Genomic DNA, 269,840 nt, shown 5'->3' on the forward strand with positions numbered 1-269,840 from the left:
ACAAGCAGTGAGTTTCACGCTACGGACACTCGCAGCGTGAAAACTCACGCATGTCTGAATAGACTGCTGTCCCTGAGTAATTAACCCTTGCTCTCCCTGAGTCCCTGAAGTTACTGTCCCTAAGTTAACCCTTGCTTCCCTGAGTAACCCTTGGTGCCCCCGCTGTCCCTGAGTAAGTTAACCCTTGCTCTCCCTGAGTCCCTGAAGTTACTGTCCCTAAATTAACCCTTGCTTCCCCGAGTAACCCTTGGTGCCCCTGCTGTCCCTGAGTAAGTTAACCCTTGCTCTCCCTGAGTACTGTCCCTGAAGTCCCTAAGTTAACCCCTTGCTGAACCCTGTTTACCCTTGCTGCCCTAAGTACCCTGCAGTGACCCTTGACCTGCACATCCCCAGGTACACAGAAACCCATTCCCCTTGTTCCTCCTTATCCCGCATTAACCCTTAGTGTATAGGGAAAGTTATATTAGGAGGGAGTGGGACAGAGATAGTGAGCGTGTGAGAATTACAAGTAACTTATGTGTATTGTAACGTAACTGTATTCATATGTATGTTTAGGTAAGTGGGGGGCGGTATAATTAGGATTGTGATACCGTGTTTATACTGTACTGTGATTAGTTACTGTATTTTATAGATGAGTGATTACTGTATGTTAATAAATATTACCTTTATTTACTATACGGTCTTATTCCCTTGAGTAGCAGCAAACGCAATTAGATCGACGTTAGTATAAGGAAAAGGTAGGGGAACTAGGCATAACCCTAGTGACCCTGATTATAAAGGCGGTATTAATAGTGGGTGTCAATAACCAGTGAATCCCGCTATTACCCCACCCCCTTTAACACATACCCATACAAATAGTGGAACATTTCATTTTCTGACTGTACATAATAGGGAAATTCTGTATTTACATTCCATTAGACTGCACCAATAATATACATATATACACAGAAATCTTCGCTCTCTGCATTGTTATTATGGAACGATATCACAGGAGTACACCAGGTAAACTCCAAAAATGTGGTATGAATTGGTTCACACGTACGATAGAGGCAAAAATAACAGACACATTCCTAATTCTAAAATACATCAGTTATAGGAAAGAAGATTTATTTAGGATTTACACAACCTCCCCATGCCTAAAAAAAAAATGCTTATACATGGCCCTAAAGAATCTAAAGAATGTTCCTAAAGACACATTTCACTTCATCTTAACATGGGTGGGTACCAGTCCCTATAGCTTCACACTCACAGTGTCCCTGAAAGCACAATCCTTTGATGGTATGGTGCCTGTAACTGCTGCAGAATTCCTTAGTGGTCTGGTCCCTGCTGAAACAACAAACTGTTCAACCCTATCTTGTCTCCACTCATCACATATACTCAGATGTCAAGAGAAAATATCTAAGAAACCTATTCTATAAAAGGAACGTGTCTATTGCTGCTGTAACAAGGTATGGTCCAGCCTAGTACAATACAGTCTGACATAAGACAAATACAATGGTATATCTGAAATACCTGCATAGTTTAAATTCAGTTAGGATACATGTCACACAGATCCAGATCACAGCACTCATAGAAATCTATGGACCCATAATGTTTGATCTATGGACCCATACCGATCTGATTTTACACATAGGCACATAGAGAGTATTTTTTTGTGGCATACCACCAATACTGTGCCTTCTGCTGCCTCACTTACCCCCATTACCGTAACTACCGTATTGTCGAACGCCTCCAAATACTATGCTGCCAAAATAACAGTGCCTACGGACGCGAATGCAGTGATGGGCCCCATATCAATAGCATGCTGAGAGTTGTAGTTCCACAAAAAAACTGTACCATATACCCTATTAGCCACTCAGCTGCAAGTACAAAATGCAGAATGGGTATAGAAGGAAAAACAAAGGGGCCGTTGAATGGGCACTGCTGGGTTTCAAGACTGAATACAAGGAGAGATTCATGTGATGCATTAAACAAGATTATATAAATTTTTTGAGCAACATGTTTCGGTGATGGAATAGCCCCTTCTTAAGGCCCTGTACAAGTAGTAGCATTATCGCACAGCAGTCTATATTCATTCTTTCAAACATTCAGGCTGTAATGAGGACATCTTCAAAATCCAAAATGATTCTCTGTGTCTCAAATGGCTATTCTATTTAGCCGGAACCACCCCCCCCCCCATGCCCGGAGGCTCCGCTAGCAGACGCTATGGCTGATACAGTGGTAGGGACGCAGATACTATTGACAGTGGCGGATTAAGAAGACCATGGGCCCTCGGCTGTTACCCAGACTTGGGCCCCCCTTCTCCACCGCCACCCTGCCGCGCCGTAACTATTGCTAACACTACCTTTTTGCACAAGCATTAACAAATGGGTGTTACGATTCCCCTTTCACAGGGCTGTGTCCCTACATACTGAGAGTATCACACTGTGCAGGGACACAGCGCCAACTCCCCATGTAGACAGCGCCACACACACACCCCCTGTAGATAGAGCCACACACACACACACACACACACACACACACACACACACACACACACACACACCCCTGTAGATAGAGCCTCACACACACACACACACACACACACACACACACACACACACACACACACACACACACCCCTGTATAGAGCCACACACACACACACACACACACACACACACACACACACACACCCCTGTAGATAGAGCCACACACACAACCCCCTGTAGAGAGCGTCACACACACACAACCCCCTGTAGAGAGCGTCACACGACCCCCTGTAGAGAGCGTCACACAGCCCCCTATAGATAGCATCACACAGCCCCCTATAGATAGCACCACACAGCACTCCCCCTTATATATAGTGCCACACAGCGCTCCCCCCCTTGTATATAGTGCTACACAGCGTCGCTACACTGCAGCCCTGGGATGACATTTTATCCCATATGACTGCTGCAGCCTGTGATTGGCCTGTGATTGGCTGCAGTGGTCACATGGGGTGAAACGTCATCCCAGGAGGCCGGCCTGGACGAAGAAACAGAATTCTGGGCAAGTATAAGATTTTTATTTTTCTAAATTGCGTTTTTACATAACATCTGCTATTTGTTGCGGGTTTTACCTCCCATTGAATTAAATGGGGAAAACCCGAAACAAATGAGCAGCGTTTACGCCAATACAATTGACATTCTGCGGAATAAAAAACCGCACCGCAGGTCAATTTCTGAGCTTTTTTCCCCCCACTTATCATTTACGCAGCGTGTGGATGATAATTGTTCACATCTAATCTACTCTGCTGCTACTGTATTAGGGCTTGTCCACACTTAACAGGATTGCTGCGTATTTTCCGCCCGGAAAATACGCAGCAGAATACGGTAGCAGCAAAGTGAGTCAGACTTACCAAATCTCATCCAGACGCTGCGTAAAATTTCCGACCAGACATTTTGTCCTGCGGTGCGTATTTCTCGTACTGCAGCATGTCAATTCCTGCTGCGGAAGGTGGACAGAATTGCTGCGTTTTTTCAGAAGAGACGTCACCATCTCCCAACATTGAGAAAAACGCAGCAAAATACGCACCATTTTCTGCAGCAAAATTTCTGCTAGTTTCTGCGAAATTGCTGCAGAAATATATATATATACACGCGCACGTACACACGAGTATTCACATTATACACATATAAAGTACACACGAGTATGCACATTATACACATATAAAGTACACACTGTAAACACACACGAGTATGCACATTATACACATATAAAGTACACACGAGTATGCACATTATACACATATAAAGTACACACTGTAAACACACATGAGTATGCACATTATACATATATAAAGTACACATTGTAAACACACATGCACTTACCTTTTATGTAGGATATTTGTGAGTCTTCACTGCAGCTCTTCTCCTGCTCACAGCCCGACACAGAGCCTGCCGACAGTCTCCCCTCCCCCATGTCCCGACAGCTAGCAGCAGGAGGAGAGATGTTTAGAGCAGGGAAGGGGGGCTGGAGGGGGAGCTTCTAAAGCAGCACAGACCACGGCTGCTAAGTAGGAGCGAAGCTCCCCTCGTCTCATGACAGGTGCGGTCCTGGCACCAGGGCTGCCTCCGGTGCTAGCGACGCCACTGGGCATGAGGGGGTTCGGGTGGCTATGGGCCCCCTGGGAGCCTTGGACCCCGGGCGACCGCCCTAATGATAATCCGCCACTGACTATTGAACACTATGACAGAGCAGGGAGATTCCAAAGGCTACCATATTCTACCATAGGCTACACATATCTCCCAACCGCCTGGATTCAGTGGGACAGTCCCGAATTCCGGGTGGTATCAAGCTGTCCCGGGGCGGCCAGGGGTATGTCCCGCTGTCAACTGTATCTGCGTCCTCAGGACAACCGTCAGCTCCCTGCTTCAGAATTAGTTCAGAGAGGAGGAGCAGAGGGAGCTCCTCCGCTCGCCGAGGACTCCCCTGGCACAGCGCTACTTTAAGCGCTGTGCTTGGGGAAGCTCTTGACGTCACTGTTCATATATATTCAAAGGTAAAGAGTATGGGTAGCACAGCAGAACAAGATAAGCCTCCAGGGCCCAAATGGGTGCCAGACTCCAGGGAACTGACTTGTAGATCTCACAATGTCCAAACAAAAAGTAAAAAAGAGAGGCAGCATTCCAAGCAGATGTCAGAAAAAAGGTAGATTTATTCTCCCATCGGTGCAAAAACCAGTACAACGTTTCAGCTGCTCAATGCAGCCTTTGTCAAGCATCCTTATGGGTTTTAGTATTGAAGCTGCCTGGTATAGACCCAGGTCTGGGAGGCCCATACCACCATCTTATTTGACACAATTGGTGATTTTTATACAAAAGCTAAGGGGGGATCACACTCAGTATTCTTTGTTGAACAGGATTTCCTCTTTTAGCCTGAGGATAACATTAAATGCCCCTAGGTTTGTCTAAGGTGATGGACCATGGCCTGAAGACCCTGCAGATTCTACCCTACTAAGAAGTGCATTCAAAATGTGACTCAGGGTTTTTCTCATGAACAGTTTCTGGCATCTGCAGAGAATTTCTTCTTCTTCTGCTTTGTAAATCGTCTAGCTGTCACTTTGTGTTGTTTTAGTATACGTTCAGTGGCGTAGCTATAGGGGTCTCAGCGGTGGCACTTGCGACCAGGCCCCTAAACCAGGGTGGCCCGCAGGCCGCCCTTGCCCCACTAACGCTGACTGGTCTGCTACTAAGGAGGAGGAGGAGTCCGGATACTCACTCTGCCACACTCCGCGCTGTCAGGCAGCAGTGGCGGACGTGCATGCGCTGCTGTACTTCCCCGTCATCCATAGCAGTGCACGCTGGTCCCTGTGCCTGAGTGATTCTCCCCCTTCCCTCCTGCAAAGACTCTCAGGACGCTATAATCTGAGAACTGAGCTGCTAATTAGCATTAGATAAGACTAGGACTTCTCCATCTTCTGCAAGCACCCTGCCTCCAGTCTTATCTTCTCTGCACTTGCCAGGGAAAGAGAAAATAAAAACTCTTTCTTTCTTCTGGAGTGTGCAGAGATATTTAGATTTCTACTAGTATATCTAATGTGTGCTGCTTTGCAAAGCTCAGTGCATGCTCCCTGTATTGTAGTTATCACTTCAGGGTTCACTGCCCATGAAATATACAAACAGACAAATCTTAAAATAGTGCCTGTTAAACGGCTGTAGAAGTACAAGCTGTGTTTGCTCTGCTGGCCCACAAGGATTGCGGGCAACCAACTGGGAACAGACAAGGAACTGGAGGGGGAAAGCCATAAAGGGGTCACTGTGAGTTATTTAAAAAAATAAAAAAACTGCAAATACTTTATGTTTAGATATACTAGTGTATGCAATATAGATACTTTGCCAATAAAGACTTTTCATGATAAAAGGTGGGCGGCAGCGGACCACTCAGTCTGTCTCAGCAGACTGCAAGGGGTATTATTACTTTGGGGGCACAGGGGGGATTATTACTATGGGGGCACAAAGAGGAATACTATAAAGGTCAGTTCACACGTAGCGTAGATACTGCAGATTTTCCGCAATGGATTTAGTTGCGAAAAATCTGCAGGATAATATAGTAGCAGCAAAGTGGATGAGATTTAAATTTCATCAATGACGAGCGGAAAAACTGCTCAGACATTGACTTGAGGTGCATTTTTTAATCCGCAGCATGTTATTTGTATTAGTGTAATCGCTGCTTTTTTTATTGCGGGTTTTCCCCATTGAATTCAATGGGGAGGTAAAACCCAGATGTTGTGTTTTTTGTGGCGGAAAAGCAGTGATTCAACTCAGAAAAAAAATATCTTATACTTACTCAGAATTCTGTGTTTCTTCATCCAGGCCGGCCTCCTGGGACATCCCATGTGACCTTGGCAGCCATTTAGAGGCTGCACCGGTCATATGGGATAAAATGACATCCTAGAAGGCCGGCCTTCAGGACGGCAGAGGGTCGCGTCGCCATGGCTATGTAAAAATATGACTTTCTTTATGTGCAATTTTCCACAGCGGAATCCGGCCGAAAATCTGCACCACAGTTTGGTGCGGGTTTTTGTCCAGAATTTCCTGCATGCCCTGCAGCGTATACACCCTGTGTGAATGTAGCCTAACTCTGTAGAAGCACTAGGGGTAGCAACAGAATAGGAAGTGTGTGTGTGCAAAAACAAGTCATGACTGGAACTTGGAAAAATTCGAGAAGGGAAAGTGAAGACGTCACATGTAAGTCATTGGATGTAACTGTACTACACTCACTATTCACTGTGTAGAACTGGTATGTGACCCTTATTGGGGGCTGCATTATTTAGAGGTATGGGGGGCAGTACAAAGCATATGTCTTTGAGTTTGTGCCCATGATCTTTTCTGACCATAGCAACGCCTCTGGCTGCTAATGCTGCGTCAATGGGTCACTTAAAGGGGTTTTCCAGCTTCTGACAACTGACGACCTATCCACCGGATAGCTCATCAGTACATGATCTGTGGGGGTCCGAAACCTTGGCTCCGCACAGATCAGCTGGTCCGGTGCCTCCGTGCCACAGACGTACAAGCTGGAAGCAGTTAGCTCCGGCCACGGAATAGCAGCCGAGCTGCAGTACTGCAGCTCTGCTCCTATTCAAGTGAATAGGAGCAGACCTGTAGTTCTGCAGCACGGCCGCTATGCTATGTACGGAGCCAACTGCTTCCAGGCTCTGTACATAGCATTATGTGCCACAACATCCGGTGCCCGCAGGCCACCGGAGCGGCTTATCGGTGTGGGGTCCGGGTGTCAGACCTGCACCGATGACATACTGATGACCTATCCGGTGGATAGGACATCAGTTGTCAGAAGGTGGACAACCCCCTTAAGAGACCCAGCGATGCAGCTGAAAGTTACAGGTGGGCTACAGACATCAGCCATTAAGAGAAGTTGCGGGGAAGGGGGGCCCAAGCTGAACTTTTGCACTTGGACCCATAAACCTTTAGCTACGCCCCTGTATACGTTCATTAACTCTTTCCACATGTGTTGTTTATACATTGTGTGCTTTTATTATTTTGAATCTTGTTGACATTTGTGTAATGTAATTGTTAAGATCAACTATTTTGTCTTTTACGGATTGACTCTGTTCTTGTATTAGCTTTACCTACCACTGAGTGCTTAAAAAAAAAGGTTATATAATCTTTATCGATGGTAAAGTCCACATCATCATCTTCAAAAAAAAATAATTATTAAACCTATAAAGAAATGGATGTCCCAATTGCGCTGTATTACCAACCAAAATTTCACCTACAAAAGGTACACAAACTAACAAGTTACAAGTTATAAATAATTCCCCTTTATTGAAAGAACATCAACACATTATAAAATACCAATAAAATTGGATAAATTATCATTCACAAGAGAGCAATCTCACATTCCATTGATAACATGTGCAAAATAGCCAAACATTCATAGTTCAAATAGTAACATAGTAGTATACACTTTAGGGAACTGTGTGACATTACACAACATAAGAGACAAGTGTAATGTCCCTAAGAAGAGCCTATGTGTAACGGATGTCACTGTATGGCATGCGTCACAGGTATACCTTCACTGTATACCTGTGACAAAATAGCTAAACATAGCCAAACATTCATAGTTCAAATAGTAACATAGAATACACTTTAGGGAACTGTGTGACGTTACACATAATAAGAGACAAGTGTAATGTCCCTAATGGGAGCCTATGTGGGACAGATGTCACTGTATGTCATCCTTCATGGATATACGTTCACTGTATACCTAGGGGAGATACCCCAGGGCCTGAGTTCCCGGGAACAGCGTCAGGTAGCTCTCGGCCTGGGCATTCCGGCACTGGGAAAACCCTGACGTCACTGTCTTTATATGGACACTGATGTCAGGGGCTTTCAACTACGGAGTCCCCAGCCAGCCCCTGATGTCACTGTCCATATATGTCGAGGGCTTTTCCAGTCCTGGAATCCCTTGCCAGATCATTTTCGATGCCCGGGCAATAGGTATGCGTTGTCTCTAACAGGAAGATCCTTTTACTTTCCCTTTGGGCAAAAAGTTTGTGCCATTTTCCTCATTTTGAGTTGATCAAGATTCAATCAATTCCGCTGACTTTCAGTCCTGTTCTATCACAATTATGATGTACTTTAAAGTGTCGGGCAGAGTTTTTAATTTAGAGATGTAATTTCTCATCTTTTGCCATCAATCTCCCAAGCACACATTCTCGGATCTTTCTGCATAATTCCTTTGAGGTCAACCCTACATATTTAAGTCTACATATTTAAGCACAATATATTAATCCAACAGTACTACAAGTAATAATATGGGTAATTTTAAATTCCTTATTCTCTGCTGCATTAGAAATATTTGTGGCTCTCTCAATCTTTGGACATGCCACACAGTCGCCACAGACATTAGTTCGGTTGTATACAATGAGATAGACCACTTTCAGCTTTTTAACTTCTGGGTTTTGACTTTTGGTTCATCTCCTAAACGTGACAACGTTACCCCCTCCTCCCGCTTCATGTGGCTGGAGCAGGCAACACGCCGGATCACGCCTGGAGATGTATTAAAGAGCAGTGGTGGGATCCGGCCGGTCCACCCCGGTTCTCCCAAAACGGTTGTTAAAATTACAGCCGGTTCGCAGAACCGCGTGAAGTGGGAAGCCGGAACTGGTCCCCTGCACTCAATTGTATTCGCGTCCTTAGGATGTGGATACAATTGACTTCACTAGCGCTGCTCTGGCGAGGCACATGATGGCCTCATTGCGCCGTTGCATCGTTCCGCTGGAAGAGGACTGGCGCCACTGGAGGATGGAGCGGGAACGGGACTGGTAAGAATATGTTTTTGTTTCCTTCTATCGTGGGCAGCGTTGGGGGCCTTATCTATAGGGGACTATACAGGGAACAGTAACTACAGAGGACTATAGGGAACAGTAACTACAGGGGGCTATATAGGGAACAGTAACTACAGGGGACTATATAGGGAACTAACTACAGGGGACTATATAGGGAACAGTAATTACAGGGGACTATATAGGGAACAGTAACTACTGGGGACAATACATAGATAACCGTAACTACAGGGGACCATATAGGGTACAGTAACTACTGGGGACTATAGGGAACCGTAACTACAGGGGACTATATAGGGAACAGTAACTACAAGGTGTCATGCCCATGGCCGCGGGCCGTCAGGTATACTCACCTCCTGATGCCCGCAGCCATGGAACTGTGAGCGCTGGTCCCCATCTCCTCCGCAGGAAACGCCAGTGCTCACTTCCGCTTCTCTCGGCCGGATCCCATAGGGTGTGCGTGCACGCTCGTGCCTGCTCTTAAAGGGCCAGTGCGCGCACCTGAAGTTAATGTCAAAATTAGCCCATGAGTAACCTGGACTATAAGAAGGGCTCAGCCCCTTCCACCAATGCCTGAGCGTTGTTGTCGTACCCAAAGTTTGTCTAAGCAAATGGTCTCCTAGTGTTTCCCAGTTCCCAGTGTTCCCCATTCCTGTACGTGTTCCTGTATCCAGTGCTATCCTGATTTAGTGCCGTGCTGAGCTGAAGTCGTGCTGTGCTGTATACCACGCCTGTCCTGCTACACCACGCCTGATGTCTGCTTTTTGCCTAGTCCCAGCCGAGCCTGTCTCACTACTGTCCGAGCTGCTACAGGTACACTATACGAACTATAGACTGTGACCTGCGTCCTGTTGGCCAACTGCCATACCAACAAGGTGGTACGGCCCAGTGGGTCTACATACCCAACGTGACACAAGGGACTATATGGGGAACAGTAACTACAGGGGACTATAGGGAACACTAATGACAGGGGACTATGTAGGGAACAGTAACTACAGCGGACAAAACATAGGTAACAGTAACTACAGGGGACTATAGGGAACAGTAACTAAAGGGTACTATATAGGGAACTAACTACATGGGACTGTAGGGAACACTAACTACAGGGGACTATATAGGGAACAGTAACTACATGGGACTATATAGGGAACACTACCTACACGGGACTATATAGGGAACACTAACTACATTGGACTATATTGGGAACACTAACTACAGGGGACTATATAGGGGCCCTTATCTACAGGGAATGGCTCAGGGGGACCTATCTACAGGGACCACCAAAGGGGGCTCTATCTACAGGGAACGCCACAGGGGGCTCTATCTACAGGGAACGCCACATGGGGCCCTATTTACAAGGGGAACTCTACAGGGAACGCTACAGTGAAGGCCACCGGGGGGCACGATCTACAGGTAATGCTACAGTGGGCCCTGTCTGCAGGGAATGCTACTACCTACAGAAGGCTCTATGGGGAGCACTATCTACAGAGGGCTCTATAGGGAGAACTATCTATAGAGGGCTCTACTGGGAGCACTATCTACAGGGCTCTATGAGGGGCACTATCTACAGAGGGCACTGGGTGTGGTGCATTACTTTACAGTGTTTGACACAATTTTATTCATGGGCACAGTGTATGGTACTATTATAATCAGGGGTACAGTGTATAGTACTATTATATTCAGGAGTACAGATTATGGTACTATTATAATCGGGTACAGTGTCTGGTACTATTATAACCGGGTACAGTGTATGGTACTATTATATTCATGGGCACAGCGTGTAGCACTATTATATTCGGGGACACAGTGTATGGTACTATTATATTTTGTGGCATAGAGTGTGGTACCATAAGAATTTGCTCTTCGTTTATAGGTGCACAAATGTTGAAAAAGTGAACTTCCGAAGACATCTTATTGAGCAAATTGACCCATTTCCGCAGAAATTGGTCATGGCCAAGAGGCATCATAGAGTTCTGGACCAGATAGAAAAGTAAAGAGAAAAAGAACGACTAGAATCTGAGAAGTCGTCACCGGTGAGTCACTAAATGTAAATGTTTATTCTCCCTGTGACTGCTCAGTACTGTAGTCACTGTACGATCTGCAGCGAGATGATGTGTGTATCGTTCTTTTTTGTGAAACCGCAACCCCTAAAATATCCTTAATATCATTCTGTCTATACTGGGAGCTGTAGTTTTATTCCGTACAAACTTATATGGCAGGGGTTAAACTAAATTAGCAAATTATCTCTATACTGAGCTGTATTTGTACGGGTGCTGTATATATGTACTGAGCTTGTTCTGGTGCTGTATATATATATATATATATATGTACTGATCTTGGTTCTGGAGTTATATTCATCATAACAACCAAGCTCAATACATATATACAGCACCAAAGAGAAGCTCATAACATATATACAACTCCAGAACCAAGCTCAGTACATAAATATAGCACCACAACCAAGATTAGTACATAAATACAGCACCAGAACAAAGCTCAGTACATATATACAACATCAGAGACAAGCTCAGTACATATATACAACATCAGAACCAAGCTCATACATATATACAACACCAGAACCAAACTCAGTACATATATACAGCACCAGAACCAAGCTCAGTACAGATATACAACACCAGAACCAAGCTCAGTACATATATACAGCAACAGAACCAAGCTCAGAACATATATACAACTCCAGAACCAAGTTCAGTACATAAATACAGCATCAGAACAAAGCTCAATACATAAATACAGCCCCAGAACAAAGCTCAGTACATAAATACAGCATCAGAACCAAGCTCAATACATAAATACAACACCAGAACCAAGCTCAATACATAAATACAGACCCAAAACCAAACCCATTACATATATACAGCACTAGAACAAAGCTCAGTACATATATATTAGAACAACCAAGCTAAAAACATACAGTATAAATATGTGTATATTTAAACGTATATTTCTACTTGCACGCACTAAAATCTAAATACTGTTTGCCCTTACTTTAGTGCAGTTTCTTGCTGCCCACACATGCAATAGTGGTCTGAGCCAATCAGATGTCTTTTTGCTCCACGTTCTTCCTGTATTAATACAAGTTTCTGAACAATTAGGGCACATTCATACGTGGCGAAATTGCTGTTGAATTCCGCTACGGACAGCGTTGGCCTTCTGTTGAGGGGTTCCGTTAGACCTTTCCGTTGGCGGAACCGATGAACGGAATGCCAAACGGAAACCATAGCTTCCGTTTGCATTACCATTAATTGTAATGATAATGCTTCTATTGCAATTGGTTTCCCTTTTTTTAGCGAAAACACTAGCGTAGTCGACTTCCATCAGTTCCACCGAAGGAAAGGTCAAACAGAACCCATGACGCTGATGTGAACAGGTCCTTCAATTCCTGTGCAGAATTTTGCCATTGTGTAAATACATTCTGCTGTGTTTTCTCTGTGTTGCGGATTTTGAAATGCAGAATTTTCTTATGGACTTCAATGCTATGTGAAATTCTGCACAACACAATATGCAACACAAATACGCAACAAATCCACATAAGTAATTTTGCTGCGGAATTTGCTGCAGAATTACTGTTTCGTATTTTGTGGCGTATTTTTACGCCATGTGTGACTGCACCCTTATGGTAAGAACACACTAGCCGTAAACACTGCGGATTTTCTGCAAACGGATTTCATTGCAGAAAATCTGCAGCGTATTACAGTAGCAGCAGTGCGGATGAGATTTCAAGAAATCTCTTCCACAAGCAGCAGAAAAAATTTGCCAAATTTTTTTTTCACATATTGACCAGCAGTGCAGTTTTATAAGCCACAGCGTGTGCCTTGAGAAAGTGTGAGACCACGTGAAACGGCCGTAGGCTTATTCCACATGTAACAGACCATGATCATTGAATAAAAATAAGTTTTTGATACAGTCGGTGAGTGTCTCAACACTTTCTACTTTTGATGATTTAAATATTTGCGCTGTTCTGTTCGATGACCTCGTGGGCAACTATATCATCCGGGTTCATGTATAAATATATTGCCGAAAGAGACTGTGTGCAGGTGCGGTGCCGTGTCTGAATTTGTGCCAGCTTTTTTTCCTATCTACCTTTGAATATGCATGTCAACTTATGCTGCGGAATCACTGCTCGTCTGTTGCTGCTTTTCCCCATTGAATTCAATGAGGAGGTATAACCCGCAACAAAAAGCCATGTGTTGCGACATTTGCAGTGGAAACGAAAGAAGAAAAAAAAAGCAATTTTTTATTTGAAATTAATAAACTAGTTTATACTTACTCCAGCCGTAGTCCTAGTGATGTGATCCTCTCTTCTGAGCGCAGCCCGGCTTCCTGGGATGACGTTTGATCCCATGTGACTGCTGCAGTCAATCAAAGGCTGCAGCGGTCACATGGATTACAGCGTCATCCCAGGAGGCCGGGCTGCACTCAGAAGAGAGGGACGCATCGCTAGGACTATGGCTGGGGTAAGTATAAACTATTTTTTTTTTTATTGCTGAAGGTTTTTCGCAGTGGACATGCCGTCCGAAAAACTGCACCACAATTTGATGTGTTTTTTATGGACGTAATTCCCTGTGTGTTCCATGGCGGATACGCTGTGTAGTTTTATGCAGCGTACCCGCCTAGTGTGTTCCTACTCTTACAGAGGAAATGGGGAGCTACAGGCTGCTAGAAGGTGAGGAAGTTGTCACGTTCACTTAAGTTGCATGTATTCACATGTACTACTGATTTATGAAAAAAACACACACACATATTTATATATATATATTGCCAGGTATTCTTAACGTTTATTGTATAGTAATATATCATTGTTTTGCATAAAAAATAAAATAGAACATATTTGTGTGATAAATGCATTCATATATTGATGACGGCACTTCTTTTCATTCTTGTAAACAGAAACTAGTATAATAAAACTCTTCAATTTAAAACTTTTTTATGGAAACATTACTTTGTTGACACCCCCCGGCGTCTGGTGAGAACTCCCTAATCATGCAGCTTTTATTTCATTTTTGTAAATGCCATAGAAATAAATATTGAGAATTTAACCTTGCCAACATTTGAGCTTTCATTTCCTTCCTTCCACTGTTTCTTTGGTCTTCCATTGTCTTTTGAATGTACACACATACTACACACTATAGTGTGTCCATTATGTACTATAAAGTTATATAAGACACCAAAACACTGTGCGTTATCAGCATCGTTTACATAGGAAAAAAGGACTAAATAGAGCACATAAAAAAAATACACTTAGATTTTATTTTGTTCAGGGAGCCCAGATATGAGGTCGTGTTTTTTTTACAGGCTCTTTGTTATTTTATAGAATAGTAATAGTACTTTTTGCTGAATTCACTAACTTTACCTTGTTGTGACTATTTAAATGAAAGTCTTAAAAAGAAATAACGGTTGTATAAGAGAGGCAGAACATGACTGCAGCTATACTGTATGGAAAATAATGAATGTACAGTGAGTATAATATTCTCGGAAATAATTCAGAAAATGCAAAATCCAGAGAATGCCTATTAAATGTCACACTTTGATAAGAACACTTTGCTTTGTTTTTACAATTCAGTCTTTCCGGGAGGGTCTAAAGAACTACTTCTTTCAGCACCACCTGACTCTTCTGGTATGAAGTTTAACGATGCAGAGTTTATACAGTATCTTTTACCAGTAGGACGTGGACCATCATCAAAGATGTGACCAAGATGAGCACCGCACTAAAATGAGAAAAACATAAAAAATTGGTTCTTGGTAACTGAATGAACATCTTTTACCAGACTTAAAATACAATACGCAACTGTCCATGCCTGGTCCTATAGTTCCTTGACTTCTTCTATATGTCGAACCCAATGTTTTCACCTACAGTCATGTACGGTAGTCATTGAAAATATGTAATTTTCTTGGTCTATGGATTTTAGTATAGCAATGAAATGAAATGTTTTCCATGGCTCTAAGAGCTTTGTTGAACACTCAATAATAAATACAATATTAAGAACAGTAATGCACAATGCTTCTAAATACATATACCTTATGTTTTATTATAGAAAGTGATGTTTTTTTCTGAACAGACTAAAATACTGCACATCAGGATCAACCTTCGGCACTCCAGCTGTTATAAAACCTACAACTTCCAGCATGCCCTGCCAGCTGAACCCTTTATTATTCCAGCCAAGGGCTGTCAAGGCATGCTGGGAATTGTAGTTTTACAACAGTAGGAGTGCCTAAGGTTGCTAACCCCTGCTGTGCATGTTTTGTGTTCTGAAATCAGTGATTAATTGTCAATAAGATTATTTTATGTAAAATATACATATATTATATACAGTACAGATCTAGTTCTCAAATAGCAGAAGAATGGTTATTTCTGAGCCATGAAGCATATAATAATTTGTAGGGAAAGATTTCTAACAAATTCTAAAGCTTCTAAGGCTCTGTTCACACTTGGGTTCAACCGACAAGCTGTAAAGTGCATATATAGAGAATCCCTGTAATGGAAGCTTAATGGGATTTTACCACTAGAGACATTTATAGCATATTGATCAACTCTTTGGTCAATAGGAGATGCAGAAATAGCAGAGTACTCTCAGGTGGCTGTCTCCATATCTCCCATTTACCACAATGGCGCTTTATCGTGCATGTGTAGATACTGATCGAGCATCCTACTCTCCGGATCGTTTGGGGACCTAATGGTCAGACTCTCCAATGATTTAATATTTATGGAAAATTAATATGAAATAAATGTCTCGAACTAAATGGTAGTTTCAAGCAGACAAGAATAAAGAAAAAAAGAACAATAATTCAAGTTTAATGTGATGTAAATATAATAGTTAGTGGCCCTACAGTACTAAAAAGATACTGACCTGACTACAGCTTGTTTCTACTCTGTGCATCCCATATGAAAAATCATCAGTAAGCGTTATTGCTTCTGGGTTGACAATATCATAAAATGAAGGCCATCCTGCATACAATAAAAACACAGAAGTGTGAAACATGCAATACAGTAATTAAATAGTATGTATATTTACCATCATCTTTTCATTTATTTTTATTAGGTCAAACAATAAGGACAATACTGGATGAGCAATACTATATAACATATAACTAAGAACTGTACAAAATAAAGCAGGGTAAAAAGAAGGCACATGGAGGGCAGCAGCATTTTCCCTACAATTGTTGAAAGATGTAGCTTCAGTGAACTAGAGTAAATATTATCACATAGTGGAAGGGAGTGTTCAGCCGACTAAGCAAGAATAGAAAAATAATTGAAAAGATACTATAGGGAGCCAAGTGGTAAACTAATAAGACGGAAAAGCCAGAATGTACAGGTGGTGCAGGGAATAACACAGTAAAGAAGTAAAGGTGGTATGTGATAACCCCGCTTGGAGCACAGAGAACGTATGATTTTTCCTTTTTCAGCAATTTGTTAGTTGATCTTTATCCCACTTTCAGTTATTTGTTTTTAGCGTCATTATAGGGACTCACTGATAAGGACCCAGACAAGGTGGGATGGGATCTCAATCCTTAATGAGGTGTACTCAGAGTCCTGAGCATCCTGCCTCATAGAAAAATATGGGTTTAACCAATAAGCTGCTACCAGTGGCATATCTAAGGTAGGTATTCTTGTACTCAGAAACCTCCCTGTTGGGAGATGGAACCGCAAAGCCAAATTCTTTCTGCCTCGAGTCTCCACTAGGGGGACCACTGTGTATAAAGAGCCATACCACTAGTATTGAATTCAATGGGAGCTGCATAAATCCTAATGCTAGGAGCTGCCCCAGTGGTGGCTGCTGGTAGACAGAATTTTATCAATTAAACTTTAATTGATGAAACTCTGTCTACCAGTAGCCACCACTAGAGGGAGCTACTAGTATTAGGATTTATGCAGCTCCCATTGAATTCAATAAAGGAAACCTGTCAGTAATTATTAAAAGAAACTTGTCAGTGAGTTCAGGCGGCCCTATCTGAGTGTACAATAATTTAGTGACAGGAACGCTGAGCTTAGGGAGATTTATATTTTTATACAGAGCTGCGTGATTCAAAAGTTATTAGATCTTAAACCCTGGCATGGTCTTAGTGTAAAACGCCAGCGACTGGAACATGTGTCCGATGGATGTCTCCGGTCTGCTCTTCCTCTTCTTGCTCCCTGTGATTGACAGATCCCTTTCTATTTGTGTTTAGGAAATGTGAGTTGATATTGCATGTTACCACTTTGGGCACGTATATTCCCAGTGACAAAACATAAAATGTCTTCGCTATAAACCTTTGTGCTTGGAAGTAACATTTGCGATATACACAGTATAGCAGTCTTTATAAAGAATAATATATGTTATTTGAACAAGAATATCGTTCCCCTTCAATAAATGTTTTCTGTAACTCCCTATGTTAAGCACAAATACTCTAAACATGACAGATTCTATTCCTTTCCCATGGTTCTTACATTTCAGTTTATTGTAAACAACATAAAGATTATGCAATGATAAGAAGTTCAGCATTCCAAAATGTCAAACTAACTATATATACATGGATGGCGAGTCAATGCCTTTCTTTATCAGCTATTGGGTACACACGTGTTCAGACGTATACCATTATTTTGTTGGACAGAATAATTATATCAAAAGTCTTCTCTAGTAAAACTAACCTTCAGTTCAGTCCATTTAAATATTATATTAGTTGCCGCAATGTTTGGCTAAAATTGTAGTGTCAGTCATATCGAAGATCTCTGTGACTTCAAACGTGGCATAGAATGCCACCTCTGCCACGAGTCAGTTTGTTAATTTTCTGATGTGCTAGATCTGCCCGGATCAACTGTAAGGGCTATTATTGTGAAGTGGGTGCATCTAGGAATAACAACAAATCAGCCTCCATTCAGTAAACCACATAAACTCACAGAAAAGGGCACCCAAGTGTTAAAGCATGAGGCCCGTAAAAATCGCCTATCTTCTGTCACTCACTACAAAGATCCACACTGCCTCTGGAAGTGACAAAAACAAGAACTGTGAATTAGCAGCTTCATGAAATGGGTTTCCATGGTTGAGCAGTTGCACACAAGCCTAAGATTACGAAGCGCAATGCCAAGCGCCGGATAAAGCGGTGTACAGTATGCCACCACTGGACTCTGGAGCAATGGAAACGTGTTATATGGAGTGATGAATCACATTTACTATCTAGCAGTCTGATGAATGAATCTGGGATTGGCGTATGCCAACAGAACGCTACCTACTAGAATACATAATGCCTACGGTAAAATTTGATGGAGAAGGGATAATGGTCTAGGGCTGTTCTTCAGGGGTTGGCCTAAGCCCTGTAGTTCCAGTGAAGAGAAATCTTAAATGGGTTTTCAGAGTTATTTAAAAAATTGGCCATGGTAGGGATGCAAAAAAAAAAAACCGTCATCACTCCAGCTATGCCTGAAATGCCATGATGTGATGAGTTTGGTGTGGAGGAACTTGAGTGGCAAGCACAGTCTTGGTTTTCACCCTATCAAACACCTTTGGGATGAGTTGGAAGGCTGATTAGATGCTGTTATAGCCACAAAAGTGGGCATTTATATCAAATAATAAAGCCTGCACAAGAATGTTCACTTTCTCTTTGTTTATGGTCTAAAGCAGATCCTACTATAGCTGGGACCAGGATGTTGCAATTACAGTCACCTAGTTTGTAGCTGAACCTTAGTCTTCTGGTCACCTGGTCAGCTACCTGCATACAAGTATAACAAGACTCTTTTCTGCACACCAAGGTACGGATTCCCTCCTAACAGCCTTTATGTGCCCATATCGTACAGTTGGCCATACAAATTAGATAAAAATTATCTGAACCTGAAGATTTTAGGGCAGGGGGTCATCACCGCTGATCTTATATGTATGGGGCTTCACAATTTTCCTCCGACAACAAATGTCAGGAGAACAATGGAGGGGATGTTGGATTTCAACATGCCGATCCTTTGTCCCCGAAGGAGATAAACCACTGCCAGAGGGGTCTGGCAGTGGCTTGTTTCCTTCCTATTAAAATAGGGATGCATGCTCGGCTGGGCATTTATGCTGGACTCTTGAGAAATAGCATAGTGTTTTATTGGGGCACCCTGAAGAACAGCTCTATGGGAAATTTTAAAAAAATAACGATAAATATATCTTAAAGGATTTTCTGTTATAATTATAGAATGAAATACAATTATAACTGATGGCATATTCCTAAGTTCTGCCATCATTGTGTGATCAGTGTGTTTCACTAGCTACAGCACTACTCTTGACCATCCGCTGTGCCTGGTTTTAAACACTATCTAGGAAATATACTGCACTCCGATGTTAGGTGGTGCTCGAGTAGGACTCTACTCCTTAGTGTAACGTCCGTGGTCGCTGACCACGAACTCCTCCCATCCTGTCGATGCCCTTCTCTCCAGAGATGTCTGCACATGCGGCCGTCCTGTTCCGCAGCCACCACTCTGGTGCGCTCGCAAGCTCAGTACAGCCTTAAGGAGCCAGAGCGCACACATGTGGGTCCAAGTACCCAATGTGGCAGTAAGCTCAGGCCATAGACCCCGCTAGTCAATCCAAGACCATGATGACGTCACAAGAGATGCAGGCAGATATGCTAGACCTCCGGTCTCGACAGGACCGACGCCTCCAGGCATTGAATATTATTGCACATCGGCTGGATGTGCAAGCTGCTGTTCCTCCTACTACACCTCCTGGCAGTACAGATCCCCAGAATACACCTCCTGGCAGTGCTGATCCCTGATTTTTTTTTTGCCGCTACCTCACCAATATGATGGAGACGCGAAGACGTGGATTTTTGAACCAGTGTCAGATCCACTTTAGCCTGTATGCAAGGGCATTTTCGACAGATGGCGCAAGGGTCGCTTTCATCGTCTCTCTCCTCACTGGCAGGGTCCTTGCATGGACGAACCCTATCTGGGAAAGACAAGGACCAGAGGCCCATGACTTCCAGGGGTTCCCACGGACATTTCGCATGGTGTTTGAGGAGCCTGGACGAGTCTCGTTTGCAGCCGCCTCCTTGCTGAACCTACGCCAGGGAGACACTTCCGTGGGCGAGTACGCCATCCATTTCCACACTCTGGTGGAAGAATTGTTGTGGAACAATGAGGCCCTGGTGGCTACATTCTGGCAGGGACTGTCTCCTGAAATTAAGGATGAGCTTGCCGCCCCGAGATCTTCAGTCTACCCTGGATGACCTCATTCTTCTGGCCGCCCGGATTGATATAAGGATCTGAGAATGGTTCCAAGAGGCTCGCCGGGAGGGTGGACTCCCTAGTCCGGTTCCTACTTTGCAGCAGCCCCTGCTGTCCTCATCAGCTGTTCCTCCAAAGGAGTCTTTGAAGATGGACCATTTCAAGCTGTCTACCCTGGAGAGACATCACTTTGGAACTCTGTCTGTATTGCCATTGTAATGTCCGTGGCTGCGGGCTGTCAGCTCCAACATCCCCCTAACAGCCACAGCCACGTCTCGGCAAGCGCTGGCCCCAGCGCTCGCGTCCACTCACCTCTGCCAGATCACGTTGGGTGCACGCCCGTGCCCGCTCTTAAAGTGGCAGCGCGTGAACCGGACCTCATGGACGGACTTTACCCGTGAGTACCCTGGACTATAAGAGGGGTCCAGCCCCCTAGTTCTATGCCTGAGCGTTGTTGTGTTCCCTATAGTTTTTCTTTGTGATGGCCTCCTAGTGTGTGTTTCCTGTTCGAGTCCCTGTCCCTGTACCTATACCTGTTTCCAGTTCCTGTTCCTAGCAATCCATACCTTCCTGGTCTAGCACCGAGCTGTGCCAAAGTCGTGCCGTGCTGCATCCACGTCTGACCTGCTTCACCTCGCCTGACGTCCGCCTGCTACCTAAGTCCCAGCCGAGCCTGCCCATCTGCTGTCTGAGCTGCCACAGGTACCTATAGAACTATAGACATTCACCTGCTCCCTGTTGGCCAGCTGCCTTACCGCCAAGGCAGTACGGCCCAGTGGGTCCACAGACCCTTCGTGACAGCCATCTTGTGCGTCTGTGCCCCCAAAAGCCCCAGAGCCTAGGGTTGGTTGGAGAGTCAACCCTGGGTGAAGAGGGTCTTTCTTCTAAATTGTCCATTCCCTTGACCATAATGTCCGGCGAGAGAACGCACCGTTCGCTGCTTATATGGACTCTGGATCCGCAGCTAACTTCATTTGGAGAGACCTGGTGGATCTTCTCCAGTTGCCCACAACCCCTCTGGAGAGGCCTTTGATGGTTGCATCTGTGAATGGACTACCTCTGCCAGACCCGGTTGTAGCTGTGACCATGCCGCTGAGGCTCCAAGTGGGAGCCCCCCATTCCGAGCTCCTCTCGTTCTTTGTCCTGGCTAAGGCCGTCAACCCTGTGCTGCTGGGCCTGCCCTGGCTCCGACTACATGCCCCAGTCCTGGACTGGAATTCTGGAGAGGTTCTCCAGTGGGGTCCCGTGTGTCTCAACTGTGTGTCTCAACTGCTGCCTGGTACAGGTTCATCCGGCTCAGCCTCCTCGGCCTCAGTCCTTGGCAGGATTGCCTTGTCATTATTCTGCATTCTCAGATGTCTTCAGCAAGAAAGTGGCGGAGACGCTGCCCCCACACCGGGCGTATGTCTGTCCTATCGAGCTGATTCCTGGTGCACCCCGTCCCCGTGGTAGGGTATATCCTCTCTCCTTGTCAGAGACTCAGTCCATGTCCGCCTATGTTGAGGAGAACTTGGAGACGGGCTTCATACGGAAGTCTTCCTCCTTGGCAGGAGCCGGGTTCTTCTTTGTCAAGAAAAAGGATGGTTCTCTGCGTCCTTGCATTGACTACCGTGGTCTCAACCAGATCACGGTAAAAAATAGATATCCGTTGCCATTGATTTCTGAACTGTTTGATCGTATACGAGGAGCCAAGATTTTTTCTAAGCTAGACCTGTGTGGGGCTTACAACCTAATCCGGATTCGCCGGGGTGACGAATGGAAGACTGCATTTAACACCCGTGATGTACACTATGAATATCTAGTAATGCCCTTCGGCCTGTGTAATGCTCCCGACGTCTTCCAAGAGTTTGTTAATGACATCTTCCGTGACCTCCTCTATGATTGCGTTGTGGTCTATCTTGATGACATCTTGATTTTTTCTCCAGATCCAATGACTCATCAGAGACATGTCCGTCAAGTTTTGCTGCAGTTAAGGGAGAATTGCCTGTACGCCAAGTTGGAGAAGTGCGTGTTTGAGAAAGATGCTCTACCCTTCCTGGGCTACATCATCTCGGATCAAGGCCTCAAGATGGATCCTGAGAAGATAAAGGCCGTCCTGGAATGGCCACGCCCTCAAGGCCTGAGGTCCATACAACGCTTCCTGGGATTCGCTAATTTCTACAGACAGTTCATTCCAAACTTCTCCTCACTGTGATCTCCTATCTCTACCCTCACCAAGAAAGGCATGAACGCCAAGGTGTGGACTCCTGAGGCGGAACCCGCATTTAATAGCTTGAAGAGTGCCTTCACGTCAGCCTCTATCCTCCATCATCCAGATGTATCTTGGCAATTCTCGTTGGAGGTTGACGCCTCCTCTGTAGGTGCTGGTGCACTCCTGTTCCAGAGAGGTTCCAAGGGCAAGACTATGGTATGTGTCTATTACTCTAAACTCTTCTCCCTCCCGCAGAACGCAACTACTCGATTTGGGATCGGGAGTTACTGGCCATCAAATTGGCTCTGGAGGAGTGGAGACATCTACTAGAGGGCACAGTTCATCCCATCTTGATATTCACAGACCAAAAGAACCTCACCTATCTCCAAACTGCCCAACGACTGAATCCTCGTCAGGCCAGGTGGTCGCTGTTCTTTGCCTGGTTCCAGTTTGAGCTCCACTACCGTCAGGCCGACAAGAATGTGAGGGCCGATGCCGTGGCCAGGTCGTTCGAGACAGAGGATACTATGGAGTCTCCACAGAATATCATTGATCCATCCTTCATCATCCCTGTCAACCCACTGCAAGTTAGAGACATTCCCCCGGGGAAGACTTTTGTGCATCCAGCAGACAGAAGAAGAATCCTCCGCTGGGGACACAGTTCCAAACTGGCAGGTCACGCGGGTGCCCGTAAGACCTGAGACCTGATTGCTCATCAGTTCTGGTGGCCCACGCTGCCCAAAGACATCACGGACTTTGTCTCGTCCTGCAAGGTGTGTGCAGCAAATAAAGTTGCCCACTCCAAACCGGCTTGCCTGCTCCAGCCGCTGCCTGTGCCTGATGCCCCCTGGCAACATATTGCTATGGACTTTGTCACGGAAAGTAAGAGGAAGAACCTTTTATTTAGTAGATTGGAGGGGGTATGGTCCAGAAGTGAGGTCCTGGGAGCCAGAGGAGAATCTCAATGCTCCTACCCTCATTAAGAAGTTTCTCCCTCGTTCTGGTCCCAAGAGAAGGGGGCGTAAGAGGGGGATACTGTAACGTCCGTGGTCGCTGACCACGAACTCCTCCCATCCTGTTGACGCCCTTCTCTCCAGAGATTTTGCACATGCGGCCGTCCTGTTCCACAGCCAGTACTCGGGTGCGCTCGTGAGCTCAGTCCAGCCTTAAGGAGCCAGAGCGCACACATGTGTAAGATTGAGCTGATTGCTCCCAGATCACCCTGGACTACAGAAGGGCCCTGCCCCTCCCTGCATTGCCTGAGCTTTGTTGTCATTACCCTAGTCTGTCTTTGCAAATGGTCTCCTAAGTGTTTTCCAGTTCCCAGTGTAACCTGTATCCCGTGCTATTCTGGTCCAAGTGCCGTATTGAGTTTGGAGTCGTGCTGCGCTGAGTACCATGCCTGTCCTGCTACACCACGCCTGGTGCCTGCCTGCGGCCTAGTCCCAGCCGAGCCTGTCTTGCTACTGTCTGAGCTACCACAGGTACACCTATACGAACTATAGACTGTGACCTGTGTCCTGTTGGCCAGCTGCCATACAGTTAAGGCGGTACGGCCCAGTGGGTCCACGTACCCAACGTGACACTTAGCTGTATAAACACAAGAACTCAGCACTCAGATATGTGGTGAAATAACTTGTAATCTTTATTATGCAATCCACTTATATGAAAGTTTTCGGCCAAAATAGGCCTTCATCAGATAATTCTATACAAAACAGAAGAAAATATAATAGTATAACATCATCTTGTCACATTATAATTTTATAAAGACAAAGAGCAAAAAGCTGCTCTTTGTCTTTATAAAATTATAATGAGATATAAAGATGATGTTATACTATTATATTTTCTTCTGTTCTGTTTTGTATAGAATTATCCAATGAAGGCCTAATTTAGCCAAAAACGTTAATATAAGTGGATTGCATAATAAAGATTACAAGCTATTTCACCACATACCCGAGTGCCAAGTTTTTGTGGTTTTAAACACTAGACACATGGATGGAAGCAGTGTTGAGTCTGATATAACTCGGAAGGAGCCTTCATCTGCTTATATCCTGGGGATAAGTCATCAATACAGAACCCCTTTAAGGAGACAGGAGTAACAGGTCACAAAATGCTGCTATAGGCAGTGCCGCCCTAAGGTGTTGCCAATACTGAAATGTCTAAAACTAAAGTCAACCACATTGATTGCTATAAAAGAACATTGCAATGATGTTTTACAGTATTCTATTTTAACCTGTATTTCATCTCATTTTAAAGAGGCTCTGTCAACACATTATAAGTGCCCTATCTCCTACATACCGATAATTGCCCTGTGTAAACAGGGGAACGATCAGCAGCTGAACGAGTAAATGCTCGATCATCTGCAGGTCGTATCGTTTAAAAAAAACGGCCCATCGGAACAGAACGTAGGTTTTCTCATTGAAATCAATGGGCAGATATTTGGAGGCGTTCTGCTTCCGATTTTTCAGCCGTTTTTCAGCCGTTTGAACATACCCTAAGGGTATGTGCACATACAAAATAAAAAACGTCTCAAAATACGGAGCTGTTTTCAAGGGAAAACAGCTCCTGATTTTCAAAGGTTTTTTTTAATCAAAGTCGCGTTTTTCGTGGCGTTTTTAACGGCCGTTTTTGGACCGGTTATTCTATAGAGTCTATAAAAAAACAGCTCCAAAAACGGCTGAAGAAATGACATGCACTTCTTTTTCGCGGCTGTTTTTTTACGCGGCCATTTTTCCTTCAGAACAGAATGCCGTTTTTCCCATTGAAATCAATGGCCAGATGTTTGGAGGCATTCTGCTTCCGATTTTTCGGCTGTTTGTCGGGCGTTTACGGCCGTGTGAACATACCCTTATAGTGAACTATAGAAGTAATTCTTAGGATTAGTCACAAACAAATCCAGTAGGAGGCACTCATGATTCTAAATTCCAAATGGCAGCAGTCTGTAAACATGTAATGAAAAGGTTAAAATGTTTAAGAAAGTTTCTGAATGAAATTACTCTAGCTAAAATGAAAGAGATCAATTTCCTTTAAAAACAGGAGTCAATCCGTGACCTTTCTCCCCAGGTATTTTACACACAGCCATACAAAAACATCCATTTGCACAGCACAGTAACTGGTTCAAGAAGCCAGCTAAAACTACAAAGACAAGGAACTCCAGTGAAGCAAATCCTTGGGGGAATAGAGGAATTCAATGACTCACGATCCGAAAATCCCCAGTAACACTCAAAAGACAAATGCAGTGAAGGTCCACCACCACAACTGGACTGATATGAAGAAAAGTGACTATAGACACATAGTGTATTTTGACTCTAATTTGAATTATGATGACACTAGATCAAGTATTTTTTATACTTAGTACTTTTTATTTTATATGATGCACATATGGCATAGGGTAGCGGAATATAACATATCCTCAATATGACAATCATTCCTACATTGTATCTTATTTGTTAACAATAACTTATTGTAAATATTTATTCTATAAATTATTAAAATTAACCCCTTAATGACCAGCCTATTTTGGACCTTAAAGAGGCTCTGTCACCAGATTTTGCAACCCCTATCTGCTATTGCAGCAGATCGGCGCTGCAATGTAGATTACAATAACGTTTTTATTTTTAAAAAACGAGCATTTTTGGCCAAGTTATGACCATTTTTGTAGTTATGCAAATGAGGCTTGCAAAAGTCCAAGTGGGTGTGTTTAAAAGTAAAAGTCCAAGTGGGCGTGTATTATGTGCGTACATCGGGGCGTTTTTAATACTTTTACTAGCTGGGCGCTCTGATGAGAAGTATCATCCACTTCTCTTCAGAACGCCCAGCTTCTGACAGTGCAGATCTGTGACGTCACTCACAGGTCCTGCATCGTGTCGGCCACATCGGCACCAGAGGCTACAGTTGATTCTGCAGCAGCATCAGCGTTTGCAGGTAAGTCGATCTTACCTGCAAACGCTGATGCTGCTGCAGAATCAACTGTAGCCTCTGGTGCCGATGTGGCCGACACGATGCAGGACCTGTGAGTGACGTCACAGATCTGCACTGTCAGAAGCTGGGCGTTCTGAAGAGAAGTGGATGATACTTCTCATCAGAGCGCCCAGCTAGTAAAAGTATTAAAAACGCCCCAATGTACGCACATAATACACGCCCACTTGGACTTTTACTTTTAAACACACCCACTTGGACTTTTGCAAGCCTCATTTGCATAAATACAAAAATGGCCATAACTTGGCCAAAAATGCTCGTTTTTAAAAAATAAAAACGTTACTGTAATCTACATTGCAGCGCCTATCTGCTGCAATAGCAGATAGGGGTTGCAAAATCTGGTGACAGAGCCTCTTTAATGACCAAGCTATTTTTTACGTTTTTCAATCGTCGCATTCCAAGAGCTATAACTCTTTCATTTTTGCGTCGACATAGCTGTATAAGGTCTTGTTTTTTGCGGGACAAGTTGTATTTTTTAATAGCACCATTTTTAGGTACATATTATTTATTGATTAACTTTTATTAACTTTTTTTTTGGGGGGGAATAGAAAAAAATCTGAAATTTTGCCACTCTTTTTTGCGTCCTAAATCTACGTCGTTTACCGTGTGGTATAAATAACACAATAACTTTATTCAGCGGGTTGTTACGATTGCAACGATACCAAATTTGTATAGTTTTTGTATGTTTTACTACTTTTACACAGTAAAAACGCATTTTTTTCAAAATTATTTGTTTTTGTGTCTCCATATTTGAAGAGCCGTAACGTTTTTATTTTTTCGCCGATGCAGTTGTATGAGGGATTTTTTTTTGCGGGAAGACTTGTAGTTTTTATTGGTACCATTTTGGAGTAGATGCGACTTTTTGATCACTTTTTATCACATTTTTTAAAGTCAGTATTCACAGAAAACAGCAATTTTTCCATAGTTTTTTATTATTTTTTTTACGGCGTTCACCATGCGGGTTAAATAATGTAATAGATTTATAGTCGGGGTCGTTACGGACACGGCGATACCAAATATGTGTAACTTTTTAACTTTATTTAGTTTTTTTAATAGTAAAGCATTGTGTAAGGGGAAAAGCTGGGTTTTTCATTTTTTTTTACTTTTTTTTTTTAATTAACTTTATTAAACTTTTTTTTTACTTTTTTACTAGTCCCATTAGGGGACTATAATATGCGATTCTGCGATCGCATTTATAATACACTGCAATACTTTTGTATTGCAGTGTATTATGCCTGTCCGTTTAAAACGGACAGGCATCTGCTAGGTCATGCCAGAGGCATGACCTAGCAGGCATACACTACAGGCAGACCTGGGGGCCTTTATTAGGCCCCCGGCTGCCATCGCAGACACAGACACTCGGCGATCGTATCGCCGGGTGTCGGTGGGGGAGAGAGGGAGCTCCCTCCCTCTCTCCAAAACCAATCAGATGAGGTGCTCGCTATTGAGCACCGCATCTGAGGGGTTAAACGTGTGAGATCGATACTAATATCGATCTCACACGACAGAGCAGGGACGCTCCCAGCCCTCAGCTGCCTCTAGCAGCTGAGAGCAGGGAGATTTGACAGCTCCCTGCTCTGTAAATTTATTCCGATGCCGCGACGTAAAAAGTCTATGGCATCGGAATAAGGCCCGTTAGTGACCGACGTAGAAACACGATGGGCCGGTCACTAACGGGTTAAAGAAAGACCATAAAAAACACAGGCGTCTATTTACAAATTTTGTGTATTAAAGTAAAGGCCCTTTTACACTGGGCGATTATCGTGAAGATGAGCGTTCATATAACGCTCGTTACCGATAATTGCCTTGTGTAAACGGGAACGATCAGCAGCTGAACGAGTAAATTCTCGATCATCTGCAGGTCGTATCGTTTTAAAAAACTAAAAGATTATCGTTGTCGGCAGCACAGGGAGACGCGCTGCCGACATGACAATAAGGGTATGTGCACACACACTAATTACGTCCGTAATTGACGGACGTATTTCGGCCGCAAGTAGTGGACCGAACACAGTGCAGGGAGCCGGGCTCCTAGCATCATACTTATGTACGATGCTAGGAGTCCCTGCCTCTCCGTGGAACTACTGTCCCGTACTGAAAACATGATTACAGTACGGGACAGTTGTCCTGCAGAGAGGCAGGGACTCCTAGCATCGTATATAACTATGATGCTAGGAGCCCGGCTCCCTGCACTGTGTTCGGTCCGGTACTTGCAGCCGAAATACGTCCGTCAATTACGGACGTAATTAGTGTGTGTGCACATACCCTAATAGATGAGGACGAGCGATCGGAGTAACAATCGCTTGTCCCCTTCCATAGCTCCGTGTGACAGGAGCAAGCCAGCGCCGATCAACGATGTCTTGTTGATCGGCACTCGCTGCACCGGCCTATTGTTGGCCGGTGTAAAAGGCCCTTAACTCACCCTGCTGTCAGCATTTGCATAAACACTCGCTATTTGAAACAATGCGTTTTAAGCTTTTTTTTTTTAATCATCTGGAAAGCTAGGTCAGATTTCATAATAAGATGCAAAAAGGAAAGTAAGAGGCCTTGCAGACAGCATCTGCTGGAAAGGTTATGCAAGGCTACTCAGATGCAAGAATTAACAAGGATGTTTCACATAAAAAATGTAAATAAATGTTTAACACTGTTTTCTGACAACAAATTTGCTTCCAAAACAGCGACCATCGGATGTAAATAAACTGCCCTTATGAGCATAAGAGGTTGTTAGAAATAAAAGTCGGGACAGACATAACAATGACTAATATACTAACTCCCACACAAGTTAATGAAATTGTAGTGATGTCATATGTAAAGCAGCGATGTCACATCTGTAAAAAATGACATGACTTGCCTATGTAGAGTCATGTGTTATTGAACATTTTATTTCCCCTTTTCCCACCCATTCACCCAAGAAAAAAGACACGTGACAACCGAGGTTGGATGTGAAATGGCCACAGCAGCCGTTTATTAACTTACATTGTTTATAAAATGCAATTTAATCCGAAACATTCGGATAACTACTTAGGAATTCACCCAGAGAATTCCTCCTATAATTCACATGACCCAAAATGGGTCAGAATCAGTAATAACAATCATCATTAACACTAAATCAAAGCAGGGGAAGTCCTTGAAGCCATTTTTCCGATATTTTTTACCTTGAGTTAGCCATCTGCAACCACCACCAAATCATTTCCCCCCACGTGTAATACCAAGACCTCCGGAACCCTATCCAACTGAGAGTATGTCTGAAACTCGGTCAATACCCGGCTCCATAACATACCTCTGAATCCCAGCCAATGCAAAACCGCATCCTGCCGCGGAATGCGTAGCTGACGGCCATCGGGGCGGACGTCCGCCTGCAGGGCCCCCCAATGCACATAAGAGTGTCCTAACAGCCACACCAAGCAAGGGCGCTGATCTGAAACGAAAAAAGGACAAGCACACACGCATTTACCACCTCCAAACAAGCAAATAACAACACAAACTCATAACAAATGAGAGCGCACCTAAGTCCGAAACCTGTTGGACTCCCAACGGCCAAAGCGACGCACCCCCTCGTAATCCAACCCCCAACGCCCCGCCTCAGTCGCTGCGCCAATCTGAAACGAGTGAGAAGAGTAATGACTAGAACCGACTCCGACCGCAGCTAAGCATTTTTTAAATACTGTGCCAAATTGATATCTGGACAAAAACGATCCATTTTCGTGACGTAACAACGGCAACTCGGGCTCCCCCACCTGTGGCTTGAAAGCAAGCATACAAGCGACCGGACACATCGCCAACCCAGGGAAGGCAAACAGAACTATGTGCTTCCCCCTTCCCATTTGGTCAGTTTTGGACCGCCGCAAAAACAACTCGAGTCTGTCCCCATAGAGACCCACATCTTCCAGTCTCAATCCCCCTGCCCGCTCTGTACTAGGAGAAACCAACTCACCAATTCGAAGTGCTCCAAAGAACGCTAGGGAAAAAGCTAACCGAAACAACTCCACCTCAAAAAGCGAATGACAAACAGACGCTAGCGATAAGCCCAAAGAACCGAGGAGAGTAAAAGACACGGGTCGCCTCTGATCTGCTTCAGCCCTGCCTCGACGCAAACACTTCAAAGCTTGCCCTACCAAAAAATCCTTGGACACATCCTGTAGACCCCGCAATTTAAAACCAAAAGCCAAGGCAGAGACGAAATGATTAACCTTGGCCAGGGAAAACCCCGCCTCCCAGGCGTCCCCCAACCAATACAATAGTGCCACCAACCTGTCTTGATCCGTGCTGACGTTACCCAAACCTCTTACTCACTCTTCCCACTGCCTCCAACAAGCAGAATAAGCACTTCACGTCGCACGTGGCAACGACCTTTTGATCAACCGTTCCGCGGAACCGAAACCAGATCCCAGAGATGTTCCGGACAAGCCAAACCGAGCAGATCCGCTCCCGGTGCCAATTGACGGAATCGATCTCACTGCGAGCGAGAAAGAGAACCAGCGATACAATTGCGAACCCCCGGCACATGCACCGCAACCACCCACGTGTTTAAGGACAAGCACACCAGAACTAAGTGTCGCAACAACTGAACCACAGGAGGAGAAGATGCCGATATGTTATTAATTGCTAACACCACCCCCATGTTATCGCAGTGGAAACAAACCTTTTTATCCCTGAGCCTATCCCCCCAAATGGTCACCGCAACCACGATAGGGAACAGCTTGAGCAGGGCCAGATTCCGCGTAAGTCCACTGACCACCCAGCTAGCCGGCCAGTTCCCCGCACACCATTGACCTCCCCCATACGCGCCAAACCCGCCTGACCCAGCCGCGTCAGTAAAAAGGTCCAACTCGCTCGTATCCTGTACTGTAGACATCCATAAAGATCGACCATTAAATTGACCGAGTAAATCGTCCCACACCTGAAGATCAGCCCTATGCTCCTCCCTGAACCTCACAAAATGATGTGGTGCACGAACCCCCGCTGTTGCTGCCGCCAATCGCCTACTAAAAACTCTACCCATTGGCATAATTTGACAGGCAAAGTTCAGCTTCCCCAGCAGAGACTGAAGATCGCGCAAAGGGATTTTCTTCAAACGACAGGCCCGCTGCACCTCCTGACGCAATGACATTAATTTATCCTCGGGAAGCCTACACTCCATTGCAACCGAATCCATCTCAATGCCTAAAAAACAAATGGTGGAGACAGGGCCCTCAGTCTTTCCCGGCGCTAGTGGAATCCCGAATTCCTTCGCAACTTTTTGTAAGGAATACAATAAATTCCCACAAATCGGCGAACCGCTAAGGCCGACACACAAAAAATCGTCAAGGTAATGTATCAATGAATCCACCCCGGCTACGCCCTTTGTCACCCATTCAACGAAGCTACTAAACGCCTCGAAATATGCGCAAGAAAGGGAGCACCCCATAGGAAGACACCGATCCACATAAAACCCACCATTCCAGAAACAACTCAACAGCCGTTGACTGTCTGGATGAACTGGCAGCAATCAAAAAGCCGCCTCAATGTCCGTTTTCGCTAACAACGCGCCAGGCCCCGCCTCACGAACTAACCCCACTGCCTTGTCAAAGGACGTATAAACTACCGAGCATAACTCATGATCGATCCCATCATTCACCGACGTCCCTAGGAAAAGACAAATGCTGAATCAAACTAAATTTATGGGGCTCGCGCTTTGGCACGATTCCCAAGGGGGATAGAACCAAATTCTCAATCGACGAATCAACAAAAGGGCCCGCCATGCGACCTAACGAAACTTCCTTTAACAGTTTTTCTGAAACGACCTCAGAGTGCAGATAAGCCGACTTAAGATTGCGCCGTGTAACCGGAACATCGTGAGGAGGAGGGCGAATAACAAAACCAAACCAAAACCCCTCATAAAGTAACTTGGCCGCAGACCTATCTGAGTATTCATTTAGATACGGGGTCATCTTTTCCACCTTCACCGGCGACAACCCCTTGACCAGTTGAGGAGGACTGATTACCTGACCGCTTCCCCTTCCGCATGCATCTGGCAGCCCCATGCGAGGATCCGTTACATTCCGAACACACATGCTTAAATTTACATGTAGCCCCGAACTTACACTGGCCATCATTAAATTGCCAGCAAAACCCAAGTTTTGACCCAGAGCCCTGCCCGGCCTGGCTAGACTGACCTCCTTGGCCAACGCTCCCGGGAAAGGACTGCTTAACCAGAGCCGTCACCCTCAACCAAAGCGCAATATCTTTCTGATCCCACCGAATCGCCGGCCGGACCGCCTTCCGCTGGCGAAATTGCTCATCGTACCGCAACCACGCCTGACCACCATACACCCTATGGGCCTCACCGATAGCATCAAAATAACAAAATTACGCCGAGCAATTCTCAGGCGCCTTTTCCCCGATCACACTAGCTAAAATTGCAAAAGCTTGCGACCAATTGACGAACGTCTGCGTGATAAGCCTATACCGACGACGTTCCTCTTCCCTCTTCTTATTCTCGTCCCGCTTGCCCTTATCACAATTAAACTTCGGCAAGCGGCAAAAGAGAAAACATTTCCACATACTCGTCCTTCGAAATGCGCTCGCGTACCTCCTGTTTAAGGTGGGCCCCTAAAGGACCCTCGAAACACACGTAAACTTCGCCACGAGCATGATCATCAAGCCGAATTCTGTCCCCATCCTTCTGCGCCTCGGTTTGAACAGACACCGCAACCGCTTCCCTTGACGCCCCCAAAACTGCCCCTACCATGGTACTCGACTGTACCATCCCCCCAACATCACGAGGACCTTCCCAAACTTCAACCGGGGACCCCGCCGAAACTACTGGCGCCGCAGCCCTATCTAAGTGCCCGACTAACTCCCGCAAACAACCCACTAAATCCGTTAAGCCGTTGCGCCCGGCAACGCCACTACCGCCGGCTCATATCTCCGCGCTCGCTGCCCCACCCCCGACATAAAAATCGCTGGATACGGCAAAGAAGGAGTTATACACTCACCAGGCTGCCCAGGCGCTGTGTTCCCGCCAGCCGGAAAATCCTGACCACGCTGAGACACGTCCAACTCGCCATCTTCCAAGTCTTCTCTCGCTGACGACTGGCAATCGCACCGACATCTCCGACACGGGGACCCCAGCATGCTGACAGATGGGCCGGCGAACTGCCGCCCGACCGACGGGACCCAGACTTCCGACCGAACCTGTTGCCTCGCCGCCGCTGATGATCTAGGAGTCCTCCCTGAAGACCTCGAGGAAGCCAGCTCCCCGGAACATCACCATGCGGGGCGGCCGTGGACAGCTCCCTGGAAACAGCATCTGAAGGAGGTGGCGTGACTGGGAGCCCGGCCTGCGACTCCCTGTGGACCGCCGAGCCCTGTCGCGGCTGAGGATTCCTGCCAGGACGCAGGACCTGGGAGGAGACGGCCATCCCAGCTACCTGGCCTGCAGCGTCCTTAGAAGGGCTCCCCCTGCGACGCCGGGCCCGCGGGACCACCTCTGGACTGAGCCTCTCTGGAGGCCGTGAACGCCGGGAGCGGCGGGGTGACCGTGCCTGAGCAACCGCCGCTGCCCTCTGCTTTATTCCAGCAGGAGCAACATTTCCAGACTCCCCCCGCCACCGCCATATCACCGGTAATAGAGAGGGGGCTGGGGGAGAGAAGCACAACCGGCCCAGCAGCAGACACGGAGCGCCGGGCACGGCGCGAAGAGGGGCCAGCCTGAGGCATCCTGGCCAGCGCCGCAACTGTCTCCTCAAGCCACCCCGGACCGTCAAACTCAGCTGCCGCACGCAGCTGTTCCAGCATCCGGTCAGCGGTCGCCATGACAGGTAAGAGCAGGAGCAGAGGGAGCTTGTTTCTGCTTGTTCTTCCTCCCGCTGCTTCCGGCTCAATGCCGAAAACAGCGGGAAGAACAGATACCCGTCCCCTAACTCCTCCCTTCCCCAACTCCTCCTTGTCCTTCCTCGCTTGCCTAACTAACTTCCCCTTAAGCCCTCCGTGCTGCGTCCAGCCTCTTCTGTATATTAAGTGGGTTGTGAAGTCACAAATTAATTCATAGAAATGCATAACAAGCCCAGATATGCTAAGTATCCTATGTGACCAACAGGCTTTGGTCACAAATGCCCTTTCAAGATACAATTACATAGTGCAGAAGAGAAATTGCAGAAGAGAAATTGGAAACCAGGCGTCAGAATCAGACATAGTAAGGGAATGTTCACACGGAGTGTTTTCAGCTGTTTTTCGGGCCATAAACGTCCTGAAAAACTGCTGAAAAATCGGAAGCAGAACGCCTCCAAACATCTGCCCATTGATTTCAATGGGAAAAACTGTGTTCTGTTCCGACGGGGCATTTTTTACATGTGCATGTCACTTCTTGAGCCATTTTTGGAGCCGTTTTTCATAGACTCTATAAAAAAAAGCTGCAAAAACGGCCGTTAAAAACGCTGCGAAAAACGCGACTTTGGTTAAAAAACTTCTGAAAATCAGGAGCTGTTTTCCCCTGAAAACAGCTCCATATTTTCAGACGTTTTTGAGTTTGTGTGTGCACATACCATAATTGTACTGGTGGACCAAGTCTGTCCATAGTAGAGAATACAGCTCTAAAGCCTTCTATTGATTTACAGTGAATATACTACTGTCTAATGCTTTCCCTACAGGGACACTGCAAGGAAAACAAGCATAAATATAACAGCTACGTTTGAGGGATGTTTATTTGAAAACGTGTTGGATGACACCATATGACTCTTTTCTCATACTATATGATGTATGTGAAGTAAGGCTATACAACACACTAGGGCTGTCTAACGAGTCTATTGGCACATACCTACTTGTCTACACTCCTGGAAGATCAGGCAAGTTTCCTTCACTGGCGGAGATCTGTCCAGCAGTAGCAGTCAGTTACAGACTTATAAGTTGTCATGTAGTCTGTTGGCCGCCACAGTCATGGGAAGATGTTGGCGTCATGAGGAAATGTGGTTGTCACTGTCATGTGGCGCGCACTGTTATGGTAGCAATCTTAATTTGTCCCTTTGGCTGTGGTTGCATTCTGGGGAAACACGGTTATGTGGGCACTCTTGCTGTCACTGATATAGCGTTTTGATGCCTAATGTCCCTGTCCCCATAAACAAAATAATTGAACTAATTAAACCTTAAATTCTATTAAAGTGTAGCTAAACGTTTGACAAACTTTTGACATGTCATAGTGACATGTCAGAACGTTGGATTGGTGGGGGTCCAAGCACTGAGACCCCCACCAATTGCTAGAACGAAGCAGTCTCAGTGCTCGGACCCCCACCAGTCCAAACTTCTGACATGTCACTATGACATGTCAGAAGTTTGTCAAACGTTTAGCTACACTTTAAAATAAAAAAAAAAGAGAAAACTCTGCTACCATTTTGTGTCTACAGCAACTACGCAGACCATTGTGACTTCATGGTTACAGACTACAAACTCTGAATAGTTGCAGTCATACTCTCTTCCAACTGTCTCTTACTTCTAGTTAGCCATCCAAATGTATATTAATAAGAAGTAGGGAACAGATGGAAGAGAGTGCTGGATCAGGCTACATAGGGTGAGTTTATTTGCTTGTAGTCTGTAACAATGGAGACACATCGGTCAACATAGGAGCTAGCGGCACAAAACGCTAGGATATTTTTTAATCAAGACTATTTGTAAAGTTGCTTCATATTTTTTTTTTTTGGAGCAATGAAAAAATGTTGGTTGCAAAATCTATATAAAAGGACCAGAAGAAATTTTGCTTTTGCTGGGGGTGTAAAAGTTGAAGAAAACAATATCAAAATCAGTGCAAGGTAAGTAAAGTATTCACAATTGTTTTTAATATGGATTAAACTGTGAGTTGCTGTTCAAAGCGGGAAGGTCAATACAATGTCCCGCACAAGGGTACCTGGATAGTCCAGACAGTGGCCGCAGTTCTGGCACAGATGGAGATGGGTGCAGCAGATAACGGCAAACGTGGCGGATGACACAGGTGCCGCAGGTTGTGCTGGACGTGGTGGATTCCTCCAGACGTGACAGATGACACAGGACGTGGCAGATTCCTCTGGATGTGGCAGATGACACAGGACGTGGCAGATTCCTCTGGACGTGGCAGATGACACAGGACGTGGCAGATGACAAAGGACGTGGCACGACTCAATACTATAGGCACAGCACGGGAAACAGGAACAGGAAACAAGGCACGGGTAACAACTGGAACGGGAAACACTAAGGGACCATTTGCAAGACAGACTGGGACACAGCAGACGGCAGCGGAAGTGAGCGCTGGCGTCTACTAGGAAGGAGATGGGGACCAGCGCTCACAGATCCATGGCTGCGGGCGTCGGGAGGTGAGTAAACCCGCGGCCATGGACGCTACACAAGGCCATACACATTAGATAAAAGTCTTTAGGAATGGCCGATTTTGTCCATTTTGGACAATCGGCAGTATAAAGTTTCTGCAAAAATTTCACAATAACTGACTACCCATTTATTTGTTTTTTTTTTTACCACATTTTATTTTCAATAATGTCCTTGATCTGCCCATTTAGGCTGCCAGGTTGATGGTCGGAATATTCATACAAACGATCTGACATACAATAAATTGGATGCATGGTGGCTGATCTTAACCTTATGTGTATGGCTACTTTTCTTATTAAATTAGTGCAGTGATTCTATGTATATAAAAACTGTAAAAATCATAACTAATCCTTTAATTCATTTAAATTCATTTTAACATCACTAGAGATCATTGCTGCAGAATTACAAATATTATAAGAAGATAGTTAAAAGAAATAATGCAAGTAGACCACCAGCTAAGAAGAAAGGCTTGTCATCTTATAGGGTTCACAAATGATTTATGTTAACTGCAGTGAGATAGATAATCCTTCCACACAAAACTTCCAATCAACTCTGTTACCATATAGTAAAGGCACTGTCTTTTATTTCAATATTAATGACACTATAAAAATGAGAGAACCAATAATGGCGGACGAGATACAGAATACAGAGTATGTGATGAAGAGTTATTTCAGTTTGATATATTCCCTGTCTTTATCCGTTGCCTCTTTAATCAACAATGTACCTGCATCCCATTTTAAGTTTAATTTGGGAATCCATTTAAAAAAGTCAATGTTTATGTTACAAGGACATGAGAATGTGAGATATACTTCTGCTGTCATGAATGTTGTGAACAACTTCAGCTGCTGCAGGAATGTGCCCTGAGCCAGGACGTTTACCTTGCCCGCAAAATTATCAACTATTTTAACTACTGTAATTAACTGTTCCTGTCTATGATACTTTCCATGATAATAAATTGATCTTCTTAATATGAACAAATAGCAATAAGGATGATATAATATATCAGCAATAATATTATAAGAAGAAAATATATTTCTATAAAAAAAACCTGGAATCATTGCCATTTATAGTACGTCTTCTTGTATATGTGACACGGAGTGGGGGCAATCAGGAACCAAGGCCAGTAGTAGGCTTAGGCTGGATTCACACGAACGGGTCGTTCCCGAGCCCGAGTGCCGGCCGGTAAAATCGGCCATTCTGCCCGGCCGGTTTGCATAAAGTTTTGCATCTGTGCCGGGCCGGGCAGATCCGGACAGTGACATCAGCGGCAACTCCTGAAGGGGAATCCCCATGTGTTCGGGGATTCCGCTTCAGGAGTTTCCCCTGATGTCACTGCCCAGATATGGACAGAGACATCAAGCGCTCTGTCCAGGAGCGGAATCCCCGAAAACACGGGGATTCCGCTCCTTCAAGGAGCTAAAGTGCGGCTAGCACATAGCAGAGCGGGGAGATACCTCCCTGCTCTGCTATAGTGGCGTCGCTGCAGTAGTAGCAGCCGCAGCAGCTGCAGCTGCTAGCGGCGCCATCGAAGGTGTCGCCGGGCCAGGGTGCTTTTAACAAGCAGGGGAAGGGAGCCAGCGCAGCGCTACAAGGGGGTGTGTATGGCACTATCTACAGGGGGTGGCACTATCTACAAGGGGGTGTTTGTGGCACTATCCACTGGGGCTGTGTGGCACTATCTACAGAGGGCACTGTGGCATTATCTACAGGGTGTGTGTGTGTGTGTGTCACTATCTACAGAGGGTACTGTGGCACTATCTATAGAGGGCACTGTGGCACGATCAAAAGAGGGCACTGTATATATGGGGGCACAAACTGAGGGCCTAACTTCTATATGGGGACCTAAAGGGGTCTAACTTTAATACGGTGCACAAACTGGGGGCCTAACTTCTATATGGGGGCATAAACAGGGCCTAACTTCTATATGGGGGCACAAACTGGGGGCCTAACTTCTATATGGGGGCATAAACGGGGCTTATCTTCTATATGATGGCACAGACTGCCATTTTATGCCTTTTTACTGCCGCCTTGAGTTCCCCCACAAAGGGGCCCATTAAGTTTGTGTTGCCAAAGGGCCCACATAAACCTGGAGCCGGCCCTTGTCTGGGCCTTTCTGTGTGGCTGTTATTACTGTGCTGGCACTGCTATTAGGCCTACATGTGCACTGCAGTGTGAAATGTCTGCCAAGTGGCACTATTGTGTAGGTACTAGGCATGACCTGGTGGCAGGCAGTAAAAACTGGGGTATCCTAATGTATGTCACCTGCGAGTATTCACAAGATGCTTGCTCCCTTTCAATAGTAACTGCTGAGTTTCTTCTGAAAATTATGACGAAAAAAACAATAAGGAAGAATGATAGTGCATTCATTTAGGAATATTTTCTACTCTGGTCTGATCCATTCTACAGGAAACGGAAAAAAACATTGATTCAGATAGCCTCTAGTACATCTAGAGTAAAATTCAAAACAATTAGGAGACTGAAAAAGGAAAAGATTAAAGTAGAACAGTAAGAAGAACCCACATGCTGCGATCTCTCATCATTTTAACGGGGTACACTTATTATTGAAGAAAATAAATGCCTGTATATATAATTAAATATATTGGCAGCTGCCATTACATTTCATGACAACAGACAACTAACCACTACTGGCTAAGGCTAGCAGGTGAAAACTCCTATTGTGTGTTAGGACTGAATGCATATATACATAATATATTTTAATCTGTGGATAATCTAGGCATAAATAACTGAACATCTCACACATTCCTTTATAATAGTAATTATTGTGCCAAGTGCAGGAATTATAATTTGAAGCAAAGAATATCCTTGTAGCAGTTTGTCCATGCTATACCCTATGCGGAAAACCAAGAGAATCCCCCTAGCCAGTCCTCTTTCCTTTATAGCTGTAGCGTCCATGGCCACGGGCTGTCGGGTTTACTCACACCCAGACGCCCGCATCCATGGATCCGTGAGCGCTGGTCCACATCTCCTTCCTAGGAGACGCCAGAGCTCACTTCCGCTCCGGTCTGCTGTGTCCCGTTGGGTGCGCGCGCATGCTCATGCCAGGCCTTAAAGGGCCAGCGCGCGCACAAGAGGAAATCATCATCAACTGCCCATGATTTCCTGGACTATAAGAAGGCTCCAGCCCTTCTGATCCTTGCCTGAGCGTTGTTAGTTATCCCAAGTCTGTCTTGCAAATGGACCCTTAGTGTTTCCCGTTCCAGTTGTTACCCGTGCCCTGTTAGCTGTTCCTGTATCCCGTGCTGTTCTTGTTCCTGTGCCTACTAGTGTCGGAGTCGTGTCACGTCCTGTGTCATCTGCCACGTCCAGAGGAATTTGCCATGTCTGGCGCAACCTGCGGCATCTGTGTCATCCGCCACGTCCTGTGTCATCTGCCACGTCCTGAGGGATTCGCCACGTCTGGCGCAACCTGCGGCACCTGTGTCATCCGCCACATTTGGCGTTACTTGCTGCACCCATATCCATCAGTGCCAGAGCTGCGGCCACTGTCTGGACTATCCAGGTACCCTTGTGCGGGACATTATATTGCTGGGGTTCCCTGTTGTTTGGCCAGCTGCCTCCGAGCTACGGCGGTAAGGCATAGTGAGTCCACAAACCCGCAACGTGACAATAGCATAATTGTATAACACAATATCCCATATTATACATGGCGAATTCCACTCTGAATATACGTTGTGTTCAACATTTATGCAACGCAATGTTAGGTTTTGCAGGTACATGAGAAATGCAAAAAATGAACAGGAATTCTGTTTTCATAGTGACAATAAAGCCATTGTAAGTAGGGACACTGAGTAACTGTAAGGCCCCATGCAAACGAACGTGCTTTTGCGGCCGCAATTCCCCCGAAAATCCACGGGAGAATTGCGGCCAAATTCATTATGAAAATAATGGACGCGGCCATGTGCACAGCCTGCGATTTGCGGGCGGCTCGCGGATGACACTCCGCGGCCGGCCGACCCGAAAATCATGGCCGTGCACATGGCTACGGTCATGTGAATGAGGCCTTAGGTCTATTTCTTCTTTTTATTGGTTAATAGAGTTTTCCCATCACATCAGTTTTCTGGGACATGGAAGAATTAACCATCTCTAAACTAAATAGTTCAGTAAGGGTTAGATCAATAAGATCTTCTGATGCCCACCTGCCCTGCCATGTAGCTAGAGAATTTGCAGCAAGTGGGTGAAATTTCATGAAGCACCCACTTAACTATTTTAATCTGATCATGTCATTGCCTCAATTCATTGTCCATTAAGGCAACATGCACATGATACCATTATAATGCACTATGGGTCTGCAGTACATGTGTGGTACCATAGTGAGCCATAGCAAGGCTTCTAGCTCTGTAATACGACATGAATTGGAGCATGCTACTACTGTGAGTAAAACCGGAGGTTTCCAGGGATAAATTATAGCCTGTAGAATCGCCGCCATATTTGGGATTCTTGTGATACAGTTTCTGAATACAGCCATGTTTATAAGACCTAACAGATATATACTAAGGAGCCTGTGAACAGGCACTAAAAAGCGATTTAATTTTGTCTTTCTATGTATGCAATATTTAGGCTTGGTATGGTGGTATAATTTGGGCAATGTATGGCATTAAAGGGGACCTGTCACTAGGTCATATAAATTAAACTGGTTCCAGCGCTGTTTTTGTATTTATTTGAACTTCCCCCTTCCAAAGCTATCACCCACTGTTGTGTTGGCTCCCTAAATGCTAATTTGCTATAGTTAGCCAACGGGGTGGATCAGGCTTCCCTGACCAATCAGCGCGAGGCAGCTAGAGGGTAGTCCACGCCCTATTGGATAACCACAGCAAATAAGCATGTAAGGAGCCAACACAATAGTGGGCCATTGTAGCGTCCATGGCCCACGGGCCGTCGGGTCTACTCACCTCCTGACGCCCGCAGCCATGGATCTGTGAGCGCTGGTCCCCATCTCCTTCCTAGGAGACGCCAGCGCTCACTTCCGCTCCGGTCCGCTGTATCCCGTAGACAATCATCATCATCAACTCACATGATTTCCTGGATTATAAGAAGGCCCCAGCCCTTCTGATCCTTGCCTGAGCGTTGTTAGTATATCCCAAGTCTGTCTTGCAAATGGTCCCTTAGTGTTTCCCGTTCCAGCTGTTACCGTGCCCTGTTACCTGTTCCTATATCCCGTGCTGTGTTCTTGTTCCTGTGCCTACTAGTTGGAGTCGTGTCTACTGCACCTGCTGTTGTTTGCCACATCCTATGTCATCCGCCACATCCTTTGTCATCTGCCACGTCCAGTGGGATTCGCCAAGTCTGGCGCAACCTGCGGCACCTGCTGTCATCCGCCACGTCTGGCGTTACCTGCTGCACCCACCTCCATCCGTGACAGAGCTGTGGCCACTGTCTGAACTATCTACGTACCCCTGTTCTGGAATTTGTATTGCTGGGGTTCCCTGTTGTTTGGCCAGCTGCCTCCCTGCTACGGCGGTGCGGCCTAGTGGGTCCACATACCCACAAATCGTGACAGCCATCTCTGGAACAGGGGGGGGGGGGGCTCCAGGAAAAAAACAAAACAACACTGGAGACAGGGAAAGGGAAAACATCTCCTGATTTTCAGACTTTTTTTTAGCAACTCGCGTTTTTCACTGCGTTTTTTACGGCCGTTTTTGGAGCTGTTTTTCTATAAAGTCAATGAAAAATGGCTCCAAAAACGTCTTAAGAAGGGACATGCAATTCTTTTTCGCTGCCTTTTTTAGGAGGTGTACTGCTTCCGATTTTTCGTCTGTTTTCATGTGTTTACGGCCAGAAAAACTGCCAAAAATAAGCCGTGTGCCTTTACATGACCTAGTGACAGGTCCTCTTCAGGGTATATTCACACGCTAGCTGGCTTTTACGGCTGAAATGACAGACTGTTTTCAGGAGAAAACAGCTGCCTCGTTTCAGCCGTAAAAGCAGCTCCTCGTATTATGCGAGGCGTCTTTGACGCCTGTAATCTTGAGCTGCTCTTCATTGAGTTCAATGAAGAACGGCTCAAATTACGTTGCAAAGAAGTGCCCTGCACTTCTTTGCCGAGGCAGTCAATTTACGCATCGTCGTTTGACAGCTGTCAAACGACGACGCGTAAATTACAGGTCGTCTGCACAATACGTCGGCAAACCCATTCAAATGAATGGGCAGATGTTTGCCGACGTATTGTAGCCCTATTTTCAGACGTAAAATGAGGCATAATACGCCTCGTTTACGTCTGAAAATAGGTCGTATGAACCCAGCCTTAAGGTTAATTTAAAGTAAGTTGCTAAATTTAATCACTGTAAATCTGTAACATTTGTTGTTAGTTTGTGCAATATATTGCAAAAGACTTACAGGATACTACACAGGCTTTGAAATTGTCATATGAAATAGTATGTCTAGCCTGTTCATGTGCACTGTTTTTTATATAAAGAAGTAAGCAACTATCTGACTTTAATAAGACCAATAATAAGATCAGATTCATCTCCACTTATAATAATCAGTGGCAGACAATGAGATCCATATTACAAAAACACTGGCCCAACTTACAGATGGAACCCACTTTGTCAACAGCCCTACCGGGAAACCCACAGATGACGGCTAGAAGGAGCAAAAACCTTAAAGACCTACTGGTGAAAAGCCATTATATACCGAAGCAGCCGAACCCCTTCTCAACAAGGGGTCCAATCCAAGGATGCTACCCATGCGGAGGTTGCGTGGCATGTGTTAACATTTCACGGACAACACCGTTTTAAAATTTTACATTACATCTCTTGTAGTACGACTCATGTCATTTGCTACGCGACATGCGGTTGTCCAAAGGTCTATGTAGGATTAACAACTAGACAACTCAGAATTTGCATCCGTGAGCATGTACGAGATATAATCGCTGCAAAGGAGATTGATGACCTAACATTATTGAAGACTATTCCTAAACACTTAAATTTATACCATGGGTGTGACCCCAAAACTTTTCTAGCTTGGGGTATAGACATGATACATTGTGGTGTCAGAGGTGGAGATGCCAAGATGTTGCTTGCACAGAAGGAATGTAGGTGGATTGTTACATTAAGAACTATGACCCCATTTGGCCTTAATGAAAAATTAAGCTTTGCTGCCTTCTTATAAGATTACACCTGTCCTTTGTTTTAAGCGAAATGGCTCTATTTCCCTCTATTCTGCTGTTATTTTTATTATGTTATTAATTATCTGTTTTTGTGTCTATGTCTAGATCTTTTACAAAGGAGGAGGTTGCCTGCAAGCAACCAAGCCAAATTTCCCAACTACCAATAAATAGTAGAACAAACTTTATTAAGCTACGTATAGCAAGACAGACCACATAGAGTTGTATTAAAATTGTCACTACCTAAGGACCGGGCATAGAGGTAAATTACCTGTATGATTACAGGCATATATGGTGATAGACTTAGGAGCACAAATTCCTTTCCTCAACCAGTTAAATTGTTAGACTAACTAATAGGTAAACAGTAAGTCCGGTCAGCGGTAGGTATTAAAATCTTAACAGCCCCCCCATGTTTCGCTACAGAGTAGCGTCCTCAGGGGTACACGGGGCTAATGGCGGCGCGGCAGAAGAGAATCCTGATATGGACATGTCACATGACGTATCAAGGGGTGTGTCAGGACAAACAGCCAATGACAATGAGAGAGACACGACGACAGCTCAGAAGGAGCGACCGGCGAATAGAAAATAAGATAAGACGCACCAATAGGGATTAGGAAGCGGCGCATGCGTATAGCAGTAAGAAGGGGACTTAGTGCAAATAACATCTCCCAGGCCGTAGGTGTCTAGGTAAGACTACCGGCGCATCCGCAGATGAACAAACTTCGACTTAGTGCCTGCAGCTATGCTCTATCAACCCAAGGTTTATGTCTAGATCTTGTTAGAGGATTCCCCATAGTGTTTGATACTCGGGTGCTCGTGACGATACACAAACTGAGAGGAGCCATCAGACGGTTGTTCGTTATGGTGTATAAAATATCAGGAGTCATCAGATATTTTTCTGATCATCTATCAACAAGCCTTTGATGAGAGATTTTCTCTCTTGTTGACACTTACTTTGCCTCTTGACACTAATCAATACTGTTCGCCTTTCTGAATTGACTTCTCCCCCTTCCTTTTTTATTTTTGTTATTAGTATATAACAGTTTACATTTCATCTGCTTAGATTCATTCGCATCTTTTTTACGTGGTCTCCATGGTCACTCTTTTTTTCATATTGATTGTTTATTTTGTGTTTATTATGTGTTGGTACACTGCATCGTGATTTATTTATTTTCACGCCTCTTTTACTTCATTTTTTTCGCCACTTTTCTCATTTGGCTTTATTGTCCTTATGAGTCTTCTATCCCTTGCACATATTACACAGTACTTGCATTATTTGATTCATTTTTCTTTCATATTATTTTTCCCCCTTTTTACTGGGTCTTCATACCTTACACATTGGGTACATTTTTCCAGGGATATGTTTAATTCATTACATAGAAACGACTCTATATGACTCAAATTTTAAACTTATAGATGTATACTTACGGTATTCTCTTCTCCCTTGGGGTCGCGCATGCTGAGGTGACACTGAGCACTCGCCCCCTCTCTCCTCTCGTCAATACACGTGCTCTGCGCGTGCGCTGTCTCCTTAGAGACGTGTCCTCGGAGATGCGCAGTAGCAGTGTGACGACAGGCGACGGAGGGCTCGCGGTCTCAGGTGAATCCCGCGCATGCACCGTTGACCATCGGACTTGATACGCCGAAACACACCCGCTGATCACCCGGGACACCAGATATAAACAGGACATGACACATATTGCTCAATACCCCCCTGAAGAAGCTGTACTTGCAAAACGCGCGTTGGGGCGTTGCAATCATTCTGCGGACCACTACATTCCCCTAATTCCTATGGGTAAGATTGCTCACACGGACCCCCCTGGTTTTACCAGGTGGGTATAGACTTACACTTAAGGCTATCACAGGACACCTCTACCTGATCTACCTCTGGTAATCTGGGCTTTCTTTGCCCATTCTCACAAATTTTCTTATGTACAAATCGTACCTTTTGCTAAACTATATGTTATGTCTTAGCACTGTGACACTTTAATAACATTTATAACCTAAATAGGTGTCTTGTTTTGGCCACACGGTATATAACTTTGTTCCGTGTGTACTAGTAATACCTACCTGTGATTGTATTATTACTCCTTGAGTGGTCCATGTACAGACAATGTACTTTAGATCCTCGTTTCTATTTTTATACTGTTTGTATTTTTTATTATAATACAATTTATATAATTTTCTATTTATTTATAGCTTTGTGACTCATGTTTCTCTTTTTTTGTCTTTGCCATTTCTAATAATAAAAAATGGTTAATGCTAAAACCAGATCAAATGAAACAAATATATTTTACACCATAGTCCATAAAAAAAACTGAGCCGTTGAATGTTTTTCTTTACAATTGGTGTAGATACACATGGAGGTCTAATTAAATCCAGCCTCCTAAATTTTCCTCATGATTTCATGGTAGCAGTATGCACTTCAGTTTGTGCATGAAGGCTATGCACCTGGTCACTTCTCTCCTATAACTTCTCATTAGCTCCAAAGTTATTATACATAGTTAAGAATATGCTTGTTAAATAAGTACCACTATATATTTTATTATTTCAGAGCCTAGTATCTAGTATATGTTAAGTGATATAAAACACATATTTCAATGTGCTTTAGTTACCCTTTGCGCACCATTTAACAATAAATTGCAACCATTCTCAATTTCTAAATACTAAACAGCTCCTTTGGTTAGACACATTAAGGGCGGATTCACACGAACGTGAGCGTTTTGCGCGCGCAAAAAACGCTGCATTTTGCCAGCGTGGCAGCAGCGTGACAGTTCCGTGTGTCATGTTCATATGGATGCGCGGCTGCGTGCTTTTCGCGCAGCCGCCATCATTATGACACTCCGTTTGGATGTTTGTAAACAGAAAACCACGTGGTGCTTTTCTGTTTACATTCATTCTTTTACTGCTGTTGCACGAATCACGCGCGTCCCACGGAAGTGCTTCGTTGTGGTGCGCGTGATTTTCACGCACCCATTGACTTCAATGGGTGCGTGATGCTTGAAAAACGCCAAAATATAGAACATGTCGTGGGTTTTACGCAGCGGACTCACGCTGCGCAAAACTCACGGACAGTCTGCACTGCCCCATAGACTTGTATAGGTCCGTGCGACCCGCGTGAAAACCACGCGGGCTGCACGGACGCAAATCACGTTCGTGTGAATCCCCCCTAAGGCTGGGTTCACACAGCCCGGCTCCCTGCAGTGTGTTCGGTCCGGGACTTGCGGCCGAAATACGTTCCGTCCTTTACGGACGTAACATGCTCGTGTGAATCCAGCCTAAGATGACGGAATATGCTAACTCACATAACGAGCTAATTGATGTGCATGCTGTGTTGGAGGATGTGAATGAGCTCAGGAGTAAAATATATGACCTGGAAGACAGATCCAGGAGGAATAATGTACACATCCGCGGTATATCTGAACTGATTTCTTAATGATGCGGAGCTTGACTCTTATTTAAAAAAAATTATGAACTTGATTATGCCAGACCTCAGTGTCTTGGACCTCACTGTGGACAGAATTCATAGGATCCCCAAGCCCAAACATCTGGGGTCCTTAGTACCTAGAGATACTCTGGCTAGAGTAAATTTTTACAAGACCAAGGATCTACTCTTGCAGCATATAAATCTAAGTCTAAATCGCTGTATGCTGAATTTTCCGTCGTGACCAACATTCTGAGAGACTCTGGTATTCCTTATAAGGCCTAATTCACATGAGCGTATTTCACGTCCATGTTACGCGCATGAAAATAACGCACGTCACACGGACCTATACAAGTCAATGGGGCCATTCAGACATTCAGTGTTTTTCACGCACCGCTGCGTGAAACTTACTCATGTAGTATACTTGTGCGTTTTTTGCGTATCACGCACCCATTGAAGTCAATGGGTGCGTGAAAATCACGGACAGCACACGGACATACATCCGTGTGCTGTGCGTGATTCACGCAACAGTTGCTAAAGAAATTATTTTGAAAAAGAAAAACACCTCCTTCAGTTTATTTTGCTAACGTGAAACGCGTGACATACTGATGGCATACGCGCGTAAAAAACGCAGACACGCACCATACACTGATGTCACATGGAACTGCAACACAGGAAAAACGCTGAGTTTTTTTACGCGCGCAAAACAGACACGTTCGTGTGAATAAGGTCTTAGTGGGGATTCCCGGTAAAAACTTGTTATCCACAAAGACAGATCTCTGTTCACTTGTACAACCCCGGATCGAGCTCATGACCTTATGCGTTCATGGAACTTAATGCAGTCGCATCAACAGTCGCCTTCGGCTAAATCTCCAATTGCCAACAAGGTGGATGCCGATTGGGCTATGGACTGAAGGAGCTTTCATATAATTGAGGAAATATCGGTCTCTACATATCCTTTAATTGGAACTACCAACACTCGCATACACCATGTTCCAAATTATTATGCACATTGGATTTAAGTGTCATAAACATTTAATTATTAGTTTTTCAATTAAACTCATGGATGGTATTGTGTCTTAGGGCTCTTTGGATCATTGTAATCAATCTCAGACACCTGTCATAATTAGTTTTCCAGGTGTGCCCAATCAAAGGAAAACTACTTAAGAAGGACATTCCACATTATTAAGCAGGCCACAGGTTTCAAGCAATATGGGAAAGAAAAAGGTTCTCTCTGCTGCCGAAAAGCGTGAAATAGTGCAATACCTTGGACAAGGTATGAAAACATTGGATATTTCAAGAAAACTTAGGCGTGATCATCGTACTGTGGAAAGATTTGTGGCTGATTCAGAGCACAGACGGGTTCGTTCAGATAAAGGCATAATGAGGAAGGTTTCTGCCAGAAAAATAAATAGGATTAGGAGAGCAGCTGCTAAAATGCCATTGCAAAGCAGCAAACAGGTATTTGAAGCCACTGGAGCCTCTAGAGTCCTGCGAACCTCAAGGTGTAGGATCCTCCAGAGGTTTGCAAGTGTGCATAAAGCTATTATTCGGCCACCCCTAAAAAATGCTCACAAGCAGAAACGGTTGCAGTGGGCTCAGAAATACATGAAGATTATTTTCAAACCGTTTTGTTTACTGATGAGTGCCGTGCAACCCTGGATGGTCCAGATTGATGGAGTAGTGGATGGTTGGTGAATGGCCACCATGTCCCAACAAGGCTGCGACGTCAGCAAGGAGGTGGCGGAGTCATGTTTTGGGCTGGAATCATGGGGAGAGAGCTGGTAGGCCCCTTTAGGGTCCCTGACGGTGTGAAAATGACCTCTGCAAAGTACGTAGAGTTTATGACTGACCACTTTCTTCCGTGGTACAAAAAGTAGAACCGTGCCTTCTGTAGCAAAATTATCTTCATGCATGACAATGCACCATCTCATGCTGCAAAGAATACCTCTGTGTCATTGACTGCTATGGGCATAAAAAGGAGAGAAACTCATGGTGTGGCCCCCATGTTCCCCTGACCTCAACCCTATTGAGAACCTTTGGAGCATCCGCAAGCAAAATATCTATGAGGGTGGGAGGCAGTTCATATCAAGACAGAAGCTCTGGGAGGCTATTCTGACATCCTGCAAAGATATTCAAGCAGAAACTGTCCAAATACTCACAAATTCAATGGATGCAAGAATTGTGAAGGTGATATCAAAGAAGGGGTCCTATGTTAACATGTAACTTGGCCTGTTAAGTTTGTTTTGATTGAAAGAGCTTTTGATTTCTGTAAATATGACCTCCTGATGCTGCAAATTCAACAAATTACCATTTTAGTTCTCTTTACAACCTTTAAAATGTTTTGATCTCTGTTGTGCATAATAATTTGAAACAGTGAATTTATAGTTTTTTGCTTCTAAAAAAAATCTGTTATCATTAGGAGATTTGTTCAATAAAATTAGCATTATACTCCAACGGTTGATGGCTTGAAGATTATACTGACTGTCATTTGCATCGACTATTTAGGAAAATCAGCGAAAAATAACATTTGCATAATAATTTGGAACGCGGTGTACATGCAAGCTACTGTTCCCCAGTACACTAATGATAATTAGTGATTTCTACTTTTTTTATGGCTATCTGTTTGGCCGTTGCTGTTGTGTTTATTTGTTCATTGTCAGCTATGTATACTGCTTCTGGTCATGAGTTTGGAGTATGAAGATTAGCGCAGGGGTGGGATACGGCCGGTTCACCCTGGTTCTTCCGAATCGGTAGTTACAGCCAGTTCGCAGAACTGGTGAAGCAGGAAGCCGGAACTGATCCCTTGAACTCAATTGTATCCGTGTCCTTAGGACGCGGATACAATTGAGTTGCCTAGCGCTGCTGGCGAGACACAGGATGCCTCGCCATTCGGCGCTTAGGTAACGATGCAGTCGGCGCGATGACATCGTTCCGCTGGAGGACTGGCGTCCCTGGGGGACGGCGCAAGAACGGGACAGGTAAGCATATAATCTTGTTGTTTTTTTAACTTCTACTGTGGGTAGCGTTGGGGGCCTTATCCATAGGGGACTATATAGGGGGCACTAACTACAGGGGACTATATAGGGGGCACTAACTACAGGGATTATATAGGGGCTCCTATCTACAGGAGATTATATAGGGGCCCTAACTACAGGGAAATATATAGGGGCCCTATCTACAGGGAAGACCCCAGGGGGCACTATCTACAGGGAATGCCACAGGGGGCACTATCTACAGGAAACACCACAGAGGGCCCTATCTACAGGGAATGCCACAGGGGGCCCTATCTACAGGGAATGCCACAGGGGGCCCTATCTACAGGGAACGCTACAGGGGGCACTATACAGGTAACGCCACATAAGGCCCTACCTACAGTGAACGTCACAGGGGGCACTATACAGGGAACGCCACAGGGGGCCCTATCTACAGTGAACGCCACAGGGGGCCCTATCTACAGGGAACCCCACAGGGGGCCCTATCTACAGGGAATGCCACAGGTGGCCCTATCTACAGGGAATGCCACAGGTGGCAATATACAGGGAACGCTACAGGGGGCCCTATCTACAGGGAGAGATACAGGGGGCACTACAGGGAATGCCACAGGGGGCACTATCTACAGGGAATGCTACAGGGGGCAATATCTACCGGGGATGCTACAGGGGGCCCTATCTACAGGGAACACTACAGGGAGCCCTGTCTACAGGGGACGCTACAGAGGGCACTATCTACAGGGAACGCTACTATCTACAGAGGGCTCTATGGGGAGCACTATCTAAAGAGGGCTCTATGAGGGGCACTATCAACAGAGGGCTCTAAGGGGAGAACTATCTACAAAGGGCTCTACAGGGAGCACTATCTACAGAGGGTGCTATGAGGGGCACTATCTACAGGGGGCACTGTGTGTATGTGTGGTGCATTACTTTACTGTTTTTGCACAATTTTATTCATGGGCACAGTGTATAGTACTATTATATTCGGGGGCACAGTGTATGGTACTATTATATTCAGGGGCATAGAGTATAGTACTATTATATTTAGGAGAATAGAGAGTGGCACCATGAGAATTTTCTCTTCGTTTATACGTGCGGAATTGTTGGAAAAGTGAGGAGCCGAAGAAATTTGAGCGGAAAACTCTGCAGAGTGGCCAGGAGGCAGGGCGGATTATAATGAGGGCAATCTGGGCAAGTGCTCGGGGCCAGTGGCAGGAAGGGGGCCCAGTTTGCCCCGGTTCTCTCATACCGGCTGTAATTTTAGAGAACCAGAGTGAAGCGGGTCCTTAGGATGCGGATACAATTGTTTATTTTAGCGCTGGCGAGACAGGGAACTATCCGCTCCCTTCCTCCCATTCGGCGCTTCACTAATGACACAGTCGGCGAGATGATGTCATCACACCGACTGTGCCGTTATGCTGGATGACGCCATCTGGTCTCTGACCACTCCTGCGTCGCTGGAGGGAGGCGCAGGACGGGGACAGGCGAGAAAGTTTTTTTTTGTTCTGGGCAGCATTGGGGGCAATAGCTACAAGGGGCATTATCTACAGAGGGCATTGTAACTGGCGCTATCTACAGGGGACATTATCTACATAGGGCATTGTAACTGGCGCTATCTAGTGGGGACATTATCTACAGAGGGCATTGTAAATGGCGCTATCTACAGGGGGCATTGTGACTGTCCCCATCTACAAGGGGCATTATCTACAGAGTGCAATGTAACTGGCGCTATCTACAGGGGGCATTATCTACATAGGGCATTGTAACTGGCGCTATCTACTGGGGACATTATCTACAGAGGGCATTGTAAATGGCGCTATCTACAGGGGGCATTGTGACTGTCCCCATCTACAAGGGGCATTATCTACAGAGTGCAATGTAACTGGCGCTATCTACAGGGGGCATTATCTACATAGGGCATTGTAACTGGCACTATCTACAGGGTGCATTGTGACTGCCGCTAAGGGGCATTATCTACAGAGGACATTGTAACTGGCATTATGTACAGGGGACATTGTGACTGGTGCTATTTACAGGGGGCATTGTTAGTGTGTGGTGTTTTACTTTACAGTGTTTGACACAATTTAATTCATGGGCACAGTGTATCATACTATTATATTCAGGGGAACAGTGTAGAGTACTATTATATTCAGGGGCACGGTGTATAGTACTATTATATTCAGGAGCACAGTGTATAGCACTATTATATTCAGGGGTGCAGTGTATAGTACTATTATATCCAGGAGCACAGTGTATAGTACTATTATATTCAGGGGCACAGAGTATAGTACTATTATATTCAGAGGCACAGTGTATATTACTATTATATTCAGGAGCACAGTATATAGAACTATTATATTCAGAGGTGCAGTGTATAGTACTATTATATTCAGGACAACAGTGTATAGTACTATTATATTCAGGGGCACAGTGTATAGCACTATTATATTCAGGGCACAGTGTATACTACTATTATATTCAGGAGCACAGTGTATAGTACAATTATATTCAAGGGTGCAGTGTATAGTACTATTATATTCCGGGGCACAGTGTATAGTACTATTATATTCAGGGCACAGTGTATAGTACTATTATATTCAGGACAACAGTGTATAGTACTATTATATTCAGGGGCACAGTGTATTGTACTATAATATTCAGGGCACAGTGTATACTACTATTATATTCAGGGGCACAGTGTATAATACTGTTATATTCAGGGTTACAGTGTATAGTACTATTATATTCAGGAGCACAGTGTATAGTACTATAAATATTCAGCGGTGCAGTGTATAGTACTATTATATCCAGGGGCACAGTGTATAGTACTATTATATACAGGGCACAGTGTATAATACTATTATATTCAGGGACACAGTGTATAGTACTATTATATTCAGGGGCACAGTGTATAGTACTATTATATTCAAGGGCACAGCGTATAGTGCTATTATATTCAGAGGCACAGTGTATTATATTTAGAAGCATGTGTGGCATCATGAGAATTTTATCTTCGTTTATAGGTGCGGAAATATTGAAAAAATGAGGAGCCAAAGACATCTGAGCTGCAAACTGCAGAAATGGGCCATGCCCAGGAAAAGTCATCATAGAGTCCACACACCCACCGATCGTGACAGTACGCTCAAGCTATGGACCCCGCTGGCCAACCCAAGACCATGACGACATCACAAGCCATGTAGGCAGATATACGAGACCTTCGGTCACGACAGGACCAACTCCTCCTGGCGGTGAATTTCATTGCACAGCGGCTGGATGCGCAAACTGCAGCCGCCACAGCACCTGTTCCTGTTGCTCCAGCTATTCCTCCTGCTACACCTCCTGTCAGTACCAGTGCCGACTTCCGATTCTCGCTGCCACTAACTCCTTACCACGACGGAGACGGGAGGGCCTGCAGGGGTATTCTGAACCAGTGCCAGATCCACTTCAGCCTACATGCCAGAGCATTTCCTTCTGATGGTGCTAGTATCGCATTCATCGTCTCTCTCCTGGCTGGCAAAGCCCTGGCATGGGTGAATCCCATCTGGGAACGTCAGGGACCAGAGACACGTGACTTACAATGCTTCCTACAAAATTTCCGCACAGTATTTGAGGAACCTGGATAAGTCTCTTCAGCAGCTGCATCCCTGCTGACCCTGTGCCAAGGAGACACATCTGTGGGCGAGTACGCCATTTAGTTCCGTACCGTTGCGGCCGAGCTGACCTGGAACAATGACGCCTTAGAGGCCACATTCTGGCAGGGTCTATCCTCTGAAATCAAAGAAGAGCTTGCCGCTCGAGACCTGCCTTCTACCCTATATGACCTCATTCTTCTGGCCACCCGGATTGTCAAATGCGGATTCAGGAACGGTCTCAAGAGGTGCGCCGGTCTAGAAGACTTCATAGGCTGGTTCCTACATTTATCAACCCCTAAACCAAACCTAGGCACTGGAGTTTTTTTGGGACACAGACGCACAAAATGGCCTCCGAGGACACAATACAGACATAGTCCCGAAGTGCGTCTGCGTTATTTTTCTTGGACAGACAATTTGAGGTGGTCTACTTGCATAGGCTCCTCCGGTGGAGTAGCTGATGAGGGCAAGAGACAATCCTAGGCGGAAGGGCGCTAAACAAAAGACTCTCTCGCAAATTGTCCATCCCCGTGACCATAGTGTCTGGCGAGAAGTCGCACTGGGTCTCTGCCTATCTGGACTCAGGATCCACGACAAAATTCATCCAGCATGATCTAGTGGTTCATCTCCAGTTTCCCACTGTTCCTCTGGAGACGTTTTGGCTGTTGCTTCGGTGAATGGTCTTCCTCTGCCCGATCCGATCGTGTCTGAGACCAAGCCACTGAAGCTCCAAGTTGGAGCCCTTCACACTGAACTGATTACATTCCTTGTCTTGCCTAAAGCCGTCAATCCGGTTTTACTAGGTCTGCTTTGACTCCGGTTGCATGCTCCAGTCCTGGTTTGGAACTCAGGAGTTCTCCAATGGGGTCCCAAATGTCCGTCCCCCCCCGCTGCTTGTTACAGATCTATCCCATCCAGCCGCCTCTGCCTCCGTCTTTAGCGGGATTACCTACTAATTTTTCCCAATTTTCAGACTTCTTCAGCAAAAAGGAGGCTGAGATACTTCCTCCACACCGGTCTTACGACTGTCCGATTGAACTGGATCCTAACTCTTCTTCTCCCCCTGGACTGGTATACCCTCTCTACTTGCCAGAGACTCAGTCCATGTCGGCCTATATCAAGGAGAATCTGGAGATGGGTTTCATATGAAAGTCTTCCTCCCCGGGAACCCTGGGGCCGGGTTCTTCTTCCTTAAGAAGACGGATCTCTTCGACCCTACATTGACTACTGTGGTTTCAACCAGATCACGGTCAAGAACAAATACCCATTGCCATTAATATTCGAACTGTTTGACCACGTACGAGGAGCCAGGATTTTCTTTAAACTAGACTTGCGTGGGGCTTCATCCGAATCCATCAAGGTGACGAGTGGAAGACGGCATTCAACACTCGAGACGGGCACTACGAATATCTGGTGATGCCCTTCGGTCTGTGTAACGCTACCGCAGTCTGCCAGGAATACGTCAATGATATCTTTTGAGATCTCCTCTATGTCTGTGTTGTGGTCTATCTCGATGATATTTTAATTTTCTCTCCAGATCCGACAACTCATCGGAGATATGTTCGTCAATTTCTGCTGCGTTTAAGGGAGAATCATCTGTATGCCAAGCTGGAGAAGTGCATCTTTGAAAGAAATTCTCTGCCCTTCCTGGGCTACATCATCTCGGATCAAGGTCTCAAGATGGATCCTGAGAAAGTAAAGTCCGTCCTGAAATGGACACATCCTCAAGGCCTGCAGTCCACAAAGCGTTTTTCGGAATTCAAAACTTCTACTGGCAGTTTATCCCAAACTTCTCATCACTGATGGCTCCCATCTCTACCCTTACCTAGAAGGGTGTGAACGCCAAGCTGTGGACTCCAGAGGCAGAATCTGCATTTTAATAGCCTCAAGAATGCCTTTACCTTAGCCTCAATCCTCCATCATCCTGACATCTCTCGACAGTTCTCGTTGGAGGTGGGCGCTTCCTCTGTTGGTGCTGGTACACTTCTGTTCCAGAGAAGCTTCAAAGAAAAGGCAATGGTGTGTGGCTATTACTCAAGACTTTTTTCCTCCGCTGAGTGCAATTACTCTATTGGGGATCGGGAGTGTAGACATCGGCTAGAGGTCGCAGCTCATCCCATCCTACTAATGCATCATACACCGACCACAAGAACCTCACTTATCTCCAGTCGGCTCAACAGCTAAACCCCCGTCAAGCCAGGTGGTCGCTGCTCTTCCCCCGGTTCCATTTTGTACTCCACTACTATCCTGCTGACAAAAATGTGAGGGCCGATGCCCTCTCCAGGTCGTTTGAAACAGAGGACATTGTGGAGTCCCCGCAATGTATCATAGACCCGTTGTAAAGGATCTGCCAGGCACAACTTCTGTGTATACTCCCATAGGTAATCAGTCTGCACCTGAGTCTATGTCTCTGAGACTGACTCCATCTTCCACCACTCAGGATGGCAGGCTTAGGAGTGGGAGAGCCTATCGCAGCCTGGCCAGACGGAGCTAGCTCCCGCCCTCTGTCTATTTATACCTGCCTTTCCTGTTCCTCCTTTGCTTGTGATTCTTCTCGTGTGGTTTCCTGGCCCAGCTACAGCTTCTAACTATTTGATCCTGCTCCATACTGACCCTGGCTTACTGACTACTCTCCTGCTCTGCGTTTGGTACCTCGTGCACTCCTGGTTTGACTCGGCTCGTTCACCACTCTTGTTGCTCACGGTGTTGCCGTGGGCAACTGCCCCCTTCCCTTTGCTTTGTGTTCCCTTGTCTGTTTGTCTCGTGCACTTACTGAGCATAGGGATCGCCGCCCAGTTGTACCCCGTCGCCTAGGGCGGGTCGTTGCAAGTAGGCAGGGACAGAGTGGCGGGTAGATTAGGGCTCACTTGTCCGTTTCCCTACCCCCGTCACTACACCCGTCCTGCATTATTACGGCTAATCCCCTGCAAATCAGAGACATCCCTCCTGGGAGGACTTTTGTGCGGTTGGCAGACAGAAGGAGAATCCTTCGCTGGGGACACAGTTCCAAACTGGCTGGACACGCGGTTGTTCGTAAGACCTAATAACTCGTCAATTCTGGTGGCCCACGCTGCCCAAAGATGTTGTGGACTTTGTCTCTTACTGTGTGTGCTTCAAACAAGGTTGCTCACTCCAAGCCTGCGGTCTGCTCCAACCTCTGCCTGTACTCAATGTCCCTTGGCAGCACATTGCAATGGACTTTGTCACAGACCTCCCCCCTCAGCAGGATGCAATGCTGTCTGGGTGGTGGTGGACCGGTTTTCGAAGATAGCACATGTTATCCCGCTGACCAGGCTACTTTCTGCTTCTCAACTGGCAAGTCTCTTTATTCAGCACATCTTCCGCTTGCATGGCTTGCTTCTTCACATTGTGTCTGATCGTGGGGGTTCAATTTACCTCAAAATTCCGGAGAGCCCTCTGTAAACTCCTGGATGTGAGATTGGACTTTTCCTCAGCCTATCACCCCTAGTCCAATGGTAAAGTCGAGAGTTTTAACCAGATCATGGAAAATTATCTCCGCCACTTCATCTCCATGCAGAATGATGACTGGGTACAGCTTCTTCCATGGGCCGAGTTCTCGTATAACAACCACCACTTCCACACCGTTCCTCTTTGTCTACTGTCAACATCCACGAATCCCCCTTCCTGTGGCAGCTACATCTCAGGTACCCGCAGCTGACTCTGCATTTGGGACTTTCTGCAAATCTGGCAACAGACCGGTTCCTCTATTCTGCGGGCAGTCGATCGCATGTAGCGAAAGGCGGATACAAGAAGAAGAGAGCCACCTCAGTATCTTCCGGCTACCAAAGTCTGGCTATCCTCAAGGAATATTTGTCTGAAGGTGCCTTCATACAAATTTGCTCCCAGGTTCCTCGGACCTTTTGAGATCCTGCATCAAATTAACACAGGCTCCTATAAGCTTCGGCTGCTGCCTACCCGCAAAATCCCCAACTCCTTTCATGTGTCCCTCCTGAAGCCTGTAGTCCTGAACCGCTACACTAAAACTCCTAGATCCTGGACTTCAAGATAGTAGGAGGAAGGACTTTTTATTTGGTGGATTGGAAGGGGTTTGGTCCAGAGGAGAGGTCCTGGGAGCCAGAAGAGAACCTCAATGCCCCTATCCTCGTTAAGAAGTTTCTCTCTCGCTCTGGTCCCAAGAAGTGGGGGCGTAGGAGGGGGGATACTGTAACATCCACAGCCGCGGACCGTCGCGATTACTCACCCCTCGACGGCCGCAGCCATGGACTTGTGAGCGCTAGTCCTCATGTCCTCCCCAGCAGACGCCAGCGCTCACTTCCACTCCGTTGTGTCCCGTAGGGTGCACGGGCGCAATCGCGCCCGGCCTTCAAGGGCCAGTGCGCGCACATGTAAAAATCAGTTTCTGCTTGTGAGCATTTTTTAGGGGTGGCCGAATAATAGCTTTATGCACACTTGCAAACCTCTGGAGGATCCTACACCTTGAGGTTCGCAGGACTCTAGAGGCTCCAGTGGTTTCAAATACCTGTTTGCTGCTTTGCAATGGCATTTTAGCAGCTGCTCTCCTAATCCTATTTATTTTTCTGGCAGAAACCTTCCTCATTATGCCTTTATCTGAACGAACCCGTCTGTGCTCTGAATCAGCCACAAATCTTTCCACAGTACGATGATCACGCCTAAGTTTTCTTGAAATATCCAATGTTTTCATACCTTGTCCAAGGTATTGCACTATTTCACGCTTTTCGGCAGCAGAGAGAACCTTTTTCTTTCCCATATTGCTTGAAACCTGTGGCCTGCTTAATAATGTGGAATGTCCTTCTTAAGTAGTTTTCCTTTGATTGGGCACACCTGGAAAACTAATTATGACAGGTGTCTGAGATTGATTACAATGATCCAAAGAGCCCTAAGACACAATACCATCCATGAGTTTAATTGAAAAACTAATAATTAAATGTTTATGACACTTAAATCCAATGTGCATAATAATTTGGAACATGGTGTATGCGAGTGTTGTGAGTTCCAATTAAAGGATATGTAGAGACCGATATTTCCTCAATTATATGAAAGTTCCTTCAGTCCATAGCCCAATCGGCATCCACCTTGTTGGCAATTGGAGATTTAGCCGAAGGCGACTGTTGATGTGACTGCATTAAGTTCCATGAACGCATACCGAACTCAGTGCAGGGAGCCGGGCTCCTAGCATCATAGTTATGTATGATGCTAGGAGTCCCTGCCTCTCCGTGGAACTACTGTCCCGTACTGAAAACATGATTACAGTACGGGACAGTTGTCCTGCAGAGAGGCAGGGACTCCTAGCATCGTACATAACTATGATGCTAGGAGCCCGGCTCCCTGCACTGAGTTCGGTCCGGGACTTCCGGCCGAAATACGACCGTCCATTACGGACGTTAATGTGCTCGTGTGAACCCAGCCTTACTATCTGCTTATTGTTTCAGAGTTTGACATAACCAATTTCCCTATATTGTGCATTTGACAATTGATACTAAGAAAGCTGGGGTGGGTGTAATGGTAAATTTTTTTTAGCTTTAGTGGTCGACCACACGTTTATTGATAAAAGAGGTAGATTTGTAACTTTAATCTGTACCTTAAATGGGCAAAAGTTCACTATTGTTTCTTCATTCGCTCCAAGCAAGGCCCAGACTAAATTTATTAGAATGTTACTTAAGCATGTCAAGGAACACAGGATAGGTCCTTTGATTATATGTGGTGATTACAACATCCCTGTTAACAGGAATAGGGAAGAAATAGATTGTTTACTTAAGGAAGAACACTTGCATGATGTGTGGCGTTATCACCATGCTAATGAGGTAGATCATACATATTTCTCTCCTCGACACTCCTCTTATTCTAGGATAGACTCTTTTATATTAAGCTCCTCCTGTCTATCTATGTATCAGGAGACCTCTATTGGGGATATAACCTGGGCTGACCATGCCCCGATTGTTCTACTTATAGAAAAGCACTTTACAATGTTATCACCTTATGTTTGGCAATTGAACTCTTCCTTTCTTAGACTGCCTGCCCTCTAAGAAGAAATTCTAATGCACTTGAGAGAATTCTTCTCGATTAATGATAGTGGAGAAGTGTCAGATGAAACACTTTGGACTACTCATAAAGTTTACATGAGGGGTATATGCATTAAGATAGCAGCTTCCCAGAAGCGGGCTAGGGAAAGGGAGATTTCTCTCCTGTTGGACCAAATTGCTCAGAATGAACTTGAGAATAAACGCTATCAGCTCAGCACTGTAGGATACATATGAATGCAATATGAGAAAATGTAGTTCCAAATATTATGCTATGGGGGATCGTGCAGGCACTCTCCTAGCCAATAGAGTTAAAAAAAAAAACAGACAACCAGGTCCAAGATTGAATACCTACAGGATATAAATGGATCCAAATTTTAAAATCCCATTGACATAGCTAACTTATGTGCTCAATATTATGCCAACTTGTATAATTTGAAATCAGATCCGCATACACACCAACCCCTAATTCGGATATAGAACAATTTTTAGCTACTTTACAAGACATCTTAAATGTGACTTTTAATGTTACCGAGATCCGAAATGTAATTAAAACATGCGCTATACATAACGCTCCAGGTCCTGATGGCCTACCGAACGACTATTATAAGGTCTTTATAGACAAACTATCACAGTATTTATTATGTCTATATGTTTCCTGGCAAAACTCAGGCATTGTCCCTAAATTAGGATCCGAAGCAATTATTTTGGCCTTGCCTAAACCGGGGAAGTTTCTAATCAAGCTGGAGAACTTTAGACCTATAGCTTTGCTAAATTGCGACTTAAAAGCGGAATGTCTGAAATCGACTACATTTTGCGCCCCCTTCTCTTCTATGCAGGCAACCTGGGATATCTGTAAATATCTGGTAAAAATTAAAGTTATGATTCATGTTCCCTTTAGATATATCTCTTTGAAAAGTTTAGAATATCATATACCTCACTCTAACTTACAGTTGCAGTTATGGAGTCAGAAGGGAATAGTTACTGTGGATGGATTGTTTCATGACTCAGTATTCAGAACATTTGAGGATCTGAGTCATGAGGCTAATTTGCCGACAGTTGTTTTTTATCAGTATCTGCAACTTCATCACGCTCTCCAACACTGTTCCCAACTGCAAGCTGCCTGTTTATCATCCAGTGGTCAGAAATTCATATAAAAATGATACTAAAAGTATGTCTATTGCGTATAATAAACAGCATATTCTGGGGGAAGAGGGAGGGAAATTACCTTATATGATCAAATGGGAACAAAATGTAAACAGTCAAACATCTGTGCCTCAGTGGAGAAGAGCTTGTGACTGGTTAATGCGATCATCTCGTTGTGTTAATCATATGGACCAGGTCAAGAAAATCTATTTAAGATGGTATTTTTATCCTTCTAGGTGGGCACATATTATACATGGCTATTCAAACTTATGCTGGAGACAATGTGGCCAAATAGGCACTTTGGAACATATGTGGTGGTCTTGCCCTGTAGTTCAGCCATATTGGCAGGCCACGTTCCAGGTTATGTATTTAGTAGCTGGATATACTATATCCCCCAACCCAGAAATGGCTTTATTGAATATTAATGTAGCCGAAATGTCTAGAGATCTTCGTTGGCTCACAGCACATATATTGACTTCCGCGAGTCAATGTGTGGCTCCTCATTGGAAGTCTACCCAATGTCCTACTATTTCTGAACTATGTCTCAAAGTATTCCCATATGCATCACGAATTTGCCTCACAGTTATACAAACTAAAAGTACACTGGCAATTATGGTTAAAATGCTCACTAACTCTTCTCCCAAGAGAATGTCAAAGTTTATAACACTGTGCCCTGCAACATTGGCTGGGACAACATCGGATATACCATGATTCTATGTATATATAATATGGCTGACACTGTTATTTATTTGTTGATTGCTTAATTCTTGATATAATAAAAATTGATTGGAAAAAAATAAAAAATTGCTGATTTATATCAGCTACAATAATTAGCAATGGGAAATGCTGAACTACACTCTGGTATTTAGATATACTGTATTTTGTTATAGTTAGGCAGTATCTTGTATGTAGTGAAATGGACCAGCTTCTAAACCATAACAAGATTCTTTAACCCCTTAATGACCGGGCCATTTTACACGTTAATGACCAAGGATTATTTTTTGTTTTTTCATGGTCGCATTCCAAGAGTCGTAACTGTTTTTGTTTTCCGTCTATATAGCCGTATAAGGGCTTGTTTTTTGCGGGACCAGTTGTATTTTGTAATTGTACCATTTTTAGATGCTTATAATATATCGATTAACTTTTATTAACTTTATTTTAGGAGAGAATTGAAAATAAGCAGCTATTCCAGCATTCATTTTCACGTTATAAATTTACGCCGTTTACTATGCAGCGTAAATAACATGTTAACTTTATTCTATGGGTCGGCACGATTACGGGGATACCAAATATGTAAGGGTTTTATATGTTTTCCTACGTTTGCACAATAAAAAGCCGTTTAGAAAAAAATCACTTGTTTTTGCATCGCCACATTCCAAGAGCCGTAACGTTTTTATTTTTCCGTCGATGTGGCCGTATGTGGGCTTGATTTTTGCGGGCCAATGTGTAGTTTTCATTAGTACTATTTTGGGGTACATAGGACTTCTAGATTAATTTTTATTTAATTTTTTATGGGGGGAATGGGAGAAAAGAGAGAATTTTGCCGTTGTTTTTTGCGGTTTTTTTGGACGCCGTTCATCCGGCGGTTTAATTAATGTGTTCATTTTATTGTTCAAGTTGTTACGATACCATATATGTGTATGTGTATGTGTGATTTGTTTTGACACTTTTACTAAATAAAACCACTTTTTGGGCAAAAAAAGTAGTTTTATTTGATTTTCACTGTAATTATTTTTTTATTTTTTGTCACCAACTTTATTTAACTGATTGACATTTTTTTTTTTAGTCCCACCAGGGGACTTCACTATGCGATGTGCCGATCGCATATATAATGCTTTGGTATACTTAGTATACCAAAGCATTATTGCCTGTCAGTATAAAACTGACAGGCAATCTGTTAGGTCATGCCTCCGGCATCGCCTAACAGGCAGATGCTGAAGGCAGACCTGGGGGTCTTTGTTAGACCCCCCGCTGCCATGGAAACCCGACGGCGACCCGCGATTTGTTTGCGGGGGCGCCGATCGGATGATAGAGGGAGCTCCCTCCCTCTGTCAAACACATTAGATGCCGCTGTCACTATTGACAGTGGCATTTAATGGGTTAAACTGCCGGAATCGGAGCGCGCTTCGATTCCGGCAGTTGCAGCAGGAGCCAGGCTGAGTATAACAGCCGTGCTCCTGCCGCTGATCGCGTGGGTACAGTCTCAGTACCCGCGCCATCACAGGACGGATATATCCGTCCTCCTGCGCGAACTAGCAGCTGCTGAGGACGGATATATCCGTCCTTCGGCGTTAAGGAGTTAATTGAAAAAAAAAATAATGATGTTAGCGCCGAAAAGGACACAGTCCAGCTAAAACAGTGTTTAAACTAGGGATCGGGGGAGGGCAACTACACATGTAGAGGGCAAGAAAGTGTAGCTAAGGAACTGGGACTTATTAATGAAACTGGATGAGGAACGGAGAAAGGGGTTAGAATAGTTATTAAGTTTAAAATAAAACAAACTACCAAAAACCTGCAATGCTGACCAATGCTAGAAGCCTGACAAAGAAAACCGATGAACTGGAAATAATAATAGTGTCAGAGGACAAATATAGCAAAGTGGGGATTACTGAGACATGGTTGAATAATAGCTATGACTGGGCGGCTAACTTACAAGGTTACAGTCTGTTCAGAAAGGATCATAAAAAACGGAAACGGGAGGGAGTTGCCTTTATGTAAAGTCCTGTCTAAAGCCTACACTACGGGACGATATATATATATAAATAAGGGGAATGATCATTTGGAGTCTTCATGGGTAGAAATTTATAGAGAAAAAAAAAACAATAATACAATGCTGTTAGGTGTTTGATATGTCACCAAATATAACAGAATTCACAAATAGATATGGCAGCAAATCATAATAAGGTAGTTATTATGGGGGACGTCAACTACCCAGATAGAAATTGGGAAACTAAAATCTGTGGATTTCAAAAAGAAAACAGGTTTGTGTGAATCACTAAAGATAACTACCTTTTCCAACTGGTGCAAGACCCAACTTGAGGGAGAGACCTTTTGGACTTAATATTAACCAATATAATGTTTGGTCGTGGAGCCACAAAAACACAACTTCAGGAAGCCAAAGTTCTATCAGATTATAGATGTCCTTCACCTCATTGACTAGTACAATTTCCTCAAAAATACTGAGTACAGAAACTAAATGGGATATTATTAAATGCATCCCAAATTTCACTGTGAGAGGTAGATACATTCTAGGAATAAAAGAATATAAACAAGAGAAAGCCAATGTGGAATCAAACCTCTACTCAGAGAATCTCATTGACAAACAGAGTAAAACTAACTCTAAAATGTTCTTCACTTAAATAAATGATAAAAAGGTCAAAACTGAAAGGGTTGGCCATTTAAAAAGTAATGAGGGAGAAATTGTGGAGGGTGATGACGAGAAAGCTAATTTATAAAAAAAAAATTATCCACTGTATTCACAGAGGAAAATGTAATGTCAGGTAAAATGCAGAGGGATAAAGTAAACTTTCCATTAATTGTGATTTGCCTAACCCTGGAAGAGGTGCAGAGCCTTAAAAAGATTAATATAGACAAATCACCGGGCCCAGGTGGCAAACACCTGGCATACACCCACGTGCTCTAAGGGAATTAAGTACAGTGATAGAGAGATCATTATTTCTAAAATTGAAGGATTTATGACCGGGTCTTTTGCACAGGACTTGCGCATAGCAAATGTGGCGCCAATAATAACTTGCACTAATAAAGCAGTTCTCCTTTAAAGTTTATGTCCAGTTTCGCTCAGGTTTGTTGCATGCGATATTTAATACTGACCCTTGCTCTTCAACATCTGTTGACAAACTATTACCTTCTCAACATGTGGTATCTCTAACAAGGTGACATTTATTTCGCTGATCGCATGGCAGATTATAAAAAATAACACTTGTCATGGGACAGGTATTTTAAGAGATCTATTAGATGCTCTACTTGCCCATGTGTGCTACTGCACCCCCTGAATAGGCCCACAAAAGGCCTGTCAACGGGACACACTGTACGCTATTCGGCCTGTCCATCTCAGCTGATTGATTGGCTGAGCGTGATCAAGCAGTTAGCATTCCGACACTCTTTATGTGTAAGCATTTCATTTATCTATTTGATGCAAGAGTTTAGCGATCAATCCTACCTGAGTTGGAGGCAAATTTCTTTTCAGACCTATGGGGAATAAAAGGAAAAAAGAAAAGGATTAGTGTGAAACTCTGTAAATAAATGTTATATTCAAATTACATGCAGAGTATAAATAGCTGCCCAATAAATCAGTGAAGCAGGCAAATGATTTAAAATCCAAGTCGGCCTTCTGCCATTGCGGTTTATAGTGGTTTCACAATGTACTTTGCTGACCTTTCTGTTTAATTCTGCCCATTGTTTACTTTATGTTTGACTCAAGATTGTTTAACCACTCTATTAGTTCATAATTCCCTGTCTTGATTGCTGACCTTCTCCATTTCTTGACCTTGAATCATTTGTACTTGTACTGCTTTTTGTTTAGTCCTGACTGCATTTTTCCTGTATTTTTTGTTGCTGTCTTTGTCTTATTAACCCCTAAGGGTATGTTCACACGCAGAGTCCATAAAGTCTCAAAATACGGAGCTGTTTTCAAGTGAAAACAGCTCCTGATTTTCAGACGGTTTTTGTGCCACTCGCGATATTCGTGGGGGTTTTTCGCTGCATTTTTTACAGCCGTTTTTGGAGCTTTTTTCAATAGTCTATGGAAAATGGCTCCAAAAACGTCCAAAGAAGTGTTAAAAAACGCCGCGAAAAACACTCCGTCAGAACAGAACGCTGTTTTCCCATTGAAATCAATGGGCAGATGTTTGGAGGCATTCTGCTTGATTTTTCGGCCGTTTTTCGGGCGTTTGCAGCCCGAAAAACGGCCGAAAATAGGCCGTGTGAACATACCCTCAGTGACCAGCCTATTTTAAACCTTGATGACTAAGCTGTTTTTAAAGTTTTTCCATCGTCGCATTCCAAGAGCTATAAGTTTTTTATTTTTTGTTTGACATTGCCGTATAAGGACTTGTTTTTTGCGGGACAAGTTGTATTTTTTAATAGCACCATTTTGGGGTACATATAATTTATTGTATAATATAGATGAAAGAAATGAAAATGCGGATCTCACCCGTTTGCAAATCTTTTTAACTTTATTGTGTCACCTTGGCGAGGGTAAAAGCATTACAGGGAGGACAGCTAGTCCTCCCTGTAATGCTTTTACCCTCGCCAAGGTGACACAATAAAGTTAAAAAGATTTGCAAACGGGTGAGTGCCGCATTTTCATTTCTTTCATCTATATTATACTACAAGACTGTTTGTTTTTATGCTGAGCACCGCCCGAAGTTTGCTTAAATGAGGAAACCCTGACTCCACTTGCATCTATCTGCCTGTTCCATGCTGTGAAGATTGAGAGTGGTGCCGACTTCCTTCTACTGTGCTTGATATAATTTATTGATTAACTTTTATTAACTTTTTTTGGGGCATAATATAAAAAACCCCAGCAATTTCGCCATTCTTTTTTTGTAATTTACGCCGTTTACTGTGTGGTATAAATAACACAATAACTTTATTCAGCGGGTCGTTACGATTGCAACAATACCAAATTTATATCGTTTTCTTGTGTTTTACTACTTTTACACAGTAAAAACATAGTTTTTTCAAAATTGTGTTTTTGTGTCTCCATACTTGAAAAGCCATAACTTTTTTAATCATGATTCATGATTCATGATCCAGGATAAATGATTCAATTTCATGATTCATTATAAATGATACATGATAAATTAGGGATGTCACGATACCAGAATTTGGACTTCGATACCGATACTTTGTGTAGTATTGTGATTTCGATACCAAGTCGATACTTTGCCAACAATAATAAAAAAAAAAAGTTCTTCCGTTTTCTGATGTGAGGCGTGAGGTGTGATGAATTTTGAATGTGCCTCACATTAATAGTAATTAACCCCATCATGTTTCTCAGTCATAATGGGTTGATATGTAAGGTACATGATGGGGTTAATTACTATTAATGTGAGGCACTTAAATTCAACACACCTTGTGTCCCACAATAAGTGATAGAAAGCAGTGTTTTTGTTTTTTTTTATACAGCGTACAAATCATAAATGATGCAACAAAAATTGTTGTGAAGGTTATTATGGCCGCGCCAATACCGAATATGTGTATATTTTATGTATTGAGACTTATTTTAATGTTTATTGTAAAAAAGGTGTATGTGTATTTTTTTAAATTTAATATTACTTTATGTTTTTACTTTAATTTACTGGCATATATCTATATGCCAGTACATTAGCCTGTGTACTGATAGTACACAGGCAGTTGTTAGGACATACCTAAGTATGCCCCAACAACAGGAAATATGGTCAAACAGCCCTGGGGTCCTTCAATAGACCCTGGGCTGTCTGCCCATATAGGGTATGTCCCTCAATAGCATCAAAAGGATTCCTGTGATGCGATCCGAGGGGCATCCCCTCTTCTCACTTCCTCTTGAATGCTGCAGTCAGCTTTGATCGCAGCATTCAGGGGAATAACGGCGGAGATGAGTTTTCTCTGATCTCCGCCGTTATAGAGCGGGCCTGTGTCTGTGTAATATGGCCATTGCCCCGCTCCTGACAGGAAGTGCGTGCGCGGTCAGCATGAGGTGATGCGGCCGTCGCTGCACTAATGAGCGGCAGTTCAGGCACTGAGGACAGAACATGGGGGTGTTTTGCAGTGCGCCCGCCATGTTCTGTCTTCAGTGTCTGCAATCATTAGTACAGCGCCGGCCGCATTGCATCATCCTGACGGCGCGCACTTGTCAGGAACGGGAAAATGGCTGTATTGCACAGCTGCAGCCCGGCTCTCATACATTCATGTGTTATTATACTGAGCTGTACGGCTGCACAGCTAAGTATCGAAATACATGAAATAGCGGTATCGAACTGTTTGGGGATGCACAGTATCGAAACAGTATCGAAGTTATGATAAATGATACATGATAAATGATACGTGATTCATGATAAATAATACATGATTCATGATAAATAATACATGATTCATAATCCATGATAGATAGTTACATAGTTAGTACGGTTGAAAAAGACACATGTCCATCAAGTTTAACCAAGGGATGAGAAAAGGGAAGATAAAAATTTCTACACATAGGAGCTAATATTTTATCTAAGCCTTTTTTAAAGCCATCTACTGTCCCTGCTGTGACCAGCTCCTGCGGTAGACTATTCCATAGATTCACAGTTCTCACAGTAAGGAAGGCTTGTCGCCTCTGCAGATTGAACCTTTTTTTCTCCAGACGGAGGGAGTGCCCCCTTGTTCACAGTGTCCCACCTGTGACCAACTCCCCATTACCACTATCTAGGGGTCCTACATGTTCAGACCTTGCCTTTTTTGCATTTATGTACTTGAAGATTTTTTTGAGATTTGATTTACAATCCTTGGCCACCTTCATTTTGTATTTTTGCTAATTTTATTACATTTTTACAGATTTTATTACGTTCTTTATAATTTAAAAAGGCTACAGATGTACCTTCAGATTTGTATTTTTCAAATGCCCTTTTTTTGTCCTGTATTGCCCTTTTTACAGGTGTAAGCCATGTGGGGTTTCATTTTAGTCGTTATACTTGTTAACTATAGGAATAAATTTTGCACTATAATTACCGAAAGTAGATCTCCCATTTATCATTTGTACCATTATTTAACATTAGTTCTTCCCAATCTATGTCCTAAATTGCAGCCCTCATCCTGGGGAAATTGGCCTTCTTAAAATTAAATGTTTTTGCCCTCCCAGCCTGTGTTTGTTTTTTACAGTATAGGTAAAATGTAACTATATTGTGATCACTGTTACCGAGGTTTTCACGAACATTGACATTCCCAACAAGATCTGCATTATTAGAAATGACCAGATCCAACAGAGCTTCACCTCTAGTCGGGTCTTCCACAAACTGGCCCATAAAATTTTCCTGCAACAGGTTGAGGAAATGTCTCCCCTTGGCAGTTTAAGCCGAACCATGACGCCAATTAATTTCCTGGTAATTAAAATCTCCCATTATCACTACAGTACCAGCCTGTGAAGCCCGCACCATCTGTTTAAATAGCTGACCTTCCATCTCCTCAGTTATATTGGGGGGTCTATAGATTACACCAAAATAAATTTTTTCAGTGTTTACCACCCTTTGTAATTCCACCCACAAGGTTTCAACCTCCTCACAATCTTCACCCTCTAATGTCTCTTTCATAAGCACCTTCATATCACTTCTCATATACAGACATACACCACCGCCTTTCCTATTTGTCCTGTCTTCCCGAAACAGTGTAAAACCCTGTAGATTTGCAGCCCAGTCATGTGAAGAGTCCAGCCATGTTTCAGCAACACCAACTATATCTATATTTTCTTCCAGTATCAAAGCCTCCAGCTCCCCCATTTTGCTTGCTAGACTTCTGGCATTTCTGAACAAACACTTTAACTCGTCTTTCAGTTTTTCACTTTCAGTATCAGAAATATGATTATTTGACATTATTCGGGCATTTTTATTTTCATTTTCATTGCTGTTTTGTAACAAAAGGAACTCCCTATCCTGTTGTCTAGTTCTCTCCCCACAGTCTATTTTTCCTCCCCCCCACCAATATAGTCTGACCCCTCTCTAACCTGACTACCCTTTTATTTTCTACATTGACCTCCCTCCTCAGCCCATGATTCATGATTCATAATACATGATTCATGATTAATGATTCCATGATATATGATTTTATTTCCACCGATGCTGCTGTATGAGGGCTTTTTTTTTTTTGGCGGGATGACTTGTAGTTTCTATCAGTACCATTTCGGAGTACATGCGACATTTTGATCACTTTTTATCACATTTTTTTAAGGCAGGATGAACAGAAAACAGCAATTCTGGCATTGTTTTTTATTTTTTACAGCGTTCGCCGAGTGGGTTACATAACATAAATTTACTGCCTGAAATGAACGATTAAAATAAATTTTAATTGATAATCATTAAAATGGGCCCTTAAAGCCAAAAATACCAGGCTCAATCATAGGGTCAGCAGCAGAGACACGGCCTAAAAGGCAATAGGTAGTATTAACCCCCAGACCAGTCTCTCCTATTATATTATAATTGCTGAACCACAATAATTGAAAGGTAGTTGCGCTGTACCGCGCTATACCATGCGCTACACCGCGCTAGTCCAGCTCTTTAAGCCAAGTACATTGATATGGTCAGCAATCGAACCCAACAACTTCCGGTGATAAGTAGCATACACCTTGTTCTACAATTGCTGCCCCACATTCATTCAATGTTTATTGTGATATACCGCGTTAATCCTACGCGTTTCTGCACCACCAGTGTTTATGGTGCATCATCAGGGATTATTGGTATTTTAAATTGTTATTTCACAATATTGCCGGATCGCACATTTGTGTGCTTTACATAACCTCCCGGCCCGTGCACGATTGAGGTATAATAGTGGCACACGAGCCGGCGAGGTGCCGGTCTTTTAAACGGCTCAAGCCCTCCTCCTACACTGACATGCCCACGTTCGCCGCCAATCCAGATACGACACGTCACTAGTGACCTGTCAGGACTGCGGCGCGCCTCCCTATCTCGGCAACCAATCTAGTGTAGTACAGACGCACAGCGTCCCTAGTAACATCAGAGATCCGAAAAGCGGATATATTATTCACATGGGGATCTAGCACTGGATTACCAGAAGCAATCCATGCGTAGAGCATCACTGTGCTCAAGACTTGACTCTATAAAATGTTGTTCTGTTCTTCAACAAAGCACTATGTACACAACACTTACGCTGTTAGCAGAGTGTTGGCGTCTGGTTGTCACAGCAACCAGCACAGCCATAAGGACATACTGCATTACATTAGCCTATTGACCCGGGACTTACATCAGGGACACCATGGACGCTCTTAGAAAATTGGATGGTATTAGATGTGATCAAGACGTACTTTTGGCCTCCCTGGATGTTGAGGCACTTTATAGTTCTATCCCGCACGATCAGGGATGTCTTGCAATTCAACACTTTTTGAGAGGGAAAGGAACACAATTTGCAGCTCATAGTGAATTTGTTGTCTCCCTACTGAAATTTGTTCTTGAGCACAATTTTTTCCTATTTGACCAGAAATACTACCACCAACTCAGGGGAGTGGCGATAGGGAGCCGATGTGCACCCACCTATGCGAACTTATACCTGGGTTGGTGGGAGGAGGAATGTGTTTTCAGTGAGAAAATGGAACAGTGGGCATCACATGTCATACTGTGGATAAGATTCATTGATGACATTTTAATACTATGGAAAGGGACTCAGATTGAGTTTGAGGACTTTGTTGCAATCCTTAATGTGAATGATAAGGGTCTATTTTTCACATCGGAGATCAATGTGAATAGGATCACATTTCTGGATATACTGATATCTAAAACCGTTGGTGGCAACATTCAAATAAGCATGCATCGTAAAAAAACAGCCACAAATAGTCTTCTCAGATGGGAGAGCTGTCACCCGATGAACTTGAAACGGGGGATTCCAAAGGGTCAATATTTGAGGGCACGACGAAATTGCTCTACTCTATTTGACTTTCAAACATCAGCAGAAATAGATTAGAAAATAGATTCATAAATAGAGGATACCCGAGACATATTCTAAGAGGGGCTTATCAGAATGCCCTGGGATGTAATCGCGATGACTTACTGAATCCCAGACCAAAGTGTAGCGATGACAACCTTGTCAGGGTCATTGGGACCTTCGATTCAGCCAGCATGGAGGTGAGAGCAATTTTTCAACGCTATTGGGGAATTTTAGAAGCTGATCCGGACATAGGGAATTTGGTAGGACATTCTCCCCTTATTACTTTCAGAAGGGGAAGGAATGTTAAGGATCATGTGGTACATAGCCATATGGGTGGACAGGATTCCCCTACTACATGGCTGAGTAGTAACCTGAAAGGGAGCTATAGATGTGGATCCTGCAAGGCGTGTGTTTCCATTCAATGTAATAATAGGTTCAAAAGTACCACCACAGGAAGAACATTTGAGAACAGATCCTATATCAATTGTCGAACAAAGGGCATTGTGTACCTGATCACATGTGTATGTGAGAAACAGTATATTCGGAAAACCATCAGAGAGTTTAGAAGGAGGATCCGGGATCATATAGGGGATTGTAGGAGGAAAGAGGATACCCCGATATCCCGTCATGTATGGGAATTTCACAATGGTGACAGTTCATGTCTCAGGTTCCAAGGCATTGAACACATTAGACCCACGATTAGAGGGGGGGATATTAATAAAATTATCCTACAAAAAGAGGCGCAATGGATATTTCGGCTGCGTACTATTACTCCCCTGGGCCTCAATGAACAGATCTCATATGCGTGCTTTCTGTGACGATTACTGTTTACCATCCTTATAAATTCTTGTAATCAGGTGGTTATAAATGTGTTAAACATACCCATGTATACCTAGTTCGTTGATGGAGGTCAGTATAGACTGAACATAAGCAGGGTTTATACTTAATTGAGCCCACCCACCATAGTAATTCTATGTTATCTGGAGTCATAAACCCCACGGTCAATAAGTATGTATAGTGCAGTCTGTTTGCCATGACAATCAGACGCCAACACTATGTTAACACCGTAAATGGTGTGTACATGGTATTCTGTTTGAGTAGATAATGGTACTCTATGGAGTGGTAGGCCTGTAATACAGCTACATTCTATTGATTGGTTGCACCTAATGAAAATTTATATAGGCCGCATTAGATTCCAGCGAACATACCGATGTTCGTTTTACTCTTTTACGGAGGTCATCACTATAGAGTTATTAGGATAGGGGTGTATATCTAATTGAACTACATACCATAGTAACCTAATGCTATTTGAGTCTTCAAGTCCCGGGTCAATAGGCTAATGTAATGCAGTATGTCCTTATGGCTGTGCTGGTTGCTGTGACAACCAGACGCCAACACTGCTAACAGCGTAAGTGTAGTGTACATAGTACTTTGTTGAAGAACAGAACAACATTTTATAGAGTCAAGTCTTGAGCACAGTGATGCTCTACGCATGGACTGCTTCTGGTAATCCAGTGCTAGATCCCCATGTGAATAATATATCCGCTTTTCGGATCTCTGATGTTACTAGGGACGCTGTGCGTCTGTACTACACTAGATTGGTTGCCGAGATAGGGAGGCGCGCCGCAGTCCTGACAGGTTACTAGTGACGTGTCGTATCTGGATTGGCGGCGGTCGTGGGCATGTCAGTGTAGGAGGAGGGCTTGAGCCGTTTAAAAAACCAGCACCTCGCCGGCTCGTGTGCGACTATTATACCTCAGTCGTGCACGGGCCGGGAGGTTATGTAAAGCACACAAATGTGCGATCCGGCAATATTGTGAAATAACAATTTAAAATACCAATAAGACCTGATGATGCACCATAAACACTGGTGGTGCAGAAACGCCTAGGATTAGCGCGGTATATCACAATAAACATTGAATGAATGTGGGGCAGCAATTGTAGAACAAGGTGTATGCTACTTATCACCGGAAGTTGTTCGATTGCTGACCATATCAATGTACTTGGCTTAAAGAGCTGGACTAGCGCGGTGTAGCGCATGGTATAGAGCGGTACAGCGCAACAACCTTTCAATTATTGTGGTTCAGCAATTATAATATAATAGGAGAGACTGGTCTGGGGGTTAATACTACCTATTGCCTTTTAGGCCGTGTCTCTGCTGCTGACCCTATGATTGAGCCTGGTATTTTTGGCTTTAAGGGCCCATTTTAATGATTATCAATTAAAATTTATTTTAATCGTTCATTTCAGGCAGTAAATTTAGAATCTAACAGAACGAAAACAGGATTATCAGATTGGCACTAATTTTATTAGGTTACATAACATAATAGCTTTATAGTAGGGGACGTTACGAACGCGGCGATACCAAATATGTGTAACTTTTTTTGCTTTTTTCATAATGAAGCATTTTGTAAGGGGAAAAAGTGGGTTTTTAATTTTTTTGCACTTATTTATTTATTAATAACTTTATTAAACTTTTTTTTCAACGTTTTTACTAGTCCCACTAGGGGACTTCACTATGCGATCGTCCGATCGCTTTTATAATACACTGCAATACTTCTGCATTGCAGTGTATTACTGCATGTCCGTTTACAACGGACAGGCATCTGCTAGGCCATAACAGAGGCATAACCTAGCAGGCATCCACTACAGGTAGACCAGGGGGACATTATTAGGTCCCCGGCTGCCAAAGAAGAAACTGGCACCCTGCGATCTCATAGCAGGGTGCCAGTGCGGTGAGAGAGGGAGCTCCTTCTCGCTCTCAAAAACCTCTTAGATGCGGCGCTCGCTATTGAGCGGCGCATCTAAGGGATTAAACGGGCGGATTTTGATCTGCCTGCTCGGGCAGCGCTGCCCAAGTTCTCAGGTACCGGAGGCATGAAAAGGCGTATGCATCAGAATAAAGCCCGTTAGTTGCAGCCGTGAAAAGGCAAATTGGCAGGTGACTAACTGGTTAAGGCCCTGTTCACATCACATCTTTTGTTTACGTTTAGCGTGTTTGTCAGGAAAGCTCCCATGTCCATAGGGCTCCATTGTCAGACAGAGGCCAAAAGAGTGTCCTTTTGGCCTCCATCTGGCGGGTACACATCAGTAGACTATGCTAATCCATTCAACAGAGTTGAGTAAAAAACATATACGTTAAATCTATATGTTTTTTTCACATGGTAGCCTATGGGTGATGGTTATGACTGTAACGGGTACGTCATGGGCTATTCAAAAGCTTTTCATGATATATCTATTAAATAGATTCCATTATAGCGTATGGGTTACGGAGGGGTTAATTGGATGCTTTACAGTGCTATCCGTCACCCGTAGGCTAAAATGGTATCCTTTTAACGGATGTCACTCATAGGCTTCCTGGAAACAATGGATCAGGAACAGCACTAAAGGATCACTTGTGTAGTCAATAGCAGATGGCCATCCGTCACAGATATACGTTAAGCATATATGTCTGGAAGCTCCAGTGACATAACTGTCCACATATGGAAAGTTTTGTCGCAGGAGCTTCCTTTACAGTCCCTGTGTCCAGAAACTATGTCTTTGGAGAAGCTCCTCACATCACTGTCACTGTGAAGTCATACAGGGCCAGATTCTTATCTAGTTGATGCTCTGCCCAGGGACAACAGCCATGGGGAAGCTGCTGACGTCACTGTCCATGTATGAACAGTGACGTCATGAGCTTCCCCACGGCCAGAGTCCCAGGGTGACGTATCCCACTATATACCATACAGTGGGATCCGTTGCAGCTATCCGTCGGAAATATACGCTGGGAGTCCTCCTGATGTAAACCTCCGACGGAAGGCCAAACTGAGATGTGAAGAGGACCATAATCCGAGATGGCGCTAGATGTTAAACAAACAAGAAAAAAAAATGTATACCTTCGACAGATGCAATCTGTCGCTCATAGATTCCCATGTTAAAAAAAAATATAAATACGTTACAGCCATCCAATAAAATAACGTATACTTTAAATGTATAAAAATGTTTTTAACATGGTAGTCTATGGACAACAGAAGGGCGACTGGTGGAATCCATCAGTCATACTTTATTTTTTACCGGATGGCTGTGATGGATGCCTCTGATGGATGCCATATGTCGGACATTTGTCGCCCATACTCCCATGTTAAAAAAAATTATACGTTCAACGTATACTTTTTTTACTGCATGGCACGAGATTGTATTGAATTGTTGTCATGACTAATTGTGCAACTTAACACAATACAAGAAAAAGTAAGGGTGGAGACATCTGTAGGTGTACATTGAATATATGAATAAATATGGTTTTTTTTCAGCAATCTTTTTCTTCTGCTACATTCACTGTTAGGCATCCATCACAGCCTACATCTAACGTATACATCGAGAGCTCTTCCCAGCGTAAACGTGAAACGTAAGCCAAAAACCTGATGTGAATGTAGCTTTATCCTGACCTGGCAAGATTTTCTGCTTCAGTTCCAGCATAGTTACTCAGAGAATACTCAAAGTTATGGGGTCAGCAGAATACCAAGACTATAACCAAGTTGTACAGGTGAAATGCGCAATTCACTTTAATTTCTATGGATATCACGGATCCAGCTTAACTTGCACACAGACTATTATTAGCCAAACATATGTCAAGATATTGTCCTTTTGGTAAATGTTTAGCCGGTATACAATGTTATATCTTTGTTATATCCGTATTGAAAAGCGTAGATCACTACAGGCAAAACAGGTATACTGCGTGGTATACGTTTTTAAATAGGCGTCAGTGGCAGATGTATTCAACTGTATAGGTATACCTTTGGGGCAGATGTTCGATGGACAAATGGTCCCACCAAACAGAATGCCTGAATGTGGTGTGAACCTAGCTTTAAGACGACATGGATTCTTCTATAGGAAGAATATTTTTTTATTTCTTTAGCTTGTAAACTCATATGGGCATTGACTTATCTCCTTTTGTCTCATGGTTTATTCATTTGTTTTAATTATTTGTCATTTTAATTGTTAGTTACTTCCCAAATAGTAAACCACTGCGGAATATGTGGGCGCTATATGAGTAAACATTTTCATTATTATTAGATAATATATAGACACAAGCATAAATAAATAGGATAATCTTGTATAGTGGTATAGTAATACTCAAAAAGACATGGTATTGATATAAGGTTAAATTATAATCAAATACTTATAAACATATATGTATACATAAAGATGATTTATTCTGAATGGCACTAAGGAAATAATTTTGCCTTCTATTTTGGGTCATATGGGAGGTAAGGACAAAAGTCAAGATTTCCAGATGTGCCTATCTTCAAAATAAATAACATAATATGAATAACCGTATCAGACCACACGGGAATTCACCAGCTGCTCTAGTCTTAACCAGCCAGTTGTCACTCTATCACAAATAACACATTGGCCACTAACAATAGTTCAGTAATTCAATAATCCACACAAGTTCCAAAGACAGCAAAGAATCCTAAATGTGTTTTTCTTTTACAATAAACCAATTTTACAGGCTTTATCAAGTTTTCAAGTGTTTCCTATGCCCCAGCTGTTTAAATGGGAAGTTTACTTTTAACTACCATGAGCAATAGGACTGGACACTTGAAGTGCTATAAGTAGGAAAATTAAGTCAGACCTCTGAATGTAGACCTTGGGATTCATCGTTAGGGTAATGGCTGTGTTTGTATCTCCGCAGCTTGTTTGCAAAAATGGTCTCAATAATGTAAACAAAGATAAGACTTCTGGATCACGTTGAAGAGTAAACGTCAAGGGCACATGAATATAAAAGAGGGGGACCCGATCAATTGATTTCTATGTCGCTGCAGAGGAAATGAGGACCACAGTTGCTCACGTGGTGTCCCTGTAGCAGGATCCCAAACAATCTACTCATTACTGGAGTACCTAAGTAATGATGATACTTCAGATGTCCACTCTAATATCTAAGATTGTTTAAAGTAATTCACACATAATCGACCTATTATCAGGATTGCTCCATTCAATAGCCGGAGCAATTCAATAATCCAGTAGGAAAGCCACAAATTCCCTTTTTATGAGGGTCTGTATCAGTTGATCCTTAGGGTATGTTCACACGAGGGCGTCCGTAACGGCTGAAATTACGGGGATGTTTCAGCCTGAAAACATCCCCGTAATTTCAGCCGTAACGGCATGTGCAGGCGCTTGAACGCCGCGTCCATTACGGACGTAATTGGCGCTGCTATTCATTGGAGTCAATGAATAACGCCTCCAATTACACCCAAAGAAGTGACAGGTCACTTCTTTGACGCGGGCGTCTAACTACGCGCCGTCATTTGACAGCGGCGCGTAAATATACGCCTCGTGTGAACAGACAAACGTCTGCCCATTGCTTTCAATGGGCAGATGTTTGTCAACGCTATCGAGGCGCTATTTTCGGACGTAATTCGGGGCAAAAACGCCCGAATTACGTCCGTAATTAGTGCGTGTGAACATACCCTAAGTGAGAATACAGGCCACCATAAAATGCAGTCTGTATTTTGATGACAATCGAATTTGTCGGTTGCTGTGCAATTGCTGTTCATTGCTGAATATATTCCTCCCTTACTGAACTCCCTCTTCTCAACCCCAAACAAATGTATTTATAATCTCTCTTTTTTTTTTTACTTTTATGTTTTTATTGATATTTCTTCAGGTTTGTTCTTTATGAATGACTATTAAAAGTGATAACAGGGAAATAGAGGTATTATAAAAGATTACACAATGTTACCTCTATCAGCAGACATCTATCAGAGCTAGGACAGTAAATGACTCCAAGAGTCTCAACATTTTATAAGGTGCCGGTAGGGGTGAAATCCAGCCTTTGTGGGAATGTCATGTTTAAATATAGGTTAATACTTTTTGTAAATTCAGGAGCCTTTGAAGCTGTGGGAAAACTCTACTTTGATAATTACTCTTAAGATGCTGCTGATGTGCTGTCATGCAGAATTAAACCAATGCCTGGGTCTATCTCGCCTAACCTCTGTGTGGATGTATTGTCTTCGAACAGATTTAGAATCAATTAGTGCATAAGCATGAAGCATGCTCGTGGTATGCTTTGCATATTCTGAAAGTATTCTTTAGCAACACGGTTATAGTGCAGGTGGAGAACAGTGAATGTGTGCCAAAGAATCAAAATCCTAAAAATAAATTATTAGAAATAAAGTTAGGTAATCGCAAGTCTAATTAGTTATTTCCTTTATTAAAAATAAAATATAGGTTGGTTTGTGTATTTAGGGCAAGGCAATTATTTCTGTATAAAACACACATTGCAGAATCAATACATGAACTTTGTTGTATATTAATTAGGTCTTGTACTAACAACTACTAAGTAAACCTGCAATTTATAGAAGTATGAAAACCGGTCTACCCATCCACACCCTGACCGATTTGTTGCATCCTGCTCTTCTCAGCACCTTGAAACGAATCCTTCTCAGAGAAATAAGAATGGTTGGCTGCTTTGTATGGCTCCAGGAATATGGAATCTCAAGCTGAGTGCTGATAAGGATTTTGATTTCATGAAAGACAAATGTTCCTAACTTAAGGCTGAGTTCACACGTCGCGGATTTGACGCAGATTTTCAGTGCAGATTTTACACTTTGCAATGCAAAAGGGTGAGATCTGCGTCAAAACCGCAACAAAATCTGCGACAAATCCGCAACGTGTGAACTCAGCCTAAGGGCTATGTACACATGTTGAATTTTTAATTTTTTTTAAAAAAAATATGTCTATTAGGCCGGATTCACACGAGCGTGTGCGTTTTGCGCGCAAAAAAAATGCGGTGTTTTGCGTGCGCAAAAGGTCCATAAAAGCTCCGTGTGTCAGCAGCATATAATGCGTGCCTGCGTGATTTTCGCGCAGCCGCCATCATTATGACACTCTGTTTTTAGGTTTGTAAACAGAAAAGCACGTGGTGCGTTTCTGTTTTCATTTATAGTTTTGACTACTGTAGCGCGCATCACGCGTGACACACGGAAGTGCATCCGTGTGCCGTGCACGGTTTTCATGCACCCATTGACTTCAATGGGTGCGTGATGCGCGAAAAACTGGCAAATATAGGACATGTCGTGAGTTTTACGCAGCGGACACACGCTGCGTGAAAATCACTGACAGTCTGAACGGCCCCATTGACTAACATAGGTCCGTGCGAGGCGCGTGAAAATCACGCAGGTTGCACGGTTGAAAATAAAATGTAACCTCCTATTTGGCTATTAGAGCCAAATTTGTATATGTATAAAAATGAACATAACTTTTAAAATAATGAATGTTTTTTTAAAACAAATCACACTGTAGTTATCAGCACCAAAGCACCTCTAAGGGTATGGTCACACGTAGTCAACAAAAACGTCTGAAAATCCAGAGCTGTTTTCAAGGGAAAACAGACCCTGCTTTTCAGACGTTTTTTTACCAACTCGCATTTTTCGCGGCGTTTTCACGCCGTTTTCGCGGCGTTTTTTACATCCGTTTTTGGAGCTGTTTTCATTGGAGTCTATGAGAAAACAGCTCCAAAAACGTCCAAAGAAGTGTCCTGCACTTCTTTTTACGAGGCGTAATTTTACGCGTCGTAATTGCCGTACGACGCGTAAAATTACGCGTTGTGTGGACAATACAGCGTTATACCCATAGAAAGTAATGGGCAGATGTTTGACGACATATTTGAGACGTATTTCCAGACGTAAAACGAGGCAAAATACGCCTCGTATACGTCTGAAATTTGGCCGTGTGAACATACCCTTAGATTAGTTAGGAGATAGGGAATTGATAAACTGGTGACAGATCCTCTTTAAGCTATGACTATGTCCACTAGACCACACCCCTTCTTGTCTTAGACTTACCCCTTGTTAGACAAAGCACAAAAAGGTCTAAGGCTGGGTTCACACGACCTATTTTCAGACGTAAACAAGGCGTATTATGCCTCGTTTTACGTCTGAAAATAGGGCTACAATACGTCGGCAAACATCTGCCCATTTGAATGGGTTTGCCGACGTACTGTGCAGACAACCTGTCATTTACGCGTCGTTGTTTGACAGCTGTCAAACGACGACGCGTAAAAATACAGCCTCGTCAAAAGAAGTGCAGGACACTTCTTTCAGACGTAATTTGAGCCGTTCTTCATTGAACTCAATGAAGAGCAGCTCAAAATTTACGGCTGTCATAGAAGCCTCGCAAAATGCGAGGAGGAGCATTTACGTCTGAAACGAGGCAGCTGTTTTCTCCTGAAAACAGTCTGTCTTTTCAGACGTAAAAGCCACTTCTCGTGTGCACATACCCTTATGGTTAATTAATGTGAAGCCAGGGTTGTGCGCCAGAAATCTGGTACATTTTGAATAATAAATCTGCCACTATTAGCTTGCCAATAAATTCAAAATTTAATTTGCTGAAAACTAAAATTGTACATATAAAGTTTACTCTGACTGTATCCCCTGCTAGAAGTTTAAATCTGACAGTGGTACTGTTGCTATGGCAACAGTAAAATGCCAGAAGACATGCATAGGAACTTAGGAAGGAAGAGAGGCAACAGTAGCTCCCAAACTGCCGGCTTATTCTCCAACCATTAGGGTATGTGCACACGATAACTGCAATTACGTCTGAATTTACGGAGCTGTTTTCAGGAGAAAACAGCTCCTGAATTTCAGACGTAATTGCATGAACTCGCGTTTTGCGGGGCGTCTTTTACGGACGTAATTTGGAGCTGTTCTTCATTGGAGTCAATGAAAAACGGCTCCAATTACGTCCCAAGAAGTGTCCTGCACTTCTTTTGACGACGCTGTAATTTTACGAGCCGTCTTTTGACAGCGACGCGTAAAATGACAGCTCGTCTGCACAGAACATCGTAAAGACCACTGAAAGTAATGGGCAGATGTTTGCCGACGTATTGGAGCTGTTTTTTCAGACGTAATTCGAGGCGTAAAACGCCTCCATTACGTCTGAAAATAGGTCGTGTGAACCCAGCCTTAGATGTAAGTTTGTGGCAGTAGAGGAAGCTAGTAGCAACCCTGGAGATACACTTGAATTCTGTCCTCATAAGATATTATATAAAATTTTAAGCAACTGACTAGTCCTCCGAAGTGCTGATCAGGGGTGGCAATAAAGTATGCCACATATGCTATTAAAAAGGTGCCAATTTCCTTCCCATTAGTAATCCTTCCTTGCCACATGGCACTTGCAATTGGCTAAAAGAAATCATGGTGGAAAGGGTGGCTGGAGAGTCCTGTGTGAAAAGGACAAACGGGTGGAACACTGAGAGGAGATCCCTTTCAGTCAGCCGCTGTACTCCAAGCAGTGTAACCGAGAGCACTCTCTCTTAACACTGACTGTAGAAGAATTAGGTTATTTCATTAAACTCATGCTACTCATCCGTCAAGTGGTGATAGCAGGTAAGTAAATTTACAGTATTAAATGGTGTGAAATAAAGCACATGCTCCAACATGGTACCAGATTTAAATGTATAGAATAATTAAAATTTCTTGTAATTCATCTATTAACTAAAGTCTAAATTCTTATATGCCATTTCCCCAAATGAGAATAACCCCTAATGTCCATTGTTTTAGAAAACAAAGGCTGCAGGAAAAGGGAGCTTAACCCCTTAATGACCAGCCTATTTTAGAACTTAATGACCAAGCTATTTTTTAAGTTTTTCCATCGTCGTATTCCAAGAGCTATAACTTTTTTATTTTTGCGTCTACATAGCTGTATAAGGTCTTGTTTTCTGCGGGACAAGTTGTATTTTTTAATAGCACCATTTTGATCTACATATTATTTATTGATTAACTTTTATTAACTTTTTTGGGGGGGGGAAAGAAAAAAATCTGAAATTTTGCCACTCTTTTTTTGCGTCCTAAATCTACGCCGTTTACCGTGTGGTATAAATAACACAATAACTTTATTCAGCGGGTTGTTACGATTGCAACGATACCAAATTTGTATAGATTTTGTATGTTTTACTACTTTTACACAGTAAAAACGCTTTTTTTTCAAAATTATTTGGTTTTGTGTCTCCATATTTGAAGAGCCGTAACGTTTTTATTTTTTCGCCGATGCGGTTGTGTGAGGGCTTTTTTTTTGCGGGAAGACATGTAGTTTTTATTGGTACCATTTTGGAGTAGATGCGACTTTTTAATCACATTTTTTTTAAGTCAGGATTCACAGAAATTTTTCCGTAGTTTTTTATTTCATTTTTTACGGCGTTCACCGTGCGGGTTAAGTAATGTAATAGCTTTATAGTCGGGGTCGTTACGGACGTGGCGATACCAAATATGTGTAACTTTTTTACTTTATTTTGTTTTTTTAATACTAAAGCAGTTTGTAAGTTTGTAAGTTTACAATTTGTGAGCGCCACGGGCAAAAACGTAGCGAAAAACGCTTTCTCTGCATCCCATTGATGTTAATGGGACGTCAGAGATGTAAACGCCCGAAGATGGGGCATGTCACTTCTTTTTCCCGTGAACTGGTTTTACCGCTCGCAGGAAAAAAACGCCTCCGCCTCCTATTGAAATCAATAGGAGGCGTTTTCTGAAGTTTTTTCACACGTTTTTCAATGCGGTTTCCACATAAAAAAACGGCCGAAAATGCCTCCCATTGGTTTCAATGGGAAGCGTATGCGTTTTTTCCCGCGAGCGGTAAGACCGGCTTGTGGGAAAAAGAAGCAACATGCCCCATCTTCGGGCATTTACTCCTCTGACCTCCCATTGACATCAATGGGAGCAAAAAACGCTGTGAAAAATGTGGCAAACGGCGTGAAGGCAGATCAAAATCTGCCTCAAAATTCCAGACTGAATTTTTAGCCTACAAAAAACTCAGTGTGAACAGGGCCTTACAGTGAAGCAAACACCAAACACTACTCCAAACAATGGTAAAACTTTTTTTTTTCTTACATAATTGACTATAAATGTATGTACCATATTTTTCAGACCATAAGACGCACCTGACCATAAGATGCACCCAGGTTTTAGACAACAGAGAATAGAAAAAAAATTATTTGTTAAAAAATAATTGATTCTGTTTCACCACATTCTGAGAGGCCAAATTTGTAAAATATTTTTTTTATCGATTGAGCGGTGTGAGGGCTTACTTTTTGCGAGACGAGCTGTAGTTTTATTGGCACTATTTTTTGGTACATACGATTTTTTTGATCACTTTTTTTTTTATTTCATATTTTAAGCACTAAGGTGACCCAAAAACTATTTTGATGTTTTAAACTTTTAAACTCACCGTGCGAGTTAAATAATGGTATATTGTAATAGATCTGACTTTTACGGACACAGCGATACCAAATAATTTTATTTTTTACATTGTGCTTGAGAAAAAATGGGAAAAGGGTTTTTTTTTTTACTTTTAATATATATATATTTTTTTACACATTTTGTTAGTTCCCCTAGGGGACTTGAACCAGTGGCCACTTGGCTACATGTGGAATTACTGAAACAGAGTAACTATGCTGTTTCCCTAACTCCCATAGTAGTGAATGGCAGTTACGGAAGCAACGTAGCATGCGAGCTACGCTGTTTCCATAACTACTGTTCATTTCTACGGGAGTTACGGAAATAGCGTAGCTCAGCGAGTTACTCTGTTTCAGTAACTCCACATGTAATCAAGGGGCCGGGAGAGCACAGAAAGCTAGAACGGGGTTTAGGGGGCCCCGTTCTAGAGCTAGGTGAGGGTCCCTGTGAATATGTCATTAATGTCCTTCATAGAAAAACCCCTATAAATGCTGCGGTCGCTATTGACCACGCCATTTAACTAGTTAAAGGGGTTTGCCATAAAACACATTTATCCCCTATCCACATGATAGAGGCTACATGTGAGATCGCTGGGGGTCCGACTGCTGGGACCCCCAGCGATAAGGAGAACAGGGTCCGAAAGTCACCCAAAGCGCTACATGAGAAGCCTGAACTTCCGGGTTCTGTGTCCGTCTTATCTGTTCCGCAGCTCCATAGAGATCAATAGAGAGCCGCTCGCGCATGCGCAGAAGAATCCCTTTGATATCTATGAAGCTGAGGGACACAGAACGGAAGTCACAGCTTCTCACGCAGCGCTCTTGGTAACTTTCGGTCCCCGTTCTACTTATCGATCACATGTATCCCCTATCCTGTGGATAGGGGATACATGTGTTTTATGGCACAAGCCCTTTAAACTGCCAGGAACAGCGAAATTGCTCTTCCTGGCCGTTAGAAGCTGACACCTGCAGTGTATGGAGCGGGCTCATAGGAGGGGGCGTGTTGGAGGAGAGACAAGGAGGTCAGGCAGCGCAGAAAATCCAAGAGTGAAGGAGGAGGAGGTGTGGACTACGAGATAGGAGGAGGAGGGGGGTGTACTATGATTGATGGCGCTCCGTGTATTTGCTAAGACAGCACTACCGTTTTGGTCCGTTTTTCCCTGCCTTTTTGCATCAGTTTCGGGCCATGTTTCCGTTATTAACGGCCAATTTTGACCCGTTTTGCATCCGTTTTTTTTCCTTGTCCGTTTTGAAAATTTATTAATTTCATTTGTACATTTTCTGCACACACTGCCCTCTGTAGATAATGCCACACACTACCTTCTATAGATACTGCCACAGCCCCCCTGTAGGTAATGCCACACAGCCCCCCTGTAGGTAATGCCAGACCCCCTTGTAGGTAATGCCACACAGCCCCCTTGTAGGTAGTGCCACACAGCCCCCCTCTAGGTAATGCCACACAGCCCCCCAGTAGGTAGGGCCACACAGTTCCCCTATAAGCAATGCCACACAGCCCCCCTCTAGGTAATTCCACACAGCCCCCCTGTAGATAATGCTACACAGCCCCAATATAAACAATGCCACACAGCCTCCCTCTAAGCAATGCCACACAGCCCCACTGTAGGTAGTGCCACACAGCCCCCCTGTAGGTAGTGCCACACATCCCGCTGTAGGTAGTGCCACACAGCCCCCTGTAAGCAATGCCACACAGCCCCCCTGTAGGTAATGCCACACAGACCCCCTGTAAGCAATGCCACACAGCCCCCCTGTAGGTAGTGCCACACAGCCCTTTCTGTAGGTAGTGCCATACATCCCCCTGTAGGTAGTGCCACACAGCCCCCCTGTAAGCAATGCCACACAGACCCCCGGTAGGTAATGCCACACAGCCCCCCTGTAGGTAATGCCACACAGCCCCCCTGTAAGCAACGCCACACAGCTCCCCTGTAAGCAATGCCACACAGCCCCCCTCCAGGTAATGAAACACAGCCCCCTGTAGGTAGTTCCACACAGCCTCCTATAGGTAGTGCCACACAGCCCCCTGTAGGTAGTGCCACACAGCCCCCCTGTAGGTGTAGGTAATGCCACACATCCCCCTGTAGGTAATGCCACACGGCCCCCTGTAAGCAATGCCGCACGGCCCCCCTGTAAGCAATGCCGCACGGCCCCCCTGTAGGTAATGCCACACGGCCCCCCTGTAGGTAATGCCACACGGCCCCCCTGTAGGTAATGCCACACGGCCCCCCTGTAGGTAATGCCACACAGCCCCCTTGTACATAGTCACCCCCCTTCCTGTAGGGGATGGCTCCAGGAGAAGACCCTCACTTCACTGTTCATATATGGACAGTGAAGTGAGGGTCTTCTCCTGGATCGGAATCCCGGCCACAGCGGTGGGGATTCCGCTTCAGAAGTCCCTGACGTCACTGTGTCCATATATGGACAGTGAATTCAGGGACTCCTCCTGAAGAGGAATCTCTGGCCGCTGTGTCCGGGGATTCCGTTTCAGGAGTAGGGGACCGCTCCAGGAAAAGTCCCTGAAGTCACTGTCCATATATGGACAGTGAAGTCAGGGACTTCTCCTGGAGCGTAATCCCCGGCCACAGTTTCGGCAATGCTGTGGCCGGGGATTAGGGATTCCTCTCCTCCTTCTCACATGCACTTCAGTGTGGGAGCTCCAAGAGTGAAGAAGGAGGAGGAGGAGGCATGGACGACGCGACAGGAGGAGGAGGGGGCGTGTACCATGATTGATGACGCTCAGTGTCTTTGCTCAGTCTGCACTTCCTGCTGTGTAAAGACGCGGCGCGTCATTAACTAGGTCTACAGGCGGCGAGACCATAGGAGGCGGAGCTCTGAAGAGCTCATGAAACATCCGCCCGGCCCACTGCCTGTAAATGTAGTTGATGACGCGCCGTGCTTTTCTCAGCCGGAAGTGCTGACTGAGCAAAGACACGGTACGTCACAGGAAATAAAAAATTTACCCTGGGTGTGGTCACGTGACCGCAGATCAGAACAGGATAACGCTGGCACAGGTAAACAGACACCATATTAGAAATGTTATTAAATATGTCTAATTAAGTTAAAATTTAAATAAAATTTATTCCTGGACAACCCCTTTAATAATAGAGGCTAACATGAATTAATTGTTCCATTTTCTTTAAGATTAAATGATACAAGATTAAAATGTACAAAACAATCTGCCAACTCCGTCCTCCAGAAGTGAAGTTTCTACCTGTATTCTCAATACCCTTGAGAGGCACAGTTTGCATGTGGAAACTCAATGGTACCCTGACCTTCAGGGCAAACCGTTTCCTTACGGTTAATTGTAAAGAGAAGCTAGCCAGATAAGGCTAGATGCCCACCACTCTTGGGCTCTACATTCGGCATACATAAAACAGGAAATTCTGGAGTCTGAGGGACCCATAACGGCCGTAGGCTGACTGCCATGTGTATCTCCTGTTTGAATAGTTGAATAAAGAATTTACAATAAAGAATTGCCGCTGATCTTTAAGTGTGAGTGCAGTGAGTTTTTTTATCTTTAGATTGTGGACACCGGGAAATTCTCCTAATGTATACCAGCCCATAGACATCTAGAGTGTGTGTACATTGGCTGGTATATGTTGGTAAAAATTTGTCTCAACTGTATTGAAAAGTGCAGTCAACTGATTTTTAATACAACTCTATACATAAAACTGTAAAGGATTTACCAGACACAGTTTCTGTGTCGACGCCCGTGATTAATCAGTCTGCATCTGCTCCTAGGTCTGATATAGTGACTCGATCTGCTACCACTCAGGCTGGTAGGCTGATGAGTGGGAGAACCTATCACAGCCTGGCCAGATGGAGCTAGCTCCCGCCCTCGGTCTATTTATACCTTCATTTCCTGCTTTCCATTTGCCTGTGATTCTGTCTGGTTTCATGGCTCTGCTGCTCCTGCAAGTACTATTGACCTCTGCTTCAATTTGACCCTGGCTTTATTGACTACTCTCCTGCTCTGCGCTTGGTACCTCGTACACTCCTGGTTTAACTCGGCTCGTTCACTACTCTTGTTGCCCACGGTGTTGCTGTGGGCAACTGCCCCATTTCCCTTAGCTTTTGTGTACCCTCGTCTGTTTGTCTGTCGTGCACTTATTGAGCGTAGGGACCGTCACCCAGTTGTACGCCGTCGCCTAGGATGGGTCGTGCAAGTAGGCAGGGACTGAGTGGCGGGTAGATTAGGGCTCACCTGTCTGTCTCCCTACTCCGACATTACAAAAACAAAATATTTATGCATTTGCCTGTGGCAGCAGTACATTTCAAATGGCCCAACTAACGTAATGCATAAATGCAATGTGAAACTAGTCTTAGTCACTTTGTATATAAAGATGAAATCAGAGAATTGAAACACCAAGCAGAGACCATAAATCACATGGGTTGTTGTTGTTGTTGTTGTTAATATTATTATTATATGTTATTAAAGGGGTTTCTTGGACTTTAAAAAAAACAATCTGACAGCTAAAAATGTAATAAGTAAATATCCCATGATGACCTTGTGGCTCCCCTGCCGCTCCACCGCCACTGATCAACTGGTCCCTCGCAGCTTGTTTACCTTGCTGGAGTGATGACGTACTAACAACATGTGACCGCTCCAGCCATTCAATGGCTGCTGTGGTCATGTCAGTGTGTGGCACGTGACCAATGTGGCCAGTGATTGACTAAAGCAATCACATCACTGCTTCCACATGGTCACCAGAGAAGAGTAGACGGGCATGGACCGGCACTAGAATTCCGGAAATTTAAAAGACGAGTATGGGCTTTTTAAATTATGTTATTACATACAAAGCTGCCAGTTTTATTTTTTATTTTTTTTAAAGCCTGGAAAACATCTTTAGTATTATTATTTTTATGTTTATAATATAGAACTTTCTAGCATGTGTTGACCTAGGGGATAATTGTGCAGAATAATCTATAAATGAAGTGACAAATTCAGTCACAGAAGACGCATGAAGCTGAAATGTGAATGCAAATGAACAATGTGTAAAAAAAAAATAACATACATTTTTAGGTTTAAAAACATCATAGTAGCACTTTTTTTGTCAAAAACATTTTTGTCAATATTTTTGACAATATTTATTATACATATATACTACATATATATATGCATTAAAATGTTCTGAAATATATAAATAACAAACACTATTTTAACCACAGTATATAATATTCAGTCCTAGAAACTATCAATTTATTGTAGATGCATTATAAATGTAGAAATAAATTGTATACATTAAATAGGATAGCTAGCGGTTATGTCACATTAGGCTTGAATCACTGGATAAGATTCAATAATTATTTAGTATCCTGACTTACCTGAATAGAGTTGCTCCGCAGACAACACATTTGTATGTCCCAGTTGCTGTGTTGTGTGTATATTCTCCGGCAAAGGCACTGCAATAAAAATGTGTTCACAAACATGAGAACTGGAAAAGGTTTCAATATAATACATTAATAAAGTGAAATATGTCTAGTGGAAGTACACATCCTCAGTACAGTGTACTTTCCCAGAGCGTAGTTAAAATTCTCATTTTACATGGGATTTCAACAATGACCTAATCTCTCATAGCTGGCATGCACTAAATCATTTTGTTAGTAAGTGATCTGGATGGCAAATCTGAGCCAAGGTTATGATCTGCTGCCAACTCTTGATGGGCTGTATTGCCAATGATTCACATTCGGCAAATATTCTGCTGTCCAAGGAAGAGAGCACTGCCTATTAAATGAGACCCCATGTGTGGTAAAAAGCCTTTTCATGTCATGAATGGAAACAAGCAGTTACATCATTAATACATTTGGATCAGAGGTAAGCCAGGGCTTGCTGCCAAACTGCATGGTATAAATTAGACAACAAAATGGTTAGTTCTTGGCAAGCTAAGCTTCATGCTGGAATCAGCTGAGACAGACTTTATTCACTAAAAACACTTTTGGAAGGGAACACTTATTTTTTTTTTTCAGGATGCACGGCTTGCGGCCAAGGACTAAAGCCATGTGAGGGCAGTTATTGAACATTTTTGACATTCCAACCACAAATGAGCCAATAAATATTTTCTCCACATGTGCTTCAAAAAGAAATTGGAGTGGAGTGGAAAGGAACTGAATTATGCTACCTTCTCACCCAGCCAAAACGTCTATGCTTACAATGACCACCTTCAGAATCAAGTCTTTCTGGCACACAGCCACTCTGTGCTTGGTTCTGCCTTTCTGAAATATGTGCCCAAACCCTTCTCACTTCCACACATTCTGCAGTAAAGTAAAACAGACCTTGCATGCTGCATTAGGAGTTTCATTGACCAAATAGAAAGCATTTGCAATAACACAGCTTTATGTATGTTCCGGTAAACATGTTCTTTATTCATGTTCTATATTCACATGCAGCATATTTTCATTGCAGAAATGTCTGGGTCTATCTCATTCATCTAAATGGGGCTTGGAGAAAACCATGCAGATGCAAAAAATCTGCCACATATGAATATACCCTAAGAGGATAAAATATAAGCAATTTATAACAGCAACCTAAACATATTAGGCTCTGTTCACACTTTGTTTTATAATTACGTTTGGCATAATGAATCCATAGGGACCCATGCACCCAGCATATGCCAAAATGTGTAGTCTGCTGCGTTTTCCTTACAGAGGCATTCAGGAAAAAACCTATACAACGTGGTATAATTTTATTTTTTACAACTGGAGCCTGTTGGCGATGTTTAGCATTCTGCGCCTATACAGTGGCAAACGTTGCAACCCTCTGTCGGAAGTATACGTCAGAAAACACTCACGATGTATACCGCCGATGGAAGGGAAAAAAAATGAAGTGTGAACAGAGCGCTTGTTCCTGACCTGCCTAGGTAGAGTCGTGTGTTAACCTTAGACCATACTATCCCCCCACCCCCATTTAGTAAAGACACATGACACCGAGGTTGGATGTGAAATGGCCACAGCAGCCGTTTATTAATTTCACAGTTTTATAAAAACAATTTAAATCCGAAACATTCGGATAACTAGTTAGGAATCCACCAGAGAATTCCTCCTAATAATTCACATGACCCAACATGGGTCAGAATCATAAATAACAATTAAACGTTAACATTAACCCGAGCAGAGGAAGTCCTTGAAGCCCCTTCAGATGTTCCTTTCAAGAACACACCGAATTAGCCATCTGCAAACCACCAATTACCTCCAGCCGTAAACCAGCTTGGAAGCACCGTTCACCTCTGCAGATGGCTCCAACCACTAGAAGTCCACTTCAAGGGGATAACACCCGATGAAGCCCTCAAGTGATATACCGACCACTAGAAGTCCACTTCAAAGGGATAACACCCGATGAAGCCTTCAAGTGATATACCTTCTACCAGAAGACCACTTCAAAGGGATAACACCCGATGAAGTCTTCAACCATGTACCTTTTTTGGGGGACGCATACCCCCGATGCGACCCCCCCACCATTTTGTACTGACTGGCCTCAAGGACTCCCCCCGCCAGCTGCCATGACAACAGAACCTACTCCGGAAAAAAGAAAAACAAGTTAAATAAGCACACAAAATAACACACAACACTCATAGACGGACGTACATAAGACCTAAGGAGTAACAAACCAAGGGTGGGAGGGTGGGAGCTTGCTTACTCTATGTTACTCCTCCCGCTGCTTCCGGCTCAATGCCGAGAAACAGCGGGAAGCGCAGTAACAGCCCCCCCCGTCCCCCTTAACTCCTCCCCGTCCCTCCTTCAGCTCCTTCCAACCCAACTTTCCCTCACCTCATTAACCCTTTCCCTACCAGGACGGTCATGCCGGCTTCCCTTAACCCTGCGGCTGCGTCCAGCCTCTTCTTGACCTGCCTAGGTAGAGTCGTGTGTTAACCTTAGACCATACTATCCCCCCACCCCCATTTAGTAAAGACACATGACACTGAGGTTGGATGTGAAATGGCCACAGCAGCCGTTTATTAATTTCACAGTTTTATAAAAACAATTTAAATCCGAAACATTCGGATAACTAGTTAGGAATCCACCAGAGAATTCCTCCTAATAATTCACATGACCCAACATGGGTCAGAATCATAAATAACAATTAAACGTTAACATTAACCCGAGCAGAGGAAGTCCTTGAAGCCCCTTCAGATGTTCCTTTCAAGAACACACCGAATTAGCCATCTGCAAACCACCAATTACCTCCAGCCGTAAACCAGCTCGGAAGCACCGTTCACCTCTGCAGATGGCTCCAACCACTAGAAGTCCACTTCAAGGGGATAACACCCGATGAAGCCCTCAAGTGATATACCGACCACTAGAAGTCCACTTCAAAGGGATAACACCCGATGAAGCCTTCAAGTGATATACCTTCTACCAGAAGACCACTTCAAAGGGATAACACCCGATGAAGTCTTCAACCATGTACCTTTTTTGGGGGACGCATACCCCCGATGCGACCCCCCCACCATTTTGTACTGACTGGCCTCAAGGACTCCCCCCGCCACCGCGAAACAGGCCTTGACCACCTTAAGCCTGTGAGTTCCTCCACACCACCACCGCCCTTTCTATGCCTTCTGCTATCGCCAAGCTCCAAAGATCAATGCCAACCTCGGTCAGATGAACCCCGTCACTTCTCCAGAAATTCCCCACTCCTGACTCCAAATCCCTATGCCTCACGCAAATGCCCCCGTTCGTTGCCACAAAACGAGACACCGCCCGGTTAACTTTTATGCGAGCCTTATTGACTCTCTCCACCGATCTAGCTAACCGCCAATGCTTTCTTGGGACTATGTCCGACCACACTACCACCAACTTGGGATAAGATACCCACAAACACAACATATCATGTTTGATATCCCGCACCAACTCACGAAAAGGGCGGACTCCTAAATCATTCCCACCCACGTGCAACACTAGAACCTCCGGAACCCTATCAAGCCGCACATATGTCTGGAATTCCGCCAACACCCTGTTCCAAGACATACCTCTAAAACCCAGCCAATGCACAACCGCATCCTGTCGCGGAATGCGCAACTGGCGACCATCCGGGCGGACGTCCGCCCTCAAAGCCCCCCAGTGCACGTACGAATGACCCATCAACCACACCAGACAAGGAGGCGAATCTGAAACGGAAAACACAGTTAGGCACCACCATATAACATTTTCAAACATAAACAACAAAATTACAACATATGGGGGCGGACATAGGACTTAAACCTTTTAGACTCCCAACGACCAATACGCCTCACCCCCTCGTCATCCAACCCCCAGCGCCCCGCTTCCGTTGCTGCGCCAATCCGGAAGGAATGAGATGAATATGAGCCTGCCGCAACCCCCACTGCCGTCAAACATTTTTTAAATACAGCTCCAAACTGAAACCTGGACAAAAACGACCCGTTCTCATGACGTAACAAAGGCAAATCTGGAGACCCCCTGTTTCTCGTAAAACCCCGCATGCACTCCACTGGACACATGACCGACCCCGGGAGAGCGAACAAAACTATCAGTTTACCCTTCCCTACTTGGTCAGTTTTAGATCTACGCAACCATACCTCCAGCCGATCTGCAAAAAGGCTCACCTCCCCAGATCTCAGCCCCCCTGCCTGTTTAGTACTTGGCGACACCAACTCACCTATTCTAAATGCTCCGAAGAACGCTAACGAAAAAGCCAACCGGAACAGATCCATTTCATCTGAAGAACGACATACCGATGCTAATGAACCCCCCAACGAGCCAAGCAAAGCAAACGACACCGGCCTTCTACTATCCGCCTCCACCCTACCTCTGCGCAACCCCTTCAAAGCCTGCGATACCAGAAATTCCTTCGATACATCCCGCAAGCCCCGCAACTTAAGCCCAAACGCCACAGCAGATATGAACCGGTTCACCTTCGCTACTGAAAACCCCGCCTCCCAGGCATCCCCTAACCAATACAAAAGTGCCACCAACCTGTCTCTATCCGTATTGACGTCACCCAACTCTCTTACCCACTCCTCCCACTGCCTCCAACAAGCAGCATAAGCACTCCACGTCGTGCGCGCCAAAGACCTTTGTAACAGCTGCTCTACGGGACCGATACCAGATCCCAAAGATGCTCCGGACAAGCCAAACCGAGACGTTCCGCTCCCGGGGCCAATTGCCGAAACCGGTCCCACTGCGAGCGAGAAAGAGCATCAGCAATACAATTCCGTACACCCGGGACATGCACCGCCACCACCCACGCGTTCAACGACAAACACACCAACACTAAATGTCGCAACAATTGAACTACCGGAGGAGAAGACGCCGTGATGTTGTTAATGGCAAGCACCACCCCCATGTTGTCGCAGTAAAAACGGACCTTCTTATCCCTGAGCCTGTCCCCCCAAATGGTAGCCGCCACCACGATGGGAAACAGCTAGAGCAGGGCCAGATTCCGCGTGAGTCCACTGGACACCCAGCTAGCCGGCCATTGACCTGCGCACCACGGACCTCCCCCGTAAGCTCCAAAGCCACCCGCCCCAGCCGCATCCGTGAAAATATTCAAATCACTCGTATCCTGCGCTGGGGCCATCCATAGCGAGCGACCATTGTACTGGCCCAAGAAGTCATCCCAAACCTGAAGATCAGCTCGGTGCTCCTCCTTGAGCCGCACAAAATGATGCGGCGCACGCACTCCCGCCGTTGCCGCCGCCAACCTTCTACCAAACACCCTTCCCATCGGCATAATCCGGCAAGCGAAATTCAACTTCCCCAGCAGCGACTGAAGCTCCCTCAGCGACATTTTCTTCCTTCTACAAGCCCGTCGAACCTCCAGCCTCAAAGCACCCAACTTATCCGCCGGGAGACGACACTCCATTGCCACCGAGTCTATTTCGATTCCCAAAAAACAAATCGTCGCTACCGGGCCCTCCGTTTTTTCCGGCGCCAAAGGAATCCCAAAATCCCTCGCCACCTTCTGTAGAGCATGAAGCAGATTACCGCAAACCGGCGAACCCCCCGGGCCAACGCACAAAAAATCATCCAAGTAATGGATCAACGAGTCGACCCCGGATGCCCCCCTCGTTACCCACTCCACGAAGCTACTAAACGCCTCGAAGTATGCACAAGAAAGGGAACACCCCATCGGAAGGCACCGATCCACGTAAAAAGCCCCATTCCAAAAACAACCCAACAGCCGTTGGCTTTCTGGATGAACCGGCAACAACCTGAACGCCGCCTCGATGTCAGTTTTTGCTAGCAGCGCCCCAGGGCCCGCAGCCCGCACTAACCCCACCGCCTTATCGAATGAGGTATAAACTACGGAACACAACTCGTGATCAATCCCGTCATTTACCGACGAACCTTTGGGATACGATAAATGTTGAATCAAACGAAACTTTCCGGGCTCGCGTTTAGGGACAATACCCAAAGGGGACACAACTAAATCTTTTACCGGCGACTCAACAAATGGCCCCGACATGCGACCCAACGAAACTTCTTTTAACAACTTTTCCGACACGACTTCCGCATGCAAGTAAGCCGATTTTAAATTCCTCCGCGTAACCGGAACCTCATAAGGAGGTGGAGGAATAACAAACCCAACACGAAACCCTTCATAAAGCAACTTAGCTGCCGCCCTATCCGGATACTCATTTAGATAAGGGGCCATCCTTTCCACCCTCACCGGCGACACCCCCTTGACCAGTCCCGTGCTGGTTCCCTGACCTCTTTTTTCGCAGGCATTTTGCCGCCCCGTGTGATGCACCATTACACTCGGAGCACACGTGCTTGAACTTGCACGTGGCCCCGAACTTGCACTGACCTTCATTAAATTGCCAGCAAAACCCCGCCTTTCCCCCGCCGCTTTGTCCACTCTGACTAGACTGGCCTCCCTGGCCACCGCTCCCGGGAAAGGGCTGCCTCACCGGAGCCGTAACCCGTAACCAGAGAGCAATATCCTTCTGGTCCCACCGAATCGCCGGCCGAACAGCCTTCCGCTGACGGAATTGCTCATCATATCGCAGCCACGCCTGACCCCCATACGCCCTATGAGCCTCCCCAATGGCATCAAAATAACAAAACAGCGCCGAACAATTTTCCGGCGCCTTTTCCCCTATCACACTAGCCAATATGGCGAACGCCTGCGACCAATTAACGAACGTCTGCGGGATCAGCCTATACCGCCGCCGTTCCTCCTCGTCCTTTTTACTCTCATCCCGCTTGCTCTTATCCAAATTAAATTTAGCCAGCGGCAAGAGAGAAAAAATTTCAACATATTCGTCTTTCCAGATCCGATTGCGCACCTCCTGCTTTAAATGCGCACCCAACGGACCCTCAAAACAAACATACACCTCCCCCCGAGCACGATCGTCCATACGCACTCGATCGCCGTCCTTCTGTGCCTCGGTCTGTACCGACACCGCGACCGCCTCTCTAACCGCCACCGCAGGACGCGCCTGTAACGATCCCACGTCCCTGGGGCCTTCCCAAACTATCGCAGGAGACACTTCCGTTACTACCGGCGCCGCGGCCCTATCCAGGCGCCCCACCAGCTCCCGTAAGCAACCCACTAAATCTGCCAAACCCGCTCCGTCGCGTCCGCCCGCGCCACTACCAGCCCCCGATGCAATGCTAGCAGCCCCCCCGCCGACACCCGACATAAAAATCGCTGGATAAGACAATGATGGAGTTATACACTCACCGGGCTGCACAGGCGCTGTGTTCCCGTCAGCCGGACCATCCTGACCTCGACGATACACGTCCAGTTCACCTTCCTCCAGTTCTTCTCTCGCCGACGACTGTCCCTCCCAACGACCTCTTCGGAACGGGGATGAGGACGCGCTGACCAATGGGCCGGCAACCTGCCGCCCGACCGCCGGGACCCAGACTTCCGACCGGACCTGTTGCCTCGACGTCGCTGCAGCTCTAGGCGTCCGTCTAGACGATCCTGACGAAGCCTGCCCCCTGGCCGGAACATCACCATGCGGGGCGGCCGTACCTTGTTCTCCACGTCTTCCATCTGATGGGGGAGGGGTGACAGGGAGCCCAGCCTGCGACTCCCTGCTTACCGCCGGACCCCGTCGCGGCCTGGGATTCCTGCCAGGACGCAGGGCCTGGGAAGGGGCGGTCCTCCCAGCTGCCTGGCCTGCAGCGTCCGGGATCGGGCTCCCTCTGCGACGCCGTGTCCGCGGGACTACCTCCGGACTGAGGCGCTCTGGAGGTCGGGACCGCCGAGAGGGACGGGTCGACCCAGCCTGCATCGCCGTCACCCCTGGCACCGCTCTCTGCCTGCCCAGCGCAGGAGCGGTTGTTGCCGACTCCCCCCCCGCCGCCATAGCCATGCTCGTAAGGGGGCCGGGGGAGGGGAGCCTGTCCCTTTCAACAGACCCCGAACGCCGTGCCCGACGTGGCGAAACGGCGTCCGGGATCCTCGTTATTGCAGCCACGGTCTCCTCTAGCCATCCGGGACCGTGGTGCACAGCAGCGGCCCGCAGCCGCTCTAACATAATGGCTTCTGCCATTTCTAAAAACCGGGCAACGGGGAGCTTGCTTACTCTATGTTACTCCTCCCGCTGCTTCCGGCTCAATGCCGAGAAACAGCGGGAAGCGCAGTAACAGCCCCCCCCGTCCCCCTTAACTCCTCCCCGTCCCTCCTTCAGCTCCTTCCAACCCAACTTTCCCTCACCTCATTAACCCTTTCCCTACCAGGACGGTCATGCCGGCTTCCCTTAACCCTGCGGCTGCGTCCAGCCTCTTCTATAGTGAGACTTTTTTATAGCTTGCATGCAAAAACTGGAAACAGTGGGACAGTCATGCTTTTTGGCAATGTTATGTCTGCATCTTCCCCAAACTAGTGAACCAGGTCCGGTAACACCCTAACCTATACAACAATGCAACCCACAAGCATAGATTATATGCTCGTGATGGCCTTAGATGTGGTAGCTCTGCTCCAGACATATTCATAAGGAGTGCTAACACTGACCAGGTACAGTAAGATCTATTAAATAGCTAAATATAACAGCTAATTGTGTAAAATGTTCTTTGGGGTTGTTCATTACAACAGCAGCTGCAGAAAATCTCGTTGTCTAGTTCTGGACATTCAGATTTAGATAGTACTCCACTCTGGTTTTCAGTAAATTTATCCAAAGCCTTTTAGGGTTCGTTCACATCTGCGTTCCGAATATCGGAAGCACGGGATTCGTTGCATGACATAACCAATGGCACCCGATGGATTCCGTCGAGTCTCTGTTATGGTTTCCTTTAATCTTGTCGGACATAACAGCGCAGCGTGCTGTGCTATTTTGCCTGACGAAAATAACAAAATCTGTGATGGAAGCCCCTAACGGAGCCTCGACACAGATGAGAACAGCCCCTAAGGGCCTGTTCACATCAGGGTCGGCCTTCTTTTCATGGGTTGAGTTAGAGCTTTCCGTCGGAGAAACCGATGAACGGAAGACCGACGCTGATGTGAATACACCCTTAGACAGTCATTTCCAAAAAAGACACTAGTTACACGGAAACGACTTACAATGCTGACCATACCTCTTTGGTGAAGAGTCTAATACAATATACAGATTAGTAACCACTGACATTTATAATACATTTATAGTAAAATGTAATATACGTTAATAGTCCACTTTTTCTTCATGCTAACTCCAAACTTTTGCATCCTTTCCTGGGTTATTAATACATCTTTATACAACTTTATCTTTTTACCTATTCTGCTAAATACATGGCTTGTTATCAAATTTACATGTGAACAGTTGCTTCAGAAGATATTTTTGCAAACTATTGTAAAAGACCTGTGTCCTGGATTACGTCCCGTGACAACTCATCCGCACCATAATCATTTTGTTCCTAAAACTTTATATTCTGGTAGATCATGTTATTCCTAACATTCAAAAACACCAATTAGTAGAAGCATTATTAGCGGACGCGCCCACCACTTGTAAGAATGAATATGTACAATCCTTCTACTCTATTAATCACATGGCTTTTTTGGCAAACTGTGAGAATAAGCTTGTGGCAAACCAACCTGCTTTACATCTTAGTCTTTTTAGAGCTTTTACCACAAGCTAGCAGCACAAATGAGTACTCCGTTCCAGTGGCGGATTAAGTAGACCATAGGCCCTGGGCTTTTACTCAAACTTGGGCTCCCCTTCTCCACCGCCACCCTGCCGCGCCGTAACTATTGTTAACACTTCCTTTTCGTGCAAGCATTATGAAATGGTTGTTACAATTCCCCTTGTCAAAGGGCTGTGTCCCTACATACTGACAATCTCCAACCATCGCTGACAGTATCAGTGTGTAGGGACACATCCTCCTGACAAGGGGAATGGTGACACGCATTTGTCTATCAGTCATGGACTGCACAAAAACTTTTTGGGAAATACAAGGATTTCCTATAATAAACATGTCAGGAGAGGTAACAGATTCTCTATAAATCCAGTGTCTCACAGGTGACATCTCAGATTATAGTAGTTTTTTTTCCTCCTTTCTTCTCCATCCGGTCCAGACTTCGTGACGACTTCTCCCAGCCATGACCCATTTCTGCAGAATTTGACACTCCGATGTCTTCAGAGCCTCACTTTTCCAACATTTCCACCCCTGTAGATAGAATCACACACAGCCCCCCTATAGATGTCGCCACACACAGCCCCTGTAGATAGCATCACATACAGCCCCCGCTACAGATAGCACCCCCTGTAGATAGCGCCACATCCCCCCTGTAGAAAATGACACCCCCCCTCTAGAAAGTGCCACAAACAGATTCCCCTGTAGATAGCGCCACACAGCACCCTGTAGATAGCGCCACACAGCCCCCCCCGGTAGAAAGCGCCACACAGCTCCCCTGTAAATAGCGCCATACAGCACCCCTGTAAATAGTGCCACACAGCCCCCTGTAGATAGTGCCACACACAGCCCCCCCTGTAGATAGTGCCACACCCCCTATAGATCGCACCAGAGCCCATGTAGATAGCATCACACACAGCCCCTATAGATAGCACCACAGAACCCCCCTATAGATAGTTCCACACAGCCCCCCTGTAGATAGCGCCACACAGCCCACTGTAGGTACCGACACACAGCACCCTGTAGATAGTGCCCCACACACCCCCTGTAGATAGTGTCACACACCCCTGTATAGTGCCACACACAGCCCCTGTAGATAGTGCCACAGAGCACCCCTGTAGATAGTGCCACAGAGCACCCCTGTAGATAGCGCCACAGAGCACCCCTGTAGATAGCGCCACAGAGCACCCCTGTAGACAGCATTACACACATACATAATGCCATACACACCCCCTGTAGATAGTGCCACCCCCTATAGATAACGCCACACACGCACCCTGTAAATAGCACCACACATAGCCCACGTAGATAGCGCTGTCACGATTTGTGGGTATGTGGACCCACTAGGCCGCACCGCCGTAGCAGGGAGGCAGCTGGCCAAACAACAGGAACCCCAGAAATACAAAGTCCCGCACAAGGGTACCTGGATAGTCTAGACAGTGGCCACAGCTCTGGCACGGATGGAGGTGGGAGCAGCAGGTAACGCCAGATGTGGCGGATGACAGCAGGTGCCGCAGGTTGCGTCTGTACACTACTTCTTGCTAACATACTGAATCTATATTAGGACGAAGTAGAGGACAGATGAAAGCTACTATGATGGTGGGGAAAGTAGCATTTGCTATGTATGGATACTTTTAATATCCTGTACTTTAACTTTAGTTTTATTAGAGTAAAGCCACAGTAAGCATTGCTAAGACTCTATTCACATTGGCATCGCAGGCCCCATTTGGAGCCTCCGTCGCAGGTTCCATCATTTTCAAGGAACAAAATAGCGCAGCATGCGGTGCTATTTTATCCAGCGCTATTTTGTCCGGCAAAACAATGGAAACCTTGATGTAAACTGACAGAACACAATAAAGTCGATGAGTTTCTTCGGGCGCCGTTGGTTTTCGTCATGCGACGGAGCTGGCACTTTAGTTTCTGTCATTGTTCTGCTCCTATGACTAAGCAGAACAATGGAAAAAAGATCACAGATGTGAATATAGCCTAATGGTAGTCGACAAGAAGAATTGCATACTTGAACCCTGAAGCAGTTTCAATTATACATAATAAAACTATTTGTCTCTGAAATAAAAAAAATAAAAACTCAGTTACATCAATTTGTTAAAAGTTTTTTCACAAGTTTCTTAGTTATGTATGTTTATGGGAAAACTCAGTGCCAAACAATCAGGAGCAGACCCCGGAAACTGGGAAGTAATGGGATAATAAGTACTGTTTATGCTGGACAGAACCTTCTCCCTCCTACTTTGAATACAGAGTTTAGCTCTGGAAGAGGAAGTCACATAGTAGCTGTTCACCAATGACCAATGACGTAAAGCAGCATGACAGTTTAGATTGTGAGAGTAAATGGCTGGCTTATAGGTGCTACAGCTGAGGGTTATGATACAATACAAAAAGCTCTGGTAAGCAATATGGATGGCTTTATGGAGAACTATGGCTGTAGGCACTACGGCTGACATTATAAGGCATTATGGCATTATATATATATTGTGACATCTTGGGGACCACTTAGCTCACAGGATCGCCATCTCCAAGGTGAGATGGTTGGCACACATATAAAGTTCACTCCAACTCGTTGAATAAAAGTTTAAACCAGCCGCAGATAGCTTTATTGTCTTCACCACAGCAAGCAGTGTTACAACATTAAACATACAAAATAAACCCTAGGCCGTCCAGCCTCATTCAGTGTCCCTCACTACGAGACACTACGAGACTACGAGACACTGAGCCTTGTGCCCAAGACATGGACTGTCTGTATGGAGTGGAAGCCCGCCCTTTTCCTTCACACTCCAGCAAACCAGGCCCTATTATGGGCTTTACACCCAAGCAACAGCAGAGAAACCCCTCTCTGCTGTACATGCTCCCTGATTGCTTAAAACCTGAGTTTCTGCACTGTCCAGTAGCTACACTGCTACAATATATATATATATATATATATATATATATATATATATATATATATATATATATATATATAATATACTATGGCTGGTATATGCAATACAGCTGATGTCATTATATACTATGTGGCCAAGAGTATGTGGATACCTGACCATCAAACCTATATGAGCTTGTTGCACATCTCATTCAAAGGCCACATGCGATAACATGGATTTGAGGCCCCTTTTGCAGCTATAAAAGCCTTGACTATTCTGGGAAGGCTTTCCACGAGTTTTTGGAGTGTGTCTGTGTAACATTGTGCTTATTCAGCCAAAAGAGCAGTTATGAGGTCAGACACTGATGTTGGATGAGAAGGCGTGTCTAGCAATCAGTGTTTTGATGAAGTTAAGATCAGGGCTCTGTGCGGGCCACTCGAGTTCCCCTACACTAAACTTGTCAAACCATTTATTTATGGACCTTGCTTTGTGCACTGGGGCACAGTCAGGCTGGAACAGGAAAGGACCTTCCCCAAACTGTTCCCACAAAGTCAGAAGAAAATAATTGTCTAAAATGTCTTAGTATGCTGTAGGGTTAACTATACCATTCAATGGAAATAAGGGTTCTAGCCCAAATCCTAAAAAACAGGCCCAGACCATTATCCCTTCTCCACCAAATTTTACAAAGCACTCTGCATTTTGGTAATAGTGATGGTGATATTAGGCTTGTGTGCATCTGCTCGACCATAGAAATATTTCATGAAGCTTGTGATGCACAGTTCTTGTGCTAATATCACTTCCAGAGGCAGTTTACGTTGTAGTAAGTGATACAACCGAGGATAAGCAATTTCTATGCACCATACGCTCAACAGGCCCGCTCTGTGAGTTTTTGTGGCCTACTGCTTCCTTGCTGAGCTGTTGTTACTCCTAGGCGCTTCCACTTCACAATAATAGCAATTACAGTTAAATTAGAAATTTCCCGAAAATGGCTGTGTGCTTGATATTGTGCACCTGTTTGCAGTGGGTGTCACTGCAAAACCTGAACTCAATAATTAGGAGGGGTGTCCACAAACTTTTGGTCATATAATGTATATGTACTAAATATTGTGTTTCAGGTGTGACCTATAGATTCAGGAGTGTATTGTGGAGGATCATAGACAAACTAGTTGTGTCACGTAGCCATCACTACAGTTCCAACAGTGATTGTTTTACAGATCTCAAAATGCGAATTTGCCTAGATATGCATTGATACATTAACATGGCGGTAATCTGAACCCCCCCCCCCCCCATTATCAAGCAAAATCCATTTCTAGTTACAGAGCAGAGGAGTTGCACTGCAGGAAGTGGGGTGGTGTCTCTGCTAAAGCACACTCCAGTGTCTTCACAGCCTGTCCATAGAAGTCTATGGAGAGGGGAGGGGGAGCAGAAGGACAGAAACACACAGACATGTTGCAGCTGCTGGTAAGATATAATGTGGGCTTAAAGTGCAGACTCTCAGCTTTAATTTGTGGGTATTCACATCCTAATTTGAGTAAGGGTTTGGGAATTACAGCTCTTTAATATGTAGCTGCCTCTTTTTCAAGGGACTAAAGGTAATTGGACAATTATCTCAAAAGCTATTTAATGGGCTGCATGGGCTATTCCCCCGTTAATCCATCAGCAATTAAGCAGGTAAAAGGTTTGGAGTTGATTTCAGATGTGGCATTTGCATTTGGAAGCTGTTGCTGTGAATCCACAACATGAGGTCAAAGGAGTTCTCAATTCAAATGAAACAGACCATCGTTAGGCTGAAAAAAATTAAGAAATCCATCAGAGAGATAGCACAAATGTTAGGAGTGGATAAATCAACAGTTTGGTACATTCCTGAAAAAAAAGAGCGCACTAGAGATCTCGTGGACTCCGAAAGGCCTGGATGTCCACCGAAGACAACAGGTGTTGATGATTGCAGAATCCTTTCCATAGTGAAGAAAAACCCCTTTACAACATCTACCCAAGTGAAGAACACTCTCCTGGACTGGAAGTAGGTGTATCAGTATCTAATTCTACCATAAAGAGAAAACTTCATGAGAGCAGGAGGGGGGAGCAAAAGGACGCAAAAATAGAAAGGCCAGATTAGACTTTGCCAAACAACATCTAAAGAAGCCAGCCCAGTTCTGGAACAGCATTCTTGGACAGATGAAACTAAGATCAACCTGTACCAGAATGATGGGAGGAAAAAAGTATGGAGAAGACTTGGAACGGCTCATGATCCAAAACACACCACATCCTCTGTAAAACATGGTGATGGCAGTGTGATGGCATGGGCATGCATGGCTGCCAAAGAAACTGGGTTACTATTGTTTATTGATGATGTGACTGAAGACAGAAACAACCGTATGAATTCTGAAGTGTTCATGGATATACTTTCTGCTCAGATTCAACCAAATGGAGCAAGGTTGATTGAACGTCGCTTCACAATACAGATGGACAATGACCCAAAACATACTGCGAAAGCAACCCAGGAGTTTTTTAAGGAAAGAAGTGGAATATTCTGCAATGGCCAAGTCAATCACCAGATCTCAACCCGATCGAGCATGCATTTCACTTGCTTAAGACAAAACTTAAGGCAGAAAGACCCACAAACAAGCAACAACTGAAGACAGCTGCAGTAAAGGCCTGGGAAAGCATCACAAAGGAGGAAACCCAGCGTTTGGTGATGTCCATGAGTTCCAGACTTCAGGCAGTCATTGCCTGCAAAGGATTCTCTACAAACTATGGTGCAACAGTTGTGACATGCTCTAAGGTATTGGCCCTTGGGTATACCTCGCCTCAGAGCCATCAGATTTCAACTTTCCCACAGTAACAGACTATTGGTCGCTGTATTTTTGCAATAAATATTAGTTTGAATAACTCATGTGTCGGTCTTAGAAATACTGACATCCAAAACTGTTATATGATTTTCGTGGATTTCAGACATAAAAAACAGCCCCATCTCGTTAACATTGAGAATGCCCATCAATTTCCCCCTTTGTTCCTGTCCATAGGATCAGAACGTCATCGATGAATCTGATCCACAGGACGATATAAGTTGTCCACTTTTCCATAATTTCATTGAAGACACACTTTCTCCCACCAGCCCAGGTACAGATTGGCAAAGGTGGGAGCACAGGGACTCCCCATCGCAACTCCTCTGGGCTGCTGGAAAATCTTCTGATCGAACAAGAAGAAGTTACGCTCCAACACAAACTTCAGTAGGTTAATAATAAACTCATTATGGGCCTGATATTGTGTTCCTCTCCCATTCAAAAAATATTAAACCGCTCTACACCCCCGGTCATGAGGGATGGAGCTATACATCAAGTGAAGCCAATAAAACATTGGTATCTCACCGAATATCCTCAAGTTTCCTCAGAGCGTCCATAGTGTCCCTTACATATGATGGCAGGGACACCACAAATGGTGTGAGGATTTAGTCAAGGTACAGACTGGCACTTTGTGACAAACTGTCTATTCCAGATACAATTGGGCGTCCTTTCAACAGGCCTTCCACAATCCGGGACGTCATGAATGACGTTCTGAACACGGATTGGTGGTCTGCCAAGATGACGTCAATCGGTAGGAGGGATTGAGCCTTTAAATATCCGGCATCTCCGCGGCGCGTGTACGGCTAAGACATTAGAGTCGTGCACACGCCGGGAGACCGAAAAAGCACAGTAACCGGCTGAATGAAAGTATAATCCCTGATTATGTATCCCACAACCTGGGGATACTGAAATGCATAGGATTAACAATTGGTGGCAAGGATTCAGAGAAACATATTACAATAAGGAGAGATTGGCGGTATCCTATCACCCGTAGTCGCATCTCCCCTTTCTGACCGCTTGCTTGTGCCTGTTTAGAGACTATTAGGCTTACGAGCCAGTTTTATCAGCAATCTACTAATAAAGTTATATTTTAATCGTTCTTTCAGGCTGTGATAGTATTACGACTTTAGGAGAACGGAACGTGATATTGGCTATACAGTGAATGATTCTCTACAAAGTATTAACAAAAAATTTTTTTTACTTATGGTAATATTAATTTGTCAAATTACTTTTGGGCCCCTGAAATGAGGAGGCTGTGTAGAAAAATGGTTGCAACTCCTAAACGTTTCACAGGATATTTTTGTTTAACCCCTTGAATTAAACCTGAAAGTCTACACTTCAATTGCATCTCAGTTGTTTCAAGTCCAAGTCATGAAGATTGTGTCACTGTCCAAATAATTCTGGACCTAACTGTATATATATATATGTATATATGTATATATATATATATATATATATATATATGTGTATATATATATATATTTTTATATATATATATATATATATATATATATATACACAGTCCAATTGTGGATTGTAGATGAACACAACACTCCACACAGCTATATATTAGGCCATGTGCACGTTACCAGAGGATGAATCAGTTCCCCAGCTTAAATACATAGAAACCATAGGACAAAGTAACGGCACCAGGACTTCCAGATAGATGAAAAAAGGGTGGATTTATTCACCTCAAGTGAGCAGCGACGTTTCGGTTCATCACAGAAGCTGTGCAACACTACAAAAGGGGGACGGCAATGGGGTCCAATATGGTCCCCACATATGCAAATATCTTTATGAGGTGGATTGAGGAGGACCTCGTCTATGTGTCCCACCACTACAGCCATATGTTGTGGTGGCGATACAAAGACGATGTTTTCCTTATCTGGACCGGTTCTATATGTCAATTACAGGAATTTTTCTCTTATTTGAACACTATGAACTCTACGATTAAGTTCACTATGTCTTATAACACCTCGTCAATTGTATTTTTAGATACGTGTACTTCAGTATCTGATAATGGCCTAGTCTCTGATCTTTTTTAAAAAAAAAAAACAGACGGAAATAATATTTTGTATTATACTAGTGGCCATCCAAGAACAATGTTGAAATCTCTGCCCTTTAGTCAGCTGATCAGTGATCACTGCTCACTTGAGGTGAATGAATACAGCCTTTTTTCATCTATCTGGAAGTCCTGGTGCCGTTACTTTGTCCTATGGTATATATATATATATATATATATATATATATATACATATATATATAATAGATTCAAATAGAAGAGCAGGATTCTCCTCTTCAATGTGTGCAGTGTATAGAAGACTGATAGCTGTTAGGCTCCACCCAGTAGCTCCAGGGAAAACAGAATTAGAGCCTACAGAACATTCAGAGGGGAAAACTGCAAAAAAATGCAGTGATTGGCACTGGGGTCTTGGTTTCAGCTTTTACCAGGTGCAATATCTAGATGGGAGTTTGTATTTTCTCCCCAAGCTTGCATGCATTTCCTCCAGACTACTTCAAGTTTTCTCCCACACACAAAAACATACTGATATCTGTAAATAATAAGTGAATTACTTTCCTTTCAAATTTAACCCAGTATGAGTATGTGTTTGAGCTTGGGAAATCAGATTGTAAACTCTTTCTGGGGCAGGGACTGATATGAATGATTAATATCTGTGTACAACAGTGCATAATATATTGGCACTATATATCATCTTTTAAGTCTTTTTTATTATTTTTTCAAATCTGTCCATTGCTACTTCCCCAACATTATGATTACATCTCTACTAAGGCTCTATTCACACGACAGGGTCCAAGTATCGGCCAAGAAAAACGTCCGTTGTGTTCAGTTTTTCTCGCCCGTTTTGCATTGGTTCCGTTTCTAACGGCCGATTTTGACCCGATTTGCATTCGTTTTAAAAACGGATGAATTTCATTTGTAAATTTTTTGCGACACACTTCTCTCTGTAGATAATGCCACACACTGCCCTCTGTAGATACTGCCACAGCCCCCCTGTAGGTAGTGCCACACAGCCCCCCATGTAGGTAGTGCCACATAGCCCCCTGTAGGTAATGCCCCACAGCCCCATGTAGCGTTTGCTCGGTCATCTACTGATCGTTCCCGTTTACACAGGGCAATTATCGTCGGCCTGATAATCGTCCTGTGTAAAACCCCCTTAAAGGGATCCTGTCATCAACATCTTACCTGTTAAACCCCTCAATAGCCGCAGCTGTCCAGAGTTCGTTCCTGTTCTCTTCATTCCTGAAGTCCTCCTCTGTCGGTAAATGTAGTCATTTAAACTCTTCCCGCCTTTTATGGTAATTATTTTTCCCTCTGGGACACAGCTTCTTAACCCCGCCCACCGCCGGCACCTGTCCGGCCCTGACTGGCTAAGGAGCTGTCAATCAAAAAGAAGGAGGTGGAGTCCACTCTGAGACGCTGGAGGAATGAAAATCTGACTCTTTTAGGATGAAGATTTGACTCTTTTCTGCTCGTTTGCATACGGCGTGGGACCACTGAAAAACGGAATACTAAAGGTACAGAGCTTACTTAGAACATATTTATAGCTTAGATGACAATGATTTTTCACCCACTTTCACCAGGTATTGCTGGCTTTATAGCTAAAATGCTGGTGACCGGTTTCCTTTAAGTGTATGTAATCTATCTCACCTTTCTGTCCCCTTTTCTTGGGTGACATGATATTGCTTTGTTGTCAGTCGTGTCCTTAATTCTTGCTCAGTAAAAACCACCTTGCAAGTCTTTTTTCCCTTTCGGGTTCCTGGAAATAGCAAAAACAGAGTTAATAAAAAATTTAAATTCCAGAATAATTACCTTGGCATTCAGCAAATTCTCAACATCTGAATTCATTATTTAGTTACTATACCTGTTCTTAAATTACAATGACAGCTTAGCCAGGAAATTGCACTGGAGCAAGGACAATATGCTGCAGCCAAAGTTCTGCAACTTTCTAATATATATTGTTTCAACTCTTCCCCATTTTTAAGATATTTGTTTGCTGTCAGTGAATGGGAACACTCTTGCTTAGATTCAGAAATAGCAAACTAGTACATAGCTAGTTCTGTTCTCAGCTGAGAAGTGAATATTTGTTGCAGAACTTTCATATATCTGAACGGGGCTTGTAAAAATCCATGCACATGCTGCAGAAGAAGCACTAAGCCATTGAAATCACTGTTTATTATCCCTGTTCTATAAGATCACGGTGCATATTATTTCCATACTGTGACATTACGCTGTGCAAAAACCTTTTCCTATTACTTCACATTGTTTATTACCCATGTACTGTGACATCGATGTGTATATTATCACTGTGCTGTGACATCACTGTGGTCCTTAGCCGTTATATCACTATGTTTATTATCCCTCTTCGGACACGTTCCCTGCTCTGTGACATCACTGTGCATTGATCCCATACTGTGGCATTGCAGTGTGCAATAACCTTTTCCTATGACTTCACAGTGTTTATTACCCATGTACTGTGATATCACTGTGTGTATTATTCCTGTGATGTGACATGACAGTGGCCATTAACGGTGACATTACTATTTTTATTATCCCTGTTCGTTCTGTGACATCACTGCGTGCATGTTTTCCATCCAATGACTTTACTGTGAGCAATAACCTTTCCCTATGACTTCACAGTGCTTATTATCCATTACTGTGTTTGTTAATCCTTAGTAACATCACATTGGACATTATATCTTTATAGTGATACACTGTAACTGTAACGTCTATGGCCACGGCCCGTCGTTCTGATTCAAACCTCGACGGCCGTGGCCATCTTACCTGCTTGCAGCGTCGTCCTCCTGTGAGGCGCCGATACTCACTTCCGGACATCGAGACTATCTCCGGCGGGAGCGTGCGCCCACGTGTGCACGGTCTTAAAGGGCCAGTGTGCACATTTTGCAGGAAGTCTGCAATCTAGCCCAGGATGCTCTGGGCTATAAAACGGGCTCTGCCCTCTTGCTCTTTGCCAGAGCGTTGTTTGTTACCCATATTTTGTCGTGCTAATGGTCTCCCAGTTTCCCAGTGTACCTTGTTCCTGTGTCCCGTATCCTGTTTCCGTATTACCAAGTTCTAGTGCCGTGTTGTGCTGTTGCCGTGCTGTGCTACAGTCTCGCTTGATTTGCTACGCCTCACCTGACGTCTTCCCGCCGCCTGGTCCAGGACGTGCCTGCCTCGCTACTGTCTACGTTGCCTCAGGTATCCTCGCTGAACTATTGAACTCTGTATTTACCTGTTTGGCCAGCTGCCATCCCGCTACGAGGTACGGCCCAGTTGGTCCACACCCCGGTGCGTGACAGTATGCTCTGGCCATGGACTCCGCTGGTCAATTCAAAGGCTTGGCACCCTCCCAAGCCATGCATGCTGGATCTCCGAGCTAGGCAGGATCAGCTCCTTGTGGCAGTGGACTCTATGGCGCAGCAGCTAGGGACGCTAGTTGCTTCTCTTCCTGCCTCTATGCAAGTCCCTGAAGCCGATCCCCCTGTTACTCCTACTGGCAGTTCCTGTCCGGATCCACGGTTCTCGCTGCCATTGCCCTCTCGGTTCAATGGAGACGCCAGTGTATGTCGGGGGTTTCTGAACCAACGCCACATTCATTTTACCCTGCACTCCCGAGCAGTTCCGTCGCACGGAGCCAAGATCGCATTCATCATATCCCTCCTGACTGGCAAGGCCCTGGCATGGGCTAATCCTATCTGGGAACGTAAGGGACCCGAGACCCAAGATTTCCAGGGGTTCGTGCGAATATTCCGAACTGTTTTTGAGGAGCCAGGGCAAGTCTCATCGGCAGCCACTGCCATCTTCAACCTTCGCCAAGAGGACCCCTCCGTGGGCGAGTATAAGAACCAGTTCCGGACTCTGGCAGGAGAGCTATCCTGGAACAATGAGGCTTTGGTGGCATCCTTTTGTCATGGCCTGTTGTCCGAGATCAAGGACGAACTGGCCGCTCGAGACCTGCCTCCTGCCTTGGACGACTTGATTCTGCTTGCCACTCGGGTAGACATAAGCCTGAGGGAGATCTCACGAGGTTTGTCAGGAGCGTCGGCGCCCTAGACTGGCGCCCAACTTCCAGCAACCCCTCTTGCCTGCTTCTATTGCTTTGCCCGAGGTCCCGATGCAAGTAGACCGACTAAAATTATCGGTCCAGGAGAAACAGCACAGGCGCACCTCTGAACTTTGCTTATATTGCGGCCACGCTCCCCATGTTGTGCGTCTGTGCCCTCACAAGCCAAAAAACACCAGCGCCTAGGTTTGGTTGGAGAGACAACCCTGGGCGTCAACACATTGAATCAAGAACTCTCTTCCAAACTATTCATTCCCGTAAACATCATTGCTGGCGAGAGGTCCCATCCAGTCTCTGCCTATCTGGACTCCGGCTCTGCAGTCAACTTCATCTGCCAGGACCTTGTGGATCTTCTTCAGTTGCCTACTATCCCGCTTGAAAAGCCGTTGATCGTTGCCTTGGTGGATGGACTGCCATTGCCTGACCCAGTTGTGTCCGTAACCAAGTCGTTGAGACTCAAAGTGGGAGCCCTTCATGCTGAACTCATCTCCCTGTTCGTCCTGTCCAAGGTAGTCAACCCCATGCTGCTGGGTTTGCCTTGGCTCCGTCTGCACGCCCCCGTCTTGGATTGGAACTCTGGAAAGGTTCTCCAGTCAGGCCCAAAGTGTCTTGACCGCTGTCTGGGACATATCCAGTCGCCACAGCCTGCCCCTCTTCAGCCTTTGACAGGGTTGCCTTCTTGTTTCTCCATGTTCTCCGATGTCTTCAACAAAAAGGAGGCTGAGACCTTGCCGCCACACCGGACATAAGATTGTCCGATCGACCTGGTTCCTGAATCGTCTCCTCTTCGTGGTAGAGTGTACCCTCTCTCCTTGCCAGAGACCCAGTCCATATCGGCCTACATTAAGGAGAACCTGGAGAGGGGTTTCATTCGTAAATCCTCATCCCGGGCCGGAGCGGGGTTCTTCTTTGTTAAGAAAAAAGATGGATCGCTACGATCTTGCATTGACTTCCGAGTCCTAAACCAGATCACCGTGAAGAACAGGTACCCTCTGCCTTTGATTTCTGAACTGTTTGATTGCATACGGGGGGCGAAAACATTTTCTAAACTGGACCTGCGGGGGGCCTACAATCTGATCCGGATTCGTCGGGGTGACGAATGGAAGACTGCCTTTAATACTCGTGATGGGCACTACAAATACTTAGTTATGCTCTTCAGCCTGTGTAACGCCCCCGCAGTATTTCAAGAATTTGTCAATTCCATTTTTCGTGATCTCCTTTATGTTTGTGTTGTGGTGTATCTCGATGACATTTTGATTTTTTCCCCAGATCCAGTAACTCATCAAAGTCATGTCCGCCAGGTGTTGCTCCGTCTAAGAGAGAATCGCCTTTATGCCAAGCTGGAGAAGTGTGTATTGTGAAGAAGTCTCTATCCTTCCTGGGCTATATCATCTCCGATCAGGGCCCCAAGATGGACCCCCAGAAGGTAAAGGCTGTCCTGGAGTGGCCACGCCCCCAAGGCTTAAGGGCCTTACAACGCTTCCTAGGATTCACCAATTTCTACCGGCTGTTCATCCCCCAACTTCTCATCTTTGACTGCTCCTATCTCCACCCTCACTAAGAAGGGTATGAATGCCAAAATGTGGGCTTTGGAGGCTGAAGCTGAATTTGAATCCTTAAAAAAAAGCTTCACGTCTGCCTCCATTCTGTACCATCCTGATGTATCCCTACAGTTTTCGTTAGAGGTGGACGCCTCCTCGGTTGGTGCTGGTGCACTGTTGTTCCAGAGAGGATCAAAAGGCAAGGCTGTGGTATGTGGCTACTATTCTAAGCTGTTTTCTTCCGTAGAGCGCAACTACTTGATTGGGGATCGGGAGTTACTGGCCATCAAGGTGGCTCTGCAGGAGTGGAGACATCTACTGGAGGGCGCAGTTCATCCTATCCTGATCTTCACGGATCACAAGAATTTGACCTATCTACAGACGGCCCAGCAGTTGAATCCTCGTCAAGCCAGGTGGTCGTTGTTCTTTGCTCGGTTCCGGTTTGAACTCCACTACAGACCTACCGACAAGAATGTGAGGGCCGACGCCTTGTCTAGATCTTTTGAAACTAAGGACGCCATGGAATCTCCACAGAATATTATTGACCCATCCTGCATCTTCTCTGTGAATCCCCTGCAAGTTAGAGACAGTCCCCCGGGAAGGACTTTTGTGCATCTGGCTGACCGAGGAAGAATTCTTCGCTGGGGTCACAGTTCTAAGCTGGCAGGTCACGTAGGTGCTCGTAAGACCCAAGATCTAATCACCCGTCAATTCTGGTGGCCCACGCTACCCAAAGACATTATGGACTTTGTCTCCTCATGCACGGTATGCGCAGCAAATAAAGTTGCTCACTCCAGACCTGCTGGCCTGCTCCAACCACTGCCTTTGCCTCTTGCCCCCAGGCAACATGTCACTATGGATTTTGTCACGGATCTTCCTTCTTCTGCGAGTTGCAGTGTGATCTTGGTGGTGGTGGATCGATTTTCCAAGATGGCTCATTTCATTCCCTTGACCGGCCTGCCGTCTGCTACGCGATTGGCTAACCTCTTCATACAACACATCTTCCTTCTGTACGGCTTGCCCCTGCATATTGCCTCGGACCGAGGGGTCCAGTGCACCTCGAAGTTTTGGAGAGCACTCTGCGGCCTCCTCGGTGTAAAATTGGACTTCTCTTCGGCCTATCATCCCCAGTCCAATGGGCAAGTCGAGAGAGTTAACCAGATTATGGAGAACTATCTACGTCACTTTGTTTCCAGGCGCCATGATGATTGGGTGCAGTTGCTCCCGTGGGCAGAGTTCTCTTATATCAACCACAGTGAGTCGACCACTTCCAGTCCGTTCTTCATCGTCTACGGTCAGCATCCTCGTATACCTCTTCCTGTTTCTACTATGTCCCAGGTTCCTGCAGCCGACTCGACCTTCAGGGACTTTCTACAGATTTGGCAACAGACCCGATCTTCTATCCTGTTGGCAGTGGACCGCATGAAGAGAAAGGCAGATACAAGAAGACGGGCGCCTCCGCAGTTCCTTCCAGGGACTAAAGTCTGGTTGTCTTCTAGGAATATCCAGCTGAAGGTGCCGTCGTGCAAATTGGCCCCTAGGTTCCTCGGACCCTTCGAAATCCTGCTACAGATCAACCCGGTATCCTACAAGCTGCAGCTCCCCCCTACCCTCAGGATTCCTAACTCCTTCCACGTCTCCCTGCTGAAACCCGTGGTCCTGAACCGCTACTCCAGGACTCCTAGTTCCGCAGTGGTCCCTGGCCGCTCATCGGGGACTTTCGAAGTAAAGGAGATTCTGGCTACCAAGAAGGTGGGAGGAAGGATATTTTATTTAGTGGCTTGGAGGGGGTTCGGCTCAGAAGAGAGGTCTTGGGAGCCAGAGGAGAACATCGATGTTTCTCTCCCGCTCTGGTCCCAAGAGGGGGTGTAAGAGGGGGGATACTGTAACGTCTATGGCCACGGCCCGTCGTTCTGACTCAAACATCGACGGCTGTGGCCATGGACATCTTACCTGCATTCAGCATCGTCGACCTGTGAGGCGCCGGTACTCACTTCGGGACATCGAGACTATCTCCGGCGGGCACGCATGCCCGCACGTGCACGGTCTTAAAGGGCCAGGGCGCGCATTTTGCAGGAAGTCTGCAATCTAGCCCAGGATGCTCTGGGCTATAAAAAGGGCTGCCCTCTTGCTCTTTGCCAGAGCGTTGTTTGTTACCCATAGTTTGTCGTGCTAATGGTCTCCGAGTGTCTTCCAGTTTCCCAGTGTACCTTGTTCCTGTATCCCGTATCCTGTTTCCGTGTTACCAAGTTCTAGTGCCGTGCTGTGCTATTGCCGTGCTGTGGTACAGTCTCATTTGATTTGATACGCCTCACCTGACGTCTTCCCACCGCCTGGTCCAGGACGTGCCTGCCTCGCTACTGTCTACGTTGCCTCAGGTATCCTCGCTGAACTATTGAACTCTGTATTTACCTGTTTGGCCAGCTGCCATCCCACTACGCGGTACGGTCCACACCTCGCTGCGTGACAGTAACATCACTGTGACTATTATTCCTGTGCTGTGTCTTTATTGTGGTCATTACATATGTGCTGTGATGTCACTATCTTTATTGATCACTATCTGTGCAAAAATATCAGTTTATTTTCTCTGTTTTATGATATCACTGTTTAATATAACTGTACTAACAAATCACTGTGTTTATTATTCCTAAGGCCTCTTTCACATCAGCGTCGGGTTCCGTTCATGGGTTCCGTGAAACCTTTACGTCGGAGGAACCCATGAACGGAAAGACAAACGGAAACCATAGCTTCCATTTGCATTACCATTGATTTCAATGGTAATGCTTCCGTTGCAAATGGTTTTCGTTTGTCTCCGTTCCGTAAGGTTTCCGTTTTTTTTAAGTGGAAACAATAGCGTAATCAACTACACTATTGTTTCCTCTGTGTTTGATGCCAACACAAAAAAACACTCTGTATGGAATCAGAAGAATACAGAGGTACTGTAGAGAACTCATGTAGCTTTATAGCAAACTCTATTACGGCTTCATACTAAAGGACGTGTGCGTATGACGATGAAACGTATACACATTTATATAAATCCCTTAGCATTTATGTTTTCCTCTTTTACGTTATTAAATGTAAGCCTATTTAACACCATGTATTTTATACTTTAGACAGAGGCTGCCTGCTGGTGCTATTTTAGCGCTCCATACAGTTGGTAAGGGGACAATCCCTTCCTCTGCCTCCTTTTGTACAGTTCTGTCTCTGTACTGTGCTCTGATGGCTGGCTTTGAAACTTCCTGTTTAATACATGGACTTTACCCCACCACCCTTACTTGTGTGGTGCCATCCTTCCCACAGTGTCAGTACATCTCTATGATGTCTGAAGGTAGGTGAGTCCTCCATCCATCATTTAGGCCCAGACAGTCAATAGTATAGTGCGGGGGATCTGTAGGGCCCTGCTTGACCGTAACTGTCTGTAGTTACTAGGGCCTTTTGCAGTTTCCATTAAGTGAAAATACATGGGACTCAGTTAACAAGAGTGACAGGCAGCGGCATCTTGCTCCTATTTATTTTTATCATTTCATCTGGGCTCCTGAAGGCAATACCAGCCATACTGCCCTATTGGGGGCCCTGGCCTGAGGCGCATCAACAGTTACGCTACTACATAAGAGGATACCAGTGCCATAAATTGTATATAAAGTTGAGGGTCACTATTAATAGTAGTAATGGGTACTGGAAGGAAATTAAGGTATAATGTCATCAAACAGGGGGCCTGTTCCATTTAAACCTTTATTTATATTCAATGGCTAAAAAGGGGTTAAAGGTGCCCCCCCCCCAAAAAAAAAAACTTCCTCTTTCTCAGTTCATTGTTGTGAATGAATTCTTGTTAAACGATATTGGCAATTGAGCAACAGTTAAGCTAGGGCAATACAGTATTTTTGTAGCTCAATAGACAACTATCATGACATTTTTCATGCAACTGCTACAAATCAAAAATAACAATAAGAAAAATATTGGGTTAAGAAAGTTGCATCCAATCCATGAGCATTAAAATTTTAGCTGATGTGTTATGAAAGTCTTGAATACCATTTAAAAAAATTCAAATAAAATCTAAATATAAGTTGGTGCTTCATTCTTCTTATACAGGGCTCCTAATCCCCTGCACTAACATAGTTTTCATTGTTTACATGCTTAGTACGGAGCCACACAGCCTCTGTGTGCTGCTATAAAGGCTCTTTTGGGTGCCATAAATACAGCATCCGAGGGAGCATGCCACAATTTTTTTCTGTCAGATAAGTATGGAAAAAAACCTACAAAAAAAAACCTGTGAAATTGGATACATACTGAGCTACAGCAGAGGCCCCATGCTCCTCAATGAGAACCCTATTATTATAGTATGTACATAAGGCTTTAGAAAAATATCAGTGTTGTTTATATTTTTTTAAGAATTTTAGTGGCATTGGTGGACTAATACCACATAACCACATATAATAAATGTGGATGTGCAGCTCATTTACATCATGACAGCCAGTGATCACCATTTCATTCATTTTACTGTGTTTGACAATGATGTTAGTGTTTAGTAAGCTGGGGTTTACTTGTAGTCAATGCTGACACCTAATGGTGAAAGGCAATAAACCAACAAATCTTTACCAAAAAGGAAGTGTTTAAATGGCATGTTAAAAAAAGCTATAAGTTCACACTAACATTAGTATACGTTTACCTCTCTTCCATCAGAGGAAGAGAGGATCGAAAGATTGAATGGAAAGCAACAGTTTAGTTAGAATTGATTTCAATAGTAATTATTTTCTTTCAGTTGCTTTCCGTTTGTCTCTGTTCGCTAGGTTTCCGTTTTTTTTTTTTGACGGAAGCAAAACGTGCAGAACTTTTGTGAAAAAAATGGAAACCTAGCGAACGGAGACAAACAGAAAAAAAAGAATTACCATTGGAATCAATATTAATTCTAATGGAGCCGTTGCTTTAAGTTTAATCTTTCGATCCTCTCTTCATCTGACGGAAGAAAGATAAACGTACACTAATGGTGTGAACTTAGCCTAAGACCATTTTCAAATGGCAGTATTTTGCATTAGTATTTGTAAGCCAAATCCTGGAGTAGGTCACTCACGGAAGGGGTACAACTCCTTTCATTACTTTTTTCTGTTTATTTTCCCCTCTTGTTTTGCTTAATAATACTGATGCAAAATACCCTATGGGGAGATTTATAATGACTGCGCCTGTCTTAATAAAAAACAAGCTGGATTCTATGTTTCATACTTTGCGGGGCTCCTCTTATTTGCTTTTTAGGCTCATCCATGCTGTTGCTGTATAATAATAATAATAATAATAATCTTTATTTATATAGCGCCAACATATTACGCAGCACTTTACAATTTAGAGGGGACATGAAACAAACAATATCAGACATTACATAGTGACAAAGTTCATTTACAATTCAAATCTGGGGAGGGAGGACCCTGCTCGCAAGAGCTTACAATCTATGAGGACATAAGGGAGACACAAAGTGTAATAGTGTTTGTTCTGTACAATGGTCCGGCCATTTTTATACACATGGGGTGGTAACATAAAGCTGCATGAGCCTGTCACCAGCCAGTATCCGTGTATGACGGACATGAAGAGAAGGAGTGTTACGGAATCTTATTCTGATGACTAATCTAAAAGGAGGGCCATGGAAAGGAGTCAGATTAGGGAATGTTATAGGCCTGTCTAAATAGATGTGTTTTCAGGGCACGTTTAAAACTGTGGATATTGGGAATTAATCGGATTGTCTGGGGTAGCGCATTCCAGAGGACGGGTGCAGCACGAGAGAAATCTTGGAGACGGGAGTGGGAGGTTCGGATTATGGAGGATTTTAATCTAAGGTCGTTGGCAGAACGTAGAGCCCGAGTAGGGTGGTAGACAGAGATGAGGGAGGAGATGTAAGGAGGTGCAGCACTGTGGAAAGCTTTGTGGGTGAGAGTAATAAGTTTGAATTTTATTCGGAAGGGGATGGGCAACCAGTGCAGTGACTGGCACAGATTAGAGGCGTTGGTGTAGCGGTTGGTCATAAAGATGAGCCTGGCTGCTGCATTGAGGATAGATTGGAGAGGGGAGAGTTTAGTGAGGGGAAGACCGACTAGTAATGAGTTACAGTAGTCAAGACGAGAGTGAATCAGAGCAACAATGAGAGTTTTGGCGGTTTCCTCCGTAAGAAAAGAGCGGATTCTGGAGATGTTTTTGAGGTGAAAATAACAGGAGCGTGAAAGTGATTGTATGTGAAGAGTAAAGGAAAGATCTGAGTCAAAAATAACCCCGAGACAGCGGGCGTGCTGCTTAGGAGTGATGGTAGTGCCACACACAGAGATGGAGACATCAGGTTTAGGGAGGTTAGTAGATGGTGGGAACACAAGAAGCTCAGTTTTGGAAAGATTCAGTTTCAGATAGAGAGAGGACATGATGTTAGAGACAGCAGACAATCACTGGTGTTCTGTATTAGAGCAGGGGTGATGTAATGGGAAGAGGTATCTGCCAAATCTGCTGATGGTTTGTCCAATAGGAGCTGTGTAGAGAGAAAAGAGCAGCGGACCTAGGACTGATCCCTGAGGAACCCCGATAGCAAGGGGAAGAGCAGAAGAAGTAGAACCAGCAAATGACACACTGAACGAGCGGTCAGAGAGATAGGAGGAAAACCAAGAGAGAGCCGCGTCCTTGAGGCCAATAGAGTGGAGCATGTTAAGTAGGAGTTTGTGGTCTACAGTGTCAAAGGCTGCAGAGAGATCCAAAAGAATAAGGAGAGAGGATTTACCGTCCGATTTAGCCACCAAGAGATCATTTGAGACTTTAGTAAGGGCAGTTTCTGTGGAGTGTAGAGTGCGGAAACCAGATTGTAAGGGGTCAAGAATTGAGTTAGCAGAGAGATAGCAGATAAGGCGAGAGTAGACCAAGCGTTCCAGGAGTTTGGAGATGAAGGGCAGATTAGAGACTGGTCGGTAGTTAGCAGTGCTGGATGGGTCAAGAGTTGTTTTTTTCAGTAATGGGTTTATAATGGCATGTTTAAAAGCGGAGGGAAAGATACCAGAGGAAAGAGAGAGGTTAAATATTTTAGTCAGGTGACTAGTGACAGCTGGGGAGAGGGACTGGAGGAGGTGTGAGGGGACAGGATCACTAGGGCAGGTAGTAGGACGAGAAGAAGAGAGGAGCCTAGAGACTTCTTCTTCAGTTATTGGGTCAAATGCTGAGAGTGAAGAAGAGGGAGTGCGGGAGGGAAGGGGATCGATGTTACTAGGGGACTGGGAGATAATATCATGCCGGATGTTGTCAATTTTAACTTTAAAATAAGTGGCCATGTCTTCAGCACTGAGATCTGTGATTGGCGTCTGCACTTTAGTACTAAGGAGGGAGTGAAAAGTATCAAAGAGGCGTTTTGGATTATTAGATAGTTGGGAGATGAGAGAGGTGAAATAGACTTGCTTGGCTCGCTGAAGGGCAGAGTTGTACGTTTTGAGCATAAATTTGTAATGGAGGAAATCTGCATCCAAATGCGATTTTCTCCACAGTCTTTCGGCACATCTCAAGCACCGCTGAAGAAAGCGGGATTGAGGCGTGTGCCAGGGTTGTCGTCGTCTTTGTCGTGTGGTTCGGAGTGTAGGGGGGGCTACTTCATCCAATGCATTTTTGAGAGTGTTATTATAAAGTTTGGCAGCCAGATTGGGACAGGAGAGGGAAGAGATAGGGGACAATGAGGACTGTAGACTGTCTATGAGTTTCACAGTGTTAATGGCATGTAGATTTCTGTATGTCTGATACGTAGGGATGACCTGAGGAGGCAGAGAATATTTGATAGTAAAGGAGAGAAGATTGTGGTCAGAAAGCGGGAGAGGAGAGTTAATAAAGTCAGAAACTGAGCAGAGCCGGAAGAAGACCAGGTCAAGCGAATGCCCGTCTTCATGTGTAGGAGAGTTAGTAAGTTGTGACAAACCTAGGGACGAGGTTAAAGATAGAAACTGGGAGGCAGATGAGGAGATTGGGTTATCAATGGGGATGTTGAAGTCACCCATGATGAGAGTGGGTTTTTCAGAGGATAGAAACTGTGGAAGCCAGGCAGCAAAATGATCCAGGAATTGGCGGGGTGAGCCCGGTGGGCGGTAGACAACTGCCACACGGAGGGCAAAAGGGTGAAAGAGTCTGAGGGTGTGGACTTCAAAAGAGGGAAATGTGAGTGAGGGGACCGGGGGAATGACCTGAAAAGTGCAGTGTGGAGAAAGAAGTATACCTACTCCTCCACCCTGCCTGTTCTCAGGTCTGGGGGCATGAGAGAACTGGAGACCACCATAAGATAGAGCAGCAGGGGAAGCATTGTCAGACAGGTTTAGCCATGTTTCTGTAAGAGCCAGAAGGTTGAGAGAGTTAGAAAGGAATAAGTCATGAATGAAAGTGAGTTTGTTGCACACGGATCGAGAGTTCCAGAGAGCACAGTTAAAAGAGACAGGAGAAGACATACAAGGAATGGCAAGAAGATTTGCAGGGTTTCTATGTGTGACAGGTAAGTGGTTGAGCTTGGCAGAAGAAAAGGGAGGACCAGGGTTGGGAGAGATGTCCCCTGCAGCTAGTAGCAGGAGAATGGAGAGAGAAAGCAAATGGTTATGTTATTTATGAGAGTGATTTTTATGTTGGGCAGTGGGATGAGATGGGTTAAGTTGACTGAGGAAAGTGAATAGTGAATGGGAGCTGTACATGGGCGAGGCAAGGAGAGAGGGACTGATGTAGACTGTTTTTTGGCAAGGCTTAAATGGACGATGGGATTGTAAACCAAGAGCAGCTATAATGCTGAGAGTGGTAGCAAACATGTTTGTTTGTAAACTGATAGTTTGAAATCTAATAATTAGAGCGTGTGATAGTTTGTTTGATTTGGTAATGCAGCTTACCTGTCACTGACCCTGTCTAACTGCCATGTTTAACTGCCAGGACATTTTGACAGTATGACACTTAGACAGAGATGACTTCTGCCTTCGTGCCCCCCCTGCACGAGTGCTTTCCCCATATGCTACATCTAAATTTATAGGGGAGTAGATGCTCAGATCTAGGCCTAATTAAGCTCGTTCAGCTATTAATCAAATCAACTAGACACATGAGGTGAAAAGCTCTGCAGAGATAAACAAATAAACTAGCTGGTCTGGATGATCATAAAATATGAATAATGTCCTTTGTTTTGGGATGTGATGCACACTTTTTTCTTTTTTACTTTGGGCTTTGGCCTTATTTGTTGTTTTCCTTTAATGTATGGAGGCCTTCCCTCCACTGTGTTCTGAATCTGTGTGTATTGAAACTCAATAAAAAAAAATTGAATATGAAAAAAAAAAAACAAGCTGGAGTAAGATGCGACAAATTTATTAAGAGGCTCATTAATAAATTTGTTGCAACTTCGTCTGTCTGTGCGCCACTGAGCGAAATCTACGCCAGCCAGAAGCTGGTGTCGATTTCTGCTATAGTTTACACCAGCTTCAGGCATAATTTAGCGTAAATGCATCCGGTTGCGGGTGGCCACGCTGGCATCCGCTAAGATTCACACGCTTCTTGAGGTGAGAGCTTTGAAAACAGCCCAAAAGTTTAAAAAAAAATCGTGTTTCGGGCCTTTTGCGACATTACTATGCCGGAAAATTGGCATAGAAACGTTGTTAAACCATTTTGTTAAGGTTAATTATTAAAGGGGTTATGTGGAGAGGGAAAAGTATTAGCAGTGTACTCACTGCAGTATGTAAGTATCCTCTCTAGTATACAGTCCGGTCCCCCGTCGCACTGATTACGAGATTTTAGTCAATTTTTCTAGTGCTGGCGGGGACTGGAAGTATAGTTCCACAGACTTCCTTCATGACTCTTCATCATTTGACTGGTCCCGCTGTACTCTATGTACAAGAAGTAGCAGTAGTACAGCGATTACATAGAGTACAGCGGGGCCAGTCATATGATGAAGAGTCGTGTCGTCATGGAGCAAGACTGTGCAACTAGACTTCCGGTACCCTGCCAGCGCTATAAAAATCTCATAATCACCACGACAGGGGACCGGAATGTATATTAGCGAGTGTACTCACATACTGCAGTGAGCACACTGCTAATACTTTTTGCTCCCCACATAACACTTTTAAGTTCAGGTGTTTCAGCCACACCCATTGCAGATACATAAAATCAAGCACACATCCATGCAATCCCCATAGACAAACATTGATAGTAGTACAGTATGAGGCGTACTGAAGGGCTCAGCGACTTTAAATGTGGCATTGTCATAAGATGCCAACTTTGCCACAAGTTGGTTTGTAAAATTTCTGATCTTCTAGATCTATACTAGTCAACTACAGTGAAGTGAAAGAGTGAAGTGAAACACAAAGAGACTAGAAGTAACAACGGCTCAGCAACGAAGTGGTAGATTACTCAAACTTATTACTCTCACCCACAAAGCTCTCCACAATGCTGCAACACCTTACATCTCCTCTCCCATCTTTGTCTACACCCTACTCGCGCTTTACGTTCTGCCAAAGACCTTAGATTAACATCCTCCATCATCCGAACCTCCCACTCCCGTCTCCAAGATTCTTCTCGTGCTGCACCAGTCCTCTGGTATGCACTACCCCAGACAATCAGATTAATTCCAAACATCCATAGTTTTAAACGTGCCCTGAAAACAATTTTTTTTAGACAGGCCTATAACATTCCCTAAACTGGCTACTTTCCCTGGCCCCCTTTTAACTTAGTCATGATAACTTGACCCCCTCATTCTGCAGTATCCCCACAGTCCTTGCACCCTAATGCACTTCATGTCTGTCATACACAGATACTGGCTGGTGACCGGCTCATGCAGCTTTATGTGCACTACCCCATGTATATAAAAGATGGCTGGACCACTGTACTTAAGCATTTTTTACACTTTGTGTCTCCCTTATTTCCTCATAGATTGTAAGCTCTTGCGAGTAGCTCCTCACTCCTCTTGTTTGAACTGTAAATTAGTTTTGTCAAAATGTAATGTCTGATATTGTCTGTACAATGTACACCCTGAATTGTAAAGTGCTGCGGAATATATTGGCGCTACATAAAGATTATTATTATTATATTATTATTGTGTAAACTCCCAAAGTGGGTCGTTGAGCGCCATAGTGAGTGGAGTGTAAAAATCACCTATCCTCTGTTGCTATACTTCCTACAGAGTGCCAAACTCCCTCTGGAAGTTACATAAGCATAAAAACTTTGCGTTGGAGACTTCATGAAATGGGTTTCCATAGTTAAGCAGCTGTGAAAGTTGCCTAGGTCTGGATATACATGAGTAATTTTGTGTTAATTTTTTTACAAAAATGTAATGTAAATGTAATATTTAGGCTATGTTCACACAGGGCAGATACGCTGAGTAAAAGTACACAGTGTATCCGCCCTGGGGCCCGCACTAAATTGTGGTGCGATTTTTCGGGTGGAATGTCTGTTGCGGAAAACGGCAGGTTAAAAAAGAAAAAGCTTATACTTACCCATAGTCATAGAAACATGTCCCTCTGAAGTCCTGCAGCCCGGCCTTTTGGGATGAGGTTTCATCCCTGTTAAAGGGCTGGTATAATAGTGGGGTTCATTGGCCTAGTGTCACCCACCATTACTACCTCCTTTAAATCAGGGTCACTAGGGTTATACCTAGCTCCCCTACCTCTTTCCCTGTACTAACGCTAGGTCACATGAGTTGAAACGTCATCCCACGAGGCCGGCCTGGACAGAGGAATATACAGAATGGGGTGAGTGGTATGTTAGTCTACCCCAAAATGTTTTGTTTCTTTTCTTGTGCAAAACATAGAAATGTTATTGATATTGGCTCCAACTTGAAATAATAACAAATCCCTAGGTGTTTTTTTTAGGGAAAAATGGTTAGGAACAGGAAAAAAATTATGTTTTTCCTAATTTTTTCCTTCTATGTTTTAAGGTAGTTTGTTCAATAAATAAGATTGACCCCAAAAATGAATTCTCTAATTTTCTAGCACATAGCGATGTCAAATAGGTGTACATTGTACAGCATATGATGTCAGTGTAGAACGAGAACCAAAAAAACCCTAATTTAGCTTTAAATGTATTTACCTCCCTTAGCATTAGATGCAGCATCTGTACATGGATGATAAACATTCGTCCGGAAGTTTTCTAATAAAGGGCAAAAAAAGGGTAAAAGTAGATAAAATTTAGAATTAGAGCCAATATCAATTCATTTTGTAAGTCTTTTTTTAGGGAAAAATAGTTACGAACAGGAAAAAAAAATACTGTTTATCCTAAATTTTTCCTGCTGTTTTGAGGTAGTTTGTTCAATAAATAATATTTACCCCAATTATGAATTCATTAATTCTCCGGCACATAGCAATGCCAAATAAGTTTGAATTGTACATCACATGATGTCAGTGTAGAACAATACATCTTATCATCCAAGAACAGAATTTTTTTAATAAAGGGCAAAAGTAAATAGAGCTAGGGTAGAGCAGACTAAAATAATTTTATACGTGGGGTAACGGACATTCTGCCTGACAGAAACGTATTAATGCCTGAGCACCTGACGTCCGTACAAAACTCGCTAGTGTGACTGTAATATAGTGAAATATATATGTCTACCATCCCCAGGTATATCTAGGCCTAGTCCCAGTTCTGGGGGTATGAGCAGCGTAGGGACCCACCTTATAGATGGCGTCTTGTTGTGACAGGTGGGCTCACAAAATTTGATCACAATTTAATCAAAATGTGCGCTAAGAACCTCACTACTGTAAGTAGATTCAGTAGCAATGTATATTAATGTCACGATCTGTGGGTATGTGGACCCACTGGGCCGTACCGTCGTAGCGGTATAGCAGCTGGCCAATACAGAGTACCAAGTAAAGTCTATAGTTCAAGCAAGGGTACCTGTGGTGGTGTAGACAGTAGCAATGACTAGGCTCAGATGGGACCTTGGCAGCAGACATACAGACAGACCGGTGCTGCAACATGACTCCAACTCTTTAAGGCACAGGAACAAGGTAGCACGGGATACAGGATACATGTAGCAGGTACGGGAATACTGGGAACTGGAAGACACTAAGGGACCATTTGCAAAGACGGGTAACTCAACAACGCTCAGGCAATAAAAGAAGGGGCAGGGCCCTTCTTATAGTCCAGGTTGATCATGGGAGCAATCAGTCAATCTAAAACATGTACGTGCTCTGGCCCATCAAGGCCGGGAATGAGCTCGAGCACGCACCCTAGAGGTCACTGCAGGCCAGGACAGCCGCATGTGCTAGCATCTCTGGGGAGGGTGTGACTCTTTTCATTTTGTATACTATTCTCCATTTTACAGAGTGTTATTTTGCACAAAGCAGAAACGACAAACTGCTTAAAGGCTATGTACATCTTCTAAAGCGATTTTCTTTATATATATAATATATATATATATATATATATATATATATATATATATATATATAAAAAAATGTGTGCAACTTTGTTATTACATTTTGTTAAAAATAATTTTTACTTTTTGAGATACAATTTTCGATTTTGAGATACGATTTTCTTTTTATATATATATATATATATATATATATATATATATATATATATAAAAATGTGTGCAACTTTGTTATTACATTTTGTTAAAAATATTTTTTACTTTTTGAGATACAGCTGCTTTGTATTCTGTATACAGAGCAGCTGTATCCTGAGCTGAGACCTAAATCTGTCAGGTCCGCGGGACTGTTGGGTTCAGTGTTAGCGGATGCAGGGGTCTCTGACATGCAGGATAGAGCTGCTACCGATTACATCTAAGTTCATAACTTAGATATGATCGATTACAGGTTGGTCCAGGTCTCTGCGCACGATACAGCTGCTCTGTATACAGAATACAAAGCAGCTGTATCTCAAAAAGTAAAAATAATTTTTAATAAAAACTAACTAGAAAGTTGCACCAAACACACTGATACACATTTTTATTGAAAAAAAAACAAAACACTTTTTCAAAGGTGTATCATAGTCAAAGAACTATAGCTTGCTGCAGATTTAAAAACATTTATTCAGACTGCTATTGTGTCGCTGTTATCAGTAATGATTTCTGCTTTGACTTGATGTTGTTTTTGCTACTTCTTTTTTTAACGCTTAAAGAGACTCTGTCACCACATTATAAGTGCCCTATCTCCTATATAAGGAGATGGGCGCTGTAATGTAGGTGACAGTAATGCTTTTTATTTAAAAAAACGATCTTTTTTCACAACGTTAGGAGCGATTTTGGTTTATGCTAATGAGCTTTCTTAATGCCCAAGTGGGTGTACTTTTACTTTCGACCAAGTGGGCGTTGTACAGAGGAGTGCATGACGCTGACCAATCAGCATCATGCACTCCTCTCCATTCATTTACACTGCACTAGCGATATAGTTATATCACTATGTGCAGCTACATACACAAGCCCTAACATTACTACAGTGTCCTGATAATGAATACACATGACCATCCAGCCTGGACGTCATGTGTACTCAGAATCCTGACACTTCTGAATCTTTTCTGTGAGATTTACAGCAACGGATACTAAATCTCGTTTACCTCGTAATCTCGCGAGATTTCGTATCCGTTGCTGGAATCTCACAGAAACGTTGTGAAAAAAGATCGGTTTTTTAAATAAAAAGCATTACTGTCACCTACATTATAGCGCCCATCTCCTTATGTAGGAGACAGGGCACTTATAATGTGGTGACAGAGCCTCTTTAAGGTGAAAGACAGAATGTGGGTTTAAACATGGACAATTCCTAGTTTTTAGAAAGGTCTCTTGAGATATGTGAAGTCATATAAAACTTTTAACTTTGCTCTGACACATTTACCTTTATGGATTTACGGAATGCCCAGCATTGGTTCTGTTTCATTATGAGGCAAAGAGGCCATCTGAAATTTCTCTCTGACCTAAGCCTTCTGAGACAAGACTATGATTCTAAATAATATTTCACAATTATCTAGTAGTAAACAAAAAGTTCTAATTTTATCATTTTAAAATACATGTTAAGTGATAAAAACAAAGGGGTGTTTTGTAAAACTTTACTACTAGTCTGACCACGGCAGGCTCACCTAACTTATTTTTATTTTTCAAGTGGTCTTGCTCATTTGGAAATGTATCTTGACAAAGTACCGTGTTTTATATTCACTGGTAGAAGTGAACTATATACAATTAGAAATAAATAGTCCTGACACAAATAAGGTAAGGCTAGTGTGTGTGTGTGTGTGTGTGTGTGTGTGTGTGTGTGTGTAACTATAAAAAGGCCAATTGTGTTCCCAAAGCTTAAAGAAGAAGGCTGACCATCTGTATGTCATTTAGTATAAGAAAAGGGACTTCAGGTTTAAATTACATGGTCTCGGGTTGCAATTTCCCAACATTTTCAAACTTTGACTATTTTTTCTCGTTCTATTTTATTTTCTAAGCTTTTTGCCATTACCAAGATTTGAAAATAACACATTACATATTTCACTGTTATTCATGAAAGCAAATATGTTTTACATGATACACAGTGTAATCAATGTGATTATTAAATACCTAAACAGACACACACAAATATATATCATTTTTTTGTGCTATTATATTTAGGTATTCTTTTGTTTGTATTACCTGAGATTCATTCCAGGTTTTAAAGACCATTAGGAAATGGATTCTCACAAATTTTTGCAGGAATGTGCCCTGTGTCGTAGCCTACAAACTATTTGGTTTTGGTGCACTTAAAGGTCACTATCCAAATTAGTTAAATTTTCCAACATCCTGTCTTTTCAACCAAAAGTATAAATATTGTTTTCCTAATTGCAAGTGAGGTTTAGGCTCTATAAAGCTCAATTGCTTATATAAAGCTGTCAAACTTTGGAGGTTCTCATTCTCAGGGTATACTAAGATCTTAAACTAATAAGCCTTTGCAAGTCTAGCAAACCGTTAATAGAAAGGTGTGCATTACATAAATAACTTGGTAAAGCAGCATTAGGCAGCAAGGTAAGTGACTGAAATATGCAAACAGTGAGGGCACCTTTTTACTAGCAAAATATTGCCAATTTTCATCTTCCATCATTCATTTAGGTTCCTAATCAAGTTACCTCAAACCAGTATAGGTTTTATTGCTACTTTAAGGTCCATTCAGCCTATTAGTCAGAAGAGCACAGATGCCTGCCCTTGAACATTTTAACAATACATTCAACAATTGGTATAATTAAAATAAACAATTTACTTATCTTTACAATCATAAAAAGCAAATATACTGATTGCATCAGATTGTTTCTATTCAAGAAAGTGACAACAGCCGGTATATCCCATCCACTTACCTATTTATTATATTTATTCACAAAATGCACCTTAAATAGACTAACTTTTTAAAAAACTTATGCTAATCTAATAGTATTCCTGATATAGACTAACTTTGTAATTTACTTACTGTTAAGATTTAGTTGTTTTATTCATGCAAATTCCTGCAATCTGCTGTCCACCCCCTGTTGTCAAGCAAAATCCATTGCTTTGTTACAGAGCAGAATTGGCGGACTGCAGAAAGTGGGGATGTGTCTCTTCACTGCATGCCTTTACAAGTGTATGGGGATGGGATGGGGGGAACAAGAGGAGGGAGCAGAGAGAGGAGGAAAGAGACAGACATGCTTCTAAAACAAGTCTATGGAGGAGGGAGTAGAGAGAGAGTCAGACACTAACATGCTGCCAATACAAGTCTATGGAGAGGGGGATCCGGAGCAGAGTGAAATAGACACAGACAGACGTGTTGCAGCAGCTTCCTGGTAAGTTATTTATCACCTCAGTGCTGGATTCTCAGCTACACTGTGTAACGGCTGCCACGCCGTTCCCCGCTGCTTCCACGGCCTGTGCTCCAGTTCCCATACCCCCCATTCCCTCATGCTCGTCCTGAGCTCCGCTCACCCCATCCGGACGCTCTGCAGGCTCTGGGCATCGTTAGGTAACTGCATCTCTCACCTCCCTCCACGGCCGTCATCCACGATGTGCGACTGCAGCCACTAGAGGGCGCACACACTGACTCTTCCCTTCTCTAAGGGCCAGCGTGTGCCAAAATCCTAAGACTTCCTATTTAAGGATCCTCCTCCCTCAGATCCTTGCTTGTTCAACCAAGTTATCCCTGTGAGCTTCCCTGTACCCAGTTTCCCTGTTACCTTGCCTTCTACCTTTGTCTGGATTTCCCGTTGTGACCTCTACCTGAACTTGTACTATCCTTGCCTGCCGCCCGCCTTGACCTATTGCTATCCATACCCGTAACGACGTCTGCTGCCTGTCCTGACTTCTGGCCTATTCATCTGACTGCCTCTAAACCTGCTGTGCCAAGCGTTGCCCTGGGTTACAAGCACTATCTCCCAGACGACACAGAGGATCCACAAACAAACCGGTGAGAACCGTTATAGTTTGAACAAGCCATGGATCCCCTTGACACAGCCCTGCCTGATATGGCTCAGGAACTTTCAAGACAACGAGTACGCCAAGACCAGCTTTTCCAGCTTCTGCAAAATGTGTCCGCTCGTTTTAACGAACTAGCACCTCCGGCGCCTCCAATACAGCCACCAACACCTCAAGCTTCTGTCTACAGTCCAAGACTACATTTAACTACGCCTGCCCACTATAAGGGTAACCCCAAAACCTGCAGGGGATTGTTAATCAATGCACCATCCATTTTGAGGTCATGGCGCATCATTTTTCCTCAGACAGGGCTAAGGTGGCCTACATCCTGTCTCTGCTTTCTGGCGAAGCGCTGGCTTGGGCATCGCCCTTGTGGGAGAGAAACGACCCCATAATGTATGATATTCAGAACTTTCTCTCCACATTTAAAAAGGTGTTTGAAGAACCGGGTCGAGCGTCTTCAGCAGCTTCCTCTCTTCTCAAGCTCCGGCAAGGAACCTCCACTGTAGGCCAATATGCCATTCAATTTCTCACCCTGGCTACAGAACTCCAGCGGAATAACGAGGCTTTGGTATCTACCTTCTGGGAGGGTGTGGCAGGCCAAATCAAGGATGAACTTGCTGGCCGAGACCTTCCACCATCCTTGGATGACTTGATCACTCTTCCCAATCAGATTGATATACGTTTCCGCGAGAGACAAGAATCTGCTCAGGGCAATCGGACATCACGGTTGGCATCAACCTTCCAAAGGCCTCTTCTTGCCTCATCCTCTCGGTCGAATGAACCCATGCAGGTGGAGAGAACAAGACTCACGCCTGAGGAGCGCCAGAATAGATGAGAGTTGAATTTATGTTTATATTGTGGTGGAAAAATGCACTTCCTCAAGGACTGTCCAGTGAGGCCGGAAAACTCCAACGCCTAGGGCAAGTAGGAGAGGCTACCCTAGGTGGAGTAACACCCTCTCAAAAGATGACCATACCGGCAAAACTGCCCTTTGCAGGAACCACTTTCTGCGTTCAAGCCTTTCTAGACTCCGGATCCGCTGGGAATTTCCTGTGCCAGTCCCTGGTAAATCGCTACCAAATTCCAGTTCAAAAACCTTTGTCCATTGCTTCTGTGGATGGGAGGCTTCTACAGAAGACTATCTATCTTGTCACCGAGCCAATTTTCATGTTAACAGGGGCGCTGCACCAGGAACGTATCTCCTTCTACGTTTTAAATAACTCTCTGAACCCTTTGCTACTGGGTCTACCGTGGTTGCAGAAGCACTCTCCTGTTATTGACTGGAGTGGAGGTCAAATTACCCGCTTGAGTAACTTCTGTCACTAACATTGTCTACAACCTTTTCGCCCATCCATGCCTCAGCCTACAGAACCTAACTCAGCAGGACCTCCTACTCCATATAAAAGCTTCTCTGATGCTTTCTGTAAACAACAAGCTGAATCGCTGCCACCTCACAGGCCCTACCTACGACTGTGCCATAGACCTGGTCCCCAACGCCACGCCTCCCAGAGGTAGAGTCTACCCCCTGTCTTTGCCCAAGATGGAGGCCATGTCTCGGTATATCCATGAGAATCTGGAGAGAGGATTTATCCGTAAGTCCTCCACTCCTGCTGGCGCAGGGTTTTTCTTTGTGGGGAAAAAAGATGGTTCCCTACGTCCTTTCATTGATTACCGTGAGTTGAATAATATCACGTTAAAAAACAAGTACCCATTACCGTTGATCTCTGAACTCTTTGACCGCTTACAGGGGGCAAAATTTTTCACCAAACTAGAAATTCGTGGAGCTTATAACCTGATTCGTATCCACGAAGGAGACAAATGGAAAACCGCGTTCAACACTGGTGATGTAAAGGATCTGCCAGACACAGCTTCTGTGTCGACGCCCGTGGTTAGTCAGTCTGCACCTGCTCCTAAGTCTGATAGAGTGACTCCTTCTTCTACCACTCAGGCTGGGAGGCTGAGGAGTGGGAGAGCTTATCACAGCCTGGCCAGACGGAGATAGCTCCCGCCCTCTGTCTATTTATACCTTCATTTTCTGCTTCTCCTTTGCCTGTGATTCAGCTTGTTTCCTGGCTCTGCTGCTGCTGCTGCTTGTACGATTTGTCCTCCGCTTCATATTGACCCTGGCTTTACTGACTACTCTCTTGCTCTGCGTTTGGTACCTCGTACACTCCTGGTTTGACTCGGCTCGTTCACTACTCTTGTAGCTCACGGTGTTGTCGTGGGCATCTGCCCCTTTTCCCCTAGCTTCTTTGTACCCTTGTCTGTCTGTCTGTCGTGCACATAGTGAGAGTAGGGACCGTCGCCCAGTTGTACGCCGTCACCTAGGACGGGCCGTTGCAAGTAGGCAGGGACTAGTGGCGGGTAGATTAGGGCTCACCTGTCGGTCTCCCTACCCCGTCATTACAGGTGATGGGCATTTTGAATACCTCGTCATGCCCTTTGGACTCAGTAATGCTGCTGCGGTTTTCAAGGCCTTTGTTAATTAACATTTTTAGAGATCTATTGTACAGCTGTGTGGTGGTATACCTAGATTACATTTTAATCTTTTCTCCCAATATTCACTCATCGTCGGCATGTGTGCCAAGTGTTACCGCATCTGCGAGAGAACTCCCTGTTTGCTAAACTGGAGAAATGCTTCTTCGAGAAAACCAGCCTGCCTTTCCTGGGGTATGTCATTTCCGACCAGGGGCTTCAAATGGATCCAGCCAAGCTGTCCTCAATTCTCAACTGGATTCGTCCGCAAGGACTCAATGCTGTCTAACGCCTGCTGGGATTCGCATATTATTATCGCCAGTTTATTCCTCACTTCTCCTCTATGACCGCTCCTATTTCTGCACTGACCAAAAAGGGGGTTGATGACAAAGACTGGACCACAGAGGCCAAAGCCGCATTCCAAGCTCTTAAAATTTCCTTCTCTTCAGCTTCAGTCCTACATAGACCGAATTCCACCAAACCTTTTGTTCTGGAGGTCGATGCTTCATCTGGGGGAGTCGGAGCTATTCATTCACAAAAGAGTTGTAGAGGGAAACATGTGGCCTGTGTCTTTTTCTCCAAATCATTTACAATTGCAGAGAAAAATTACAGTATTGGAGATAAAGAACTTTTGGCTATTAAATTGGCCCTGGAGGAGTGGAGACATCTGCTAGAGGGTGCACGGCATCCTATCATCATTTACACAGATCATAAAAACCTCCTTTACCTGCAATCTGCTCAACGCCTGAATCCTCGCCAAGCACAGTGGGCATTATTTTTCTCCAGATTTGATTTCCATCTTCACTACAGACCCGCTGGAAAGAATACCAAGGGTAACGCCTTATCTCACTCTTTTGACCCCACAGATCAAGAGCCCAGTCCCCAGTTTATTATAGATCCAGAACGCAATGTGACCGCTGCCCCAGCTGAAGTGGTACACATTCCCCGAGGGAAGACCTACGTACCCCCTAAACAAAGGGATTTTGTTCTTCGCTGGCGTCATGCCTCCAGGGTTTCTGGGCACCCTGGCTTCAAAAAGACTCTCAATTTGATTTCCTGTCAGTACTGGTGGCCTTCCATGTTCCGAGATACTAAAGACTTTGTTTCAGCCTGATCCACCTGCTCTCAGAATAAAGTCTCCCATTTAAGACCTGCCGGCGTTTTGCATCCTCTACCCGTGATAGACTCTCCCTAGTTACACATTGCCATGGACTTCATTACTGATCTGCCAAGTTCTGCTGGGTGTACCGTGATCTGGGTAGACGTGGATCGAGTTTCCAAAATGGCGCATTTTGTACCCCTTTCAGGCCTTCCGTCATCTTCCCGACTGGCAACGCTGTTTATCAAGCACATCTTTCACCTTCATGGTCTTCCTAAACATATTGTTTCTGACAGAGGAGTACAGTTCACATCCAATTTCTGGAGAGCATTGTGCAAAGTGCTGAAGGTCAAACTTGACTTCTCTTCCGCTTACCATCCTCAATCCAATGGTCAAGTAGAGAGGATAAATCAAATACTTGAAAGTTTCCTCAGGAATTTTGTGTCTCCACGACAAGACGACTGGGCAAGTCTACTTCCATGGGCCGAATTTGCCTACAACAACCATACGGGGGAATCTAGCCGCTGTTCTCCTTTCTTCTTGGTTTATGGCCAGCACCCAGGAATTCCTCTACCAGTTTCTGTACCTTCTGAGGTTCCAGCTGCTATCATGGTCCACCGTAACTTTGTACATATATGGCAGGAGGCCAAGGACTCCATCCACACAGCCGTAGCCAGGTTCAAGAGAAACGCTGATAAAAAAACGCAGGATACCGCCGCAGCTCTTTCCTGGAGATAAAGTCTGACTGTCTACCCGGTACATACGACTGAAGACCCCTTGTTACAAACTGGCTCCTCGTTTTCTGGGTCCTTATGAGATAACAGAACAGATTAATCCAGTAACTTTCAGACTTCGCCTTCCTCAGTCTCTGAAAATTTCCAATTCTTTCCACATTTCACTGCTGAAACCTACAATATTCAACCGATTTTCCCAAAAAGTTCCTGTCCATCCTGCTCCTGCGGCTGGTGCCGAGTTTGAGATTAAAGAGATCCTTGATGTCAAAAGAACACGGGAGAGATTGTGGTACCTGGTGGACTGGAAGGATTATGGTCCTGAGGAGAGATCATGGGAGCCCGTGGAGAATGTCAACGCCCCAGCTCTCATCAAGGACTTTGAACGGAGGTTCCCAAGCAAGCCAAAAAAAGAGGGGGCATAAAGGTGGGGGTACTGTAATGGCTGCCGCGCCATTCCCCGCTGCTTCCACGGCCTCTGCTCCAGTTCCCATACCCTCCATTCCCTCATGCTCGTCCCGAGCTTCACTCACCCGATCTGGACGCTCTGGGCGTCGTCAGGTAACTGCATCTCTCACCTCCCTCCACGGCCGTCATCCTGACCCTTCCTTTCTTAAAGGGCCAGTGCGTGCAAAAATCCTAAGACTTCCTATTTAAGGATCTTCCTCCCTCAGATCCTTGCTTGTTCAACCAAGTTATCTCTGTGAGCGTCCCTGTACCCAGTTTCCCTGTTACCTTGCCTTCTACCTTTGTCTGGATTTCCCGTTGTGACCTCTGCCTGAACTTGTACTATCCTTGCCTGCTGCCTGCCTTGACCTATTGCTATCCATACCCGTAACGACGTCTGCTGCCTGTCCTGACTTCTGGCCTATTCATCTGACTGCCTCTAAACCTGCTGTGCCAAGCATTGCCCTGGGTTACAAGCACCATCTCCCAGATGACACAGAGGATCCACAAACAAACCGGTGAGAACCGTTATACACTGTTCATTACTATAATTTACTTTATGCTGCTGCAGCTTTTATATATATATATATATATATATATATATATATATATATATATATATATATATATATATATATATAAATATATATATACACATACAGAATTATCTTCTATTTGTGCAGTGTACAGCAGACATGATAGCATTTAGGCTCCACCCACAAGCTCAGAGAAAACTGAGAGTTAGAGATAGAGCCTTCAGAGAACAAAACTGCTAAAAAATGCAGAATACAAGTCATATAATGGCCAAAAATTGTGTTATTCCTTATGTACACACATATGACACCTTATTCTGAAAATTCACCTAAAAAGTTAGGTACCCTTTAATACGTTAAACATCTAATGCACCCGTTATAAGATGACCATAAATGTTTACAGGTGTTGTCCCGTGACAACCCATTTTTTACTTTTATAACCTAAGAATCAGACAGGTATCTAATATTAACAACAATGGGTATCCGACCAATGAAGTCTATGGGCCATTTAAGTCCATGGGGTTCTTGGAAACAGCCGAATGGGCTTGTTTAGCTATTTCCAATGCCTCCATTTAAGTCTATGCGACAGCCCATGCTCATCCAGCTCTCCTGCCGAGAACAGGCACTAAGGGCCCTTCCTCTTTGGCACTGATGGGATCCCAGATGTCGAACCAAAGCAATTTCTTACTTTTATAACCTGTCTGATTAACAACGCCATTGAAAAAGGCAAACCGCCATTATTTACAGAGCGCCAGCTTCGTTAAAACAGTCCCCAGTATGGCTCAGTGCCCGATGAAGGTCTAACGACCGAAACGTTGCACATATTGCCACTGGCATCGCGATAAAAAAATCTAAATAAAATTCACTTTGCCTTTCTAAGAGTGTGTCGAATACAATTCTTTCCATTCCTGTCTGATTAACAGTTTATCAAATTAAAAAAGGGATTATCATAAGCAACCCCTTTAAACTAGTAGGGGCTAAGGTCTCCCAATATAAAGATTTTAGAACCAGAGTTTGGGATACTGTATTCTGTACTTAGCATCCAGCTGAAAGGAGCATTTAGGAAGAGCATTTTGAGGAAAGTCCTGTCTATGAGCTGTTCAAGCAACATTGGGGAGAACACTTCTGGTAATGCTCAACTGATTGGTGACAGCAGATTACAGTGCTGTTCCCAAATATCCTTTTCAGCTGAATTCCCAAGTTTTAGTTCTGTAAGCTGTACAGTAGGAGTTGTTAACACCCATTAGTTTGACCTTAATGGTTCTAGGCCCAGATAAACACAGACACTGAATGTAAACACTTCCAGAAGGTTTAAAATCGTATTAATGTTTCACAGCTCTCTGATAGGTGACTGCTTCATACCTGACCAATTGCTCATACAGAACTATACTGAATGCATATGTGACCATTTTGTCCATAGCCAACCAACTGGTACTAGTGAAGTACTTGCACGGATCAGTAAAAAGTGTACGAGTGAAAAAAAAGGGGACTTTAGACAAAGCAGTCGTGGGTATATCACTTTACCGCTAGAGCTATGAAATGGATGATGGATAAGATTTTACTTCTTTTGCCAATGTTTAATTATTGTATTACTAGGCCCTGCTGAGATCACAGAAATGGGGCATAAGTGAACATTTTATTTTATCACATTTTAGTAGTTTGGATAAATGGGACAGGGCTGTGTATTCTCTCTCATCAATATAAACACTAAAGGCCGTTTGTACCTTTTGACCCTTAGGGGGAATAAGAGTTAAGCTGGCCATACACATAAGATGTCTGCCAAACCCACCGCTTTCAACCAGGCCACTCTCTAATGTGTATTGCGGTGTCCTAACTCTCCCCATACGTCAGATTTCGGGGAAGCGAAGGGTCGGGAATGTTAAATCTCAAAATGCTGTACAGTAAGCTGTACAGTAGGAGCTGTTAGCACCCATTAGTTTGACCTTAATGGTTCTAGGCCCAGATAAACAGAGACACTGAATGTAAACACTTACAGAAGGTTTAAAATCTTATTAATGTTTCACAGCTCTCTGATAGGTGACTGCTTCATACATGACCAATTGCTCATACAGAACTATACTGAATGCATATGTGACCATTTTGTCCATAGCCAACCAACTGGTACTAGTGAAGTACTTGCACGGATAAGTAAAAAGTGTACGAGTGGAAAAAAAGGGGACTTTAGACAAAGCAGTCGTGGGTATATCACTTTACCGCTAGAGCTATGAAATGGATGATGGATAAGATTTTACTTCTTTTGCCAATGTTTAATTATTGTATTACTAGGCCCTGCTGAGATCACAGAAATGGGGCATAAGTGAACATTTTATTTTATCACATTTTAGTAGTTTGGATAAATGGGACAGGGCTGTGTATTCTCTCTCATCAATATAAACACTAAAGGCCGTTTGTACCTTTTGACCCTTAGGGGGAATAAGAGTTAAGCTGGCCATACACATAAGATGTCTGCCAAACCCACCGCTTTCAACCAGGCCACTCTCTAATGTGTATTGCGGTGTCCTAACTCTCCCCATACGTCAGATTTCGGGGAAGCGAAGGGTCGGGAATGTTAAATCTCAAAATGCCCAATCTTTTTGTTCATTTAGAGATAAGCCGCCACCAGAGCAGTCTTGCAGCGGCTTTCTCTCTTTTCTCTATTGAAAACACATGCACGCTTGGAGGAGCAAAGTGTGCATGTGTATGGGGGAGATGTTAGGAATAGTTTTCAGACATCTTAGGCTGCAATCACACATGCAGTTTTCGTGGCAGTTGTTTATGCTTAACAATGTTTTATGTTAACAAGATAATCATCCTCATAGTAATAAAAATAATAATAATAATAATAATAAGAAGAAGAATATAGAGAAAATAGCAATTAGACCTACCGGTAATTGTATTTCCAGGAATCCATCATGACAGCACTACAGGAGGTTGCCCTCTTGACCGCTGTAGGGACAGGAAGAGAGAGAGGTTAAAAGGCCCCTCCCACCACCCACTTGCCAGTGTTTTTCAATTACTACACCAGGATGGATGCAACCCTATTTTATTTCTAGGGATAATAACTGACATGTTAAATGCACAAATCAGAATTCAATGAGGGAGGGATGTAATGGTGCTGTCATGATGGATTCCTGGAAATACAATTACCGGTAGGTCTAATTGCTATTTTCCAGTACATCCCTCATGACAGCACTACAGGAGCAATACCAGATTATAATGCTCAGGGCGGGACTATGGATTGCAGGACTTTCCGTCCAAAACTTAAATCCGTATCGGACAGAACATCGAGCCTATAATGTTTGTAAAACGTATGATGGCTTGACCAAGTGGCAGCTCTGCAGATTTGGTCCATAGAGGCTTCTCTTCTTTCTGCCCAGGATGCCGAAACTGCCCTCGTTGAATGGGCTCTGATGCCTTGTGGGGTACATAGTCCTTGGGACTTGTAGGCTTCTTGTATGGTGGTTTTTACCCATCTCGCTAGAGAGCCTTTTGAGGCTTTCTTTCCTCTATTCTTTCCCCCAAATAGGACAAATAGATTTTTATCTTGTCTCCAGGAGGAGGTTCTATCCAGATACTGAAGAATTGTTCGCCTGACATCCAGGCAATGGAACTTTTCTTCTTGTTGGTTTTTTGGATCTGGATAAAAGGAAGGTAGAATTATTTCTTGTTCTCTATGGAAAGCAGTAGATAACTTTGGAATAAAGGAAGGATCCAGCTTTAGGATGATCTTATCCTCTTGTACTTTTAGGTACGGTTCTATGACTGACAGAGATTGGATTTCTCCAATCCTTCTTGCTGAAGTAATAGCGACTAAGAATGCAGCTTTTAGAGTTAAAAAATGCATACTAATTTCGTCGAGAGGCTCAAAGGGGGCCTCACAAAGAGTCGTTAACACCACATTCAAATCCCAGGTAGGAACTGATTTCTTTAGGGAAGGTTTCAGTTTAGAGACCGCTTGGGTGAATCTTCTGATCCACCGATGTTCAGCCAGAGGAGTGTTAAAAAAATTACCTAAGGCTGAAATCTGTACTTTTAAGGTACTAGGGCTAAGTCCTTTTTTGAATCCCGATTGTAAGAAATCTAGGATTTTCGCAATGTTGGGAGAAAAGGGGTCTGGTCCTGGGTTTCCATGCCAGGAACAGAATTTCTTCCAAATCTTTTGATAGATTTTAGAGGTAACTTCTTTATGACTTGATAAGATAGTTGAAATTACCTCATCTGACAGACCGTGGTTCCTCAAGATCTGCCTTTCAGGATCCAGGCTGACAATTTCAGAGTTTCTATTCCCTGGAAGAACAAGGGACCCTGGGAGAGAAGATTCTCCCTGACTAGGGTCTTCCAACGCTAGATATTGTACGATTGGAAACCAACTTCTTTTTGGCCAATAGGGAAGAATAATGATGAGCTTTGTCAAATCTTCCTGGATTTTTCTTAATACCATTGGTATTAGAGGAAACGGAGGAAAGGCATAGGCCAGATCCATGTCCCAGGGTTGGGACAATGCATCTACTCCCAATGGGTTGTCTCTGAGATTTAGGGAGAAGAATGTCTCTACTTGAGTGTTTTTCCTCGTTATCAAACAGGTCTATTTGTGGATAACCCCAATTTCGGGTTAGGGACAGAAAGACTTCCCTGTTTAGGGACCATTCTCCAGGACTCCCTTGTCTATGTTGTTTGCGCAGAGCCACCACAGGAGGGATGATTTCACAGTCTCGGAAATTTGAATTTTTAAATTCAGGGAGTTTTGTTTTCGATCCCACCGGGACAAGATCAGATTCTGTAAGGGTCTGGAGTGAAATTGGCTCCATGGAATAGATTGGATGCAAGACGTCATCATTCCCAACATCCGCATACATTCCCTTATGGAACAGGCGTCTTTCCCCCAAAATTTTCTTACTTCTGCCCGTAGGAGTATTTGTTTCTCTCTTGGGAGGAAGGAATGCTGAAGGGAGGAGTCCAGCAGTACTCCTAAGAAGACCTTCTGTTTCTGGGGAGGAAGACTCGACTTCTGAAAGTTGATTATCCATCCCAATTCTTGTAGGAGGGAAAGAACTTGTGACCGATGACTGACTAAGATAGCCGGAGTATCTGCTGTCAACAAGAAGTCGTCTAGATATGGGATAATTACTATACCTTGATTTCTTATGAATGCCATGATCTCTGCCATAATTTTTGTAAAAATTCTGGGGGCGGAGGAAAGGCCGAAGGGGAGGCAGACAAACTGGAAGTGGAGAATGGAAGGACCGTCCTGAATTGCGAATCTGAGGAATCTCTGGAACGCGGGGTGGATAGGAACGTGATAATACGCATCCTTTAAATTGATCGTACACATTGATGCCTCTTCCCTTATTAGAGGAATAGTCGATCTGATAGACTCCATCTTGAATTTCCGATAATTCACCCATTTGTTTAGGACCTTCAGGTTGATTATTGTCCTGTAGGAACCGTTTGGTTTTTTGACCAAGAAGATTTTTGAATAGTGGCCTTTGCATATTTCGTTGTGGGGAACTGGAGAAATGGTTCTCAATCTGAGTAGTTTCTGGACGTCCTGGATAAGGATCTGATGAAGATCTTTTGCTTGGTACTGGGTTATTAGGAATTTCTCTGGAGGAATGGAGGAAAATTCTATTTTGTATCCTTCTTCTATTATCTTTAGAACCCAGAGGTTCTGGGTTATTCTCGACCATTTGGGATAAAAATGTAGGAGTCTTCCCCCCACGCTCTTGGCGTCATTGCTTTGAGGGCTGGAATGAATTATTTGGGTTAAGGAGATATCCTCGACCCATTTTCCCTTGGGGTAACTCCAGCGACCGGACTTCCCTTTCCCGCTGTAGTTCTGTGAGGTAGGATCCCTCTGTTGGCGAAATCTTCCAAACTGAGGGGGTTTTTTTGGTTTCTCTTCAGGAAACCCCTTTTTTCTATCTGTTGCACTCTCCAGCATGTTATCAAGGAGAGGACCGAACATCAGAGACCCTGTAAATGGGATAGAACACAACTTGTTTTTGGACTTCGTATCTCCTGACCACATTTTGAGCCATAATGCTCTTCTAGCCGCATTTGAGAGAGCCCCATTCCTGGCAGCAAATCTAATAGATTCCGCTGAAGCGTCTACCAAGAATCCGGTTGCCATCTTTAATAAGGGTAGAGATTCTAATAGATCTTGTCGTGATGTCTTCATCATCAAATGGGTCTCTAGCTGGTTTAGCCATATAAACATTGCTCTTGCTACTGATGTGGCCGCGATATTAGTTGAGATCAAGGCAGAGGAAGATTCCCACGCTCTTTTCAGTAGTCCGTCTGCCTTTCGGTCCATGGCGTCCCTCAACTGAGAGGAATCTTCAAATGGGATTGCGTTTTTTTTTAGCAACCCTGGCTACTGGGACATCTACTTTTGGGATCTCATCCCAAGGCTTAGTGTCCTCTGGATCAAAGAGAAGTCTGTTTTTAAAATCTCTTGAAATGAAGAGCCTTTTTTCTGAATCTTCCCACTCAGTTGTCACCATTATTTTAAGATTTTCATTTACCGGAAAAACCCTTGTTTTCTTTCCCGTTAGACCTCCAAACATCTCATCCTGGATGGTATGTGGTTGGTCTTCTTCGGGAATATCCATAGTTTCCGTATTGCTTGAATTAAGGTATCCGACATCTCGGAAGAGAAGAAATTTTTTTTCTCTTGAGTGGAAGAAGTTGAAGGCAAGAGTTCCTCTCTTTCTTCTAACTCATCCTCCGATGGTAATAGCACTCCTGCTCAGAGTCCGACCCCTGAGAAGGAGGCCAATATTTTTGATCCACTTCAATCCGCGGTCTTTTTGCCCGGGAGTGTGAGGGAGTTTCTTGCGGAGGGGAGAGGGAGGCTACTGACTGACCCACTTCTTCACGAATCATAGTCCTAAGTTCGGACATGAACGTTGGTTGTTCCTCCTTTAGTATTTTTGCAATACAATCCTGACACAATTGTTTCCTATGGGACTCTGGCAATTTTTTTGCACAAGTCGCACATTTTTTAACCTTCTTTTTATCAGTTTGTCTCTGAGAGGAATCTTTTTCCTAGAGAAAACAGAAGGTAGGTAAAGTATGGTGTACATACATAAGGGGTCATACCCTTCCCCAAGGGTGAAACTCACGTGACCCTGGGACATATCTGGAGTTCCATCAGGATGAGGAAGTTCCATACCGCAACAGGTAACAGGCAATGCAATATGCAATCCACAAAAATAATCCAAGTTAGAGTTATCAGCTCTAACTACATACCGGTGCGTGTCCCTTTAAATGCGGGCATTTTGAATTTCCCGCCTTCCAAGATGGCCGCGGACCGGAAGTAGTGCAACGTCATTTCCGGTCGGCTATTCGTCCAGCGTGTACCTGGAGGGCAGCCACCATAGCCGGCGACTGAGGCTTGCTATTCGGTGCAGCGAGGATCCCTGCCGGTGCGTCCATGCCTATGGAGCTGCCGGTCCCCGCCTGGTCCGCGGCCCGGCCGAAGCCTGCTTGGGAAACCCCAGCCCCCACACACTACCAGAACCCTGCCTAGGATTCCTCCGGTAGGTGTCTCAGGGAGGGAGCTAAGGGACCCGTCGTTTGAGGGGTGTTAGCCTGGGCTTTAGGGGGAAGAGAAGGGGGAGTGCACGGACCCCCCGATCTTGCCCCCTGCCCGAGTTTCTTTCCTGCACTAATACAGGAGCGACGCTCTCTGCTCCTGACACTTGTGGGGACAGGAAGAACACTGGCAAGTGGGTGGTGGGAGGGGCCTTTTAACCTCTATGTCTTCCTTTCCCTACAGAGGTCAAGAGGGCAACCTCCTGTAGTGCTGTCATGAGGGATGTACTGGAAAAAGCTATAATCACAAAAAATTATTTTAAAAAAATTATTAATTTGGTTTACAGTGAGCTCATTTATGAAAAGACATGTAAAAGGCCCATGTCACCTAATCAGATCACAGCTTTTATTTTCTGATCTACTGTACAATACAAAGCTGGACACTGATGAAAGTCTCATATAAATGCCTCTACTTTCCCTTGAAGGCATTCATAAAGAGTCCACGATGATAACTGTGAAATATGATTGCCAAGCATAAACATACTGTAACAAAAGAACAAGTTAGGCAGAATTTGTATCTCAAATTAGTAGACAATGGGTGTAGGGTAACCTTTGTGAATGCACTATGCCATAATTAAAAATCTTCATTATTCAAAATTATTTAAATTTTTGAAAACGTTTCCAAAAACAAAATGCAAAAAAATGTTATAACTTTTAAGGCATGTTTAAATAATAGAAAAAGTGTTTCTCCTTAAGCAATAATAAATTGATAAAAATATACTTTTAGATTGAAATGCAATGCTCAGAGTAAGGGACTAATGTATTTATTGTACTTAGAACATTTACAATTCTGTTACAGGTCCTAAAACACTTAAGCTCATAAGAAACACCTAAATCCTTCTAAGGTCATGACAGCAACAAATCACATGTAAGACTAAATATGTCTCATGGAACGTAAACACATATCTGCAGGATCTGTTTTTATTTGTGGAGCTTTTGTTTACATTGTTTTGCTTTTCATTGATTGTTTTTTTTATGCTTTGCTGCCACTGTCGTAAGAAGGAAGTTAAACATACCTTACTGGCTAGTCGTGATTCATTATCACAAACAGACCTGCAACACGCTCAAATCTAAGGCTACGTTATGAGGGCATGGAAAGTGGTGTACTGAAGTAAAGGAAGAAGAAGAGAGTGAGGAAAGGGCAAAAGTTCAGCTAACTATTTCTCAGCAAGCAAAACCTTCTCCTTGGCAGATAAGTAACTGAACAGGATACATTTTGATCACATTAGTACAAATGGAGAACTATATAATAATATGGCCCAAATGTTGATTGCAGCCTTCGTGACATTCTATTCTGTTCTAGACATAGTTAGGAACTTTTAGATTACAAATAATCTTTAGCTTTGCAAATAACATTATGTTCAAATGTGCTATCTGTGCGAAAAATTCCAGCGGACAGATGTTAGATTAAAGTGAATGGGATTTTTAAAAGTGTCATTTACACTCACAGCTATACTGATGTTTGTTTCGTTTTTATTTTCTTAAACTGCAGCATGCCCTATCCGTGGAGTTTTTTGGGAAAGCACATGCAGTAGTTCTGGCCTCTTTTTTGCTGTTGCTAGGTTAAAAGATTCTACTAGGATCCATCAGTTCAAAAACAAATTTTATGCCTTAAAAATTGGTCACAGCAGGACAGCCGAATGCGAACATAACATGTGGCTTAAGTGTTGTCCTGTACAGAAAATGGTATTTGACCATGTAATAAAGAATGATGTGTCTTGTGTGAAGCAGATCATGTGATTGTGGTGATCGTGTGATTATGGTGATCATGTGATTATGGTATGGTTCAAACAGCAACTATAATTCAAAATAAAAACAGGACTGGTGAAAAGGATAAATCTATAGCTACGATCTGAATCATAAAAAGTGCTATAAGCAAGGTAACAGAATAAGGCTAATGCATACAAGTGTATTTCGGCTCTGTATAACCTTTAAGTTGTTCAAAGCCGTAAAAAAAGAAGGCAACTGATATTGGGCCCCATGATTACATACTGCAGCATGCTCTATCAAACATTGTATTATTCCTAAAGGAGAATAACTCCGTAATAGGGCGCCATACAGAGCACTGTATGGGTGCACATGGGGTGTCTACAGCTGCCTCCACACAGCCTCTGACATATACAAGGTCTTGGGTTCTGTTCACCCTTCCCATAATTCTGTCAGATTTCCGTTGTCAGCCAGATTGGAATCAGCAAGGAGTGGATACATGCAGATATGCAGTTAACATTATTAGAGAAAAATTACAAATGGCCTGAAAGCACAAATTTCTCGATATACCAGGAATATGGGTGGCATTACTCTAAATAAATGTGGGTTTTATTTAGCCTGTAAATAACATACTATATGTATCTGAGAGCAAATAGTGGTCAAGATCATTTCAAAACTTATCCTTTTTTTATTTGGCACTGAAACTCTGTATGAACCTTAAATCTTTCCCCCCCAAAGAAATGTCAAATGTACATGGCTGTTTTTTAATCCAACGTCAATGGTGTGACATAATATGTTTCAATGTGGCCAATCAAACTGACTTGAATGGGAGTTCTCATTTTTAAGGCCAGATTCACACTCACAGCGTTTACACAGATTTTCAGTGGCCTTTTTTTGCGTGCTTTCTTTCTCCAAAAACGCTGCGGCCAGATTTTATTTTAGTTTATTTAAGTCTATGGTAACCTATGTTAAAATCTACATACTCAGTGTTCAAGTTTGTGGCGTTTCTGTAGCATTTTTGGAGTCAGTGGTGTTGTTTTCAAAATGAGGCATGCACTAGGTATCACGTTTTTTTCCCTAGTCCTCTTTATAGGACTTCAAAAACGCCAGGAAAATCACATCTATAAAGTTACACTAAATAAAAAAGCGCTACCAAAAATTAAAAAAAAATGGCCTAAAAAAAGGTAGAAACTCATGTCACGTTTTAAATATATTTTAAAATACTGGAGGAAAAAGTCTTTGTCAAGGTGGCCAAAAGGTGTTTTTAGGTTAACCAAATCCTCCCATGAAAGTAAATTTCAGGTTTTTCTAATTTCAAAGCAAATTTAGCCCTAGAGCCTGTAATAACATATTTTTATCTGGAGAATGTACTGACATTTATCAGGTAACCTTGGCTTTAGAGAGTAATTACTCAAGCGTACAAAACTGTGCTTGGAACCATGCCACACTAAAGTAAAACAAGGAACACAAAACATTCTTTGTTTCTTCCCTAATGTAAATGTATGTTTGAGAAGAAACGATGAGAATAGGATTATTTCACCTTCTGCTTGGAGCATTATTTTACAGTAGACATGTTGTATACTATGTTGGTCATGGTCTTATGATCTCCCGGTTAACAACACTGAAACCAAATGCTTTTACTCAGCACAATACAAAAAATACACCTAATATGCCATACTTAAAATGCATTAAGGAATAATATCTATATTTTCTATACATTATTCACATTTAAACCGCTGGTTGAAGTCTAATAAAAAAAAGTAAAAATTAGTTAAAGGTTTTTTTTATGTAAAAAAAATTTAACATTTAAAGTAAAAAAAAAAAACCTTTTCCCATTTACCCCCTAGAGCATAGTAAAAAAATAAAAATAAACATAATTGGTATAGTCGCGTCCGTAAAAGTCTGAACTATTACAATATATCATTATTTAACCAGCACGGTGAACGCCGTAAAAAAAAACACTAATTGTAAACGCCAGAATCTCTATTTTTTTGGTCACCTCATCTCCTACAAAAAATAAAATAAAAAGTGATTAAAACGTCGCATGTACACCAATGTACACCATGTATTATTAAAAACTACAGCTTATCCCGCAAAACATAAACCCTCTTACCACTTAGTCGACGGAAAAATAAAAAAGTTATGGCTCTCGGAATTTGGTGACACAAAATAAATTTTCTTTTTTACACTTAGGTTTTTACTTGTAAAAGTAGTAAAATATAGAAAAAACTATATATATTTGGTATCGCCGTAATCGTATTGACCCACAGAATAAAGTCAACATGTTGTTTTAATTCTACAGTGAATTCCGTAAAAACGACGCACAAAAAACAATGGAGGAATTTCTGTTTTTTTCATTTTCTACCCCACAAATATTTTTTTGCCGTTTCCTAGTACATTATATGGCACAATAAATGGATCTACGAAAAACTACAACTCGTCCGGCAAAAATCAAGCCCTCAAGGTGGGGAGGAAAAAACTAAAATGAAAATCTGAAAAAGGGCTGCGGCGGCAAAGGGTTAAGGACACAGCCTAGTTCGGCCATGTGGACATAGGCAATTTTTTCAAATCTGACTTGTGTAACTTTATGTGATAATAACTTTGGAATGCTTTTATGTATCCAAGCAATTCTAAAAATGTTTTCTCGTGACACATTCTACTTTATGTTAGTAGTAGAATTTGGTCGATACATTCAGTGTTTATTTGTGAATAAATGTGAATATTTAAATGTATCTGCTTTAAGACAGATAGTAATACCACACAAAAGAGTTACTAGTTAACATTTACCATATGTCTACTTTATATTGACATGGTTTTTTGAACGTCCTTTTATTTTTCTAGGACATTACAAGGCTTAGAACTTAAGCAGCAATTTCTCACATTTTCAAGAGAATTTCCAAAACCTATTTTTGTAGGGAACAGTTCAGTTCTAAAGTGGCTTTGAGGGCCTTATGTATTAGAAACCCCTCATAAATCACCCCATTTTAAAAAAAAACTGCACCCCTCAAAGTATTTATTTAGTATAATATTTAGAAAGTGTCTTAACCCTTTAGGCATTTCACAAAAATTAAAGCAAAGTGGAGGTGAAATTTACAAATTTCATTTTTTCACTCAGAAGGAAAGGAGAGCAATTTAGCTTTTGGAGCTTACATTTTGCTGGAATGGTTTCTGGGTGCCATGCTGGGTTTTCAAAGCCCCTCAGGGACCAAAACAGTGGAAACCCCACAAAAGTGACTCCACTTGTAAAACGAAACCCCTCAAGGAATTTATCTAGGGGTATGATGAGCATTTAGACCCCACAGGTCTTTTGCAAAATTTATTGGGATTAGGCCGTGAAAATGAAAATTGTTTTCAATAAAATGTTTGGCAATACCCCATATGTAGTCATAAACTGTTGTTTGGACACACGGCAGGGCTCAGAAAGGCAGGAGCACTATTTGGCATGCAGATTTTGCTGGATTGGTTTTTTGGGGCTATGTCGATTTACAAAAGCCCTGAGACACCAGAGTACAGTGGAAGCCCCAAAGGAGTGACCCTATTTTGGAAACGACACCCCACAAAGCATATATCATTTGCCTGGACGTATGACAGGGCTTAAAAGTGAAAGAGCACTATGCGTATTTGAGACCTATTTTGGTGATTTTCGCGGCATTGGCCCATAATTGCAGGTCTCTGAGGTCAAAAAGTAAAATAAACCCCCAAGTATTGTGCCCTATTTTGGAAACTAGGCCCATTAAGGAATTTTAAGCATCTAAGAAGTTTTACCCAACATGTGTTTTTTCATTAGAAATTAATGCGCAGAAGATGGTGCAAAGTGAAAATATAAATTTTCCACAGATATGCCATTTTTGTGCACAATATGTTTTGCCCAGTTTGTGCCACTGAAGACAAATACCTCATAAACTCTTAAGCGGGTATGGTGCTGCTATATATGTGAATGTAAACTGCTGTTTGGGCACACTGTAGGGCTTAGAGGGGAGGGAGCGCCATTTTGCTTTTGGAGAGCGGATTTGCTTGGTAATAGATATATTTGTGGTTTTACTGGTTTTTGAGTTTATAATGTGAGGGCATATGTAAGCTGTGCAGAGTACATCAGTGCATAATAAGAGGATATAATAATGGGGTAAATAAATAACAATCCACAGATATGTGGCTAGTGTCGCACTGATAAATGATGCCCAATCTTATCCCCCTTTTGGAACATACCTTTTGTTTTACCATATTCTGAGAGCTAGAACTTTTTTATTTTTTCCCCACCGGAGCTGCATGAGGGCTTATTTTTGTGGGACAATCTGTAGTTTTTATTGGTACCATGCAACTTTTTGATCACTTTTTATTCCTTTTTTGGCAAGCTAGGTGACCTTTTTTTACAGAGTTCCCCATGTGCTATAAATATTTACTTTATTCTGCAGGTCGATACGATTACGGCGATATAATATGTATATAATTTTTTTATGTTCTACAGTATTTGCACAATAAAATCACTTTTTTTTAAATCATTTATTTTTTGCGTCATCATATTCTAAGCCATCACTTCTTTATTTTTTGTCCAAAAATCCTTGTAATGGCTTATTTTTTGCAGGACTGGTTGTAGTTTTTATTGATACTATTTTGGGGAACATGCGACTTGTTGATCTCTTTTTATTCTATGTTTTGGGAGGGGTGGTGACCAAAAAATAGTGATTCTGCATTGTTTTTAATTTATTAAGTACAGTGAAGTTTACCGCTCAGACGGTAAGAGATTAGGCATTTATATAAAAATAATAAAAGTGTATATATATGTATACGATTATGATGGTAAGATCAGATTATCTCTATATATTGCAGAGATCATTGTGGGTGTATATGTTTTTTTAACCATTTTTTATGTATGTAAATTTATATAAATTTAAATGATATGCGGCTATATAAACCTGTTAATTAGACACGTCACACATGCCCCAGAGGAAGCCGGAAGGGCGAAACCCAGGGTCGGGCGAGAGTGTTTGGCGTGCCGCCTAGAAATTTTACAGATTTTTACTTACCTTGATGCTTTTATTTCTTGTTACTTCTGTGAGTATGGATTAAACTTGGCGTGGAGCAATCTTTTTGCAGAGGGTGTTGCACTATGTGTCTTCCTTTTTCCATCTATTAGAGACATAAGATCCTTTTCCTACCAGGAGTTCTTTGAATGTGGAGAGAGACGATAAGGAGCTTGGTGGAACTACAAGGATAAGAATTACCATCCACACCCTCATTGGATTGCGGACTGTCCACTGCATTTTTCTGGGAGAGAGCCCATACTGAATGATATTGGACTGTTACCAGTGCCGTCTGAGCGGTAAACTTCACTGTACTTTATATATGTTATTTAGGGTATTTGTTGGATCATACCCAATTTAGTTTTGCCTGCTCCGGTCTGAGAGAGATTTTGTGGTTATTTGAGCCAAGAGAAACCACCATTATATTTTTAATTTATTACTTTTATTTTATTATTATTATTATTTCATTTTTTTCCGTTTTTCACTGTGCGGGAAAAATAACATGATAGTTTTACTCGTTACAAACGTGGCAATACCAAATTTGTGTACTTTTTTCAAATGTTTTCCATTTTGTCCTATAATAAAATATTTATTATAAGAAAAAAGGTGGTTTTTGCTTTTTAATTAAAAACGTTCATTTTTATACTTTTTTTTATAAACTTTTTTTTGTCCCACTAGGGGACTTGAAGGCCTGCACCACTGATCTCTGTTCTAACAAATTGTAATACCTATGTAGTGCAATGCATTAGAACTGTCAGTCTTTCACTGACAGCAAGCCTCCGGCGGGGCCTAACGGGCTACACTACGTAGAAAGAATTGTATTCGGCACACTCTTGGAAAGGTAAAGGGAATTTATTTTGATTTTTTATCGTAATGCCAGTGGCTATATGTACAACATTTCAGTCGTGAGACCTTCATCGCTCACTGAGCTGTACTGGGGACTGGTTTAACGAAGCTGGCGCTGTGTAAATAATGACGGCTTGGGGGCTATTGGAGGCTATTGTTAGGCCATAGCAAGCATCGGGACCCCAGCGATCGCGTCGCGGGCGTGCCAATAGGCTACAAAGCACACAGATGCAGCGGTCGTTTTTCACCGCGGCATCTAAGGGGTTAATGGTGGGGATTGGAGCTAGCTCCTGTCCCTGCCATTACAGCAGGGTGTCAGCTGTAACATACAGCTGACTCCCGTGGCTGATGGCGTAGGCTCACCTTCTGAGCCCGCGCCATCTCCTTGAAGCAGTTTGGGCCCCACCTCCGGGCATTGTCAGTGTTAGGCCCCTGGTTGTCAAAGCAGCCATCGGCACCACTGTGTTTGCGTCGCAGGGGGAACCGATTGGATTCAAACCACCTAAATGCCGTGGTCGCTTTTTACTGCGGCTTTTAGGGGGTTAATGGCGGGAATAGTAGCTACCTCCAGTCCCCGTTACCGCAGGGTGTCAGCTGTAATGTACAGTTGACACCCGCTGTTGATGGCGCCGGCTGAGCTTCTGAGCCCTCTCCATCACCATCATGTACAGTTAAGTGGGAAAGCGCTAAAACACTAGTGCCCACGACATAAATGTACGTGATTGAGCAGGAAGGGGTTAAAGATATCCTGACACAAGTGCCTACATGTTTATCTCCATTGTGCACAGTGCTCTTAGGCTCTGTTCACATCTGCGTTATGATTTTCCGTTGTTCTGCTTTGTCATAGGAACAGAACAACAAAACCCGGAGGGTCAGATCCGTCGTATTACAGTCACCAAAGGCGCCAGATGGGAACCCATTGACTTTAATGGGTTTTGTCAGATTTTCGTCATGGTGTTCGTCATTTTGTTGGACAAAATAGCGCAACACATAGATCCTCCGACACAGATGTGTACAAGCCCTTGGAAAACTGTACTGTAGAAATTTCTAACTGAACATGCTTTATTATTTTCTTTAATTGGGGCAGCATTCTTTAGGTCGCTAACCAATAATGCAGAATACATTAAGACAGCACAGGTGCAAACTCCTAAGGCCTTCTTCGCACTGTGACAATTTGCTGCAGATTTTGCATGCATTTTTTAAGCCAAAACCAGAATTGGATCCAGGAGAACCTATAAGGCCCTTCTTTTTATATTTCTTTTGTTTAGGTTCCGTTGTTGGTTTTGGCTTTAAAAATACATGCAAAATCTGCAGCAAATCTGCACTTTGTGAACAAGGCCTAAGGCCGGGTTCCCATGGGTCGGATATGATGTATAAAAATCACGCAATGTATCCGACCTGGTACCCGCAGCATCTTCCATCTGAAATATCTCACCACATTGTCGAGCGGTTTTTCGGACAGAATTTCCGCAGCATAGAAAAGATGTCATACGTACCCCCTCCCTCCTTTGAGGTCCACTCCGGCCTCCTACGATGACGTTGCAGGTCATGTGATGCTGCAGCCTGTGATTGGCTGCAGCGGTCACATGGGATGAAAGATCATCCCAGGAGGCCGGGGTGCAGGAAGAAGGAGGGCGTTCTGGGTAAGTATGATTTTTTTTCGGAGTTGCGATTACACCGCAAAAGTCGCAACACTTGACTTTCTGTTGCGGGTTTTGAATCCCTATTGAATTGAATGGGGAAAACCTGCAACATAAAATTAAAAAAAACGCAGCATAAATTGACATGCTGCGGAATTAAATTCCGCACCGCCGGTCAATTTATTAACGTTTAAGCTGCGGTTTTTTTCCGCAGCGTGGGCATGAGATTTACTAAGCCCATGATAAGACGTGGCGGAATTTTTCCGCTGCAAATGTTGGTGCAGGTTCGGGGCAATTACGCAACGAATCTGCACCAATATTTGCATATTTGACAGGTAATTCAGATGTTGCAGATATCACAGTAGACTTGCCAAAGATTTCAGTTTTTGTATTGCAAAGGCTGAAATCCGCAGTGAAATTCCGCTTCTTCTCAGGGAAAATTCTGAACCGCAGCCTAAATTCCGCACAGTTATTTTCCGCAATGTCTGAACTAAGTTTCCTAAAAAAGTATAGAAACAAATGTAAAAACTGGCTACTACAGAATTCCACTGCGGACTGCCCGGAGTGGAATTAAACAGCAATTACGCCACGTCTGAATGTGCCCTAAAACCCATCTACCTTGCTGCTAATGTAAATGCTGCGGATTTTCCGCACACAATTCAGTTGCGGAAATTCCGCAGTGTTTATGCTACGTGGGAACCCGAGCTTAGGGTGAATTAACATGTGGCGTAAAAATACGCCAAAAAATCTGCTTTAAAAAACTGACAGTATAACTTTCTTAACACATGCACATTGTTTCGCATTTTTACCTGTGGAATAACCATTGCAGATGTTGTTTTTTACTGCAGATTTGTGTTGCAGATTTTAGAGCGGGATTGGAAAAAACACTGAAGGTACCCTATGTGCTGTGGATTTTGGATGCAGAATTTCTTCATAGACTTTTTTTATTTAAAAAAAATATATTTTCTGCAGCGTACAAAATTATGCGTGGAAAATTACCTAATGATCCATGTTTATAAATAGCGTCTAATCTGCTGTGTGACATATTTATTAACCATTTGCGACAAACATTACAGCCATTTGTGCCATGCACGTCAGTTTGTAAAAGTGTAGTGAAAAATGGACGCGGATTAGTGCTTCGCCAGAATTTATACATATATTAAATGCGACCTTTTAAAAAAGTTGCAAATGAGAAAAAAGTTACATCTCTACTCCCCACGCTATAATTTACCCCAATTTTCTGGCATAAATTAGAATAAATTTGTTGAGCTGTGGTGGCCTGTCCTCTTTCAATCAATGCAAATTGCGACTTTTGGCCATTTTGCAACTTTTCCAGGGTTGATAAATTCCCTCCAGTGTGTGTGTTCTCACATCCCATGCTTATGAGAGATCGCACATACACACATTTATAGAAAATAAAAACAATCCATGCAAAGTACAGGTGACGCATGCAACAATCAATGGGAAAAACAGAAAAACACATGGTAGATGAGAGCCCCTAACAAATAGAAAATAAGTACATAATATCTGTTCATAATAGGACTCTAAAACCCTGGGTGGTCTGCTGCAGCAAATATACCAGAAGAACATCAGTACGAGCACTATTCTCTCAATGAATTTTGGGACAAACAAGAAGAAATAATAGATTACATTTAATGTCTTACAAACTCCAAGCTTTAAATGTGTCTTCTGCTGAGGCACAAAGAAAGATGTTTTAATGAATCACAAATGGGGTATTTCCAGTACACCCCATGTTTTGCGGCTCAGCAGAGCAGCAAGAATTCCTTGCTTCATTCTGATATCTGGAATGCATTAAAGATCTGCTAAGCCACTTTCATTGTTTCTAATGCTGGAAAAGGTCTGTGATATATCAGGAAATAGTCTATTTGTGAGCAAAACTTTGTGTGTGTGACAGATTAACTACTAGTGTACTGGAGTCTAACACAATACATACATACAACTGCCCAACATAGTGTAGTTCCAAACACATGGACAAAAATAAGTATTTACTGCCATCTAGTGGAAAACAGCTTCTTAATATAGGCAACTATGGCACAGCAACATATACCTATAAAAGCAGTCTTATCTACAGCAGAATAATAGATAAACCTCAAGCTGGTCCACTGAAGTCTTAGGGCTTGTCCACACGTAACGGAATTGCTGCGTATTTTCCGTCCGGAATTGTGGACAGAAAATATGAAGAATTCAGTAGCAGCAAAGTGGGTGAGATTTAACAAATGTCATCCACATGCTGCGTAAAATTTCAGAGCAGAAATTCACCTGCGGTGCGTATTTTTCGAACCGCAGTATGTCAATTCCTGCTGCAGAAAGTGAACTGAATTGCTGCGTTTTTCAGGAGAGATCACCATCTCACAACATTAAGAAAACCGCAGCAAAATACTCACCATTTCCTGCAGTCAAAAACACAGGATATGGTGCGGTTTTTCCGCAGCAAAATTTCTGCTCGTTTCTGCGGAATTGCTGCAGAAATTTTCTGCAGCAATTCCGTTACGTGTGGACAAGCCCTTAATGTATGTAATTTGAACGTTTTTATACTCATTTAAAATGAAACGCTTAATGTATACTGATTACATTTTCTTATGTTTAAAGCTAAGGAAATCATTAATTTACTTATAAATGAATATAGCATGGTATTAAAGAAGTTTTCCAGTGGTTTAAAAAAGCCTAAAACTGTGGTTCTCTGTGTACATCCTGGCAAACATAGAGGATGGGCAATAGTGGCGTTGAGACAACGAAGAATTTTAGCTGTGAGTAAGCTTTTTTATTTTGGTAGTTTACAAGGGTTGTCTCACTAGGATATACCACCAATGTCCAAACCCAATGCTAAAACAACTGACAACAGTGCTATGAAAGTGCATGCCACTGCTGCCCCTGTCAGCTCCACTTGGCTTTTCCGGGCAGGTGTATGGCTGGCCTTTGACGTCATTGGGATAATCATGCCACCTCTGAGGAAAGCCGACAAGAATAAAAGTGGCTTAGCACTTTCCTTACTCTGCTGCAACTGTCTTCCATCAAAAGGCGGGGCTCACAGCAGCTGGACCCCACCTGATCGAATATTGGTGGCATATACTAGCGATCTCCTACCAATGTCTATCCTAAAACAATAAGGGTACGTGCACACGATAGCAGGCATTTACATCTGAAAAGACAGACTGTTTTCAGGAGAAAACAGCTGCCTCGTTTCAGTCGTAAATGCTCCTCCTCGCATTTTGCGAGGCTTCTCTGACAGCCGTAAATTTTGAGCTGCTCTTCATTGAGTTCAATGAAGAACGGCTCAAATTACATCTGAAAGAAGTGTCCTGCACTTCTTTTGATGAGGCTGTATTGTAAAGCTGTCAAACGACGACGCGTAAATGACAGGTCGTCTGGACAGTACGTCGGCAAACCCATTCAAATGAATGGGCAGATGTTTGCCGACGTATTGTAGCCCTACTTTCAGACGTAAAATGAGGCATAATACGCCTCGTTTACGTCTGAAAATAGGTCGTGTGAACCCAGCCTAAGAGAGTGAGAGTTGTGAAAGGGGTTCATAACCACACTGTTCTCGGCTTTTTACTCACAGTACTGTTATAGCCATTGAAGTCACTTGTACTCACATATGTAGTATTTTGTGATGTCACTGCTTAAGAAAGGATGTAAAAGAGGCTCTGTCACCACATTATAAGTGCCCTATCTTGTACATGATGTGATCGGCGCTGTAATGTAGATTACAGCAGCTATTTTTATTTAGAAAAACGATAATTTTTGACGTTATGATGAGTTATGACCTATTTTAGCCTTATGCTAATGAGTTTCTTAATGGACAACTGGGCGAGTTTTACTTTTTGGCCAAGTGGGCGTTGTGGAGAGAAGTGTATGACGCTGACCAATCAGTGACCAATCAGCGTCATACACTTCTCTCAATTAATTTACACAGAACATAGCGATATAGCTATATCGCTATGTGCAGCCACATACACAAACACTAATGTGACTGCAGTGTCCTGACAATGAATATACATTACCTCCAGCCAGGACGTGATGTCTATTCACAATCCTGACACTTCGCTAACGTTTCTGTGAGATTTACAGCAAGGCAAGCGTAATCTCGCGGGATTACGCTGTAAACTGTCATCTAAAACGAGATTACGCTTGCCTTGCTGTAAATCTCACAGAAACGTTAGCGAAGTGTCAGGATTCTGAATATGTCAAAAGAGGGTATGGGCAGCACAGCAGAACATAAACCTCTAGGGTATCAGGGTGCAAGTGTCCAGGGATCCGACTTGTAAATCCCCAAAAAGGTATTTATTTACCCATCAGTGCAGAAAGATAGCAACGTTTCAGCTGCTCCGTGCAGCCTTTGTCAAGCAGCCTTTGTCAAGCAAGGTTACATGGAGCAGCTGAAACGTTGCTATATTTTTGCACTGATGGGTGAATAAATACCTTTTCCATTTTTGATACGAACTTTGGAGTGATGCCTCTTCTTTCTATTTCGTTAGGATTTTGAATAGACATCACGTCCTGGCTGGAGGTAATGCATATTCATTGTCAGGACACTGCAGTAACGTTAGTGTGTGTGTATATGGCTGCACATAGCGATATAGCTCTATCTCTATGTGCTGTGTAAATGAATGGAGAGAAGTGTATGACGCTGATTGGTCAGCGTCATACACTTCTCTCCACAACGCCCACTTGGCCAAAAAGTAAAACACGCCCAGTTGTCCATTAAGAAACTCATAAAGCTAAAATAGGTCATAACGCCATCAAAAATAATCGTTTTTCTAAATAAGATTCAGAGCTTTAAATCCCCATCCTCTGCTGACCCTGTCCGAGTCTACACAGCAAAGCTGATAGCAAATGTCAGCCTATTGTGTGTAACAATCAGCTCAATGTTGATATAAACTAATAAAGCGTATGAACAGAAACAGAGTCTAATACAAATGAACAAACATTCAATGTATCTGTAGATCAATGTAAAAATGTTCTTAAGGTCAGAATTTTCCAAGCAAGCTAGATCTTTAATTTGGTTGCCCAAATTCTAAGGAACAGTGCTCTTTACTGAAATAATGTTTTGATGTGACAAGAAAGTGTTGGTAACTAGAAGATTCTAGTTTAATCATTGTATCATAGTTTGAAATAATAATAATGATGATTATAAAAAAATAAACGGTTTAACAATGTAATGCCAAAAAACAGTTTGCATGATTAGAAGGGTATGTTCAGACGTGGCAGAATTTTTCTGCTGCTTATGTTGGTGCAGATTTGGGGCAATTACGCAACGAATCTGCACCAACATTTGCATATTTGACAGGTAGTTCAGACGGTGCAGAAAACAGAGCGGACTTGCCACAGATTTCAGTTTTTGCATTGCAAAGGCTGAAATACGCAGTGAAATTCTGCTTCTTCTCCGCAACAGACAGTGCATGCTGCGGAGGGAAAATCTGCACCGCAGCCTATTGTCGGCAGCGGAGTTTTCCACAACGTCTGAACTAACTTGCCTCAAAATGTATTGAAACAAATGTAAAAAACGGCCGCTGGAGAATTCCACTGCGGACTGTCCGCAGCGGAATTCCACAGCAATTCCGCCACGTCTGAATGTGCCCTAAATGATGACTATATATATTTAAAGGGATATTTTTTTTTTATCAAGTTGCTGTATGGATAAAATTCAATGAACTACTTCTTGCTATGAAGTGGAATTTCAGATTAGATCTCTTATGTAATGTATAGCTAAATATCAATATTACATAAAATGGTTGTTTCTTGCAATAATTGTAAGTGGTTGTTTCCTGCAGCAGAGATGGAAATTGTTAAGGACTCCCAGTATGCATCACACAACAAGTAGCACCCAGTCAACCTGAGGGAAGCCCACAGGCCCGCAGGGCCACTGGCTGGCTCTTTGTCATCAAATGGAGCAGGTTGAATGCAGACATCACTGTGATATCCTCACCAACAAAACGAAGGGGCAAAGAACAGGGACAACAGCTGAGTGGGAGAAAAAGAAAGATTAATATCAGCATGACAAATGATATAAACAGTACAGAAGACAATATGCTCATGACTTATTACAGCAATGGTGGGCAATAGACAGACCCTCAAGTGAATGGAGAGCCATGTACAATGAGCAAAGTTCATGTATCGCACATCTCAGCAGCAGATCACTAGCGCTAAAGGCTAATCTTGTCTGATCCCCTTTGGATAACACATATGAGGTATATATAATGTGAATGTGTCACATAGAGATTATAACATTTTCATAAAATTGGTTTTGGAGCATAGGAAATTCAATTGGGAATAGTAATAATATGTCTCCATTACAGTACAAAGGGCTGTAATGCAGTCGATTAACTCTGCCCACCACTGGTTTCAAGCATGAATAGTAGTCACATTACAGTTGTATGCAGTGAAAACAGCTAATAAATACTATATTCAGCCTGGATGAAATGTAACATTACATAACATGCTATGTCATCTGCTTTCTTTTCTCAGGAAATGATGGATATGGTGATGATAATGCTCATTACAACATAACAAATTACATACCAAAGAAGAAAACAGTATCATTTAGGGTATGTTCACACGGCTTATTTTCGGACGTTTTTCGGAAACAATGGGCGTGTGAATAGCCCCATAGAATTACATACAGCCGTGTGATGGCCATTAAAAAAACGGTGTCACACGGCCGATTTATACGCCCGTCTGAATAAGGCATTACTCCATGTTCACACGGGGTGGATACGCTGCGTAAAAATACACAGCGTTTCTGCCCTTGACGTCGCAGGGAATTCTGGATGAAAAACCGCACTAAATTGTGGTGACGTTTTTCGGGTAAAATGTCCACTGCGGAAATCAGTGGGTTAAAAAAAAAAAAGTTTAGACTTCCCCCGGTCTCCGCAGTCATGGCGACGTATCCCTGTGTTTTATCCAATGTGACCGCTGCAGCCTGTGATTGGCTGCATTAGTGACATGCGATGAAACATCATCCCAGGAGGCCAGCCTAAAGGCAGAAGCATAATGATCTGGGTAACTATAAGCTTATTTTTTTTCTGAGTTGAGATTTTTGCAGCGGAATCGCCGCTTTTCCGCCGCAGAAATTACAACATTTGCGATTTGATGCAGATTTTACCTCCTCTTTGAATTCAATGGGGAAAATCCGCAACAGAAAAGCAGCGATTCTGCAGCATAAATTTACATGCTGTGGATTTTAAAAAAACGCACCGCGGGTCAATTTATAAAAGATTTTTGGCAGATTTTTTGTGCAGGGTGTGGATGAGATGTGTTGAAATCTCATCCACTCTGCTGCTACAGTATTACGCAGCGGAATGAAAATCTGCAGTAATTACGCTACGTGTGAACATACCCTAACGCCTCATGCACACGACCGAGTGTGACATCCGAGTCACGTCAATGATCCGAGGAAAGATAGGACATGCTCTATCTTTCTTCGGATCGGAGACTCGGACCATTTTTCACGGACCCGATTCCCCAGCTAAAGTGAATGGGTCCGTGGAGACTATCGGGTGCCACTCGGATGCTGTCAAAAACGGCCCAAGTGGCACAACAGTTGTGTGCATGAGGTATAAGGCTAAATGCACACAATGTGTATTTTGCGGCGGAAAATACGCAGCAAAACCGCAGGGAATTCGCAGAGAAAAAACGCAAGCGGAATAGCTAGATAATTTGACATGCTGAGGTTCCGAAAATACGCATCGCGGGTCAATTTACGTCACGAAAAATACCGCAGCGTGGACACGGGATTACCTGGAATTTCATTGACTATGCTGGTACTATACTACACTGCGGTTTTGCCGCACACAAATATCCGCGGCAAAACCGCACGTAATACGCATCATGTGCATTGACCCTTAGGCTATGTTCACACAGAATATGTGCAAGGTGAAAAATATATGAGGTTGATTTCAAGGGAAAATAGCGTCTGAAATCCAGGTGTTTTACTAGCTGATTTTCAAAACGTTTTTCTGTGTATTGAAATCGTATTTTGAGGCGTAATTTCAGAGCGTTTTTTGAAGCGTCAATGGGAGAGAATTTAATGGGAAAAATCTGCTTGATAAAAAGCTTCAAGAAGTGACAATTCATTTCTTTTTTTCAATGCGTATATTTACGTGCCATTTTTTTATTTAGCGGCGTAAAAATATGCCTTGTATGAACTACACAGCGTAATTCCCATTAAAATAAATTTGAAGCTGTTTGCAGGCATATTTCAAGTGTATTTCGGCACATAATACGAGTGTTTTACGGCTGAAAATATGCCTGAAAATATGCTGTGTGAACATGGCCTTAGACTCAGGGTCTTCACACTCGCTTCATAGTCAAATTCAAATTGTAACTTGCTTTTCTCCCGCCCACATCATGATATACTCTGGTCACTGGCAGACACAAACAACAGAGGGCCCCTGTGCAAAAACAGGCTATGGGCCGCTAATAGCTCAGCATATGTCCCCGCTTATGTCTCTCTAAGGGCACATTCAGACGTGGTGGAATTCCGCTGCGGACGGTCCACAGTGGAATTCTCCAGCGGCCGTTATTGACATTTTTTTTGACACATTTTGAGGCAAGTTAGTTCAGACGATGCGGAAAACTCCGCTGCGGACCATAGGCTGCGGTGTAGAATTTTCAGTCCGCAGCATGCACTGACTGTTGCGGAGAAGCAGAATTTTACTGCGTATTTCAGCCTTTGCAATGCAAAAACTGAAATCCGTGGCAAGTTCGCTGTGTTCTCTGCAACGTCTGAATTACCTGTCAAATATGCAAATGTTGGTGCAGATTCGTTGCGTAATTGGCCCAAATCTGCACCAACATTTGCAGCGGTAAAATTCTGCCACGTCTGAACGTGTCCTAAGGGTATGTTCACACAGCCTATTTTCAGCAGTTTTTCGGGCTGTAAATACTCCGAAAAACATCTGAAAATACGGGGGGCTGAATGCCTCCAAACATCTGCTCATTGATTTCAATTTGAAAAACTGCGTTTCGTTCCCACGGGGCGTTCTTTATGTGGCCATTTGTAAAAATGACCCCTAAAAAACGCCCTGTAAAAAAACAAGTGCATATCACTTCTTGAGCCGTTTTTCATTGCCTCAATAGAAAACCAGCTCCAAAAACGGCTGTAAAAAAAACGCATCAAAAATCGCTTGCCTTGAAAACAGCTCTGTATTTAACAGCCGTTTTTTGTTTAGGGTATGTTCACACGGTTAACAAATTTTTATTTTTTTTCTGAGTTGCGTTTTTTCTAGCGGAATGGCTGCGATTCTGCCGCAAAACAAGTCAACATCTGCTATTTGTCGTGGAATTAACCTCCCCATTGAATTCAATGAGGAAATCCCGCAACAAAGAAGCAGCGTTTACGCAAATACAATTGACATGCTGCGGATTTAAAAACCGCACTGCATGTCAATTTCTGAGCGTTTTTTCCGTTTATCATTTATGCATCGTGTGGATAAGATTTGTTCAAATCTCATCCACTTTGCTGGTACTGTATTATTTTGTGGATTTACCAAAGTATTTACGTGTGAATTAGAGTAAATCTCCTCTAATGTGTGATCCATTATTTTCTTCTCTGATCATGAATAACACTGCAGCTGTCATTTGTATTTGGTTACAACTATTTTTATAATCCCAGTATGGAAAATTAATATTCCAAAAGGTTGAAGGGACAAAGATCAAGTTTTTATTCTTTACAATGTACAATGTTTATCTGACATAATGGAAATCTATATGCTAAAAATAGAAAACAAAAAATATTGGATGTTTGACTGATTATTTATAAGGGTATGTTCACACGCAGTGTTTTCAGACGTAATTCTGGCGTTTTACGCCTCGAATTACGCCTGAAAAAAATGCTCCATTACGCCTACAAACATCTGCCCATTGTTTGCAATGGGATTTACGGTGTTCTGTTCCCACGAGGCTTAATTTTACGCGTTGCTATCAAAATACGGCACGTAAAAAGAAGCCCGCGAAAAAGAAGTGCATGTCACTTCTTGGGATGTTATTGGAGGTGTTTTTTCATTGACTCCATTGAAAAACAGCTCCAATAACGGCCGTAAAATACGCTGCGAAAAACGCGAGTTGCTACAAAAACGTCTGAATTTCAGGAGCTGTCTTCGCCTGAAAACAGCTCCGTATTTTCAGCCGTTTTTGGTCACTGCGTGTGAACATACCCTTAGGCTATCTACAAACCTGTGTCCCTGCTTTCTATTTTTCTGCTCCGTCAAAGGAGCAGAACAAGGGAAAACCGGAAGCGTTGCACCACGGACACCGGCTTTCCGTCAGGTTGTCCTTGGTTGTACCGGAAACAATAGCGCGGTATGCAGCTTTTGTTTCCGGTAATCTCTGCCGGATCTGCGATGGAGGACCCTAACGGAGCCTCCAACGCAGATGTGAACAGAGCCTTACCTAGACATTTCTAGAAATTTGATAGTACAAGAGAAACCTAGAAGTTATTACACCGCGTTCCAAATAATTATGCAAATGTTATTTTTCGCTGATTTTCCTAAATAGTCGATGCAAATGACAGTCAGTATAATCTTCAAGCCATCAACCGTTGGAGTATAATGCGAATTTTATCTCCTAATGATAACAGATTTTTTTTTAGAAGTAAAAAACCCAAAATGCACTGTTTCGAATTATTATGCACAACAGAGATCAAAACATTTTAAAGGTTGTAAAGAGAACTAAAATGGTAATTTGTTGAATTTGCAGCATCAGGAGGTCATATTTACAGAAATCAAAAGATCTTTCAATCAAAACAAACTTACCAGGCCAAGTTACATGTTAACATAGGACCCCTTCTTTGATATCACCTTCACAATTCTTGCATCCATTGAATTTGTGAGTATTTAGACAGTTTCTGCTTGAATATCTTTGCAGGATGTCAGAATAACCTCCCAGAGCTTCTGTTTTGATGTGAACTGCCTCCCACCCTCATAGATATTTTGCTTGAGGATGCTCCAAAGGTTCTCAATAGGGTTGAGGTCAGGGGAACATGGGGGCCACACCATGAGTTTCTCTCCTTTTATGCCCATAGCAGCCAATGACACAGAGGTATTCTTTGCAGCATGAGATGGTGCATTGTCATGCATTAAGATAATTTTGCTATGAAAGGCACGGTTCTTCTTTTTGTACCACGGAAGAAAGTGGTCAGTCATAAACGCTACGTACTTTGCAGAGGTCATTTTCACACTGTCAGGGACCCTAAAGGGGCCTACCAGCTCTCTCCCCATGATTCCAGCCCAAAACATGACTCCGCCACCTCCTTGCTGACGTCGCAGCCTTGTTGGAACATGGTGGCCATTCACCAACCTTCCACTACTCCATCCATCTGGACCATCCAGGGTTGCATTGCACTCATCAGTAAACAACACGGTTTGAAAATTAGTCTTCATGCATTTCTGAGCACACTGCAACCGTTTCTGCTTGTGAGAATTGTTTAGGGGTGGCCAAATAATAGCTTTATGCACACTTACAAACCTCTGGAGAATCCTATACCTTGAGGTTCGCGGGACTCCAGAGGCACCAGCGGCTTCAAATACCTGTTTGCTGCTTTGCAATGGCATTTTAGCAGCTGCTCTCCTAATCCTATTAATTTGTCTGGCAGAAACCTTCCTCATTATGCCTTTATCTGAACGAACCCGTCTGTGCTCTGAATCAGCCACAAATCTTTTCACAGTACGATGATCACGCTTAAGTTTTCTTGAAATATCCAATGTTTTCATACCTTGTCCAAGGTATTGCACTATTTCAAGCTTTTCGGCAGCAGAGAGATCCTTTTTCTTTCCCATATTGCTTGAAACCTGTGGCCTGCTTAATAATGTGGAACATCCTTTTTAAGTAGTTTTCCTTTGATTGGGCACACCTGGCAAACTAATTATCACAGGTGTCTGAGATTGATTACAATGATCCAAAGAGCCCTAAGACACAATACCATCCATGAGTTTAATTGAAAAACTAATAATTACATATTTATGACCCTTAAATCCAATGTGCAGAATAATTTGGAACACGGTGTATGGACACAGTGACGTCAGGGACTTCTGAAGCGGAATCACCGGCGAATTGGACGGGGATTCCGCTCCAGGAAAAGTCACTGACTTCACTGTGTCCATATATGGACACAGTGACGTCAGGGACTTCTGAAGCGGAATCCCCGCCGATGTGGCCGGGGATTCCGCTCCAGGAGAAGTACCTCACTTCACTGTTCATATATGGACAGTGAAGTGAGGGATTTCTCCAGAGCCGTCCCCTACAGGAAAGTATGGGGGGTGGCACTACCTACAAGGGGGGCTGTGTGGAATTGCCTACAGGGGGGCTGTGTGGCACTACCTACAGGCGGGGCTGTGTGGCATTACTTACAGGGGGGCTGTGTGGCATTACTTACAGGGGGGCTGTGTGGCACTACCTACAAGGGGGCTGTGTGGCATTACCTACAGGGGCGCTGTGTGGCACTACCTACAGGGGGGCTATGTGGCATTACCTACAGGGGGGCTATGTGGCATTACTTACAGGGGGGCTGTGTGGCATTACTTACAGAGGGCTGTGTGGCACTGCCTACAAAGGGGATGTGTGGCATTGCTTACAGGGGGGCTGTGTGGCATTACCTACAGGGGGGCTGTGTGGCATTACCTACAGGGGGGCTGTGTGGCATTACCTACAGGGGGGCTGTGTGGCATTACCTACAGGGGGGCTGTGTGGCATTACCTACAGGGGGGCTGTGTGGCATTACCTACAGGGGGGCTGTGTGGCATTACCTACAGGGTGCTGTGTGGCATTACCTACAGGGGGGCTGTGTGGTATTACCTACAGGGGGGCTGTGTGGCATTACCTACAGGGGAGCTGTGGCAGTATCTATAGAAGGTAGTGTGTGGCATTATCTACAGAGGGTAGTGTGTGGCAGAAAATTGACAAATGAAATTCATCCGTTTTTAAAACGGACAAGGAAAAAAACGGGTGCAAAACGGGTTAAAAACGGAAGCATGGCCCGGAACAGATGCAAAACGGCCGAGAAAACTGACCAAAACCGCCGTTTTTTATAGGCCGACACTCAGACCCTCTCGTGTGAATAGAGCCTAAAGGTAGTTGATGACGCGCCGTGTCTTTACACAGTCGAAAGTGCTGTCTTAGCAAAGACACGGAGCGTCATCAATCACAGAACACGCCCCCTCCTCTGACAATCTCGTCGTCCACACCTTCTCATCCTTCTTCACACTTGTAGTTCCCGCACTGTGTGTGTGTGTGTGTGTGTGTGTGTGTGTGTGTGTGTGTGTGTGTGTGTGTGTGTGTGTGTATATATATATAAATATACAGTGAAGGAAATAAGTATTAGATCCCTTGCTGATTTTGTAAGTTTGCCCACTGTCAAAGTCATGAACAGTCTAGAATTTTTAGGCTAGGTTAACTTTACCAGTGAGAAATAGATTATATAAAAAAAACAAAAAGAAAATCACATAGTCAAAATTATATATATTTATTTGCATTGTGCACAGAGAAATAAGTATTTGATCCCCTACCAACCATTAAGAGTTCAGCCTCCTCCAGACCAGTTACACGCTCCAAATCAACTTGGTGCCTGCATTAAAGACAGCTGTCTTAAATGGTCACCTGTATAAAAGACTCCTGTCCACAGACTCAATTAATCAGTCTGACTCTAACCTCTACGACATGGGCAAGACCAAAGAGCTTTCTAAGGATGACAGGGACAAGATCATAGACCTGCACAAGGCTGGAATGGGCTACAAAACCATAAGTAAGACGCTGGGTGAGAGGGAGACAACTGTTGGTGCAATAGTAAGAAAATGGAAGACATACAAAATGACTGTCAATCGACATCGATCTGGGGCTCCATGCAAAATCTCACCTCGTGGGGTATCCTTGATCCTGAGGAAGGTGAGAGCTCAGCAGAAAACTACACGGGGGGTACTTGTTAATGATCTCAAGGCAGCTGGGACCACAGTCACCAAGAAAACCATTGGTAACACATTACGCCGTAATGGATTAAAATCCTGCAGTGCCCGCAAGGTCCCCCTGCTCAAGAAGGCACATGTACAGGCCCGTCTGGAGTTTGCAAATGAACATCTGGATGATTCTGAGAGTGATTGGGAGAAGGTGCTATGGTCAGGTGAGACTAAAATTGAGCTCTTTGGCATTAACTCAACTCGCCGTGTTTGGAGGAAGAGAAATGCTGCCTATGACCCAAAGAACACTGTCCCCACTGTCAAGCATGGAGGTGGAAACATTATGTTTTGGGGGTGTTTCTCTGCTAAGGGCACAGGACTACTTCACCGCATCAATGGGAGAATGGATGGAGCCATGTACCGTCAAATCCTGAGTGACAACCTCCTTCCCTCCACCAGGACATTAAAAATGGCTCGTGGTTGGGTCTTCCAGCACGACAATGACCCGAAACATACAGCCAAGGCAACAAAGGAGTGGCTCAAAAAGAAGCACATTAAGGTCATGGAGTGGCCTAGCCAGTCTCCAGACCTTAATCTCATCGAAAACTTATGGAGGGAGCTGAAGATCCGAGTTCCCAAGCGACAGCCTCGAAATCTTAGTGATTTACAGATGATCTGCAAAGAGGAGTGGGCCAAAATTCCATCTAACATGTGTGCAAACCTCATCATCAACTACAAAAAACTTTTGACTGCTGTGCTTGCCAACAAGGGTTTTGCCAGCAAGTATTAAGTCTTGTTTGCCAAAGGGATCAAATACTTATTTCTCTGTGCACAATGCAAATAAATATATATAATTTTGACAATGTGATTTTCATTTTTTTTTTTTTATATATATAATCTATCTCTCACTGGTAACATTAACCTAGCCTAAAAATTCTAGACTGTTCATGTCTTTGACAGTGGGCAAACTTACAAAATCAGCAAGGGATCAAATACTTATTTCCTTCACTGTATATATATATATATATATATATATATATATATATATATATATATATATGTGTGTGTATATATATATATATATATATATATACAATTTGTATGTGTGTATACATATATATATGTATATATATATATATATATATATATACACACATACAAATTATATATATATATATATATATATATATATATATATATATATATATACATATACACACACACAAAATTTTATATATAAAAATATATATAAATAGTGAGACACACTAAGGCCTCATGCACACGACCGTAGCCATGTGCACGGCCGTGATCCGAAGTGTCACCCGCGAGCTTTTCTATGAGCCTAGGGTCCTGGGCCATACACGGACCTTGGAAACCACGGTCTTTTGCATGGGCCCATATAAGTGAATGGGGCCAGAATTCTCCCGTGGATTTTCAGGGGAATTGCGCCCACAAAAGCACGTTAGTGTGTATGGGGCCTTACATACATTTATAGTAAATTATGTAAAAAAAGAAACGTTTTACCATTGTTTGGAGTAGTGTTTGGTGTTTACTTCACTGTAAGGCCCTGTTCACACAGAGTTATTTGCAGGCAGAAAATTCTGCCTCAAAATTTTGCTTGAATTTTCAGGCAGATTTTGATTTGCCTCCACGCCGTTTGCCACGATTTTCGCCCGCGGGCATTGAGCGCAATGGGCAAAAACTCTGCGAAAAACGCTTTCTCTGCCTCCCATAGATGTCAGAGGGAGGTCAGAGGAGTAAACGCCCGAAGATAGGGCATACCGCTTCTTTTTCCCTCAATGGCCGCGGGCAAAAAACGTGGCAAACGGCGTGCAGGCAGGTCAAAATCTGCCTCCAAATTCAAGACAGAATTTTGATGCAGAATTTTCTGCCAGCAAAAAAAACTCAGTGTGAACAGGGCCTAATACAGGATCTATTGGAACAGATCCAGCAGCAGGTGAGGTAAATGTGCTGACTGGATTGTGTGTACCAAGATGTCTGACTTAGGTGGAGTGGGCAGACTTAGGGCATGTTCACACGGACTATTTTCGTCCGTTTTTCGGGCTGTAAACTCCCGAAAAACGACCGAAAAATCGGAAGCAGAACGCCTCCAAATATCTGCCCATTGATTTCAACGGCGTTCTGTTCCGAAGGAGCGTTTTTTGATGTGTTTTTTTTACGCATAAAAAAACGACTGCGAAAAAGAAGTGCAGGAAACCTCTTGAGACGTTTTTGGAGCCGTTTTCCATAGACTGTAGTGAAAAAAGCTCCAAAGACGGGCGTAAAAACGCAGCGAAAATCACGATTGGCACAAAAAACGTCTGAAAATCAGGAGCTGTTTTCTCATGAAAACGGCTCCGTATTTTGAGACGTTTTTGACTCTGCGTGTGAACATACCCTAACATTTATCAGGCTGTGAAAGGGGCGGGGGAGGGAGATGGGTGCCTGTACTTAGATCAGGGATAGATGGAGGCACAAAGGATAATGATGATTATTAGGCCTCATTTACACGAACGTGATATACGTCCGTGCGACTCGCGTGCTTTTCACGCGGGTCGCACGGACCTATACAAGTCTATGGGGGCATGCAGACAGTCCGTGAGTTTTGCTCAGCGTGAGTGCGCTGAAAAAAACTCACGACATGTTCTAAAATTCTGCGTTTTTCGCGCATCACGCACCCATTAAAGTCAATGGGTGCGTGAAAACCACGAAGGTCGCACGGAAGCACTTCCGTGCGAACTGCGTGATTCGCGCAAGAGCTGTCAAACTGAATGTAAACAGAAAAGCACCACGTGCTTTTCTGTTTACAAACATCCGAACGGAGTGTCTTAGAGATGAGCGAACCGAACTTCACCGGGTTCGGCCGAACTCGTTTTGACCGAACCCGGCAGGAGACAGTCACTGTCCAGGGTGCTGAAAGAGTTAAACTGGTTCAGCACCCTGGACAGTGACTTCCGATCCCAATATACGTGAACGTGTAAAAATAAAAAAAAGTTCTGACTTACCGATAACTCCCGGCTTCTTCCTTCAGTCTGACCTCCCGGGATGACAATTCAGTCCAAGTGACAGCTGCAGCCAATCACAAGCCAAGCACAGGCTGCAGCAGTCAGATGGACTGCCGCGTCATCCAGGGAGGTGGGGCCAGATGTCAAGAGAGGCGCGTCACCAAGGACGCGTCACCAAGGACGCGTCACCAAGGCAACGGCCGGGAAGTTCTCGGTAAGTACGAACCTCTTTTTTTTTAAACAGGTTACTCGATATGGTGATCGGAATTCACTGTCGAGGGTGCTGAAAGAGTTACTGCCGATCAGTTAACTCTTTCAGCACCCGGGACAGTGACTGACGTCGACTAGCCTCATCTCTATGATGGCGGCTGCGCGAAAATCACGCAGCCGCGCATCATACACTGATGACACACGGAGCTGTCAAGTGCCTTTTGCGCACGCCAAACGCTCCGTTTTTTGGCGTGCGCAAGACGCACACGCTCGTGTAAATGAGGCCTTACTGTGTAAGGGCTTATTTGGACGAACGTGTAATACGTCCGTGCAACGCGCGTGATTTTCACGTGCCTCGCACGGACCTATATTAGTCTATGGGGCCGTGCAGACTGTCCGTGAGTTTCATGCAGCGTGAGTCCGCTGCGTAAAACTCACGACATGTCCTATATTTGTGCGTTGTTCGCGCATCACCCACCCATTGAAGTCAATGAAAATCACGCGCAGCACACGGAAGAACTTCCGTGGGACGCGCGTGATTCGCGCAACAGCAGTAAAAAGTATGAATGAAAACAGAAAAGCACCGCGTGCTTTTCTGTTTACAAACATACAAACAGAGTGTCATAATGATGGCGACTGCGCGAAAATCACGCAGCCACGCATCATACGCGGCTGACACACGGAGCTGTTATGTACCTTTTGCGCACGCTCCTGTAAATCCGGCTTCAGACAGTGTGCAGGGAGGGAGCTGTCTGCCTGTAATCTGTAATTAGAGCAGGGAAGGACCTGTGACCATAGAGGGGCGTGGCAGTATGCAAATAGCTGAGATGCTTTGGAGGAAGGGGGGGGATGCAGCAGGGGATCATGGGTATGGTGGGTTACAAGACAGGAAACAGACAGTAAGGGATGTAAACAAACAGCAAGGGATGTAAACAAACAGAAAAAGCAGCAGTGATGATGGAAATCAAACAGAAACAGGTTAGAAGTTTAACCCCTTCCCCCTGCTTGCATTCTGGGCCCTAATGTCCAAGCCATTTTTTCCATTTTTCCATTGTCACATTCGAAGAGATATAACTTTTTTATTTTTGCGTCGCCATAGCTGTATAAGGTCTTGTTTTTTGCGGGACGACTTGCAGTTTTTATTGGTACCATTTGAGTGTAGATGCGACTTTTTGATCACTTTTTATCACATTTTTTTTAAGTCAGGATTAACAGAAAACAGCAATTTTTCCATTGTTTTTTATTTTATTTTTTACAGCGTTCACAGTGCGGGTTAAATAATGTAACAGCTTTATAGTCGGGGTCGTTACGGACGCGGCGATACCAAATATGTGTAACTTTTTTGCTTTATTGTAGTTTTTTTTAATAGTAAACCATTTTGTAAGAGGAAAAAGTGGGTTTTTCATTTTTTTTTTTAATTAACCTTATTAAACTTTTTTTACTTTTATACTAGTCCCACTAGGGGACTTCACTATCCTCCGATCGCTATTATAATACACTGCAATACTTTTGTATTGCAGTGTATTACTGCCTGTCCGTTTAAAACGGACAGGCATCTGCTAGGTCATGCCTGCGGCATGATCTAGCAGGCATTCGCTCCAGGCAGACCTGGGGGCCTTTATTAGACCCCCGGCTGCCATGGAAGACACAGACACTCGGCGATTTTATCGCCGGGTGTCGGTGGGATGAGAGGGAGCTCCCTCCCTCTCTCCAAAACCACTCAGATGCGGTGCACGCTATTGTGCACCGCATCTGAAGGGTTAAACGGGTGAGATCGATACTAATATCGATCTCACCCGGCAGAGCAGGGACGCCCCCAGCCCTCAGCTGCCTCTGGAAGCTGAGAGCAGGGAGATTTGACGGCTCCCTGCTCTGTTTACTTTATTCTACAGCAGCGCCGTGGAATAGCGGCGCTGTAGAATAAAGCCCATTAATGACCGCCGTGAAAAGGCTAATCGGCGGTCATTCAGGGGTTAATAGGGGGTATTAGGGAAGGCAAATCAAGGCTGGGGGACACTTTTTAGAAAAAAAAAAGTTCCTGGATAATCCCTTTAACCCTTTCAGGACCGAGCTCATTTTGGCCTTCAGGACCAGACCCATTTTTTCAAATCTGACATATTTCCCTTTATGTGGTAATAACTCCGGAATGCTTTTACCTATCAAAGCGATTCTGAGATTCTTTTCTCGTGAGACATTGGACTTTATGATAGTGGAAAAATTTGGTCGATAAATTCAATATTTATCAGTGAAAAACACACAAATTTTGTGAAAAATTGCAAAAATTATCATTTTTCTAAATGTAAATGTATCTGCTTGTAAGACAGGCAGTTATACCACACAAAATTGTTGCTAATTAACATCCACCACATGTCTACTTTAGATTGGCATCGTTTTTTGAACGTCATTTTATTTTTCTATGACGTCACAAGGCTTAGAACTTTAGCAGCAATTTCTCACATTTTCAAGAAAATTTAAAAAGGCTATTTATACAGGGGCCAGTTCGGTTGTGAAGCGGTTTTGAGGGCCTTATATATTAGAAACCGCCAAAAAGTCACCCCATTTTAAAATCTTCACCCCTCAAAGTATTCAAAACAGCATTTAGAAAGTTTCTTAACCCTTTAGACGTTTCACAGGAATTAAATCAACGTAGAGGTGAAATGTTCAAATTTCTTTTTTTTTGTTGCAGAAATTCATTTTTAATCTATTTTTTCTGTAACACAGACATTTTTACCAGAGAAATGCAATTTAATATTTATTGCCCAGATTTTGCAGTTTTTAGAAATATCCCACATGTGGCCGTAGTGTGCTAATGGACTGAAGCACCGGCCTCCGAAGCAAAGGAGCACCTAGTGGATTTTGGGCCTCCTTTTTTTTTTTTTTGTATAAACTCTTTTTATTAAAGCAGTTGCATAGAAATACATCATCCATTTACAAAGACCATAACAGGCAGCATTTATGCCCGGCACATCAATATTTTATGCTTGAGAACAATATCTTCTCGTCATGACATCCAAAAATCTCACGCCACAGCAGTCTAATTTTTAATGTATATAATCAGTATATCTTGTTAGCTCAACTGCAATATGACAGACAAACCAAATAAACAAATAAACATTCCACCGTGACTCATGTAAGACTATTACTTTACTGTAAGTACTATCAAGTATTAAGTACTATATACTATCCCGCGTAACCTAGATTTCAAAGCTCCCATCCCTACTAACAAGATCCGTTCATGTCTTTCCGATCTTCGATTACCTTAAGCCATATCCCTATGCGTCAGCCAAGGCTGCTATATTTTGAGAAAGGATTTCCTGTTTTTATTTTCCCACCCTGCAAGTTCTTCTAGCCGACATATTTGGTGAAGTTTGTTCACTAGTTGATCCAATGATGGGGGTACTGAGTTTCTCCACAAGGTAGGGATCAATATTTTAGCCGCCGAGATTATGTGTGTGGGAAGATTTTTGGAGGATGGAGAGAACTCTATAGTGGGTAACCAAAGTAAAATCAATTCTCTTGTGAGTACCACTGGATTAGAACAAATTCTCGCAATCAGATTTTCCACTTCTTTCCAAAAGGGTTGAATCTCCACACATGACCACCATATATGTGAGATGCTACCTACTTCCCTCCCACACCTCCAACATTGATCCGAGGTTGAAACCCGAATCTTACATAAGTAATCCGGCGTTCTGTACTACCGTGTTAGCATTTTGTAGGAATTTTCTTGCATTCTGATACACCTGGAAAAACCATGTGAATGACGCAGAATGCAAGATCTATCTTCTGCAGAAAATATGGGCCTCCTTTTTATTAGAAAATATTTTAGGCTCCATGTCAGGTTTGCAGGGCTCTTTCGGTGCCAAAACAGTGGAAACCCCCCAAAAGTGACCCCATTTGGGAAACTACACCCCTTAAGGAAATTATCTAGGGGTATAGTGAGCATTTTGACCCCGCAGGTTTGTTGCAGAAATTATTGGAGGTAGGCTGTGAAAATTAAAATCGACATTCTTTCAAATAAAATGTAGGTTTAGCTAATTTTTTCTAATTTCCACAAGGACTAAAGGAGAAAAAGCACCACAACATTTGTAAAGCAATTTCTCCCGAGTAAAACAATACCCCACATGTGGTAATAAATGTCTGTTTGGACACACGGCAGGGCTTAGAAGGAAAAGAGCGCCATTTGGCTTTTGGAGCTCAAATTTAGCAGGAATGGTTTGCGGAGGCCATGTCGCATTTACAAAGCCCCTGAGGGGACAAAACAGTGAAAACACCAAAAAAGTGACTCCATTGAGAAAACGACACCCCTTGAGGAATCCATCTAGGGGTGTAGTGAGCATTTTGACCCCACAGGTGTTTCATAGATTTTATTAGAATTGGGTAGTGAAAATAAAAAAAATCCTTTTTCTTCAATAAGACATAGCTTTAGCTCCAAATTTTTTGTTTTCTCAACAAATAAAGGAAAAAAAGAACCCCAACATTTGTAGAGCAACTTCTTTGGAGTACGGCAATACCCCACACGTGGTCATAAACTGCTGTTTGGGCACACGGCAGGGCTCAGAAGGGAAGGAGCGCCATTTGCTTTTGATGTACAGATTTTGCTGCATTTGGTTTTTGGTCACTATGTCGCATTTGCAAAGTCCCTGTGGAACCAAAACAGTGGATCTCCCCCAGAAGTGACCCCATTTTGGAAACAACACCCTCAAGATATTCACCTAGGGGTGTAGTGAGCATGTTAACCCAACAGGTGTTTTGCAGAAATTCGTGTGCACACGATGTGGGAGAGTGAAAATGGGATTTTTTCCATAGATATGCCAATATGTGGTGCCCGGCTTGTGCCACAATAACAAGACAGCTCTCAATTATTATGCTGTGTTTCCCGGTTTTAGAAACAGCCTACGTGTGGCCCTAATCTTTTGCCTGGACATTCGACAGGGCTCAGGAGTGAAAGAGTACCATGTAAAATTGAGGCCTAATTTGGTGACATAAAGTATTGGTTCACAATTGCAGAGGCTTTGATGTGAAATAAAAGAAACCCCTGAGAAGTGACCCCATTTTGGAAACTGCACCCCTCAAGGCATTTATTAAGGGGTGTAGTGAGCATTTTCACCCCACGTGTCTTTTCCATAAATGATTGCGCTGCGGAAGGTACAAATTAAAATTTTTCCCTAGATATGCCAATTCATTGTCAAATATGTTGTGCCCAGCTTATGCCACTGGGGACACACACCTCAAAAATTGTTAAAAGGGTTCTCCCGGGTATGGCGATGCCATATATGTGGACGTAAACAGCTGTTTGGGCATGCTGTAGGGCTCAGATGGGTGGGAGCGCCATTTGGCTTTTGGAGCGTGGAATTTGCTTGGTAATAGTTTTGTTTGGAGTATCACTGTTGTTTCCGTTTATAATGTGGGGCATATGTGAGCTTGGCAGAGTACATCAGGGGCATAGTTAGGTGGTATAATAATAAGGTAAAAAAAAATAAAAAATAATCCATAGGTGTGTGTTACGCTGTGATCGATCCTTTCTGCACAGGCCGGTGTCGCACTGATAAATGTCCTTACTTATTCCCCTTTTGGTCCACACTCCGCACCTTTGCAGTTTGGGGAATTTTGCAGAGAAAGTGTTTTCATGGTATAATACGGGCGCCCTCCCCTTCCTGGTTCCCTAATTTTAGTGCCTTGATACATCGCCTTTTGAAACAGAAGTAACGTTCCCCTCGGGCCGGCACAACTGCACATTTTTATTTCCTGGCTTATTGGTGCCTTGACTAATTTTATTTTTTCATAGACGTAGTGGTATGAGGGCTCTTTTTTTTATGGGACGAGCTGTAGCTTTTATTGGTACCATATTGGGGTACATGCAACTTTTTGATCACTTGTTATCCTTTTTTGGGAGGCAAGGTGACAAAAAAACAGCAATTCTGACATAGTTTTTTAGTTTTTAATATACAGCGTTCACCATGCGTTATAAACTACATGTTACCTTTATTCTACGGGTCAGTACAATTCCGGTGATACCTAATTTATAGAATTTTTTTATATCTTTTTGCACAATAAAATTACTTTTGGAAAGAGAATGTATTTTTTCTGTCGCCATGTTGTGAGAGCCATAACTTAAATTTTTTCGTCGATGGAGCGGTGTGAGGGTTTGTTTTTTGCGAGACGAGGTATAGATTTTATAGGTACCATTTTTGGATACATGCGACTTTTTGATCACTTTTTATTTCAGTTTTTGTAAGACAGTGACCAAAAAAACAGTAATTATGGCAGTGTTTTTGAGGTTTTTTTTTTACAGCGTTCACTGCGCTGGATAAATAACATAATATTTTTATAGTTTAGGTCATTACAGTCGCAGCGATACCAAATATGTATGGTTTTATTATTTTTTTCAATAATAAATGACTTGATAAGGGAAAAATGGCGATTGTGTTTTATTGAAGTTTACTTGAAACTTTTATTGTATGTTTTACAACTTTTATTTTTACTTTTTTTACACTTTTTTTTTTACACTTTTCTTTAGTCCCACTAGGGGACTTGAAGGTCCAACTGTTTGTTTGATGTTCTAATACATTGCACTACCTATGTAGTGCAATGTATTAGAACTGTCAGTTGTTCACTGACAGCAAGCCGATCAGGCTCCGCCTCTGGGCGGGGCCTAATCAGCTTACGTAATGGCAGACAGGAGTCCATTGTTAGGGCTCCTGTTGCCATGGTAGCAGTCGCCAGCCTTGCCATCGCGTGGCAAGGCTGCCGATTTGCTACAAACCTCTAGGATGCAGCGATAACAATGGATCGCTGCATCGAAGGGGTTAATGCCAGGAATCGGAGCTAGCTCCGGTTCCTGGCGATAGATCGGGGTGTCCGCTGTAACATACAGCGGACACCCACTGCTGATGACGACGGCTCAGCTTCTGAGCCGGAAGCTGAGCCGGCGCCATCTTGCCGATGGTACTGGAAGCCTCCTGGGCCCCGCCGACGACGGGGCATAGGAGGATTCCGTTACTGGCGGACCGGGAGGTAAGTATTAGCCCTCCGATCGCCTTTGCAGCCACCGGCAACCCAGCGATCACGTTGCTGGGGTGCCGGTGGCTATAAACCCCTCATATGCTGCGATCTCTATTGAACGCAGCATGTGAGGGGTTAATCGGCCGGATCGGATGCTCCCTCCGGTCCTGGCCGATACCTCAGGGTGACAGCTGTAACATACAGCTGTCACCCGGCGGTGATGTCGCTGGATCAGCTCCTGAGCCAGCTTCATCTCCATCACGTACAGTTACGTGAAAAGGCGGTAAGACACCAGTTTTAATCACATAACTGTACGTAATTGGGCGGGAAGGGGTTGAGCCCTGCCTAAAAAAACATATAAAAAAATAAAAGTTTAAAAAAAAAACCTTTTCCCATTTTTCCTCTAAAGTAATGTAAAAAATAAAAAAAGTTAATAAAATTGGTATTGCTGCGTCCGTAAAAGTCTGAAATATTACAATATAGTGTTATTTAACGCTCACGTGGAACGCCGTAAATAATAAAAAATGGAAACTGCCAAAATCGCTGTATTTTGGTCAACTTAGCTCCCAAAAAAAAACTGTAATAAAAAGTGATCAAAAAGTCACTAAATAAAAAATACAGCTCGTCCCTCAAAAAATAAGCCCTCACACCACTCAATGCACGGAAAAATATAAGTTATGACTCTCAGAATGTGGTGAAACAAAAATATATATTTTTTGTAACAAAAAGTGTTGTTCTTATTAAAAGTAGTAAAATATAAAAAAATCTATATAAATTTGATATCACCGTAATCGTAATGAGCCACAGAATAAAGTTAAGTTGTTGTTTTTACCACACTGTAAAATTAAACCCAAAAAACAATGGAGGAATCACAGTTTTTCAGCCCGCAAATATTTTTTTTTCAGCTTCCAAGTACATTATAACTTACTTTAAAGAGGCTCTGTCACCACATTATAAGTGGCCTCTCTTGTACATAATGTGATCGGCGCTGTATTGTAGATTACAGCAGTGTATTTTATTTAGAAAAACAATCATTTTTGACGGAGTTATGACCTATATTAGCTTTATGCTAATGAGTTTCTTAATGACCAACTGGGCGTGTTTTACTTTTTGACCAAATGGGCGTTGTATAGGAGTGTATGACACTGACCAATCAGTGACCAATCAGCATCATACACTTCTCCCCATAGCGATATAGCTATATCGCTATGTGCGGCCACATACACACACATTAACATTAATTAAGTGTCCTGACAATGAATAAACATTACCTCCAGCCAGGACGGGATGTGTATTCAGAATCCTGACCACTTCTCTGCACTTGTCTGTGATTTACAGCATAGCAGGCGTAGTCTCGTGAGATTACGCTGTAAACTGTCATTCACAGCAAGATCTCGCTATGCTGTGCTGTAAATCACAGAGACGTGCAGAGAAGTGGTCAGGATTCTGAATAGACATCCCATCCTGGCTGGAGGTAATGTATATTCATTGTCAGGACACTGCAGTAACGTTAGTATGTGTGTATGTGGCTGCACATAGTGATATAGCTATATTGCTATGTGCTGTGTAAATGAATGGGGAGAAGTGTATGACGCTGATTGGTCAGCGTCATACACTTCTCTCCACAATGCCCACTTGGTCAAAAAGTAAAACACGCCCAGTTGTCCATTAAGAAACTCATTAGCATAAAGCTAATATAGGTCATAACTCCGTCAAACATGATAGTTTTCCTAAAGAAACAACACTGCTGTAATCTACATTACAGCGCCGATCACATCATGTACAATATAGGCCACTTATAATGTGGTGACAGAGCCTCTTTAAATGCTACCAATAGAAACTACAACTCTTCCCGCAAAATATAAGCCCTCACACCACTCTATTCAAGGAAAAATAAAAACCTTATGGCTCTTGGAAAGCGGGAAGTAAAAAAACAAATAATAAAAAAAATGGCTGTGTCCTCAAGGGGTTAAATACCCCTTAAAAAGGCATATTAGCAACAGGAAAGGATTAAACACCACGGGGCGCCATTATAATGAAGTAAAGGGGATATCTCCCACCTGGAGCATTTTTTGTAACATATAGTATATTACAAAACAAATTAATTTTTAATGCTGAATTATATTTCTATAACATTTAATACTGGGACAATCCCTTTAACCGCTTCCCGACCGGTAAATTGACGTTAATTTATGTTCCTCCTAAAGTTGGCGATCGGGTCCCCCAGAGTGGGTGTAACACCCAGGAACGGGCTGTTGCAATCAGCCTCTGGTCCGGGTGCTCTCATCAGGGCCTGATTGGTTGATGTCCCAATCATGTGATCGCTATGATAGCCAATCATAGCGACCACAGGGAAAGTTTGTTGTAGTAACAAACTTTCCCGGCACTTGATGGTTATAACATTCTCTCCACCTGTCTCCTTGTCAGTGTGAGTTCGGAGAGCGAAGACAGAGAGATAGTGTTAGCAGTGTGATCGGGTGTCTCAGAGTAGCGCTGACACCCGGATCGTGCTGTTAACACCGGCCTCTGGTCCCGGAGACATGATCAGGACCTGATTAGTTCAGGTCCAGATCATGTGATCGCAGGGAAAGTTTGTTGCTGAAACCGATTGCTGCCGTTGGTGTCATGGCAAAACCAGAGGCCATACAACGGCCTCCGGGTCTGCCATGCACGGAAGACTATGAGGACCAGCCGGAGGCTGATTCTCATAGGCTTCCTGTCAGTGTGACTCTCAGCATCACACTGACAGTTTATAATATGCTACACTACCTAGGTAGTGTAATGTATTATAGCAGCTATCAGAGCTGCAAGTCTTCAAGTGAAAAGTAATGAAAATGTTTTATAAAAGTGTAAAAATAAGTTACAGAAACATAAAATGCTTTTTTTCATATAACAAGTCTTTTATTACAGGAAGAAAATGAAAACGTTAAAAAAGTACACATATTTGACATCACCGCGTTCGTAACGACACAAACTATAAAAGTATAATATTATATTTCCCACAAGGTGAATGCCGCAAAAAATATAGCAATGCCAGAATCACATTTACAACCCGTTCCGCAAAAAACAAGACCTTACGCAGCTTTTTTGTATCGCCGTAATCGTATCGACCCGCAGAAAAAAAGTAAAATGTAATTTATAGCGCACAGTGAATTCCGTAAAAAAAAGGACAAAAAATATTGTCAGAATTTGTTTTTTTGTCACCTTGCTTGGCAAAAAATGGAATAAAAAGTGATCAAAAAATCGCATGTACCCTAAAATTGTACCAATGAAATCTACAGATTGTCCCGCAACAAATAAGCCCTCACACAGCTCCGGTGGAGAAAAAATAGTGAAGTTCTGGTTCTCAGAATATGACCACACAAAATGTGCAGAGTGTTCCAAAAGCAGATAAGACCGGGCGCCATTTATCAGTGCGACACCAGCCACACATCTATGAATTATTATTTATTTACCGCATTATTATACCCTCTTATTATGCCCTGATGTACTCCGCACAGATTACATATACCCTGATGTACTCCGCACAGTTTACATATGCCCTGATGTACTCCTCACAACTTACATATACCCTGATGTACTCCGCACAGCTTACATGTACCCTGATGTACTTTGCACGGCTTACATAAATTCTGATGTACTCCGCACAGCTTACGTATACCTTGATGTACTCCAAACAAAACTACTATTAAGCAAAATCTGTGCTCCAAAAACCAAATGGCGCTCTCTCCCTTCTGAGCCCTACATCGTGCCCAAACACCAGCTTACGTCCACATATACACCATGTTCCAAATTATTATGCACATTGGATTTGAGTGTCATAAACATTTAATTATTAGTTTTTCAATTAAACTCATGGATGGTATTGTGTCTTAGGGCTCTTTGGATCATTGTAATCAATCTCAGACACCTGTGATAATTAGTTAGCCAGGTGTGCCCAATCAAAGGAAAACTACTTAAGAAGGACGTTCCACATTATTAAGCAGGCCACAGGTTTCAAGCAATATGGGAAAGAAAAAGGATCTCTCTGCTGCCGAAAAGCGTGAAATTGTGCAATACCTTGGACAAGGTATGAAAACATTGGATATTTCAAGAAAACGTAAGCGTGAACATCGTGCTGTGAAAAGATTTGTGGCTGATTCAGAGCACAGACGGGTTCGTTCAGATAAAGGCATAATGAGGAAGGTTTCTGCCAGACAAATTAATAGGATTAGGAGAGCAGCTGCTAAAATGCCATTGTAAAGCAGCAAACAGGTATTTGAAGCCACTGGTGCCTCTGGAGTCCCGCAAACCTCAAGGTGTAGGAGCTATTATTCGGCCACCCCTAAACCATGCTCACAAGCAGAAACGGTTGCAGTGGGCTCAGAAATACATGAAGACTAATTTTCAAACTGTGTTGTTTACTGATGAGTGCCGTGCAACCCTGATTGGTCCAAATGGATGGAGTAGTGGATGGTTGGTGAATGACCACCATGTCCCAACAAGGCAGGTGGCGGAGTCATGTTTTGGGCAGGAATCATGGGGAGAGAGCTGGTAAGACCCTTTAGGGTCCCCGACGGTGTGAAAATGACCTCTGCAAAGTACGTGGAGTTTATGACTGACCACTTTCTTCCGTGGTACAAAAAGAAGAACCGTGCATTCCGTAGCAAAATTATCTTCATGCATGACAATGCACCATCTCATGCTGCAAAGAATACCTCTGTGTCATTGGCTGCTATGGGCATAAAAGGAGAGAAACTTATGGTGTGGCCCCCATGTTCCCCTGACTTCAACCCTATTGAGAACCTTTGGAGCATCCTCAAGCAAAATATCTATGAGGGTGGGAGGCAGTTCACATCAAAACAGAAGCTCTGGGAGGTTATTTTCATGGTCTAATTTCACTAAATTCTGCAAAAAAACCTGTGTAGTCAAAATGCTAACTAAACTCCTAGATAAATTCCTTGAGAGGTGTAGTTTCCAAAATGGGGTCACTTTTGGGGTGTTTCCACTGTTTTGGTCCCTCCTGGGCGTTGCAAATGCGACATGGCACCGAAAACCATTCCAGCAAAATCTGTGCTCCAAAATCCAAATGGCGCTCCTTCCCTTCTGAGCCCTGCTGTGGGTCCAATCAGCAGTTTATTACCACATGTGGTGTATTGCCGTATTCGGGAGACATTGATTTACAAATGTTGGGGTGCATTTTCTTCGTTATTCCTCGTAAATATTAAAAATGTCTATGTTTTTTCAGAATAAAATTTTTACAGACTAATTCCAATATATTTAGCGAAAAACCTTTGTGGTCAAAGTGCTAACTATACCCTTATATAAATTCCTTGAGAGGTGTCGTTTCCAAAATAGGGTAACTTTTGGATACTACACCCCTTAAGGCATTTTGACCACACAGGTGTTTTTATCATTAGAAATGAATGCACAGCGGATGGTGCAAAGTGAAAATTGCACACTGTAGGGTTCAGAAGGGAGGGAGCGCCATTTGGCTTTTGGAGTGCAGATTTTGCTTGGTAGTAGTTCTGTTTGGGGTTTTACTGGCATTTCAGTGCATAATGCAGGCGAATATGTATGCTGTGCGGAGTACATCAGCATTTGCACAATAAAATCCCTTTTTTTTTAAAATAATTTATTATTTAATTAATATATAATTTATTTTTTCTGTCAAAATAGCTGTGTAAAGGCATTTATTTTGCGGGGAGGGTTGTAGTTTTATTGGTACTATTATGAGGTACATGCGACTTTTTGATTCTTTTTTATTCTGTTTTGGGAGGAGTGGTGACCAAAAAAAACAGCGATTCTGACATTGTTTTTTATCTTTTTACGGTGTTCACCATGCAGAAATGTGATAGTTTTATAATATAGTTTGGGTTGTTACGAATGTGGCGCTTCCAAACATGTATACTTTTTTTAATGTTTTCATTTTTTTTTATAAAAGACTTATTATTGGAGAAAAGTCAGTTTTTGTTTTTTTTAAACCTAAAACGTTTATTTTTATTCTTTTGTACAACATTTTTTAAACTTTTTTTTTTTGTAGCACTAGGGGACTTTAAGGCCAGCATCACTGTTCTTTATTCTAATACATTAAACTACCTATGTAGTCTGACAGTAGGCCTATTAAGTCTATTGTTAGGCATCCGGTTGCCAAAGCAACCATCCGCACCCCAGCAATCGCGTCGCGGGGGTGCCGATCGGCTACAAACCACCTAGATGCAGACGTCGCTTTTGACCGTGGCATCTAAAGGGTTAATTGCGGGGATCAGAGCTAGCTCCGGCCCCGGCCGTTACAGTGGGTGTCAGCTGTAACATACAGCTAACAACTGCGGCTGAGCCCATGTTATCTGTATGGCGCTGACACTAAGCCTATTAGGCACCGCTGCCGGCAGGGCCTAATAGTCTTCTCACTTGGAAGACCAGGAGGCCATTGTTAGGCCTCCGGTTGCCACAGCAACCATCGACACCCCCGCAACCTTGTCAGGGGGTACCGATTGGCTACAAACTACCTAGATACTGCAGTCGCTTTTGACTGTGGCATCTAAGGGGTAATCGGAGGGGATCTAAGATAGCTCCGGTTCCTGCTGTTACAGCAGGGTGTCAACTGTAATATACAACTTAGGGCCTGTTCACATTACCGTTCGCTTTCCACCGCTATGTGGTACCATACCCTAACACTTATGCTTAGGATAGGGGATACATGTGTGATCTGTGGGAGTCCAACCGCTGGGACCCCCAGTGATAAGGAGAACGGAAAGACTGAAAGTCCCCTGAAGTGCTCCATGAGAAGCATGGGGCTTAATATTAGAGTGTCAATATCATGATATACAGCAATACATTAGTGGTGCAGTATATCATGCCAGCGACCCAACGATAGTTGGTTCAAGTCCCCTAGGGGGACAAGTAAACAACAGTAGGATAAAGTTTTTTAATAAATAAAATAAAAAAAGTTCAAAAAACACCCCTTTTCCCTAAAGCACAATGTAAAAAAAATAACATAACTTGTATCGACGCGCCCGTAAAAGTCTGAACTATTAGGCTGAGTTCACACGGACGGATATGCTGCGTAAAAGCATGCAGCGTATCCGCCCTGTGCACCACAGGGAATTCCGGTCGAAAAACCACACCAAACTGTGGTGCAGTTTTTCGCCCGGAATGTCCGCTGAGGAAAACTGCAGCACTTAGCCGGCCTGCTAGCAGGTCAGCCTCCTGGGATGACGTTTCATACCTGGAGACCGCTGCAGCCTGTGATTGGCTGCAGGGGCGGTGACAAGGGATGAAACGTCATTCCAGTAGGCCGGTTTCTGACATCATCCAGGCCGGCCTCCTGGGATGACGTTTCATCCCATGTGATCGCTGCTACAGCCTATGATTGGCTGCAGCAGTCACATGGGATGAAACGTCATCCAAGGAGGCCAGCCTGGGGGAAGAAATACAGATTCCTGGGTAAATATACCATTTTTTTTTGCGTCTTTTGCGGCGGAATCGCTGCAAACCTGCCGTAAAAAAAACGCAACAACTGCTACTTGTTGCGGGATTTACCTCCCCATTGAATAGCAACAAATAAGCAGCATTTATGCAAATACAAATTACATGCTGCGGAATAAAATTCTGCACCGCAGGTACATTTTTTAGCGGTTTTTTTCTGTATTTATGCAGCATATAGATGGGATTTGTTCTATCTCATATACCCAGCTACTATATTTGCTGCAGGTTTTCCACAATGAATTCTGATGCAGAAAATCTGCAGTATTTACACAACGTGTGAACTGACGTTCACAATATATCATTATTTAGTCCGCACGGTGAACCCCGTAAAACTTCATCTAACACAAAAAATGGAATAAAAAGTGATCAAAAAGTCTCATGTACCCCAAAATGGTACTGATATAAACTTTACCTCGACCCGCAAAAAACAAGCCCTCATACCACTCAATCGGCTGAAAAATAAAAAAGTTATCGCTCTCAGAATATGGTGAGAAAACTTACATTTTGTTTTTAACTATCATTTTTTTTTTCTTTGTAAAAGTAGTAATACATAAAAAAAGCTATATAAATTTGGTATCGCTGTAACCGTATTGATCCGCAGAATAAAGCTAACATGCCATTTTTACCGCAGGGTGAACGTCGTGAAAACAAAGTCACCCAAAAATTGAGTTGTTTTTCCTATTCCACCCCACAAATATTTTTTTTTCAGTTTCCCACTACATTATATGGTACAATAAATGTGTTCCACACATTGGGGGAATTTATTAACTTTTCTACACCAGTTTTTTGTCTTAAATATAATTAACAATGGAAGGATTTTGGGGCTCAGATTTCACCTATGAAGCAATTAATAAAAAATAGGGGTAAGGCTGGATTCACACGAGCATGTTCGGTCCGTAATGGACGGACGTATTTCGGCCGCAAGTCCCGGACCGAACACACTGCAGGGAGCCGGGCTCCTAGCATCAGAGTTATGTACGACGCTTTGAGTCCCTGCCTCTCCGCGGAACTGCTGTCCCGTACTGAAAACATGATTACAGTACGGGACAGTTGTCCTGCAGCGAGGCAGGGACTCCTAGCGTTGTACATAACTATGATACTAGGAGCCCGGCTCCCTGCACTGTGTTCGGTCCGGGACTTGCAGCCGAAATACGTTCCGTCCATTACGGACCGAACATGCTCGTGTGAACCCAGCCTAACCCTTATTATTTAGAGGCCACGTGCACTGCCTAAAAAAAAAAAAATGACAGAGTATAATGTAGTGACAGGTCCTCTGTAAGGGGGGATTCACAAGAGCGTGTATTCGGTCCGTGCGGGCCGCGTGGTTTTCACGCGGCACGCATGGACCAATACAAGTCTATGGGGCAGTACAGACAGTCCGTGCTTTTTGTGCAGCGTTTGTCAGCTGCGCAAAAAGCGCGACAGGTTCAATAACTCTGCGTATTTCGCGCATCACGCACCCATTGAAGTCAATGGGTGCGTGAAAACCACGCAGGTTGCACGGAAGCACTTCCGTGCGAACTGCGTGTTTGCACAACAGCTGTCAAAAGGATGAATGTAAACAGAAAAGCACCACGTGCTTTTCTGTTTCCGAACATCCAAACGGAGTGTCTTTGCGATGAGCGAAGCCGGACAAGCGAACCGAACTTCACCGGGTTCGGCCGAACTCGTTTTGGCCGAACCCGGCAAAAAAATTATCGGTACGCGACGTCAGGAGATAGTCACTGTCCATGGTGCTGAAAGAGTTAAACTGTTTCAGCACCATGGACAGTGACTTCCGATCCCAATAAACATGAACCTGTAAAAAAAAAACGAAGTTCTGACTTACCGATAACTCCCGGCGTCTTCCTCCAGTCTGACCTCCCGGGATGACAATTAAGTCCAAGTGACAGCTCCAGCCAATCACAGGCCAAGCACAGGCTGCAGCGGTCACATGGACTGGTGCGTCATCCAGGGAGGTGGGGCCCGATGTCGAGAGGCGCGTCACCAAGAACGCGTTACCAAGGACGCGTCACCAAGGCAACGGCCGGGAAGTTCTCGGTAAGTACGAACTTTTTCTTTTTTTTCAACAGGTTTTTCGATATTGTGTTCGGCATTCACTGTCGAGGGTGCTGAAAGAGTTAGCTCTTTCAGCACCTTGGACAGTGACGGGCGAGGACTAGCCTCATCTCTATGATGGCGGCTGCGCGAAAATCACGCAGCCGCGCATCAGACACGGATGACACACGCAGCTGTCAAATGGTTTTTGCGCGCGCAAAACGCAGCGTTGTTTGCGCGCGCAAAAACGCAACGTTCGTCTGTATCTGCCCTAAGGCTGGGTTCACATGACCACATTAACGTCCGTAATGGACGGACGTATTTCGGCCGGAAGTCCCGGACCGAACTCAGTGCATGGAGCCGGGCTCCTAGCATCATAGTTATGTACGATGCTAGGAGTCCCTGCCTCGCTGCAGGACAACTGTCCTGTACTGTAATCATGTTTTCAGTACGGGACAGTAGTTCCATGGAGAGGCAGGGACTCCTAGCATCGTACATAACTATGATGCTAGGAGCCCGGCTCCCTGCACTGAGTTCGGTCCGGGACTTCCGACCGAAATACGTCCGTCCATTACGGACGTTAATGTGCTCGTGTGAACCCAGCCTAAAGGAGACTTACTAATGACTTTGTTGCATTCTGGAACAATAGCAGTGGCAGTAATGGAGGTGGCGGTAAAGTGATGTATCACGTGATCGCTGTGTTGACAGCGTCCATGCTTGCGCATGTGCATACATATGGAAGAGCTGTCCATAGAAATGCATTCAGTTGCTGTTAAATCTCTTGAAAATCCGTCCAGGCAAGCGACTGACTTAACGATTATTTTTTTTTTTTCATCACTTCTAGATAGGATTTCTGCACGGTTTTAAGGCTAGCGTTATACTTTTTATTGCTCACTTCAAAAAATTGCTCAGGAATGGCTGTCCATAGGAATGTATTGAGTGACTGGAAAATCTCTTCCAAATCGCTCCAATCAAGCGAGTCGCTAGAGTTTTTTTCTGTTTTTGAACGCAACTTTAAAAAAATCGCCAACCTTTTTTCCTCCAAAGAGTAATATGGAAATCAGTGGAAAAGTATTACTACAAAAAAGTCTAAAGTGCATAGTTTACATGTCTCAATCCTGTGACTTTGTCACAAAACGACAATTCCCAGCATGCCCTGACCAGTCACACAGATGGGAGTTGTAGTTTCGCTACGGCTGGGGAGCCACAGGTACGGGGTTACTGAACTATACACTTCAAAAGTACAAACTACTTTTTTTTTTCTTTCAAATACAGAAAAGACAAGGTATGTGTGGAAATCATTTTGTAACATATTAAAATTTCATTTCTATCAGTCAATTCAAACAATGGTGCAAATTATCTAGGGCAATTACAACCTGGCATAGTCCTGCAGTATTTTGCCATATTCACCAACAGGTGTTCGCCGTGGGGTATGTGGCACGTGCTAATGGCGTACTTGTACCACAACAATATCATTAAATGGGCCCCACACTTTGAGGGCAGCGGACATTAAAACAATTTGGGTCACAGATTGAGATTATTTACCACAAAAAATGATGCAGAAGAAAATGCATTATTAATGTGATGATTGTAACTCTGTACACTGCCGGCCTCGTCTGAACAACCCATTGCTGACTAATGCACAGTACAACTTCTCTAGAACACCAGGACGTGCCAATCCAGTGGTGCCCTCATCACCCAGTGACCTGGCATCACAGCAACCTACATACGTTTCCACACTTGTCCCAGCCTCGTAAAAGGCCTCTCTCTGTGAGCTCAGTAGTGACAGGTAGCCGAGCAGGGAGCTGAGTCACTACTTGTGCCTACTTCACCACAACTGTCGTCATAGTGCCCAGTACACGGGGCGCCGCGCATCAATAGACGTCTCTGTGAGACAAGGAAAGCCCCAGAACACAGCGGCAGCGGCGTCAGTTGAGGGGCTCCCCACCACCCCACACTGAAGGCGGACATACAGGATGCTCTTACCTGCTATAGGGATAGTGAGCAGGAGGACGGAGAGCAGGCACAGGCGCATATGTCTCAGCGGATACCTGAGGCACTTTGCTGTCTCTCGGGATATCTGCGTGTCAGTCTCCTCCACCTTTACTTTGCTGCCTCTCCCCTCCCCTTGTGGTGTCTCTAATGTCAAGCCAGGGTGACAGACATGCGTGTGAGGGATGCCGGGAAATTCCTGTGCAGCCAGCACCAAATATGAGCATGGAATGAACCTTGGAAGCTATAACACTGGGGCTTTTCTTTTTTGGCCCGGTACCCGCCTCCTCCTAACCTACAGCCCCCTCCATGTAACCAGCACAGAAGCAGCAGAATGGAGACAGGCTCATAGTGCCAGCAGAGCATCCCCCAGCATAGTTATACACCTCTTGTACCTGCTGCCAACTCAACACACAAGTTATGATGTTTATGGGCTGAACTAGTGTCTAAGGCCCTGTTCACACTGAGGTTTTTTTGTCGACTGCGCTATTGATTCCGTCAAAACAACAGAACCCTGTCACAACGGTGACAAACGGAAACCTTTTTGTGACGTTTCCGTCGCCATTGAGATCAATGGTGATGAAAACGGAAGCTAAGGTTTTCGTTTGCCTTTCCGTTGAGGGGTCAACCCGACGGAAACCTCAGACGGGACCCCTCAACGGAAGGGCAACGCTGATGTGAACACAGCCTAAAGCCCATCTCACAGTTTTAGAAACACTGGACTCGCTCAGGTGATATAATTAAGTTCTTATAGGAAGTAAAATAAAAATAAATCTATTCAATTTAGCATTAAACTGTTTGGCCTAGTTCACACAGAGTTTTTTGGCGCTGTTTTTGATGCGCAAAAAAACTTCAGAAATCGCCACCCATTGATTTCAATGGGAGGCGGATGCGGTTTTTTTCCCACGAGCGGGAAAAAACCGCTCGCGGGGAAAAAAGCGACATTCTCTTTCTACAGGAGTTTCCGTCTCTGACCTCCCATTGACATTAATGGGAGGCAGAGAAAGCGTTTTTCACCGGTGGCTGTCAGTGGCCACAGCCGGAAAACGCCGCAAAGATAGTATAGGCAGGTCAAAATCTGCCTGCAAAAAACTCTGTGTGAACATACCCTTAACAAAAATATATCAGTTCATACATCTAACATTTAACTTAATACAATCTACAGGAGGCAATGTGTGGCACTATCTACATGGGCACTGTGGCATTATCTACAGAGGGCACCGTGTCAAAGGACAGGGTGACAGAACTGTGCCGTCGACTGTTTATGACAGTTGATCGGCACAGTAAGGCTGGGTTCACACACCCTATTTACGGACGTAATTCGGGCATTTTAACCTCGAATTACGTCTGAAAATACGGCTCCAAAGCGCCGGCAAACATCTGCCCATTCATTTGAATGGGCTTTAGAATGTTCTGTGCCAACGGTCATTTTTTTAAAATTAGTAAAAAAGACGACCGCGTCAAAGAAGTGCATGTCACTTCTTGGGACATAATTGGAGCCGTTTTCCATTGACTCCATAGAAAAACAGCTCCAATTACGTCCGTAATGGACGCTCCGAAAAACGCCTGCACATGCCATTACGTCTGAAATTCAGGAGCTATTTTCCCCTGAAAACAGCTCCGAAATTTCAGGCGTATCGAACGTGTACGTGTGAACATACCCTTAGACGGTAGGGGACCAATCACAGCGGTCCCCAGCCGGCGATCGCTGTGATTGGTCAGTCACAGGAGACTGACCAATCACAGCTCCTTGAGAATGTATATGTGATGGAGCTGGCTCAGAAGCTGAGCCAACGCCATCACCGCCGGGTGTCGGCTGTCCGACACCCCGCTGTAACGGCCAGGACCAGAGCTATGCTCCGATCCGGCTGATTAACCCCTTAGATGCATCAATCAAAAGTGATCACTGCATCTAGGTGGCTTCTAGCTTTTCGGCACCCCTGATGGTTGCCATGGCCGCGGGTGTCAGCTATTTGTCATAGCTGACATCCTGCTCTAACGGCCAGGAACGGAGCTAGGCTTCGATCTGGCCGATTAACCCCTTAGATGCAGCGATTGCTGTATCTAGGTGATTAGATCGTACCCTATGGTTGCTAAGGCAACCGGAGGCCTAAAAATGGCTTCCTAGTACGGATTTTTTTAAAAAAAATATGTAAAAAAAAGAATAAAAATACATTATCAGAATTGATGGTTTTTGGTCACCTTGCTTGACAAAAAATGAAATAAAAAGTGATCAAAACATCGCATGTACCCCAAAATGGTACCAATGAAAACTACAGATTGTCCCGCAACAAATAAGCCCTCACACGGCTCCGGTGGTGAAAAAATAAAGAAGTTCTGGCTCTCAGAATATGGCGATGCAAAATGTGCAGAGGGTTCAAAAAGCGGATACGATTTTTTATTTATCAGTACGACACCGGCCCCATATCTATGAATTATTATTTATTTACTGCATTATCATACCCTCTTATTATGCCCTGCTGTACCCCGAACAGATTACATATATCCCCCCACATTATAAACTGACATACCAGCAAAACCCCAAACAAAACTACTACCAAGCAAAATCTGCGCTCCAAAAGCAACTGGCGCTCCCTCTCTTCTGAACCCTACAGCGTGCCCAAACAGCAGTTTACGTCCACATATATGGCATCGCCATACCCGACAGGATCCGATTAACAGTTTGAGGTATTTGTCTTCAGTGGCACGAACTGGGCACAACATATTGTGCACTAAAATGTCATACCAGTGGAAAATTGCAATTTTCACTTTGCACCATCCACTGAGCGTTCATTTCTAATAAAAAAACATGAGGGGTGCAGTTTCCAAAATGGGGGTCACTACTTGGGGTTTTTTTTGTTTTGTTTGTTTGAGTCAATGCTGCGAAAATCACCAAAATAGGCCTCACATGCGCATTTGCTCTTTCACTCCTAAGCCCTGTCGTATGTCCAGGCAAATGATAAATGCCTTGAAGGGTGTAGTTTACAATATGCGGTCACTTCTCAGAGTTTTACACTCTACTCTGGTACATAAGGGAGCTCTGCAAATGCCACATGGCGCCTGTACACCAGTCCAACAAAATCTGCGCTCATAAAACCCAAATGCACTCCTTCCATTTTGAGCTCTGCCATGTGCCCAAACAGCAGTTTAGCGCCACACATGGGGTATTGCCGTACTCGGGAGAAATCGGGTAGCAAATTGTGTGTTGTTTTTTCTCCTATTACCCCTTGTGGGAAAAAAATTGGCCGCAAAACTACATAGTTCTGGAAAAAACATTTGGGTAATTTTTACTGCCCCATTCTAATACAATCTATGAAACACCTGAGGGATCAAAATGCTCACTACACCCCTAGATGATTACCCTGAGGGGTATAGTTTCCAAAATGGCGTCACTTCTCAGGGGTTTCTACTGTACTGGTACCTTAGCGGCTCTGCAAATGCAACATGGCGCCCAAAAAACAATCAACCAAAATCTACATGCCAAGTAGCACTCCTACCATTCTGAGCCCTGCCGTGTGTCCAAACAGCAGTTTATTACCACGTATGGGGTATTTCCGTACTCGGGAGAAATTTGCTTTACAAATGTTGGGGTGCTTTTTCTCCTTTATTACTTGTGAAAATGAAAAAAATTCAACATTTTAGTGGAAAGAATGTAGATTTTCAATTTCACTGCCTAATTTCAATAAATTCAGCAAAAACAGTGGGGTCAAAATGCTCACTATACCGCTAGATAAAGTCCATGAGGGGTGTAGTTTCCCAAATGGGGTCACTTTTGCGGGGTTTGCACTGTTTTGGCCCTTCAGTGGCTTTGCAAATGTGATTGCAAAACTTGAGCTCCAAAAGTCAAATGGCGCTCCATCCTTTCTAAGCCCTGCCGTGTGTCCAAACAGCAGTTTATTACCAGATATGGGGTATTGCTGTGCTCAGAAGAGTTTGCTTTACAAATGTTGGTGTGCTTTTTCTGCTTTATCTATAGTAAAAATGAAAAAATATGAGCTAAAACGACATGTTATTAGAAAAAGTTTAGATTTTCAATTTCACTGCATAATTCCAATAAATTCTGCAAAAACGTGTGGGGTCAAAATGCTAACTATACCCCTAGAAATATTCCTTGAGGGGTGTAGTTTCCAAAATGGGTCACTTTTGGGGGGTTTCCACTGTTTTGATCCATCCAGGGCGTTGCAAACACAACATGGCACTGAAAACTATTTATCACGATGAGGGGTGTGGACCCATTGTGCCGTACCGCGTAGCGGGATGGCAGCTGGCCAAACAGGTAAAGTAGCAGTAGCAATGCCATGTTCAATAGTATCTGCGTCCTTCGGACGTAGATACTATTGAACACTATGGTATCTCTCTGCTCTGCCATAGGCTACACATATCTCCCAAACGCCCGGATTTAGCAGGCGGTGTCCCGCTGTCCCGGGCCGCCGAGGGTATGTCCCGCTGTCAACTGTATCTGCATTTTCAGGACGCAGATACAGTTGAACTCAATTCTGAAGCAGGTCCCTGAAATCTGTCTCAAAAACGTTTGACATCAGCTCCCTGCTTCAGAATTGGATCAGAGCGGAGGAGCAGAGGGAACTCCTCCGCTGGCCGAGGACTCCCCGGGCACAGTGCTACTTTAAGCGATGGACAGTGACGTCAGTGGCTACTCATTGAGCTGAATCCCTGGTGTCGATGATCTGGCCGTGGATTCCGCTCCTAGAGGAAACCCCTGAGGTCACTGACCATATATGGACATTGACGTCAAGGGCTCTAACTGGAACGCAATCCCCGGCCAGTGTCATAGTTACATAGTTAGTACGGTTGAAAAAAGACACTTGTCCATCAAGTTCAACCAAGGGATGGGAAAAGGGAAGGTAAAAATTCTCACACATAGGAGTTAATATTTTTTTGTTCTAGGAAATTATCTAAGCCTTTTTTAAAGCCATCTACTATCCCTGCTGTGACCATCTCCTGCGGTAGACTATTCCATAGATTCACAGTTCTCACAGTAAAGAAGGCTTGTCGCCTCTGCAGGTTGAACCTTTTTTTCTCCAGACGGAGGGAGTGCCCCCTTGTTATTTGAGGGGGTTTTACATGGAACAGGATTTCACCATATTTATTGTATGTGCCATTAATATATTTATATAAGTTAAACATGTCCCTCTTAGTCGTCTTTTTTCAAGGCTAAATAGGTTTAATTCTTTTAATCTTTCCTCATAACTTAGATTCTCCATGCCCCTTATTAGCTTAGTGTCGGCAACGGGGATTCCACTTAAGGAGTAGCGACTGACATCACTGTCCATATATGGACAGTGACATCAGGGCTACCCTCTAGGAGCGGAATCCCCGGCCTATGTTCTGGCTGGGGATTCTGCTTTTATAGGGAGTCCCAATGGCGCTATTTACAGGAGGGGGGGCGCTATCTTCAAGGGGGGTGTGGCACTATCTACATGGACGCTGTGGCACTATATAGGGGCACTCACTACATGGGCACTGTGTCACTGTCTACAAGCGCACTGGCACTAGGGGCAGTTAAGGGGGCACTATACTGTATTGGAGGAGCTAGGGTGCATTATACCCTATGGGGGCAGCTATGGGGGCATTATGCTGTATGGGGGCAGCATTGGGGGCATTAAGCTGTATGGGGCAGCTATGGGGGCATTATACTGTATGGGGCAGCTATGAGGGAATTATACTGCATGTGGGCAGCTATGGGGCATTATGCTGTATGGGGGAATGTGTTTGTGCATTGTACTGCATGGGGGCATCTGTGGGCATTATACCGTATGGGGGCGTCTGTGTGGGCATTATACTGTATGGGGCATCTGTGTGGGCATTATACTGTATGGGGGCATCTGTGTTGGCGTTATACTGTATAGGAGCATCTATGGGTCAGTATACTATATGGTGGCAGCTATGGAGGCATTATAATGTATGGTGGCAGCTAGAGGGCATTATACTGTGTGAGGGCAGCTATTTGGCATGATATTGTGTGGGAGGCACTATTGGAGCATGATACTGTGTGGGTTGAACCGTGTGTGTGGGCAGGGATTGGGTTGAATTCGAGGCGTGGCTTAAAAAAATAGCCGCGAAGCGCTTCACACTGCATTTGTTATCCCCCTTTGTGGTACTTGAAAGTATTGCACTGTCTACAGTGGGGGCTGTATAGCACTGTATGGTGAGGCTTTAAAGCACTGTCTACAGGGGGCGCTGTATAGCACTGTCTACAATGCGGGGCTGTATAGCACTGTATGGGGAGACTGTATAATCCTGTCTACAGGGGGTGCTGTATAGCACTGTCTAAAAGGGGGGGGGCTCTATAGCACTGTCTACAAGGGGGTGGTATAGTGCTGTCTACAAGGGGAGCTGTATAGCGCTGTCCACAGGGGGGCTGTATAGCATTGTCTACAAGGTGGGGGCTGTATAACACTGTATGGGGAGGCCTCATAGCCCTGTCTACAGGGGGCAATGTATAGAACTGTCTACAATGGGGGGCTATATAGCGCTGTCTACAAGGGGGGCTGTATAGCGCGGTCTACAGTGGGGGCCTGTATAGCGCTGTCTACAGGGGAGCTGTATAGCCCTGTCTACAGGGCGCGCTGTATAGCACTGTCTGCAGGGCGCGCTGTATAGTACTGTCTACAGGGGGCGCCGTATAGCACTGTCTATGGGGGCACTGTATAGTACTGTCTATAGGGGGGGCTGTATAGTACTGTCTACAGGGTGGCCATTATAGTACTGTCTACAGGGTGGGCATTATAGTACTGTCTACAGGGGCACTGTATAGCACTGTCTACAGGGGGCACCATATATCATTGTCTACAGGGGTCTGTATAGCACAGTCTACAGGGGGGGCTGTATGGCACTATCTAAAGGGGAGCACTTTCTACAAGGGCGTGCTGTGTGTGGCACCCAGTGTTTCCTAGTTACGCCCCTGGGCCTCACCACTGGGAACCTACATGGATTGCAAGAACGGGGGTCCTAAGCCCCTGTTCCTCCTCACTGCACCCCCCATGGTGAGGAGGAGCTTGAATCGAGCAGTGGTGGATCATGTGCCCGTGGCTCCATTCAGTGCCTATGAAAATTACGTAAACAGCAGAGCGCTGTACTCGGCTGTTTTTGACATTCCCATAGACTTTGAATAGAGCGGTTGCGCGCATGCTAGACCGCCGTGCTATTTAATGTTCTCCTTACACCGGTCAAGCAGTAAGGAGGAACAGGAAGTTCAGGACCCCCATTCTCCCGATCGGTGGAGGTCCCAGCAATGGGGCCCCCAGAGATATGGATAGGTGATAATTGTCGATTCTGTATATACCCCTTTAATCAATAAATTGTATGTGCCCCAAAATGGCGGCATTAAAAAAATACAACTGTGGATAGATGATCATTTTTTTTTCTGGTACAACCCCTTAATCTTTTAGTAACTCTTTTTGGGGGTAATGGAAAAATAAACAGCAATTCCTCCATCCTTTTTTGCGTTGCAAGATCAGGTGATATTGCAATAACCACTATCCCCTTGGATAAAATAGTTTCAGCATGAACGTCGGGGACCTGTGAAGAACAGAAGCTTCAGGATAATAAGTCCGTCCTGACATTTTTAGACCCGGGCCTGTAGGTTGGTAGTAGGTCTTTTGACTGATTCTAAAAATGTCAGGTTTTTATGGTCAGTCAGTACAGTAATTTGATGTCTAGCTCCCTCCAGAAAGTGGCGCCACTCTTCAAACGCCCACCTAATAGCACATATACACAGATGAAATACGGCAGCTATAGTGCATAAGTCATAACGAACGTAAGCCTTTTGTTACATTCTCCGCTGTCTCGCTCTGTACTGCGTATGCGCAGTTCAGAGTGACCCAGCATAGAAGCTGGTGTGGTGGGGGAAAGCCGGAGCCATTTTGGAGAATACCAGCTGCAGGTAAGGTGTGTGCGTGTGTGTGTGTGGGGGGGGGGGGTTGTGTGTGGTGTGTCTCTCTGTCTGTGTGTGTGTGTGGCGCGGTTGCATGTTTGGGGGGGGTTTGTGTGAGGGGGAGCTAGCCGGAGCGGCGCTGCTCGCTGCTGTTCCTTCATAACAGCTGATTGGCAGCAATGAAGGATCAGCGGCACACGAGCGCCGTTAATCCTCCGCAGCTGCTTATCAACTGTTTTGGAGGATGAGCGGCAAGCACCGCTGCTCCGTCGAATGCCCGCCCCATACACACACAAACCACCCCCAAACATGCAAGTAAGTTGAGTGTGTGGGGGGGAGTCTGTGTGTGGGACGGTTGCATGTTTGGGGGGGTTTGTGTGGGGGGGGGGCGCTCGACAGAGCAGCAGTGCTGGCTGCTGCTCACCGGAGCAGCGGTGCTTGACGGAGCTGCGGTGCTCGCCGCTGCTCCTTCAAAACAGCTGATTGGCGGCTTTGAAGGATCAGCGGCACACGAGCGCCGCTGATCCTTCACAGACGCTTACCAGCTGTTTTGAAGGATCAGCGGAGAGCACCGCTGCTCCGTCGTTCCTTGCTCCTATTTCACAGTAGGAGCAAGGAATGAAGAAGCAGTGGCATATTACAAATTTTTTTTTGTTTTTGTTTTGCAGGTTCCACTGGATCGTTTGATTCGTAGATTTGTTGGACTACTTCGATTATCTACTTTTTTTTAATAAAATGGTGAAAGAGTTTTTATTTCAATAAAAAATTATTTTCTTATGTCTCTGTTTTTTTTAAATACTTTATTACCACCTTAGTAATGGCAGTTGTCTGTTTGACGACGTCCATTATTAAAGCGGGTATTAGTATTAGCCAGTAAAAAAGCTAGCACTAACCCCCCATTATTACCCTGGTACCCACCGCCACCAGGGGTATCGAGAAGAGCCGGGTATGATCCAGTACCCGACCATCTATAGTGATTGTTCGGGCACTGGGGCGGCAGCAGGCTGGTATTATTAGGATGGGAAGGGCCAAAAAACAGTGGCCCTTCCCACCCTGGGAATGCTAGGCTGCGGCTGTTTTATTGTTTCTGGCTGGTTATGAAAATCGCGGGTAGGGACACCACGTAATTTAAAAAAAAAATAATAATAAATTTACGAAAACGACGTGGGCCCCCACCCCATTTTCATAACCAGCCAGATACAACACTACTGTTTTTGGCCCTTCCCAGCCTAATAACACCAGCCTGCGGCTGTCCCTGGTGCCCGGCCATCATTACAGATGGTCAGGTACTGGATCATACCCAGCTCTTCCCGATAACCCAGGTGGCGGTTGGTACCGGGGTAATAATGGGGGATTAGTTGCAGCCCTTTTACTGGCTATCACTAAGCCCTGCTTTAGTTGTGGACGTCATCAAACAGGCAACTGCCATTACTAAGGTGGTAATATAGTATTAAAAAACAGAGCTATAACTCCCTGTTCACACAGAGCTTGCTGGCACTGATTTTGATGCGGAAATCCCGTATGAATCAGCGCCAAGAAACCCGCGGAATCTCCCCGCATGGATTTCAATGGGAGGCAGAGGTGTTTTTTTCCTGGGTGGCTTTTGACCGCTCACAGGCAAAAAAAAGCGGCGTTTCCTTTCTTGCGGCTTCCGACTCTGACTTCCCATTGAAATCTTTTCAGAGGCGTTTTTGGTGGCGTTTTTGCCCATGGTTCTTGCATTAGCTTCAATGGCCGCGGACGAAAACTGCCACGAAAACAGTGGAAAAAAAGTGCAGGCAGTTTAAAATCGTCTTCAAAATTCCTGAAGGAATTCTGAGGCACATTTTTTTCTCTGCCTGCAAAAAAGTCTGTGTGAACAGGGCCTAAGGGTGTATTCACACAGTGCAGTTTTTGCTGCATCTTTCCCTTGCGGCAGAAAACCACATCGAATAGCGCATGCGTTTTTACCACAATTTTTTTTCGATGTGGTTTTCGGCTACATGGTGAAATAGGCGGCAAAACCACACTGTTTGAATACACCCTAAGAAAATATTTTTTTATTCAAATGAAAACTCCCCTGCACAGCTCTATGTCTTCTCATTCTGTTTTTAAAAAAACGACCCCAATTGTTCATTGGGAAAGGGAGTTGGGGAAGTCTTTTACAGAGAAACAATGGTCTTTGGCCTTAAAGGGATGGTGTCACGAAAAAAAATTTTTTTAGATGTTATTCATTTTAGTATGTTATTAAAATACATTTTATTTATTTGTGTTTCTGTGTTTTACTTTTTTTCTTTCTTTTACTTCTCTATGGGGGCTGCCATTTTTTTTTTCATCTCTGTATGTGTAGATTAACGACACATACAGAGATGGAATACGGCACATACATCCCCATAGAGAATGCGAATGGGAGCCGTTCCATTCACTATAGTGTACGCCGTCTGTGTGGGAACGGCGCCTGCGCCGTTCCCACACAGTCCAAAAGGAAGGTCTTCGGCAGAGCGACATCCGGCGCCATTTTCATGTGGGCCGGAAGCCGCGGCAGGACAGTAAGATGACTACTTCCGGTCAGGGCTTCCGTCCATATGTTCAGAAGCAATGACTAGGAGCGGCCAGAGCGGCAGAGCGGCAGGGACAGCGGCAGCGGCAGGAGCAGGTAAGTTATGTTTGTGTATGTGATGTGTGTGTGTGTGTATGTTTTGTTATACTGTCTGATTACCACTGTATCTAATCCTCCTATACTGTGCATTCGCTCAAAAAATGGCAGCACACAGTGTAGGAGGTTTGAACATTCAACCCCCTCCTTTCTCCTGGCACTAGCCAGGATAAAGGAGGGGGGATTGTTTGAGCACACTAGAGCGAGTGAGTCTTCTCCAATTTTGCAGCATAAAGCAATGAGGTTGCTTTACCACATGCCAATGCTGCAATTTTGGGAATTGCTCCCTCTAGTGACCAGCACATGGAAATGTTATAAATTAGAATCTAATTTATAATATTTCCTGACTTGTGAAAAAATTAAAAAAATTAGAACAATGTCTAATCATTTATATACTAACTGTTTTAAAAAAAAAAATATTCTAGCGACACATTCCCTTTAAAATGGATAAATATCTCTCTTAAGTGTGTTTCGCATCTAGAAGCCACTAATAAATCGCTTTTCAGATGGTATTATACGCCAGAGCCCTTACATACACTGTATCCCAATACCACCGCATTGTGTTGGTGGAATTGTGGAAACATAGGCTCTCCTACCCACATATTATGGGGTTGTCCTCTTCTTCAGCAATATTGGGCGGAAGTGTTTAAAGAGACTCTGTCACCACATTATAAGGAGATGGGCGCTGTAATGTAGGTGACAGTAATGCTTTTTATTTAAAAAAACGATCTTTTTTCACAACGTTAGGAGCGATTTTAGTTTATGCTAATGAGCTTTCTTAATGTCCAAGTGGGCGTACTTTTACTTTCGACCAAGTGGGCGTTGTACAGAGGAGTGCATGACGCTGACCAATCGGCATCATGCACTCCTCTCCATTCATTTACACTGCACTAGCGATATAGTTATATCACTATGTGCAGCCTCATACACAAGCCCTAACATTACTACAGTGTCCTGATAATGAATACACATGAAATCCAGCCTGGACGTCATGTGTACTCAGAATCCTGACACTTCTGAATCTTTTTTGTGAGATTCCAGCAACGGATACGAAATCTCGCGAGATCACGGAGCTAAACGAGATTTGGTTTCACTTGCCGAAATCTCACAAAAAAAGAGTCAGAAGTGTCAGGATTCTGAGTACACATGACGTCCAGGCTGGATGGTCATGTGTATTCATTATCAGGACACTGTAGTAATGTTAGGGCTTGTGTATGAGGCTGCACATAGTGATATAACTATATCGCTAGTGCAGTGTAAATGAATGGAGAGGAGTGCATGATGCCGATTGGTCAGCGTCATGCACTCCTCTGTACAACGCCCACTTGGTCGAAAGTAAAAGTACGCCCACTTGGGCATTAAGAAAGCTCATTAGCATAAACTAAAATCGCTCCTAACGTTGTGAAAAAAGATCGTTTTTTTAAATAAAAAGCATTACTGTCACCTACATTACAGCGCCCATCTCCTTATGTAGGAGACAGGGCACTTATAATGTGGTGACAGAGTCTCTTTAATCTTATAGATTATATGGGGGGCGGAGCCTGACCGCTGAACGTGATGGCAGCATAAGATAGTGCTCCTCACAAGCCGGCTCAGATTCATAAGAAATACGAGGCACAACTTGACTTAAAATGGTGAAAACGGGGAAGGACAAACTCAGGGACACATCGTGCACTCCAGGATCGCAAAAACAACAGGCCGACCTGGATAAATTTCTGCAAAGACGAGATTCACAAACGGCTGCCGGAGCTTCCAAGATGGCGCCGTACCCTGCTTCTGAAGACTCAGATGCAGACAGCATGTGTGGAGCTGCTGCGGCGAACCCAGAAGCAGGAGGGATAACTAAAGCGTTCCTTAAGAAAACCTTACAGCAAGCTATACTGCCAGTGATGAAGGAATTAACGGAGTTCAGGTCAGATTTTAAACGTATGGGGCACAGATTGGAGGCTCTAGAGTCGGCGGTGTCGGACACAGTCAACCATGCGGACTCGGTAGGGCATAAACTACAGGTTCAGGAGTCGCAAATGAACAGGGCACTAACTATGATTGAGGATATGGAGAACAGAAGCCGCAGAAAAAATATCAGGATAAAGGGCCTAGCTGAATCGTACGCAGCTGAGGCGTTACCATCGATTGCACGGCAAATATTCGCCTCCTTACTAGGAGAGGACAGAGCGGAAAAGGTGGTGATAGAACGAATTCACCGGGCCCTGAGACCTAAACCTAAGCCGACAGACACACCACGGGACGTCATCTGTGGACTTTTAAGTTATGTGGATACAGCAGCCATTTTAACGGCTAACAGAGAGCAGCAAAGGGTGATGTTTGAAGGCTCTACTCTGCAGCTATATCAAGACATAGCGGCGTCTACACTGGCAAAGAGACGCATTATGAGACCATTGCTGGCGAAACTCCGGGAGATAAATTTGCCTTATACATGGCTTTTTCCTTTCGGATTGGCTATCATTAAAGATGGAAAGAGGATCCTGATTCATACACCAAACGATCTGGAGGAAGCTTGGGAACGCTTGGGAATCCGCCCTATCCAGATACCAAATTGGTTACCAGCGCAGACAGACATCACGCTGCCGGACCTGCCGAAGATGGAGCCTTGGTCGGTGTATTCCAAACACAGAACGCCACGTGGAAAGAAGCAGAGGGCAGAAGCAATGGAGGATGATGTGCCTTGAACTGTCCGGTCTCGTTCGTGAGATATTCCGTTTTCTTTCATTTAATTATGTCCTTAAATGATGCTGAAAATTCTATTTCATACAAGTTGTTATAATGCATTTATTGAGGCAGCAAAATGATTGAAAAGTTTTGATATTTCTAGTTATGTTGACAGGGGCTTACATGTTTCTAGGTACCAGATAATACTTGTGGTAGATGGAGAACATGTAAAGGAGATATGTCGGCCCCAAATGATATGACAAGGAGTTACCCGGCAAAGCTTCTCGAAGCAGCTGGACCATAGATACTATATGAAATTCCAGTTAGTGGAACATTGCAGATAGTATGGTGCAGCACTTATGTTTTTTGTGAAAACACTACTGGGCCAAAAGTGCCAAGTAAGTTATCACATTTGTTTATATTATCATAAGAAGCATGGGTAGCATCCGGTTGTGCTCTCATAAGAAAGAAGTTCCATGTCTAGTGCCTGAACTAGAATGATTTCCTTAAATTGTTCGGATATTTGAATATTTAATTTCTCATTGTTCTTTATTTCTCTAATTTAAGTATATTATGGATCTGGGCCAGGCCCCGGCTCAGGATTATTTTTTCTCCCTCCCATATGCAGCAATGTAATGGTGGTTGTATTGGGTGGGTAGTGAGATATCTATCACACCTATTGTTTTATGCAATTGTCACAAAGAGGCCAAAAAGGCCATATATAAGCTGCAGTTCCATAGTGCCTGGACACTTATTGATTGTTTTGTTGTACGTCCTCCCCCCTTCCTTTCCTTCCCCCTTACTCCTGTACTGTCAAATACTATACCCTAGCAAAATAAAACTACAGCAATATCTTAACGAACGGATTAGCCTAACATACACATCACAAAAATGGCGACGATAAAGTTAGTGACTTATAATGTTAATGGACTGAATTCACCCCAGAAACGGAATCAGATTTTAACGCTGTTAAAAAAGGAAAAAGTATCTGTTGCATTTTTACAAGAAACACATTTTAAAGTTGATAAAATACCTAGATTGCCTACTAACTATTTTTCTTCATGGTTTCATGGATGCAGCTCGGGCTCTGCTGTACGAGGTGTTTCTATTGCACTACATAGGGATCTACCGTTCATCTTTCTGGCTAGACATGATGCGAGGGATGGCAGAGCACTATTTATTAAAGGTAAACTGGGCACACTTACATGCACTTTAGCGAATTTGTATGTCCCCAACAAATCACAGATATCATGGTTACTCCAAATTCTGGAAGAGTTACGTGCTTTTGCAGAAGGCCCTATTATTATAGGGGGAGATTTGAACTTAACTCTTAATCCAGAATTGGACTCTTCAACTCATAAATCAACCATCCCACAGATAGGTAGACGGAAACTTTTGAACAAAATCCAAGAACTCAACTTACATGATGCTTGGAGAGTGATGAATACAACAAAAAAGGATTATACATTTTACTCTCACCCTCATTACTCACATCAGAGACTAGATTATCTGTTTCTACATGCACACTTTATAACATCAATGGAGGCAACGGGTATTGGACAGATTACGGTCTCAGATCATGCACCGGTGTTTATTACATTAAGGGTTGCAGAGTTGTCATCTAGAGAGTGGACATGGAGGTTAAATGAAACCCTTCTGGACTCCCCAGATCTGTGCAAGATATTAATAGAGTCATTGCAGTCTTATTTTGACATCAATGACACATCGGATGTTTCGGGGACTATACTATGGGAAGCGCACAAGACATATATTAGGGGTATATTAATTTCCTTAGGAACAAAAATCAAAAGAGAAAGGGAAAAGGAAATTTTAGGGATACTATCGAAAATAGCGGAGACTGAAAAGTTACATAAAACGACCCCAACCAAACAGTTACAGTCTGAATTGCAGATTCTCCGAAATAATTTGAAAGATACCCTGAACAAAAAATTAGCAGCTAATTTGATGCACTATCAACAGAAGTTATACACACATGGGGACAAGGGGGGAAAATTAATGACGGCCCTGATCAAAAAGAAAAAAGAAAGGGCCTTTATCCATAAGATTAAAACTCCAGAAGGCCATACATGTATGACTACAGAAGAAATAGCGGGAGAATTCAGTGAATATTATTCGAAATTATACAATATTCCGGCTCCCTCTCTGACCTCAGATATCTCCAGATCTGCACAGATTGAAGAATTTCTGGGGCCACTAAAACTACCTGCACTCTCAGGGGAAGATGCGGAGGAACTTATGACTCCGGTTACCCTTGAAGAGGTGTCAAAAATACTACATTCCTTTCCTTCAGGGAAAAGCCCAGGACCGGATGGACTAACTATTAAATATTTTAAAAATTTTAAAGATATTTTATTACCTCCGTTGGTTAGAGCGTTCAATGACTTGCTAAGGGGGAATAAATTCACGGCGCAGTCGTTAGAAGCGTATATTACAATTTTACCTAAAGAAGGAAAAGATCCTCTTTTATGTTCTAGCTACAGGCCTATATCTCTATTAAATCTAGATCTCAAAATATGGGCAAAATTGCTATCCACTCGGGTTAAAAAGTTTCTGAATACCTTAGTTCATACAGACCAGAAGGGATTTGTGCCGGGACGGGAGGGAAGACAGAACTCCATTCGACTGATGCACTACATTCAGAAAGCGCATGAATCTAAAATTCCTCTAGTGCTAATGAGTACAGATGCTGAGAAAGCGTTTGATAGAGTGGCATGGGACTTCATGGCAGCCACTCTAGCAAAATTCAACTTTCCAGAACCATTTATTAAGGCAATATTTACATTATATAGTAGGCCATCGGCTAAGATAAGAGTGAATGGGGTTCTGTCTCCTTCTTTTTCAATAGGGAATGGCACAAGACAGGGGTGCCCTCTTTCACCTTCTCTATTCATCTTGACTTTAGAGACTCTTTTGCAAGCCTTGAGGCAAGATGACCGCATTCAAGGTTTAACTATAAATTCAAATCAACATTTAGTTCACGCATTTGCGGATGATATGCTACTTACCATCACAAATCCGATTAGTGCTATACCATGTATTTTAGAAGTTTTTCACAACTATGGATTGGTGTCTAATTTTAGAGTAAACTACACTAAGTCAGAAATTCTTAATGTTACATTACCACAGAGACAAGTGAAAAGGTTGGCAACTGTTTCCGAATTCCAATGGCCTTCGGAATCAGTGAAATACTTAGGTATCCAATTGCCTGCAGATCTTAATGAGTTATACAAGTTAAATTACAAGCCACTCCTTCGGAAGATAAAAGAGCTTCTTATCTCCTATAATATACCATACATCTCGTGGATGGGTAGGAGAAATTTGCTCCAGACATATATTCTACCTGTGGTACTTTACATTATGAATATGGTTCCAATTTACTTGCCGAAAACTTTTTTCAAAACAGTGCAACAAATGTTTAACAACTATCTGTGGAAACAAAGAAGGCCGCGAATAGCATACCGCACTCTCACAAAGAGTAAGCGTCAGGGTGGAATGGGTCTTCCCAGTGTAGAGACTTACTATAAAGCTATACACTTGCAAAGATGGTTGGATATGGCTTCAGCTTCTGAGGACCTAGGAGGGTTAGTTAGGGAATCAGTACAGGGAGAAGATAATCCTTTAGCGATTCTTTGGGCACCGACCCAACAGGACATAAGCTCTATGAGGAATCCCTTAATGAAAGGCACTTTGGCAGTTTGGGCTAAGGTGGGCTTGAAAGAGGATGTACTTCCTCAACCATCACCGTTGCTACCGGTAGCGGCATTACCTAGAATTATTTCATTAAGGGCTGGTTCATGTTCAGACTTGTGGAAATGTTTTGAAGGAACACGGATTATAGATTTCATGTCGGAGAATAGAGTCCCAACAGCAGAGGAGATCCAGGCAATGAGGCAGGTAAATGCTCCAAAATTTAATTTTCTTCAAATACATCATATACAAATGGCATGTGAAAAATTTCTAAAACAGTATAATTTAACTAGAGAACTCACGTGGTTTGAAAAGTACCTAGCTACACATAAAGGGAGTAAACATAAAATATCAAAGATCTATCACCAACTGGTGGCACTCGGGGGGGTAGATCTGCCATCCTTCGTAGCAGCTTGGGAGGCGGAGCTCGGGCTGCAGCTGACGGATCAGGAGAGGAATACGGTCATGTGTAATTCACATGGTTTTTCCAGGTGTGTGAAACTGCAAGAAAATCACTATAAGTTGCTCACTAGATGGTATAAGACCCCGCAAGCACTATATCGTATGGGGTTTGCCCCAAACGCTCTCTGCTGGAGGTGCAAGTCTCATGAGGGATCGTTTACACATATTTGGTGGACATGCCCGGAGGTTATCTCCTTTTGGACACAGATCGAAAGACATATAAATTGGATATGTGACACAGATATAGCTTTAACCTGGAAAAACATAGCTTTGGGACTTCCTTCTAGTACCATGGTCTTGTCAAAAAAGAAATTGCATACGCACTTATTAGCAGCTGCAAAAATATTAATACCTCTGCATTGGTTGCAAACCACTGCCCCTACAGTAGGAAATTGGGTAGATAAGGTTAACCAAATCTGTCGTATGGAAGAACTATCCAATAGAATAGAAAACACTTACGAGAAGTTTATGAAGATATGGTCTCCGTGGATTCAAAGTAGAGATAACTTAAGTCGGTCATTTTTATAATTCGACAATCATATAAAGCTTTAATACATATGGTTTTTAAATTAGAGGGTAAAACTGACACTCATTCATTTACCCCCCCCCCCTCCTTACCTACTTTCAAAAGCTGTCCTTATTACCAACCCTATCCCCACGTTTGGGGCTCCCCCCTTATTGATGTTGGATGTTTAATCATTTTCTATATCATCATTTGGCGTATTTCTAAATGTATGATTAATGGTGTTACTGATTTGCTTTGAATTGAATTGCATTAAGTACACACTGTGGTTGTAATAAATGGCATTTATTTTTGAGAGACCAAATGACAGAAAATGTCTAGAGCTGTTAAAGAAATATGTAATGCTGTGTAATGTTTGTTATGTGTTAACTGTACTTTATACCAATAAAAACAGATTTGATAAAAAAAAAAAAATCTTATAGATTATGTATTTTCTATGAAAGTCCCTCGTACCCCACAATTATCTTTACTGTTTTTAGAATTGGACTTTGTCCCATGGGTTAATAGAAGACTATTCCGTAAAATTTTAGTTATAGCTAAACTTGTGGTTACAAGATATTGGAAAAAACCAGACGCTCCTTCAATTTCCATACTCCTTTTGTTAATCAACACTACCTATGTATATGAAAAAGCAATTGCATTCGGGAATTTCTCAATTGCGTCTTTTAATAATTATTGGTTAGCTTGGACAAGTTCTACTTTCTGCCCAAGACCTTAATCACTGAAGCCCTGTTGGGCCTGTTCACAGTAATTCTATTGCTTCTGTTATTGTTGTTGATGCTTGTAAGTATAATCTGTACTTGCGTATTTAACGTACACTGTCGTCATGAACATTCTTAGTCTAATATATCATGACATGTTAGTTTGCTCATAATTCACCATGTATTGGACTTATTGTAATGGAAATTTCTTATGCTGCATTTTTTGCACTTTCTAATATCCGGAGTATTCTTGTCTTGTAAATTTCCTAAATGTCTTTTTCTATTATGAGACAGGTTTGATTTGGATGCTCCTTTTGTTTTCTGTTTTCTTTGTCTGAAAAACGTCAATAAAAATCATTTGAATTAAAAACTCCCCCGCACAACCCTCGTAAACCATTTTTTTCCAAAGAAACGTAGATCATCTAAGTAGTCCAGCGTATCTACAACGTAGCCCAAACGGTCGATCAGAACCTGCAAAATAAAAAAATAAAGTTAGTAATATAAAAAGTGAAAATCTTCTCACCTACAGTGACTTCTGTCTTCTCCCTGCACCGCAATATAAATACACGACAATAAAAAAAAAACAACGACTTGTAGACATCTAAAATACACTAGCATTTCTTGTGAAGCGCCTTTTAAAATACATGCGTTTTTTATGTGTTTTTCACAATTTTTTTACACATTTTGCGTCATTAGGAGTCCCATTGATTATGGGAACATTTGGCACGCTTTACGTGCCAAAGAATTGACAAGACGTTTCTTTTTTTCCGCATCATGCTGTATCTACTAATGGTGCGCTTTCCCATTGATGTAAATGGGAAGCTTAATCAAGTTATTTTTTTACACATCTTTAAAGGGGCTTTTTACACGTTTTGTGCGTCCTTTTTGCAAGTTTTTGGTCCCATAGAATATTGGAACGTTTGGCGCGCTTTACATGCCAAAGTATTGACAAGACGCTTCTTTTTTTCTGCAACGATTTTTTTTAAATGCTTGCGGAAAAAATCGTGTTGTATGTATTAACGGCACACTTTTCTATTGACGGAAATTGGAGTCTTAATCAAACGTTTGACACGTTTTTCGGTGCCTAAAATGAGTCAAAAACCGAGTCAAATAGACGCCGTGTGGACCTGTCAACTGAAAAGTCATTCACCACATTCACCCTCCTGACTTTCATCATTCTTAGGGTATGTTCGCACGGAGTGTTTTCAGCCGTTTTTCGAGCCGTAATCGTCCCGAAAAATGGCTGAAAATTCGAAAGCAGAACGCCTCCAAACATTTGCCCATTGATTTCAATGGGAAAAACGGGGTTCTGTTCCGACGGAGCGTTTTGAAAAACGGCCGCGTAAAAGAAGTGCATGTCACTTCTTCAGCTGTTTTTGGAGCCATTTTTCATTGACTCTATAGAAAAACAGCGACAAAAACGGTAGTGAAAAACGCGAGTTTGCTAAAAAAAAAAATAATCAGAAAATCAGGAGCGGTTTTCCCTTGAAAACAGCTCTGTATTTTCAGACGTTTTTTGATTTTGTGTGTGCACATACCCTTAGTCTTTTGGTGTGTCCCGTAGCTTCTGCCAAAAACACTCCCAAAATGGAGCTGGACAATGCTTAGCAATTTGAAGACACCTTTTCCTGGCTGGTAGCCAAAAATAGAGAGGGGGGTGAGTCTCCCTCCCACATTTACAGCAGCTGCAGGTCAGGCTGCTCCACCTGATTCACCTTGCTGTAATTCTGGGACGTGCTCCATCTGGTGGCCAACATAACTTGTCAAATTATTATTTAATTTTTAATACTTTCCACCTTGTGGAAGAATAAAAAAAAATAAAAAATATAGCAAAAAAAGCTTAAAAATATAATAAAAATAAGTAACTTATGTGAAACAATTTTTTTTATTTGATGATACATTGCCTTTAAGGTTCCAAAGGCGGAGACCGCACTAGGTTTCCAATTTACAAGATCAGAACCCACTTTCAAAAGATCTGTCAAAGGTTTGGCAATGGAGGAAAAATTATAAATAAATTTTCGGTAATAATTAGCCAAACCCAAAAACCTCTGCAGAGATTTTAGCAAAGTGGGTTGGACCCAATCAAGACTTGCCTGAATCTTAGCGGAGTCCATACGAAAATCATAAGGAGACCGCACATAACCCAAGAAATTAACTTCCTGAACTCCAAAAAGGCATTTTTCAAATTTCGCATAAAGACAATTTTTCCTCAGTACTTGAAGGCCGGACCTTAAATGTTGAATATGAGAGGACCAATCAGAAGAAAACACAAGAATATCGTCCAGATACACCACCACAAAGTGTCCAATAAAAGTTCTGAAAATATCATTAACCAGGTTTTGAAAAACTGCTGGAGCATTACTTAAACCAAAAAGGCATGACCAAATACTCATAATAACCGTCTGGAGTATTAAATGCTGTCTTACACTCATCCCCTTTGCGGATCCGAACCAAATTGTAGGCCCCGCGTAAATCTAGTTTAGAGATCTGATTAAACAGGTCTGGGATGAGTGGAAGAGGATACTGATTCTTAATTATAATCTTATTTAATTCACGATAGTCGATACAGGGTCTTAAACTGCCATCTTTCTTTTCAACAAAGAAAAAAACCTGCACCTAACGGAGAAGAAGATGGAGGAATATGACCCTTACGGAGACTGTCTTTAATATAATCTTTCATGGCCTGTCTCTCCGGAGTAGAACGATTATAAAGCCGTCCCTTAGGCCCCATGCCCACTTCAGTTTTTTCCTTCAGGATGCTAGCCGTTTTTCTGACGGCTAGCACACTGACCCATTCATTTCAATGGGACCATGCACACTTCAGTTGTTTTGACGGTCCCGTTGCTCCGTTCCGATCTAAAGTAGAGCATGTCCTACTTTGGTCCGGGATTCCGTGACCGTGAGGCCCATGCAAGTCAATGGGGCCGTCAAAAAAAATGAAGGCACACGGAAGGCATCCGTGTCCAATCCATGTGCCGTCTGTGTGTGACGGAGCCGTTGCCTAGCAACGGGCGGGCAGAAAAACATAACAGAAATATTACACTAATCGGCAGCCACTTGTCTCTATCAATCACTGATAGAGAAAAGAGGCTGCTGATTAAAAATAAAAATCAGTTCATACGTACCCGGTCGTTGTCTTGGTGACGAGTCCCTCTTCTTCCTCCAGTCCAGCCTTCCTTTCTGACGTGACAGCCTGTGATTTGCTGCAGAGGCCGCTGCAGCCTGTGATTGGCTGCAGAGGCCGCTGCAGCCTGTGATTGGCTGGAGAGGCGGTCACGTGGGATGAAGCGTCATCCCTGGAGGCCGGCCTTCTGACATCATCCTGACGTGCGTGACCGCCACTACAGCCTGTGATTGGCTGCAGCGGCGACATGGATAAAACGTCATCGCTGGAGGCCGGACATAAGGAAAGTAAGTATGATTTTTTTTTTTTATTACATTAAAATTGTATTTTCCGAGCGCCGAGCATGGTACTGTCTAGGGTGCTGAAATAGTTACCGATCAGTGCAGCCCATTAACTGTTTCAGCACCCTGGACAGTACCATGCTCGGCGCACGGAGACACGGAGTGCGCACGCCCGCTAAAACGGGCACACGGATCCGTCACGAACGGCCGTGAAAACTGTGGCGGAAGTGTGCACGAGGCCTTAGGCAGCTCCGCATTAAGGAGAAGTATAATGGGACAGTCGTACGGCCTATGAGGAGGGAGAGATTCACAACCGATTTCAGAAAAGGCATCCTCAAAATCTTGAGTATGCTGAGGCAACGATGGTGCATTGCAAGAGACATTAGTGGTAGTCAAAGATTTGTAAGAATCATAACATTTAGAATTCCACTTATTCAAATCTACTTTTACCCAATCAATAACAGGATTATGTGTCTGCAACCATGAAATACCCAGTATTACCTCAGAAGGTGAATTTTCTAGAATAAAGAAAGTGATTTGTTCAGTATGCAAAGTACCCAGTTCCAATCTCTTTGCAACCTGAAAAATCTAAAAAATTAGCCACAGAACCACAATCTACAAAAGCTTGACCAGAAATACAAACATTAACAGGCAAAATAACTTTTTTAGAAAATGTGGGGAAAACCGGACTGCCCAGATGGCATTCCCGGGGACCATCTAGGCTGTGAAGTTTTTCCGGAGATGTACGTTCTGGACACTTGGAACAGTTCTTGAGTGTATGACCAGCGTCCCCGCAATAGAAGCACAGCCCCTTGCGTGTCCAAAAAAGTATCCGTTCTTCAGAAGGCATAGTGCAGCCCAAGTGCATGGGCTCTTGTGCATCAGATGAAGGGCTCTCAGCGCCATGACAGATCTTTCAGTTTTGCGCTCATGTAGTAATCGGTACAGACGCACTACAAGGATCATGGTATCCTCTAGAGTCAGGGGTGGAGAGTAATTTATTAAGACATCTTTCAAGGTTTCTGAAAGGCCGCAGTGGAATTGACAACGGAGTGCAGCATCATTCCACTGTGAAGAAATGGACCATCGTCTAAACTCTGATTAAAAATCCACGACAGGACACAGTCCTTGCTGGAGAGATAACAGCTTGGCCTCAGCCACTGCAGTGACATCTGGTTCTCCATATATAAAACCCAGGGCCGCAAAGAAGATCTCCACAGAAAAAAGTTCAGGGGCAACAGGTCCCAATGAAAAAGCCCATGTCTGAGGATCACCCTGCAAAAGTGAAATGACGATACCCACTCGCTGTTGCTCAGTTCCAGATGAAATAGGTCTCAGTCAAAAATACAATTTACAAGTCTCTCGAAAATAAGCAAAATACTTACGATCACCAGAGAAACGATCAGGTAAGTTCACTTTAGGTTCCACCGGAGATGAGATGGGATGACAGCTTGGGTCTGCGCAGTTTTATGCTGTTAAATCCTAACAACCAGACCTTGTACCAGCTGAGTTTGATCGTGCATCTGTTCCCCCAGGACCTGCTTAAGTTCCATTGTGAAAAACATAATATAAATGGGCTCGTGATTATGTTATGGAATTGCTAGGAGAGCGATTCCCCAAAGGCTTCTGGAGACTGCTGGGAGAGAGCATGCATATAAATCCACAACCTAAAATCCTCCACAACTTTGATCAACACAGAGTCTAAGGCATTCGCCAGAGCCCACTGCAAAGCGGGATGGTTTTTGCTGCATAGAACCCAAGTTGTTTTAGCAGAGTTCAATGTTGGATAAGAGGTGCAATGCAGGCAAACCTCAACAGGATAACCAGACAGCCAGAGGTTAAACAGAAAGTCCAAATCAATAAGCAAGTGGATACCAGGTATGGCAGAGGTCAGAGACAGCCAGGAACAGATAATCCAAATCAGCAAAAAAGGGGTTAACGAGAGACAAGCCGAGGTCAGTATTCCAAGTAGTTATAGCACAAAGAGACAAAAGAGCTTTTAACGCCAATGTGTCAATATATAAAAAGTTATACATTTTATTTGGACAGACAACAAATACATTAAAAATAATACAGAAAGTATGACTCTAGTAAAGTTGCGGAGACCGCACTCACAACTGCTACACACTATAATATATGGGCAAGCAATACCCACCACTGTATGGACCACCCCACAGTTAAAGTCAAAGACAATGCATAGCATAGGGTTGAATGGTCAAATCAAGGGACTTACCCATGTGTGAGACAGAAGGTGAAAGAGTGACTGCTCCGCCATATACCCCGACGCGCGTTTCGCCACGAAAAGCTTCCTCAAGGGGATGTGCTATGCATTGTCTTTGACTTTAACTGTGGGGTGGTCCATACAGTGGTGGGTATTGCTTGCCCATATATTATAGTGTGTAGCAGTTGTGAGTGCTGTCTCCGCAACTTTACTAGAGTCATACTTTCTGTACTATTTTTAATGTATTTGTTGTCTGTCCAAATAAAATGTATAACTTTTTATATATTGACACATTGGCGTTAAAAGCTCTTTTGTCTCTTTGTGCTATAACTATCTGTATATGGAGCTGCCTAGATGATTTTTGGGGGGGACAGTGGTGCTTTAAAGCAGTCTCCAGCCATTAACACAACTCTGTTTGGAGTCTATATATTCATTCAGTATTCCAAGTAGTCCAAAAGTCAGAGGTATGGGTATTAGTCAGGAGCTTGATCAAGACACCTGAAGGTAAGGAAAATCACAAGCAAAAATTGAGTGAGTAGGACAGGTATAAATACTAAACCAAACCTGATAGGCAGAAAGATAGAGAGAGAGAAGAGATAGGCTCAAGGAAAAACCAGAACCGCCCAGAAGCCAGAACAGTAGTCATGGAGATCATTAAAGGAATAGGCATTCCTAACACAGAGTGTGTGTGTGTGTGTGTGTGTGTGTGTGTGTACACATGTAAGTGTATATGCGTGTGTGTGTGTGTGTATGTGTATGTGTGTGTGTGTGTGTGTGTGTGTGTGTGTGTATGTGTGTGTTTAAATATCTGTGTGTGCATATATATATATATATATATATATATATATAGAAGAAGAAAATTTGCAGCACTCCTACATGAAAAAAGTGGTGGTTTATTCAATCCAAAACAACAGCAACGTTTCAATCCTACAATAGGATCAAGAGGCTTGATAAAGATCCTATTGTAGGATTGAAACGTTGCTGTTGTTTTGGATTGAATAAACCACCACTTTTTTCATGTTGGAGTGCTGCAAATTTTCTTCTTCTATATATGATTATACGTCCGAGGATCGGGACGTTTTGCCTGGCACCTGATCGATTATCTTTATGTGAGTGCTGCTGTCTTCTTGTTTGCTATATATATATATATATATATATATATATATATATATATATATATATATATATATATATATATATATATATATATATATATATATACACAGTATATATATATATATATATATTGTAAGGGGATTAGGTAGCGGGACAGTCGTCTCCCGGGGTAGACGGGCACTCGGTATCAAACACGCCAGTAAATTTCAGTCCGCACAGCAAAGATGTGGTACTACTGGCCTCAGCCAGTTTTATTTACAGGTTGTACATGAATAAAAAGAAGACAAACAAAAAGGAAACTCTATGCCTGTCCGGCACTAACTATACAGTCAGGTATCCTAACTAATAGTGTAGGCCTAATGCCTGGCACCATAAACCATGAAGACCATACAACCTGTTATGAATGCAGTCGGTTTGCTCTCACAAGCTCCTCTCCCAAGGCTGAGAGAGAGTGTGACTGAACTGCAGCCTTTTTAAAGGGCTATCACACCTGACCCCTGATTAATACCTAGACAGCCCAAGACCAGGACTGTGTGGATGAAGTGGGGACCCACCCATCTCTCCCCACTCCAACAACCAGGCCCTTTTCCAGGTTTCAGACAAAACCTATTGCAGAGAGAGAACCACATTCTCTGCTGAATTTACTCCCTGGTTGTTGTCAGATAGCAGAAGCCAGAAGTCTTGTGGAAATATATACCCCATCCACAACCTCTCCATATGGTGTGTCATATTTCCTCCCCCCCTGTTTCAGAATTGTGGCTGGAACACATCTGGTCACACTGCAATGAACTCGGGACAATGCATCTGCATTTCCAATTTGAGTCCCTGGCCTGTGTTTTACTCCTGTAAGGCCAAGAACCATCTTGTGACCCTCCTATTTTTCCTCTTTATTTTCACACATCCACTTAAGGGGGGCATGATCTGTGACTAAATCAAAGTGACGACCAAGAAGGTAATAGCGGAGTGCCTCCAGTGCCCATTTAATAGCAAGGCACTCTTTCTCAAGAATAGCATATTTTTTCTCATGGTCGTTCAGCTTCCTACTCAGATATAGTATTGGATGTTCTTCCCCATTTCGTACCTGTGACAGTACAGCCCCCAGACCCACATCAGATGCATCTGTTTGTAGAATAAATTCTCTTTTAAAATCTGGGGTAATCAATACCGGCTGAGCACACAAAATGTTTTTAAGAGCCTGAAATGATTGTTCAGCCTCTGGTGTCCACTTGAACCTTATGGAGTCTGTCAAAGAGGCTGCCAGTGAAGTAAAGTTTGGTATCAATCTTCTATAGTAGCCTGTGATCCCCAGGAAAGCATGAACTTGCTTCTTGTTTACAGGGTGAGGCCAACCTTGGATGGCTTCAATCTTATTTACTTGGGGCTTCACCAAACCACGGCCAATTGTATACCCCAGATACTTGGCTTCCTCCAATCCAATTGTACATTTTTTTGGATTGGCAGTAAATTCCGCCTCAGCAACGGAATCAACAACTGCCTGTAAATAGGTAAATGGGATTCCCAATCTGGACTTTGGATGATGATGTCATCAAGGTATGCTGCTGCATACCGCATGTGGGGTCTTAAAATTTTATCCATAATTCTCTGAAAAGTTGCTGGTGCCCCATGTAAACCGAAGGGCAAGGCAACATAATAAAACAACCCATCAGGCATGGCAAAAGCTGTTTTATCCTTAGCATCTTCAGAAAGAGGTATTTTCCAATACCCTTTAGTTAAGTCTAGGGTTGTTATATATCATGCACTTCCTAGTCTATCAATGAGCTCGTCAACCCGCGGAATCGGGTAAGCATCAAATTTAGAAATAGAATTGATTTTACGGAAGTCATTGCAAAACCTCCAACTGCCACCTGGTTTTGGAATGAGGACTATTGGGCTAGACCATTGACTATGGGATTCCTCAATTACTCCAAGGTCCAACATTTTCCTTACCTCCTCTGTAATAACCACTCTCCTTGCCTCTGGTATTCAGTAATGATGTAATGTTTAATTAGACTGGTGCGACCTGGGATCTCAGAAAAAAAATCCTTATTTTTAATTAGGAAACTTGGCACCTCTACCTTTTGGGTATTTGCCAGGGTGTCAGGTACGGTTACCTCTGGCAGCAATGGCTTCTTCGAGCCTACATGCTCAGGTTGAGACAAAGTTTCTGCAGCAAGAGAGTGTCTGTCTTTCCATGGTTTTATTATATTTATATGATGCACTTGCTCAGGCTTCCTTTTCCCTGGCTGACGAATTTTGTAATCCACCTCGTTTAATTTTTTTACTACCTCAAAGGGGCCTTGCCACTTAGCCAGAAATTTACTTTCAATGGTTGGTATAAGAACAAGTACCCTATCACCTGGTGCAAAAGAACGTACTCTGGCACTGCAGTTATACACCCTTTGTTGTGCCACCTGAGCCTGGGCCATATGTTCTTTAACAATAGGCATTACTGCTGAGATTCGATCATGCATTTCTGAAATGTGTTCAATGACACTTCTATAGGGTGTAGCTTCTCCTTCTCAGGATTCTTTTGCAATATCTAAAAGGCCCCTGGGATGATGACCATATAGCAATTCAAATGGAGAATACCCTGTGGACGACTGAGGGACCTCACGTACTGCAAACATGAGATAAGGAAGAAGAAAATCTCTGTTTTTCCCATCTTTATCCACAACTATCTTTAAATCTTTCTACTAATCCATCAGTCTGTGGGTGGTAGACCGATGTAAGCAGTTGTGTGACCTTGAACAATTTACACAACTCCTTCATGACTCGTGACATAAAAGGGGTACCCTGGTTTGTAAGGATCTCCTTTAGTATTCCCACTTGACTGAACACCTTCACCAACTCTTTAGCGATGGTCTTGGATGACGTATTACGCAATGGTATAGCTTCAGGATAACGAGTAGCATAATCCATCATAACTAAAATATGCTGGTGGCCTCGTGACGATTTTATAATAGGCCCTACCAGGTCCATTGCTATTCGCTCAAATGGCACCTCAATAATTTGTAGAGGCACCAAAGGACTACTATAGTGTGGTCTGGGAGCCGAAATCTGACACTCAGGGCAGGAATCACAATAATTTTTCACATCTTTGTGAACCCCAGGCCAAAAAAAATCTTTGTAGGATTCTCTCAGTGGTTTTTTCAACTCCCAAATGTCCCCCCATAATGTGGCCATGAGCAAGATCTAACACCGTTGTTCTAAATGCTTTAGCGACCACTAATTGTTCCAAAAGATCTTCTCCCTTTTTTACCACCTGATACAACAGGTCTCTTTTTATAGCCATGTAGGGAAAATAAAGTCTAGTATCTGGCTCCACCAGTTCCTCATCAATAACCTTCACATTTTCCCTGGCTCTCATTAGGGTAGGATCTTTTAACTGCTCAGCACCAAACAGATCTTTTCTCACTTCAAGATCAGGCATATTGTCAGTCAGGGGGTCTTCTCTCCCTGGATTACTCTGACTCTCTGTAGGGACAGTATCACTATGGTCAGCTTCCTCAGAGTCTCCAGCCATGACAGAAAATTGAAACGTTTGTGCGTCTACCGCAGCCACGCACACAGGCATATATACTTGTACTACGCTCAGAGTTACCCCTAACATTTTTGTCCTCCTATACAGGCAGTGTAATAGTAATCCTATATTCCCACAACTTCCAGAAATGTGGGAAATCTCGCCCCACAATGACATCATGTATTAACAATGGTACTAAACCCACCGTGAACTTTACTGCACCAAACTGGGTGTTTATGTCCACCATAGCAGTGTGGTAATCATGGGCATCCCCATGTATGCAAATTACATCGATGGTCTAATCCTACCATTTTCTGGGGTTTTCTAAATCAGACTTTACCAAAGTCACCAAACTGCCTGAATCTAATAATGCATTTACATCTTTACCTTCCACAGAAATAGTGCAAATTTGTTTCTCACCAGCTACAGTGGAGGAAATAAGTATTTGATCCCTTGCTGATTTTGTAAGTTTGCCCACTGTCAAAGTCATGAACAGTCTAGAATTTTTAGGCTAGGTTAATTTTACCAGTGAGAGATAGATTATATATATATATATATATATATATATAAAAAAAAAAAAATCACATTGTCAAAATTATATATATTTATTTGCATTGTGCAAAGAGAAATAAGTATTTGATCCCCTACCAACCATTAAGAGTTCAGCCTCCTCCAGACCAGTTACATGCTCCAAATCAACTTGGTGCCTGCATTAAAGACAGCTGTCTTAAATGGTCACCTGTATAAAAGACTCCTGTCCACAGACTCAATTAATCAGTCTGACTCTAACCTCTACAACATGGGCAAGACCAAAGAGCTTTCTAAGGATGTCAGGGACAAGATCATAGACCTGCACAAGGCTGGAATGGGCTACAAAGCCATAAGTAAGATGCTGGGTGAGAAGGAGACAACTGTTGGTGCAATAGTAAGAAAATGGAAGACATACAAAATGTCTGTCAATCGACATCGATCTGGGGCTCCATGCAAAAAATCTCACCTCGTGGGGTATCCTTGATCCTGAGGAAGGTGAGAGCTCAGCCGAAAACTACACGGGGGGAACTTGTTAATGATCTCAAGGCAGCTGGGACCACAGTCACCAAGAAAACCATTGGTAACACATTACGCCGTAATGGATTAAAATCCTGCAGTGCCCGCAAGGTCCTCCTGCTTAAGAAGGCACATGTACAGGCCCATCTGAAGTTTGCAAATGAACATCTGGATGATTCTGAGAGTTATTGGGAGAAGGTGCTGTGGCCAGATGAGACTAAAATTGAGCTCTTTGGCATTAACTCAACTCGCCGTTTTTGGAGGAAGAGAAATGCTGCCTATGACCCAAAGAACACCATCCCCACTGTCAAGAATGGAGGTGGAAACATTATGTTTTGGGGGTGTTTCTCTGCTAAGGGCACAGGACTACTTCACCGCATCAATGGGAGAATGGATGGAGAAATGTACCGTCAAATCCTGAGTGACAACCTCCTTCCCTCCACCAGGACATTAAAAATGGCTCGTGGCTGGGTCTTCCAGCATGACAATTACCCAAAACATACAGCCAAGGCAACAAAGGAGTGGCTCAAAAAGAAGCACATTAAGGTCATGGAGTGGCCTAGCCAGTCTCCAGACCTTAATCCCATCGAAAACTTATGGAGGGAGCTGAAGATCCGAGTTGCCAAGCGACGGCCTCGAAATCTTAATGATTTACAGATGATCTGCAAAGAGGAGTGGGCCAAAATTCCATCTAACATGTGTGCAAACCTCATCATCAACTACTAAAAATGTCTGACTGCTGTGCTTGCCAACAAGGGTTTTGCCACCAAGTATTAAGTCTTGTTTGCCAAAGGGATCAAATACTTATTTCTCTGTGCACAATGCAAATAATATATATAATTTTGACAATGTGATTTTTTTTTTTTTTTTTACATAATCTATCTCTCACTGGTAAAATTAACCTAGCCTAAAAATTCTAGACTGTTCATGTCTTTGACAGTGGGCAAACTTACAAAATCAGCAAGGGATCAAATACTTATTTCCTTCACTGTACATTAGGCAATGCAGTACATGCTGGCCGAGCATACAAAGACAAACGACGGTTTACATATGCAGCATCACATTGCATAGGTTTATCAGTCATTGGGCAATTAGCAATCACATGACATGGCATATGACATCGAAAGCATCTTAAGTCTTTACTGAGTCGCTTATAAGCCACAGACCTCCCTGGCACAGTTTGCCAGTCTCTAGACCCTTCAGTCTCTCCAGAAGTAGGCACAATTCTATTAGATCTGGGAGCCCCCTTTTCCCTTAGAACAGTCTTACCAGGTAATCCTGTAGTTCTCCGCTGTAGGGCTGGGTCGCACTGTGGCAGATTCATCAGCTCCTCGGCTGCTGTGTACCTCTCCACCATCTCTACTAGCTGGTCAGCATTTTTGGGATCCCCATGGCTTACCCACTTGTGTAAGATAACAGGCAGGGACCTTAAGTATTGATCCATTACCACTCGTTCCACCATCTGTGGACCTGTCAGGATCTCCGGCTGCAACCACTTCTTGGTAAGGTGGATGTGGTCGTGCATTTGAGAGCGAGGAGGTTTGTCCATTTTGTAGGCCCAGTTGTGCACACGCTGTGCGTGGACGGAAACTGTAACTCCCAGTCTGGTTAAAATTTCCTTTTTCAGCTTGTCATACTTTATGGCATCCTGGTTATCCAAGTCAAAGTATGCCTTCTGCGGTTCCCCTGAAAGAAACAGTGCCACAAGTCCTGCCCACTGTTCCTTTGGCCAACCCTCTCGTTCAGCGGTTCTTTCAAAGGTTGTTAAGTAGGCTTCCACGTCATCTGCTGCCGTCATCTTTTGCAAAAAATGGCTAGGTCTTATTGATGTAGAACTGGCACCTGCTACACCTGGAACCCTTTCAACCACACTGGTTAGTTGCTGCACAACACCTTTTAAAGTATCCCAGTCTTTTCTTTGTTCTGCCTGTGTAGCCTCCAGTTGGGCAGTCAGTCTGTGGTTTGTTTCATCCAGAGCCATCTGCTGCACCCTGGTAGCCTCCTGTTGTGCTCTGGTAGCCTCCTGTTGTGTTGCCACAGCATGCAGTATCGCTTTAAGCATCTCATCCATCTTCTAAGGTGCAGAGTATCAGTCTTTGGAAAAATGCAATATATAAGGGACTCTGGCCCTTTAACCCCTTCCCTCTTTGGCCACTTTTGACCTTCCTGACAGAGCCTCATTTTTCAAATCTGACATGTTTCACTTTATGTGGTAATAACTCCGGAATGCTTTTACCTATCCAAGCGATTCTGAGATTGTTTTCTCGTGACACATTGGACTTTGTTACTGGCAAAATTTGTCCGATACATTCAGTATTTCAGTATTTAATTGTGAAAAACACCAAAATGTAGCGAAAAATTGCAAAAATTAGCATTTTTTTCAATTTCAAAAGGTATCTGCTTGTAAGACAGGCAGTTATACCACACAAAAATGTTGCTAATTAACATCACCCATATGTCTACTTTAGTTTAGCATCGTTTTTTTGAACATCATTTTATTTTTCTAGGACGTTACAAGGCTTAGAACTTTAGCAGCAATTTCTCACATTTTCAAGAAAATTTCAAAATGCTATTTTTACAGGGTGAAGTTGTGAAGTGGCTTTGAGGTCCTTAGATATTAGAAACCCCCAATAAGTGTCACCCAATTTTAAAAACTGCACCCCTCAAAGTATTCAAAACAGCATTTAGAAAGTTTCTTAACCCTTTAGACATTGCGCAGGAATTAAGGCAAAGTAGAGGTGAAATTTACAAAGTTCATTATTTTTTTCCAGAAGGTAATTTTGAATCCATTTTTTTGTACCACAGAAGATTTTACCAGAGTAATGCAACTCAATATTTATTGCCCAGGTTCTGCAGTATTAGGAAATATCCCACATGTGGTCCTAGTGTGCTACTGGACTGAAGCACCGGCCTCCGAAGCAAAAGTAGCACCTAGTGGATTTTGGGCTTCCTTTTTATTAGAATATATTTTAGGCACCATGTCAGCTTTGAAGAGGTCTTGTGGAACTAAAACAGTGGAAACCCCCCAAAAGTGACCCTATTTGGGAAACTACACCCCTCGAGGAATTTATTTAGGGGTGTAGCAAGCATTTCGACCCGCCAGTTTTTTTGCAAACATTTTTGAAACTAGGCCATGAAAATGAAAATCTACATTTTTTCAAATAAACTGTAGATTTAGCTAATTTTTTTTCATTTCTGAAAGAACTAAAGTAGAAAAAGCACCATAAAATTTGTAAAGAAATTTCTCCCGAGTAAAACAATACCCCACATGTGGTAATAAATGGCTGTTTGGACACACGGCGAGGCTGAGAAGGGAAAGAACGCCATTTGGCTTTTGGATCTCAAATTTAGCAGGAATGGTTTGCAGTGGCCATGTTGCATTTGCAAAGCCCCTGAGGGGACAAAACAGTGGAAACCCCCAACAAGTGACCCCATTTTGGAAACTACACCCCATGAGGAAATTATCTAGGGGTACAGTGAGCAGTTTGACTCCACAGGTGTTTTACAGAACTTATTGAAAGTAGGCCATAAAAATGAAAATCTACATTTTTTCAAAGAAAATGTAGGTTTAGGTATTTTTTTTTTCATTTCCACAAGGACTGATGGAGAAAAAGCACCGCAACATTTGTAAAGCAATTTCTCCCGAGTAAAACAATACCCCACATGTGGTCATAAACATCTGTTTGGACACACGGTATGGCTCAGAATGGAAGGAGCACCATTTGGCTTTTGGAATGGTTTCTGGGCGCCATGTCACATTTGCTGAGCCCCTGTAGTACTAGTACAGTGGAAACACCTTAAAAGTGACTCCATTTGGGAAACTGCACCCCCTGAGGAATCATCTAGGGGTAAAATGAAAATTTTGATCCCAAAGGTTTTTTGCTGAATTAATTAGAATTAAGCCATGAAAATGAAAAATATATTTTTTTTCCAACAAGATGTAGATTTAGATCAACATTTTTCATTTTTACAAGGAATAAAGAAGAAAAAGCACCCCAACATTTGTAAAGTAATTTCTCCCGAGTACAGTAACACCCCATATGTGGTTATAATCGGCTGTTTACATATATGGGAGCATTCAGAAGAAAAGGAGCTGTATTTATCTTTTGGAGCGTAGATTTTGCTGGAATGGTTTGCGGACGCCATGTTGCATTTGCAAAACCACTGATGTACCAAACAAAAGTGACCCCGTTTTAGTAACTACACCCCTAAAGGCATTTATCAAGGGGTGTAGTGAGAATTTAAGAACAATTAAAATGAACTAAAAACAAAACACATTTTGGTGTGTAAGAGGACCTAAAGAGAGGCGCTGCTGTTAATGAAGATAATGATGATGACAAGTGGTTAACAAATAAATAACTAGTTTTAATAGAGATAAGCAGACAACGCGTTTCAACGTTTGACTAACGTCTACATCAGGCCAATAGCAGTAAATTCTCACTAGCTGTAGAAGAGAAAGAAGAGAGCACGGCGCCACATAGTGCAAAATATATGGTGGTAACAGATAGGCATATACAAGGTAGCGAAGGCAAAGGCTCACCTTGTAAGTTTGTGCTATACACAGGCACAATACTGGGAAAGAATTTTAAACAGCTGCAGCCAGGTCCAATCCGATGAACCGTGAAGGTTACCGCAGTAAATGAGAACAATTAAAATGAACTAAAAACAATACACATTTTGGTGTGTAAGAGGACCTAAAGAGAGGCGCTGCTGTTAATGAAGATAATGATGATGACAAGTGGTTAGCAAATAAATAACTAGTTTTAATAGAGATAAGCAGGCAACGCGTTTCAACGTTGGACTATCGTCTTCATCAGGCCAATAGCAGTAAGACATAATAACACCTCTATTTATAGAGGCTTAAACAGGGCACCGTACAAGGCAGACTCGGACGCCATTTTCTGGCGTCCGATTGCCACAGCAACCCAGCGACAGCGGTTGCAATATTGAGCGCAGCATCTGAGGGGTTAATCAGCCGGATCGGAGAATAGCTCCGGTCCTGGCAGTTACAGGAGGGTGCCAGCTGTATAATACAGCTGTCACCCCGCGGGGATGGTGCCGGCTCTGCTTCTGAGTCCGCACCATCACTGCGGCATAACTGTACTGCGCTTTGCGGGAACACCTTCCCGGCAGCGCCGTATATATACGGCGGATGTCGGGAAGGGGTTAAGGTTGTTTTTTTTTGGTTTTGTTTTTTTTTCTTTCCACAGTGCCTAAAGCTTCCTCCACTAATTGTAAGGGGATTAGGTAGCGGGACAGTCGTCTCCTGGGGTAGACGGGCACTCGGTATCAAACACGCCAGTAAATTTCAGTCCGCACAGCAAAGATGTGGTACTACTGGCCTCAGCCAGTTTTATTTACAGGTTGTACATGAATAAAAAGAAAACAAACAAAAAAAAACTCACTATACAGTCAGGTATCCTAACTAACAGTGCAGGCCTAATGCCTGGCACCATAAACCATGCAGACCATACAACCTGTTATGAATGCAGTCTGTTTTGCTCTCACAAGCTCCTCTCCCAAGGCTGAGAGTGTGACTGAACTGCAGCCTTTTTAAAGGGCTATCACACCTGACCCCTGATTAATACCTAGACAGCCCAAGACCAGGACTGTGTGGATGGAGTGGGGACCCACCCATCTCTCCACACTCCAACAACCAGGCCCTTTTCCAGGTTTTAGATAAAACCTAATGCAGAAGGAGAACCACATTCTCTGCTGAATTTACTCCCTGGTTGTATTCAGATAGCAGAAGACAGAAATCTTGGGGAAATATAGACCCCATTCACAACCTCTCCACATGGTCTGTCACAATATTTATATGTGGAAAATGTACCTGAAAGTTTCATTTCCTGGAGTCCGTAGGCAGCACACTTAAGGGTTAAGATACTTCATCTGACCGGATAGAAGAGACATATTACTCAGCAGTAATCAATTAAACAAGGTAACCTTAAATAGAGCCCAAATCCCTTCAGAAAGTATAACGTATGCAGAAGTATATATATAGGGTGGGAAACTTGTGCTGCCTACGGACTCCAGGAAATTAAAATTTCAGGTAAATTTTCCACTTCCTGGTCGTCCTACAGCAGCACACTTAAGGAGGGACTTAAAAAGCAATGAGAATATGGGGGGTTCTAAGCTTTGGATGCTCCCACTAGTATTTTCCTGCCAAAGGCAGAACCTTCAGAAGAAGATAAGTCGAGCCTATAGTGTTTAATGAAGGTCGAGGAAGAAGACCAAGTGGCTGCTTTGCAGACTTGGTCTAAGGGGACATGGCATCTTTCTGCATGTGGTCCTGGTTGAGTGGGCCCAAATATCTAAAGGGGACTTTAGGCCTTCCAAGGAGTAGCAGTCCTTGATGATTTCTTTGAGCCATCTAGCTAGTGAGGCTTTGTTGGCTTTTTTTCCCATATTTGGCCCCTGAAATTGGAGAAACAGCCCTTCGGATTGTCTAAAGGGGGCCGTTATTTCTAGATAGGGAAGTAGGGACCTCTTTAGGTCTAAGTCTTGTGAATCAATAGGGGTATCAGAGGATGAGTCTACTGATAGGACCGACAAAACTATCTCTTGATTTAAGTTGGAGCTGGATGGTACTTTTGGTAAGAACCCTGGCATTGTTCTAAGGATAACACACTCGGGTAATATCCTAAGATAAGGATTTTTACAGGACAGAGTTTGCAACTCGCCAACCCGTCTTGCGGAGGTAATAGCTATCATGAATAGGGTTTTATATGAGAGAAGCTTAAGGCTTATACTATGAATCGGCTCAAATGGGGCACGGCTGATGTGCTTCAAAACAATGGGCAAATCCCAAGAGGGCAGAGGATTGTGATAGTATGGCCTTAATTTTCGAACTGTTTTCAGGAATCTGGTTATCAGTGGATGGTTGGAGAACCTCCCCCCTGAATTGGCATTAATGGCCGTGAAATTTACTTTTAATATATTGGGCTTGAGGCCTTTCTGGTATCCCTCTTGCAGAAACTGCAATACTGTGGACACTGTATTTGGTGACCTGTCATTGTCCTGACACCATTTTGAAAATATAAGCCATATTCGAAAATATATTTTCGTCGTACTGGGTTTCCTGGAGGCTAATAGGGTATTAACTACTTCATCAAAAAAGCCCTTATTTTTTAGAGACTTTCGTTCAGTTTCCATGCCGTTAACTGTAACCTGTCTAACGTGGGATGAAACCAATCCTCCTGTAGCAGGAGATCTGGACGTAATGGGAGTTTCCAGAAGTTGCCGTTCGAGAGTTTCAACACGATCGGAAACCATGCCCTTCTGGGCCAATGAGGAATGATCGCTATGGCCTTCACTTTCTCGTCCCTTATTTTCCTCAACACCCAAGGAATAAGAGGGATGGTGGGAAAGACATATATGAAGGTCTTTTCCCAACACAAGGATAGACTGTCTATGGCATATGGGTGATCCGACCTGTTGAGGGAGCAGAACTTCCTTAATTTGACATTCTTTGCGTTCGCCATGACGTCTAAACATGGTTTGCCCATCTTCCTGGTGATTTGGAGGAAGACTTCCGGATTCAAGATCCACTGTCCTGGGTGAATCCGTTTCCTGGTCAGCCAATCTGCTTTCAAATTCAACACTCCTCGAATGTGGACTGCGGAGACTGATCTCAGATTGCGTTCTGCCCATCGCATAATCTGACTGCATTCCTTTCTGAGAGAATTGCTCCTGGTGCCCCCTGCTTGTTTACATAAAACACTGTGGGGAAATGTAACAGGGCTGTAACGTCTATGGCCGTGGCCTGTCGTCCTGACTTACCCTCCGACGGCCGCGGCAATAGACATGTGAATCCCCTGCAGCGTCTTCCTCCTGTGAGACGCCTGCACTCACTTCCTGGATCTGAGACTGTCTCCCGCAGGGCGCGCGTGCCCACACATGCATGGCCAGTGTGCACACAATTGCAGGAAATCTGCAATCAAGTCCAGAGCGCTGCTGGACTGTAAAAAGGGCTCTGCCGTCTTGATCAGTGCCTGAGCATTGTTGTGTACCTAAAGTTTGTCTTGCAAATGGTCTCCTACTGTTTTCCAGTTCCCAGTGTTTCCCGTTCCAGCTGCCTGTACCCTGTATCCTGTGCTACCGTGCCTCTGTGCTGTCTAGAGTCGAAGTCAAGTAGTGTCTTCCGCTGCATCTACTGCGTCACACACTGCCGGGTGTCCGTCTACTGCCGGAGCATTATCTTCAGCCTGAATCACCGCTACTGTCTGCATTGCCTCAGGTACCCTTTCTGGACTATAGACTTTGTACTGTACCTGCTTGGCCAGCTTCTATCCCGCTACGCGGTACGGCCCAGTGGGTCTACGCCCAGTGCCGTGACAAGGGCTAGTTTGATCGCCCTGAGCACTTTCATGTTGGATGAAAGGCAGCTGTCGTGTTTGGACCATTTCTTTTGCACCCATGATGTTCCCATATGTGCACCCCTGCCTGAGCTTGAGGCATCCGTAGTGAGGAGTATCCGATGAACTTGTCTCAGAGATCTGCCTCGATCGACATGGTAGGGTACCAGCCACCACTGGAGGTCCCGTTTCACATCCAGAGACACTGATAATAAGATGACGAGTGACACTATTCTCTTGTCCCAGCTTTTTAGTATGTTGGACTGCAACATTCGGATGTGTGCCCTTGCCCAGGGTCCAGCCTCGATAGCTGATGTTAGTAGGCCTAACAGTCTCATGGCCTGACGGATGGAGCAGTGACTCAATGAAGTTAGTCGCTGAACACCCTGACGGATAGACCATATCCGGTCGCTGGACAGAGTCAGTGACATTTTCTGTGTATCTACCATGAAGCCTAAGTATTTCAACTTGGTGCATTGTGTTAGATGAGACTTCTGGAGGTTTATGATGATACCGTGCGAGATGAGCATGTCTAGAGTGACTTTTAGGTGTTTTATGAGCATTCCGTCTGACGGGGCTCTCACCAGCCAATCGTCTAGGTACGGACATACAAAGATCCCTTTCATGTGTAGTACTGCAGACAGTACCACCGCTACCTTCATAAATACTTGGGGCGCTGATGTTATCCCAAAGGGTAGGCAGGTGAACTGAAGATGTAGGACTTGATGGTGAACAAGAACTGCTACCCGAAGAAATTTCCTGTGTTTCTTGAGGATCGGAAAATGAAGATATGCATCTTGCAGATCGATAGTAGCTAGAAAATTTCCTTCTTGGATAATATTTATGACTGATTGTATAGATTTCATTTTGAACTTTTTCTTTACAAAGAACTGGTTCAGATATGTTAAATCTATCACTAACCGCCACTTGTCTTCCTTTTTTGGAACGGTAAAGATAGGGGAATACACTCCCCGACCCCGCTGAAGATATGGGACTTCCTCCAATGCTCCCTTCCTTATGAAATCCTGAATAAGACTGAGAACAATAGGATTTTTTCCTCTGTTTATACAGAATCTGCTCTTTGGAACGGTGTTTAGTTCCAGCGAGTAGCCATTCTGGATGGTCGATCTGATCCAAGCGTCTGTGGACATTTTTAGCCGTAGGTGAACAAACTTTCCTAGTCTTCCACCTACTGGACACTCCTCTCTCTTGGCGTCATAAGTTAGGATTTCTTTGAAAGGGTGATTTTTTTCCTGAAGGAGGGGTTACCCTCCTGCTTGCGTTTGAATCTACGCTGCCTGTCACACCCACAAAAATATTTTTGACCCTTAGGTGACCTTTTGGAACGGTCTTGAAAGGTTTTATATGGCGGCCTCTTTGGAGGACGTGGGAAGGAAAGCCCTTTATCATCATTTATTAATTTAAGGATGTCTTCTAACTGAGGGCCAAAGAGAGTAGAAGGATGGAATGGTAGGAAACAGAAATGATTCTTAGATGGCACGTCCCCTGACCATTGCATGATCCAGAGGGTTCTACGTGCCATATTAGAGAAAGAAAGCTTCAAGACGTCCAGAGGCTCATCACACAAATATTCTGCAGCCGCTTTCATGAGAGGGATATTGAGCAAGATCTTTTCTCTCGGTATGCCTTCCTCCAGATCTTGAGAGAGCTGACTAAGCCATGTACGAAGGGCTCTGGCAACTGGGATGGAAGCTGATGCCACTTTACACGCCGCAGCCGACGATGGGTAGGCTTTTTTTAATATAGAATCAGCTCTGCGATCCATTGGATCCTTTAAGAGTGAGGACTCCTCTAAAGGAAACACAGATTTCTTTGACAATCTGGCGACAGCAAGATCAACTTTGGGTGGAACATCCCAGTTAGAACCAAACTTGGGATCTGTTTTGTAGGTGTGTTTAAACCTCGCCCCCTGATCGATGCGTCTCTCAGGCTTATCCCAATCTTTCTGGACCCAATCTGTAATAACAGGAAGGGAGGGAAGGACTCTGTCTTTATTGACCGGAAAATAATAAAGTTGTTCCTTTTTGGTTTTATGAGACATATCTGTATCGGTCTCAACGGTCAGTTTGACTGCTTTCAGCAAGTGCGGGACTTTGTCTTTATCTAACAGATAAATATTCTCTAAGGGTTCCCCATCAGAGTCCTCTTAATCCAGATCCTCCTCCGATAGATCATATTCGGAAGGGGAATGCGGAGAGGGCGTCCGCTTTCTACCTTTAGATTTTTTTCGGCATAGCAGCCGACTTAATCTCCTGAAAGGTATTTGTAAGTTGATCTTTAAACCAGAAAATAAACCCCACTGCTTCAGTATGAAAGGATTGTTCAGGAGGTCTGCAAGATGAGCAGAAACGAATCCCCTGGCAACGGTTGCTGACAACCTTTACACATATTGTGCTTGGATTTCCTTTTACGTTTCCCTTGAGATGCAGGACTTGCCATCTGGGAAAAAAGGCATGCAATTTACAATTTTATCTGTAAGTGGCCTCAAGGAAGCAAAACCCTTCTCACATTAACACAATGAAAGTTTTGGGTACTTTAGTCTCCAGGGTCGAACAGCTGAACCAGCGCCGTAGCCCCAGATTCGCAGTCTTTTCTTGAACCGCCGGGATCCAGCAAGACTGCCGGAATCCAGCGTACACCTTACCTCAGCGGTGGCCATCTTTTGACACCCGTCCAGAGGTGTATGGGATCCACGTCTTGGAGCCGAGGGACAGGTAAAACCTGTATGCCGCTCCAGACTGGAAGCGTGGCTTCTCATTATCTCCAGATAAGATTTTTAAAAGCCAGGCCGAGGGACCGAGGAAACCCCCAATATACAGCCCCCCATGTCCTCATGGGTCGCAGCTTAGGGACAGAGAAATCCCCTTTGTATAAAGCATTTTGGTATAGATGTCTTCAACTATCCATGTTCATAGAAGAGAAAAAATACGCTTTCTGAAGGGATTTGAGCTCTATTTAAGGTTACCTGGGACCTCCTAATTGTTTAATTGATAACTGCTGAGTAATATGTCTCTTCTATCCGGTCAGATGAAGTATCTTATCCCTTAAGTGTGCTGCCGTAGGACGATCAGGAAATATATATATATATATATATATATATATATATATATATATATATATATATATATATATACAGTTAGGTCCAGAATTATTTGAACAGTGACAAAACCTTCATGATTTGGGTTCTGCATGCCACCACATTGGATTTGAAATTAAATGAGATGCAATTGAAGTGTAGACTTTCAGGTTTAATTCAAGGGGTTGAACATAAATATCCTGTGAAAAGTTTAGGAATTGCAACCATTTTTCTACACAGCCTCCTCTTTTCAGGGGCTCAAAAGTCATTGAAAAATTAACATTACCATAAATAAAAAAAATGTTTTTAAAACTTTGTAGAAAATCCTTTGCAGGCAATGACTGCCTGAAGTCTGGAACCCATGGACATCACCAAATGCTGGGTTTCCTCCTTTGTGATGCTTTCCCATGCCTTTACTGCAGCTGTCTTCAGTTGTTGCTTGTTTGTGGGTTTTTCTGCCTTAAAGAGGCTCTGTCACCAGATTTTGCAGCCCCTATATGCTATTGCAGCAGATAGGCGCTGCAATGTAGATTACAGTAAAGTTTTTATTTTTAAAAAACGAGCATTTTTGGCCAAGTTATGACCATTTTTGTAGTTATGCAAATGAGGCTTGCAAAAGTCCAAGTGGGTGTGTTTAAAAGTAAAAGTCCAAGTGGGCGTGTATTGTGTGTGTACATCGGGGCGTTTTTAATACTTTTACTAGCTGGCCGTTCTGATGAGAAGTATCATCCACTTCTCTTCAGAACGCCCAGCTTCTGGCAGTGCAGACACAGCGTGTTCTCGAGAGATCACGCTGTGTTGTCACTCACAGGTCCTGCATCGTGTCAGACGAGCGGGGACACATCGGCACCAGAGGCTACAGATGATTCTGCAGCAGCATCGGCGTTTGCAGGTAAGTAGCTACATCGACTTACCTGCTAACGCCGATGCTGCTGCAGAATCAACTGAAGCCTCTGGTGCCGATGTGTCCGACACGATGCAGGACCTGTGAGTGACGTCACAGATCTGCACTGCCAGAAGCTGGGCGTTCTGAAGAGAAGTGGATGATACTTCTCGTCAGAGCGCCCAGCTAGTAAAAGTATTAAAAACGCCCCGATGTACGCACATAATACACGCCCACTTGGACTTTTACTTTTAAACACACCCACTTGGACTTTTGCAAGCCTCATTTGCATAACTACAAAAATGGTCATAACTTGGCCAAAAATGCTCGTTTTTTAAAAATAAAAACGTTACTGTAATCTACATTGCAGCGCCTATCTGCTGCAATAGCAGATAGGGGTTGCAAAATCTGGTGACAGAGCCTCTTTAAGTTTTGTCTTAAGCAAGTGAAATGCATGCTCGATCGGGTTGAGATCTGGTGATTGACTTGGCCATTGCAGAATATTCCACTTCTTTGCCTTAAAAAAACTCCTGGGTTGCATTCACAGTATGTTTTGGGTCATTGTCCATCTGTATCGTGAAGCCACGTCCAATCAACCTTGCTGCATTTGGTTCAACCTGAGAAGAAATTATATCCCTGGACAATTCAGAATTCATACGGCTGCTTCTGTCTTCAGTCACATCATCAATAAACACTAGTGACCCAGTGCCTTTGGCAGCCATGCATGCCCATGCCATCACACTGCCACCACCATGTTTTGCAGAGGATGTGGTGTGCTTTGGATTATGAGCAGTTCCAGGCCTTCTCCATACTTTCTTCCTCCCATCATTCTGGTACAGGTTGATCTTAGTTTCATCTGTCGAAAGAAAGCTGTTCCAGAACTGGGTTGGCTTCTTTACATGTTGTTTGGCAAAGTCTAATCTGGCCTTTCTATATTTGAGGCTGGTTAACGGTTTGCACCTTGTGGTGAACCCTCTGTATTTGTTCTCATGAAGTCTTATCTTTATGGTAGACTTAGATACTGATACACCTACTTCCAGGAGAGTGTTCTTCACTTGGGTAGATGTTGTGAAGGGTTTTTTCTTCACCAAGGAAAGGATTCTGCGATCATCCACCACTGTTGTTTTTCGTGGACGTCCAGGCCTGTTTTCCAAGAATGTACCAAACTGTTGATTTGGGCACTCCTAACATTTGTGCTATCTCTCTGATGGATTTCTTCATTTTTTTTCAGCCTAACGATGGTCTGTTTTACTTGCATTGAGAGCTCCTTTGACCTCATGTTGTGGGTTCACAGCAACAGCTTCCAAATGCAAATGCCAAACCTGAAATCAACTCCAAACCTTTTACCTGCTTAATTGATGATGGATTAACGAGGGAATAGTCCATGCAGCCGATTAAATAGCTTTTGAGATAATTGTCCAATTACTTTTGGTCCCTTGAAAAAGAGGCAGCGACATATTAAAGAGCTGTAATTCCTAAACCCTTCCTCAAATTAGGATGTGGATATCCTCTAATTAACCCCTTCCCTCTTTAGCCACTTTTGACCTTCCTGACCGAGACTCATTTTTCAAATCTGACATGTGTCACTTTATGTGGTAATAACTCCGGAATGCTTTCACCCATCCAAGCGATTCTGAGATTATTTTCTTGTCACACATTGGACTTTAAGTAACTGGCAAAATTTGCTCGATATGTTCAGTATTTAATTGTGAAAAACACCAAAATTTAGCGAAAAATTGCAAAAATTAGCATTTTTCTCAATTTAAATGTATCTGCTTGTAAGACAGGCAGTTATACCACACAAAATTGTTGCTAATTAACATCCCCCATATGTCTACTTTAGATTGGCATCGTTTTTTGAACATCCTTTTATTTTTCTATGACGTTACAAGGCTTAGAACTTTAGCAGCAATTTCTCACATTTTCAAGAAAATTTCAAAAGGCCATTTTTACAGGGGCCAGTTCAGTTGTGAAGTGGCATTGAGGGCCTTATATATTAGAAACCCCCAAAAAGTCACCCCATTTTAAAAACTTAACCCCTCAAAGTATTCAAAACAGCATTTAGAAAATGTCTTAACCCTTTACACATGTCACAGGAATTAAAGCAAAGTAGAGGTGAAATGTACAAATTTCATATTTTTTTGCAGAAATAAATTTTTAGTACAATTTTTTTTATAACACAGAAGGTTTTAGCAGAGAAATGCAACTCAATATTTGTTGCCCAGTTTCTGCAGTTTTAGGAAATATCCCACATGTGGCCGTAGCGTGCTACTGGACTGAAGCACCGGCCTCAGAAGCAAAGGAACACCTAGTGGATTTTGGGGCCTTATTTTTGTTAGAATAAATTTTAGGCACCATGTTAGGTTTGAAGGGCTCTTGCGGTGCCAAAACAGTCAAAATCCCCCAAAAATGACCCCATCTGGGAAACTACACACCTCAAGGAAATTATCTAGGGGTACAGTGAGCATTTTGACCGCACAGGTTTTTTACAGAAATTATTGGAAGTAGGCCGTGAAAATTAAAATCAACATTTCTTCAAAGAAAATGTAGGTTTAGCGATTTTTTTTCTCATTTCCACAAGGACTAAAGGAGAAAAAGCACCATAAAATTTATAAAGCAATTTCTCCCGAGTAAAACAATACCCCACATGTGGTAATAAACGGTTGTTTGGAGACACGGCAGGGCTGAGAAGGGAAAGAGCGCTATTTGGCTTTTGGAGCTCAAGTTTAGCAGGAATGGTTTGCGGAGGCCATGTCACATTTACAAAGCCCCTGAGGGGACAAAACAGTGGAAACCCCCCACAAGTGACCCCATTTTGGAAACTACACCCATTGAGGAAATTATCTAGGGGTATAGTGAGCGTTTTGACCCAACAGGTTTTTTGCATAAATTATTGGAAATAGGCCCTGAAAATGACAATCTAAATTTTTTCAAAGAAAATGTAGGTTTAGCTAATTTTTCCTCATTTCCACAAGGACTGAAGGAGAAAAAGCACCGTAAAATTTGTACACCAATCTCTCCCGAGTAAAACAATACCCCACATGTGGTAATAAACAGTTGTTTGGAGACACGGCAGGGCTGAGAAGGGAAAGAGCGCTATTTGGCTTTTGGAGCTCAAGTTTAGCAGGAATGGTTTGCGGAGGCCATGTCACATTTACGAAGTCCCTGAGGAGACAAAACAGTGGAAACCCCCCACAAGTGACCCCATTTTGGAGACTACACCCATTGAGGAAATTATCTAGGGGTATAGTGAGCGATTTGACCCCACAGGTTTTTTGCAGAAATTATTGGAAGTAGGCCCTGAAAATACAAATCAACATTTCTTCAAAGAAAATGTAGGTTTAGCTAATTTTTTCTCATTTCCACAAGGACTGAAGGAGAAAAAGCACCGTAAAATTTGTACACCAATCTCTCCCGAGTAAAACAATACCCCACATTTGGTAATAAACAGTTGTTTGGAGAAACGGCAGGGCTGAGAAGGGAAAGAGCGCTATTTGGCTTTTGGAGCTCAAGTTTAGCAGGAATGGTTTGCGGAGGCCATGTCACATTTACGAAGTCCCTGAGGAGACAAAACAGTGGAAACCCCCCACAAGTGACCCCATTTTGGAGACTACACCCATTGAGGAAATTATCTAGGGGTATAGTGAGCGATTTGACCCCACAGGTTTTTTGCAGAAATTATTGGAAGTAGGCCCTGAAAATAAAAATCAACATTTTTTCAAAGAAAATGTAGGTTTAGCTAATTTTCTCTCATTTCCACAAGGACTGAAGGAGAAAAAGCACCGTAAAATTTGTAAACCAATCTCTCCCGAGTAAAACAATACCCCACATGTGGTAATAAACGGTTGTTTGGAGACGCGGCAGGGCTGAGAAGGGAAAGAGCGCTATTTGGCTTTTGGAGCTCTAGTTTTGCAGGAATGGTTTGCGGAGGCCATGTCACATTTACGAAGTCCCTGAGGAGACAAAACAGTGGAAACCCCCCACAAGTGACCCCATTTTGGAGACTACACCCATTGAGGAAATTATCTAGGGATATAGTGAGCGATTTGACCCCACAGGTTTTTTGCAGAAATTATTGGAAGTAGGCCCTGAAAATAAAAATAAACATTTTTTCAAAGAAAATGTAGGTTTAGCTTATTTTTACTCATTTCCACAAGGACTGAAGGAGAAAAAGCACCACAAAATTTGTAAAGCAATTTCTCCCGAGTAAAACAATGCCCCACATGTGGTAATATACGGCTGTTTGGAGACACGGCTTGGCTTAGAAGGGAAAGAGCGCTATTTGGCTTTTGGAGATCACATTGAGCAGGAATGGTTTGCGGCAGCCATGTCACATTTGCAAAGCCCCTGAGGGGAAAAAACAATGAAAACGCCCAAAAAGTGACACCATTTAGGAAACTACACCTCTTGAGGAATTAATCTAGGGGCGTAGTGAGCATTTTGACGCCACAGATGTTTCATAGAATTGATTAGAATTGGGCAGTGAAAATAAAAACAATCCTTTTTCTTCAATAAGACGACAAAAGAAGAAAGTTTGTAGCCAAAGATATATTAAACATACAAAATTTTGTATGTTTAATATATCTTTGGCTACAAACTCTCTTCTTTTGTCTTCAATATCGCTAAATAGAGTTGCCTATCTGATTATATATGGGAGGTCGGTCTTTGACCTAGACCTAGCCCACAGTACTAATGCGTTTAGGAGTGCATGTTTTGATTTCTTCAATAAGACGTAGCTTTAGCGCAATTTTTTTCATTTTCGCAACAAATAAAGGAAAAAAAAGAACCCAACATTTGTAAAGCAATTTCTACCGAGTACGGCAATACCCCATATGTGGTCATAAACTGCTGTTTGGGCACACGGCAGGGCTCAGAAGGGAAGGACCGCCATTTGGAGTGCAGATGTTGCTGGATTGGTTTCTGGGCGCCTGTGGGCCCAAAACAGTGGAAACCCCCAGAAGTGACCCAATTTTGGAAACTACACCCCTCAATGCATTTACCTAGGGGTGTAGTGAGCATGTTAACCCTGCAGGTGTTTTGTAGAAATTAGTGTGAACTCGATGTTGCAGAGTGAAAATGGGATTTTTTCCACAGATATGTGGACAATATGTGGTGCCCGGCTTGTGCCACCATAACAAGACAGCTCTCTAATTATTATGCTGGGTTTCCTGGTTTTAGAAACACCCTACATGTGGCCCTAATCTCTTGCCTGGACAGTCGACCAGGCTCAGGAGTGAAAGCGTACCAAGTAAAATTGAGGCCTAATTTGGCGATTTACAAAGTATTGGTTCACAACTGCAGAGGCTCAGATGTGAAATAATAAAAATAAACCCCTGGGAAGTGACCCCATTATGGAAACTGCACCCCTCAAGGCATTTATTAAGGGGTGTAGTGAGCATTTTCACCCCACAGGTCTTTTCCATAAATGAATGCGCTGTGGATGGTGCAAATTAAAAATTTATATTTTTCCCTAGATATGCCATTCAGTGGCAAATATGTCGTGCCCAGCTTATGCCACTGGAGACACACACCCCAAAAATTGCTAAAAGGGTTCTCCCGGGTATGACGGTGCCATATATGTGGAAGGAAACTGCTGTTTGGGCACGCTGTAGGGTTCAGATGGGAGGAAATGCCATTTGGCTTTTGGAGCGTGGATTTTGCTTGGTAGTAGTTTTGTTTGGAGTCTTACTGGTGTTTCCGTTTATAATGTAAGGCATATGTAAGCCGGGCGGAGTATATAAGGGGCATAGTCAGGTGGTATAATAATGGGGTAAAAAAAACCAATAAAATGATCCATAGATGTGTGTTACGCTGTGAAGCAATCCTTTCTGCACAGGCCGGTGTCGCACTGATATATGGCGTCCTTTATTATCCCCCTTTTGATCCACACTCCGCGCCTTTGTAGTTTGGGGAATTTTGCTAGGAAGTGTTGTCCTGGTATAATACGAGTACCGTCGCTTCCAGCTTTTATGTTTGGGCCCTCCCTTTCCTGGTTCCCTAATTTTAGGTCCTTGATAAATCGCCTCTTCAAACAGAAGAAATGTTCCCCTCGGGCACAACTGCATATTTTTTTATTTCCTGACTTATTGGAGCCATAACTAATTTTATTTTTCATAGACGTAGCGGTATGAGGGCTGGTTTGTTGCGGGACGAGCTGTAGTTATTATTGGTACCATTTTGGGGTACATGCAACTTTTTGATCACCTTTTATCCTATTTTTTGGGATGCCAGGTAAACAAAAAAACGCAATTCTGGCACAGCTTTTTTCGGGTTTTTTTATACAGCGTTCACCATGCGTTATAAATTACATGTTAACTTTGTTCTGCGGGTCAGTACGATTCCGACGATACCTAATTTATAGAACTTTTTCATGTTTTACAACTTTTGTAAAAAGAATGTATTTTTTCTGTCGCCAAGTTGTGAGAACCATAACTTTTTTATTTTTTTGTCGACGGAGGTGTATGAGGGCTTGTTTTTTGCGGGACGAGCTATAATTTTTATAGGTACCATTTTTGGATATGTGCGACTTTTTGATCACTTTTTATTCTAATATTTGTAGGGCAAAGTGACCAAAAAACAGAAACTCTGGTAACGTTCTTTACGTTTTTTTTTTACGCTGTTCACCGCGTGCAATAAATAATGTAATATTTTGATACCTCCGGTCGTTACGGTCGTGGCGATATCAAATACATATGGTTTATTATTATTTTTCAATAATAAAGGACTTGATAAGAGTAAAAGGGGGATTGTGTTTTATTTGATTACTTGAAACTTTTACTGTTTTCAAACTTATTTTTTGCACTTTTTTTTACACTTTTTTATACTTTTTTTACACTTTTTCTCAAGTCCCACTAGGGGACTTGAAGGTCCAACGGTCAGATTTTTTTTTTCTAATACATTGCACTACCTATGTAGTGCAATGTATTAGATCTGTCAGTCATTCACTGACAGCAAGCCGATTAGGCTTCGCCTCCCGGCGGGGCCTAAATCGGCTTCCGTAATGGCAGAGCAGGAGACCATTGTGTCTCCTGTTGCCATAACAGCAGTCGCCAGTCCCGATTGCCTGTCAGGGCTGGCGATCTGCTAGTAACCGCTACGATGCAGCAATCGCTTTCGATTGCTGCATCGAAGGGGTTAATGGCAGGGATCGGAGCTAGCTCCGGTTCCTGCCGTTACAGGTGGATGTCAGCTGTACAGTACAGCTGACTTCCACCGCTGATGACGCCGGATCAGCTCCTGACCCGGCGCCATCTTGCCGGCAGCTACGGAAGCCGATCAGGCTCCGCCGCCGGGCGGATCTTGACCGGCTTCGGTGCTAGGCAGACCGGGAGGCCAGTATTAGGCCTCCGGTTGCCATTGCAGCCACCGGAACGCCGGCAATTTCATTACTGGGGTTCCGATGAGCTGCAAACACCTTAAGTGCAGCGATCGCGTTTGAGCGCTGCACTTAAGGGGTTAATGGCGGGGATCGAAGCTAATTTCGGTCCCCGCCGTTACAGCCGGATGTCAGCTGTAAGATACAGCTGAGATCCGGTGATGATGGCACCGGCTCAGCTTCTGAGCCGGTCCCAAACATTCGGCGTACATGTACGGCAAGATGCGGGAAGTCAATGCTTTCCATGACCTACATGTACGGCAAATGTCGGGAAGGGGTTAAAGCTGAGAGTCTGCACTTTAACTGTATATTCAATATGTTTTGCTAAACAGCTAAAATGCTAAAACTTGTGTCACTGTCCAAATAATTCTGGAACTAACTGTGTATATCTATACCTATATACTGTATGTATATATATATATATATATATATATATATATATATATATATACATACAAAAAACAGGTGATATTAAAGTCCTGAAATGATTCATGGACTGATTTTGTAACATGACAAAACCTTGCATCTTAATAGGGGTGTGTATCTTTTAGGGTGGAAAAATAAGAATAAAGAACAAAAATAGTGTGGTTGCATAAATATTCACAACCTTACACTAATACTATGTTAAATTACCCTTTGACTTTATGACAGCATTCTTGGGTAGAAGTCTATCAGCATGGCACATCTTGACTTGGCAATTGTTGCCCACTCTTCCTTGCAAAAGCGCTCAAAATCTGTCAGATTGCGAGGGCATCTCCTGTATACAGCCCTCTTCAGGTCAATTTACAGATTTTCAATGGGATTTAGGTCTGGGTTGGTTGGGCCATTCCAAAACTTTGATTTTCTGGTGAAGCTATTATTTTGTTGATTTGGAGGTATGCTTTGGATCGTTGTCATGCTGAAAGGTGAAATTCCTCTTCATCTTCATCTTTTTAGCAGAGGCCTGCAGGTTTTGTGCCAATATTGCCTGACATTTGGAACTGTTCATAATCCCCTCCACCTTGACTAAAGCCCCAGTTCCAGCTGCAGAAAAACAGCCCCAAAGCATAATGCTGCCTCCACCATGCTTCACTGTGGGTATGGTGTTCTTTTGGTGATGTGCAGTGTCGGCTTTGCGCCAAACATACCTATTGGAATTATGGCCAAATAGTTCAACTTTCGTCTCATCATACCGTAACACGTTTTACCACATTGTTAGGAAAGTTTTATTTTAAATTGATGTATCAGAAACTAAGGTATAGAAGCTATACAAGTTTGTCTGCAAAGGTTTTTGGCTGACAAAGTGTTAAATATGCTATCAAGTGTGAATGGGGTGGACAACTGAATTCCTTTATAGAGAGAATTGAAACATTCATATAAGTTTCAAGGTCAAATAAAGAGGTAACAAAGCTGTTTAAGAACTGGTTCGAACTAGGTTCATCTCATGTATAAAAGCCATGATACTCAAGGTAGCCGCAGACAAAGCTGAAAGATGACTTAATCTGCTGTTGTTTTGTCTCCTCGTTAACGAGAATAAAAGGCCGCAATATTTCAATTTATTTAGGTGACTCCTTGAATCTCTTTGATAAGTACATAAATTCTTCTATCAATTGGTCCTTTGAGCCGGGAATCCAACATCTCCTGACCCCTCATCTACCCGAGGACTGCATACCGTGCCCGGGGTGAGTTATTCAATGAAGTCACTAAATCTAAAGCAGAGCAGAATTGTAGTCAAACAGAGGCCAGTCTGATGGGACGGACGGGGTGGAGTGAAGGATTGTAAAAGAAAGTATAGAGAGGAATTGAGGATTCAAGTTTTCATCTGAATAAAGGTAATATAATTTTGTATATATATGTTTTTATTATTTTTCATATTTAGATGTTATAAGGTTATGTGATAAAAACATAAGTTGGATCTTAGGTACTAAGACTGGGTCTTAGTTATATTAAGCACAGGTCTTAATATAAAAACCTAGGAATAACGGTTCTCGAGGTTAGTAGTTCATAGCCTGTGTGAGAAGGCTTCATGTAATAACTAACTCTGTGTAGCACGTTACAGATAAAGTACTTGGAGATTTGGAGGATCTCCTATAGATTAAGGTTTATAGAGTATTACGATTATTTGTTGTATAAAGTTCAATATTGTGGTTAAAAGTATTGAATGATTGAGATATGAGGGGAACAGCTGTTTGTATTTGTAAGTGTCTGCATTGTGCTGTGTAAGGTAATGATGTGTATAGGTTTATGCTTTTGTAAATGTATTATATGAAACATATATGAGACTCCTTGGCTGTGAAGAATGAATAAATAAAACCCTGTGTGTATAAGGGAGTCCAATTAGGTATGGTCCTAGCTAAAATTGTTACCAGGACAAATTCGTAGAAAAAATACTGCTAAAACACCCAGGAACATTAAGTATATGACTGATCAGCATAAAACTTGTAAATATTGGTGTGAGCGTCATAGAAAAAAATAAGAAATTGTAGCTACAAGAACAAGAGGTTAATAAAGACTCCTGGTGGGATAATACATTTTCTTTCTTAATTCCAGCTAATTGATTTAAGGGAATAGCAGGATGGCTGATGAGTATACTTCAAAATTATTTTGTTTTGCATACTTGGCTATATAGGCTTTCATTTGTTAATACAGCTAATGAACTGAGGTATAAGGTTGTGTAAAAAGATTGTTTTGTTGTTGTTTTTTTATGTACCTCTTTCTCTTCTGAAATATTTTAACTAGCATGGTCTGCATAAATGATAGATTAATATTTTATCAGGTAATAAAACTGATAACTCCCATTGTGTCTCCCTTTAATACCCAGTTTTTCTCTATCCTTCTGTCTCCGGATTGTTACTAATATTTTGCCTTTACACACAGAGGCAAACAGTATGCCTGGATGGTGCTTCCCGAGGGTGCAGCAAATTCCCCTAATATTGTCACCCGTACAATGAAAGAACTGTTGGATAAGTGGTCCCCCAAACACTCCACCACTTATCTACTTTTGTGTTGTATCTCTGTTGATATATTTGCTCAGGAAACAGTCTTATTATTGTTGTAATTTTCCCATATAGGTTTACTGCTATCCAAGACCACCCAGTCCCACACAACCATCACTATGTCTATGGTTGTAGAGAAAGGAGGGGAAAGGGGGGGATGCCAGAGCCTTAATGTATGAACTTGCAAATGATAATGTCTTGTTTGATATGGAACATGAGCCTGATTGTCCCAGTTTAATGCAACTTGAAGCCCAAGGGTTACCAGGTGTCACTGATGTGCCTTTGACTAACTATGATGTTCAGTATTTTGTAGACAGATCCAAATACTGGAATGAGCAGACGGGACATTTCACCACCGGGTATGCAGTAGTCCAGGAAGGTAAGACAGTGCTGCAAAAGTCACTGCCCGCCAGCAGCTCTGCCCAAGAGGCAGAACTCATGGCACTCGCAGAAGCATGTAAGTTGGGCACAGGTAAAAGGGTGAATGTCTATACAGACTCAAGGTACGCCTTTGGAGTTGCACACAATTATGGCACAATATGGCGAGCAAGAGGCTTTCTGACTTCAGCAGGCAAACCAATCAAAAATGCTGATGCAGTACAATAACTATTTGAGGCTTTAGCGTTACTTACAGAAGTAGCCATAATTAAAGTGCAAGCGCACATAAGACTAGACACCCCTGAAGCATTAGGAATATACGGGCTGACCATGCAGCAAAAGCAGCTGCAATCCTCCCCGTGTTGGTAGTCCAAGAAGTGGGCCCAGTCACGGAGGAATTGCTGTGTGCTTTCCAGACCCAAGCACCGGCCCCTGAACAGAAATTGTGGCAGGAGGTAGGAGCTGTCAGAGGCGAAGAAGAGCCATGACGTGTAAAGAGTAAAACGTGCTTACCACGTAGTGTTTTCCCAATAATGTGTGCCCTAGCACATTCCCTAGTCCACAACTCAAAAGGAGCCATTAGTAGCACAGTGTTACATCACTGGTTTGCCCCTGTATTTCAGAACGCAGCTGCTCGACATGTAAAGGGTTGCCTGACACAACTCCGATAAAATGACAAAAATACCCAGTAAGCACATGCCTCGCCCTGATTACCCCTTCCAGCGATTGCAAGTGGACTACATACAACTACCCGAGGTAGGTGCATAAGAATATGTCCTCGTATGTACTGACTTGTTTTCAAACTGGCCCGAGGCATGGCCAGTAACCAAAAACACAGCTAAAGACACTGGTTTGGAAAATACTCAGTGAAGTGGTATGCCGATATGGGGTCCCTAAAGTAATTAAGAGTGATAGAGGAACCCACTTCACAGGAGAAGTACTGGGGCATATACTTACTAGCCTCGGCAACACACAGGCATTCCATACACTATATTGCCCAAGACGGTAAACATCTAGATGAAGGAAGAAAGTCAGTAATACTCCAACCCCCGAAACCTCTGACAAAAAGACAAATGATGTCCTTTTTGGGTATGACTAACTTCTGCAGAAGTTGGGTAGCCAATTATGCTGCTATTACAGGACCATTGATGTGTTTGATTTATGAGGAACCACTTGCAGCCCAGGATTCCATTAAATGGATTCCTGAAGATGAGGAGACATTTTTTTTTCAGATAAAACAGGTTCTTGTAGGATCTTCAGTGCTTGGACTACCTGATTATTCAAAACCCTTTATTCAAACTGTAGATTATAAAAATGGATACATGATTTCAGTGCTAACACAGGAGTATGGAGGAAAGAATAGACCTCTAGCTTACTACTCATTAAAACTTGACCCAGTAGCTAGAGCCTTACCTCCCTGTGTTCAATCAGTTGTAGCCGCCAGAGAAGCTATAAGAGCTTCCGCCAGATTAGTGTTATTTCATCCATTAACTCTTAAAGTACGACACGCAGTAGCTGTAAGACACTTGTCATGCATGCCATTGTTACTTTCACAACCACATTTGATGATAGAAAGATGTACCACTTTAAATCCTTCAACCTTGATGCCTACTGCTGAGGATGGTGAACCACATGATTGCCTATCCTCCATAGCAGAAAGAGTGTTACTAAGATCAGATCTCAAAGATACTCCACTACCACATAGTGATCTCATACTGTTTGTAGATGGATCGTGTAAGAAAAATCCGGATGGCACCAATGCCACAGGGTTTGCAGTGGTTACACAAAAGGAAACATTACTAGCTAAGGCTTTACTTAAACACTTGTCAGCACAAGCAGCTGAATTAACCCCTTCAGTACTGAGCCTGTTTTGGCCTTCAGGACGAAGCCGATTTTTCAAATCTGACATGTGTCACTTTATGTGGTAATAACTCCGGAATACTCTGAGATTGTTTTCTCGTGACATATTGTACTTTATGTTAGGGAAAAATATTTGGTCGATAAATTCAATATTTATTTGTAAAAAACACCAAGATTTAGAGAAAATTAGCATTTTTCTAAATTTAAATGTATCTACTTGTAAAACTAATAGTAATACCACACAAAATAGTTACTAGTTTATATTTTCCATATGTCTACTTTATGTTTGCATCGTTTATTTGAACATTCTTTTATTTTTCTAGGACGTTACAAGGCTTAGAACTTTAGCAGCAATTTCTCATATTTTCAAGAAAATTTCGAAAGCCTATTTTTTCAGGGACCAGATCATGTGTAGCATGGGCCCATGTGCCCCTCCCCTTTAATACATTATATACCATTATGGATTTATTCTCATCACATGCATTAGTGGATTTTGGTTGTTCTCCATATAGGTACAATCTTCACTAATTGACTTGAAGGATGGTTTGGAAAATGGAGAAACCACATATCCAGTCTATAGATTTCCTTAGCAGCAGTGGCAGCCAAACTTGTAACCCATGGATGTTGTAAAATTTTTTGCATAAGGGGACTAATTCAGAGACTCATTGACACATCAATTACTAAGACAATGTAGCAAGAGATTCAAAGTAAGAACGTATACCATGACTTGGAAACACCCCATAACGATTGTCAAAATTTTGAAGGACTAGTGAAAACTTAAAGAAAGAATTTGTTTTAGATGTCTCACAGAACATTTCTTGATAAATTTACAACAGGGGGGAATGTTAGGAAAGTTTTATTTTAAATTTATATATTCTCTGCAAAGGTTTTTGGCTGACAAAGTGTTAAATATGCTATCAAGTGTGAGGGGGTGGGCAGCTGAATTCCTTTATAGAGAGAATTGAAGCATTCATATAAGTTTCAAGTTCAAATAAAGACGTAACAAAGCTGTTTAAGAACTGGTTTGAACTAGGTTCATCCCATGTATAAAAGCCATGATACTCAAGGTAGCCGCAGTCAAAAGCTGAAAGATGACTTAATCTGCTGTTGTTTTGTCTCCTCGTTAACAAGAATAAAAAGCCGCAATATTTTCAGTATAGTTGAACTTTCATCTCATCATACCATAACACGTTTTACCAAATGCATTTGGCAGACTTGATGTAGGTCTTTGCAAAACATAGCCGGACTTGGATGTTTTTCTTTGTTAGAAAAGGCTTCCATCTTGCCACCCTACCCCACAGCCCAGACATATGAAGAATACGGAAGATTGTTGTCACATGCACTACACAACCAGTACCTGACAGAAAGTTCTGCAGCTCCTTTAATGTTGCGTCAGGCCTCTTGGTAGCATCCCGAACCAATTTTCGTCTTGACTTTTCATCAAGTTTAGAGGGACGTCTAGTTCTTGGTAATGTCACTGTTGTGCCAAATGTAATCCACTTCTTTATGACCGTCTTCACTGTGTTTTATGGTAAATCTAATGCCTTGGAAATTTTTGGGTACCCTTCTCCTGACTGAAGCCTTTCAACGATCAGATCCCTTTTATGTGTTGTAAGCTCTTTACGGACCATGGCTTTTGCTATCACATGCAAAGAAAATGTCAGGAAAATCCTAATAGAACAGCTGAACTTTATATGGGGTTACTCAGAATCACTTTAAGCATTGGCAGCTGTGTACTGACTACTATTTAATATGAGTTTAAATGTGATTGGCTAATTCTGAAGACAACTACATCCCCAATTATAAGGGGGTGTTCACAATTACGCAACCACATTATTGTAGTTTTGTTATTTTTATTTCCCACCTCTAAATAATTTCACTTTGTTTTTCAATGGAATTGTACACAAGGGTCACATTAAACCCCTTCAGGACTGAGCCTGTTTTGGCCTTCAGGATGAAGCCGATTTTTGAAATCTGACATGTGTCACTTTATGTGGTAATAACTCTGGAATGCTTTTACCTATCCAAGTGATTCTGAGACTGTTTTCTCGTGACATATTGTACTTTATGTTAGGGAAAAAATTTGGTCGATAAATTCAATATTTATTTGTAAAAAACATCAAGATTTAGAGAAAATTAGCAAAGATTTGTATTTTTCTAAATTTAAATGTATCTACTTGTAAAACTGATAGTAATACCACACAAAATACTTACTAGTTTATATTTCCCATAAGTCCACTTTATGTTTGCATCGTTTTTTTGAACATTCTTTTATTTTTCTAGGATGTTACAAGGCTTAGAACTTTAGCAGCAATTTCTCATATTTTCAAGAACATTTCAAAAGCCTATTTTTTCAGGGACGAGATCAGTTCTGAAGTGGCTTTAAGAGCCTTATATATTAGAAAGTCCCCATAAATCACCCCATTTTTAAAACTGCACCCCTCAAAGTATTCAAAACAGCAATCAGAAAGTGTTTTAACCCTTTAGGCGTTTCACAGGAATGTAGAGGTGAAATTTATTTACAAATTTCCTTTTTTTTTTGTTGCCAAAATTAATTTGTAATACATTTTTTCTATACCACAGAAGGTTTTACCCAAGAAATGCAACTCCATATTTATTGCCCAGATTCTGCAGATTTTAGAAATATCCCACATGTGGTCCTAGTTCGGTAATGGACTGAAACACCGGCCTCCGAAACAAACCAGCACCTAGTGGATTTTGGGGACTCCTTTTTTTAGAATATATTTTAGGCACCATGTCAGGTTTGAATAGGTCTTGTGGTACTAAAACAGTAAAGACCCCCAAAAGTGACCCCATTTTGGAAACTACACCCCTCAAGGAATTTATCTAGGGGTATAGTTAGCATTTTGAACCCACAGTTTTTTTGGGCTAAATTTATTTGAATTAGTATGTGAAGATGAAAATCTACTTTTTTTTGTGAAAAAACGTAGACATTTTAAATTTTTACAAGGAATAAAGTAGAAAAAACACCCCAACATATGTAAAGCAATTTCTTCCGATTATAGCAATACCCCATATGTGGTAATAAATAGAGATGAGCGAACTTATGATAAGTTCGGTTCGGCTGGTTCGCCGAATTTCATGAAAAAGTTTGATTCGGACCGAACTAGTTCGGACCGAACCTGTAATTCAAGAAAGCCCATAAAAATCGTGGCCGTGATAACGGCACGGGCAGCCCATAGAAGTCTATGGAGCTCCCGTAATGACGGGTGGCTACATGTGTGCACCCGGCATTACGGCAGCGTTGCTAGGCGATGTCAGTAAATAGTCACTGTCCAGGGTGCTGAAAGAGTTAACTGATTGGTAGTAACTCTTTCAGCACCCTGGACAGTGTATTCCGATCACAATATAGAGCAACCTGTAAAAAAAAAAAAAAAAAAAGACGTGCGTACTTACCGAGAACTTCCTGCTTCTTCCTCCAGTCCGGCCTCCCGGCCGTTGCCTTGGTGACGCGTCCCTCACGACATCCGGCCCGACATCCCTGGATGACGTTTCAGCCAATGTGACCGCTGCAGCCAATCACAGGCCAATCACATGCTGCAGCGGTCACATGGACTGACGCGTCATCCAGGGATGTCGGGCTGGATGTCAAGAGAGGGACGCGTCACCGTTGCCTTGGTGACACATCCCTCTCTTGACATCCGGCCCGACATCCCTGGACGACGTTTCAGCCAATGTGACCGCTGCAGCCAATCACAGGCCAATCACATGCTGCAGCGGTCACATGGACTGTCACGTCATCCAGGGATGTCGGGCTGGATGTCAAGAGAGGGACGCGTCACCGTTGCCTTGGTGACGCGTCCCTCTCTTGACATCCGGCCCGACATCCCTAGATGACGTTTCAGCCCATGACTGGCTGACATGACTGGCCTGTGATTGGCTCCAGCGGTCACTTGGACTGAATCGTCATCCCGGGAGGTCGGACTGGAGGAAGAAGCAGGGAGTTATCGGTAAGTAGGAACTTCTATTTTTTTTACACGTTGATGTATATTGTGATCGGAAGTCACTGTCCAGGGTGCTGAAACAGTTACTGCCGATCGCTTAACTCTTTCAGCACCCTGGACAGTGACTATCTCCTGACGTCGCGTACCGGAAAATCAGTGACTCATAAGCCGGGTTCGGTCAAAACGTGTTCGGCCGAACCCGGTGAAGTTCAGATTCGCTGCGAACCGAACTTTTCACGATGTTCGGACCGAAACCGGGTTCGGTTGTCCCGGTTCGCTCATCTCTAGTAATAAACAGCAAAGCTCAGAAGAGATGGAGCACCATTTGGATTTTGGATTTCTGATTTTGCTGGAATAGTTTTCAGTGCCGTGTCGCGTTTGCAATGCACTGGAGGGATGAAAACAGTGGAAACCCCACAAAAGTGACTCCATTTTGGAAACTACACCCCTCAAGAAATTTTTCTAGGGGTAAAATTAGCATTTTGACCCCACAGTTGTTTTGTTGAATTCATTGGAATTAGTCTGTAAAGCTGGGTTCACACGAGTATGTTACGTCGGTAATGGACGGAACGTATTTCGACCGCAAGTCCCGGACCGAACACACTGCAGGGATCCGGGCTCCTAGCATCATAGTTATGTACGATGCTAGGAGTCCCTGCCTTGCTGCGGGGCAACTGTCCCGTACTGTAATCATGTTTTCAGCATGGGACAGTAGTTCCACGCAGAGGCAGGGACTCCTAGCATCGTACATAACCGGCATGGTGCGCGAAGGGTTTAATGCGCAGTGGATGGTGCAGAGTGAAAATTAAAATTTTGCACTGATGTGCCATTTTAGTGCACTATATGTTGTGTCCAGTTTGTGCCACTGAAGACAAATACCTCAAAAAATATTAACCGGGCTCTCCCGGGCAGGGGTGAACATAGCCCCCCTGCTGCCTGAGGCGAACTATAAAAAGGCGCAGCCCCCCACAAATCTATCGGAGTTTTCTCATTACTAGCTTTACACATCAAACACGCAATATATACATTTTTTAAATAGGAAAACATTTGATGTTTATTTGTTAAAGTGCCGTTTGAAGTATAGAAAAGATTTAAAGAATTCTTCTTACAACCAATCAGTGCAGTGAAAATAGTACAGTATGCACTGCACAGCCCCATATCTTTCCTCGGCAGTCAGTCTCATTTGCGGCGTCACTCTCTGCAGTTACATTCAGGCCAGTCCAGGACGGATCACGCTTAGCGCTGTTTTGAAGCGGCCAGCCTGGGCTGGTTTATTTTCTCTACCTGCTGTATTGTAGTGGTCTGCTTGTGCTGGCTTGATGCCAGTGGTGGATTATTATGATCTTAGGCCCTGGGCTGTACACAAGTTATGGCCCCACATCCCACACGTAAGTATCACCTACATGTCAAAGTACATCACATGCCACTCTGCAGACTGTCTCTTACCCTGATCATCTGCTGCCACACTCACACTTCCCCACAGCCCACACCACAGTAATTTACATAGATTGTAAGACCAACATTACCAATAATACCCCATAACTATTACTGAATAATACCCCCACACCATAACCACATAGTGGCTTAATAATACTTCCACACCATGACTGCATATTACCACCACATAGTGTCTGAATAATACCACCAGTGTTAATGAATAATACCTCCACTCCATGAGAACATATTACTACCACATAGTGACTGAATACCAGCATACTGTTACTGAATAATACTGCCACTCCATAACCACATAGTGACTGAATAATACCCCCATACTGTTACTGAATAATACCGCCACACCATAACATATAGTGACTGAATAATACCCCCATATAGATACTGAAAAAAAACAAGATCACATATTACTATAAAAGTGTCAGAAAAAACCCACGATACTGTTAGTGAATAAAACACACTATATATAGACCAATATTACCTCCATACAGTGACCATATAAATGTAGATGCCAGTTATACACAGGAAATCTGCAGACCATATAAGTGATTACAGTATAGTTATATTGAGTGACTCACATGTGACGTCTTCTCAGATTGAAGTCGCTCACTTTCACCCTTTCTTCTTCATCCAACCAAGACCGCAATGACAACTTCTCCCGTACACGATTTCCTAAGCCCTACAGAATATGACACAGATATCTTTGGCTCCTTGCTTTTCTAGCGCACTCCCTAACTATTCCCTACCTCTACACAAACTTCCTATACATACTATACTAGGTGCCCTACACAGTAATAGTACACACACCCTTTTGTTCCCCCAAAGGCCCCACACAGTAAGTGCTACTTTTGTACACAGTGTTAGTGTCCCCTTTATACCTTACTCAGTGATAGAGGCACTTTTACGGCCCTCACCTAGTAATAGAATTCCCACTCAGTACTAAAATCCCCTTTATGTCCCCACAGAAATAATGTCTCCACTCAGTAGTAATGCAGCCTTTTATGCCCCCATTCAGTACTAATGCCACTTTTTCTGCCACACTCAGTAATAATGCCCCCACAGTAAGTTTGCCTCTTTATACCCCCACTCAGTAAAAATGCCTGCTTTATGCCCCCACAATAAGGATGCCCCCTTTTGTATGCCACTTTTTTATGCCCCCTTTTTATTGCCTAATAGACATGAATTTTAACTGAATTCAGTGGCCCGGCGTGGACGGCATGATGCAGTGACGTCATCAGCGTGCTCCCGATCTCTTGTAGGCCTCAGGTCTTGTAGGCTATGGCCTACAAGCGCAAACGGCAGAGCAGGGAGCCAATGGCCAGGCAAACACACTGGCCCAAGAGTAGCAGCCCATTCTGGGGGCACTGGGCAATTGGAGAGTTTGCCCCACTAACACCGCTGCGGAAGAACTCTGCTACCTGTCAACGGAAAAATCATCCGCCAGGAGGAAAAATGTTTCTTGATGGCGGAGTACAAGAAAGCCTGACCAGGGAATTAGACTTTCTTGTACTCCGCCATGGGGAAAATATTTTCCCTCTTTAATATGACTTTTCAGTTGACAGGAAGCAGAGTTACATGAAGGGGAATTATTTTCCCTTGACCTCTAGTTTCTATTGTGGCAAATGTAAGTTTTTTAAATTTTTATACTGCTAACTTTTTTTTTAGTAGGTTCCGCTGTACCGTTAGGACTACGTCGTAGGTTCATTGGACTACTTCGATTATCTACTTTTTTAAAATAAAATAAAAAGGTGAAAGAGGGTTGCATGGGGGAGTCTAGATTTCACTAACCCCTATTATTACCCCGGTAATCACTGCCGCGTGGGGAGTACGATCCAGTACCCGACCATCTGAAGCGACGGTAAGGCAGCAGGGCGGCCACAGGCTGGTTTTACCAGGCTGGGAAGGGATAAAAACCGTGGCCCTTCCCACCCTGGTAATGCTAGGCTGCAACTGCTTTATTGTGTCTGGCTGGTTATGAAAAATAGCGGGAACCCCACGTAATTTAAAAAAAAAAAATAATAGCAAAAAAAATTACGTGAGATCCCCTCCATTTTTCATAACCAGCCAGATACAATAAAGCAGCATCAGCCTAGCATTACTAGGGTGGGAAGGGCCATGTTTTTTGGCTATTCCGAGCCTGATAGTACCAGCCTGCAGCCACGCCAGTACCCGCCCTTCTCTTCAGACTGCAGGGTGCTGGATCGTACCCAGCTCTTCCTGGTACTCCTGGTGGTGGTGGGTACCGGGGTAATAATAGGGATTAGTGATAGCCTTACTACTGGCTAACACTAAGCCTCTTCTTAGTAATGGACGCTCTCAATCAGACAGCTGCCATTTCTAAGGCGGTAATGAAGTATTAAAAAACAGAGACATAAAGAAATTTATTTTATTGAAATGACAACTCTTCCACACAATCCACTTTAACCATTTTATTATAAAAAAAGAAAAAAAGCTTAAATCAGCGAAGTAGTCCAACGAATCTACGACGTAGTCCAAGTGGTCCAGCGGAACCTGCAAAACAAAAATTAGCAGTATGAAAAATGAAAATAAAGATGGCTGCCCCCACAAAAGTACAAACATATAAATAAATAGTTACCTTCGGGAACATATTAAAATAATTAGAAAAATTAGGCCCATAAAATAAAACATATCAAATAAAATAAAACAAATATAACACCTTTCTTTTAAAGAGAATCTTTCACCATCCCATACATGTGCAGCTGAGTGCAGCATGTAATGGGGAGGGCTGCACAAACTCTGGTGCACTTTACATATTTTTCCTAGCCTCCTTCGTTATTTAGATATCAGTGCTGTAATATTTGGCGCCCGATATTTAAATAACCCCATGAACTGTCAATTGGGAGGTAATTGGCAAGGGGGCGTGTAACATCGCTGTGACACTGTCCAATCAGCTACGGACAGTGTTACAGGAAGAGCTGGAGAGGGAGCACGTGCGAGCGAGCGCGCAGCTCCGCCACCACTAAGGAACAGAAGAGGAGAAGAAGAGTGTGAAGTCTTCTTCTTCTGTTTCATGGCATTGGAGCTGTGTGCGCACTAACGCTCTTACTCTTTAGCGCTCGGCAGACAAGGACGACAAGACTGATCTCTCGCGAGAGATCACACAGTCTTGTACTTGCCTGCCGAGAGCTGAAGAGTAAGAGCGTGCGCGCGCACATGCTCTCCTCTCTCCAGCTCTTGCTGTTGACATTGTCCGTAGCAGATTGGACAGTGTCACAGCGATGTTACACGTCCCCTTGCCAATTACCGCCCCATTGGCAGTTCATGGGGTTATTTAAATATCGGGCGACAAATATTACGGCACCGATATCTAAGTATGGAAAGAGGGTAGGAAAAAAAAAGTAAAGTGCCCCAGAGTTTGCAGATCTATGGGCAGGTGAAAGGTTCTCTTTAAAGTGTAACAACTTTTTAAAAAACTTTTGACATGTCAGAAGTTTTGATCAGTGGGGTCCGAACACTGAGACCCCCCACTAGTCGCTAAAACAAAGCAGCACAAGTGCTCGGGTGAGCGGTGTCCCGCTTCAATTCTGTTTGGCTTTCCTTGGAGCAGTGTGCGGGCTCAATAGAAAGTCTATGAGTCCGTAGACCGCTCACTCAGCTGGAAGTCGATCATAAATGAAGCGGCACATCGCTCACCCGAGCACTTCTGCTGCTTCGTTTTAGCGATCGGTGGGGGCCTCAGTGCTCGGTCCCCCACAGATGAAAACTTCGGACATGTCAGTATGACATGATAAAAGTTTAGTTACAGTTTAAAGGCTATGTACACCTTTAAAAACATATTTATATATATATATATATTTATATATATATATATATATATATATATATATATATATATATATATATATATACTACCGTTCAAAAGTTTGGGGTCACCCAGACAATTTTGTTTTTTCCATGAAAACTCACACTTATATTTATCAAATGAGTTGCAAAATGACTAGAAAATATAGTCAAGACATTGACAAGGTTAGAAATAATGATTTTTATTTGAAATAATAATTTTCTCCTTCAGACTTTGCTTTGGTCTTGGAATGCTCCATTTGCAGCAATTACAGCATTGCAGACCTTTGGCATTCTAGCTGTTAATTTGCTGAGGTAATCGGGAGAAATTTCACTCCATGCTTCCAGAAGCCCCTCCCACAAGTTGGATTGGCTTGATGGGCACTTCTTGCGTACCATACGGTCAAGCTGCTCCCACAACAGCTCTATGGGGTTGAGATCTGGTGACTGCGCTGGCCACTCCATTACAGATAGAATACCAGCTGCCTGCTTCTTCCCTAAATAGTTCTTGCATCATTTGGAGGTGCTTTGGGTCATTGTCCTGTTGTAGGATGAAATTGGCTCCAATCAAGCGCTGTCCACAGGGTATGGCATGGTGTTGCAAAATGGAGTGATAGCCTTCCTTATTCAAAATCCCTTTTACCTTGTACAAATCTCCCACTTTACCAGCACCAAAGCAACCCCAGACCATCACATTACCTCCACCATGCTTGACAGATGGCGTCAGGCACTCTTCCAGCATCTTTTCAGTTGTTCTGCATCTCACAAATGTTCTTCTGTGTCATCCAAACACCTCAAACTTCGATTCGTCTGTCCATAACACTTTTTTCCAATCTTCCTCTGTCCAATGTCTGTGTGCTTTTGCCCATATTAATCTTTTCCTTTTATTAGCCAGTCTCAGATATGGCTTTTTCTTTGCCACTCTGCCCTGAAGGCCAGCATCCCGGAGTCGCCTCTTCACTGTAGACATTGACACTGGCGTTTTGCGGGTACTATTTAATGAAGCTGCCAGTTGAGGACCTGTGAGGCGTCTATTTCTCAAACTAGAGACTCTAATGTACTTGTCTTGTTGCTCAGTTGTGCAGCGGGGCCTCCCACTTCTCTTTCTACTCTGGTTAGAGCCTGTTTGTGCTGTCCTCTGAAGGGAGTAGTACACACCGTTGTAGGAAATCTGCAGTTTCTTGGCAATGTCTAGCATTGAATAGCCTTCATTTCTAAGAACAAGAATAGACTGTCGAGTTTCACATGAAAGCTCTCTTTTTCTAGCCATTTGGAGAGTTTAATCGAACCCACAAATGTAATGCTCCAGATTCTCAACTAGCTCAAAGGAAGGTCAGTTTTATAGCTCCTCTAAACAGCAAAACTGTTTACAGCGGTGCTAACATAATTGCACAAGGGTTTTCAAGTGTTTTCTAATCATCCATTAGCCTTCTAACACAGTTAGCAAACACAATGTACCATTAGAACACTGGAGTGATGGTTGCTGGAAATGGGCCTCTATACACCTATGTAGATATTGCATTAAAAACCAGACGTTTACAGCTAGAATAGTCATTTACCACATTAACAATGGATAGAGTGTATTTCTGATTAATTTAATGTTATCTTCATTGAAAAAAAACTGTGCTTTTCTTTCAAAAATAAGGAAATTTCTAAGTGACCCTAAACTTTTGAACGGTAGTGTATATATATATATATAAACTGAAATACAAGCAAAAGGCCAAACAGAGCTATGCAGGAGCATAATAAGAGGGTATAATAATGGGGTAAATAAATAATAATCTGCAGATATGTGGCCAGTGTCGCACTTATAAATGTCGCACTTATCCGCTTTTGGAAAACTGCACATCTTGCATTGCCATATTCTGGGAGCCGGAACTTTTTTATTTATTCACCACTGGAGCTATGTGAGGGCTTATTTTTTGCGGGACAATCTGTAGTTTTCGATTTTTTTGATCACTTTTTATTCAATTTTTCAGCAAGCAAGGTGACCAAAAACCATGAATTCTGAGAATGATTTTTATTTATTTTTTACGGCGTTCACCCTGGGCTATAAATGACCATTATATTTTATTCTGCGGGTCGATACGATTACGGCGATACCATATGTATATAGTTTTTTTTACATTTTGTAGTGTTAGCGCAATAAAATAACTTATTTATAAAATAAATAATTTTTTGTGTCACCATATTCTGAGAACCATAACTTTTTTATTTTTCAGTCAAAAAAGCTGTGTAAGGGCTTGTTTTTTGCGGGACGGGTTATAGTTTTTATTGGTACTAATTTGGCGTACATGCGACTTTTTGATCACTTTTTATTGTATATTTTGGGAGGGGCAGTGACCAAAAAATAGTGATTATGGCATTGTTTTTCGTTTATTTTATTTGCGGTATTCACCGTGCGGGAAAAATAATATTATAGTTTTATAGTTGGGGTCGTTACGAACGCGGTGATACCAAATATGTGTACTTTTTTTTTTACGTGTTCATTTTTTCCCTATAATAAAAGACTTATACAAAAAAAAGCAGTTCTTGTTTATGTCACTTATAATTTTTATTTTGACACTTTTTTTTAAAACATTTTTATTCTTTTTTTTTACTTGTCCCACTTGGGGACATTTAGACTTGCAGCTCTGATCGCTGCTGGAATACATTACACTACCTACGTAGTGTAATGCATTCCAACTGTCATTGTGACGTCGTGACAGTCACACTGACAGGAAGCCTACGACGACCACCCTCCGGCTGGTCCGCATAGGCTTCTGTACATGGCAGCCCGGAAGCCATTGTCTGGCGTCCGGTTGCCATGGGTACCATCGCCAGCCCCCGTGATTTCACGTGGGGGCTGCCGATCTGTGCTAAACACCTTAAGTGTGGCGTTCGCAATCGAACGCCGCAATTAAGGGGTTAACTGCTGAAATCAGCGGCGATGGGCTGCTGATCGGCAACGGGGAATGCAGGGCAGGCACACTGCACAGTTCACCGCCGCTGCGGTGCAGCGCCGCGCGGCGGTTAACTGTCAAAGCACTGACGTAACTGCACGTCGAGGTGCGCGAAGTTACTGCATACTTCGACGTGCAGTTACGTAAAGGTGCGGGAAGGGGTTAAAGGTGGAAGAAGCTCTGAAATGATTCATCTTGTACTGATTTTTTGACATGACAAAACCTTTAACTAGACTTTTTATATCCACTGTATATACGTGCGAGTGTATATATATATATATATATATATAAATATATACATACATACACACAACACACAGATATACACTACCGTTCAAAAGTTTAGGGTCACTTTGAAATGTCCTTATTTTTGCAGGAAAAGCAGTTTTTTTCAATGAAGATAACATTAAATTAATCAGAAATACACTCTATAAATTGTTAATGTGCTAAATAACTATTCTAGCTGCAAACGTCTGTTTTTTAATGCAATATCTACATAGGTGTATAGAGGCCCATTTCCAGCAACCATGACTCCAGTGTTCTAATGGTACATTGTGTTTGCTAACTGTGTTAGAAGGCTAATGGATGATTAGAAAACACTTGAAAACCCTTGTGCAATTATGTTAGCACCGATGTAAACAGTTTTGCTGTTTAGAGGAGCTATAAAACTGACCTTCCTTTGAGCTAGTTGAGAATCTGGAGCATTACATTTGTGGGTTCGATTAAACTCTCAAAATGGCTAGAAAAAGAGAGCTTTCATGTGAAACTCGACAGTCTATTCTTGTTCTTAGAAATGAAGGCTATTCCATGCGAGAAATTGCCAAGAAACTGAAGATTTCCTACAACGGTGTGTACTACTCCCTTCAGAAGATAGCACACACAGGCTCTAACCAGAGTAGAAAGAGAAGTGGGAGGCCCCGCTGCACAACTGAGCAACAAGACAAGTACATTAGAGTCTCTAGTTTGAGAAATAGACGCCTCACAGGTCCTCAACTGGCAGCTTCATTAACCCCTTAAGGACGCAGCCTAGTTTGGGCCTTAAGGCTCAGAGCCCATTTTTCAAATCTGACATGTTTCACTTTATGTGGTAATAACGTCGGAATGCTTAAACCTATCCAAGCGATTCTGAGATTGTTTTCTCGTGACACTTTGGGCTTCATGTTCGTGGTAAAATTTGGTCGATATATTCAGTCTTTATTTGTGAAAAATTGCAAAATTTAGAGAAAATTTACAAAAAATAGCATTTTTCAGAATTTAAATGCATCTGCTTGAAAAACAGACGGTTATACCACCCAAAATAGTTACTAGTTCACATTTCCCATATGTCTACTTTAGATTGGCATCATTTTTTGAACATTCTTTTATTTTTCTTGGACGTTACAAGGCTTAGAACATAAACAGCAATTTCTCAAATTCTTAAGAAAATTTCAAAAGCCTTTTTTTGAAGGTGCCAGTTCAGTTCTGAAGTGGATTTGAGGGGCCTATGTATTAGAAACCCCCATAAAACACCCCATTTTAAAAACTAGACCCCTCAAAGTATTCAAAACAGCATATAGAAAGTTTTTTAACCCTTCAGGCATTTCACAGGAATTAAAGCAAAGTGGAAATGAAATTTGCAAATTTCATTTTTTCTGCTGAATTTCAATTTTATTCAATTTTTTTAGTAACAGAGAAGGTTTTACCAGAGAAACACTACTAAATCTGTATTGTCCAGATTCTGCAGTTTTTAGAAATGTCCAACATGTGCCTCTAGTGCGCTCGTGGACTAAAACACAAGCCCTAGAAGCAAAGAAGCACCTAGTGCATTGTGGGGCCTCTTTTTTATTAGAATATATTTTAGGCAGCATGCCAGGTTTGAAGAGGTGTTGAGGTGTCAAAACAATGGAAACCCACCAGAAGTGACCCCATTTTGGAAATTACACCCCTCAAGGAATTCATTTATGGTTTTTGTTATCATTTTGACCGCACAGTTTTTTCACAGCACCTATTTGAATTGGGCTGTGAAATGAAAAAAATGATATTTTTTTCCAATAAGATGTCATTTTTGATCAAAATTTCTTATTTTCACAGGGAACAACATATTTTGTTGCCCAATTTGTCCTTCGTGCGGAAATACCCCATTTGTGGTGATAAACTGCCGTTTGGGCCCATGGGAGGGCTCAGACGGAAAGGAGCGCTATGTGTTTGTTGGAGTCCAGATTTTGCTGGATTGGTTTTCGGGTGCCATGTCGCATTTGCAGAGGCCCAGAGGTATCAAAGCAATGGAAACCCACCAGAAGTGACCCCATTTTGGAAACTACACCCCTCAAGGAATTCATTTATGGTTTTTGTTATCATTTTGACCGCACAGTTTTTTCACAGCACCTATTTGAATTGGGCTGTGAAATGAAAAAAATGATATTTTTTCCAATAAGATGTCATTTTTGATCAAAATTTCTTATTTTCACAGGGAACAACATACCCCATTTTGTTGCCCAATTTGTCCTTAGTGCGGAAATACCCCATTTGTGGTGATAAACTGCCGTTTGGGCCCATGGGAGGGCTCAGAAGGAAAGGAGCGCTATGTGTTTGTTGGAGTCCAGATTTTGCTGGATTGGTTTTCGGGTGCCATGTCGCATTTGCAGAGGCCCAGAGGTATCAAAGCAATGGAAACCCACCAGAAGTGACCCCATTTTGGAAACTACACCCCTCAAGGAATTCATTTATGGTTTTTGTTATCATTTTGACCGCACAGTTTTTTCACAGCACCTATTTGAATTGGGCTGTGAAATGAAAAAAATGATATTTTTTCCAATAAGATGTCATTTTTGATCAAAATTTCTTATTTTCACAGGGAACAACATACCCCATTTTGTTGCCCAATTTGTCCTTAGTGCGGCAATACCCCATTTGTGGTGATAAACTGCCGTTTGGGCCCATGGGAGGGCTCAGAAGGAAAGGACCACCATTTGGCCTACTGGAGCTTTTCTGGTGCTAAGTCATGTATGCAGAAGCCCCTGAGGTACCAGTACAGTTGAAACCCCCGAGAAGTGACCCCATTTTAAAAACTACACCCCTTAAGACATTCATCTAGAGGTGTAGTAAGCATTTTGACCCCACAGGTACTGTGTAAAAGATAATGCGCAGCAGATGGTGCAGAGTGAGATTTGCAATTTTATATATATATATGGCATGTCAGTGTCCGATATAGGGTGCCCAGCATGCGCCACCGGAGATATACACCCCTTAAATTGTAATGTGGGTTCTCCTGGGTACGGCAATACCCTACATGTGGCTGTTATCAGCTGCCTGGGCACACGGCAGGGCTTAGAAGGGAAGGACCACCATTTGGCCTACTGGAGCTTTTCTGGTGCTAAGTCATGTATGCAGAAGCCCCTGAGGTACCAGTACTGTTGAAACCCCCGAGAAGTGACCCCATTTTAAAAACTACACCCCTTAAGACATTCATCTAGAGGTGTAGTGAGCATTTTGACCCCACAGGTACTGTGTAAAAGATAATGCGCAGCAGATGGTGCAGAGTGAGATTTGCAATTTTATATATATATATGGCATGTCAGTGTCCGATATAGGGTGCCCAGCATGCGCCACCGGAGATATACACCCCTTAAATTGTAATGTGGGTTCTCCTGGGTACGGCAATACCCTACATGTGGCTGTTATCAGCTGCCTGGGCACACGGCAGGGCTTAGAAGGGAAGGACCACCATTTGGCCTACTGGAGCTTTTCTGGTGCTAAGTCATGTATGCAGAAGCCCCTGAGGTACCAGTACAGTTGAAACCCCCGAGAAGTGACCCCATTTTAAAAACTACACCCCTTAAGACATTCATCTAGAGGTGTAGTGAGCATTTTGACCCCACAGGTATTGTGTAAAAGATAATGCGCAGCAGATGGTGCAGTGTGAGATTTGCAATTTTATATATATATATGCCATTTCAGTGTCCAATATAGTGTGCCCAGCATGCGCCACCGGAGATATACACCCCTTAAATTGTAATGTGGGTTCTCCTGGGTACGGCAATACCCTACATGTGACTGTTATCAGCTGCCTGGGCATACGGCAGGGCTCAGAAGGGAAAGATGAGGGGGGTAAGCTGTGCGGAGTGCATCAGTGTAAATTAAAAATCAAGGGATGTATGATACATTTTAAAACAATCTTTTATACAGAGCCCTGGTTTTTCGGGACACGTGTCACATTGGTATATTGTGTTCTTCCTTATCCCCCTCTTATAGCAGACTCTGCACCTCTTTTGACTCTTTCCCTTTCCACCGGTTTGGGGAACTTCTCCTGGAAAGTGTTGCCCTGGTACGATGCGTGTGGCCTCGCTTCCAGAAGTACTGGGTGCCCCCCCTTCCTGGTCCCTAAAGATTAGATCTTGAAATTCCAGGAAAGTTCCCCTCTGTCCTGCACATCGACGTAGCACGTACGCATTGTACAAAGCCATCTGTATGATGTGCCCGGCCAGCTTCTTATACCACACTGCATGGCGCTGTAGGGCTTCAGGACTTGATTTGACAAGTCCATCCCTCCCATGTACCTATTGTAGTCCAGGATGCAGTCTGGTTTGGGGGTGGCCTTTCCTTCATATATCCTAAATCTGTAGGTATACCCTGATGCACTCTCGCACAGCTTATACATCTTCACCCCATACCTTGCCCTCCTACCCGGCAGGTACTGGCGGAATTGAACCCTCCCTTTAAAATGTACCAGGGACTCATCAATAGAAAAACACTTCTCGGGGGTGTATGCTTGGGAAAACCGGGCGCTGGAACGGTCTAATAGGGGTCTCCGTTTATACAAACGGTCAAAACTGGGGTAATCTCGGGGTGGGCACGGCTCATTATCAGTATAATGTAAGAAGCGAAGTATTGCCTCATTTATTTATTTTTTTAGGTTCCAGTTCATTTCTGAAGTTGCTTTTAGGGGCCCATATATTAGAAACCCCTATCAAACACCCCATTTTAGAAACTAGACCCCTCAAAGTATTCACAACAGCGTGTAGAAAGTTTATGAACCCTTTAGGTGTTTCACAGAAATTTAGAGCAAAGTAGAGGTGAAATGTACTCTTTTTATACCATTTTTTTTATAACACAAAATGATTTATCAGAGAAACGCAACTTAATACGTATTGCCCAGATTCTGCAGTTTAGAGAAATATCCCACATGTGGCCCTCGTGCGGTAATGGACTGAAGCACCGGCCTCCGAAGCAAAGGAGCACCTAGCGGATTTTGAGCCCTCTTTTTTTATTAGGCACCATGTCCGGTTTGAAGAGGTCTTGTGGTGCCAAAACATTGGAAACCCCCCAAAAGTGACCCCAATTTGGAAACTAGACCCCTTGAGGAAGCCATTGTAGTTTTCTTGGGGTGCATGCGGCTTTTTGATCAGTTTTTATTCCATTTTTAGGTGGCGTGGTGACTAATAAACAGCAATTCTACTATTGTTTTTGTATCCTTTTTTTTTTACAGCTTTCACCGTGCGCTATAAATGACATGTTCACTTTATTCTGCATGGCGATACGATTACGGCGATACCAGATGTTTATAGTTTTTTTTTATGTCTTATGGCGTTTGCACAATAAAATACGTTTTGTAAACAATCATTCACTTTTTGTGTTGCCTTATTCTAAGAGCCAGAAGGTTTTTATTTTTCAATCAATAAAGCCGTGCGAGGACTTATTTTTTGCGTAACGAACTGTAGTTTCAATCATTACCATTTTTCGGTACATGCGACTTTTTGATCTCTTTTTATTCCATTTTTTGGGAGGTGAAGTGACCAAACAATTGTGATTGTGGTACGGTTTATTAATATATTTTTTTACGGCGTTCACCGTGCGGGATAAATAACAAAATAATTTTGTAGTTCAGGCCGTTACGGACGCGGCGATACCAATTATGTATAGTTTATTTGTTTGTTTATATATTTAAATTAATTATAAATGACTGATAAGGGAAAAAGGGGGACTTTTACTTTTATTACTTTTAAAACTTTTATTTTCTTATTTTTACACATCTTTTTTTAACTTTTTTTTAACTTTATTACTTTGTCCCACTAGGGAACTTGAGGGCAGGAGGCCCTGATCGCTATTCTAATACACTGCACTACATGCGTAGTGCAGTGTATTAGAACTGTCAGCTACTCACTGACAGCAAGCATAGTGGGTCCTGACGTTGTCAGGACCCACTAGGCTTCCGTCTATGGCATAGCCGGACGCCATTGTTTGGTGTCCGGTTGCCATAGTCACCATCGCCGGCCACTATCGTGTAGCAGGCCGGCGATGGCGGATTAACCCCTAAGAAGCCGCGATCGCTATTGAACGCGGCTTCTGAGGGGTTAATCGGCGGGGGAGCTCCGCGATCGGTCCCGGCACATTGAGCAGTGATAGTCTGCTGTCGGAAACAGCAGCTATCACAGCTCATGAACGCGTCCCGCGCGAACGGCGCCGTGTTTACTCCATGACCTACTATTAGGTCACTGAGCGCGAACGCTACAGTTAGCATGACCTAATAGTAGGACATGGAGCGTTAAGGGGTTAAATAGTACCCGCAAAACGCCAGTGTCAACGTCTACAGTGAAGAGGTGACTCCGGGATGTTGGCCTTCAGGGCAGATTGTCAAAGAAAAAGCCATATCTGAGACTGGCTAATAAAAGGAAAAGGTTAATATTGGCAAAAGCACACAGATATTGGACAGAGGAAGATTGGAAAAAAGTGTTATGGACAGACGAATCGAAGTGTGAGGTGTTTGGATCACACAGAAGAACATTTGTGAGACGCAGAACAACTGAAAAGATGCTGGAAGAGTGCCTGACGCCATCTGTCAAGCATGGTGGAGGTAATGTGATGGTCTGGGGTTGCTTTGGTGCTGGTAAAGTGGGAGATTTGTACATGGTAAAAGGGATTTTGAATAAGGAAGGCTATCACTCCATTTTGCCACGCCATGCCATACCCTGTGGACAGCGCTTGATTGGAGCCAATTTCATCCTACAACAGGACAATGACCCAAAGCACACCTCCAAATTATGCAAGAACTATTTAGGGAAGAAGCAGGCAGCTAGTATTCTATCTGTAATGGAGTGGCCAGCGCAGTCACCATATCCCATCCCCATAGAGCTGTCGTGGGAGCAGCTTGACCGTATGGTACGCAAGAAGTGCCCATCAAGCCAATCCAACTTGTGGGAGGGGCTTCTGGAAGCATGGGGTGAAATTTCTCCCGATTACCTCAGCAAATTAACAGCTAGAATGCCAAAGGTCTGCAATGCTGTAATTGCTGCAAATGGAGCATTCTTTGACGAAAGCAAAGTTTGAAGGAGAAAATTATTATTTGAAATAAAAATCATTATTTCTAACCTTGTCAATGTCTTGACTATATTTTCTAGTCATTTTGCAACTCATTTGATAAATATAAGTGTGAGTTTTCATAGAAAACACAAAATTGTCTGGGTGACCCCAAACTTTTGAACGGTAGTGTATATATATATATATGTGTGTATGTGTGCATACAGGGGCGTAACTAGGAAAGACTGGGCCCCATAGCAAACTCTTGACTGGGCCCCCCAGGTGCCACAAGCAGCACCCATTATAGATAGTGTCCCCTGTAGAATGTGCCATGCAGCCCCCCTGTAGACAGTGCTATACAGCCTCGCCTACAGTGTCACACCCCACTTTTAGATAGCGCCCCCACCACCCCCTTGTAGATAGTGCCATACAGCCCCCCCTGTAGCTATCACCATAAATCCCCCCTGTATAAAGCGCTATACAGCTCCCACTGTATATAGTGCCACACGGCCCCGACTTACTATATAATGCCGCACAGCCCCCCTTGGTAGATAGTGCCACACACAGACCCCTGTAGATAGAGCCACAGACATCCCCCTTGTAAATTGTGCCTTACAGCCCACCTAGTAGATAGTGCCACAGAGCCCCCCCCCCTTACTAGTGCCACACAGCCCCTTGTATATAGTGCCACACAGCTCCCCCTTATGTATAGTGCCACACAGCTCCCCCTTGTGTATACACCGCGTTCCAAATTATTATGCAAATGTTATTTTTCGCTGATTTTGCTAAATAGTCGATGCAAATGACAGTCCGTATAATCCTCAAGCCATCAACCGTTGGAATATAATGCGAATTTTATTGAACAAATCTCCTAATGATAACAGATTTTTTTTTTAGAAGTAAAAAACTCAAAATGCACTGTTTCAAATTATTATGCACAACAGAGATCAAAACATTTTAAAGGTTGTAAAGAGAACTAAAATGGTAATTTGTTGTATTTGCATCATCAGGAGGACATATTTACAGAAATCAAAAGCTCTTTCAATAAAAAAAAACTTAGCAGGCCAACTTACATGTTAACATAGGACCCCTTCTTTGATATCACCTTCACAATTCTTGCATCCATTGAATTTGTGAGTATTTGGACAGTTTCTACTTGAATATCTTTTCAGGATGTCAGAATAGCTTCCCAGAGCTTTTGTTTTGATGTGAACTGCCTCCCACCCTCATAGATATTTTGCTTGAGGATGCTCCAAAGGTTCTCAATAGGGTTGAGGTCAGGGGAACATGGGGGCCATACGAGTTTCTCTCCTTTTATGCCCATAGCAGCCAATGACAGAGGTATTCTTTGCAGCATGAGATGGTGCATTGTCATGCATGAAGATAATTTTGCTACGGAAGGCACGGTTCTTCTTTTTGTACCATGGAAGAAAGTGGTCAGTCATAAACTCTTCATACTTTGCAGAGGTCATTTTCACACCGTCAGGGACCCTAAAGGGGCCTACCAGCTCTCTCCCCATGATTCCAGCCCAAAACATGACTCCGCCACCTCTTTGCTGACGTCGCAGCCTTGTTGGGACATGGTGGCCATTCACCAACCATCCACTACTCCATCCATCTGGACCATCCAGGGTTGCACGGCACTCATCAGTAAACAACACGGTTTGAAAGTTAGTCTTCATGTATTTCTGAGCCCACTGCAACCGTTTCTGCTTGTGAGCATTGTTTAGGGGTGGCCGAATAATAGCTTTATGCACACTTGCAAACCTCTGGAGGATCCTAGACCTTGAGGTTCGCGGGACTCCAGAAATGCTAGCACAGGCTTCCAGTATCCGTAGTTTCAGTTGCTGCACATCTCGTATCTTCACAGCATAGACAATTGCCTTCAGATGACCCCAAAGATAAAAGTCTAAGGGGGTCAGATCGGGAGGCATTTCTTCTGCGGTGTTGCTATCAGTGTGTGAAGAGTGGGAGAAGAGGGTTGCATTGACAATCCAACACAATGGGCAGCACTTTGAACACATTTTATAAGTGGTCAGAAACTTGTAAATAACTCATGAAAGAATAAAGTAACGTTAAAACCAAGCACACCATTGTTTTTCTTGTGAAATTCTCGTTAAGTTTGATGCGTCATATGACCCTCTTCCCATTGAAAAAACTAAAGTTGGATACAAAATGGCCGACTTAAAAATGGCCGCCATTGTCAACACCCAGCTTAAAAAGTTTCCCCCCTCCCATATACTAATGTGCCACAAACAGGAAGTTAATATCACCAACCATTCCCATTTTATTTAGGTGTATCCATATAAATGGCCCACCCTGTACAATGAATCGAGAACAATTCCATCTGCCCTGCAATTTTATTATAAATATATTCTATATAATTACAGCTCCAGAACCAAGCTCTGACATATATACAGTACCAGAACCAAGCTCATACATATATACAGTACCACAACCAAGCTCAGTACATATATACAGCACTAGAACAAAGCTCTGACATATATACGGCACGAGAGCCAAGCTCAGTACATAAATAAATCACCAGACCCAAGCTCAGTACATATATACATAAACAGAACAGAGCTCAGTACATATATACAGCACCAGAACAACGCTCAGTACATAAATACAGCAGTAGAACCAAGCTCTGACATATATACAGCCCCAGAACCAAGCTCAGTACATATATACAGCACCAGAACAACGCTCAGTACTTAAATATAGCATCAGAACCAAGCTCAGTACATATATACAGTACCACAACCAAGCTCAGTACATAAATACAATACCAGAACTAAGCTCAGTACATATATACAACACCTGAACAAATACATCTCAATTTAGTGCAACCCCTGCCGTACAGGTTTGTACGGCGTAAAACTATAGCTCCCAGCATGGCCCGAACAATAGTAAGGATATGCTAGGAGATGCTGTTTCACAAAAAAATATCATAACACCCATCATCTCGCTGCAGATCATACAGTGACTACAGTGCTGATTAGAGGCAGAATAAACATTTACATTAAGTAACTCACCGTTGACGTCTCAGATTCTAGTTCTTTTCTTCTCCTTCCGGTCCAGACCTTTATGATGGGATTTCTTCCAGCCATGACCCATTTCTGCAGTTTTCCGCTCAGATGTCTCCAGCTTCTCACTTTTAAAACATTTCTGCACCTTTAAACGAAGTTAAAATTCTAAACACCTCTAAATATAATAAAGTGCCTCTCATATAGCCCACTCCTGTAGACAGTGCCCTACATATAGCCCCCCCTGTAGATAGTGCCTCACAGGTATCCCACCCCTGTATGTAGTGTTCCACATATAGCCCACACCTGGAGATAGTGCCCTACAAATAGCTCCCCCCTATAGATAGTGCTCCACATATAGCCCACCTCTGTAGATAGTACCTCACATATAGCTCCTCCTGTATATATTGTCCCACATATAGCCCACCCCTGTAGACAGTGCCCTACATATAGCCCCCTGTAGCTAATGCCCACAGGTAACCCACCCCTGTATATAGTGTCCCACATATAGCCCACCCTATAGATAGTGCCCTACAAATAGCTCCCCTTTAGATAGTGCTCTACATATAGCCCACCCCTGTATATAGTGTCCCACATATAGCTCCCCCTGTATATAGTGCCCCACATATAGACCACCCTGTAGATAGTGCCACACATATAGACACCCCTGTATATAGTGCCCCACATTCCCACATATAGACCCCCCTGTATATAGTGGCCCACATATAGACCCTCTGTAGATAGTGCCCCACATATAGATCCCCCTGTATACAGTGGCCCACATATAGACCCCCATGTAGACAGTGTCCCACATATAGACCCCCCCCCCTGTATATAGTGGCCCACAACCCCACATATAGACCCCCTCTGTAGATAATGCCACTCACAGTTTTATTAGAAAAAAAGAAAAATGTTTACATACTCACATGATCCCGTTCCCGCGCTGTCTGATGGCAATGCAGATGTGCTCTCTTCTGAGCAGGTCTGCTGGAGCTGGAGCGAGAGAGCGAGCGAGCGCGCGAGAGAGAGAGAGAGATCTGATATTGTATCTGGTCTATTAGATAAGATCAGATTTGGTAGCACATCACGTCTGATTAGTTCCCCAACCGAATGAAATAGTTGTGGATAAAAACTTACAGCTTTCAGCACAACCTGTGGTCTCTTTTTTTGTTTTTTGTTTTTCAATTAATGTACGGATAGTTTAAATTTCCCCATGATAACGACCCCATTATTATTTGCTGCCTTTTCTATTTGTTGCAGCATTTCATCCTCAGCCTGTTCTGCTATGTTTAGTTGCTTATAACAAACTCCAATTAGTAGTTTACCGTTATTGTCCGCTCCCAGAATATTTACCCATAATGACTCCACCCTGTCACCGCCTCCCCCAACGTCATCATTCAGCAATGGTCTTAGGATGGATTTTACAAACGCACAAACCCCACCCCCCCCTTTTTTTAAAAATAAATATTTTCTCTCCTTTCTAAACACTCTGTAGTCCTCTACAATAGTTCCCAGCCATGGCTCTTATCCAGCCAGGTTTCTGCTATGCCCACTACATCATAACCCATGTCCGTCAGTAGAATCTCCAGTTCATTCATTTTATTTGCTAGACTTCTGTCATTCACCAGCATACAGATATTACCAACATCTTTTTCTAGATCCATATTTATTCCTAGTCACCTCCCTACCTGCCTTGCTAAAACCTCCAGGGTTTTAACAATTTCTGGGCCCCATTGCATGAAAAAGAGCTGGGGCCCACCCCATTACTAGTTTTCTATCTTGAACCCCACACTCTGTCTTTATAAGGGTATGTTCACACGGCAGCGTCCGTAACGGCTGAAATTACGGGGATGTTTTCAGGAGGAAACATCCCCGTAATTTCAGCCATAACGGCATGTGCAGGCGCTTGAACGCCGCGTCCATTACGGACGTAATTGGCGCTGCTTTTCATTAGAGTCAATGAATAACGGCTCCAATTACGCCCAAAGAAGTGACAGGTCACTTCTTTGACGCGGGCGTCTATTTACGCGCCGTCATTTGACAGCGGCGCGTAAATATTCGCCTCGTGTGAACAGACAAACGGCAGCCCATTGCTTTCAATGGGCAGATGTTTGTCAACGCTATCAAGGCGCATTTTTCGGACGTAATTCGGGGCAAAAACGCCCGAATTACGTCTGTAATTAGTGCGTGTGAACATACCCTAATGGTTGCCTTTCTTGTTATCTTTGATCCATCTTCGGGCTCATGCACATGGCGGAGTTGTATGCTTGGAACCTGTATGGAAGCACACAGAGATCATAGAGGCTGTGTTGGCAGCCAAGAAATAAATCCTACTGTATGATATCGAAACATACAGAAGTACAATGGAGAGCTTGTGCACTTCTATGGAAGCCGTATTATGGCTCCATACTAACGGCCGTGTGCCTGAGGATGAAAAAAAACAAACTCTTGCACATTCATTTTAATCCCTCAGCATTTGTTTATTCCTTTTTAAAATGTTTAAATGTAAGCCTTTTTTAGAATGTAAGACGATAGCGCTACCCATGCATATGAATCCTTTTATTTTTTTAGTCAAACGTTTGCAAATGCTTACAAAAATAATAGCTTGCAATATGTGGAGGCTAAGCGGACAGAATGCAACAGGGGCCAAAGTCTAAGGGTATGTTCACACGGCCTATTTACGGATGTAATTCGGGCGTTTTAACCCCCGAATTACGTCCGAAATTACGGCATGAAAGCATCGACAAACATCTGCCCATTGAAAGCAATGTTTGTCTGTTCACACAAGGCGTATATTTACACGTCGCTGTCAAAAGACAGCGCGTAAATAGACGCCCGTACCAAAGAAGTGTCATGTCACTTCTTCAGACGTAAATGGAGCCGTTTTCCATAGACTCCATGGAAAACCGGCTCCAGTTACGTCCGTAATGGACGCGGCATTCAAGCGCCTGCACATGCCGTTATGGCTGAAATGACGGGGCTGTTTTCTCCTGGAAACAGCTCCGTAATTTCGGCTGTTACGGACGCTGCCGTGTGAACATACCCTCAGAGGGAGAGTCCTCTCCCTTATAGAGATCATGCCCTCTGTCAAATTGTGCTACCTCCCTCAACTGGGTCCTTAGTCCCTGTTAGATTGAGCCTCCTGAGGAGAAGCTCTCCATGAGGGAGAGGCAGCCTTCCCCCATATAGACAATGGACTGTTAAATTGTGCCTCTTCGCTCAACTAGCCGCAATCTAACATGTGCTATGGGCTCAATGGAGAGTGACAAAAAATATAAAAAAAAAAGGATAATTGTAAAAAAACAAAAAAAAACAAAATTACATTAGATAGTGCCTGCCTGCTGGTGCTATGTGTTACCATTTGAAATTACAGCTGCAGGGGACCTTCACTCCCTCCTTTTGCACAGTAAGGTATTATTGCTGGGCCTCAATGGGGGGGTTTGGAGCCACCTGTTTCATACCTGGACTCCACCCCCCCACACTTGTGCAGAGCCTTTCGTAAACCATCCCCCATATGCCATGACATCTCTATCAGTTCTATGCAGCCTCAAGTATAGTGCAGGGTGAGTGTAGATTCTTAGGGCCTTGCTTCACCATAAGGGTATGTTCACACGTACACGGCTGAAATCACAGAGCTGTTTTCAGGAGAAAACCGCTCCGCAATTTCAGACGTAATGGCAAGTGCAGGCGTTTTTCACTGCGTCCATTACAGACGTAATTGGAGCGGTTTTTCCATGGTGTCAATGGAAAACGGCTCCATTTACATCTCAAGAAGTGACAGGCACCTCGACGCGGGCGTAAAAAAAATGACCGTCGGCACAGAACATCGTTATGCCCATTCAAATGACTGGGCAGATGTTTGCCGACGCTTTGGTGCCGTATTTTCAGACAGTTTTCAAGTTGGGGAAAAAAACCGCTGCGTAAAATAACCGCCCCGTGAAAATAAGTGCATGTCACTTCTTGAGCCGTTTTTCATGGTCTCAATAGCAAAAGAGCTCCAAAAACACCATAAAAAAAAATGCATCGAAAAACACTTGATGCTTTAAAAACGGCTAAAAAGCAGAAGCTGTTTTTCCATGAAAACATATCCGTATTTTACAGCCGTTTTTTGTTTAGCGTGTGAACATACCCTTGCCCTCAATTCCGCAGACCATTAACACGCAATTTGAAAACTACACCTAACAACCTGGATACGCAGCTTGTGGCCGTGTCAAAGTACATGGTAAATGTAAACAAAAAAACATTTGAACAGGGCCTTAGGGGTTTGCCAAATAAAATAAATTCATGGCCTATTCTCAGGATAGGCCATCAATATCTGATCAGTGGTGGTCCAACTTTTGCCACCCCCCCCGCCCCATACCCATCAGCTTTTTTTTGAAAGGGCCGCGTTTCTTAGGCGAGCGCTGCTCCCCTTTCATTTCCGGTCACTGCTCACACTGTGAATCGCCAATACACTTGTAGCAGCGGCTCAAAGTATTACAGCATTCTCCTATTTGCTTTCTTCAGACACCTTGTGTTGACTTTTTCGAAAAACAAAACGTCTTTGTAAAATGGTACAGGTGTGCTTTTTTTATTTTGCCAATAGTGTTTTATTAACTTGGATTTTTTTTTTTATTGTGCCATGATTTATTCTGAAAAACAGCATAATAAATGCAAAATATTTTTAAAAAAAAATTGCGTGTGTTAATGTATAGCAATTATGGCATTTTTCAGAATAAATCATGCCACAGTAAAAAAAAATAATTATAAATTGCGTGTTTCAATGGAAAACAAAACCTGGATTTATTGAAAAAACAACAAACAAAACACCAAAGCAACCCTTATTGCGACTTTAAAAAAAAATGTCAGACCCAAAAACAAAAAGATTTAAAAAATAAAATAAAAATGTTTATAGTGCGTTCTATTTTTCAGCTTCCAGGTAA

General features: G+C 43.4%; 1 protein-coding gene across 5 annotated transcripts; it reads right to left on the bottom strand.

Moving 5' to 3' along the window:
* Nucleotides 1-14,579: 14,579 nt before the first annotated feature.
* On the bottom strand, nt 14,580-187,866 carry MSRB3 (methionine sulfoxide reductase B3). Of its 5 annotated transcripts, none has more exons than XM_075855005.1 (8): nt 187,622-187,721; nt 157,862-157,989; nt 124,608-124,667; nt 108,612-108,720; nt 89,536-89,613; nt 65,536-65,564; nt 16,201-16,298; nt 14,580-15,060 (listed from the first exon to the last, which is right to left on the bottom strand). In XM_075855005.1, the coding sequence occupies exons 2-8, from the start codon at nt 157,935-157,937 to the stop codon at nt 14,905-14,907; spliced, it is 606 nt and encodes a 201-aa protein (XP_075711120.1). In that variant the 5' UTR covers nt 157,938-157,989; nt 187,622-187,721; the 3' UTR covers nt 14,580-14,904. The 5 variants fall into 5 exon arrangements, with proteins under 5 accessions (XP_075711120.1, XP_075711116.1, XP_075711119.1 ...); XM_075855001.1 differs by lacking the exon at nt 187,622-187,721 and adding an exon at nt 187,366-187,473; XM_075855004.1 differs by lacking the exon at nt 157,862-157,989 and having other exon boundaries at nt 187,622-187,864.
* Nucleotides 187,867-269,840: the final 81,974 nt, after the last annotated feature.

This window comes from Rhinoderma darwinii, chromosome 3 (genome assembly GCF_050947455.1).
Source record: "Rhinoderma darwinii isolate aRhiDar2 chromosome 3, aRhiDar2.hap1, whole genome shotgun sequence".
In the NCBI taxonomy this organism is placed as follows: domain Eukaryota; kingdom Metazoa; phylum Chordata; class Amphibia; order Anura; family Rhinodermatidae; genus Rhinoderma; species Rhinoderma darwinii.

Excerpts from the sequence above, each read along its gene's own strand:
- MSRB3 (XM_075855005.1), bottom strand. The coding sequence starts at position 157,937 with ATGTCTGCATTCAACCTGCTCCATTTGATGACAAAGAGCCAGCCAGTG. Across the intron at positions 108,721-124,607 it reads TGCATCTAATGCTAAGGGAG|GAACCCGAAAGGGAAAAAAG; the intron begins GTAAATACATTT and ends TGCTATTTCCAG. Across the intron at positions 65,565-89,535 it reads TGCGGAGCAACTCTATTCAG|GTCTGAAAAGAAATTTGCCT; the intron begins GTAAGTCAGGAT and ends TATTCCCCATAG.